At 36.4% G+C, this 253108-nt stretch overlaps 2 protein-coding genes and 3 long non-coding RNA genes across 7 annotated transcripts; 1 reads left to right on the forward strand and 4 right to left on the reverse strand.

Moving 5' to 3' along the window:
- Nucleotides 1-21371: 21371 nt before the first annotated feature.
- MINAR2 (membrane integral NOTCH2 associated receptor 2) lies at nt 21372-30695 on the reverse strand. Its single transcript, XM_064404977.1, has 3 exons — nt 30510-30695; nt 22379-22624; nt 21372-21551 (listed from the first exon to the last, which is right to left on the reverse strand). Exons 1-3 carry the CDS (start codon nt 30672-30674, stop codon nt 21372-21374), a joined length of 591 nt encoding a protein of 196 aa, XP_064261047.1. The 5' UTR covers nt 30675-30695.
- A 5674-nt stretch (nt 30696-36369) lies between these two features.
- Nucleotides 36370-164239, reverse strand: ADAMTS19 (ADAM metallopeptidase with thrombospondin type 1 motif 19). 3 transcript variants are annotated; one of them, XM_064403703.1, is made up of 24 exons: nt 163783-164239; nt 162626-162819; nt 162206-162502; nt 138954-139119; nt 132068-132240; nt 131048-131131; nt 130065-130222; nt 119381-119424; nt 97624-97729; nt 85435-85575; nt 84703-84853; nt 77484-77585; nt 74626-74756; nt 72649-72818; nt 69538-69665; nt 68710-68830; nt 66650-66730; nt 63682-63839; nt 62817-62970; nt 59960-60095; nt 57484-57688; nt 55427-55579; nt 40083-40260; nt 36370-37592 (listed from the first exon to the last, which is right to left on the reverse strand). In XM_064403703.1, exons 1-24 carry the CDS (start codon nt 163865-163867, stop codon nt 37441-37443), a joined length of 3468 nt encoding a protein of 1155 aa, XP_064259773.1. In that variant the 5' UTR covers nt 163868-164239; the 3' UTR covers nt 36370-37440. The 3 variants fall into 3 exon arrangements, with proteins under 3 accessions (XP_064259773.1, XP_064259772.1, XP_064259774.1); XM_064403702.1 differs by having other exon boundaries at nt 162206-162819; XM_064403704.1 differs by lacking the exons at nt 162206-162502; nt 162626-162819; nt 163783-164239 and adding an exon at nt 144515-144595.
- Nucleotides 123398-130035, reverse strand: LOC135289848 (uncharacterized). Its single transcript, XR_010352583.1, has 3 exons — nt 125218-130035; nt 123508-123577; nt 123398-123422 (listed from the first exon to the last, which is right to left on the reverse strand). It is a non-coding gene; the product is annotated as an uncharacterized LOC135289848 (long non-coding RNA).
- On the forward strand, nt 163990-205422 carry LOC135289846 (uncharacterized). The gene is made up of 4 exons (XR_010352581.1): nt 163990-164069; nt 164597-164719; nt 200798-200905; nt 204308-205422. It is a non-coding gene; the product is annotated as an uncharacterized LOC135289846 (long non-coding RNA).
- A 159-nt stretch (nt 205423-205581) lies between these two features.
- Nucleotides 205582-209700, reverse strand: LOC135289847 (uncharacterized). The gene is made up of 3 exons (XR_010352582.1): nt 209422-209700; nt 207382-207886; nt 205582-206123 (listed from the first exon to the last, which is right to left on the reverse strand). It is a non-coding gene; the product is annotated as an uncharacterized LOC135289847 (long non-coding RNA).
- Nucleotides 209701-253108: the final 43408 nt, after the last annotated feature.

Here is a 253108-nt window from a genome sequence, read left to right on the forward strand (position 1 = left end):
CTGGCAGCTCTTATTTTTGTCACAAAAAGAGCAGGTAAACCCATGACAGGTTTTTTATAAAGACCTTTTAGCACTTCTGAGTTGAAAATGGACCCCAAAGTATTGTGTATTATCAAAATAATTATAAATAAACTGAATATAAGGTGTGTATCTACCTGCATTTGTATTTTTAGTTCAATACTATTCCACTGTTTTGATACACTGCAGAGAAATCTGTTGAAGGCTTGTGGGATTTAATGGACAAAGAGATAGACTGGACCACTCTTATAGCAACAATGGTGGCATCTAGTGGTTAACAAGAACAGTCCTGTACCTGTGTTCAGAATGCCCTTAAAAATCATGTAAAGGGCATCTAAAACACCGTATACATTCACAGCAGCCATAGGTGGAAAGCACTGACTAAATCTGGCTGTCCTTTAGGTGTCCCGTTAGAAAGTGAAGAATAATGGCTGACTGCCATTTTCAAAACAACAACAAAAAATCCTCCAAAAAATGGTGAGAAGTGGATATGCTTGATGGAAGAAAGGGGAAATGTATGTGTTATAAATTAATTATTGAAAGGACTGGAGCTATTTCTATCATTAATCAGACAAATCTGAAAAATTTGCGATGGGGTGGCAGTGTTCAAATCCAAAATAAAACCTTTTTCACTACTTTTTCACTTTCATTCTTTAAAGTATCACCACAAATCAACAAATAACTCCCTTTTAGGTGTGTGACATTAAAAATTAATTAGAGCATTTGGCTCTAAGTGATGGAAAATAATGTGCCCAGCTCACAAAAATAGCTCATATGAGAGCTGGCACAGCCACCTGCAAAAGATAAAATATCAATTGTCTTTGTAGAGCAAACTTGCAGGAACATAATCTTGAAATTCCCCTTGGGCATTTGGTTTCATTAGGGAGGCATACAGACATCATTGACAGAGCAATAGTTGTGATTGCCAAAAATCCTATAACATTTTTGTAGGCATATATTTATTCATTGATACGCCTGGGTATGCATTAATTATATCTTAACAAATATATAGTCTTTAGTCTTTGTAGTATAATGTTCCTAAACTCCTCAGGGTTTATGTCTTAATTTGGTATTTTTATGTTGTATTTGCAATATTGCAACATCTGGCTCTATAACCATCTGCATTTCTATGCACCATTCTATTTTGGAAGGTAATTCTATGTCAAATCTGTTAACCCTCACGGACATTTGACTGAAAGTGGTTAAAGCCTCTTCAACTGATTTTACTGGGCACTGGATGCAGCCAGATCTTAGATTAATATATTGCTTTCTTTCAAGAGAAATCAGCTGCTTATGTCCTTATGGTCTGTCTTGGTTTGAAAAACAAGTGTCTGCCATGGAAGGCAGCAACCTCCCTTGGAATGAAAAAAAAAAATTACCCCATTCCTCTGAATTACTATAACTTTGAAATTAAGGGACCTTCGGGCGGATATGGGAAAAGGAACAACAGTTCTTTTCTAGTATATGTATGTGTAACAAGGCAAAAAAACAACAAAAACAACAGCAGAGACAACAAAAAGAACCAGAAGAACAGAGCACCTCTGAGGAAATTGGTTGACTTTTCCCCCCTTCTTGCCTGTCTACCTGTAAGGAGGTGAGTTTTAGTGGGACCAGGGAAAGTGACATCCCAATTGGCAGTGCCCTCCCTGTGGAAACCCTTGATCAGCATACCCTATCTCTGTTTATACAAGGCAGCACAATTTATTTAAAGAATATCAGACTTCCTAGGTTTTCAAACTGAAATTGGTAGGGTGCAGTTAAGGCTAAATTTCTGATGCACACCCTTTTCCTGTGTCCTGTGAAGCGGCACTTGGGAAGTGATTCCCACCTGCCAGTGCTACAGGAAGCATCTCTCTGAGGGGGGAGAGGCTCAGGGATCCCGACCCAGGTACAGAGAGTAGCGAACTGCAGCCTTCCCCTTCCCCCTCCTCCTCCTCCCCCTCCTCCCAGCCACATCTTTTTTTCTCGTAAGTATCGGTAGTTATTGTTTCTTAGCAACAGATGGGACAAAATTCCATGAGAGAAAGAAACAAAAGGAATAATCTTGATTCCCCAACGCAGTTTTACCAGAATTTCCTTGCAGAGAAATTACACATAGTGCAGCAGGAGGCCAACTGCAATATCTTGCTCCTTCACTACTGTCCACAGAGACGATTTTGATGCTCATATATTCAGTTCTGTTCCAGACTGAGATCAGTGAAGTGCAACAGGTATTACTAAAAACAAGATCTTTGTATCGTCTAGAATTATTTTCAGTTCTGAAAATCCATCAGTAATTAAAATTTTAATTAAAATTTTAGATTCAAGATGATTTTACAACATAACTATTAGTCAAATATCTTTTGTTCCAGGAAAACAAACAAACTACACAATCTACAATTTAATTAAAGCATCATATGCAAATTTAAATAAAAACTAAATTTAAAATATATGATAGACTATTCTAGGACATCTGTGCTTCCAAAAAGCTGTTTAGATGTAGCATTTTCTCCATTATTTATGAAAAAATATTATTACACCAAAGTTTACATGGACAATTTATATGTAAATTTGTTTAATCTGCTTTATTTTACTCTTATTTCAAACTGTTTGTCTTGTCTATACTTTGAAGTTGTTTTCCCTCTCTTCTTAGAATAGAAATAAATGAGACAAAATCACTGTCTTTTATGAATAGAAGACCTCCATACATAGCTCCCACCTCTAGTGGGATACACTAAAAGGTTCTAAGTGGTGAACAGCTGTGTTTACTCTCTTCCTTCTCAGGTACCCCCATAGCCATGGAGAGAATGGAAGTAATAGCCTCCAGTGGTTCAAACAGATTTGCCTTAACACTTTTGTCACACATTTTTGACTAGTACTCTAATGAGAAATGAAAGAATTAAAATAAAGTCAGCAAAGTTGCCATTTCAGAAAAAGTCAGTAAAGTGTTGTGTTTCCAAATGCTTAGGATAGACAGAAATCCACTGTACCTCAATCCTGGTAAAGAGGTGACTACAGCTGTAAGGAGCGCAGCAGAAAATTTCTCTTTTAAAGACCTCAGCAAACACATTCTCCATTCTCCATCTGAGAGCAGCCTGTATGGAGGAAAATCAAGATTGAAACTAAAAATCTTTCTTGCTTTACATAACTTCCTTGCAATTCCTGGATTAGGAAAATAAACTGTGTAGCGTTTTCTTTCAAAATTGTAAAATATGTTCATAAGACTGAAAAAGTTTCAGTTGTAATGGCTTTTATTATTTGTTTTATTACCAAAGGTAATAACACCATTTGATTAACCTAGCTACAAGAAGTCTTTATTCTTTTTCCACCTTAAAAACAAGAGAAGTTAAAATAGAGGAGTAATTTCTAGTAGCAATAGCAGTATCCTACATACAAAAATATCTTATTGGTTAATCTGCAGACTGCAGTAATGCATGCCAGGAAACTGTGTGACATACTTTGTTGTGTGGTTTGGGAAAGGTAGAGGTCACTGCTGTAAGGCTGCTCAAGCAATCTGAAAAGAAAAGTCTGGCAAAGTAAATAAAAACTTAAACTGAATTTTTTTTTTTAAATTTCACTCAGAAGAGAACTCTGGAAAGATAATAGTAGGATGCCTATAGACATGAACAGCTATTGCTCCCAGAGGAAGAACTGAATAGTTAGCTTTCATTATAAACCAGCCAAAACAGAAGTGACAGTAAACACATACATATCCCCTCTTCCAACATCCAGTGTCAATGAACCATGTGACATCTTAAAAGGAAAAACTAGAAGGAGAGAACTGTATGGTCAGAAGTCTGATTCTAGGCACATTGGTTCATGCATTTATGTAATCCTTTTTAAAGAACTGATGAAGGGGTTATAAACAAATTGATAACAAACAACATTTTTTCCAAGTTTGTTAGGAATTTTACTCAAATATGACTTTTACTCAGATTTGACATCAAAGTCACATAATGGAATATCATTTTAGTCTGCAACTTGAAATGCCTGGAAGGACAAATACTGATACTTACAAGACTCACCATCTTCATTAAAAATTGCAATAACATTGTTTTGCAATTGCTATGTAAAGCCAGAAAAAAATATTTTGTATATTATATCACTTTTCCCACTTGATCCTAGAGACAAATTTCCAAAGTCCGAATTGAATTCCAAAGTCCGAACATTAAGAAAGCAAAATATAAAGAATTTTTATTAGAATCCACTCTTTCAGTCTGCCAGTATTCTGAATTTGTGTGGAAGCTGTCCCATTGAATTTGGTAGGATTATGAATGTGTCAGCTTCTTGTTCTTATTACTAGATTAGTGTATTAGCAATCATACTAAGATTTCTAAAAAGCCAGACAAGAGCTAAGCATTATGAGATTATTTTTCCTGAGAAGTTTATATGTTGTCTGCTGTAGCTAATCATACATGGGATTAGAAAGCCTGGCAGGAGAGTTTAAATAGATAAACTATTAAATTCCTATCAAAGACATTGGAAAGCTGCTTATTGATTTCAACTAGCCTTGGAATGGGCCTGAAATCTTGTTTATGCCTGAGACCTTTCTTATGCTTTCAATACAGATAGGTTCTTTAACAGCTGCTCTGGGAGCCTAATTAGATGTTGGACGAGGAAAATACACATGCACAATAGGAAGAGTAGTTGTGCCACCTTGTGAAATAATGTTGTGGTTGCAGTCAGATTATGTCTGACAGAATTTCATTACAATTCAAACCATCACATTATGTTTTCAGAACCAAGTTGTTATTACACTGCTTGATTTTATTCCTTTTATTAGAAAAAATACTTTGAAAGAAACAACTTTTCTACTTGCTTTCTGATTTATTTGCTAAAAATGCTATCACAGTTTTGAAAAAATTCTTTTACCTGCTCATTTCTGCCCCATGTAGTTGCAATACTTTGTGCAAAGAGTAGATATCTCTTAATAGCAGAAGTTTTTCCAAAATAATTCTATCTGTGTCAAAAGTAACAACTAATTATATAAAGTATTTTGTTCAGAGAATCTAGAATTTTGAGGGGAAACACATACAAACAAACAAAACAAACCAATCTTCTAAGAAGCATAAGGGATTTCCCAAGGAAAAAGTTGGATTTTTTTATTTTATCTTTCTGTGATTGCATTCAAATTTTTTTAAAAAATTAAAGCAATTGAAAAAAACACTTTTTAGATTTAAAATATATTTCTGTGAGTAAAATTGTGTGCATGAAATATCAACCATGAAATCCATATTTCTACATGAACACAGTTGCTCTGTTTTAAAAATACATCTTATAAAATATATACATCATAATTTTACTAGCATTTTTTACCTATAATACAAATAGGAGATTTGATTAGTAGTGTTGTAAACCTACACTTGACTGAAGAGAACCACACAGCTGAGGAAAGAATTATCCCTGATTTCAATTCTATCATTTGACTTATTCAATGAGCAGTTTGTAACATATTTTCTCTACCCAGTACATGGTGGCCCAAATTCAGCAGAATATGTTCTTTTTAGCATGGAAGCTATCCTAATGGAACTAGGACAGTTAAACTAGAAATGTCAAAACAAAAATTATAAAGGTTAACTTTGTGCGTAAAATAAAGACAACACCACAATATTTTGCTTTAGAATGGCCATATTTTACGAGATGCTACAAAGTAAAAGTACAGGTTTGCCTTTAAATGCACTGTCCCCAAATCACTAATGTGGAAATTAAGCTTGTTGTGATTATAGAAATAGAGTGCTTGAAATTGTCCATTTTAGGGGTTTTTTTTAATGTATTTTACTCTTAAAGTGGCTATATTGAAGAGGGAAACTATGAAATTCAGTTTGTGACTCATATGCATTTAGCAATTTAACATTCTGAGGGCAATGGCATCAAACATGAAGTCTGGCAAATTCGCTTTGCAAAATCCCACTGCTTATATTGATACTTGTATTTCATGCAACATTTGTAAAGGAAAAATTTGCTTGTTGGGGAATTGGCATTTATAACACTGATGAGCATCAGCATGTACAAATTGCAGAAAATATCCAGGACCTAGGATTGATTATCAATTTAGATTGTGGCCTTGAGGAAAGAAGGAAGCAAATTTCGTTTTACAGTCTCATGCCACAAGATTCTAAGATAAATTTTCTCATGGGTAAACTTCTGAAATTTCAAATGATCATAAGACAAACATGGATTCATTTCTCTGATGATAAAGTGAGCATATGTGTCATACTCTCTTTTGTATTTTCCTGACTGTGGTTATCTCCAAGAACTGTGTCTATGCAAAATCTAGCTGAAGTAGAAAAGGCTTTGGATTTTAAAGGGAGACTAGTTAGTCACGCTCCTGTCCCATGTGGGAACCCATCCTTCCGGGCTGGAAGATGCAAGGGTGATGACAGCAGGCTGATCCTCATGAATTCTCATTTAATTTATATTAGTGAACATTTTTATATGCCTTTTGTCTCCAAGCTGCTACGGTGTATGGGGCAGCCATAGAAGAAGGGGCTGTTTAAGATCTTCTGAGTGCTCTGTGGACAAAGATGTGAAAGTTCCCCTGGGGCAAGGAGGATAGATTGCCAATTGTTCTTAATTAATAAACAAAGGACCTAGGAATTCCTCAAGTAGTCTATTCCACCACTTCCATTATGTATAGTTCTTTCCACATGGCTGAGACAAACAGGACTGATATGGAGAGATATCATCATATCACCCAAAGGAAGCAGCCACAAAGAGTTTAGCAGGAAGGCATGCACTGCTCCTTTTGGCTGGACTGGTAAGACTGACTGCTGTGGCCATCAAAACTTACCCTCTGTCATTTTTTTCACTATAATCTTTTGTAAAGCAGGAAGGAAGGAAAGGACAAGCCAACTTACAAGCAACCAACTAAACCAAACTTTCAAAGGCTGTAGATAGACCTGAAGGCTTAGCTGTGTACCAAAATACATAAACATTTGAGGAGGGGAGACCACCCTATTCCTCCCTATTCCTGGGACATGAACATGAACATTTGATTTCATTACTAAAGATATATTTTATATTAAATTGGTGGTTCAAGTCTACTATTAGCTATATTTGTCTTTACTTCACCTGTAATTGTAAATGAGAAAACAAGGAATCAGCATTTCTTAGTCCTTGCTGTGTGTATGTGGTAATCCTTGTCTCTGGTTCCTTTTATTCAAGTAATCACCACTAGGAATTTTAACACTAGAACTTATATATTTCAGCTAACTAATTATTTTCTCTCAATAACATTTTAAACAGATTTCAGCTGTTCAGCAGCTAGTGCAATATAAGAGCATATCCAATAAAACTATGCCCTGTCATTTGCAGCATTTCTCTTCTGCCATGGTACAAAAGATGGTTAATATGCTAAACCAGTGTTATTGGTAAATACAGCTTATAAGTATGTTTTCTGTCAAGCACACATCAAGATCCCTCCTACTACCCTGAAAGCAGCATTTCCCAGCAATATAAGGTTGCTGAATTTATTTCTTGGAGAACATTTTCTACAGATTGACATCCCTATTCTGATGGAAAGGTTCAGACCTCAACTCTTCTCATATCTTTGCCTTTTCCCAAAGTGTGATTTCCTGAGAAGAATATTCCTTATCTGTCTCTTGCAGTGTCAGGCAGGAAATTACAGATTTTATTGAAGATCTAAAATTTGCCCTTCTCTTCCATTTATTTAGCTTCACTCTTTTAAACCAGGGACATGGGAAAAATGTCTTATCTTCACCTTCAATACACTCAATGATTCATCTCTTCTGTTTTCAGAGTTGTATTTGAAAGCCTTTTCACACTGAAGAGTGCTCAGCATGTTGCTTTATGCTTAAACAGTAGCTGACAGATCCTACACAAGAAAAGAGTCTCCTTTTCAATGCCTCAATTTCAATGAAGCTGAGGCTTCATTGGGGCTTCATGGGGGCATATTCTTAGAAGAGAACTCACCACTGACACCAGTTTTCAGCAGAATGATACATTACAGAATGGGCAGGCATGAATAAGTTTAGAGCACTGCCATGCAAAAATTCCTTGGGTTTTAAAGGAAGCAAAAAATTGGTTTCTCAAAGAAACAGTGAGCACTGAGAGAAATTCCCATTGTGTGCATTTACAATTCACCCATTGGTAAGTGCAACAACTGAACCCATCTGACTTAATTTTACATCATTTAGTGCCTTAAATAAAATAAAGACGTATGCAAAATGTGAAAAATAAGTACTGAAAACAAGGCTGAACATTTTTTAAAGTATCTAGGGACTAAAATTATGCAGGATAACAGTAGGTATCAGAGGTAACAAGAACTTCTTGTGTAGGTACAGAAAAAGCAGTGATGCTGAGCAGGCCAGAGGGCAGATATGTGAGCACTCATTATATCTTTCTTTCCTTTAAAATGCCATCATACTTACATTTTTCATTAATTTTAACCAAGGAGGCTATTTTTGAACTGTTTGATAACACAGTCAGCACCAAAGACATAAGAATTCAGTATAGGATGGGGCAGGAAGACATCGGTGAGAACCTTTAGGGAAATTAGATATTGCAAAGGTGAAGTCTTGGATGCTTCAAGAATTGGGTTGCTGCTGTAAAACCAGAAGCTGCATCTCATAATAATGAATTTGGTGAGGTTCTACACAAACAAAACAGTACCAGAGTTAAACTGGTTTAAAGTTCAAACTTTGCTGTTTAAAATCTCATAATTTGCTTAATATGGCTTCCAGAGAGAATAACCTGAAGAGAATAAGCCTAACAAGAGCTGAGAGTTGAAAGTTCTCCTGAACTTGGGGCTTTCCTGAGCACAGGAGGCTGTGCTTGGTCAATCTCCACTTTTGAGAACAAAAACATGTCCTGAGACTTCAATATGCTTTACTGAATCAAATCAGGATTTCTTGAAGATGGCTGAGGTTCAGTCACTCAAAAATTCTAGATTTTTGAGCATGGCACTCAAAATTAGACCAGGAAAAATTGATATATTATTCTCAGTACCAATTCTTTAACTCTTTTCAGATTTTTCAGGTCCACTGCTGAGATTGATGTTGAAAACTAGGAATCTGTACTGATGTCTGTACTTTAAAAACCTTCTACCATTGTTGTGATCAGGAGCTCCCATCTGCTTTCTTTTTAAGTTCAAGTGACTTCAACACCACTCTCCAAGCCTGTGCTATAAAACATCCTAGTTGTGGTTTCTTAGCAAGCACTTGTTGGTACACTTACAACAATGAATTCTTTCTAAAAAGTTATATTCCTTGTCTGCCATTTGTCTATCTACGTCACAAGTGTGATGACTGCAATAATGCATTTTAACAATCAACAATCTCCCAAAGGAAAGCCACCAAAACTTTGGTTTTTAAAAAAATTTAATATCAGGAGTGCAATGTTATGATGTCTTGGGAGAAAACCATTGGGTTTGTATCTGTAGCTTGTATTAGCTGTAAGTCTTGACATCCACAGATTTGGTATGAAATACTAAAAATTCAAACCAATTCATAATATCATAGTTAAATTATTTTGTTGAGGGATTTTTTTAAATAAAAATAATGGAAAGATAATATCAAAGTTGAACCCGCCAAAATTAAAAATAAGCATTTTTCTTCCTGGTTCTTCAGTTATTTCTACTTCCAAAAAAGCATCAAATTAAACTTCAAAGGAAAACATAAGTTTTTAAACATTATTTAATAAATTTTAAGGCATTATGTAATACAACAGTAATCACATTTATGCTCCTTGGTTTGATGCCAATATTTTCATCATGGGAATAGATGTTTGCTGAAGAGCTTTTTTTTTTTTTTTAATGTAAATTGTCATCCGAGCATTCTAGCTGTAGATGCAGAGGCTACACTAAGTGGAAAACAAATTTATATTGCATAATAAAAAATGTACTTTCATAATACAGCTTATTGCCTGCTTTGGTGTGTTAGTATTCTCTGGAAGAAAAGAAGTGTTTGTAAACTAAACCCCAACCCTGCAATTGTATTGCTCAGTAGTTATGGTCATTTACATTATAAAATCTTGTATAGCTTTTTTTAAAAAATTTTCCTTTAATTTCATTTGAAACTCCAAAACAGGAGTACTTAGAAGACAGAACCAGCTTAAAAGTCAAAGCCATCTGCTTTACTTCCTGAGAGAAAAAAAAGGACAAATATCTAGGTTATGGGAAAATTCTGCCAGCATAATTAAAATAGAACAAAATCTTTGTTTATGAGCAACATATACTGAGAATTTTCTTCACTTTCTTTTTCTGGAATAGATAGGAACTCATTTTGTGTCTTAACATTGCCACATAGAAGAAATGATGTGGAAGATGAATCAAAATTATTCACCTCTTTACAGAGACCAAGGGATTATAATAAAAACCAGTTACTGCTATTTTGTCAGAAGCAGCATGGAGATAATTTAGGCAGTGTCTCTGTGCCAGGCAGCTCTCAGATCCTGCTGTATTCCTTAGGAGTAGGACCTGAGTAGCTAGGAACAGGGTGGTGGTTCAGTGACAGCCACCAACTCCCCAGGAGTTCTCAGCTTCCCACTTCTTAAAGCAGCCCAGAACTGTTGCTTAACAGCACCTGGTCATCTGCATCCTGCCTCTGAGAGCATCACATTTCAGAGTCTATCTGTTTTCATCTGTCTTTACCCCTGCATTTTGAAGTCTGCTTATTTAAATGCATAATGGCCACTTTTTGATGCCCCTGGCCCTAATGCAAAGCATTACTCTGATATAGGTGGTGGTGCAGCTTCCCTGCAGTGGTATGACACTGGCTGAGATAGCTCAGAGTGGCAAGCCAGTCTCCAGAGAATATTGCATCGCCTGTGGTGTAAATATGGTGCACTTAAAAATATGTCAGAGGGAGCTGCAAATATATACTGATTTATTTTGAAGCCTAAATGTGCTTGCCACACTTGCATACTGTCATTGTGCAGCATGAATGGGAACTGGCTAGAAGCAAGCAGTGGATGTAGCTGGCTCTGTCTTGAACTGTGTCAGATAACTAAATATAATGTTGGTATATACAGATATAACCAGGATGGATCACAGGAGCTAACTTTGTGTCAGAAAATAAACTGGAGAAGAATCTCAAATCTATAGTGTAAAAGGAGGATTTATCTAACAACACTGCTGATGTCACAAAGAACAACTTCCAAGGGATCCTGACATCCTCTCTGAATGCCATGTATTAAAGGAAAAAATTACTAAATCTTAAGCCATTGGACATTTTTTTCAGGAGGATATTATTCAGATTCCTTAGAATGAATTGTCAAGACATGCCACTTATTGTTACCAAGTTTTAAAGGTATAGCTGGAAGCATATCTTGCAATAGAGAGCAGGCAGGGAAAGCCTCCTGGACTTTAGTACTTGTCAATCGAGTATACCACTGTGCTACTAGTGACAGTTGTCTTTAGTTAGCAGAACTTTATAAAGGATATCTTCTTCATCTCATTGATCAACAAGTTTCTCCAATTGATTCTGCTGAAATCATCAGTAACAGTTATTCCTTAACACTTCATAAGCATGCAGCAGCAGTTTACTTAATTACTAGGTTGGAAACTGAGTTTGGACACTAAGCAACTCCTGATAATTCACATAAATACATATAATTTTGGTTTTGGTGAGCTGTCACTGTATCTCACATTTATGGTCCACATCACCGTTCTGAAAATGAACTTAAAATGGATTAACAATAGCAAAAATAAGTTTTCTTTTCAGCAAGCTTTCAGCCCCCAGTTATAACATGTAAACCATTTGCAGGAGAGAAAGTGGGGAAGATCTTTTTCATTAAAAGAAAGGGTCATCTCTCTGGAGTGAACTGATCCCACAAGAAGATTCAGCAGGAGCCAGCAGAGATGACAAATTCTGCCTGCCTGGTTTGCCCTGTTGCAGGGCTGCCTCGCTCCCCAGGTAGCCAGTACACCCTGCTGAGCTGCTTCAGTGTCCAGCTCCTTGTCTGAACTGCCTGTCTGACAGGCAGGGTGCCCATACCCCTGCGTGCCCTGACAGCCTCAACTCACAGCTGTGTGAGAAATGCAGCTTTACATACTCTGCATAATTCTGGATTGAAAATACACTGAATAACATGCCTGGAGCAAGAGTTGTACGACTGAGGATCCAAGAAATGTTACAGGCTTCAAACAAACGGAAAGGTCAATGATGGATGCCTGCTGCCAGGATGCAGAGGGAGGAAGGCCAGGCACTTTGGCAGCATCTGTCTGAGCCATCATCGCAATTGTTGTGTCCAAACTCAGAGGTGCAGTGAATAATCTACCATAATGGAAGGAGACCTCACTTGAAATGGAAGCAGATTTTCTGATGGTGGAATTGCCTTCTGAAAACAAGGTCACTTACTCTTCTCTTGTCATGGGGCTACAGCACTGGGGGAAGTATCTGACCAAGGCACATACTCTTAAATACAGCCACTAAGGTAAAATTCAATAGATTTCACTATAGAGAGCCTACCTTTATTTTTGCCAAAAAACACCCAAAGAAGCTGATTTCTCACTTCAAGGTCAGACATGCATTTAGTGAATATGAATGCCCTAAATGAATTCTTCTCTCCCTCAGCAGTTTGCAGTGTATTGCAGCATTCATTTCCACACAACATTACTGCTATAAACCTTTTTACTCACTTGTTTTCTACTGCCTTGGGACTTGACAACTGGCCAGTTTAACACACTGCCTTCCAGGCTGCAAATAATATCTCTATTCCAATTGCCGGGGGAGCCCATTTTTCTCTGGCTTTTAACTTTGCATAAACTTATACTTCCAGCTTAATTACTTCTAATATTTAATATTTTAACCCATCTGTAAAAATTCCATGATACTGCTGTATCAGTTCATTCAATTCTAAATGCCTTGTCCAGAATTTATTCTTGTCCTAAGTATACTTTCTATGTCACTTTTCAATCAGGGACAAAGCCTGATTTAATGTCATAGTTTTCTCTTTATCCTCAGCTTAATCTTAACAAATTAGGAGGTTTTCTAGTCCATTTCTTGTTATTTTATTTTTAAACAGTCTCTATAAACAGTCTCTATGGTAACTTAATATTGCAGGCATTTCAGAAGTGTTTATGGAGTGCAATAACTTGTCAAACCTTTAGAGCAAAACAGACTGTTTCAGACAAAACAGAGCTTTCAGTTTCCTTATTTAAATTTTTCCCCCCACAAATGATCCTGAAACTTGATGCAGTTAATATTAAGAAACAGACATTTAAAAAATGAAAGTAAAAAAAAAAATTTAGGCCCTCAACTATGCAAATTACCCTCATACCAGTTTACTAACACTTGGTTCAGCTCGCATCTCAATGAGCTGAGACAATATTTATGGCATTGCTCATTAAAAAAGCCAGAGAACTAATGTAAATTTAAAGACTGAATACCCTATGCTCATTTTAGCCTAAGAACTACTTTTATGAGGCACACAGTCTCTCCTTTAGCAATTCACCAGCAGGGCTAGTCACACAAAGAACATTATTTACTAATGGCTTCTGTATCCAGATTATTCTATATCCCAAGCAGTTTCAAAACATTATCATTCTCACAGTTCAGAAAATAAAAAATGCATATGCAGGTGTAGAAAAGAGGAATCAGACTTTGAGCAAAGGCAAGCACTTCCCACATGAAAACCATCCCCTGTTATTTACACTATCTTTATCACTTCCCTTTCTGAGAAAGCATCAAGATATTTCGAAGAGAGACCCAAACAGCTGAACAGCAACAACAACAGCAACAACAAAACAAACAAACAAACAAAAACAACAACAACAAAAAAAAAACCCACAAAACTGCTTCAGCATGCAAGCTTATGTGTGTGTTTTCAGTATTCAGTTGTGCTTAGCGAAAAGCAGCTTTAAAGGTTAAACAGGCTAAACTGTTAATACACACACAGGTATTAAAAGCAGCAGTCTGCCAAATTTGAAGCAAATCAGCCAAACACTCAGTAGATTTGTGCTGTGTGTTGAACAATAACTGTGCTGCCATAAAACTTTCTGCCTTAACTCCACAATGCTTCCTCCAAGAAGACTAACTTTACCACAGGCAAGAAGAATTCCCACAGATGAACCCACTTACAGCTACAAGAGTTTCAATTTACTACAGCAGCTGCAGCAAATTGATTTCTGAGCTGAGAGTGGCTTATTGGAGAATTTCCAAAAAGAGCACAATCAGCACAGACAAAACCCCAGGGAGAAACAAGCCCTCTTCAGGAAGGCTGGTTCATATCCTGGGTTGTCTGTGAAGCTAAATACATGGATGGAAAAAATAATGCACATCAACTCAGGATCTGTGTGTTTTTGTCAAAATGACATAGCTAGTCATGCTGCTATGAATTAACCATTCTTCTCAGCCTAAAAGTTGCCGGCCAACTGGTTACAATAATGCATTGAAAATATAATTGTGTACAGGATTTTTATTGCTGGGTTGCCTTAATAAAGTGTAATATATCAGAGGAGAGAGCATCCAGCATTTTTTTCCACAACCAGATGACTTACAATAGCTCTGGTGAGGAAAAACAACAAGTAATTTGTAACAGAATATTCTGACTCTTGGATTCAGTATCTCATGATCAGCATTTCACCATATCAGGATCATTGCAACAAGTTTCCAGTTGTAAAGATTCACAAAGCTTCTGTGATTAGAAAATCCTTCCAAGTACCTCTGATAGGGAAGAGGATGCACTGCCACCACTGACCAGACTGGCTGCTCCCAGGGAGAAGCTCACTAAGGAAGAAAAACTGCAAAAGGAAGAAATCACGAGGGTTAGGGCGGTCTGGTCAAAAGCTGCTTACCTTAATATACATGTTCATTCAAATTCCACCTCATCTCAGACTTGAACTTCATCTGCTCTTCAGCAGAAATCTGCAAAGAATGTGGGTGTTTTTTGGAGAGGAGGGGAGGGGGCAGTGCTCCCACAAATCCCAAATCTTGCAAGTTAAATCTTATAGAGATTTAGATTCATGCACTTACAGATGAATATTACATGAAGAAATTTGTTTTTCTCTACCATTGTTCTGCTGTTCTCCTTTCAGATAAATGACTGTAAGTGGGCACAGACCTGTCAAACTTGACTTACAACTCTGAGTTTGCAGTGCAACCAGGTTGCTGAGAAATTAATTGAACCATGGCACATGTCATATTCCTATGAATATATGTAGGTACCGCATGTACCTGAATAGGGGTGTAGCAGTGTCTTGAGTCCAAACCAATATCATGGTAAATAAGAGTTGGAACACAAGAAAGCCTTTCAATATAAGCAGGATCTCACAGACAGAAGAGTCTTTCATGCATTCAGTAATTCATTTCTCCAGAATGCAAATAATCATGTTTGCAAATAATCAGGTTATGACCGTGCAGGCCCCAGCAGAACTATCAATCCACATAAATTTTTATGCTTCTTCATCCACAAAGACTAATTAGGAATTTTTTTTTAAGTTCATAACTCTTAAGGCACTTTTCACAGAAGAAGTTATAGAGGAGGAAGTACTGTTTTTAAATAAAAAAGTGTAATTGACTTAAAATACTAGGTGCTTAAAACTTGAAATTTATCTTGTGTAACAAAAAGATGATACACTTTATCTTACACCTGTCCCTTGTTACAGAAGGTAACTGCTACTCTAACTTTTCAAATCTAGATGCATATTCTAAAATCACATGAGAAAATAGTTGACAGAAGTATTGCATTTGTTGTGCTGGATGCCTGTCTGATGGCTGACTAGATCCCTCATAAATTTGTATTTCAGTGAATTACTCAATTTACAGGAGCATAACCACATAGAATAGATCCTTGGAGTATATTCAGCAGTCTGAGCTGCTTCAAAATAACTCTGAACTAATCAGTGGGACCTGGGTAGGGAAATTTGTGGTAGACCTTCCTGATCTTTCAGTGATAGATAGCAGAGATGCACAGCATCTACACAGATTTTGCTGTTATTAATTTACCATTCACACACCAAAATATCGTAATTAAAGGAATAACTTCTACCCTACCCAAAGATATTTATAGTATATTGCAACTCACAACTTACACTGCTTCTTTCTTTTACAATCCTGATGTAACCATCTAATTTTACTCACGACAAACTCAAAAATGTCTCTTTCCCTCCCTCCTTTTTTTTTTGTTTTGTTTTGTTTTAGTTTGTTTTTTTGTGGGTTTGTTTTTTTTTGGGGGGGGTGTTTTTGTTTGTTTGTTTGTTGTTATAGACCTTGCCTTCTGCAATAGGTGCATTGGAAGGAAAAAAAAACAGGCTAGAAGATGAAAACATGTACCCTGCTAAAGCAACAAGCCTTGTGAGAACTTTTCATGGACCAGGTCAGTGCTTTACTGAAGGGGAGTGGTAGCTATAATTTTCCCAAATTGTGACTGTTGAACTGCCAGAACCATGCAGAACTCTGTTTTCAGCAACTTTACAGGCCAAAACCAAATAAAATGAGAACATAGTTGCATATTTCTGGATAGTTTTGGGATGAGAAGCATGAAGCAAAGAGAAAGGCTGAGAATTTCCTCAGCAGAGACTTCCAATATGTTCTAGTGATTTGGGAGAGTAGTTGTACTGAAAGCCAGAATAAAAATTTCAATCAATTAGGTAGTTTAGAAAGCTAATCCTTATTTACTGGCAAATAGGTAATTTCTCTAAAATCACTTGTGAAATATAGTACAATTATAAGTGGGCACAATCTGCAGAATTCTCATTTGCTTCCAGGTTGCTGCTGTGCAGTTGTTAAGAGCAAATTCCTGCTGTTGCTGCATGGTACTGCAAATGCCTGTTTTCCCAGCAAAAGTAGTATTATATATTGTCTTACATCTTTTTAGAGGTGCTGGTAAGATATTGATGTATCAACTTGTATGTTAAGAAGTTTCACTGACTACATAGGAGTCTTTGCTGCTATTTTAGTTGATTACTGTTGGAATAAAAATTTTAAAATCAGGCCAAGATTTGTTTATGTTCTGATGAAAACTTGACTTCTTTCCTATCTTTGGGCACCTGTTCAAAGTCTTATTGAAGTTAAGTTTTCTGGAGGACTGCAGGAAAGGGACCTTGGGGTCCTTGTTAAGGGCAAGTTGATCATGAGTGAGCAGTGCCCTTCCAGCCAGGAGGGCCAGCTCTGTCCTGGGCTGCATCAGGCGCAGCATCAGCAGCCAGGAGAGAGAGGGGATTGTCTCACTCTGCTCTGCACTGGGGCTGCCTCACCTTGAGTGCTGGGGACTGTTCTGGATGCCACAATATAAAAAAGATATTAAGCTATTGGAGAGTTTCTGAAGGAGGGTTGTGAGGATGGTGAAGGGTCTAGAGGGGAAGCCATATGAGGAGTGGCTGAGGTCACTTGGTCTGTTCAGCCACAGACAGAAGAGACTGAGGGGAGACCTCACTGAGGTCTTCAACACCCACACAGGGTGAAACAGAGGAACAGGTACCAATCCCTTCACTCTTGTGACCAGTGACTTGAATAAATGAAATGAAGCTGAGTGAGGGGAGGTTTGGGTTGGATGCCAGGAAAAGGTTTTTCACCCAGGGGCTGATTGTACCCTGGAATAGTCTTCTCAGGGAATTGGTCAAAACATCAAGCCTGACAGAGTTCATGAAGCATTTGGACAATGCTCTTAGGCACATGGTGAGATTCTTGGGGTGTCCTCTGCAGGGCCAGGAGTTGGACTTGATGATCCTGATGGGCATATTCTGTGATTCTGTGAAAGTATAAAATTATGTGCATAAGCATGCTCTCAGGGTAGGAAGAGACCAATGGATGTAGATCACAGAGATTACTTACTGGAAACTTACCTAGTAGAGTTGTTTCATTCATGGAATCATTTAATAATTAAGGTTGGAAAACACCTCTAAGATATTCGGTGCCAACTCTTAAACCAGTACCACTGTCATGACCACAAAACCAGGTGCATGCAAACCACGTCCATATGTTTCTTGAACACTTACAAGTGTTTCTTACACTTACACCATTTCTCTGGCCAACCTGTTCCAGTGCAAGACAACCAACAAGTGCAATTCTTCACAACAGTGAAGAATTTTCTTATAATACCTATTCCCAGCTTTCCCTGGCACAACTTGAGGCCATTTCCTCTTGCTACCTTGGGAAAAGAGGCTGACAGCCACGTCTGCAACCTCTTTATGTAGTTGTAGACAGTGACAAGGTCCCTCTGAGCCCCCTTTTCTTATAGTGTTTTAAGCACTTTTGGAATATACTAAACATTCTGTTCTCTAACCATCAATACCGATGCTAGTTTATTATGAATGATGTCTGATGACTCGTTTTCTTCAGTCTCTGTCACTAATGGATTAAAAGAACCTCAAACTGCCCAAACCAACAAAAGCAAAAAACTCACATGACAAAAGAAACAGCACACAGCAATGTCTACCAACGAAAAATTTAATTTTTTTTCCTACAAGATATGTTAAGTAACACTGCATCAAATGGTTAAAGGAGGGGCATCTAATTTACTGTTTTTAGAGTTAGCATATGGTGCAAAGGATCCCAAGGCTCCACCACTCTCCCCTGATGAAAAGTCTTTGTCTCTCAGTCTGTTGAGCTGGTTGGTTCCTCTCAAAGTATTCGAGTGTTGTTGGTTTTCCCATGACCAGCAGCACAGATCGCGTTTAAGCAGACAACGGGTTCTTCCCATGCGGTGCTCCCCGAAGGGCGCAGCAGCAAGCCCCTTCCTTCTCAGGCGGGCAGGTGCTCCCGTAGGGACTTCCCTTCCCTTCCCTTCCCTTCCCTTCCCTTCCCTTCCCTTCCCTTCCCTTCCCTTCCCTTCCCTTCCCTTCCCTTCCCTTCCCTTCCCTTCCCTTCCCTTCCCTTCCCTTCCCTTCCCTTCCCTTCCCTTCCCTTCCCTTCCCTTCCCTTCCCTTCCCTTCCCTTCCCTTCCCTTCCCTTCCCTTCCCTTCCCTTCCCTTCCCTTCCCTTCCCTTCCCTTCCCTTCCCTTCCCTTCCCTTCCCTTCCCTTCCCTTCCCTTCCCTTCCCTTCCCTTCCCTTCCCTTCCCTTCCCTTCCCTTCCCTTCCCTTCCCTTCCCTTCCCTTCCCTTCCCTTCCCTTCCCTTCCCTTCCCTTCCCTTCCCTTCCCTTCCCTTCCCTTCCCTTCCCTTCCCTTCCCTTCCCTTCCCTTCCCTTCCCTTCCCTTCCCTTCCCTTCCCTTCCCTTCCCTTCCCTTCCCTTCCCTTCCCTTCCCTTCCCTTCCCTTCCCTTCCCTTCCCTTCCCTTCCCTTCCCTTCCCTTCCCTTCCCTTCCCTTCCCTTCCCTTCCCTTCCCTTCCCTTCCCTTCCCTTCCCTTCCCTTCCCTTCCCTTCCCTTCCCTTCCCTTCCCTTCCCTTCCCTTCCCTTCCCTGGAACCCGCTGGAGCGGCGCGGTCCCTCCGCCCGCCGCGCTCCGCCGCGAGGGGTCACCAAAGGAGCCCGCATCACCATCACCCCACCACCAAAGGTGCTTGGGGATCGCAAAACATCGAGCACCCTTCCCTCACGTCCAAGGGAAACATGACATTATGTTTAAAAAAAAAAAAAAATCGTTCCAAGTGGCATCTTCGCGCCTGACACGTTTTTCCTCATTGTTGGCTCTCCGCTAGGTGACAGCAGTGAAATCGGACTAAAACAGCCCATACTTTACTTGTGGAGAAAACGGCTTTATCCTTTCGGCTAAGCCCTCACAGAGTAATGTAGTTGAGAAACTCGCATTATTGGCGGTTTTCCTGGAAATTACAGAGCTCTTTGCTTTTAGGCTTCCAGCCTGCAATAATTTACAGAAGTATGTCTCTGCATTATATGCAATGCACTTAAAGCAAATGTACTTGGGCTGGAAAAAAGTCAAGTATTGTTGTTTTAATGTTAGTAGTTACTTCATAAAGCTATTAGTCTTGTAAAATACTCCCAAGTTCTTACTTTCACAAACTGAACGATCCTGATCTTTCAGACAAGAACCCCCATCTGCACTGGAACTGCAGCAAGGCAGGAGACTGAGTTCCCTTATAGATTTATAGCAATGTCCAATTTTGTAACAGGAATACTAATTTTGTGCACGTGCGTTTAAATGCTGCTACTCTTTTACTGTTGTCTGTGCACCAGATTAAAGCAGTAAGCTTTTTTAGCTTGAATTTTTTTTAGGTTGAATCTTCACACTAGTTATAGAACAAACTAGAGTAGGGTCCAAGAAGTTACAGCACACAAAAGAATCAATCATGGACCAGATGAGAAGGAAGGAATGAAATACACTTGTCCAAAGGTGGATTCATCTTGACATGAGTTAAAGCACTGTAAACCTGCTGTAGGTAGACCGCATTCTAGAATTTGGAGGGGACCTTAGTTCTATTCCTGACTAATCCAAAGCATTTTTTGTGGGATAAGAAGCAGACCTGGTATAACCTCGACTTTCCAGATTACGTGCATCTGGAGATACTCTTTCAAAAGGGAAATCCGTATCTCCATAGTATTCATAGCTCCTTAAATACCAAACACAGATATATAAAGGTTTTGCAGCACCCAGAGTAACTTTTCGAAAAGGAAATAATTACTTGAAGTTCTTGTCTCCCTGTTCACTCACTTTTTATTTTGTAATTTTATCTCATGTTTTATGATTCTCCTGAATTATTCTGAGGTGTATTAACTTAACAGTCTGTGTGCTCTAAACATTTCATTTTGTTCTTTTAATTTACCAAGAGCCTTTTTTACAGCCTGATTATATAACTTTAATATTTTTAAGGTGTATTAATTCCAGTTTATACTCCTGTACTCCACAGATTTTGTTGGAAGAAAAAATATTGTCATTCCATCTTTTGGGATGACAGAAATATGTTGAAAGAATATGACCTAGTGATAGAAGAACTTTGTCACAGGTTATGGAATTTTTTTGTTAGAAACTCAGTGATTGATTTTCTCTTTTTCTTCTCTGAAAAATTGTAAGAAAATATTTATGTGTTTAGGCTGGCTTTTACTATGTGCTACATCATTGCAGCAATGCACTCTGTGGCTAAGCAATGTGTTAATTTTTGTTTTATAATTCTTTGTGATATCTTGAATGATGCTTTATAATGCTTTTCTATATTCTAAAAATAGCTATCATAAAAAGACAAAGAGGATGGTAGATGTTTATTAGAACAAATAGCCAGCTGGTTCTCTATACACACTATATGTAACATACCACACATACTGACTTAAATCACTAGACCAAAGAAGGCACTAAAAAAGCTAGAGTATAGTTTCCTTTTTAAATTATACCTGTAAGGAGACATTCAGCCATGCACAGAATATTTGTCTCTTTTCAGGGTCAATTCCTTGTGCTGTACAGGAATATTTTGAAGAAATAAATTGTGTTTGTGACCAAAAAAAATTGAATTCAAATAAAACCAGAGAAGGAAATAGTTCAATAAAAATATTTATTGAAAAAAAATTCATCATCATTTGGCTAAGCTAAGTAAGTAAAATACTAAGTGTGATTACAGTAATTAGAATGCAAATGGCTAGTACCATGAGCAGAGTGATTCGGCAATATTTTGAATGTTTTTTTTCCCGCTCCTTCTTTTTTAACAAGGTATCATACCCAGGAGTATAAATATCCCCCATCCAGAACTGTAGATCATTAGGATTTTCCTAGAAGAAAGTCAGAAAATTAAATCAGTTTCTCTCTTTTACACACAAAGTCATTAGAACATAGCCAGAAGTATTTTGGCTATCATCAGACACTGATTAATGAATTTAAGATATCACAACACATATGCAAGGCACTTTCATTTGAATCTAGGTTGTGCTACTTTCCAGATGCTGCAAATGTTCCACTGGGGAAAATTAAAACCACACTTTTCATCCAGGAACCAAAAGTAGGACACCAGCCATTGAAATGTGTTTAAAAACCCAGAACAAACCATGTTGTCTTCTCAAGAAGAAATGTCATGCTGGATAAACACATTTCTGATTCCCTTTTCAAAAAATGGAACAGCAAAAAACAAAACAAAACAAAATAAAACAAAACAAAAACAAAAGTAATCCCAGAAGTTATTTGTGCCAATCCACAGGAAGGCAGGATCTGTATTGTGTGGATGAGGCTGAGAAAAGCATATGTAATTTGATGACAAAATTTTGCTATGAACAGTTATAAAGTATCTATATAGTATTTAAGGGCCACATTTGTAGCTCTTGCCTATGTAAACAGGGAAGCTGAGTTGTACAGCATTGTGGTTTAAGAGTTGCTCTAGTCAGAGGTCATGTACTGTAAAATTTAAATTCCTGGAATCTTACCAGATACATTGACTTCTTTCCTGATCAGACTCATGTTAGTGTCGTGTCTGTACCAGAAAATATCTGCATATTTACTTCTGTAATCCCACCTAAAGATCCAAGAGGGCTGCACAGTGGTTTATGCACGCACCACACAGCTCACAGCAGTTCACTTGCTCAAACTCAGCAAAACAGCCAATTACCTTGATGTGGCTGGCCAAGTTAGAGTGCAGTGACTGTCTGTCATAGTCTTGCACAGTCCAGGAAGGGGTCTTTTTCTTCTTCTCCCAGTCATCATCCACATGGATATCACTGTACAATGGGTTGCTCTTGATTGTGGATTTCAAGGTGATGGGAGTAATGTGTTTCCCCAGGGATTTGTCTATTATTTCTTGACTGACCCTGTTCAAGTCTAAGCCTGGCAGCTCAGTGACAGTTCTCTTTTCTCTCTGTAAGACACAAGTTAGATCAGAACCTGGCTTTCATTTGCATTACCTACAATACAGGCCTCCTTCCAGAATTATCAATTGTAATGTAGCAGAATAATTTTAGAACTGAACATGCAACCATTTTTCTCCTTCTGGCAAACTTCTACAGTGAGGGATCCTGACTGCCCACTCTGGACAGATTTCTTCCTTCTGAGGAAAGCAGGTGAGTAAAATCTGAACATTAAGTTCTTTTGCAAATGTGAACTGACATTATAATGCCTGCTGGAAGAAGACTTCTGCTTTAGTGACACAGTGCTATGGAGAGCTGCAGTAGAACATTATAGCTCTGGTGGAAGCCATGGATGCATGATGCAGGAGCAAAGATGTAAGGACAAAGAAGAATGATCACAGGGGCAATGGTGTGTAAATGACAACTTCAACTGGAAATGCATCTCTGACAGAAGGGGTGTGACACAGGTCTGTTCACACTCTTGAATGCTAGATCTGTGTCGGGATATGAAGAGGCTCTTCATTCGGCTGAGGGCACTGTCAGCATTCACAGGTAATTAAATATCTGAGCACTCTCCCAGTAACAAAAGCGGTTAAATAAGACCTTTTAAAATATGTGGGTGTCAAGGGAGGAAGAAGAACAGCCCTGGTGGAATCATAGTTTTTGAGAAATCACAAGCTGCCTCTCAAAAGAGCACTAAGGGCCTCTTTAGGGGTCTGTAAAATAGTAGTTACGATACTTTTCAATCTGTCATTGCCTGGAGAAATGCAATCAGACTCTCTAGTCCAAGCTATTCAAGATTCATCCCAACCTTCTGTTCCCAAGACTTTCAATTAACCTGGTACTAATCTGTGGTACCACAGTGTGTCAGCTACCTAAGAGCTGCCTGCATTTTTGCAGAGCCTTTGTCTTACGCTAACACGTCTCCCATCTCTTAGGATTTTAGAACCAATACAGAGCATATTCATCCCTCCTCATAAGTACTTTTATCCTTAGGAACTTTTTGTTGAGTCAAGGGAAGCCTTGACCTGACCCAGTGGCCCTGTGTCAGGTATGTTGGGAAGGGGCAATCCCCACCTCTCTCCTGCTCTCAGAAATCACAAAGGTGTGGGCAGCACCTCCTGCACCATGCCTATAAGGTTAAGTGCACGTAGTAAACAACCAGTGAAGAAGCTGGGTCCTGGGAAATTTACTTCCATGTAAGGAAGACTTTCCCTGAATTTTTCACTTTTACTGAGATCTCCAGATGTTAAGGTACCTCAGGCTGGATGGTACTTTCAGCTGCAAAAGGGCTAGGGGCATGTAGTGCTTCTCCTTACACCTTTCTGGTGGGAGCTCAGGGTATCTGACCTCCTGCACACTGGCTTTGGGAACTGCTTGGATGCCTCATCAAGACAGTGAAGGTCCCTAAGATAGCAAACTGTTGGCTTCTTGTGCTTGAGTAATTTTCTGCCCACTTTGTGGGGCGGGTGAATAAATTTTCAGCGGAAATCAGATGTTGTGTGCCATCACCTGCTTCATGACTGCAGTGTCATGTGTGCATGTATAGATTGGTACAGATCAGTCTGAGGCAGGTAGGTGTGGAAGGAAGTATAAGGACAGATTTCCTTCAGAAAGTGAAGGTGGAGAAGAGAAAACAACAGACTTTGCCTAAGAAACTCTAGGAGGAAGCATCATGCTGGCATTCCTATCACTAAATCATGCAGAAGTGACTAAGCATGTTTCCCATCAATAATTGCCATTAGTAGGCGGGTGGATCCTCAATGACCTCCCATCCTTCTGTTAGTTCATAATTTCCATATGTCGTTCCTTAGCCTCCACACATCCCCTGATAATATTACTCTCTGCATTGCAGTTACAGCTGGCACTGAAGCCCTCTGGGCTGTACTGGTCAGATTTCAGCTGAGCTGGTGTTTTTAACTGCCTTTTCTTTCTGACTGCATTTTATTTTATTTGCTTTATTTCTTATTTAAGATTTGTCATTGACCTTAATGACTCTTCCCTCAGGCTTGCTAAATAGTTGAACTTGGAGAACATTTTGTTGAAGAACGCGAACTGTCTCACCAGGGGTTGATTGGTCTCCCTAGGCTAAAGTGTTGTGAAAAGAATGTGACTTGACAGTAATTTTTAAAGCTGTTTCCCATAAAATTCTCCAAAACTTGGAATAGATGGCATGATGCAAAAATTTGTTCATAAAAACTGCTTTGTAGTGAAACTTTTTCCCCCTACTGTGTGAAATACCTTCTTCTCATGGGTATGAGGCGAGTGTGGTGGCTTGGAGCAGAAATAGAGAGGGAAAAGCTTGGGAGGGGCAACCAGGTTTTATCATGAGAGCTGAACCAGAGTTTGGGGTAGGATATAGTTTGCAGAACTTTTAGAGAACAGACATCAAAGTGACAAACTAATTGGGAGAATGTACTTGATTACAGCTGATGCTTGATTGTAAAATTTCTGAGGTAGATATGTCCTTCAGACTAGTTAGGGAAAGTTAAGGATGGAAACTGGAATCACATGCAAGCCCCAAAAATTTTAAGACTAAGATATCATAAAAAGAAATATGAGCAATATTGCATTAAACATATGAATTTCTAGAAGCAGAGAAAGATTAGATAACAAAAATATGCTTGCTAGTATAAATTATTGTAAAAGCTACATTTTTACATTTTCTTTTAAGATTCAAAACACATCCCAAGCTTTGTCACAGACTCTGACTTATGCAGCAAATGTTCAAAGAAAGAAAAATATCATAAATGTAAATATCAATATCCATTACAGAATTCATACTATATACACTGAATATAAGAAGACTGTGTGAATGAGACTGGAACAGAACAAATTAAAGGCAATTTATATTAATATTCACTGAATGGAAGGAGCAAACAGGGAATACTCAAAGAAGCAGTAGTTATGGAGAACACTGAAAATTGTAGATGAAATACATTTGTGAAATGCTTATTTTACAAGCTGAAAAGTGCTCAACTTTGCAAACACATAATGTGTTTGATCTACATGTAGCTCATGAGCAAGAACACTCTTATAACTGGTTAATAACCCCTTTTCACTATGAAAAGTATGTTCCTTTTGGACAGACCTAGAGAGCTGTCACATACAAGTACTAGCATTCTGGGAAAAGCCCAGAGACCTATAAAGGGCTGATGTTACTTCCATTACTGTGTCAACATGTGTTCAACTATTCCATGTTTTTTTCTTGCTGATTATTTTATAATGCAAATTATGCATACTTTGTAATACACATAACTAAAATTATAATTTATAATTATAATCTTTATAATTATAAATATTTATTAACTTAAAATATTTATTACTAGGAAACATTTTAATCTTATTTTTATCTTGACTTCATCCTTCTGTTTCCACTTCTATTGTTGTTGATAGCACTAAAACAACTCAAAAGGCTAACCATTATTTTCTTAACCTGTGATATGAGGTATCACCCATCAAGCCCAGGACATCAACAGTTAAGGCTAGACCTTGATTTCAAGCCCATCTACCTGAAAGAAGAGAACAAAGAGACAGATAAAAAAATTAAGGAAATATACTTCCTGGAACTCAAGCTTTTCTTTCTTTTCTGCCAGATAGAACTAACTTCTCTGTTCCCATGGCCAGCCCTAGTTACCACTTGATGTTTGCAATTATGCTCAGGAAAAGAAATGCTGTTGATGGTCAGCTACAAATAGAAGTTTAAACTAAGGCAGTCCTACAGAAACATACAGCCACCAAATTCTACAGGATTTGTTTCATAACAGCCTTCTCAATCCTAATGAAAGTGACTAGAAGGGTGGTCATTATATTTGACAGTCATTTGTTTAACACGATAACCTTCTGTTGTGCAAAAAGCTTGTAACAGATTGTGGAGGACCCTCCTTGCACTCATAAGGACACTTTTCTGATGTAGTGAACTATTTTGAAGGCAAACAGACTTCTAGGGTGTAGCTAAGAATACCTGTGGTAGGTGTATTAACTGTATAGGTATTGCTAGACATTTGGAAAATTAAAAGCTCTTTTGTTATGAAGAATATTAGCACTTGAGAGCTTCATTCAACAAATCACATCTCATAGGAGATACAATGGAAAAGCAGTTGGGAAGGCAAGGATTAACCAAAGGTGCATAAGGAGATAAGAAATACAGTAGGGCAGGTTTCTGAGAAGCCCGAGCAGATCTGGACAAGGTTGCGAAGATGATCAGAGGGTTGAAGCACCTGTCCTATTTGTGCAAGCTAGTATTGTTCAGCATGGGGAAGAGAGGGCTACCGGGAGACCAGGTAGCACCCTTCTAGTACCTACAGATGTCTGACAAGAAAGCTGAAGAGAGAATTTTTACAATAGGACAAAGGAAATGGCTTTAAACTGAAGGAAGTTTTAAGTGAAAGAAGGAAGGTTTAAGTTTGCTATAAGGTTGACATTCTTCTCTGTGAGGATGGTGAGACACTTAAACAGGCTGCCTGGAGAAGTTGTGAATGCCTTATCCCTGACAGTGTTCAAAGCCAGGCTGACTGGGGCTTTGAAGACACCTGCTCAAGTGGAAGACATCTCTGCCTATGGTAGAGGAGTTGGCACCAGATGACTTGTAAGGTCCCTTCCAACTCAAACCTTTCTATGATTCTAGAAATGAAAGTTTTCTTAATGAAGGAAATGAAGGGGATCTGGATTACCTGTCAGAGACATTAAGGCAGCCTCAGGTACTGCAAAACTGAAAAGCCACCTGACATGGGCAGGAAAGAGAGCAGTAGATGGTTACAAACTCTTCAGCCAAAGTGACAGGGATATTTAGACAAAAGTGAATATTCATATGGACTATTTTAACTGAGCATTATTGACACTACTTCTTGTAATGAATTGTTTCGTTTAGAAAGGTGTTTTATCTGTCACTGGCAATGCAGTTCTGCAGGGCTGTGAGTGCATTATATAAAAACTTTTGTACAGCCTCAGACCAAAGCTCCTGCAAACCTTGCAGCTGGCTCTTCTTGTGGCCAGTTGCAGATGTCTAGGGAAGAATAAGGGAGAGAGTGGAAATACGTAATGCATGTATGAGCCAGGGGACAAAGAAGTGATTCTAACCCGGCACCTAACTTACAGATTTTAAAAAACGCTCTTGTCCTGGTATACTGAGAAACAAGCAAGGACAGGACACAGGCATTAACTCATACATAAAGCCAAAAAACCACCATGCCAAGAAGTATCATGCTGCTAAGACTGAATGCTCTCTGCTGTCTTCCAAAAATAGTGGGGGGAAAGGGAAATATAAACAAGAAAGAGAAGTCTTGAGAACTGCAGAAAACTACCAGGCTGACTACACGGGAGACATGCATGAGAAACAGATATGGAGCATTTATCATCTGGTGTGTGCTGGGCATTAAAACATATTGTGGGGCAGAGACTCCAGCAGGACTGGAAATTGTCAGGGAGACTAGAATGTGGTCAGCAGTGATACATTTGCAGGAGAAAGTCTGTGCTTTTTATGCTGTTTTTCACAAGGAAGGGCCAAAATTCCACGACTGCTTTATGGTTTGTTTTAGTCAAAGTAGACTACGAAAGTACATGCTAAGATGAGAAGCTGTTCAATTTGCCTGATACCAAAGAGAAAAGTGAGGAGAAAGATCAGCAGTTTTTTGTCATTACATGAAGCTGCTTTTTATAATGGAAACAAATTTTAAAACTTAAAGGTGGAGAAAACACATAAGCACTTCAGTGCTTTTGAATTTAATTGATCTCATAATAAAAGTTTGGAAGAGACCACAAGCATACCACTGAGCAGTCACTTTGCATAGGGAGACCTGAGTAGCATTAGTTTCTTCAGAGAATATTAGATTCTAAAGAGGAAATTTAAGCTACCCTAAGGTTTAATGACTTTAGGAATCTTTAGATCGTGCACACATGTTCTGAAATTAATTCTCTCTCTCCTCCTCCTCCCATCTCCCCTTTTTCCATTTCTGAATTAACTAATCCCTAACCCCATTATCTCTCTCATCTTAAAGTGAAATATGTTATTCCTGCATCATTAGTTCTCCACTGTGCCATCATGTTTCTTCTAATGTCTGGAACTCATCATGACTTTTCCCTTTCTTTGATTGTCAGCAAAAGGAGAAAAAGAAGGCAAGCTCCTAAGGGAGAGAGAATGGCACAATGGATTTTTATCTGGACAGCTTGAATTCTCTAATGACTACACTAAAAAGTATAGATTGTATCCTAGGTTTAACACTTATAAAATATACCACTTTGCAAACTCCATTTTTGGAGTCTTGGTGAGTACAGACATTTCCTTTGTAACAGCCATCCCGGGCTGGGACACAGAGTTCCAGGAAAACCCTCTCGCTGGTGGTGGCAAAAAAAAAAAAAAAAGAAAAAAAAAAGCACAAGTCAAAAAGCACAGGGCTCTCTACACATTTTTAATCCTCCCGCAGCTCTGCAGCCCTGGCTCAGTGACAGTGCGTCCTGATTGACAACAATGGGGAGAAGGATCCCTGCTGCGGAGGAGGCTCTGTGTGTGGCTGCCTCCCTCCTGCATAAAAGAGGGGCTCAGATGGGGGAGGGGGTGAGGCCAGCATTGCACCATACCCTATAGTTTGGGATCCTTCAGGCTCCGTCCCTTGGTTAGGGCTGTTTGCATGGGACACTACGGGCGACCGCGTGTTCCCCGCCCCAGCTCTCCTTGGGGAGCCGCCAGCAAAGATTATACAACACGAACAGAGTGGCTGGAGGCAGTGGAGTAGGCAGAGGGAAGGGTGCCTGGAGTAGGGAAGAAGCTAGGGAAAGGAAGGGGGGAGCGTGGAAGCGGGTGTCACGGGGGGAGGACTTTTTCAGTTGGAAGAGGACTGGAATGGACTCTGGGAGGGAGCAAAGGGGTTTAGAGAGCTGATGGGGAGAAATGTCTGAAAAGGGAAAAGTGCAACAGGAAGTAGCTGTAGGAGACTTTCAGCATCATTCTCCTCCCTTCCCCCAGGTTCAAGCTTTTCTGGCTCCTACTCCTCGTTTCCCTGGGGAATCAGACCCCCACACTAAGGATCCTGAGAATGTAGACCCTTCTCCATCACTCCCCTCACCCCCAACCACTTATGTATGTCTCCATCCCTTGACAAGAACCAGACCTTGGAGCTTTTGCTCATGCTAGGGGTGGGGAAAGGCGAGGGGCTCCCCGGGCAGCAGGGAAGGAGCACTGTGGAGCAGCAAGTGGGGCCCAGAGGGGTGTGAGCTGATGCAGCTGTACTGCTGCTGATCCAGACATGAACTTCTCCTCCGCCAGCTCCAGGGCCTCTGCTAGGCAGTGCACATTTACATTTTTACCAAGAAACTGCTGCTACCCATATAATAACCTGGATTAATGCAGTCAGCATGTTTCACACTTTCAACAGTTGTCTTTCAGAATGCTAGGAAGGCAAAAGTTGAATGAGGGAAAAAAATACAAGGAAAATAAAAAGGAAGTTATGGTGCACTATGTAGATATATATATTTGTAGCAAGAATCTCTCATGTCCCTCTAATGTGCCTTTTCATCAAGTTTAAGGGATATGACTTCACTTTCAGTTTTAAATCTGGGGCTTTTCTTACTTCAGAGAGCATATTCCACACACACCTTTAGTACAATTAAGTGGACTTCAGTAGACTTTACGCAAAATGCAATGAAAATGTTACAAAGAGCAATAGAAATCCTAATACACCAAAATAAAGTCAGTGGAGCCCCCTGAAAAGAGTAACTTTTCTCATGGAGCCTGATCCTTGCTGATGTCCATGGGAAAATACACAGGAATATTAATGATTCCGATTAAGAGATGCAGGAAGCTGAAACTACAGCTGATCTGTCAACATCATGTAATTTTTCTCCTGATCCTTAAAACAAGGCAGAAAAATCAGGAAAGTGTCAGCCTCTTTTAGACCTTACCTGTAAATAGATCCTGTTATGCCACTGCTGCACTCCAGGTAAAGCTGCTTCCGGGAATTTTGCCCAGTTGGCTGGTAGAAAGGCAGAGTTTTTCACTAAAGATTTAACCTCCAGTTGCAGGAATTTATCAGGATGGTTGTTGTTTGGCAAAACGGAGAGGTCCATGTTTCTATGCTGTAGAGTAATAATGAAAACAGCCCAAGCTTCTGCTTCCTGGCTGTGCACGCTCTTTCTATTATTAATGACGTGAAGAAGGATACGACAGTTTCCTGAAACTGTATCTGACCCCTGTTTGGTATCAGGCTCACTTATATCATCTACCAACGATAAAAGATTGTTTAGAAGTGGCAGAGCAGATAGGACAAGTTTCTGTAAGTGCCTGGCTTAAGTTTTCAGGTTCAAGGTCTATTTTGATAGATACATATGTGCTCATTAAAACTAACTGAGTACCAGTGAGTAGATGCATAAGACACTTAAATGCATACCAGCACTTCCTCAAGTTATCTGCCAAAAATGTCAAGCCTACAATACTTCAAAGTAACATTTTTTTCCCCCGAGAAAATTAGAAGCAGCTTCCCGTCAAAGTAAGTCTTCCTCTTCTGCAGCAGTACCAAGAGGCTCCATTGTGCTGTGTGGGTTGGTACCATTTACCACAACAGCTACGACATGCACTTTTTTTAGGATCAGGGATTTCTTTCACAGTAAATTCTTCTTGACCCTGGGAAATATTAGATTGTTTCAAGTAATTGATAACATAAGTTTTCAGGGAATTGATTCTGCTCCCATTCAAATCCGTGGAAAAATTCACTGTAACTGACTTGAACAGTATGGTCTCAGTCCCATTCCTTTTATTATTTTATTCTGAGATTCGATATTTTCATCATCATTTTATGAGTCTTAAGTCCTTTTGACTTTCAGCTAATGAAATTCCCCTTCTCATTATGGCATCTATGTATGACTAGCAAAAGCAGCCTCGTCATTTTATTTTAACCTTTTCTTAAAATATGTATGTTCTTCTAGCATATGTTTCATTTAAATGAAATTGCCACAGAGGATAAGCTTTTGAAAGGTCATTGCTTGAAATCCAGGAAAACCTTTTTTGAATCAAATTTGTGCTGAGAATTAGAGCATCACAAAAAATTTAGCTCTGTACTTAGACACAGAATCAAACCAATCTATTTACCACACAGAAAATAGCTGAAATATAGAAACTAAATAAAAATAGGAAAACATTTTAAAATCCTAAAGTAAAAATGAATAGTTGGATATACATATAAGTTAAACCTGTTATTTACTTAAAGAGCTCATGATGTTTCTTTGCATGTAATTATTGGAGATTATTTTAAAGCATATCTGTTTAAAATTATTAATATGCCACCTTTCAAGTAGATGCTCAAATAAGTATCTGTGAGCAGCCACAAAGACAGTAGTGACTGTGCTTCTGAGGAAATGTGTATGCTTCTGGGGATTCTGGTGCTACATTTACAACTAGGTCTCCCCAGTTTAATGAAGCCCTGAAACACTAATGCACCTTTCCAGTGTACCCTAGGGATTACCATGAAGCTGGTGTTTTGGATTTACCATGACATATAGTTCTCACTTTTTCCCTGTGCAGTAATAACTCAGAAAGTAATAATTTCTGTTCTAAAATGCATGGGTATATGAAACCATGACTTCTAAAACATAGGATTTCCAGCATCTCTAGAAACACAGGGCTTTTCTGTGCTACTGTAGCATAAGATGTTTTCTGTGCGTGTGTGAGTTTACATACCAATACTACGCCATTGGACATAAGAACATAATAGGTATCTTATTAAGTCAGACCTCTCCCAACCCCAGGATCTATCACTTTGTTTGAAAAGGACAGGAACAAGATGCTTTTTAGGGCGACAGTTTACACCCTGCTGCTTTCTGCAGTTCATTCTTCTGCTCCTTCAGAAGCCACAAAATTTTTTTCTTTTTGTGCTGAAGTATCTCTTTTCCAGGCCTTTTATTATCTATTTATAAATTGTCAATAAAGTTGTCTGACTGCTTTTCAATTCTTCAGGCTAAATTGCCTACTTTTATGTAATTTAAATTAATTTTCGTATTAACCATATCAAGGATGCCGTCTTTGTAGTACTGTAGGGTTTTAAGAAGAGCTCCCCACATAGCTTATCCAACACCTTCAGGATTATTTAAACTATAGTTACTATCTTCAGACTCTTTCTTTTCAATCTGAATTATCAACATTTTAAATGCCATCTTGTAAGTCACCTAGTCTATCTCCTTACTAATTTTTATTTTCCACTTTCAATGTGTTGCAATGTAATTCCACTACATTGTTCATAAGAATAGAGCAACCATAAATGAATACAATGCTCATGTTGTGGTTTTAGACCAGTTCCAAAATGGGAAAAATTATATCTTTCCTTCTGAAAACATCCATCAGTTTTTGGTTCATTTTTCCCTGCTATTCTCATAGCAGTAGTGACTCTCACAGGGCTACCTTCACTTCTGTGACCACCAGTTGCAAATTCAGTGTCTCATAGGAATGGCTCGGGCTATTTTTATAGCTATAATACTTAACACATACCTACCTCAAATTTTTTCAGTTAATGACTTGTCTAATCACTCAGTTTTGTGTTTCTTGTCAACTGAGGCAAGAGTTAACCAGAAGAGCTTTATGGCACCTGTATAGATGGAGAACTCAGTTTTTGCTCTTCCTTTTGCTACGGATGAAAATACCAAAAAACCTAACTCCTTAGGGAACCATACTGCTGACTTCTCTCCATCCTGAAAGATGACCATTTTGCTTCCAATACTTTAATCAACTTTCAAGCCATAAAGATTGCTCCTGTAGTCTTGTGTGAATGCAGTTTCTTGAATATCCTGTAAAACTGAACTTTGTCAGAGATCTCTGTGTCCAGCAGATCCTCTTTGCTCCATTCACAACTAAAGCCATGCTGACTCTCACCCAAGAGGAGATGCTTATCCAGGTGCTCAAGGATCTTACTTTTTTTCATTGGCTATTATGGCAATCTGTAGCTCATGGGGTTGCCTTTTCCACAGGCAGGAATTATACTGCAGTCTGCTAGTCTGGCAGACTGACTCTGCAATGACAGCTTGGGCCCATGGCAAGAGGCTCTGATACTAATTTCCCAATTGTGTTCTTCCAATATTCTCAGGTGGCTGCAACCCTGGATACTGTTTGCATTGAACACACTTATTTGGTCTTACTTTCCTGTATATTTCCTTCACCTTGATCCAACTTCTCTGACATCTCTGCTATAAGAAACTCTGCAACATTTCATCTGGAAAAGCCAACACAAGTAATTCACTGAACTTCTCTTTCACCACTTATCACTCCAGAGTGTCCCTTTCACACTTGTGTTATCAGACGGTCCCACCGTCTCCCATTTCAGCTTCCTGGTTTGGATGTATTTCAAGTTCCCTTTCTATTAGTTTGCACATCTTTTTTTCAGACCTCTTTAAATTGTCTCTGAGTACTTCTAATTTTCTTTTTATAATTGATCTGTTAGGTTTTAGTGCCTCCATTGGTCTCATGTCGGCAAGCATTGTATTTTTAGCGTATTTTTGAATATACAAATGACTGTTTCTCTGTCACTGAAGAAGATAATGAAAACTGAATGGAAAGAACCTGAAACAACCCAAAATGTAACCCACTGCCTCCAGAACTAAGCAGCAATTTCCCTTCAGAATAAATGACAATGCTATTAAAATTCAGGTATTTCTTTAACAGAGTTATGAGAAGTGGTAGCTGTTGTAACTTTTGATCACTACTCTAGCTAGCCAGCACATATGCAGGAGGAGGAAGTAAACTGCTGTGCACCAGCTTAGCACAATCCCTGTGTACCACTTAAATCCCACTTAATTCAACAAAATAGGGTCTAAGTGGTATTTAATTAGCAGAAAGGCTACTCTAGCCCTTAGTAGCCAAGAGTGAATTTCACCTTTACATGCCAGCTGAAGTTGATTGATTTGACACTCATTTGTCGAAATGTTACATATTCATCAGGCTGGAAGGAAAACATATTAATGCAGAGGGATTGTTCTTGAAGAAGAAAGAACAAATAAAAAAAAAATAAAGTAAACTCTGGACTGTCTATATCTGCATAAGGCTATGGCTTGCCTGAACACAGCTGGAAAGGGCTGCCTGCTGCCACCCAGGTCTATGGAAAACTCTGCAGGGCTGGCACATGCCTGCCTTCCCTGCAGCATGCTGTGGCTCAAGACATAGCCTGGGCACATTTTCAGATTGTTCTTAGAATTTTCTGACCAAAAGGGTATTTCAGTCTCTACTGCTCCTCTGAATGATGATAGGATATACTGAAGCAGTAAAATGAACTTGCTTTCAAATTCAGAGCTATATTTGCTATTTAGACACAAAACTGCTTCAAAATGATTCACACATATTTAACTAGTACTTTTGTACTACAGATGCTAAAGGAATCAGAACCAGACTTTCCAGCACTATAACATTTTGATTTCACTATAACGTCCTGATCAGACTGTGACATCCTGATCAGACTATAACATCCTATAACATGCTGATTTCACTCATTAAATTTCAAAAAAAAGAGTCACTTTAGACCACAACTTTCCATCCCTGTCTCCCAATGAAAAGTACTTCCTTTTAATGATCTTATAGAGGTGATGGGAGGATGATTTCAGCAGCAGTCACTGGTTTGTTTTTGACAGATATAGCCAGGGTTAAAACACACATCTTAAATTTTGTGATTAAGATGACATTCTTGTTAGTGAAATATTCAAAATCAGCAGAGCATAAACATTTAGAACAGTGAGGATGATATCACTGGCTGATAAAAATTTTCCTCTGGCCCCTGGTCTGGAGCCATTTCTTCTTTTTTTGCTTGATTTTCAATTGTGATTCAAGTAAGTGCAGGAGTATTACTAAGATCTGGTGGTAAGTATGAAGAAAATTTAAAATAATACTTGCTTCTTTTGCCTGCCAACTACAATAATTCTATTAGACTTTCAAATGTGCTTCTGTGACTTTAAGGAATTATGCCCCAAAGCAACTGAATTTTCTATGCATTGAAACTTTTAAATTATACAAAATATAACATTCCATGATGTCAACATTATTTTTCTTTTTTTACTTTTTAAAATCAGAAAGTATTTTATTTAAAATCATACACAAGCACCTCATTAAAGTTGCAGTTTTCAAATGCAGAGCAGTAAGATGCCAAACTAAAGATTTTGATAGTACAGCTATTTAAAACACAAATGTTGATTTCAATGGTAGTTAAGACTGCATCTAAGTATTCTTCCTGGACAGAATCACAGTCCTAACTGGGGGCTGCAGTTTGTTGTCTGTGGGTATCTGTGGTTATCTGTCTCTGGAAACTGTGTATCACATCTATACACTAGACTCTTTGAAGAGAAGTTTAAAAAAAAAATCACTTAAATAAAGCTGCATTCACTTTTTGTTTTGAGTAGAAAATATGCCTTTCTGGCTTATTTCTCCAGTTGTCTTGCCTTCAGGATTTGCTCTCCTACATATTTTAAGAACATACGTAAAGACTTGCATCACAAAATGAGGGCAGAAGACCTGCTGCTATCCACTTGCCAAGTTCAGCAGTTACAGGACTCACCTGAGATAAATGCCTGCCTCTCCACAGAATGTTACCTTGCTATTCTCAGCTTTCCATATCTATCTATCTATCTATCTATCTAGGCTCACAGAGTGACATGTCTGTCTGCAGCTGCAGAATGGTGCCTAAGTCAAGAGGCAGAAGGCACTCATACTGTAGCTGTACCTGCTGCAATGCAGGGCTCGATGGATTAATCTACCAGACCCAGACATACAAAAAAAAGAAAAATTCAAACAGCAAAAGGAGCTTTACTTTTTATTGAAAACGTAAAAATCATGTGAATCATGTACAATATTTTCTCATAAGGAAAATCTTAGCTGTTTCATAATGTTTCACAAATCTGTAAAACATTTAATTTTTATAAAGACTTTTCATTAGTTAAAGATAAAACTAAAGTAGTATTACAATGCTATTTTCTAAATTATTAACAGAGAACTGAGAATGTTTAACAGATTAATCCATACAAGTGGCAGGAGAAAGGACTCTTCCATTTGTAAATCTGCAAAAGGACACACAGAGGTATATAGGGGCATGGGTTTTTTGTTTCAAAACTTTAAAAAATTAAGTGACATGTTAAAACACTACAGACGTGGATTCATAGGATGGTACAAGTTCTAGGACTGCATTTCTCTACACTACCTCAAACAGTGCAACAGTGATTCAGTGTAAATCTCTACAGTGTTTCATTGATTTAATACTTGTGTTCAAGTATGTGTCCATGAGAATGATCAAAATCTCTACTTAGCTATTTTAATTTTCTTGTTTATAATATAAGTTACAGTAGAATATCCCCTTCAGTATGTTTCTAAATCAAATGAACTAATTTCACAATACATTCTGTAATAACCTGTTTAATAATGTTAGCTTGTTCACTTTGACATCTGTTGCAAAAAACATGAGCTCATTCTGACTCCAAATACCAAAAATATAATAAAATTAAAAAGAACTTTATTTCCATATACAACAAAACTATTCAACTAAATTAAAATAAATTCAAGATAACATGACTTTTTTTTTTTTTTGCAACAGATGACGTTACTGAAAATAAACATTTAAAATACTTGTTACTATTTTTTAAAAATTCTGATAAATGTATCCAAAATTGTTCATATAAAAATTAATTATGAAAATGTCAGAAGATAAAACATGTTGGCTGCTTAACCAAAACCATTAAGGATGTCTGACAGGCAAAAATAAATTAATTTGATTAAATTATATGTCATCTGATAATATTTGGTCTGAAAAAGCCTGTGTGGGTGTGTGTGTCTATAAATAAAAAGATTGCAAAGAGCTGAGAGCCAGCCAGCCTGAGGTCAGCTCTTTTGTTGCATTTTTTGCGCATAAAAGTCCCTGCACGTCTCACAGCATCGCTGATACCACCTCATGTCTTGACAGAGGTTCTTCTCTCTTATCACTCTGCAGTACACAGGCCACTGGTCTCCTAGGCACTTGAATGTCAAAGCAGCTGTGAAACAACAACAGCAAAATCAAATATACATTACTGTTGCCTTTACTAGTGAAGAACCATGTACCAAAAGAGACAAGGACATAAGAAGTGTATCTGGGGAAGAGAAAGGGTTCTAGATGTAGATATTTAACAAAAGAATGAATTCCCCTTGTCCTCCTGTTGTCAATATATTCAAATAAAAAATTTTAAGGCGAGCTTTATTTACAAATTGGATTAAGTTGCATCAAACTTTTTTTTTAATGTCATGCGACTGTCTTCTCATGAGTAAGTGGAGCTCACAGCTTATCACAGAAGGACTGTGTCACTGAAGTTGGAACACTTCACACTTAGTTATACATATCAAGTATAACTAAATACTGGCATACGTAGTACATTCATGGAATTAAAATGGGAACCCAGTGAAAAACAGGGCGCAAGAACAAGATGTTGTCCAAAACCCATCACAAACACTGAAAAAAGAAGTCAATCTCAGATTTGAATTAATCTCCTATGCTAACAGAAGAGAAATTTGTAAAAGAACTGGTGGCACAATCCTCATCAGCTTTCACTAGCCCTATCCCCAATTCAAAAAATCTCTACTGTATGATATGAATGGAACTGGAGGCCAAAATTATTAGTATATTGAAGAGAAGCATTCCATTATGTATTTCAAGAGACGTTAAGGTTTCTACTGGATTGGATTCTGACTCCATGCTGGATGACATTGATTTGTAGATTACTAATATCAGTCCTAAATAATCCATGCCATGAGGACAATGTGGCCAGCAGGTCCAGAGAGCTCATCCTTCCCCCTCTGCTGAGCACTGGTGAGGTCACACCTTGAGTGCTGTGTCCAGTTCTGGCCCCTCACTTTGGGAAGGACCCTGAGACACTTGAGCGCGTCCGGAGGAGGCAACGAGGCTGGTGAGGGGCTTGGAACACAAGGCCTGTGAGGAGGGACTGAGGGAGCTGGGGGTGTTTAGCCTGGAGAAAAGGAGACTCAGAGGTGACCTTATCACTCTCTACAACTTCCTGAAAGGTGGCTGTAGCCAGGTGGGGTTAGTCTCTTTCTCCAGGCAACATATGTCAGAACGAGAGAAAACAGTCTTAAGCTGCGAAGGGGAAACACATGTTGGATATTAGAAAGAAGGTTTTCATAGAAAGAGTGATAAAATATTGGAATGGCATGCCTGGGAAGGTGGTGGAGTCACCATCCCTGGATGTGTTCAAAAAAAGACTGGGTATGGCACTCGGTGTCATGGTTCTAGTTAAGGTGTTTAGGGCATGGGTTGGACTTGATGATCTTTAAGGTCTCTTCCAACCTAGTTATTTTGTGATTCTGTGTGACAACATAGCACTATCTTTTTTTTTTGCACTTCACATTAAGTCAAATTTTAATTGACACTGTATTTTTTTTGTGTTACTCTTTCTGATTCACTTGACTCTGTGACACAAAGCTGTTTATATAACTTCACCAGAGGAAAATCATCAATGATGGGGAGATGGCATCTTGCTTCTGAGTGACCAGCTGAACAAAGAAGGATAAAGTACAAAGGGGAGGAACATTCAAATGGTGAAACAGCAAGGAGAGGACCATAAGCAAGAGCAAATTGCAACAATGAATACGGTGCAGAAATGTTCAAAGGTTAAAAACCTCAAAGAGAAATAAGCTTCACTGTCTTAAAAGAACTATTGCACACAGTCTGAAATGCCTGACTTGTTTTCCGTATGGGAATAATCTATTGGACAGGAGGATTTATCTTGACAAGGACTCCGGAAAATCAGCCAGAGGGGGTGTGCTGTCTTAGAACAAGCCTTTGAATATTCTCATCATGCTCAAGATGCAGACAAATTATTAGGGGAAATAATGGTAATCATCATGAACAAGGCACTGGGAAACAAAAACTACCAGAATTAACAGTTCTGTAGTTATATAATGACATAATTTCTTTAAGAACAGACCTGAGTTCTGCCAGGTACAGAAAATCTATTCATTCAAAGAAATTTTCCTTCACACATCCTAATACATCATAGATGTAGATTTGAACTAAAGACATGTGGAAAAGCTGTTTGTATTTAAAGAACAAATAAGGGCCTCCTTGATCTCACAAATACCAAGAGAACACAGTTTGAAACATTTTTAAATAGAAAAGAAGGTATTTTCTTACTTTAGAAAGATTTGATAAAATTGGGTGAATATGTATAAAAGCATATATGTTTATAGTGTCTCTAATATAAATATATTTTCATATGGGACATTTTGTTCCCTTAATATCATACAGTCTCATAATAAGGTCCTTCCTTGAATAACAAAACCCTTCACCATTTGAGTATGTACATCAGTTACAGTCTCTGATGTACATACTCAAAACCTGAGACAGGAAGATCAGTCTCCGCATAGAATTTAAATCTCCTGAATAACTCCTGACTTCTGTTTTTAAACTGGGATCATCATTACTGTATGGAGAGAAAGCTCTGAAAAGAGATTTTTCATCTTTGACTGCTTACCTAACCTGGGTGATGTTATTGTATTAACATTAATTTTCTCATTGCAGGGATGGAGATGACAGGGTCTGTAGGCTGCAGGCTTTTCTGAAGAAAAGCATTCATTGCCATGCCTTCCCGTGATCTTGTGCATGCACTGGATGACTCGAGACTGCATTCCTTTGCCACAGGTGACAGAGCACTGGAACACACAGAAGACACATTCATTGTAAAGGTATTTTTGCTGGTAATCATGAACATGAATTCCCAGTCCATGTGAAGTGAGTGGCTGCTTCTTCAGATGTCAGCATTCCAAGATTTTTGAATTCTATTCCATTAGCTAAATGAAAATCAATTTAAAAAGTACAAATTAATTAACAGTACTAATTGAAGGACTCACTCCAGCATCCTATTGCTATCCAAGTCCATTTTGCAGAGCTTGTGATGAAACTCAAATACAGCAATGTGCCTGGAGGAAGCAAAAGTTACTCTCTTGTATCTATATACAAATTTACTCTTATTAGAGATTACAGTGATGGTAAAAACAGTCACAGACACTAGCAGAGAGAAGAATTTTTAATAAAGTCATTAGTTAACCACAGCAAAAGCGCTCTTTCTGCTGAGCATAATTAATGCCTCCTGTCTTTGCATCACATCTTCATGTTTTCACATGTCTCACAAATAAAACACAGTGTGAGACACGATGCCAGGCCTTTAATCCATCTTGACATCTTGTTGCCACAGAGAATGAGGTAAGAAAAGAAAACAACTGAGCACTGTAACAATGGTAACATTTTACTTCTATCACAGTAACATAATATATTAGAGTGAAAACTTGGACAGTGCTGCACAGATGCTTACAAAACCTATTCCAAACAAACGAAACAAAAACCAAACCAAAATATGCTTTTGCCTTTTCTGACTTTTTGTGAACAAAATTTCATAGGACATGAATTACTTTTCTGTCCATTTGACTCACATGCTATTGTTTTAACTACAAATCTATTAAAAATTACATATTAGAATTTCATCCTAGCCTCTAATGATTTTGACTCAAGAACCCAGAAATTTCACCAATTTTTACAGAAATTTTCTGTACAGAACATCTTCAAATACTAATCAGTTTCTTGTAATGAATAATTTAAGAGCTTAGGCTGCAATCCTAAAAATGTTTTTCTAAATATTTTTTATTACATAAATATTCAGAATATATTTTCTTGAGAGGCTTCAAGAAGCAGCTGAAAAAAAAAAAAAAACTGAAATAAGAAAGACAAGAAGGAGGTGCTATAACAAAAAATGTTTCCCAGCCATCCTGTCTCGAGATGGAGAACTATAGTTTTCTTCAAAGGATTAATAAACTTTGACTATGTGGAACACTAAATAAGTCTTTATCCTTTGGTTTGGTTATCTATGTGCATTTAAGTGACATTTTAAAAACCTATGTGGAAGAAAGATTTACACATGCTAAACGGGAAATAGAGGGCTTGTGCCCCAATATGTGCATCAAGAGAAGGGAGACGCCTGTCTTTTGGACTGTAAGACTCCAAGAGATTACAAGGGACTAGGATATACACTTGGAGGTTTTCACAAGGGACTGAACTTGTAATCACATGAAATCAAACACTGGCATTCTACAGAGGCAGCAAGTGGACTTGATTTTGCTCCTGTTCTCAGTGAGCCAATACAGAACTGTATCTTGCTGAGTTAATCAGATACAGCTTCCATGAGCCAAGACATGTAAAGATATTAAATTATGAATACACAGTTGTCTATTCAGTATCAACCACAGTTTAACACATGAACAAATATATGGTTTACAGGAGGGAAATCAGTACTGAATTATTTTCAAAGTATACCATCAAATCTAGTATACTGGTGTAAAATTGCATGAGAAAAGTATCTCAACAGAATTCCCCTTATTGAATTCTCTGCCTTTTCTCTTTGCAGTGGAAAATAATCTGAGTTCCTATAATAGACAACATTATGCACATGGTCAACACGTAAAATCACACATGTATCGACATGAATTTTATCCCCAATAGCAGATGGAATACAGATTTTTATCTTGCTGAAATTCTGACCACTCCTTAAATTCCTCTCATCCTAGTTTCAGAGATATTTATTTTTGGAATATTTTAATGAAGTTAAAACTGAGACAATGGAAAAGTAAAATTTAAAAAGGTGAAAAAAACAGACAAAACTAAAACTACAACACAAAGAGAAAACAAATGTGAGAGTAAAAGGAAAATGAAGGTGATATGATGAAGCTATTATGTTGAAAATCTCTACTAAAGGAAGATAATCTTTAAATGTTATCATGGTGATCTTAATTTACAGTAATATTGCATGCAGTATTACATTTTTTTTCCTTCAAAGATTTGTATGTTTATCAGCCAAAGTTAGAGTATGTGCAAGTGTGTGGTACCTCCTTTAGTCCACTGCAGAGAAGGAGGACATGGACAGGTGGACCTGGTACATAAGATCTCAAAAAATAATTTCTTTGCCCTTAGGTCATCCTAAAGTAAGTAGGTGCAATCCAGCCACCGGGAATACTGGAGGGGAAAATGGGATTTGCAAAAGACTAGTCTTTTACAAACAAAATGGGTTCCAATGGTTTATCTGCTAATTGGTAATGCCAAACAATTCATGTAGGCAGGTGCCTTTGTGAAGAGCACTCTGGCAAGAGTCACATCTTTTCTACATCAAATGAGCTCTGGCTTGAAAGTTTGTTGTGACTGCAACTGACACAACAAGCAACAAACAGACAAATTTCTCAGTTAATCAGTGTTTGGGTCTGAATTTCCATGCAGAATCTGGCAACATTTTGGCATTAAAATCTTTCCTGGTGAATTAATATCCTTTAAATAACTGAGTCTGCGCTTGGTGAGATATTCCAGTGTTATGAAGCATTACAATGTAGTTTTCCATCCCAACATGTAGAGATCAAGACCATTAGTCTTTCTTCACCTGCCTATTAATATCACAATTTCAGAAACTGACATCAAAGGATGATTAAATGAAATGTCTCCGTTCATACAGGAAATACGTGGCAAAGCAGGAAATAGAGAAATTTGTGCTCTGTGTTCTTTTATTTTCACAGAAATGTACTAAATTTTAACAGTGCACTTATTTTTATTTTTTTAAAAATGGGAACTTACTAAGTCTTGTAAGATGCTTGTGGAACATCAAGAAGAAGCAGGGCTACTCCAGTGATTTGCAATCCAAAACTTTTAAACCCAAGCTCGTCAACATGCAAGTAAAGCAAGATTTTTCCAAACACCTAGGGTTTTAAAATCAGTGAGGGATCTGATAACCATGCTGTGCTCTTCTATGTTCACACAGCAGCAGCAGTGGTGGTGTCTGACTTTGAAATTAAGAATTCTACTGACTGGAAGCCAGAAAAAAATTACCACAAAAGCTCATATAACTATCAGCTATATTAGCCTATATATTTAAAATAGTATGAAATAGAGAAAGCTTCAGGCATTTAGCAGTGCACTTGCTAGCTACACAGACAAATAGTGAAGTTTCTGTGTCCATGATGTCCATATCTTAAATGTGAGTTTGTCTTGCAAACACATCAGCCAACTGTTGCTGTAACTGAGAACAGACACTGGATTTTGGAGAATAAAAATAACTCGTATTTTCCTTCTTTATCCTGAAAAGATACGGACTTGTTCTGGCTTTACTAGGAGACATCTCAACTTCTGCAGATCAGTCAGATGAACCTCCTGAGCAACAGCTCCAACCTTCATTTTGACACTCATTTTACTGTACATGTATGTGTACATTCAAGCTGAAGCAGACTCTTCCAAAACTACCTGCCAAACTTACCTCACCTTTGGATTTCCCTCACTGCAAATATTCAATCTGATGTAAATATCTTTGACTGGATATGCAGCTGTCACATTTTAGGTAGCGCTTATGGTATGTAGTTGAAGTTGTATAGATTCTGTATACTTCTGGACTTTACACATTTAAAACTCTTAACAAAGCTTTCAAATTCAAAGAAATAAAAATATTTTCACTTTTACACGTTAATCAGTGAATTTGATCAGAAATAAATTTTTGTGCATATATATACACACACGTATATATCTATATATGTGATTTACATATATATATATATGATTTACCGAAAATGCCCACTCCCAACCAATATGTAGAATTTCCATTAATTCAGCAGGTTTTGGGTTAAATCCAACCCACAGCTTTTATTATTAGTGAATGAAGAATACATTTCTATAGTTCTTCCTACCCACTCTATCTCCCCACATGTCAGTTTTGCACATGCAGTACTCTATTTTTGTGGAGGTTAATTACATTTTACTTCTCACTATTCAGATGACCTACACTTTAAGGCCATGTAGCTGATTAGCAAAAAATTCCTGTAGGACAACCATATTTGTAGGTTTAGACTAAATGTTCTAGTACACAGCCAGAGGGGTTTTTTTATGTGGCTGTTAATCTGTGCATCTTGGACACAGTCCTAAAGGTACTGTAAAACTATTCAAGCAGCAAGACATGTAAAACATTCTTGTTAAAGTTTACAAAAAAATCCTGTGTAAAGATAGTCAACACCTATTTTTTAAAAAAATCTTTTTTCTTAAAAAAAATCTTACTACCCTGTTTGAATTTTGTCCAACTTTTGAACTTCTTTTAGATATAATTTCGAGGACAGAAACCTAGGTGTTAGATATAACAATTCTTACACTTGGCATGCACACCCGCTACCCAAGATTCCTTCTTTCTGTTCCCGCCAAAGATATATATTCTGGAGAGAATACATATTCCCAAGGCCAACAGCTGAGGAAGTTGCTGTAATGTGTTAGCTGCTTCCAGCTGGCCTTTATGAGAAGTAGGAATTCCTAAATTAAGGGAAAAATTGTCACTGGCAGACAGTAACAGTCAAAATGTGTCTTTCTGCCAAGACAACAGGCAATCGCTGAAGAGGCTGATACAATCCACAATGAAAAAGCCAATCTGTGACAGTATTAACAGAATTGACTTGGACAATTTATTTTTGAGAATAAGTGGACTGCTCAATAAAAGGTTTTACAAGTCTAAGTAGCATTCAAAGCAGGCTGGCGTGCCTCTAAGGACACTCAGTGATGAGTTTTACTGGAAATTATTAGCAGAGCATTCCTAATCATTTATGTATAGGTTCATCAGTTCCAGCTTTTAAGCGGTTTCAACCTTTTCATGGAGTGAGTGTGAAACAAGAATAGCAAGCAATCAGACTTTAGCAGCAGGATTCACATTTGCTTACACACTTGCAAAATCTTCTTCTGTTTTGTTTTTTATGAAGCTTGCATTTGAAGGTAGGTAGTAGATAATGTGGTGCATTTTTTTTTTCAGCAAAGGCTTTGTACTGAGTTTGCCAATATTCTTAAAGATTAAGTCAAGCAAATAATTTGCGGTTTATAGAAGTCTTTTTTTTTTTTTTGTTATAAAGGCATTTCTGAATAGTGTAGCAAAACCAGGGACAGACAGATACAAGCATAAGATGGAGTCTGAGTTCTCACATGCATAATTTCCAGGAAGGTCTTTCTGCCTCCCTCATTTCTGACACACCCAACACCTCAGTATGCCAGATTTAAAATTCAGAACTTGTGCTAAGTTTAGCTGAAAAAGTATCTGCTATTGGTCTTTTCTAAGTTTAGCAGGTCTGAGTTATGCCTATTGATTTACCTTATAGTCCTCTTTTTCTCCTTCTTCTGCCCACTGCCCCTCAGTTTTTTTCTTCATAGCTCTATTCCAGGGTAAGAAGATATAAGATTCCAAAAGAGATAAGATTTTAAATTAAGACAGACAGAGCTCCAGTTCTCTTGATAAACTAGAGATAGGGTTCCCATGGAGGAAATCCTCATCACCTCATCTCAAGATTTTGAACCTTTCTTTTCTTTTTTTTTTTTTTTTTTTTTTTTCCCTGAATCCTTTTTAAGGTCCCATGGAGAACAATTTGGTTGTTTGGCAGAGGAGGCAAAACTGCCTTTGGTATCAAGACAAGAAGCAATTGAAAGTTCATGAGCTGATTACAAAAGGAAATTTATTTTTTCTAGGTCAGTATGTATCTAGAATAACATTGCCTATCTACTCTGAATCAATAGAGGGGTTGGATAGGCTTGAATCTGAATGGGCTCTCTGGACTCAGTTTGAAAGTGGAGTATTCTTTGTCTCCATGTGAAACCCAGGCTCCAATGCCCAATTTCTTTCTTAGGTGAGTTAATGAAACACAATCATCAACTTAACGGTTTAAAAACTTGGATTATTACAATGACACAAATTTGTCCTGTTAGAGACAACCTGAAGTCCAAATCCATAAAACACCTGAAACTCTATTACAGGCTACCATTTCCCCCTGATATCAGGGAAGGTATCACCATTTTTCTCTCATCATGAATGACCTATACCAAAGCATGGACAATCCTATGATACCATAACAGAAAGCCAAGTTCCTCTATGTGCTCCAGATGTATGTACACACCATTTTAAATTTTGTAGTTATACTTTCTATAAATCTATATTTAATACAAAAACACATCCAAGTTTTAAGGCAATTTAAATATACCTGAAATAGTTATTTATTATTATTTAGGACTTTAGACACACTGCTAAATAGTATTTGACATCATAACACTGGTGGATTTTACAGATTTTAGCCTTGTTTGTGCACCTTTGCCTGGGCACTGCTGCAGGGATCCTCTTTTAGTGAGGAAACAGAAATAAATTTTAGCTGTGGATTTGTGGTTGTCCCAAATGCCTGCCTGTGCTGACTCACACATGCATATATTACAGCCACTAGTGCTTAGCAATGAACAAGACATTATTACATTTCCAACTTTCATATCTGAGATTTCATTGCATGGTATTTTGGCAGGAGATGACCGTCCATTCATTAGGACTATCACACATCCAAACAAGAATCTGCAAACAGTTAGATTTCATTACATAATTACCTTTATCCTTCTGATTAAATTAGTTGAGTATGCTATTCTGGAATAATGAAAACAAATACTTAAAATTAATTTGAAATATTAGCCTTTGACTATATAATTATATTACCATACATGACAATGCTAGCCTGATGCTCAGTAGTAAAGCTTGCATGGAAAATCATAGTTCAACAGCACAAAGAAGTAATTAAAGGATTACAGTATTTCCAATGAAAAGACAGGTCACAGAACCCACTAAGGACACAAAGGAAATTTCAAATGAGAAACTCCAAGAAAATTCTTTCTTTTAAAATTTTCTATTTTATCTATTTACTTTTCAGCAATCAAAGAAACATATGTCAAAAAGCTCTTCTGTTCAACATATAATTAAGCACTGTCCTTTAAATATCATCACTCTATGTAGCACTTTAAAGTTTTTCCAGTAGGTTGGATAAATGAAAATTCTTTTCCGATAATGACTTTACTTCCAATCACTCTATCTACCAAATTTTAAATAATGAAATCTGAAATAGCAAGTGACTCACATAAATGGCTATGATAGATGTTAAAAAAAACAAAACATAAAAAACCTATGAATTTACAAGGAAACTGAACTCATAGGACTTTTATTTAGCTGAAACACAAGAATAAAATCATAGAATCAGTTAAGCCGGAAAAGACCTTTACGATTGTTGAGGCAAACCATTAACTCAGCACTGCCAAGTCCATTATTAAACCATATCCCTAAGTAACGCAATTACGTGGCAACTCCACTATTTGCCTGGGCAGTCTGTTCTATTGCTTGATAACCCTTTTGCTGAGGATCTTTTCCCTAATATTCAATCTGAGTCTCTGCTGGCTCATCTTGAGGCCATTTCCTCTCATTTGGTCTCCTCAGGAGAGGAGACCGAACCCACCTCACTACAACCTCGGAGAGAGTTGCGGAGAGAGTTGCAGAGAGTGAGAAAAGGTCTACCCTGTGCCTCCTTTCCTCCAGGTTAAACAGCCCCAGCTCCCTCAGCCACTCTTCACAGGACTTGTACTCCAGACCTTTCACCTCTCTCGCCCTTTTCTATACACGCTCCAACACTTCCATATCTTTCTTACAGCGGAGGGCTCAAACCTCAACAGCCTCAGCAGTGCCAAGCACAGGAGGATGATCAATGCCCTGGCCCTGCTGGCCACACTATTGCTGCCACAGACCAGGATGCCATCAGCCTTCTCGGCCACCTGGGCACAGCTGGCTCATGTCCACTCACTGTTGACCAGCACCCCCGGGTCCTTTTCAGCCAGACAGCTTTCCAGACACTCTGCCCCAGCCTGGAGCACTGCCTGGGGTTGTTGTGATCCAAGTACACAATCCACCAGTTGGCCTTGTGGAAACTCTTACCACTGGCCTCAGCCCACAAATTCAGCATGTCTGATCCCTTTGCACAGTTTTTCTACCTTCAGCAAGTCAACATTCCCATGCAAACTGGTGTTGTTTGTGGACTTTCTGAGGGTGCACTTGATCCCCCTGTCCAGATCATCAATAAAGATGTCAAACAGGACTGGCCCTACACTAAGCTCCAGGGAGTACCTCTTACCACCACTTCTCTCTGGGTCCAGCCACACAGATCGCTCTTAACTCGGCAAAGAGAGCACTTGTCCAAGCCATAGGCTGCCAGCTTTTCCAGGAGAATGCTACGGGAGACAGTGTCAAAGGCTTAGGCCCAGGTAAACAATGTCCATAGCTTTTTTTTCATCCACTAGGTGGATAACCCTGTCTAGAAGAAGATCAGGTTAGTAACAAACTGCCTTTAATAAACCCATATACTGAGTGGGCCTGATCATGCAGGTTCAGCACATGCTGTATGATGTTGCTCAGGATGATCAGCTCCTCCTGACCTTCCCCAGCACTGAGGTAAAGTTGACAGGCCTGTAGTTCCCTGGATCCTTCTTCCAGCTTCCAGACTATCCTCATGTGGATCCCTCACAGAGTTGTCTAAGTGATGGAGCAGGTCACTGACCATTTATCCTTTCCATTATGAGGGCTTGGTTGTATTTCCCATCCCTGTCTTTCATCTCAGGGGGCTGGGCACCTGCAGAACAACTGGTTATAATACTAAAGACCGAGGTAAAGAACATAAAAACCACCTCAGCCTTTTATTCATCCTTTGTCACTATGTTGTCCTTTGCATTCCAATAAAGGATGGAGATTCTCCTCAGCCCTCCTTTTTTGTTGCACATACATTTATAGATGCATTTTTTGCTGTCTTTTCTGGCAGTAGGATGACTAAACTCTAGCTGGGCCTGGACCCTTCTAATTTTCTACCTGCATAACCTCACAACATCCTTGTTGAGCTTCTAAATTGTCTGCCCCATCTTCCAAAGATCATAAACTCTTTTTTCCACCCAAGTGGAAAAAAAGCTCTCTGTTCAAACAAGGCAGTCAGCTCATCTTTCAGCACAAGGGGACAGACAACTCTTGCACCTTTAAGATTTCTTTCTTGAGGAATGACTAGCCTTCCTGGACTCCTGTGCCATTCAGGATTGCATCTGAAGTGACTCAGTCAATCAGTCTTCTAAACAAGCCAAAATCTGCCCTCTGCAAGTACAAGGTGGCAGTTCTGTTGTTCCCTGTCCTTACTGCTTTGAATACTGAAAACTCTATTTTTTCATGGTTGCTCTGCTCAAAGCAGCCTCTGAAAAAACTATTTCAAAAGAATTTTTCAAGATTCAGTTATTTCTTACATTTTTTAAGTATTTTCATCTTTTGCCTTGTCAAATAGATGAGAAAACAGCAAAAAGTGACAAAACCATAGATTAAAACAAAATAATGAAAACCAAACAATAAATATTTAGAGATAAAACAAGAATTTCATGGAATATCAAGTTTACCCACAAGAATGAGGCATTATGTTCTTTAGCTGCATGAAGTACAGGATAACAGAAACATTAAATAATTAAAAAAATCCAATAAAAATCTGCTAGGTCCCACAAGAAAAAATGGATTACATAAATTTTAACAGAACCCAAATTAATCAGCTGTAAGAGTTATGCATGGCAGATGACAGAGTCACAGATACTGAGCAAAAATTTGGAAAAAGCTAGATGACCTTAGATATGGAGATACACCAGGCAAAAGAATGCCTAATTCACCAAGTCTGAGCACTAGACCATTTATCTAACTGCTGAAAATTCACATCAGCCTTCCAGAAAATCCACTGTTCAAAGATCCCAGTGTCCTCAACAAAAACTGGCAGGCATTTCAGGAAAAGCACATAGCATATAAAGGACATTACTTCTCTTCAGCAATTCCCAAGAATGGCTCCCTTCACTTATTATGTATTTTATATGCATATGTGTGCACATGTAAATGCACTGCCCTGCAGCAGTAATGCACGGCCTGACACCGTAAAACTCAAAAGCAGAAAACTTTGGAAATTTTTATCTGCTTGGGTAGTCTGTACTATGGAAGATATTAGCAGTGAAGGAGGTGATGGAAAACTGTGAATGCTACTCTCCATAACTTCTGCATTAGTGGAATATGACATGTGGTGCATGACATAGATTTTCTCCTTCATCTGGCCTTCCCAGGGATCACTACACCCAGTCAATCAAACTGATCAATTTCAAAGGGCGCCTACATCTGGTACAAAAGCAGCTCCACTGCTTTGCTTACAGCAAAGGTTTCAGTCTCTTGGTAGAACCACAGTATATTTTGTGGGAACCAGCATGTAGAAAATTTACAGAGCTTCCTAAAGATTCAAAGTCAATGGCTTCATACTAATAGCAACAATATTTCATTCTGAAATATTGCTGGGCAATTAAAAATTAAAATAAAACAAAATTTATTTATAATGTTGTCAATAATCTATTTTGGCAGTATTTTTATCATTTTACTTCTGCTACCAGGGAGTAAAAAACCCTAGCTTGTTCAAGAATATTTCAGATCTCATTTCTTTTGGAATTCCTAGACTTCATCTAACTGTTTAGGTTTATGAAGGTGACTTAGAAGTCAATCTTTTCACTACAGATTTGTATCTCTACAGAAGACCTCTCAACCTCCTTCCATGGAAACTACTTTTTAAAATCATCAGAATCCAAAACAATTTTGTTCAATTGCTGAATAATGCATCAGCATTACCCTTTTCTTTCTCTGTCAGACAGTGTCAGAGACACAAGAGTGGCTGTGTAAGTGAACCTCCTTCTTCCCCACACTGCTCCTTCAGGTGGCACTGTGCAGCACGCTGTACATTGTGTGGCAAGACTGTGGTTGTACAGACACAGCTAAACACGGGGCTGCATTTGCCTCACTACATGCTGCCATCTTCCAGGCTATGAGGGTTGGTTTTCTGCACATGCACCCTTCTTTATGCACTACACCATCTCGTACTCCTTGTTAAGGTCATTTTGGGAACAAACTTGTCCACTCTTGATGGAAACATAAAAGGTAATGTATAATGGGGGTAACTTCTGCTTAAGACCCTCTCCTAGGACGCAGAGGAAAAACCTGAGTATGTATTACGGGGTGGATTTAAATTTTTTCTTTCTTTCTTTTTCTTTTCATTATTTATTTGATTATATAGTTCTCCCACTACCATGGGAGAACTACCGACTTGATTATATTATAACTTCTATTATTTCACATTGCGTAATTGCTTTGTCCATACATCTACTGATAGTGTTATATTTTGACTCATGGCCAGCACTATTCCAAGAATCTATAAGAGACTAATAATTTTGGATGGGGATCCAAGGAAAAAACCCAAAGCTAAGTCCCTTGTCAGTAAAATCATAATATTAATATAATCCTATTTTTTTAAATTGGAGGAGATCAGTTGAGTTTGTTTGCTATGTAAATTTAGAGTCTATTTGAATATTTAAGCACACAAAATGAAGGTTGAACATCCCGTGCCCTTGAATAGCTAGTAAAAAAAGTTTGTGGGCATTTACCTCTCTCCATTTATACACGATCTTTGATTGGGGCAGAAGGCAAACAATCCTTATCACTGACATCTGCATTGTGTACCCCTCAGTAGATCTCTCTGTGAATCTGTCCCTAACAGCTGGAGACTTGACCTCCTCTGACTACACACACACACCTTCTAGGGAGCACTGCATGTACTGTCTGAAATAAATAATTTGGAATATGCCATGAATCCCAGCCCATTCTGGGATTCATTGGTGTAAAAACTAAGCAGTTGCTTCAGATGCCCTTCCAGACTCAGTGGAAAAAAAAAGTAGATTAACTTTTGCTTCGTGTTTTTGCTTCTTCAGGCTATAGACAATGTGAACTGCATGCCAACCACTGGGACCACTACCCCAGATGTTATATTTGACTCCTCAGTATCTCTGGTATAACACATAGATACTATTTTGAAATTCTGCTGCTGCTCCATCTTTAGTTTCTATAGAATGCATCTTTTTTCCAATCTTTATTAGAACTTACACCACATTATCTTCTCCGATCCCCTGTAGACACATACTATATCTTACAAATTGCTGCTCCTAAATTCTAGCTTGTTGTCTGGACTTTTGATCCTATTTTTCCTTGCTGAATGATATAATATTATATTAAAGTTTCAAATTACCATTTTCAATACCCACTTTCCAAATTACTCTCTGTTCCAAAATTCATCCTGCTTCTCATGCTTCATTTATTCTGCCAATGGTCTGAAAAGTGTGATAGTAGCAGAAAAAAAATAAACACATTTTCCTACATAAAGTATCATAGACATGCCCTTTGAGCACCCTATGCTGCTGAAATGAGAATGACTTCTACAATGATGTGTTCTTTCGTAAGCTGTGCAGATGTGTAAACATGCAGTTCACATGAATTTAATTTCACCTCTCCTCAGCCTATCTGTTTATACTTAGGTGATGAATGCCTCTGAGCATCATCCTGTCCTTGTATGGCTTTGAAACGGGTAGCCAGTGGGCAGCTTAGCAAGGGACACTGTTGCTAACAACACCTTGCCCTAGCTGGTGCTAGAATAGCTGTGGTCTGTAAGCATTCCTCATTTGAAGGTACTTCACACATCGTTAGGTAGGATATGCCATGGATGGCATTTGCTTGGAAAATATACAATGTCATTGGTAATGTTGCTAGGTGCTGCCTCCAGAAGCTCACTTTGAGCTTTTATTCTTTCCTTTCTCATCATACATATACTCCTCACAAAGGCAGGCACAGAGCCTGAGAGATGTTACAAACAGCAATTTTTAGCATACCAACCCAATGGACTGACTTAAACACCATTACAGAGTTAAATGCTGCACACAAGGCCAGGTTGTACAGACTGCTTTTAGACTGAGTTTCAGAAGGATTACTAGCTCCATAATTGATCTATTGGAGCTTGGAATTTTGGTCACATTTTCTTTGATCTTGGTATTGTTAAAACATAGAGCTCAAAAACTGTTTTGTTTGATTTTTATGTGACTATACCAATAAAACAAATTAACTTTATTACAGCACTCCATAATTATTAATCATGTTATCTTTTCAGTAATAATGCAATGTAAGCTTAATTGAAAATTATGTCTTAGGAGTTCAAAGGAAACAGAAAAGGGAGTAAGCTATTAGGCCTCTTGTTTCACTATGTGAGAAGCGTCATCTAAATTTTTCAAGTAAAGTCTTGGCATTAGCTAGAGAGAACTTGGCTCTGCTCAAAGGAACAGATTTCTGTCAATGTCAAGAACAAGCCTAAGGAGTAAAAACTGCAAATACAGAAGGCTGCATTGAACCTCTGGGTTTGAAACAGAGAGAAAGATTAACAGTTATCTGAGCTTTTTGTTTGTTCTCGCCATTGTAGGCATATTAACATGTATGCCATGACTTCATATTGTATTAACATGTATGCCATGACTTCATATTGTTATGTATTCCTTCAGTGGAACAGAAGAGTAACAGAGAAAAGAAATTGACATCCAAATATATTTTAAATTGAACTTGCATCTCTGTAGTGGACTCATGGTATCTATTTTTTAGTATAGATCTTGGAAAATCTCTGCTGCACAAGTCACAGTCAGAGTGTATGTTAACTGTTCAAAAGATTTTGCCAATTCCGTAATTCCTTGTGTCCTAATTTTGAAGTTCAAAGTGCAGTTTAGGTGACAGTGTTACAGCTTTGACTCTGTAGGAGGAGACCAGGAAATACAAAATTGCCAGTAAATTTTAAACAAGAAGATGTAAGTTTTTGTACACTCATGTATGACATGTTTGTTTGTGAAAAGTACTGAGAGGATAAAGTTCTTCACTCCAGAGGGCACTGGGAACACAGTGTGACTGTCTCAGCATACCCACACAGCCTCAGCAACCCCAATTTGAATGACTGCTTCAATTAAGAAAGCAGATGGTCATTTCTCCATGGTTTACTTCCTACTAGCGCTAGTGCTAAATGAGGCAGGTTTCAACCGCAATTATGTAGGAGAGAAATGGAAATACTAAACGTTATTGCCAAACATATCTTCTTGTAAAAGTAATACGGCTACTGAAAATTAGTTGCTTCTGTTGTTTAAAAAAATTAAAGGTTATACTATGTGCTTTTGAAGTAGCTAGTTACTCACAGAGTACTTGCAGCTAATTCTTGGAAGGCTGGCTAGCCATACACTGCTGGCTTTAGTCCTTGTTTCCAGCTCCTACATCACATGAAAGACAACTAAAAATACATTAAATACTTCTCCATACAAGCAAATTTAAAAAATGGTGCAATAATGTTAGGTGCTGAAAGTAAAAGTGTTGTGTGCAAAGTTATGAAGAGAAACAAAGGAAATAAAAAAAGATTACAATCTTTCTGCTGCAGTGTGGTCTGTGATACAGCATGAGAAAACCTTGACTAGGCTCAGTTTCAGAATTTCAGCATGTATTGGGTTTTACAAAACTGTATCACTGAAGGCCAATCACAGATCTAACCAATATTGTTTGTTACTGTTTGGCCTATGCTTATCCACCTCTCAGAACACATATGCCAAGGAAATAATGTAATGACAGTTATGTTGAGTGTCCACAATAATAAAAAAATAATAAAAGAAAAACAGTAATAGATGCTTCCCAGATGCTAAAATGTTTATGTGGAAATTTAAGAGGCTAAAGGTGCTACTGTATAAGGCTGCAGGGTGTACTTTACTGGAACCACAAATAAAGTGTGCAAACACAAAGCAACGAAATATGTGAATGGTAAGTTTGGAGCTGGCTTCAGTTTATGAAGCTGCTTGCCTGCCTACTGACACAGTAAGATAATACAAATTTGGATTATATTGAAGATTTATCTCACATTTACTTCATATTCCTGATTTTTATTTATACTGTAGGCCCACTGTGACTAACAGTTTAGGGTTTTTTTTGTTTATAGCCTTCTTGTTCCTTCAGCTGGGACATTTGTACATTTTTGATAAAAACTCAACTTGCAAAATGTGTGACGCTGGGAGCCACTAGTATCAAGGATTACTCACCTTAGACCAATCTCCCATTCTCCAGACATAGCATTTGGAATAGTCCTCACAGTCCTCTGCTTCTTTAGGTCTTGTGGACAAAACACATTTCTTGCGTGGATTGGTGCACCTCACAGTCCGATGCCGTACTCCCTTACCACACTTTACAGAGCACTGTTGGAAAAAATGGTTTTTCAGATTTCTACAAAATTCACTTACCCCATTTCATCCCGTTCTATATGACTTCTGCCAGGTCAGCATAAATATTTCACAGCTTCAGTGTTCTCTTAACTTCCAGCCTTCAATAGCATCAACACTAGATTTATTAAAAAATAAAAACTGAACAAAAATTCCTCAGGGGACAGAATGATAATTGATTCATTTTTACTAAAATTAGATTAAAAAAAATACTTGCTTAAGGACAGAATAGGCTTTTGAATAAGAAAATATCCAAGAAGTTATGATTAAGTGAATGCAAAATGTTACACCAAAAATATCAGGCAATCTTTCTTCATCCAATGAAAGGAAATACAGTGAAAGAAAATCAATGTCCACAGGAATAAGATATGAAGCAACTTAAGAAAAGCTCTGTTCATGTCCAACAGCTTTTTTTGGGAGGAGGAAAAAAAGTAGAATGGAAAAGTAAATATTCCAAAACTATGCAAGAATCCAGACTGAACTTGAAAATTCAAAGTCACTATATAGTCAGCATGTGAAAGCTCTTTTCAAGTTGCTCAGAAGGTCCTAATCTATGGGTTTTTTCACCATTCCCACTTACAGAGCCAAAAATGATGCCATTTCCTTCTCAAAACATTATCACTGCTTTTGATCATCCCACTGCTTGCAGTTCAAAACTCTCCTCTGCCAAGCTGATTATAACCACAGGAAGCAGTAATGGTCAGTTTCCTACATAATGGTGATAGTAGGAATGGCCACAGGAAATACCTCGCTCTTCAAAAAATATTTATTGCTTCCAACAACAACATGCTCTCTCTTTTCTCATCTCTGAAGTAAAACAAACTGACGAAGCAATCAGTGTATTTCTTTTACTCATCTCTGTAAATGGATGTCTTTCTTCTCACAACCAGCTCTCACATTATAAAACTGTGTACCATGCCAGAAACTGCTGGTATTTACATCTCCTATCTCTACCTTAGCATATGCTTTTCATCTTTGAAAACATTCCCTATTTGTTAGCTCTTTCTTGCTTGGGGATCAAAGAGTTCTGCTGAGTAGAGCAATTCAAAGAAGGGACTGCACCCACATTCAGAAGCTGCTGTCTGTATTTTGATCACAGAGGGATCCATAGCACAGCTTCTAGTGTAGGATGCAATTGGAATTGCCTTTACCCTTTCCACAAAATGAGAAGTTCCAAATTAAGCCTTTCATCTTGTCCAGATGGCAGTGAGAACAATACTTTTCTTCCTCCGTGGTCAGTCAATTTTAGAAAAAACCAAAGATGAAGAAAGCCAAATGGACGAGCACATTCAAAGACCTTAAATTAATAAAGCTTTTTGAAAAATGAATACATTTTGTAGCAATACCTCAGGATGCAACATATGTGAAATTGTGTTACTTACAAGCCCAATTGCCTATTGCTGCTGCTTTGGAAAAAGAGCAAAGAAAGAGGAAGGGAAGAAGATGCCTTTTTTTTGCCAAAGGCTCCCCTCAAAGCCTCTCTGAAGCAGGATGGCATCATCCATCTGCTGATCAATATCCCTTGGTACAAAAGCACATCCCAGATGTTTCCACTCTGAACCCCAGGTCTTGTAGCTGGTAAGTGGTGCCTTAATTCCATTTCCCCCTAGTTACCCACTACTACAGACAGGACATACTTGATTATATGTGCTTGAGAACTGGCCAGAAGAGACTGTTGCACAACATTAACTAGATAAAATGCAGTAGCTCTACACAGCAGGTTTTCCTAGCCCCTGAACCCTTTGCCAAAACATTGCATGAGTACTCTGAAAATCATTAGGCTAAACTGCCACTTGATGGTGAAAAAAACCTTATTTTCAAAGAATACTAAGGCACAAATAACGACAATGGAGTATTTGGTGTATAAACAAATGCAGCACCTCAGACCAGACCCCGGCCTCCCACACAGTCATGCAGTCCTGGCCTTCACAGCGCTGTGCAGAAGCAGGCTTTGGTCCGAGACAATCCCTCTCCCTAGCTCTGATCAGGGTCCCATTTCTGAGCTGCTGTGTGCAAGCTACTTGTCTGTTCTGGGTTCCTTTTCCACATGTCCTTGAACATGGTGTCCACTCTGTCATCATCCATCTGCGAAGAAACACAGGCAATGTAGTAATACAAAATCAGGAGGGGAAAAATACCATTACAGCTTATTCACTTATTCTAAGTGTATACACCCAAGACACACTTGCATATTTTCAGCCTCCTTTTACTGTTATTTTGCTAATGGAGTATTTATGAATCTAACATATACTACATTTCATATGGTATTAATGTACATATAAAGTCCTTCCCCAGTACACTACCCCTATGTTTTCAAACTACTTTCCTCTAATTATAATCCCAATTAGAAAATTTCAAAAATGCATATATAAAGATGACAGATCCCTGATCAGCCTGCCTGTTATTCTCTGTGTATATATCAATGTCAAGTGTATGTCAAGCATATAAAGTCCAGCATTCCTTGAAAATATTGTGTTGCAAGAAAGAATCACTCAAATGTGAAAGACTCATTGCCCTGGAAAAAGCACAAAAGCCCAAAATTCTTCATGTCCTTCCGAGTAGAGGCCTAACGGGGCACATGGCTTAAATCACAACAGCAAAGAAGGCTGATGCAGCTTGGCACAGACCACATACCTAGAGAGCAACCGTTCTAGAACATAATTTTCCCCAGATGTTCTGTAGATCCAGATTATGGCCATGTGCCCTTAAAAAATTAAACAGTTCTGCCCCTGATGTTCTGTCTCCTGACAACACAAGAGTTTTCAAGGAGACTTAGTTTGCAAGGAGAGTTTTTAGGAAACTGAGATTTAATAACATTTTTTCAACCTTCTGTCATGCATTTGTAGCAAAAACATAAAACACTTAACTAAGGGTTTTTTTCTTATCTGTCCAGATATATAATTTACAAATCATGACCTGCTAAGACAATGAAATAGACTTTAAGATATTTCTTCATAGGCCAATAGCAAGAAAGTACTTATGCAAGTGTATGCTTTGGTAACATTTCTGTTGAAAGCTAGTAGTATTTTGTAATCATCACTTACAGTGTTTAAAAATTGGATCATTAAATCTTTCTACATTTCTCTGCACAGCATCTCTGAGTATGTATTAGCAAAGTTTTAAAATTTTCACTTAATAAGCCGGAAAAAACACAGAATACTAAAAATTTATGGTAGACAATGCCTCAGAAAAAGATCAGATTATTCCATTACTATTCATTAAGTAAAGAGTGGTGCTAATAAAACAAAATAAACGTCTTCTCAAATCTGCATATAATGAAGTTTAAATAATCCGTCCAAAGGGTAATGCCCTCTTTTGGGAAGACCAAATGTCAGTAGTTCTGTCTTACTTAAAATGTATAATACTTCACATTTTATCAATTTCAGTATTCATCCTTTCCAAGAAAGCTATGTCTTCTCATTCTTTCTTCAACAGTATTTGCATTTAATTTATTTTGCATTGTTTTGTTTAAAAATGCCATCTACCTGTACTCCAGATGACTGCAGCAGACTGATCCTAGTGCTTACTCCTGGGGATGCTAGCCAGCTCTTACTAGCTGCTTTGCCCTCCCTTGAAAGGTGTGGACTTGCTCTCACTTGCTTTAAAAATGTACGTGCAATTCTTGAGGATCTCCTCAACACATAATTTTTAGCTGCCAAGTGGCATAACTCTGAAATGGGCCACTGTGCTGACCTGGTCAGCCAGTGCAAGGAGCAGGCTGCCAGTTCAGCTGCAGGAACACCAGTGGGTGGTGGGTGGCTTTGCTTGGCACAGGCTGCACATGGACCTGCCTCCTGCAATATTCAAACACTAGAGTCTAGTTCAGCACATACAAGGACTTTAATGGGGTGAGAGGAAAGAGCAGAGTGAGGGGCAGGCTTGCTATACTTCAAGTTGCATTAACATAAAAAGAATCTTTAACAGGGATTGATTTATTTATTTACTATTTAGGGTACCAGAGTTTATCAAGGCCTTTAAAGACATGAAGCCTTGCTTCAAAAAAAACCCCACCAAAACATATAAATTAAGAATATGGGATTAAATCCCATCTATGTCTTTATATAAACAGCATTTAAATTTCAGTTTTGTGGCACAGATCAGTCTTAAGAATACTTCCTGAGGAAAGGAAATAACTGTTTTACTGGATAAGAATTTATTCAGGCTTGGTGCTTATGGACTCTCTTTCATTAAAACTCAGGAGAAACAATTTCCAGCATTTCTGTTTTCCCTTCATTTTGCATTATAATGTTTTGAATTAATGTATCTACTGGCCATTCATTGTGAGAAGCAGTCCACTGCTTTTACATGGCTTTTACATCTAGATATTATAGTTTAATTTAACCAAATCATTATTACCTTGTCTGGCAGGGCTGTTCATTGCACTTGCGGATCTGTGGTTCAGGTTTTGTTAAATATTTGCACTTCTTGTTGTCCACAAGACTGATATTCTTGTTCATAATCTTCGTGCAAGAGACTGTTGTCTTTCTTTCACCTAAAAAAATAAAAATAAGCAGGTTTGTGAGGAAAGCAAGAATATGCTAATTGTTAAGGACACAGATACAACTATTTCATAGACAGTTTGGCTAAAAGAACTGAAAAAAAATCAAAGCTAGCAGGGAATCTGAAAGAAATCCTACAGTTTGTACGGAACATTGTGAGTTTCTAACCTAGTCTTTGCACACCACCATCAACAGTTTTTCTCTTACTCCTGCAACTAGTTATGGGCCAAACCCTCACTCTCACTGGAATAATTTTCTTTCTCAATCACTGCAACTCCATCACTGAGCAATGCTTGCAGAAAATTACAAATATGGTCATTAATTACTACATAAAATGAGTAAAGAAATGACAAATAGTGGCTGGCATTCACATAAAGGGAATCAGCACATGCATCCTTCAACAGAGTGCCTGCACTATTTTCCATGAACTAAAGAGGTCAGATGACCTGATCTGCAAGGTCAGAAAACCATTTAGGAATCTGGGTACTGCTGCAGAGATCAAGTGCATGCTCTGTACAGAGTCCTTGTCCTGATGGTGACCTGGAGCCTGGTGTCTCTTGAACGTGGAAGCGTTAGAAATTAGAATTTAACGTAATACTGACCACAAGCAGTTACTTGCAATTAGATTGGAGTCTTATTTTTAGAAAACTAGCAATTCTTGAATTCTGGATTTCAGTTTGAACTATTTGTTCTTAGAGTTACTTTTACTCTGCCTGAAAGTTTACTGGAAAAGGGGCTGTGTGCAGGAGCAGAGCAGGCTTAAGCATGAACACTCACCAGAGGTGAAAAATGAGCCTGTGGATGGAGCAGTTATGCTATAAATGCATATTATGTGCATGACCACTTCTGACATTTTTACACAGCTTGTGTACGTGAGAGCCCATGCAACTAATCTATTATATCACAGCGTTTGAAATGTTTGACAATTCTTTCTGCATTTATATATACATCTATGTATTCATATTCTCTCCCACGCAAAGAAAGCTTTTCTGCAACACAGGAGGTCACAGACCAGTTACATATACAAACATGCATAAAACCACATGGCTTCATCAACAGTTTTGTCCTGACACATGCTTTGAGCATTTAAGCAAAACTATTGATAATTGTATTACTATTCATTTAGATTAATCAAAATATTGATGTTAAATTTTAATCATAAATAGTTGGACAGGGTAAAAGCTGCGGTATTTTGATTTCATTACTGCTTGATATTTAAGCCAGAAAGTAAAAGAAAAGTAAAAACAGTTTTGTCTAAAGTAAGAAAAATATTTCAGTAGTATTTCAGAATATTTACCTTCTAGGGAACTTTGTAATAATTCAGCTATTTTAGACAATAACATAAAATGAAGACCAGTTACAACAGGAAAAAAATGATAAGCATTAGAGTAAAACATTTAAATATTTATTTAAGCATTAATATAGAATAAATTACTGACATACTGCATTTTAAGATTTCTGCAGATGATAGAAATATTTAGAAATATCTGGGACAATAATGACAGATTGTAATAGCATTAAAATTATTCTAAAAATACATCAGGAAACTGTAAAAAGTGTGAATTCACAAGTAAACTGGGATGCACTATTAAGAATCAGAAGATGCTACTTGCACCATGAACAAAATACCATCTAGGGAAGAAGCTTTCCTACCAAGCCACAAAAAGCATGTTTATGGAAACCACAGCAATCTTTCATGACACGAGGATTGTTCACACAGTCAGAGGAGCTAGAACACTGTGTTCTTTATGCTGATGTTATGAGAAGGAAAAGCATTTCCAGGCTTTCCTATTCAATCACAAGGTGCATAGCAGTTTTCAGAACTGTTGATCAGAGTAACCACGACTGTCAAGGTTGTCAGCATGAAAGACAGGTATCAAAAGTCAATACATTGTTCACACGCTGACTAACTGCACAAAGTATGAACACATCACTGCATTTCTTTTAAAAAAACCCCTATCTGAAGTGTTTCTTAAGTGTAAGTAAAATTTTAAATAACATCTTCTAGAAAACAGTTTGAAAGACTTTTTTTACATCAATACTGTTCATATTCCAATATTTGTTTTCAGAATCATATTTTGTTCTTCCAAAATCACTTTTTTATGTTTAATAAACTCAGGAAAAATATCACATCAGCATACTAATATCTGTTGTTGTAATATTTGTTCCATATGTTTCTGGATCATCCTCAACTCATGTTACTAACTGTACTTATTTGATCTGAGACTGGGATTCAGCTTTTCTGTGGTTTGAAATGTCTCTTACAGATCATTTATCTTCAGTAGATCCAAATGCAGAGTGGAATGCTCTTTCTATTCTTGTTCTAGCTCTCGCACTTGTATTTCTTCTTGGAAACTGTGTCCTGAATTTGCTTGTTAGTCTAGATTTTGTTCCTTCATTACCATCTTTTCCTACTTTTTATATTTAGTTTGCATCTTTTTCTAGAGCTATCAGTGTTTTTAATGCAATCAGAAAGCATAAGACTGACGTACGTCTACATTGTATGGAAACATACAAATCACAATGAGAATGTTAGTGTTAAATAGGCAACACTGACCATCAGAATCGTAATTATATGTAAACACACTGTTTATACAAATAACTGCATATTGCATACACACATTTACACTGCGTGTATACATGCATATTGTATACACATATTCATTTTTCATATATGTGTGTGTGTGTGTTTGTACATTTTTATTTTATTTTACCTCCTCCACATACAGCATCACAGTCTTCCCAGGTAGAATGTGTCCACATGAAAAGGGGCTCTGGTACTTTAGAGCTCTGATTTTCAGGGAGAGGATCCAATGGGATTGTGTATTCATAATGTAAACCATAGCTCTGGTCGTGGAAGAGCAGCACCTGCAAGATACAAAGAAGAAAATCCTTCCTACATACACAGACGCTACGGAAGACAAACTCCAAGCTTCAAGTAGATCATCTTGAAAAGCACAACAGTGCTATTGATGCTCTATTGCATTTCAGCCATCCTAATGGATTTGCTAAAAGAAATTAACTACAGTATCCAAATCAAGCCAATGGAAGAAAACATTTTGTTTATTAAGAAAATTCCTTTAATTTAAAGGATTTGAATTGTGAAATCCTTCGCCATCATCTCTGCCTTTTTCTTTATGGTGCATATTAACTTTTCCTCTATTTAACTGAAATGCACCAAAATTTGACTTTTTAATGGAGAACTTGGTGATTGCAATTCTGAAATGGGGATGCTGTTCTATAGTCAGCCAGAAATTTCATAAAACCACCTGAAATTAATTTGAATTTCTCTCCTTACTTGGCACATCATCTTTTTATGACATTTGTAGAAATGCTGAGACCTTCAATCTTGCCCCAACAACATGAAGACTGCTCTTGGATTTAAATGCATTTTTTTACAAGCAGGCTGACAGACCTCTCTCTCCTTATCCCCTCCTTCCCACTTTTATAGATATATACGTAAACACAAAAGCAGGTATATCTTACATATAGATCTCATTCTGTTGAGGAGTCTGGAAAAAATATTAGTTACCATGCTATATCATAGGAATCAAGTAAAAAAAACCTGAATTGTCATACCAGCAAATGTAAGGGTGATGTTGTGGGACCTTTGGCTGATATTTTCTCCCAGAGACCTCTCCGAACATAATGGACTGTGGTCCCAGCAATATTGAATGTTCCAGAATGTTCTATCTTCCAATCACTATTGATTGACTGTTTTCCAGCATCCCTAAGAGCTGCAAAATACATGAAAAAAGCCCAATATAAAAGGTGCCTGCTCAGTAGTGATTTTCTTCTCTTACTTCCTGGTCAGATAATTTTAAAAGTAGGCGAAATTCACCTAACTCTGATTGCAAAGATATTTATGGATCCTACTTTACATGAACTTCAGTTGGTATGTGCTTCAGAACCACCTCCTGGAGGGAATGCTTGGCAAAATCATATGTATTTAACATCACGTGAAGTTAATATCAGCATTTTAATACCTGAGAAGACTGACAGGCTCTAGCATAACTCATAACCTGAACACTGAATTACTTTAAGGCAAAGGGAACTATATTCTCTGTTCCCAGGGTGGCCATTTCTATAATCCATAAAAGCATGAGAAACACAATTTTCACAAGGGACTCTTCAAGATTTGTGGAACTAAGCTAAAACTTTTTTTGAAAGAAAGAATTTTGTACTAGAATTTTTCTTCTCTAATAGTTACACTTGCCTTTTCTGCACCTTAGAATTTGATAAGACTTTTACCACATAATTGCATGCTTCTAATAAATAGGAAAAGCTTGTTCTTTGTGGCTGAATTATTTCTCATGCTGATCTAATTCATATTTAAAAATATGATCAAGCCAGGTAAGATATATACCACACACTAAGAACAAAGAATTCTACATTATCAAAATTTACATTTTCTATAGTAAATGGAATAGATTCTTCAGTAAATTTGTAATTTTATTTTGTTTTATTTAATTTTATTTTGTTCCAATTTGTTTTGAATAATCATGTGAAGAAGACTTGAAGATACCTTCTGTACAAGAAGTTTTACATGTTTGACTTCACTGAAATTGCATGTTTGGCATCAGACTGTTGTAAGAGAACCTCCACACTTTCCAAGATTTCCCTTTTTAAAGTTGTAAGTTAATGTGAGTCACTCCTGTAATCATGTCCTCTCCTATTCATATTTATACTGTTATGTTTTGTTTCTATGGGAAACAATGGCAACAGGCCTATGGACTGGCAGAAATCCAATTGAAAAAGACACCACTGATGTGTACAACTGCAGCACTGTGTAATAGATGTTAAGATTATAAAATCCATTAACACTGTAACAGTCTTGTACTAAAAAGAGCCAGTCATTCTACAAGATTTAAAAACTGGTATTTTAAGTTTAAGCATTCAATTGTTAATGGTATTTAAGTTCTATTTAGTGTCAAAACTGTTGGGGCTAATTCTCTTCTCAGAGGAGAAATTAAAAAAATACACTCGAACATGCCAAGGTCCAGCCGGGTCATGCTGCTCAGATGGAGCAGCATCCTCTCCCCAGAGAGAAACAGAAATCATTCTGTCTAGTCTTTAAAATGAATGTGTGTGCCACAGCATGCAGACATGTGCAGGAAACTGGAATCCCAGCTCAGAATACAGAAATATGTCAGATCTTGCATTTTCTGCTTTCAGATTCCTCATATGAGTCACTGGTCTTAGACCAGTGTGTCCTCAAGCCTGAAATGTGGACTTGGATTCAGGCAGTGCAGCTTCTGTTCTTGACTCTGTCACACCCCATTTTGTAAGCAAGTTCACTGAGTTTTATTCCATACTGCACATATATTCCTATTCTTCTTAACTTTTGACAGAGGAGCTTGCTCTGTACAAGGTAACTGAAAACAGGAAGAACATTCAAAACATAAGATATCTTCTCTCAGGTAATTCAAGCAATACACCTACACCTGAAAAGACAACCAAAGAAAACTTGGACAGGGATAGCCTACCACAATTGTAACCACAGCCACAGTTTCAGTGCTAAACCAAAGGGACTAATTACAACTGTATCTCTGTAGAGCAAAAAACAGCCATCATAACAATGGCATTTAAGTGATGGCGATGAGTGCAATGTATTTTTTAATTACTGTGCAAGGACTACACACCCGTATAATTTTAATGAGATGTGAGAGGCTACACTGCCAGACAGATACAACAAATCACAATTCAGCTATTGAATCTGCCATTTCTCAGTGGGGAGCAGCAGTGTCCTGGTTCTGGTCCTCCACTTGGTAAATCAGTACATACTAATATTTTTTTTTAATATGGACAAATCACTCTACTGTATTAACTGCATGAATTTTTTCTGCTTTGCCCAAAATACAGTCATATTTCCAGAAAAGTATCAAAGTAATGTTATTTTGACTGCCCTTACTTTTCTACAGAAAATGTAAAAGGCATATGAAATTCAATTCTAAATGAAAACACATTCACTGATATTTTTTGTCAAGGAAGTAATTGTTTCACTTCCATTCAGGTTGTCAGGTGTCCCTTCAATCCATATTAAGAACATTAAGACTTGAAATTTAAGTAATTTTTGAAAACAGCAGGGCTAAGACTGACTGAATGCTAGTTGCCAGTGTCCTCTTTATTATTCTATCCTCTTCAAAAATGGTGCAATATTCCTTGCTCTTCAGCCACTAGGCACTTCAGCAGGCTGCCATGATTTTTCAAATATATTTGAAAGTGGCTTGATAACTACGTTAGCAATTTCAGTAGTTTTAATGTACTTTTCATATGAAAAATTGAAAATTTGCAAGTATACGCAGACATTTTTTATATAATCTAAATACAGTGTTTGTAATATTCTCTTAAAAAGATGACACAAAAGTCCAAAAGAAAATCTATATGAAAAATGGTTCTGTAATAATTTGTTCAGTTCCTTTGACGAGTTCCTCACAAATCTATTTTTCTACTCAGAGCTTTGTTCAATGACAAAGGCGTGTTTATCTTGCATTCCTCAGTGTTGAGCAAAACAGGACAGTAACACTAGAACATATATAATATTTACCTAAATAACTGTGAGCTGGTTTTTCTTCCACAACTTTGATTCTTCTTGCTCCTGCAGGTATCACCAATGCTTCCACATAACCTAAACATGAGACCAGATGTCCCAAGTTAAGTAGAAAAACAGAAAAGCATAGAAAAATACATCTTGTACGCTTTCTCATTTCTTCTCCCTTATTTCGCTTTTTAAGTGTAGAAAGATATAATTTATACAGCAATATTTTGAAGATTCTTGCAAAATTGAAGAAAAGCTATGGAACTGTGTATTATATGTAATACACATACAATGCTACATAATTAAAAGAGTATGGCACAGTAAAACATAACAAGAACTAGTTAGGCTTGGAGATTGGGGACGGAGTAGGTGAAGTTTTTCTAGCTAAGTAGTTCAGTGTCATCATGACCACCAGATGACTGTAAAATAATTCCAACTTCACTCAGCATGTAAAGAAAAATGCTAAAGACACTAAAATCAAAGCATCCTCCCGCTGCTTAGTTTTAGTTTGTTTTATGTATCTTTTGCTCCTTTCCTTCATTTAAGATATCCAAACCCTGTTGTGACAGGCTTTGGTTTTGAAATCTATTTATTTGCTATAAATTGAGATTGTCTCTTGCTAGTGTGGGACTAAGAAAAGGATGTTGAACAATTTGCTTTAAGTAAAACGTAGTGCAAAGGCAACAAAGGTAGAAACCACTCTACAGGCAGGAATGCCATTAATAAAAAAAATTCCCATATTTTAGATTATCCAGGTAAACTTCACAAAGGGAAAAAAATATATCCATCTTTTATTTTGTGATATTCTACAATAAAATACTTAGCATTTACAATACTTTTTCAATAATCCTGAAACATGAAAATTAAAGCAGAATCTTTCATTTCTGTAAGAGTTAATAACACTTCCTAAATATTGATTACAGCTTCTTGAGAAGCAAAATAACTTACAGAAGGGTTAAGATGGCAGTACCACAATACTGAGGATTGACACAGGCCCCCAAAAACATTGGAAGTGTGTGGATATTCACACAAGCAATTAAAGAGAGCTGACATAACGTGATTTTATTAGCAGGAACTGTCTTTGCTGGTTTTTATATCTTGTAGTCCTCCATACTCATCAGGGGTTTGGGATCCTTGATTTGCCTTACATTCTGCTTGAGAGGGCCAGACATAAACATCTGAAGACTATGCCTAACTTTCTCCTCTTACCTAAAGTACTATACTTCAGTCTAAAATCCACTGAAGTCCTTTATTTTCTGATGATATGCTGTCTGCTTATAATTACACTATTTTTGATGTGATTTACTTTCCACCTCTAAATTCTACACATTTTCTACGCAGGCAACTGAAAGTAAAATGGTAAATAAATGATGATAGCTGGTCAAATGCTGTTTCAAAGAAAAGACTCGTATACATGGTGCAAGATGCACATTATTAGTATTTCAATTCTCTATTCTGTCAACATGATTGTTCTGGAGCCAGTAAGCTATTCCCATTTGCAGGACAGATCACAGCAGCATTTGGATATCTGATGTTCATTTCCCATTAAAAAATGTATTGGCTTGTTATGATATATTATTATTAGAATAAAATAATGAGTAATGAAGTGGTATTAGAATTCTTCATTCTTTTGGCTTTATGATTTTGCACTGCCTTAGTTTGGTAACATTGCTCTAGATAAAAAATCAAAATTTGGATTTTTATTTTGAAGAACACTAAATGAAGCTAAACAGTAAAATAATTTACAACTCTATTTGCTAAAAATATAAACCTAATTTCTCATACCCCTTAAAAATCAGTCTTTTCTATGAAATAGAGTGTATCTTAATGTAAGATTTTTCCTTCATTTTGCCATTGAAATAATGTGGAACAACTTTGCAACAAATTTGAACATACTTATGCATTCTTATCCTCAATGTCTTATCATCTTTAAAAGCTAGATCTAAAGTTCTTATGAAGATCTGCATAATTTTAAGAAATATAGCTTTAATAATTTCTCAATGCTCCAAGCAATCAAAAAGCCACTTTTTTCTTTATTATTTGAAGCAAAAAAACCAAACAGACATTACCTGCTCCTCTGGTATGGTTAAAATCACCTTTAATAACTTTGCATGACTTTCCATTACCATTGCATATACCACAATGATCTTCTCGAGCCAGAGATCCTAATATACCATCACAGCCAAATTTCTGTGGGAGAAGAAAATAAAAGCTATTGAGACACAGGCCACATTTTTCATAAAGTTGCTTTTAGTATGAGGTACCTCATCCTTCCTCAAGATGCCTAGCCAGCAGGACCCAGCCCTCCTGACAATGAGGGTTGCACTAGCTCATGTCAGAGATCTGTCCCATAGAAAACTCCCCCATGACTTTATGTAGAGTGCTGCATTCACTCTTCTTGTGTGTTGGCTAACTCTACCAGCTGCTCTCCAAGAGAAACACAACTGCAGTCTTATCTCCTGGTGGGGACCTGTGGCACATCAGACCCACTCTGCAACACACACCCCACAGGCCTTCCCACTAAGAGAACACAATGTGCCTCTCCTGCTTTCTACTCAAAGTATGGATGATTCTTTGTTATGCCCATAATGGTAAAGAGCCATTAATGTCAGCCTAAGGACTTATTCTGAAGGCATAAGCAGGTCTAGGATATGTAAATATAAATGACACCCATGTTTTGCTAAAAAGCATTCAGTTTAACACAAATTAAGTTTACTTGAGCATCTCCACATTACTGCTAGACACATTTCTATGAATTAATATCAGGGGTAGCTTGACAAAAGCAACAAAGTTAATATATGTGGGCCTGATAGGAAATAAAAATATTCTAAAGTCTTAATATATATGTATGGTTGGTGTGTGACTGTATATCCAGGTTCAAAACAAGTAACTCATACCTGGCATCTACCATCTGCACAGACATCTAGCCCATGCTGGCCACAGGACGTCCCATCCATCACCTTTTCTGTTAGAAGAACAGGTTGATCCTTTCCAGCCGGTGAACAGAATAAAGCACACGGCTTTTCTGTAGCACACAGACAGAAAACCGTGCATTATTGGAAAAAAGGAACTTTAGAAATAAAGAAATATCATCAACACTCTTGTTAAAATTGGTACTTGCTTATGCATGGCATGCAGCTACATTAGCATAGGAAGTTATCTTAGACACAGGGAAAACAAGAAAGATTTTGATCCATTTCTTAGCTGTTTGAAAAACTTGAGATTTTTTCTTCCTAGAGCATGCTGTTGCTATAAACTTGGCCTACACAGTACTCATGTCATGCTCATTGTTGCAATTAAGAATATACACTTTACAGCTGTTGGAATATTTTGGTTGTAATCTATACTTTCATTCTCCTGTATTTTTGGCAGATCATAAATATTGGTTAAAAAAGAAAGCTAACACTTTCCAGACTTCCTAACTGTGCAGGTCAAGGAGAAAAAAATGAAATAACTGATACACCCTGGGAAGAAAAATATATGAATTTACAAAATTCACATTAAAAAACAACCAAAAAAACCCACACAAAACCCCTGGAAACATCATCCCTAACATTTTTACCAAGCAATTTTCTAATAACTGTCTAAAACATTCTGCAAATAATTTCTAATTATAAATGTGCATAAAAATGTAGTGCTATCCTATGTATCCATGTACTCCTAATGGCCACATCATAAACAATGAAGTTTGTTTCACCATTGTGAAAGTAACAGTGAATAAAAGAAAATAATTGTCTTCTCAGTGGTCAACCGAGTACAAAATGACAGGATTTTTTCATACCTTTGTTAGCAAATGTACTTACTCAGAACTTCTACCTAAATCTGTTGCAGATTTTTAAAAGGATAAAAGTCAATCCTGAACCTGAAACTGATTTCACTTGGACACAATCTATGCCACTCTGACTTCATACTGACTTCTAGATTCCTGGAGTGCATTTTTATTAGTAAATTAAACAGTTCCAGGAAACATTCAGGGGCACTGGAATTCTACTGTCTATACAGCTGAACTGTAAAACATTCTATGCCACATTTTTTGCATGTGCTAACTAGCACCAGCTCAGTCTAGACTGGAAATTGCCATCTGCAAAGGACCGTTTTCAGAAAAGTAGTTTTAGCATGCAAAGCAGCAGAAAAGTACAGACAGAGGAGTTTTGTGCCAGCTGACTTACACAACACAGAGTGGTCTGGGCGCATTTAAATTAATAAAATTGACAGAGCCTCAGGGTATCACTAGAGGACCGGTACAAACAGATGTGATCTCTTCTGCCAACATGTGAAGCTGGTCAGACAAAAGCCATCTCCAGCTAAAAAGCATCTTGTATTTGTGCCCTCTGCATTCCTGCTATCCTCCTTAAAGTAACCTCAAAGTTCCCTGGGGGCTTTAAGCGGGTATCAGCATTTTTTAAAGGAATATAAGATTGATGACCTAAACATTATTTTGAAGACACTAGACTCAAAGACACAGCAACTAAACAACACCAGACAACTTCAACAGACTACAGGAGATCACATACAGCAACTATTTTGGACATGGCGCACAGTTACAGTTAACTAAGAGAGGAAACAATTAAGGATTTGGGAATAATGTATACTGGGATACAGGCATTCTCTGTCTGGTCCACTTTTGTTTCTCCTGAGGGACACCTCAAGTTACAGGATCATTCAGAAAACAATTAGATGTGTACTCATTAACATGGCACACGCCAGTGTCAAGATTTTTTCATTTGAATGAAATTCTATTATTTAAAACCAGATAAACATTTAGATCCTTTAGGATACAAATCATGTGCTCCTGTGCTAAAATGAAATTTAGTAAAACAAGCCAAAACTAATTGACTTGAAAAGCACCTTTTTAACAGCTGGAGAGAGTTCTTTTTACAATGAAATGAGCTAACATACAAGCCTAATGAAAGTAGTATCAAAAAGTTTTCCTTTGGCATCTTGAGAAAAGGCTTACATGAAAAGAAAACCACCTTCTTGAGACAGTCTTATACATATAATATGTTGATAGCAAAAATAGTCTTCGATGCTTTCTAATGTTTTCTGATAAATTGTTTCAAAAGTAAAAACAATTTACAGTAATGAACTCCTTAAAATTTGGTAACACGCTTACAGTACTCCTGTGTCATTCTCAGGCTTTCTCTATTACAGCTTGCTACAATTTTGTGAAGTTCTCAAGTCAACTGTTTTCACGACTGATATGTTTTTGTTGTGTTTTTTTCTTTGTTTGTTTCTAATTTAAATAAATTAAAACACAAGGATTTACAGAAAATTCAGTGGGGTAGAAATTACTGTTCACTTTGCTAGCAAGAAGGAATTTGTTTTCTTAGTCACTGATGTTTTACACCAACATTATTGTTGCAGATAATATAAGTCTTACTGATCTTACTATACTCCCACTTGAACATTTTCCTAAGTATGTAAGCAAGTTTATTGCATGGAAGCATGAATACAGTATGCCAGGACTTCATATGCAATAGGTATTAGGATTTATAGAAATCTTACAGAAGTTTACAGCACACATTATCTACACATTGCAGCCAAATGAAACACTGATATGTGGAATACTCCCAATTTTAAGCTAGAACTTTTCTCCTTCCTCAAAAACAAAGTCTCACAACATCTACATTGTCTCTTTGGCTTTGTAGGTAAAACATATAAGTGATATAGGTATGTTTAATGATGGAGCATTACTCCAGAAAGCTGTATTTCTGAGTGACTTCATATTACAATTCTGATTAAAAAGGAAAAAGCTGACTGGATTTTCATTTAAATGTAGTTATTACCTATTAAGAAGGACAAATTCCATAGGAATAAAAGACAAAATATTCTAGAGCACACAAAAGTACTGCTAGATCTTGTCTCTGAAATTAAAAAAACTCACCAAAAATACTGGGTTTGAGGTTTGTTCGTTTTAGTTTTAACTACATCTTAGATTAACAACAATATCCACAAGATGTAAGCCATCTAAACAGATTATAAGAACACGGGAGATGGTTTATACTTACCATCATCAATGACAGCTTGCCACTGGTGCACATGCTTCTGATATGAAGATCTGATGCTGAAAGCTTGGCACTGCCAGTCCCTAAAGGCAGGCACACCAGCAGGACAAGAAGGATTTTCACATACCCTATACTGCATTGTGGGCCCATGACACTGTCCTTCAAGGCCTGATCTAGAAAAGATGGCATAAATACAACCCTTTACTGTTGGCAATATTTTGTCAAACTCACAGTATAGCTTACCTATGCTAGACACCAATTAAAAATAGCAGGTATTTTTGCTGACACTTAGCATTCAGAACTCATCCATTGTGGATAGATAGAAGGTAGGAGAATAGAGATAGTGGTGAAGATAATCTCATCCCTAAGGAGTTACAGCTGTGCTAATTATCAAGCATTAAGAACAAGCCTGCCCTTAATAGGCCGCAGCTGGATCCAGGGGTATTATAAAAGAGCAGGTTGGCTGGTTGAGATGTGAGATGGAGTTTGTTGGCTGTGCTGAGAAGAAGGAGGCAGTGCTGTGAGGAGCTGCCTGTGAGAAACCACTGAGAAGGTATGAAACCTTTGCAATAGGACAGCAACAATCCATGAAAAAATGAAGTCACAGAACAAAATATATTTGCCTTCTCTTTGTACTGGTTACATTACACATAAGGAGTGATGGGTGCTAAGCCATAATTTACACTTAGACCCAAGAAAGCCCTAGGACTAGTAGGAGTTCAGTCAGGGGAGCCTCAGGTGCAGTTTTGATAAAATTGAGATTTTTCTCTATCTGGGCTGAGCCAAAGGGCCTACTGAAAGGAAGCAACACCTGCAGATTTGCTACCTCTCATTTTTCTAGAAGTGTGGTGTTACAAGGTTCAGACAAATCCTTTGTTTCTCTTTGGTCACTCCAGTTGTGCTTGCAGGTGCTAATGAACAAATGCAAAAGAAGACAGAACTGCAGAAACTGGAGCTCATTATTTGGAACCTTGCCTGGAAAATGGATTAATGAGCATAAAATTAAGACATCCATAAATTCTAGAAATAGCTTTAAGATATACAGCTGAAAGTGGTGTTTAGATGGTATGAACTACGAAAGAGCTCTGCATATCAAAATTTCTGCTAAATCCCAATGTTTTTGTACAGCCATATACAACTCTTCCTCAAAAATTTTTATGCAAATGTATCTTTTTTAAACCCCTGCCTATTTCACACTAAAATCTGCTACATAGTCTTCCATAATTCATCATTTCCCCCCTTGTATTGTTATTTTTTTAAAAGCATTGAGTCTAGTCTTATCCACCCTGGATTAGTTTTCCCTATACTTGCCTTCATTACTCTTTTCCCACTCCTATGCCTGTATTTTCTTTTCTTTTTCACTTGGTGTATAAATGGCACAAAAAAATCAAATTGGTACTGAGTAATTAAAATGAAAACACCTTTTAGCTGGTCACTGAAATACAGTGAAACAAATTTCATTCAAGTGAAAAGTAAAAGCCTTTATCCCCAAAGGCAGAAGGTTTTAATTTTTACAAGATAGACTATCTGGAAAGATAATTTAGATTTCCTCTCTTAATGTCTGAGAAACTGGTAGGAAGATCTCTTTGTCAGACTTTAAGTTCCTTGGTTGTCCAGATGAGAAGCAGAAGTCAATCTTCTCTAGTTGAAAAATTTAAAGACTAGAATTACACACTATCAATCTGCAAGTCAGAAATTTTAAATTTAACTTTCTGTTGTTTCTTCAGGTGAAGCTTAAGAAGAAATTTTTATTCTTATATTAATATTATCTATGGTCTTCACAGAAGCAGAAAAGATGAAAAATAGTGCTGCCATGCAATCAAATACCTGAAATACCTATTCTTCTAAGTGTTTTTCAGTATTCATAAAGTATTAATTGCTTAGATAAAGGCCAACTGTATCCTCACGGGGTCCTGTGCTGATGTAAATTTTGTTCAGAAATTGCGACGAACAGCAATGGAAACCTGAACTCATTTTTACCCAGGGCATCTGCGTTGTCGACTGCTGATTCCGGTGTTGCAGGTACGGCTACAAGTGCTCCATGCGCTCCACTCCCCCTCCATGTGCTCCGTGAAAGAGGTCCGATTGATACAGTCTCCAGCCTTACACCACTAGGTAAAAATCCAGCTCTTAGGTAAATAAATCAAGGCATATGCAAAACAATTCACTTCTCCATGAGCACACAGGAAGCACAACACAAACATGTGGTTCATTACATGGTTTTCTTATCAGTCAGATATATTTTTGCCTAGCACTCTCCAAAGCTTTTTATCTGTCCTAGTAAATTCAACAGCCAGAGACCTTTCTCTGTTTCAGCGGCCATGGAGCAGGTTCACTTCTTGTCCACAACTTCAAAAGTAAGTTCATTTCCAAGGAAGGATACCTCCTTCATTGGAGGTATCCATACTATGCTGTCTCCCTTCATTTTAGATTGGGCACTGCCTGAGAAAGCATTTTAGAGTCATCACTGTCCAGCTGAACTGTGCAGATGATCACAGCACAGTGTCCAGGGCTATTCTCAGGACTTGCTTGGCTCAGTATGACAGTTCCCACCAACAGGAACTTCATTGTCCCTCATTATCCAGAGACAATTTCAATAGAAAGGTATATTACAAGTAATAGAGAGAATGAGATTTTATTCACCACTTGTATTCAAAGATAAAATGGAAGCTTGAAAAAGCTGGTGTTGAGAAAGTCCAGAGAATTTCTGGCATTTATTAAAATAGTAATAATAAATTCCATGATCTTGCATGCATATATCATTTACCAGGAAAACTGAATTTCTCACTCAAAAACTATCCAATCTACTAACAATCCATAACTACTGTTATGCTTTGTAACCTATGTCCATATCTCACACAAATTATCATAAACTCTGCAGAAATTAGTGCTTTAACAAATTATACCAATTTTTTTTCTGTCCAATGTATTAGGAAATATAGGTATTTTCCAGCCTTAGAAATTTCATTATTCAATGATTCAGCAATTATAAAGCAGACAATGATCACTTAATGCCATTAAGATCAGTAATTTAACTCTTTTTTTTTTACCTTCTGAACTGTTGGTGAATTACCGTTACCAATGGATAACAGACTTCACAAACAAGTCTTGTATTTATACCAAAAGAAAAGGTGTCACTAATGCAGTCAATAGAGACTTCTGGTTTTTTTAGAACACACTTCTGTAACTTTTAATGTCTGTGCTGAATCCTTATCTGGCAACCTTTTCACCTACAATTTGAAACTGGTCTTTACTGATTAACTGATGTTAATTTTCTCTCTTTAATCATCACATTACAGTGAAGGCATAATTATTCCACTTTTTAAAAGTCTTCATGGGTGTCTCCATCTTTATTTACCATAAAATATAAACCATAAAATATAAATTTTGTAATGCACATGGTTGTTTCAAACCAGAAATGCTCATATACATTTAAAGTTATTGCTTCAGATAAAATATGGATTTTTCTATTGAGATAGCATCTGCTCTCCGCGCAGCCTAAGGGATTTTCTAAAATTCTTGACTTAAACCCCAACCAAGTAGGACAAGGTATGCAAATGACATTTCCATCACTTCCTAAGATCCTAAGAGGAGCACAAGACAAAAATACTTATCTCCCCAATACCAGTAAAAAAGCCCCAAAGCCAGTGATCTGTGTAACCTAAACCTCCTCCTGGACAGATAATAAAGCAAACAAGAATAATAACTCTTTCTTATCCCCTGTGATGTTTTGGTGATATATGCTTAGTTTTCTACTGATATATATAAATTAGTTATCTCTGTAGCCTGGCTCAATGAGCCATTTTAATTACAATCAGTAATTGTGTGTAATTGTCGTACGAGGTTCTGCTTTCTTATTCCATAGCATGGGCAGTCTTAATGTAAAAATTGTGATATCAAACGAAACTCATGTCTCTTACTTTCCAAATATTGACTTTAGTATCGACTATGAACTTTATCAGAATTAAAATACTGAAGCAATTGTCATTATTTTAAAGATAACAGAAATACAACTGGTTTTCCTTTAGCATGTTATTAGCATATTATCTGAACATTTTATATTAACTGATTGATTTGATTTTAGGAGAATGATGAGAGTCCTGGTGAATGTAATATGACTCAAAGAGTAAAATCACTCCTGTGGGAAATGGCTGTCAGCACAGTATCTTGAAAATCCCAAGACACATGTATGCTCTTTCTCTGCTTTCTGTTTGAGGTTGTTTATATTCATTTACAGATAAATACAAATATTACAAATAGTTTTAACTGGAAAGCTCTTGCAGGACAATTTATCTAAGTCTGATTGGGTGATCATTTAATGCGTCTGTGATGACATGCATTTAATGGGATTTGTCACTCTTTTACATGCATAGGATTAAACTCTTTTACACCATATTTCTTGATAAAACTTATCCTGAAAGGTTTTAACAACAATCTCTATCAATTGCTTCAAAGAGACTATTCCTAAATCTTAAATCATAGCTGAAAGCCCTGTACCTTTGAAAGCTTAAGTTTCTATTTACTCTTTGAAGAGCAGCAATTGCATTCTATTCATAAATATGACAAAAAATGTGGAAGAATTTTAAATAAAACAGTGTAAATATTAATGTGTCTCTTTGGTTAACCTTTTTTTAATTCACTGGTTTTAGGGGAATGTTCTTTTTTCATATCTATATTATAAAATACATCATATATAATACATCAAACTGTACATAGCTTATTTTTATGATAATAGAGGTAAGTAGGAACTTCAAAGAACAGCAAAGACCTATGCAGCTTGTTTCCTTAAATGTCAGATGTTCGATATAATTGATATTGCTTTTCCACCAGAGGCATACCTTTCCAGTGTCACAGTCTGTTCCATCCATTGGTGGATCTAGTTTAGTTTTGCATTCCTTCTCGTTTTCCACCTTACACCACAACCCAGTGCAAATGACATGCTGAAAACCAAACAAAGAGTAAGCACAAAATCTATCTTATGCAAAATTACTTTAGGTATGCAGTCCACTGTTGTTGTCCAAATTTACTTGTTTGATGGTACTGAAATACACTTAAAGACATATTAAACATTTCAAAAAACCCAAGTGGGCAGTCTGCTTTGACTTGTATTAATTGTGATTCTCTAGGACTTCCAGATCCCTCTTGTTTGTGCTACCCCAATGACTGCTACTGTCATACTCTTCAGTAATTCATAATTCATACAGAATTCACTTATTACTCTAGAAAAAAAATTCCAAAAGCCATCAAACCTGATCTCCACAAAGAAGACACAAAGTTACCTGACAAATGAAATATTTTTGCTGGAAAGAAGAGAAGGGAGATGACAGGCATGCAAGTCAACAATGAATTTTAGAGATGGAAAGAAAAGCCCTCTGAAGTATCAGAATAAAAGAGTTTTTACTTTACTCAAAAGAAAGCCAAGCCTTGCAGGATGCTGGCTCACATTTCCCAAATTTCCCTGGCAGCTTTGCCTATTTTTGATCTGAAAAGTCTTCCTTCTCCCAGGATTTTCAGTCAGGACTGCATTTTCCCTGCTGTCTGTTCCCCCTTAACAATAAACCATGTGGAAGTGAAGAGAGGCCACGTGAGGCTGAAGTGTGGCCTGAGTATTACTGCATATGCACAGTGATCCTCCACAATGTATATTGCCCAAAGAGGGGCAAGAAGGATCAGGAGAGGGGGAGGTGATGCAAGCAGGATAAAAGGTAAAGAACAGCTGGGTTTTTTAAACCAGAAGACCTGCTTTTTCTGAGCGAAATGATTTGTTATATTGGTACACCCAGTAAGAGTCTCTGCGCCTTTTACACTATGCATGAAAAAGTTGTCATAAATCTTATGCTACCTTGAAAAAAAGACTAAAAGCAGACAAAGCACAATTCAACAAAAGATTGTGTTTGAACCAAGGAACAGGGCAGTTCCATTGGGAGTCTTATATGTAAAAAATGTCTCTAACATCAGTAATCAAAAAACAAAAAAAAATCAAAGATTGTAGAGGTCTGAAGCATTGTACAGAAACAAGAGATGGCAGCAGTCAGACTCTTGATTCACCCTGTAACAGTTTTTTGCTGAAACTGAGCTAAAAACACAATAACTAGCTTATGTATGTCTCAAAAAAACAGCTACAGAAGTTCTATCCTGCTCCTGGGTAATTTTAGCAAGCATTTTTCAAGTAACAAACTCACATTTCTGTTCTTCTTCATTGTTTTTTAAACAATGTTGATGATGACAATAGTAGATGAGATACAGTATCAGATGTTCATGACAAAGTAGGAAATGAAAGTCTTACTGTTGGTAGTACTCCACAGAAATATATGTTAATTTATTTATCCTAAATAATTTTTTTTCATATCCTTAAATCCTCATTTCTGAGCAAATACAATGGCAGAAAAGCCATCTAGATTTACCCAAGTTTTCAAAAAATACAGGCAAATTTTCTCTTGTGACATGACACTTTTAAGTATATTACCTTTATTTTTTCTCCCTAAACACTTTGATCCTCCATTTAATTTCACTTGTCTATGACTGCAGAATGGCTTACAACAAACAGTTCTTTACAAATCTAGAAACAATTCTTCCAAATATAGAGAGGCATTAAGTCAGATTTACTGGGTTTTAGGTATTTTCGGTACCTAAACACAGAGACATACTTGAACCATGTAAACTAAATTTTAAAAATCAAATCAACACCCTTTTCTTGCTAATGTACATTTTATACATCTCCATATTTCTACAAATAGTTGTATACCACCTGCCTTCGAACCATGATCTAACTTCCTCAAACAGAAACTACTTTGGGCTTTAAGTGAACCGTATTCTAAAAACACTCACTTCACCAATTTCTAAAATACGAACTCAATATTAGAATTCCCCAAACCCAAGAAAAAGGGATGTATGGAATTACGAAAATTGGTGGTTTACTTGTAAGTTTGTTTTTTTTCCTGGGCTTTTCATTTCAGTCAAATCACAAATAGACTCTTTAGATATTGTTCCGACTCTATTTCTGTTGCAGAGGTATGAGATAAGGAGATTACTGTCAGCATCTATATTTTGACATTTAAGGATTTCTGTAAAAGACCAGGGAAAGACCACAACATACAATATGGGTTTTTCATTAGCAACCTGCAATGAAGCAGATCCAGACTGATTTGAAAGCAAACAGAAATCTGGAGGAGAGTGTGAATTTTACAGTTACTTCAAAATCAGGGCACAGACTTCTATGCCAGGATTTTACTCCTCTTAAAAGAAACTTTCTTCAGTCAAAATACGGATAGCTAAGCTAATATTCACAAAGGTTTACCAGTTATCTATGATAAGTATAGTTCAACAACCATCACAGCTTTCTAGATAAGACAAGGGAAGAATCAAGATACTGGAGATTAAAAAATTGTAATTGTGACATTAGCCTATTCACAATCTGTAAAATATTTCTTAATGTGTACATTGGAAAACAAAATATTGCCAAGCACACACAAAGAACTTTTTTTGAAAGAATGTGCTAGTCATGAGTTTTTATCAACAAAAGCTTGTAAAACAGAACATGGAAGTCACAATGCATTACAGAGGTCACTCCAGCTTTGGAGTTTTGCGGGGTTTTATGTCTGTTTCTGTCTATTTAATTAAATTAGTGAGACAGGTCTATGTGAATCAGAAGAATATATTTCCAAGCATGTAAGCATATGGAAAGAAAGTTCACTTGAAAGGAATGACCAGACACAAAAAGGGAATTTTAGAGCAGTATTTGTGCAAAGTCAAGATTGTTTAAAATGTGGTGGTTGAGATGAGGACAGATATTTCTCCAGGACTATAGTATTTCCATTACTTTTCTCCTTTTAATTGTGATCTTTCCCTGAAAGGCCTTAAAAATCACCATGAAATATGACCAGTCTCCTACTTTGCAAAGATCACAGCTGTGTTATGACAAGAACTGTTTCAGTGGAACTGACCAGATAGCATTCACATCCTGGACTTTAATCTTAAAAGCCAGTATTTAGTAGTTCAACAATTGCATTAAATTGTCAAGTTTTACAATCCTGTTTAATCATCACGAACTACTTCTGGGCCATGATCTCACTATCTGTTTTGTGAAATAATGTTAGGATCTAATTGATTCTTGCATGAGACATCATGGACATAAAAGCAAACTTGGCTCCCTTACAAGGTAAGCACGGAGACACAGTATAAATCTTGAACATGGAGATCCACTCACTCTTTTGTAGGGTCTAAAAATTTTACCTAGGATATGAAAAAAATTTCTTTGAAATGAAGATGAAAAAGAAAAAATAAATTCACCATCTATGAAAGGGGAGTAGGAGGACCTCACTTAGGAAAATACAGGAGTAGGACCACAGTAGCTCCTTCAGTTCTTTGCTTCATTCATTAAATTAAATCATAGAGAGGGATTCTTGATAGCAACGGAACATCATTTGCATCAGTAGCATTTCTCAGAGGTTGCCATGTAATGCAAACTGTGAAGTGCAGTCCTAAAGTCCTCCTTTGCAATAACAATTGTAGAAAATTGTATCTCAGTAGAAATGCACTATTGATTGTACTACTGATATTTATAGACTTCAGATGGCTTTTCATCATGACTCAATTGTTTTCTTAGTTAAATAACTGCTATATACAAAACACAGTTCCTTAATGTAGAAGACTCCATGGAACTCTATTCATTAAATAATCTTCCAGTCTCAAAAAACGTAAGATTGTTACATAGTTCATAATTTATCTTTTGCACAGTTTTAGTGAAGTGCATGAACTGTTCAGCAAGTAGAACATGCCCAAAAAATCCTGGGCTATAAATTTTTGGATTTACTGACATTTAAATGAACCTTCAAGGAGTGTGTTTCTCTCATTTCCTGGCTTGCGGACAACAACTATAACCATAATAAACTTCCAGTTACTGGCAGAGTAGGACAGACTATACAGAGATTAAAGGAAGTAGTCTGGATATCATGGAATATTCCATGATTACCCATGCATAATTAAATAATTATTGTAATAAATTAATACAGTAACTATGTAATATGTAATATGTAATATGTAATGAAATACTGCATTCAAATTAGAAAGGTATTCTAAATGTTGATTTCTCCAATGGCAGCCACAATAATTTGTAGAATCAACACAGTGAAATTTGAGTTATCTTCATATGAAATAAAATGCAATTATTTGCAAGGTTAGATTCAACATATTTGTTATTTGTACCTAACATGTTTTTATTTCTGAAGAAGATGATAAAATTAGCTACTGAGTAACTGTGCTTTACCAATAGATCTGTTGGTGTTACACAGTCCATGTGCTAGAACTCATGAAAGATTTCTGGAATGTTTAAATGGTTTGTTTCTACCTGAATTGCAATGGTAACTTTTTTTTCCCCTTTCTTTTCATACATACCAAAAAAAAACATGTAAAAGAAGGACAACTTTCTTATCCTCTGGGCTGTACTCTATCCATTGCTCCAAGTTTCCCCTTTACCATAGAAATGTTATTTCTATTATTTAGAAATTCTAAATATCTAACTGGACTTGCAGTAAACTTCCCTAAAAGAAGACATAAATTTAAGATCCCCAGAAGAGAACAAAAGAAGATTTTAATATAGTGCCTAAGCTTTCTGTAAGTAGCTCTTCATGTCTAGAAACTGAGAATCAAGTTTCTTGGATTTTTTTTCTTCGTTGGGAGGAAGTTAAGAGTGTAAATTTTGCTTCCAGATAGAAGAACACAGAGGAGAACCAACAAGGTGACTTTACCGAGGTCAGGAAGGAAGCTTTGGAAAAATCTTCTACTCTCACCATGTTTTCTCAAATTTGTTCTTAGAGTAATTTATTCATTTCTAATAGATCCAAGGTTCTTAAAAATTCATTACAGTAATTTCTTGGTTCAATATTTTGTTATACAATTTTCAGTTTAGGGTTACCAGTTTTGCAGAGGATTTTGGGAAAACTGCAGAAGGTTCTTCCCATTGCTGTCTTCTCAGCAATTGTTACTGGGCTCTCTTTTTCTTACTGTTAGACCATAAGGTGACCAGGTAAGTCATTTGGTTTTATGATGAGAGCTAAAATTAAATTGCAGTTTATCAGGAAAAAAGCATAGTTGAAAATACATAGGCCTTTTGTATTGCCTTACATCATTACTATATTCTTTCTTCACAGCAACCTTAGATTATACTTGTATTGAAATTTCAATGTTTTATTTAATAATAATATTTAATAATACGTAATGGCATATTAATACTAATATTTAATATTACAGTAAAATAGCCAGAAACTTCTGTTGATTTAACTGTAAATATAAATATTTAATATAAATATAAAGCAATGATCCATAGGTAGGAAAAAGCAGACATATCTATTTAGCTGAAAATATTTGGTTTAGATGAAAGGCATCTCACGTGCAGAATGTCAGAAGGGGGGAATACAATTGACGATGACTAGAAATGGGCAATTAGCTATGAGCACCTAGAACCTAAATAATCTCTGTGCAAACAGTTGAACACTACCCTGGTAATATTCACTGAATTTAATTTCCTAATATTTTTAAAATAATGTATACCAAGAAAGCCTCAGAGTTAGGATCTTGAAGGAGAATATTTACTGAATCTATAACAAACACAACAGGCATAGGACAACTTGACTATCTGAATTTAAATATAAGAATAAGAACAAAACACAAATGTAAAACGAAGGGAATTTATCCAGACAAGTGAAAAGCATATAAAGATATTATGCAACAGAAAATCTTGATGTTTGTCTCATTCTTCAATTCCTTTTGAGAACCTTTAACTGTTAAAGAAGAAGAAGAAATACTAAATACACTACCATTTTCTTGTTCAAAACGGGCTTCTAGAGAACAAAAAACAGAAATACATCCTTCAATAGAAAGCAATGTACTGAAAATCAAGATACAGGATGAAATACATAAAAAAGCATTTGGAAGTAATGAAGAATATCTGTAGAATTGTGACATTGAGATTTACTTCTTATATCCAGAGTGAAAATGTTTTCAATAAGACAGCTAGAAAAAAATCCATTAACCTATGGGTTTTTTTCCCTTTTCTCTCTGACTATACCACTCTCAGCATGCCTTAGTAGTACATGTACAGCATGTTTCCTTTGAGAGTCTTTTTGAGAATCTTTGGTTTAAGTGAAAGAAGTGTTTCTGAAGAAACAGTACTATGTCCAAATGAAAACAGGAAGAGAACTGAAGAACTAAAGGAGAAAGGAATTATGTTTTCCTGTTTAGTACTCCTAACCTTTTCAGGCTATCTGCCCACTAACTCTGATGAAATTTTATTTCACAGTTCCTCTAGTGCCTGCTCTATCAATCCATACTCCATGCTCTTTACATATATGTATATTGTCTTCTCATTTTTACTTGGTTAGTGTCTTAAGGGCATCAAATATGTTTAGTCTCTTCTCTTCATGCTAAAAAAGGTTGACTTTTCTCTGTAAAAATCATTCTTAAATTGCTTTTTCAATCAGATGTCTACTAGCATTAGCTAATAAAATTATGAAGATCTGTTCAATTTTGCTAACCTATCTTTTTAAGGCTAATATAGTGACACTGCTTCACACTGGCACAAAGCAAGGTCAGCAAACTGACTTAAGTACTGGAACTCTTATCATGGCACTATACAGCTCTGCGTGGGCTCAGAGGTGCAGAAAGTCCAGTTAACACCACCATTACTCCTCCCAACTTTCACAGACACAGCATAATCTTCTGAAGGTCAGAAATGGATGTTCAAGCCATAATAAAATGGAACCTAAATAATAACTTGCAAATATTCAACTTGCTGCAATAAGGTGTATTAACACTACGACATCTTATGTTTCTAAAGTACAAAGGAACTATCAATAAAACGTGCTTCAAGATATTCAGAAACCTAAAGCAAGACTTACAAATAAACCAATGAATATGTGCATAATAATTTTTAGAAAGCAAGTGTAAAATTCTTACTTCAAAGATACTATATTATCTTACTATCAAACACATGTACAAAAACTACTCTCACACAAAATTTAGATGGTAGATGCATTTTCTGAAGTACAGGCACAGCCTTACCTGCATTTCTTGGCAAAAGGAAGCAGTTGGTCCAAAAAGAATCTGACACTGCTCATCTGCAGTGTATGTCATTCCTGGGAGCTTGGAGGGAATAATCACAGAATTGAGGCTCTGAGGATTCGTCTGTACCAGACAGTTACTGGCCTTTGACCTGGTAATATGCAGAGATTCATTCATACTGAGAAATCCAATCCATTGCCGTGCCAACTTAAACTTGCATACAACATTCAAAAGACATGGACAATTAAAATGTTCTTATTTATCAGCATTGGGCTGCGGCTCATGTTTAAAATTATATGGCCTGCTTGTTATAAGTTAATGTATTTTGTTATTGTACATTTGCAGAAATATAATATAATTGATCAGCATTTCAGAAATGTGCTGGACAACAATTTAGCATAAAACTTAATGGATAAAGGTTGTGGTGGCCAAACACTTCAGTACACAGCACATTAATACACAGTAAACATAGTGACATATATAAAATTTCCATATAAGTATATTAAAGTATAATCATATAGATTAAGACACGAAAATATAAAAATCCATGTAATTCCTGAAAACATGTTAATAAATCTAATATTAGATTGTGATGATTTAAAATATTTTGATGGATTTTGCAAAAAAAACTCCAACTGGAGTAAAAAAAAGTTAAATCTTATTATTTCAGTATATTAATTGCATCTATTTCTAAATGACATACAGTAAGATTTCTTTTCTTGAATTATATACCTGAGAAATCTTTCCAGATCTTCTCTGCTGCACTGAGACCATGAAACATCCCCAAGATTCTGTCCTTTAATCCATTCCCCAGACATGATATGGACACCATCTGCACAGGATGGGTGGTCATTGTCGTGGTTTATCCCCATACTAAATTTTGAAGTTATTAAAAATAAAACAAAGTGAAACAAAGTAACAGGTTGTTTTCAGAATTTTTGTAAGTTGAAACTCTTGCAAAGGACTGAAAATAGCTCATATATATTGCATGTAGGAAACCTCTTTTGATTATTTTTTCCATGGTATCTTTCATAGAAGTGCCTGGAACCATGTCTAGACAATTTTATAATTTAAGATGGATGTGGAACTGCATTTATTTGATGAGAAATATTGCATTCTAGTGAGTCCAATACATATTTTGGACAACTTTTTGAATTTCCAAAATTGCACAATTGCAAGTTTAATGAATACTATTTCTCTTGTAAATGGGCAACGCACTCTTTATTTTTTAAGATCAGTGAATATTTTGACAGTGATTCTATCTTCATTCTACATGGAACAGATTGGTTGAAATTTTATAGAATACTAAAATGATCACTACTTTGATGGGCAATTATTGCGTCTAAAGAAAAACAACACCTAAATGAGTCTTCAATCTCTCATTAAAAATAACACTGATGAGGAAATTAAATTGACTTTGATTATAAGGACTTATCACCCTTATGCCTCCTAGTGAGTCCTCACATTCAGTTACTGCCATGAAAAATTCTACTGAATATCTGCTTGAAGCTGCTGTTTAACTGAAGACTCACTGTCACTCTCATTCAGAATTAGCAAACAGAGAGGAAGAAGAAGTACCTAAATAAAACCAAGATTTTCAGAATTAGCTAAGTGGATCATGCTTGACTGATATTACAAGAAACAAATACACTCAACTGTCTTTGGGATTTACAAATGGGTGTGAGACTACTCTCCAGAGCATTGGATTTAAAGCAGAGCTGGAAATTTGCAGCATTACTCTGCCCTGCAGAAAAGCAAAACTTCGGGTTTAATAAAACTCTCTGCCTTGTATTGATTCGTTCACTTACAGACTGCAAAGACAGAGTAAGTTTGCTGTGTCTACAAAAACTTGGAGTACATTGTGGTTCTCCTTATTTCACCACCCCACAGCTGCAAATGGCAAAAAGGCCTGTCTCCCAACACTTTTGCTCTCCACTCTGTCCCAAAATCCATTCATGACTCAAATTATACATAAATTTGCAATTTGCTTTACCTTGTGTTTACTAATGAAATTAATGGAAATATCAGGTAGAGCTTTACCTTGCTCTGTCTCTTACACTGATGTGTACACCCCACACTCAGGAGCAGTGCCTTCTGCATAAATTGGACAATTTTGCTATCTGTAAACCATATATCTGAGGCAATCAAATGTGTCTGACTCTGATCTTAGCCTCTGTCTTTTCCTGACCTGCCTGAATAGCACAAAACAACTACACAGAATTGCCTCTGCACTCGCCTTACGTTCTTCTTGCATGCCTCACATGCAGAATTTGAGATGTCTCTATTTCCAGAGTTATTTACACCCATAGGAACTGTGGAGGAAGACACAGGAAAGCTGTGGATGTTTAACCTAGTGGACTACATAGGAAAAAATTTTGCTCATAGCTCTTTGAGTTAAATGCTTCCTTAGTGCAAAAGTAGTAATTTAAAAATACTAATTTGTCAGTGTCATATACACTGTAGGATTTTAACTAAAATATTTAAAACACAAAATCTTGACAAAATTTATGATATAATTCATGTCTCCCATTTATGCAGAGTGGAATTAACACATTTATATCTTATTTTAAATAGTTTTAAGATAAAAATTTAAAACCCCCTGTAATTTCTAATTATGATTATTTCCCTTCACTCTGAAAAACAATTCCTGAAGCTAAACTTTGTCACAAAATATTCTGTAAAGTCAGCCAGAGAAATGTGTGCTAAGCTAAACTATGATCTTGACTGTTTCAAAGAGCACTAGCCACCATTGCATATATGTATCAGTGTCCCCCCCTTTTTCCAATCTATTACCACAGAAGCATTTTATGAAGTTTATTAGCACAAGAATTCTGAGGAAAACATTGTCTTTTAAAGCATGAAGTGCTTTAAAAGTGTTGTACTTTTAACAGCTGTGAAAATTAGCTACATAAAGCACTAATAAAAAACCTAATTCCAATAACCTTCCAGTACTTTATCTGTCCATACTTCTGTAACAGTTCTCCTATCCTGCTTTGACATTCAACTATAGTTCAAAATATCTGTGCTAACCCAGTGGAACTCGTTCCTCAATTCTCTTCCACCTCCAAATTAAGTACATGTAAAAAAAAATCCAGAAAACAGTAAATGCAAGTATTGAATCCTTTTGCCTACCTGAATGAATAGGCATTCAAAAATGCCTATTCAAAAGGCAAATACACATTGTAAGTTAACATCAATTAACTAAATTTCAGGGTAATATCTGATAAGTAAGCTAAAGAAGCAACAGAACCTGCTCTTAAACATTCTCAAGAATGTTTTCTTCAGTGAGTGTTTTTGATTTATTCTGTAATGGCTGCATATTTTTATCTGACCTAGTATCAATTACAAGACCACATAAAAGTCAGTGTGCAGCAGAACTGCCTTCTGATTTCATTCCTCACATCACATTGTGTGTGGTGAGAAAAAGAAGCTGAACAGTCATTGCTACCTTCTTATTCAGCACGAGAGTAACTAGTGTAAGCATGTATACCTACTTCTCCACTAACAATCAAGGATATAACATTTCTCAGTGCATGCAGTGGTGGTCATGGTATTTTCCAGCCCCACCTTGCTGCACATGAAAGACATAACTATATCCTTTCACTGACAGAAAGGTACCACAGAAACTGTGTCTGCGTAAGGTGCTGTTCTGTCTCTTCCTGCAGAATGAAAGTATTATGACAGCACTCAGCAGTGCTCCCTCTCCCCTCTAGCACAGCTGTGATCATTCAACCTCATACAAGAGTAAAGCAACACCAGGTGCATGTGAGAGGAAGACAAAGAAGTTTGGGATTATAAGATAACTTTGTAACAGCCTGAAAAAACACAATTAACAAAGAAAGTGCTATACTTTAACAAGCAGTACTTGATGTCTATATATAGAAATAAATTATATTTTTAAGGAAAGAAATGGTATTTTTTCAGTGTTGCATAAAAATGCTCTACCCATTCTGATTAAAGGCTATATAGAGCAGATAAAATATGCAAGTATCCTATATGCAAGGAAGTATTGTATAGAATTCTTTCCCTAAATAAAATATTAGCAACATTTAAGTTCACTCTATGCAATTAAATAATATTATATATTTAATAAAATATATATTTTATTAATTACGTTTTAAAATATTTTGACAAACAGAGTTGGTTCAATAAACTCCACTAACAGTATAAATCAAGTCCACTGGAAAAAAATGTTTTTATCTAAAAACACTCTAAAACTTTTTTAAAGGATTTTTTATGTGATACCTTGTATAAAACCAGAATAACTTTTGCTAAATTTTTAATATGCAAGTAGAAATAATACAAAAAAACAACATCATTAAAATCTCTGTATTTGGAATTAATAACTCGGGGCACTGAAAGCAGAAGAAAGATTTTAGTTCAATATTTCAGTTACAAAGCAATTATTTTACAATTAACTACTGCTGCAATTATATGTGTACAGCTAGAATTAAAAAAGTAATAGCATCTCTCCTGTCATTTTTGAGAATAGCTTATATTATTGCATTCAAAATGCGTTCCAGTGTCAACATACTGAACAAGTACTACAATTTAACTTGATCTAATTATAGTGGAGTATTACCAAATCAAAGCTCTTTTAAGCCTCAAAAGAGGATCCTCAGTCATTATTCTATATTTAAATAAGCTAAATAAGGTTCTGCACACACCTTCTTGAAATAATTATGTCTGCATTGCTATTTTATATTTCTTCTTGCCATAGGATATCAAAATTCTTTGACATGTGCTACTTTCATGACAATATGCATTTGCTCAGTGACCCCACATGCTTCCAGGTAAAAGCTTTTTATTATTTATTCATTATTTTGTTTGTGCTTTGCAAATGGGAGATGATAGTTGTCACCATCCTATCACAATCAAAATGCAAATAGTGCACCTAAACAAGAATGATGTTGTTAAACCAGAAACAGGCAAAGAAAGGACAAAGATTAAATAGTATCAAAAACATACTATATGAGCAATTAATTGGGTTAGTTCAGATATATGTGGAGAATTACTTTAGGCTTATCTGCAAACAAAACCAGAGGGAATCAAAACCATTAAAGACAACAACTAAAACTCAGATTTTCATAGTCACAGTGAGACAGATCAGGAATAAGAGGCAGATCAAGAAAAGTGCAAGAGCAAGTGCTGCGTTAAGGAACTAGCAGTGCTCAGTATAATAAACAGAATGTTCAGTGTAATAGATTCCCAAATACTAAAGGATCTATTTATTCCAAGTCATATATAGAACAAGAGAATGATGAGTGTGAACTACAGACCAAATATAAGACTACTAGTATGAGCTCAGGAAAGACTGAAAATTACTAGAAAACTTTCCCTTTGTGAAGGAGAAAGTAAACCTCTGAATGCAGTTGCCAGTTTATACCTATGATGTGTGATGGGATCACATTCCATTTGATTTGTTAAAAATACATATTGGTATAAGTGATTACTACACAGTATTTGTAAATTCTCTGCAACTATTATCCTAGATACATTTCCACTTTGTTAAATAAATCACTAACATAATAAATTCTATTACCTTAAAAATAAAACTAACTTTAAATAGTATTATTAATAATGAAGTGTTATCTTTATAATTTTCACTGCCTTTTTTTTAAACAATTTTGTGCAATAGTGCAAAAGCATCACTAGAATGATCAGAACTTTTTAAACTACAATTACAAGGTTTAAAAGCTTATATGTAGTTTTATAGTACAATGATTTTCACATCAGTTTGTCTGGTCTGAAATTCTGCAGTATCATGAGGATGTATTTGGTAAGTGAAAATAACACCCCTTATGTGATTATCAAAGACAGACAGAAGCTACACTAGCTTTCTTAGTACTTTTATTGCACTTTTTCAACAAAAATGTTTTATCACACTGCTATCTTCAGAGAGAAAAATATATAAAAAGACCAGACTAGTAGAAGGATTTTATAAGCTGTTATATGTTGGCTTGTTGTTCTTTTTTTAAATTCTGGTTAGTGGAGTATTAAGTGTTGTATGATTTTTATATGTCCTTTAAACCATATGACGGCTTCACAGATGATTGAATAAATGGGATAAGACCATTTCAACTGGTAAATTAATTATTTAGCTAAAAGTGAAAGGCAATTGACCCGCTACAGAAAAATTATGATGGTAAAAAGTAAAACATGATTTCTTTTGGAAAGAATTTATCTTCAAAGGAAAATCTACCAAACACGGAAATCTCAATCTTCTTGTTAAAAATTATAAGATCAGAAAAAGTAAAAATAAATAACTTCATGCTACTGTTATTTCCCTTTGTGAATCATTGCTCATTCTCCACAATGCTAGAAATTCAGATTACATTTTCAGTCTCAAAACAGCTGGGTAAAAGTACAACATGCGCATTAGTATAGGGGTATTAACATACATTGGACACCGCTGCCCAGCTGACTTGGCAGCTTTTGCAGAACAGCTTTCTCCTCTGTAACTCCAATAGTTCTACCACCATGCTTCATGGTGCTGGATCTAGACAAACTACTGAGCCACGGCCCTTTGACTGAAGTCTATAAATAATTCAAAGGTTTGCTGTGACAGGTATATTTAGCATCAGAACATGAAAATATACATTTCCTCCTCCTGAAGGTTTTTTACAGAGATTATATAATACAGAAGAAGTATTGGCTTCTGGCAAATACGACACCCATGCCACATCATTAAGCTATCATAAACTCAGTGAAGACCTACAGCTTTTGTATTAACAGAAACATTGACATTGTTACGATATTTTGCCAATTTTTTCACAGATATTTTAAATGTATCAGGCTATCAATCTTTTGCATCCTGTAGGATGTTTTTCAGTTACTAATTGTTTAGTTTACAAATGTTATCCTAAGGAAAATGTAACATAAACCTATCCTGGAACAGTAAAGGCTGGCAGAAACACGACCCTTAATACTTTGACAGAGAAAGAGTTGACTAATCTAAATTTCATGTAAAAAAAAAAATCAGATCTTTTTACGTTACTAAAATGCTGATGCAGTGCTTCTTCCCTATCTCAGTGTTTTATTTCTCCCTGAGCTGTTTCTTCAGCTGTCTTATTACCAACAAAAGGTTGGTGATGCTTTATTTCTGCCTGGCATTGCAGTGACATGATGCACAAATGTGATTAGAACTGGACCAACAATACTATTCTTTTTCATGGTTTTTAATACCAGAAACATTTTGAGTATGAGTAAACATAAATATGAAGTATGTTAACAGACTTCATTATTTTCTGTCATCTGTAACCTTATAAATGTATTTTGTTGTACCACTTTCAGGCCACTAAAGTTTGGAATTATACACCCATGTGCCCAGTAAGATCCTAAACTGATTTAAGTCAGCCTAAGTATATGGCTGTGGAACAAAGACATCTACTTTGATATGGATGCAGGCGAAAAAGAGACTACCAGTTTTTAAAGAACTTACCCACTAAAGCATGAAAATGAATGTAAGGTAATCTCAAGGACTTGCACGGTTGAGCATCTAATACATATACTTTTGAACTTCATTAAAGTAGTTTTAAAAAAAATTAAGAAAATCCTTTCAAGACCACTCAGTGCGCTGTCAGTTTAACTGCAAGTGTTTAGAACAGTTACCTCATGGATACTTTTTCTGACCTATCAGAAAAAAAAAGATAGTCATTAAACTAGTAGGGTATTTTGTACAGATCATGTTTGAAATAGAGAATATGTAATGCTGAAATCCAATACAAAGCTAAAGCCTCCTATTAATTTTTATCAAATAAATAAGTATCAAGGAAAAGGGAAAGCACATTACCTTCCTTCTTAAGAGTATTTTTTTAAAAGTAGCTTCTTATTAAACAAGTACTATGCTTTATAGATAAATATCCCTGTAAAGTTTCCGTTTTTAAAAAAAGGAGGATAGAAAATGTCACAGACAGTAAAACAATACAAAAATAATATAAAAATAAGAGAACCACAGAATATAAAAATAAGAGAACCAAAGAAGAGAACCATAGAATGGTTTGGGTTGGGAGGGACATTTAAGACCATCTAGTTCCAAACCCACTGCCAGACAGGGAAACTGCTACTAGACCAAGTGGTGGCCAAAATTCTACCCTGCCTGGTCTTGATCAACTCAACATGGGGAGTGCACAACCGCTATGGACAACCCCTTCAATGCCTCACTACCCTCACAGTAAAAAAATCCTAATATCTAATAGAAACCTACTCTCATCCAGTTTAAAGCCATTCCCCCTTGTCCTGCCACTATGTGCCATTGTAAAAGGCCCCTCTCCAGGCTCTACTGCAGGTCATCTTTAGGTCTTAAAGATGCCATAGGCTTCCCCCAGAGCCTTCTCTTCTCCAGGCATGTCCACGTTCTATGCAGCTATGCACAAAAAGCAGGGAATTACAACCTTTTCTGTGTAAATCTGTGATTACATAAATATGCGTACGGGAAAGATGATTGCCTATATCTGCTGTGCATGTATTTTAAAAATCACTATGAAGCTCAATTTTTCAAACAGTAGCTGTACTTTTCGAACTGTTTTACTGAAAGTTAGGCTCCTCTTTCTACACTTCAGTTGACTTGGATTTGAACCGAAAATGCAGTGGTGATGAGAACCAGCCAAAACAGCCAAAGTTCAACATCTCTGAGAGCACCTACAGATAGATTAATATCCATATCTCTGTATTTTGGACTGAGAAACCCAGCTTTAGACCATCAGACAAAAAGAACAGAAAAAATTAAGAAAGAAACAACTGGAGGGAAATGAGAGACTCTGCAGCTGGAATAAAGCCACAATGACAAGAATTTCCCCTGCACCTTCTATCCAATACCATAATAGCCCATAGGGTTGTGTGGGAGAGAGAAGGAAGCAAGATTTTTTGGGGAGAGCTTACTAGCACAGCCTCCACTGACCCTTGAGGAGTGAGGATTTCATACAACTTTTTAATATATTCATAAAGAATATATGCTTTTTCCTTATTAACTACTAAATAGGTGATCCAGAAGTTCCACAGACTCCCTGTTCATAACTACAAAATATGTGGCAGAACATCCAGAATTTTAGTAACAGTTACCTCTCATCTTTCAAAGAATGCTTGTCAGAAAAAGAATGCTGATGTGCATAAAATTAATTATGCAGTTATTACACCAGTAATAACAGAATTACACCAGTTTCTCTTTTATGTGGCTAAGACAACATCTAAACTACATTTAAAGCACTTAATAACTGTAAATTAATGTATTTAGAGAAATTTACATATGTTCTTTATTTCTCCATCCTTCAAAAGGAATCATAGCCCATAGCGGGCTATCATTTAAGTAAAATCACGTGTAGCTTGTTAACCTCAGTATCAGCAATTGTCACTCTTAGCTCTTTTCTCCATACAGAGACAATGTCTTTTAATTAACTTGTTAGTTTTTTACTATGTAATGTGACCTCATTATGTAATTACCTAACTGCTTAATAAAGTTATTTTAATAATTAGAATATGTTTAATAAAACCAAATCTGTTCATGCGATACAATTTTAAATGACCAATTACACAGACAGAGTTCAAAAATCAACTGTTGACTTTCATTAATTCTCAGTGTCATTAAAATATCATCTACATTCAGAACACAAGGCTAGAACAAAGACATTTCACATTGCAAAGTAAGGTTTAGTCTGTCATTGTATTTAATTGAGAATATTCCGCTTTCAATTGGAAAAACAAAAATAAACCAACAACACAACACTTAATAAACATCAATGTATCAGAATGTATTCAATATAAGGGTCTCTTCTTCCAGGCAAGTGGCAACAGGACAAGAGGACATCACCTCAAGCTATGCCAGGGAAGGTTCAGGTTGGATACCAGGAAAAATTTCTTTAGTGAAAGGAATGCATGAGAGCTTTATATTCATCAATACAATGACAATTGGTAGTGTCTTTGTTTGACATTTTCATGCTCTCATAAAATGAAAATCAACAGCATCTATATTACGTAACTTTTGCATCTATTTGTATGACAACTTATGGGCAAGAATATCTGTTGTACAGAAGGGAAAAAAATTGTTTGTCCTTTATCCTTCAAGAAGAAAAGTCTTTGAGAAAGCTTTTGGTTCTATGCTGCTGAGCTAGACTCTTCACAAGAGCAACTAGAATGGCTAAAGATATTACATACAAAAAAACCAAGGTAGCGGTTAGATGACCTCAAGATTCAAAAAAAGTTAGTGAAAATTTTCTAGAAAAGATGATGTATTAAGGAACTGTTTATGACTGATCTGTATGGTGAGCATTTAATCTCTACTTCTGAGGCAGTTAAGAATGAGCAAGACAAATCTCTGTAAGAGATTCTCTAGATATATTTGAATCTGCTCAAGTCTTTTCCAATAGGATCTACATTCAAATGTTTGTCTTCAAACATTTTTATATTGTCTCTTCACAAAGGTTCAACTACTTCCAGAACCTTCTTTGCAATTGCCAGGGCCTGGCAGGCAAACAGAGACACCCGTGCAGAAAAAAACAAATATCTCTAAAATGTCACCCTACGCTCCTTGGTGCAAGACCACTCTATTTCAGATTGTGACAGCTAAGGACTCTGACTCCATCGTGAAGCAGGGATCTATGCTTCTATACCTCTGCATCTTTTGCACTGGGGGATACTCTTTTTTTTTTTTTTTTTTTTTTCTATACACTATGTGGTCTATTACAAGCCTTCATTAGTTTGGATTTCTTGAAGAAATGTCTGGTTCAATCAACATCTTGTCTTTTACACCAACACACGATTTGATTTATTCTTTATTTCTACTTTTTAAAAAATATCTATTGCATTACCCACAGAGAATTGTGAGGATGTCTCTAATGACATTCAAATGCCATTACTACCATTACCAGTGATAATATGATGGCTGGGATACCATCATGATTTGTTTTTCCAAGTTTATTTGAATTAGTACGAAAGGATTTGAAAGCTCTGAAATTTCATATGTAGCCTTGAAACATTTGTCTGTCCCAGGATTTATATATCAGCAATATAAGTTTTATGTTCCTGTAGGAAAATCATGCAAATGCCTTCTCTTTCACAGTCCAACTGCAATGCAAAGCCATTAAGATATTCCAAGTTCACAAACAAATGTAACACAGGTTACAGAGCCTGACCTATGCTGCAGTCTTGGAAGAACTGCTAGCAGCAACAGTGAGCTTCTCTGTCTACCTTGTTTCATGTACTGCTTGTCATCTAGAAAACCTTAGGAAGCCAAAGACAGGTATGATAGTCTTCTGCAAGACAAATACCTTACCACTATGTAACCACATAAACTTTTAAGATCAGTATCCCACATTTGTAAATTTGCTATTGCACAACACACCACCCATAACTTCGCAAGAATATTATGTATCACCATTTTTCAGCGAGCTTAAGATGTTGTATTTCTTGTTGACTGAGATGTCTCTTTTTTCAAATACAGTAATTTTGCAGCAAAGGTTTCTATATTCTAAACCACTTTTATTGTGTTGCTCATAAAGCAGTATATATGTTATTATCATACTTGCATCAAGTATCATACTCTACCAGTGAACCTATCTGCAGATCATAATCAGGGATTGTTTAATTCCCCTTATTCTTGGTTTGCTGTCACAGGAATAAGTTTACAGAACATTCTTCTTCTACCCATTCCCTCTTCCAATACCAGCAAACACTACAGCAAAAAATAGAAATAGAATGATGTGTAGCTACAAAACACAAATAAGTATTTCTTTTTAGGTCTTTTCTTTGTCACAACTATCATGCAAGTAGGCTGGCTTATATTAACCAGGAGTTTTTTTCTGCAGTTATGAAAATAAAAAAATATATTAAAAAAACCCAAAAACAAAACCAAAACAAACTAACAAAAAAACCCAACAAACTATAAAATATCAATTTCATGCAGCAACTTATACTTGTGTCAATCTTTAAATAATTGCTCTGTATTTGCTTATTTTGCACACAGAAAGAAAATCAATACAAATATTTTAATTTCCAGGTTTTTCTTATAATTAATTTCATTTTTCAACATTTCATGCTAGCATCTCCATTCTCAGAAAGTTTTGTCCAAATTTAAACCAAGTCACTTTCAATTCAAAGTTTTTGTCCTAAGATACCTAACCACACATTTAGCAAAACATCTCTCTCTGTTGTCCCTCTGAAACTGACATTATAATACAAGTACACAAATACCTGGCACAGACACTGCAGAAAAAAATTATAAGAGTAATACATATCTCCTTTTTATTTCAGTTCAGATAAGACTTTTTTTCTTTTACAAGTAGTGAGGCCAAGAAGGAAGATGAAATCTTATTAACAGATTTTATTATTGCAAAAGATTAATTTTTCACTTTGGATTAAAATATTCGACAACGAATGAGTAAAAATATCCAGCCCAACTGTGAAGGACAGTTAACTTCGCCTTCATTCTGCCATCTTTTTCTTCTTCTAAGATGAAAAACATTAATGTTGCAATAAGCAATGACTATTCTACATTATAATGGGATCTATCCTAAGAAAGCCAAATTAAATAAGGGCTCTTCCAACTTATGATCTCATTAAAATGTTTGTTGGCAACAATTGTTAGAGTTGGATCTGTTACACAATACCATAGTCAGCATAGAACAAACATCTTGGGGCACCTGATTTTCCCCAGACAATGGGGAACAGTCTTTCCAGTTAATTTATTTATTTTGTAGCTATAAAGATTTTTGTATTACTAAACATTACATAAACATTTTCTTAAGCTACATACCATGTATCGATACATATTATTACTATTAACAGAATCACTATTTTCTGAATTTTTCATTTAATTTAAATCCCCTCCTTATAGAAAGAAAGGAAAAACTGAAGTACACAACCAAATTAGTCAAATCACAGTAGTATTACATGCAAATGAATAAAACGCTTTAAGATCCACATACTTACTTGTGACCCATTTCATGGGCAATTGTAAAAGCCAGATTCAGACCATTGTCCTCTGCAATTATACATTTTCGTTTTTCACTGCACATTCCACTCAGGTATGCTATACCTAGGAAACACAACCACCACATTCAGTTATTTTTTGTTATTACTAACTTTATATATTACGGCATAATTAGACCCAAACAAGACTGAAACCTTGTTGTGGTCAGAGCTATCCAAGTATATAAACAGATATCTGACAGGTTTACTTACTCAATTTCCCACCAGTGGTAATATTACCTCACAGTAATGATTACATGGACTGCAGTGTACAGAAAATGCATTCTTTAAAAGCATTGCTCAGTGCCTTAATGAGATGTGATAGAACACATGTATGAATGTCAGTACCATTTTAAAGGAAAATAAATGTCTACAACAACAGGACACAAGTTTGAACAGGTATTTCCTCTGACAGAAGAACAGAGTGCAAAGCACAGAGCTGTGCCCCTACATTTATCACTACTAATTACTCATAAAGCATTCAGCATGTTAGTGGTTTTAAAAATGTTTAGAAGAGTCAGATGTCCCAGAAGAGTTCATAGGAGACTGCAGCCTGTCAAACATATTTAGTGTAGAAGCTATAATGCCTTTACTACATAATACCTTAGTTTTCAAAAAACCCAATGAAGCCTTAATGGTAGGGTTTTGAGTTCAAGCTCAGCTTCTTAAAAGTAAAGTGTCCATAACTGTAAAAGCTTGAGGAACATGAAGCTTAATTTGGGTAATGGTAAATTTTTCAGACCACAAACACATCTAGCAGGGATGATTGTCGTCGTTTCTCATTTGAAAATCTGGAGTAAGCAATCAAAACACTGTTTCAAGTGTTTGGCCTTCTTCCCAGGAACTTCCTTTCAACGGAATGGTGCCCTCTGGTTCAGCATGTTTGCTGGATTATTTGCATGTAAAGGTCAAGTTTGAAATGTTTGACAGTATTTGAAATTTAGTCATAATTATCATTCCAATTTAATAAGATAAGCCATTCTTCTTACAGTCCAAATATCCGTCAGTCTGTGAGCACAACACTTCACCCACAAGTAGTAGTCAGCCCATCACTATTCTGCCAACTTTTGAGTATTGCCCTCAAAAGAACTGGCTGAAATCTTTCGGACACAGAACTTTTGACAAAAAATACTGTCCAGGGCTGAACAAAACAATGACAAATTAAATTTGAATAAGGCAGAGTATTTCAACTTTTACTATTTGTTTCCGAAATAGGGAATAGCCATCTGGGATATGAAAGAAAAAGCAAAATCTGGTCAAGGAAAAAAAAAAAATACAGTTGTTCGAATGAGACCTCATGCTAAATACAGGTATCACTTTTATACTAACTCGAATAACAAACAGAGAAGAAATGCTCTGAAATATAATGTTTTATTTCAATAATGTTATGTTGCAATGACTGAATTATAACCAAGAATATTTCCAAAATAATTAGAAATATTTTTTGTGCCTTATAGTTCCACAATTATATGCATCCTCTTTTAAGATTTGATGATCAAACTGATAAAGATAGAAAGATTTTTAATGCTGGAGCTTGAAGTAGTGCAGCTGATAACAATATCAGAAGAAGTGAACATCACTGTTTTGACTTCAGCCATCATGAGTGAACTTAAAAATTGGTCCAACAAAATAGAAAAATCACTCAATAGAAAAATTTTGCCATAGACAATAGCCAGTACGGCATTTGAAGCACTGGGAGTGATCTTTTATTATAATACAAAACATGCAGAAATACTTTTCTTGCTGTGCTGGTTTTGGCTGTGATACAGTTAATTACACGCTGGTGTACACTCCAGTAGCTGGTAAGGAGCTATGTTTTTGGTTTGCGTGAGAACAGTGAGGGTAACACAGGGAGGTGCTACTTGTTGCTGAGCAGTGGTTACACAGATTCACAGCCTCTCCTCCTCCTCGCACCATCTCAGCACCAAGAGAGCTGGGGCTGGGCATGACACTGGCAGAGGGCACAGGCAGCACCGATGACCCCAGCGGAGCAGGATATCCCACACCCTGTAGCGCCGTGCTCTGCAAAAAGAGCAGGCAGGAGGCTGCCAAGGTGGCGATGCTCAGGGACTCGCCAGCCTTTGGCTGGTTGGTGGTAAGCAATTGTTTTCAGCAGCATCATTTCTCCTGCTTGGTATTTACTTATCTCTGTTATTTTCCTTCTCATTATTGCTATCATTATTACTGTTATTTTTATTTCAATTAGGAAATTATTTTTTTCTGAACCCATTGCTTTTTTCACTCTTACCCTTGCAATTCTCTCCTCCCATATCACTGTGTGGGAAGAGAGCAAGCAGCTGTATGGTGTTTAGTTGCCATCTGGAGCTCAGTTATGACAGTGTTGATGGCTGTTCTCAGTTGGATAAAACTTACTTGCTGGGATCTACAGAAAGAGAATTCCCAAACCTCCCTCTTCATGATGATGCTCAGTACTAACAGAAAACTGCATGATAATCCGTAGCTTTCTCAAGGGAAAAGGAATGCCCTAACCATCTTCTAATCTCTAAAATGGCAGGTTTTCCATACAACAACATGAGTACTGCCAGTTCTGCTGTCCACTGTTCTGATTGTCCCCACTGTTTACTCCCAAAGAATTATTAATGTTTCAATTTCATACCTATTCTGCAAAAGAAGCAGTCAGCATTATTAGGAATTTTCAATATTACTCATATATTGATCATATAATTCTCATATAATACTCAAGTAATGCTCATATATATTTTCACATATTACCAAAAATGTTTTCATACTTGGAATTCTTTCAAGAAAATTGATTATGTTTGAACTTTATAAGTTTGGCAGACAAAACGTAGGATTTAAATTTCATTAAGACTAAATTAGATTGCTGATTCTCAAAATGACTGAAAGCATCAAAAGCAAATAATGCTTTATGACTTCTCCCCTGTTAACCAAATTCAACCTCCTATGTGCCAGCCACATTCAACAGCAACTGAGTGTAAATCAGCCAACTACTAGCTGTGAAGTAGTCTCATGTCTTGTTTTTGATTATGAATTTCACATGTAATGAAAAAGAAACTGACTTCAGTAAGCAGCTGGTCTTGCTTAGTTGTCTGTACATTAGAGAAGAGACAGAATTTCTTCTTTAAATATATTTATGTTCACTGAAGCTTCCTGTGGTTTATTAACACAGCTGGAACTGCTCCAAGGTTAAATCCCCATTAAAAAAAAAAAAAAAAAAAAACCCAAAACAAAACAAAAAAAAACACAACCCCAAAACAAACAAACAAACAAAAAAATCAATGCACACAACCCCAAAACAATTGCTGCCTTGTTATGATGAAGATATTCCTAGTGAACCCCATAGCCTGAAGACACTGTTTCAAATTAAAACACTTAGTATCTGAAAAGTATTAGCTAGAAAGCAGTAACTTTATCTCACTGACAATATAAAGAAGAATCTGATTATTTATCTATAAAAAGCTATGGTTTGAAACTAAAAAAAGAGCTTGACTGAAGACATGTCAAATGTAATATATTCAAATTACTTCCCTCTGTGGATAAATTTTCTCAAGCTAATTCAGAAGAAAATACATGCCACATCAATCAGAAGAGTAAACCTGTAGCTTTGTGCCTGAGAAGAAGTGCATAAGAGGCTACATTTTTTTATCAAACATGTAAATATACAAATGAAATAAATGCTGCTTCAGAAAAGTGGAACTTTTCCTCAAGTCATAGCAATAGTTTATTACTCCTGCTATTAGTGCTAGCGTTAGACATTGGCATTTCATTCTACAAACTATAAGAAATTTTCTTGTTTGTTAATGAACATTTTCATCAATCACCAACCTACTTATTGTTTCAAATTGGGTGCGCATCTACACCATTTCTGTTGAAAAGTGCTACCTCATCTGACAGATGTTACATTTAACACATCACCAGCTAAAGTATTTGAACAAGTTTGTTAGCTCTACCTGCTCACTCATGGCCAACTGCCTGCAACATAAATCCTCTACCTACGTTAAAAGGCAATTGTCAGCATTGCCCCCAGGAACGAAACTCCACAGTAAACAAACCCCAAACAGAATCAAAGTAAGAGCCATTCAGTCAAGCTTACTACCATTGGACTTCCTTACAGTGACCACAAAACACGTAGGTACGACTGTAATACTGCATTCTAAAAGGCGAGAAAATGGTTCTTTTCCTTTTACAGTGAGCACTGTAAAAATAGAGTTAATATTCTTGAACTCTAACCACCCAAATTACTTACTGATCCCACTTAATTTCTTTTCCTCTGAACTTCCTTTGTTTCACAAGACATTAACAGTTTTTTGTCATGGTATTAGCCATGCATTTATTCAGGACTTCCAATAGCATGATCTTCTTTTGAATTATCAGTGGTGCAAAAAACTCACAAGCCACTACAATAGAAGCATAATTTAAAGCCCAAGTACATCTGGCTTTTGATTTAATACAGCATAAAGTACTTTAAAAATATTTAAATGAACTGGCAAATCAGTGGGTTTGTCAGTAAAAAAACCATTATTTAACTGAACTTGATTACTAATCTAACAAATTATTTTTTTAGCAGACCAGATACTTTTTTAAAAAGCAGGAGAAAAAAGTTTTCCACCAGGCAGACACTTCAAAGTCTAATTAGCACAAGCTGCTCTGAAGAGAGTCACAAATGACTTCCAGGAAAAGCAAGTTTTGTCAGTTGTCTGTGAATCAGCAGCACTTAACCACGGCAGTAATCAAAACAAGACCGTTAACAAACAGAAATCACAAATACAAAATGCAAAGCCCAGGAATATTTATTTTTCTCTTTTTGAGTGAGAGATATGACGGTGAGGGCAAATACGTGTGTGTGTCGTCTCTTCACAAACACACATCACTGCAAGACATCAGAAAAAATAATGGGATACAATCAAATCAGCTTCTGTTTCATTATTCCCAAATGCAACTTAAATTTTATTAGTGTCTTTTGTTATTTTATGATTTATCATTAAAAATCTTAGAAAACCCATGCTTTCAGCAGAACATGAATAACTACACTAATTTATATGTACTAGTAAGTGTGTGATTCTGTGTTTCAGAACAGACTATGAAGCTTACTCTTACAGCTTGAAACAAATTGCTGTACTTTAATCCTTAGAGCAGGGAAAAAGACTAAAAATAGAGAGTGTATATGCATGCCATAATTGCAAAAATAAATTCTGAATGTGTCTACACTGTTCTAGGTTTTTAGCTCTTGCAAAGGGGTCTGAAGGGTCTACAGGCCTCTAAGATGCTGTTAGAGGGATGGGATGGCAAAAGTGCTGGAAGATACTAATTTTCTTCTAAAATGCTGGAAAACATTTCTTCCAAGATGAATACACAGAGGAGACAATAAGTAAATTTTCCCCACTGCCCATTCCTGGCCTTTGCTGACAAGAGATACAGGGATGTCCCGAGCTAAAGGCTGGCTGCATCGGCACAGTCAACTTTAACAGCCAGCATAGTAATTATTTTCTGAATTTGGATATTCCTTCTTACCGGCATCTACCTGGGTCCATAACGTGTCATGCCAATAACTCCAGAGTGTAGTTGCCTACAACAGTATATATTTCTCTTTTTATGAAGACTTCAGAGAGGGTGTTCTAACTGAAATACAAAGTTCTATTCATCTATTCAAAGTCATTTATGCCCTCCTAGATCTCTGTCAGCCATTGCAATGATCAACTGAGAAGATCTAGTGAATTTAGCAACCCCTCTGGCAGAGGCCATTTACATGTATTTGACATCTTATGTCCCACTGTATACCTTATTTACTCTTGTAGTACTACAGTCTTTCAGACAAAAGTGGTTATAGTCAAAATGACTATTGTACTATGGCTTAATAGAAGAGCAAAATAATGAGTTTTCTATGGTTTTCTATTCTTTCCTGCTCAGTCCTAACATTCGGTTTATTCAGCTGATCATGAGGACCAAATAGTATCCTGGGTACACTGGGAAAAGCATTGCCAGCAGGCTGAATGAGGCAATCCTGCCCCTGTACTCAGCTCTAGTGAGCCACACCTGAGTGCCATGTGCAGTTCTGGGCCCAAGAAAGACAAGGAGTGACTGCAGAGGGTCCAGCAGAGGCCACAGAGATTATTTGTGATCAGGAGCATCTCTCTTATGAGGAGAGATTGTAGGAGCTGGGCCTGTTTAGTCCAGATAAGAGAAAACTGAGAGGGGTCTCATTAGTGAATATAAATATCTCACAGTCAGGGGCCAAGAGGATGGTGCCAGACCCTTTTCCATGGTACCCAGTGACAGGACAAGGAGCAATGGCCATAACCAAAACACAAGAAATGTATTTCCTCAACATAAGGAGAACTTCTTTACACTGAGGATGTGAGAGCATGGGAACAGGCTGCCCAGGGAGGTCATGGAGTCTGTCTCTCGGAAGACATTCAAACCCACCTGGACATTTATTTTTTCACCAGCTCTTGGTGAACCTGCTTTTGCAGGGGGATTGGACTAGATGATCCCCAGAAGTTCCTTCCAACCCCAAAAATTCTGGGATTTTCAGAGAACTGGGCCTTACCATTCTCTGATCTCTTTACTCAGTGGCAGCAAAGCCCATGACTACACACATATAGGCTGAAGACTAGTATTTTTCTTAATATATAGCTTGTCTACATTTCCATGTTCTTTTTCACCTCCTTTTCAGTACCTTGATATCTGTGAACAACTCTTTTTGTCAGTTTTTTATAGAACTATCCAGAATGCTTCAAACCATATGAAAGCATATGCAGGTTACCACTATTCCAAACAGTTTATGAAGCACAGCAGCTCAGAATTCAAGGATACTTTCTTCTAGTGTAAAAAATGACAAATAATTCCCATGTCTCCTTTTTTTTAACTTATAAGCCACACATAAAAATCTATTTAAAAAGTAAAGGAAAATATTTAATGCCATAACACATTGTAACATGGTCACTGAGTATAGTCAATATACTTTTAAAATCTTTTAATTGCCCCTTTTTTTTTAAAGGCAACATCATCAAGTGGAAAACTTGTCCATAAAAATATGCATGAACAGGAAAAGACATAGATGGAAAAGAAAACTCCATAGTGTTAAACGAAAAGCAGTAAGTCGTAAATTTGAGAAAGTCACAACTTCCTTTTCTCCTCATTTAACCTTCTTTCTGTAATCTAGAAAGAGAAAAAAACCCAGCTTGAATAGATTGTATATAATTAGTGTTAAAGAAGTCCTAAACTATTCTACTCAGAAGAAAACATGAAAAATTGGATATGAAGTTTTATGCAATAAATTTTTTTTTGCTTCATATTTTGTCATACTACAAACATGAAAGAAAAACCAAATGTAAACTTTCTAAGAAGTAACTCAATCTTCTAAGAAATTGAAACTGTTTACTTTAACTTCCTCATGGCATAATTTTCATGGGCAACTTTTCTAGATTTTTTTTTACATGGCATAGAATATTAATAAGAATCTTGATCTAAATTTATAAATTAAACATTTGGACAGAAGTAGCAATGTCTATTTTTAGGACTTACACAATAAAGACTTTCAGCTCCTATATTACCTGGGTAAATTATAAGAGTGCCTTATGAAACCTTCATGAAACTGCTGTATACAATCAAATAAGATGTATCAATCTTATTGATAATCAATCTTTGAAGACACCTCAACTAATTTGGCAACAAAACTCAATGAGGCTCACCTAGTAAAGGGAAAGTTTGTTACTTAAAGAGCCAGCAACAAGTTTCAAGCTTAGCATGAGAACAGCTCTTACCAAATACATGCATAAATAAATTAATCTTGAGGATGTGCTTTCCACTGATGCATTGGCTAGACATAACAGACAGATAATGAGTTTTGTCCTGCTTCCTACCATAAACTCTTTATGTACACCAACAAAAGCCTTTGTTACTCTAAGAAATGGTGAGATGGATGACAGTGAGCACTGCAGTACACCACAGGAAGTAATTTTAACAATTCAAATTTGCTTTCTTGCTTTACAATTACATCTTCTTTAAAGGTGGGCAATGTGACAATGTTGGTTGGCAGTCTTTCAGGCCTTCCCACACGGACCCTAAGGAAAGACTGCTATGAATGGATCATCAAAATGATCCATGACTGAGAAACACATAAACCAAAGAGTACACTTCTCTTTTACTTCTTTACCTTTGTGACTGCATGCACCACTACTCCAGACTGACACCTACACTTGTCTAGTGCTACAAGGTGCACATGCTATAAAGGCTATATCTTATTCATTTTACTGTCTCTACATTTCTAAGTACATACATATATTCACTTTTCTTTTTCTCTTTTGGTCTTTATTTAGTTCATCTTTCATTTTTCTTTTTTAAACCCACCTTTCATAAATAAACCTGGTTATTAAAAAAAAAGAGGTGTAGTGGGCAAGGGTGATGTACTTTTGAAGCTGAGCAAAGAATGTAGGGAATGAATAACCACAGTTGCAGCAAAGAAAACTGAATCCAAGAGGGACTGGAAAGCTAGTTTTAGATCAATGCCTATATCAGTTCAGTGGATTAACTGCTTGTGGAAATGTTTATGCCTGAGTTAATCAAAAGAGTGTGAATGGCTTCTTGAGTTAGCCAGCCCAGCAAGGGGTAAGTGCATATGTAGCTCGCTCAAAAAAGTATAAAAACTGAATAACTGACAAAATGAACTTTGAACAGAGCAATGGGCTTGAGCAGGCTTTAATACACATATTCCTTCCCAGCACTGGGGGATGCTCAGCATCATGACAGTGACCATATGAGGGCCAATAGTGAGAATGAGATTTGAATTGTGATCACACAGAATACTGCAATGGCTGCACAATGGTTTGCACTGATTTCAGTATATTGCCATATCATTCTGCTAAATCACAATCCCACATAATATCAAATGTCTTCAGGTAAGTACATTTTGTTTTAAACATCAAACAGGGTGGGATGATTTATACATGTTATTTGTCCATTCAAAAATCTGTAAGAAACAGAAGGCAAAGATTTACTAGGACAAGTATATAAAAAGACTTAACTTAAACAAAATGAGAGAAAAAATTTATTTTCTAACCGAGTAAATGGTACAAAAATGGTTTGGAGGCTTGTAAACTGAAGTTTCTCCTACGGTATGACTGTAAAAGGGAAAGTAGGAACAAAAGTTTCTAGTCTGAATTCAAAGGGCCATATCTTTGCCAAAAAGGCAAGTGAAATTTTAGTTTGCCAAGAATATCACAGTATAAGAAATCACATGAATACCTGCTACTACTAAGAAAGAGAAACTGACCTAATTTGATGAAGACAACTCTTTCTAATAATTTGTTACAGCTTTTCTTCAAATGCTTTCTTGCTGCTGCCAGTTTTTAAATTGCCCTTTTAAAAAAAAAATAAATCAATCACTATTTAAACAACTTTTTTATAAAAATAACATACAGAAAGGCTTGGTCAATTAAAAAATATATTAAATGTGTGGAATACATGAAAACACCCCAACATTTTCTTTTAAAATATTGTTTTAAAAGTCTTAACATTTCATGTCATAGGTCCTGGCTTAAGGAAATAGGAAGCACAGCGCACATCAACAGCATGCTGATTAAATGAAGATGTAAGTGTAAGTTTTAGACTTCCAGGGAACTATGCAGGGGCTTTAAAAGTTACCCTAGTTTCCAAGATAATTCTGAGGCAGCCTTTGTTTTCCAAAGTGACATTTGACATCACTTCTGTAACCTTAAAAAAATTGTGCCAGCCTTGAAACTTGAGTGCATGTAGTTTCAAGATTTAATGTACTTCATTATTTGTAAATAGAAAAAACAAAAAAGCAGAAAATACTTATTGCACTCCTATTTTAATGAAAATGCTGTATGTTTACAACTCAGTCTTGTCTCTGATTCTGCCTCTGAAAAAATGTGACTTTCCACGTAAAAAACATGATGACTAAATGTAGTCCTGGAACACAAGATGGTACAATCAGTTTTCAGAACAGCTTCCATTGCTGTGCAGTTTGAGTTCACTTTAACATATTTTAGACTACTGTGAACCTACAACTCTGTACACATGGTTCAAAATACATCAGCATCACTGAATAAAATACATACTGGAATTAATTAAGAATTATGTCACTCCATCCAACTAGTGAAAATATTCACCCAGGTGATTATCCCTCTTCTTGCCTTCCTGATACCTGGATTTCAGTTCTGACATTCATAAGGTGTGCAGCTGCTAAAGCTGTTCCCATGTTCTGTACATCTACACACATTGCAACGCCTTTGAATTCACCTCCTGTCTCATTCCATCAAATAACTTTTTTTCCTGAATATGTTCCCCAGCTTGTGTAACATCAATTCCCCATACCAGCTTGATCTACTCATAATATATCACTGATGTTTTTCCTGGTCTTAAAAGAATTACAGCCTTGATACCCTATTAAGCTGATTCTCCTGTAACCTACTTTCTGATGCCTTCTTCCTGGAAGCTGGCTGATACCATCCGCTATGCAACAGACCACTGTGAAATTTCTCACATAATTTTCATCCTATATAATTTAGACTTATTTTTGTTCCTGCAACAAACTATGAGGAAAACAAGACTGTCTTGCTTTCTTTTCCAACTTATTTTATTATACCAATGTTACGAAAATTACCTCTGTTACAGAAATACAAAAAATCGCTCCTTGACACAGAGGGCTTCAGCACAGTAAAATATTCCCTCATCTTCTGCAACCAGAGTGATTCCTGTAAAACACTTCTCATGTTTTTACAATACACACAAAAGTGATACAAAAGTGATTATTTTACTGTTGTTGAGATCCCTCTTAAGAAAATACTCAGGATTTTTGTTCCCATTTTTAATGGGGTGCTCTCTTTTATGAGAGACAAGGGGCAGCTAGTGGGATTGAAAGAGGTATTAGTCTGGTTTTTCTTTGACTTTTAGCATAATGTACTATTCCACGGCAAAAGCTTTTGCAGTTTGTGCTATTTAAGATTTTTGTGTGAAACTGTACTTTGTTTCACTAAGAGAGAGATGCACTATAAGAAAGTGACTGCTCTTGGGGCTGTTTTTAGCATGAAGTACTAGCACATCTTTTAGGAAATGTGAATTGAGTAGCCAATTGTTCCTTTATAAAGAAAACAGGGACCAGATGCATAGCTTAGCTAGTATCTTTTGAAAAATGAGAACAAAGGAAAAGCTACCTTGAGAAGGGTCTTCCACCAGACCTCTTTTTAGCTAAAATAATTTGTTTTAAAATTACTATTGTTATCTGCAGATATTCATCCAGTATTTTGTCTGCACTGGTAAAACTAAAGTTATGTTGTTTCATGCTGTATTATCACACATGATGAAAGCATTTATGCTGCCCCAGTAAGAGTCAGTATAACTGACTGACAGCACTATCTGATGGGTTTCTTCAAGTCCATATCTCAAGGCTCTTGCAAATTTTTTTCAGTTCATAAATTCCTGGAGTTTGTTGGGATGATTCTCAGGAAGTTTGATTTCAAAGAAAGCAAGCTGAATAGTCTGAGAATATCAGGTCTTTCTTCTTTCAGGGTACCCATTATAACCCAAAATAATCTTTGCTAAGTCTGCAAGATGGAAGATAATTGAGAACTAGAATGTAGCATTAGCTCCTGCTTGAGCAATCAGAGTAAAAGGAAGACTTACTTGATGTTTTATTCAGTGTGGGATACTACCACCCTGAGAACATAAAAACTTCAGCATAGACTCAAAACAAAGTACAAAAAAACGCACCCTTGTTGCCACTTAAATGCCACAAAAAGGAGCTATGCAACAGATTCAAATGGAAAGTCTTCTCAAAGACATTCAAAAAAAGAGTGAGACTTGGCCCTATCCCTCTGTTCTATTCTGCTGACATTTGTGGAGCACTTTTCCTTGTCTTTTGGCAAGTTAGATGCAGTTGAATAGATCATCTGCAGTTCTCTCCACAAATATGGAGCTCTTTTTGTCTCCTCCTCAGTTAAAGGATTCATGTGCCACTGACTTCCGATCCCACTCTTCAAATAAATGTGGTTTTTACATCTAATTCCATTACACTGCTTTTTTCCCCCCACCATTTTATCGTTACAGGATGCAGAAACTGATGCATTAGTTGCAAGGAGCTACCTGCCTCTCTGAAAACATTGTTCTGAAAATATTTCCACTAAAAAAACACCAGGATTCCCTAGTGCATAACACTATACAAAGTTGACTATTCATGCATAACTTTGCAAATATTTCTTTTAAGGGGATAAAGATACTATACACAAGCATATCTATGAAGATCTCAACACAAAACTCGAATTAGCAAAACAGATGCTAGCTAGAAAACAAGTATTTTACAGCCATATATTTTGAATGCTTTTAATTTGTCATGTGTGACAGCACATTTTTTTTTTTATTTTTTAAATTTAATTGTATGCATGATACATTAAGAGCTATTCTTTATACAAACAAATTCAGAGCATATACTGGCATTATAGCATATAGAGTAACTTATTATTGATGCATGATTGTTTACAGTTTCAACCCACATGATTTTATATTTTTCATATTAAAAAAAAAAAAAAACAAAAAAAAAACCCCAAACATACAAACAAACAAAAAAAACCCCCACAAAAAACCCCCCAAAAATACCCCCAAACAAAAAACCCCACAAACCAAAACATAAAAGATGAGTAGTTGTAAAATCCAGGAGACAATGAAAGATATTTTTAAATGCTCACAGCTGCCTGGACCTGATTTAGTTTTTCAACAATTTCAATAAATAGAGTGACACAAAACATAATTCACAGTTTAATGCATTGAGAGGGTATCTAAACCACTCATATTTTTATCTTTTGCAATCTGCTTAGCAAAAACGGTAAATTTTCTCCTGGTGAAAAAATTTTGCGTAATCCTAAGTAAGCCTGTCCTCTGCTTTGTGTCTCACTGCCCTGCCCCATCCTTGGCATAAGCATCCCTTGTGTACCACGGCAGTACTGCCAGAGGCTTCACTCATTTTTCACTTCTGCATCTGGCATGCTTTAGTGAAGGATCCCCACATGGAGTTAGAAAGTACACACTATTCACAAGACAGACACAAATTACTGTGAAATTACCTTGCCATTTCCTTTTCTTTTCTTTAACACATAGTATATATGCACCACATAATACATGGGATTCCTTTGTCCTTACTTTGGAGTGCCTTTTTCTGATGGATATGGGAATTTTGTCTATGGACAAAATTGTGAACTGAAGTTCCAGGTTGAAACATAAATATTTTAAATGCTATTCAGTGTAATGTCAAAATTCTTACATATAGTACGTCTATATTTCAAATTCCTTTGAAAAAGGATTTTTAATACCTCAGATAAGTTGAAACTAAACTCAGAAAACAAAATAAAATTAAAGACATACCTGGAGATGAGCCAGCATAATCTGTAGAGAATAAAAAAGTTTTACTGCATTTTCACAGTAAGAATATGAAATTACGAGAGCCTGTGGATAGTACTGAGGCATATCACACCACCCCTTACTCAAGAGCCAAATTCAGAGCTTGATCTTGTAGCTGAATCCACTCACATTTAAACATATGTTAAGAACAACGATCCCATGTTAACTAAATAGGAAAGAGCACAAATAAATCTGAACTGGAATGTGCAACAGGAATTAGATATAGGTCTAACCTATTAGTTATTATTTCAATATTGGAAAAAATCATGTCTAACCTCAGAGATATTTCAAGACAGACACTATCTGAAAAAGTTTATTTCTTTAAAAAATGAGGAATGATTTCACCTTTAATACTATCTTAACAATAGTGCATTTATTTTCTATTTAGAACAAATAAACAGCTATTATAAAAATAAATAGTTCCAAAGACAACTATCCACACCAGCACTATCAACAAATGCACAAAATTATCCTGCACATCAAATGAGCAACACGTTTCAGCCTCAAATATACCATTAAATAGAACATCCAGAGGCTAATGGAGGTTCAATACAGAATGTCATAGATTTTCTCAGCTCTAACATTTACACAGACTTCATTGTAAAGATCTGAAACTATATGTAGACATGAAAATTAACTTTCCCATCTTCCTAAACACACTCAAAGGCCCTACTGCTTCCTAAGACAGACTATTATCACACATTTACCAAGAAACCAGTAAGCAATCTCTGTAGCATAATCTGAAAAACAAACAGAAAATACCTTTTTTCCATTACTTTCAGCTCTCTAAATACATTGGTTACCTATTTCAAAGTAAAAATAACATAAAGAAAACAAAGGAGTTGCCTGCATCAAGGCCTTGATCAATTGTTTAATGAAGAAAAGACTTGTTTTTTTAAGTATGGAAAGGGCCACTAATTAAAACTTCAGTGATTATGAAATTGCCATCAAGAGTCCATTCAGACAGATTCAATTCTCTGTCACCCTACTGCTGTTGAGATTAATTAGGCTTTAAACACTTTAAATAAAGCACTGGAAAATGAAACAATCTGATGTGTTGTAACCCAGTTATTTTGTGTCTGAAGTTACAACATCATTTGAAAACAAAGGTTTGCATATCTTAATGTAAAAATTTATCTCTCTGGTCTCACTGGAGTCTTGTCATATTCCAACTCAGTAAGACAAGAGGCAAGGTAAGATAGGACTGCATCTTAAGAGTTTTGCTGGAAACATAAAGCTTAATAATTTTTAGAACTGAAATTAATATAGAAAGAATAAAGTTGAGGACTGGAACTGCACCATCTCGATGTAATGACTGAGCACATGTAGTGTAGTCAGCATTCTGCATTCCCAAGAATCTGCACCAAACATGCATAATTCATTTGATGTTTTATGACATATGAGGTAAATTCTATTTACTATTTTGCTTTGATTTTGCACATTTATTGGAATTCATTAATAATTAGGATCTGTTTTGCTGTACTTACAGACATGTAACTCACTGACAAAGCCAAATGTTATTCTGTAGGCTGTAGAAGTCAAAATTTTCCAGTTTTTTTACAATCTTGTGTATTACAGGTACCTGTATACTAGATATATTGGACTATCATATGAATATCCCTTCCTAGGGAACTTTTGCATTTCTACAGAAGAAAATCAATGTTCAGAAGTCACGTGTGAATAATAGAGCTACTGAGGCATTTGCAGGGATTGAATACTCATATGAGCTACAGTGCTTTTCTTTTATAAGAAACAAAAGTCCGGGAATTAAAATTGAGTGAGATCTCTTTGGCTAGCTTTTCCACAGAAGCACTTAAAAGATGGTCCTGCTCTCACTGTATGAGGTGCTCCTCTCTGTACAGGTCTGTGAGCTATTATTATAATGATTTTGCTGCAAAAGAGAATGTTGCATGAATGCAAAATTGTATGCATTGTAAAGGCTATGTGAATGACATAAGATTAGATTAGATATTGGAAATCTTCCACAGATTAAATATTAAATTGTGAGCCCAGTTCTCTCAATGTCAGCTGTTTTACTGGAAAAAAAATCTTTCCTTTACATAGGATACATTCTTAGAGTACCTCTTGTTCAGTGGGAAAAATCAATTCAAACAGCAAAACTCAGAGCTTAAAATGCTTTTGCTGGTTTTGCAAATTTTGTCTAGCATCGAGCTTGGAGATATGTCAGAGAACATTTAAGATCTAGGAAATTTAACAGACTTCAGTTATGCCTTTGCCGGGAGAAACTTCCTGTAATTGTTTCTCATCATCCAATCTGTCATTCAACTGCCCTCCTCCCAGTCTGAATTCCCCATGGCACCAAGAACAGTAACATTCAGGACAAAACCAAGCAAATTAATTACACTAGTGATGCATATCTGAAAAACCTGCTGGTGCACATCTCTATGTACAGGTAGCCTTAGTCTACAGAATTTTAAATGGTATATACTCATATAATATTCAGTTACTTAAAACGTAACACTTTCCATCAATATCCAACTAGACTGTGGGCAATGCTGAAATGTTAAAAAAACCTAGATGTTACAAAAATATTACAAGACTCGTTTTTCCAACCTTAACTGATTTCATCCTCTAAGCATTCTTCCTGCACTTCTATGTGCAAGACTGACTTTGCTATGTACAGAGCAGTACCTATACATAGGTTCCATATTCCATCATACATGGTAGTAGTCCTGGCCCTCACCCCATTTGCAGCTTTACCTGTCTCGTGGAAACACCTGTTTCCAAAAATGCACATCAACATTAGGACATACCATAAATGACAGGCTCTGGGATATTTGGATTCCTGTTTGCCTTGACTGTTTAGAAATTTTCCTATACCCTGCAAGTGACAACACCTGAACAACCCACAATATTGATTTTCAACTTTTGCATGAGTATTTCTGCAGTAACTGACTCAACAAAAGAGAAGTAACAAGCAAAAAACACAGACTAACAAACTAACCCTGCCAGCATGGATTATGTCTCAAGGGCTCCTCTTCTGCAGCCCACAGGTATTTGAACTAGGTTTGAATTAGCAGCATTGAGTGCCCGGGGGAGTCCAGCACACAGCTCAGCATGAGGAGGTTCACTGCAATTCCCAACAGTTACCAGCTAGCTAGGCTGAGGGCAGCTGTGCCAGACTACAACAGAACGCTAGTCTGGATAAGAGGAGGGAAGCCAGATGAACGGATTCAGATGAGGAAGCACAGGGAAACAGACTTCTTCAGTTTACTTCAGCTGGCCTGCTGCCTGTGTTCTGTGCAACTTCTTTGGCTGCTTGCTCATTAGTAACTGGTCCTAAGCATTCAGCTTCAGTATTTCCAGCATTAACCCTCACTGGAAATGGACAGTCTGCCCAATTCCTTATTTATCTCATATCTCTAAATGCATAGGGCTGGTCTAAACCTTTGTCCCAGAGTAAAAATTTGGAGGAAAACTCCAAGCTTTTTATATTAAATATCGATAGTTTCATATTAAGGAAGAAAAGTAAATAAATCTGTCTTTGGTGTTTTTCTAAGTTGGATGGAAAATATGTTCTTTTACTTCATTTTGGTTTGTGCTCTTTATAGTGTATATGTTCGTCTGATTCCTTATCGGTTATGATATGTATCCACATCACATTCCTCTGAAACAGTACAAAAACCTGATGGCACCTTAATTTTCTGCCTTTTTTTTTTTTTTCATCTGCAACACTAGGTGTTACTAAATTTAGAAATTTTTAATATACTGTATTTATGCCCAAAACCAATCTGACAAGTTTTTAGAGGAATTCTGTTTAGAGATTGCATTTTATTGGAAAATGCTTTTTAGCAAACAGTTTAGATAGAATCACATGTTTTTATAGCTGTTATTTCATTAACTAAAAATGTTATCTAAAAATAAATGACCAAAAATGGAAGAAGTCGCTACCTGAGTTTCAGCAGATTAACAAGGCTCCAAACTGATGCCAACACAAGTCAAGCATCATTTTAGAATACTTCCATGCCTGTAACACTGCACTCTAAGAACTCTAGTACAGTGTTTCCACAGAAGACACTAGCTAGCAGCAAAAAACAAATCTAATCCAAAAGAAATACACCATAGAGGCTCACAATCCTCTTTGCTGAAGTGGAAATGTAGACAAGAGGAAGGGAAGTCAAAATGTGCATACACTTGTTTCAAGAAATAGTCTTTCTGTCTTTACTTGTAAGCCTACTTGTTGAGAAAATATTTGTTGATTTCAGTGAGAAAATATCTGTTTATTTTCCTCACTTAAAGGTTTTTGCAATATCCCAATAACAATTTTCCTTATAAATCATTGCTCGTCTCAGTTACTTCAATATGATAATACCAGAAGAGCTACACACAAGGACATGCATGTATAGCATGTGCAATCTCCAGTTTGCATTTTGTGCTGATTCTATTGCAACGGACTTCTCTGGAAACCAACAATTGAATTACTTCTTAATTTTTTTTAGAAATTCACTGGGATGCCTACACTCATAATTTTACCTGTCATCAGCCCAAGAAAAAGAACAACAATCCAAATCACCAAAAATTCAAAAAGCAGCTTCCTCTGACTAAGTTGACAAAACTTGCTTGTAGGAGAAAAATGCTATGATCCCAAAACCAAATTGTCTTCTGGGGGAAAAGAACCTTGAACAATTGCATATCAAATATAATATTTTCATTAGATAAATTTAATTTAATTTTTATAAAAACATCTTGATATTTTTCTACCCTCAGAGAAATCCTCTGTTGTAATCATAGAATGTCCCTGATGATCATACTGAAAAATAAGGTCTGAAACCTCTCTTTAAACTACAGAGAAACTGTGAGAATCAAAGGAGCAGTACGATATGAGCACTTCTGTGCAGGAATAAGGGAGAGAAAGCATATAAATGAGCAGAACAGGAGGGGCAAAAAGAAAAAAGAATGCTGCAACCAACCAACCAGCCAAGCAGAGGAAGCCCAAGAACACTTGGATCTGGTCATTTTTCAGCCTAAAACAATTGCTTTGTGGTTCTCCACCCAGAATGAATTTGACAGTGGCTGCAACAACTGACAATGCTGAAATCAGAATAGCTTTGCAGAAATCAATTGACCTGGGCTGACTGATACCACACAAGAGTATAGCTTAATATTACACAGAAACATGGGATTAGATAAGGAAGGCAATTATCTGAGTTACTCTGGATTTACACTAGGAAGTAAGAAAGTAGACCTTCAACTTCCTGGGTACGGCAAAGATTTCCAAACATTTCTAGCAATAGAGAAATACTTAATATTGAAAGGCATAAAATAAATACATTCTACTTCCTAAATTTCAAGAGACTTTGGGGAAATCAAATAAAATTCCTGAAATCATTCCTCTCTTTCTGTCTACTTTGCAAAACTACAAAATATGAAGTATTAATGAGTTTTGGAATCACAAAATAGTTGGACCGGACCTTGAAGATCATCAGGTTCCACTCCCCCTGCCATAAGCAGGGACCTTTCACTAGATCAAGTTGTTCAGGGGCCCATCCAACCTGGCCTTGAACTCTCAACAACTTCACCACCCTCTGAGTAAAGAATGCCTTACCTATACCGAATCTACACCTGACCTCTTTCAGTTTAAAACCATTTCCCCTTGTCCTGACACTATCTGGCTGCATAAAAACCCCTTCTTCCTTCTTTTTTAAGTCCCCTTCAGGTACTGGAGGGCCACAATGAAGTCTCCCCAAAGCCTTCTCTTCTCTATGATGCTTGGTCTACAAGATAGACTTTTTTTTCCCTGACTAAGAATGAAACTTTTTGACAACCAATTCAAATAATGATTTTTATCTCTTTAGAAAACAAATCTTGTATTTTTCCACCTTAAATGCTTTTATCAAGGAATATTTAGAAGATTATCACCACACATTTTGTTCAAAATCATTAATGAAATATATTTCAGTGCATTTCTAGGGAGGTTTGTCATATGGTTTTGATTTCGAGTAAACATTTTTTTCTGTTTAACAGAGTTCTGGGTTAATTATACCTTGAAACCATTAAATCTTCATATAAATCACTGTTATTTTAAGAGACAATGAAAAAGTACTTTTTGAAGAGTGCATAAGTTCTTTAGTTTCTGTAGAACAAGACTGGAAGTACAGAAAAGTGTGTTATTTGCCACCTAAATACATGAGAGCTTTGTCTACATAACTGAATACTGGTGCTTTCTCTCTCTGGCTTGAGAAGATACTCATGTCCAGTGCGAAAAGTGTGAGTCTTGGCGCGTAATGACTAAACAATAAATCCAGTATTTGTCTGCTTAGTATCCATCACTGCAAAGAACTATTATTCAACATGACAACCAATAATGAGGTCTGTCCTATACATGCTCCCTTCTCATAACTTTCATTTCTGGATTGCCTAAAGTGCTACCAAGATCACCTTGACTGCCTCACATTCCTATACAGTTATATTAATATTTCAGAGAGAATTGCTTTATGCCTCTCTTTATGGTACAGAAGAGTCTGTACTGTGCATTCTTCTGTACTGTTTGAGAAGGGAAAGGTGAGGCAAGGTCTGGACATTGTATACTACATTAGCATTTCTCATTTACCATCTTTAGCAAATTCTGCCATTTAAAGCATGCGATACATCCCTGGAATGTACTGTCTCTTTCTGCCTCTAAATTTATTGCATGAATATAGGAAGATCAAACTGCCCTTCAATTCCTATCAACAAACTTTTACTCATGATCTAATGTAAAATCTTTTGGTTTTCCTAGGGTGAAAAAAAAAAAAGTCGGTGTAGATACCAAAATGAAACAACCTTCTACATGTACTTTCAAGAATTTGGCATTATAGACTTGTTAGCCTTAAAATAATTGACATCATATATTCCTGACAGTAAGGTAACTTTAAAAATTCTCTTCAAGAGGAATGTGCAAAGTTTTTCAACACTCTTCCATAGATGAGCTCCAGAATGATGGTGGACAAGACCCTCAAAAAATTATCTTCTAAACAGTGAGCATGGACCCACAGTACTCTATTTATGGAAGAAATTATGTCCTACATTTATGGAAAGGCACAATATTCACTTGAGGAAATAATGACTGAAATTTAAAAAATAAATGATGAAACATGGGAAAACAATGACTTTTGCTTTTGCTGCACAATTACACCTATATGGAAAGAACTGTACATACAAACCGTGGCTCAGTTCCTGAAGAAACCTCCAAACAATAACACAGAGAATGGGAAATTCCACAACATCCAATCCACAATATGCCAGATCATTCAGTCAAGGTCTCTACTTAATGTTGCTTATAACATTAAGACAATATTAAGTTAAAATTCTTTACTTCCTGTGATCTTAACAATTAATATACTGCCACATTTTCAAGCTTCATCCCAGCTTGTTCACCACAGAGCTATTACTGATACTTGAGGAAGTTTAATCTTATTTAATTTAAAATTCTATGGATGAATTCAGAGACAAATAGCTCTCCTACTACCTCCAAGCTTGGCCAAAGAAAAAACATTGTTCAGGAAAAATCCTTGAATATATTCACTTCAATCCTAAAATTCAGGAAGAAGCCTATCCTGATTTCGATACATTGGAAGTACTCCAGATTTAAATTTCAGTTTAGATCAGCATAAAATGATGAAGACTTCTTGTCGCATTGCTTCCTCTTTCGGCTGGAAGTAAACAAGTAAGTCAAAAATAAATGCCTCCAAACAAAAAACACCCATACAGAATTCACCTAAGACCAATATACCAATAAGTAAAAGAACACTATGAACTCTTAATCATTTACTGCTGTGAAACACATTACATTCTTATTTATAAGGCTTTTTTATTGATAGCCATCCCACAGATAAACTCACATACACTTGGGGCACAGCAGTAAAAGCAAGAAGAATAGCAAGTGGTGAGGTAATACAGTTTACATAAGAATTCTCCTCAAACCTTTGCAACTGAAATGAAACAGGAAAAAAAAATCATAAATACAAAAAAAATTATACATATATTCACACCAAAGATAAATCCATTCCATAACAAAAGAATCATGAACACAATTCCTTACCTTCATCTTCAAAATTAAAAATAGTAAAACAATTTTGAGACTAAAAAGAAGTTTTAAAGTTTGATTTATCAAAGACATAGAAATATTGTACTAAAACACAGTGTTTTACTAGAAGCATACACCAATCTAACAGTATTATTAGCATTTAATACGTATTTTGAATTTTAGCTAGTTACTTATTTCCATCGTTGATTTTGCTGTCATCTTTTAGCTTCACATTTCTACTTACACAAAACTAATTTTATTATGTAGTTTATACACAGTCTCCTATGTTTATTTACTTACCAACAGTATCACATGGTTCATCCTTATGTACACAGAAATCCTTCCTAGAATTGGGGGTGAAAGAAAAAATGTTAAGCAAGTCAAGCTGTTAGTCGTTAACAACTGTGTAACCTATTTAGAAACAATTTTTATGGCTCAATGAATAAATACAGAACACCATTATCTCAACAAAGAGCAAGGGGAAGCAAAGGCCGGGATTACACGGAGCACTTAAACTCCAGTTTATTCTCAGAGCACATTTAAGAGTAGTCACGTGACAAAACATGTACAGTACATTCAAATTGCATTGCACCTCATTCCCAAGTTCATTTGGGTTTTGTGGTTTTTTTTTTCCCTTTTTCTGTAATATCTTGAAAGGTAACAAGTCTAAAGCTAGTCTTCCTATAATTCAAAATGAAGATATTTCCAGAAATTTCCAGATTTACATAAGATTCAAATGCAAAACTTAGATCAGTAATAGAGTCTGAAAGCTTTTATTCTAGCAAGTCAATGGTTAAAATCACTAATAGGAATATTACAAGAAGCATTTCTGCTAGGGCATCCCCTTACAGTAGTGGAAGACTGATAAAAATTAACTACCTTATCTCCAACACCTATTTTAGTCCAGTCATAAGTCTCTAAATAAGACTCCTCTACTGCCTAAAGGAGGTAAATATTTCAACTGTGTCTTAAACCTCTGCTTAGGATTCATTTTGATTTCACACGAATTTTACTTCTTCTCAGAGATACACAACAAGTTTTTAAAAGAGCAAAGGGAAAACTGCTTTTTACTGGAGTATTTATAAGTAATGTTAATCTGTTATTTCACTTTTTAAAAAAAGGCTGCTGAGGTATGCATGAATTGGGGAGGTAGGGAGGGAACCAATGGGGGAAAAAAAAGAATAAAAGAACCTCAGATATAGCAACCCCACAAAAAAAGTTCTGGTTTTCTGCTGTGCCACAGCATAAGGGTTTCTGTTTTTAGGGAGAGACCACATGATTCAGAGAAATTTAGTTCTTATATTCTGCCTATGATGGTACACAGATAAGACACATGGACTGATAATGATAAAGATATACGTATAGAGAAACACCCATTTTCCAGGAACAAAATGCAGGAATTGTTTGGTGCTTGAAATGAAAGATACTGACACTTATTTTTTTACGAAGTGTATTTACTCCAAGAGCTGTTTCTTTGTTTGCCACAGACTATTTCTACATAGAGATTTAGACCCAAAAGCAATTTCTAGAGTTTGGCAAATTTCTGACAGTTGTTAAGGGCCACACAGACAGATTCATGGGGTTAAATAGCTTTTAATTAACCAGTCACCACTACCAGATAATTCCATAGAAGAGAAGAAGAATGGCAGTGCTATAAATTGGTAAAGTTGTGTGTAAAGTGATCAGGACAGTCTGGGAACACACTCAAAAGGGCCCTGGAAATTGAGCAAAAGGTGGTGAACAAGAAACTATAATCAGACACAGAGGAAAGTTATTTTATTTTTTCAAACCTGCAAGAAATTGCATTAATGCACTGGGATGCAACACAGTTCTTTGTTTTGTGCTATGTGACACAAGGGACTTATTGTCTTGTTAAGCAACATGACAGAATGATCAGAAATATGGGATTTGAGGTGAAGCAAGAGAACACGTGTAAAGACAATCTAAGGACATTGATTGCCTTCCATGCACACCCACCCAACCACCATAAAAATTGATTTATGTAATAATAAGTGTAAAAAAATTTTAAAAAAGAAAAGAGAAAATAACTAGGTCATACCTTCAACTGTAAAAGAATGCCACGTTACATTTTAAAACTGCCAATATCCAAGAGGTTTCTGCTCATGTAATAGCTTTCTTCTCATATACTTACTGAGCTGTTTTTCTTTTGTTTTCACTTCTTGGCTGAATCTGACTATGATTATGTTGTGCATTCAGGGTTTCATTATGGGACTTGGGGGAAATGGTACTGCTATGATTTGGCAAGAGGGAAATACAGTAAACCATTCTTAGTTCCCAACTTACACTGAAGGAATGTAATGCCTTCTTTAATTTCCAGGAATATGAATGCATTACATACATAGGCTCCTTAGTAAAGATTTACAGTTCTAGCTAAACCTGCCAGCGACTCTCACAAAAATAAAGCACACTACTAAGTCCTCAGACAGATTATTTGCCTTCCTCCTTCTCATCCTTTCTCTCAGATCCAAGATATTAAAATTACCGTTGCAACATATAGAAGCTTTAGTGGCACCAGCTGGTAACTGAGTCTGTCAATGAAAGAAAGAAATGGTTAAAGCCCACCTACTCCAAGCAGTGCCCAGCACATAATGTCCATTACTCTAAATGGTCACTTTCATACACATGGAAGAGAAAACAGGTCCTTACTCAAGTGAAGGAAAGGAGAAGCTTTCACACTATTTACGCCTGAATTCTGCACTCTGGCTAACTCCAGAAAAGGATTCTAAGCAAGGACAGATAACCACTGCTGCACTGTTCACAAAATTATGTTTAGTTAGTAGATTTTAGTTCATTACATACAGCATTAGGAAAGACCTTCACAGCATACAAAGTTAACTTAATTCTTAAATACAAAGTATATCAGTACATTGACTTTGTTAAAAAAAATCGTGATGTGCAGGTGGTATGTACAACAGAAGACAAAAGAACAATAAAGGAAGACTAAATTAAAATTCAGACCTATTTTTTGTGAATAATTTCCAGTGATTTATCATTTTAGATAAATTTAATACTTTTTTTGGCAAGTCAAAATATTCAAAAGATCTATTTTTTTACTCAGGTTGGTGTATCATTTCTTTCTATATGCCAAATTGGAGAAAAGAAGAAAAAGGACAGGTAACAGATTATACCAGTCTACCAGACCTTCATTCTGGTTTCACTCTACTCCAATTTCTCTAATGTTTGCATTTCTGAAACATGTAGGTATCTTGAATAACAGCAGAAGTTAGACTGCCGTTTCAAGCAGTCTAACTTCTGCTGCTATTGATTCCAGGGCTTACAACACTTTTGAGGCTTATTGTTCAAGTAGTAACTTTCAACAAATCATAAGATTTTCATATGGAATAGTTGCAATTAATGGTACTTGTGGTAAGTGGCATTATCATCAAATTGCAGATGCCTTCACTTCCATTGTGCAAAGTGAATAACTACAACACTGAAGATGTTCTTGTCTCTTCACATAAAAGGAGATTCTGAAATAATTCTCACATATAAACCAAGCACACATATACTAATTAATAAATGCACTTTTAAGGACAGTAATTAAATTTAAAATTATTTTATGTTATTGAACCACAAGAAAAATTACTTATTTACTATTTATTTGGGAATTTAAATAAATGGAAAATGGTACTAGTGTAAATGGTATTTCAGAAACTTTTTATTATTTTGAGGGCAAATCTGAAAGGCACCAATATGTACTGGTCAATGTATTTTAGGAAAAACAGGAAATAATATATTTAATTACTTCAAATGGTTAACACATCACTTAGGCTCTCTAAAGCTGAATTAAGATTAAAAAAGTTATATAAATAATCATATTATGATTATTATTATATCATAAAGCTCACATTTCAGTCAGACTGAAAAACAACAGTTTGGAAATGTGATAAGTAAAGAAACAGCTGAATTGAATATGCCATTAATACAGTGTAGTTAGGAGCCCAAGAAAGGTGCTTCTGAGTGGAGTCTAATAGAACCTAGACTTAGCATTAGCATTAAACAACAATGCAGAAGAAAATACAAAAGCATTCCTGGTAAAGTTTAAAAATTAAATGAGTCCTGATAGATACACATAGGAATCAAAACAGATCAAATTTTAAAGACAACTCATTTAAGTAAATTTTCTTCTAGTGTAACCAAAAGTGGCCTCCCAACTTGATTAGATGAAACAAGAAAAAATGAGTATTGGGAAACAAGCAGTAGAAAGGAACAGCAACCCTGGGTAAAGATACACGAAAATATCAAAATGACACCACTACCTCTGTTCACACAATATAGTGGCCAGTTTTGGTGTTTATGCTTGAAAAAAGGTGGAAAAGGTCTGGAAAGAAATGAGAGAACAATTACATAGAATAACCTCTATAAATTACTCTGAGACAAAGAGTTGTGACTTCAGCACAGCCTACCAGTATTTTCATAGGGAGGAGTTTTCCAACAGATTTCAGCAACAAAGGGTAGAAAGGGTATGGCTGAAAGCTGAAGTATGAAAAATTAGAAATAAGTCCAACTGTCCATTCAGTAAGTAAATAACTGTGCCAATAATCAACTGCTAAACAGTTAATCTTCCTTTCTTTCAAATTTTGTCTTTCTTTATCACCAGGAAATTAAAATGTAAAAATAAGTGTCTAAATTTTATGCTTGTGTCTCACACTAGATATCCAGAAATTTTAAATTCAGTTTAAGTCCATACATTCCTATGGAACAGACCTGTACTAGTGAATGGAACATACGTAGCCTAACTATTAGAGCTTGAAAGAGTAAGCTGACAGCAAAAGGTAAATTCATCCAAATTTTTACCACACCATTATTACAGGCATTATCACTTCAGGGACACAAGCATCTTAAAAATGAAAAAACCAAAAGAGCATAAGATGACTTAAAACTAGTGGGATTTTTTAAAATACACAAGGTAAAAATACAGGACTTCAATTTTACAGGAGATTCTGGCTCCAAAAACAAAAAAACCAACAAAACCACTTTCTAGTTAAATATGCTCTTTTCTCTTTTCAGGTTTCCCTGCTTTCTTCTGCATCTGCAATTCTATTACTAAATAATTAGCAGAAAGGCCACATGAGATTCTCATGAACTTCCTTGATGCCTGCTGGTAGTGTCAAATAAACCAAATTATCAAGAGAGTTGATAAATTGAGTACAAAATGATCAAGAGAGTTGGCAGTATTGAAGTTACAGTGACGAAGACAGAATTAAGAATAATCTTGTCTCTCACCATGCATTTGCAAGAATTCACTTTTCTAAAGCTGAAATTCATGAGGAATTTAAGAACAGCAGTAGCAGTTTAATAACCCAATCTATACCTCAATATGTTTCAGCAATTTTGACTGCCAAACACTCCAGGCTTTTGGGGTCATCCTGTAATATCACTTTCATTTATGCAGGCATCTTTCACCATCGTCCTCTTCTGACTTTCTTGAGGATTTATTTTTGGTTCAGATAGGTAATAAAAATCAAAGCCCGAAAAATAACTGCATATTCTCTATTTATTGGAAGGTAATAGCAACATTTTAAAAAATCTTGTCCAAGCTTTGGAAAGAGTTCTGGATGGTTTGAACTATTGGAAGTGAAACAATGTTTATGAAACCTAAGTGCTGTTTATGCCATTAGATACTTTATAGAACAGGTCACTTTCTTACAGTGAAAGTCCTTAACAGCACTGTTTCAATTATGCGTCACCCAGGCCAAGGAGATCTCAGATACTGAAGATCAGTAGGAATAAATGGCTGATGCACACTATCAACATGGAATATCACTACTTGATGAATATGAGGAGAATCAGAGGTCTACTTTCTGTCATAAGGACACGAGAAAATATCAGTTCTGAGAAGGAGAATACAGAACTTGGTCTTTTTCTGTATTATTTTTCTCACACTTTTTCTACAAACCACTGTGACACAACAGATTGACCAATGCACTGGAAAAGCAGCAAAATCCATAATTTTGTGAAGTGAAGCTAAATTCTGCCTCATTCTTGTAACCACCTGTTTATACACTTCAAAGCTTTCATTACGTAATTTGTAATAGAGTCTATATAAGAGGTTAAGCACCATCACAGAACAAGTGGGAATTCCACAGGCCTTTTACTGCATTATTTTCAGTTACCTCATTCAGGTCAAGCAACCTATGCAGATAGGAATTGGTAATGTCATCTCAGGGGCCACCAAAATCAGGGATTGTCTCTGCATATTCAGACCCTGTAGTTTAAAAGGCAAGGAGGATGTTGATGCAACATGCTGCACTTTTTCCTCAGAGAAAAGTCCTGATACTGTCTATCTATAAAGTAACTGTGCTAATTTATAACTGTGAATACAGTAAATCTTACCTGATAAAACAGGTAGTTTAATCAAGACAGTCATTCAAATACTTTTTACATTATCACATATATCCATAATAATCTTTTCTAAATAGATTACAAACTCTTTCTGCCTTCCTTCTACTTCATGGCAGCATACTTTAAACAGGATTTCATTTCATCAAAATAAGACAATTTAAAGAGAACTAAACAAAAACTGACATAATGAAATAGGGCCAAAATAAATTGAAATTAATTGGTAGCAGATATGCATCATTACAGTCTAGCTGGGCAGCAAAGAAAGCTGTGAGGAGAAGCTGGTTTTGCTTTCCTCCTTACAGAACAAATGCAAAAATAAGTTTTGAAAAAGTACCTTTTTCCTGAAAAGGCTATGATGGCCCTTTGGCTGCTGAACACCAAATCTCTACAACATCCACACTGCACTCTTTGAACTTAGGCATTAAAAATTAGCTCTGCAGAACACTCAATACTTCATTTCTAATCTTTTGGTTACTACATAAAACTGGCATGTGAAAGCACAGAGGAAACCTTTTAGAAAGAACTCTTGCTGTTCTATTATCATGTGAGACAAAAGAGGAGATGTGGCAACTTTTAGGAGGGCTGCCACAGAATGTGTTGGGATACCCAAAACTTTACACATTTACTCAAAAAACACCAAGCAGTTGCTGTTCATCTGTATAAACAAAATAATTTCTCTCAATAAGCAGACCTGCTGTCGAAATGGAAGTTGTGACAAAGGCGCTTGTTCCCTGCTTGCAAAACAGAATGAAACTCCGAATTAACAAAACACACGTGTAGAGCCACACATGGTCTTAGCTATACCATAAACCTGATGATGTGTAGAGGTAGCCTGGATTAGCAAAACATTCCCAGTCAGAAAATTGCTCTGGTATGATTTATTAGCAGCTAAAGCAGCTCTCAGGTGGGAGGCAGTACAGTCTAGAGAATAATACCACTGAAAAATAAAAACATCAGAAGAAGAGATCTTTAGTTTCTGGCTCTAGCAACAACCTACTATCTGACATCTAACCAATCATTCCCTACTCTCTACTTCAAATTCCTTAAAATAGATCACAGACTTAATTTAAAAAATTGTATTTAAACTGACAGGTAAAAAATTGTAGACAACTCTGGAGCAAATCCAAACAAGAAGCATGAAAACAATAGAGGGCTGGAGCACCTCTCTTATGAAGACATGCCAAGACAGTTTGGGTTGATCAGCCTAGAGAAGAGAGGAGCTCTTTTTGCAACCTTCCAGCACCTAAAGCAGACCCACAAGAAGACTGGAGAGGAACTTTTTACAGGTGCATGTAGTGACAGGACAAAGAGGAATGGCATTCAACTGAAATTGGCAAGATTTTTATTAGATATAGGCAAGAAATTCTTACCCAGAGAAGGTGTGAATGCCCCATTCCTGGAAATTCTAAAGGCCAGATTGGATGGGGCTTTGACCAATCTGCTCTAACACAAAATATCCCATGTGGTAGGGGGTTTGGAACTAAATCATCTTTAAGGTCCATTCCAACCCATATGATTCTATGAAAACAGAATATCATCACTGCAAAGGAGAAAAGCATCTTAACATATGATCAGACTGTTACAAAGCTTTTTCACCATTAGAATCACAGAATCCCAGAATCGTTAGGGTTGGAAGGGACTTCTGGAGATCATCCAATCCTCCTGTCTAGGCAGGGTCACCAGGACCAGGTGACACAGGAACATTTCCCAGTGGGGTGTAAATGTCTCCAGAGAGGGAGATTCTATGACCTCCCTGGGCAGCCTCTTCCCATGCTCTAAAAATCTCAATATAAAGAATTTTTTCCTCATGTTGAGGTGGAATTTCTTGTGTTTTGGTTATGGCCACTGCTCCTTGTCCTGTCGCTGGGCACCACTGAAGAGTCTGGCACCATCCTCTTGGTACCTGCCTTTGAGATATTTATATTCACTAATGAGATTCCCTCTAAGTTTTCTCTGGACTAAACAGGCCCAGCTCCTGCAGTCTCTCCTCATAAGAGAGATGCTTCAGATCACAAATCATCTCTGTGGCCTCTGCTGGACACCCTGCAGTAGCTCCTTTTCTTTCTTATACAGAGGAGCCCAGAACTGAACACAATACCACAGACATGGACAAAGAGAGAGGCAGGATCACCTTCCCCAACCTGTTGGCCACATTCTTCCCAATTCACCCCAGAATCCCATTGGTCCTCCAGGCCACAATGGTACACTACCAGTGCATGGTCAATTTGTCATGCACCAAGACTTTCAGAAACACTGCATTAAATCCAAAAAGCTGTGTGGCCAAAAGCACTGACAGCTGAAGACATTTCCAGATCACTGACTCTCGTCAACTTAACTACTACCTCACTTGCATCAGTTCAGAATGCCTCTGCCTCTTCCCACAAAGGCTCATTAAGCTGAAGATGAAACAATAACAGGAAAAAGGTGTCACACGCTTTATTTATTTTATAGCATTTTACTACTCATGAGATGCACCTTATAACCTAAAGAATGCAGCCCTGTGTTCACTCTCTTGACCCACACAGGCTTGAAGCATTTAATACTTGCTCTAACTCTTGCTGCTATTGTAGGTACTGCTGGCTGCCTCAGCTGTCTCAAATAAGAGAGCCTAAGGTTTTTAGCAAACAAGCAGAATGCTGTTGTTCATTATCCTTGAACAGTCACAAAGAACATCTAGGTGTAAGGAAGTCTATTCCCCTTTAGCCATCCCGATTAACCCAATGCCTCCTATATTACTCAGGCATTCTTTATGCCTTGGCCCAAGTTTACTCTTTCCTAAAGCTTGCTTCTTTTCTTCCCCCTTCTATCTTTCCAGACCTTCCCCGCTACCCTGCCCGAGCCCCACAATGCAGTCATTACTATTAAAATCAGTTTGGTGTCTTAATCTACAAAATTACTTCTAGTCTATCACTCAAAGTATGTTTCCTGATGAGTTCATGAAAAGTTGATGCAGAGAGCATTATTTCTTGTGTCTTCCACCAGACTTGAAAGGAACTTGTGAGAAGAACTACAGTTTAGCAGTCATGCATAAATGTGTAACAAAGAGTAAACTGCCCCCTCAAAGCCCCAACAATCCATAAAACCAATGTACACATCAAATAGAGGAGGATGACACAGAGTAAGAAGTGTGGGCTTTTCTCAGAAAATAAAAGGGATTGAACAGCAAAAGTAGCAACAAAGCTCTCACCACAGACAGTTTGGAATTCTAAATTTCCTGCTTCCTGTAAGGGACTGGCTGTCCAAAGCATAAAAATTTAGGGAAGCATTTTTCTGCTTCAAAAGATTGAAATACATTATAGATATTGGAGTAATCAGAATGAAACTAATTTCAAGAAGAATGCATTATTTTTATTTTATATGGTTTCCCAGTGAGAGTGCTGTGAATAAATGGCAAAAGATGGCACGTAGGTGTAAAGATTACACACGGTTTTAGGACACCATATCACTGACCAGCATGGGACTGCACAGCAGTATTCCACGACAGCCAATCACAGCAATTTTCTTTGGAAGGGAGCTCTGAAGGTTATCCAGTCCAAGCTCCACCTCAAAAATGGCACTAAGTCCAACCCTAGGCTGGTTGAATCATCATTCTGTCCTTTCCTCTGGATCATGCCTGTGCGCTGGCTGAACACCAACCAGCAGCCCCCGTGCAACACTTACAGACAAAACCATGACAAAACTATGTACCTGCTTGGAAGGAAAGAGGTGAACTGGAATCCTATTTCCTTCTCAATGTGTGAAATACCTGACACTTAAGAGCTACAAGGAACAGCAGATCTGTAATCATACCCTTGTGGCTGCAGGACACATACTGAAGATGAACGTGATGTACCTTCAGCACAGATCATACCAGTTCTAGATCAGTGAAGGGAAAAGCATAACTCAGTAATGTGCCTAATGCTGGTCTAGCTTTGAATGGTTTAAATATGCTTTTGTGTTTTGACTGAAAGTATCTACAGGCCTGGGGTGCTGCCTCTGTTAAATGAAGGCATATGGCTGAAGGATTCCAAGCTTTGCTATAAAGATAAGGCCTTGGCTATACAGCCAAATGATGGAGAAGGAAGACTTGCTCACCATATGATGATCGACAAGTCTCGTCTTTATTCCCGAATCACCGATTATTATACACCCTTTAAGTAGCTCATGCATAGTGCAAAATCCCAGCTCACCATTGGCTAACTAGCTAACAGCTATCGACGTGCTGTTTTTGGTATAACTATCATCATTTTCCCAGGCTATTTTGCTCCACCACCTGCTCGGTGCATTACTTCATCCGTGGGCCAAGGACACAGTTTAATTGGAATGGCAACTCCCCTCATTCTCTATCTTGGTCAAATTAATCTCACTGTGACCTTTAGCTCGGAGCCAGCTTGTTACAAAGCTCTCAACAGCCAAAGATGAAACAAAAGAGTAACCGGTTCATACCTTCAAATATTTACCATCTGGGAAATACTGCTTTCTGCACTACCTCTACCAACACTTTACTACCAACTTTGAGATCCAAATGCCTCAAAATGCTCCCTTCCTCACTGCAAACTAAATTCTTACTATTTTGGCCATCTACTTTGATCCATTAAGCTCCTACCTATTTTTTAATGCTCATCTTTCACTACTTTACCTTGTTATCAGTATGGCTGCATCAACTGAAGTCATGTCTTCTCCCCAGCTTGTCGACATTTCTAAGTGTATATCATTCTTCTTGCCAAATTCTTCATGTTGCCATTTACAAAAGCTTTCCAGCATTTTTTCACCATGATGTCCAATATACATGTCTGCCTGGGAATTAAAAACAATTAATGTTATTAAAATTAGAATTCTATACATCGAATTTGGACCCTTTTTTGACTGAGTTAGCAAAAATATTCCACTTTTTCTGCCATAATATGTCCATGGCAGAACAACTCAAACTTCAGGTGCCAAGACCACCTTCCTTACATGTTAAAGATACAAATGAAGACAGTGCATTGAGAGTGTATATGTACATGTATACTAGAGTTCACCCAAACTGCAGTCTTATTTATTTCCTGATTTCTAATTATCCATGGCAAGGAAAAGTATAACGATGTTAAGATGCAAAATATGAACATGAAATGAGATTATTCCAACTGCTGAGAGGAACTGGAGAAAGAAATTACTTACTCACTGGAAAATTATAATATTTTAGATTAGACCCATTTGTAAGGGAATCCCACTTCCTTATGAAGTGCTATATCAGCTTTTGTTTGTCTAAGGATTAGAGAACAAAGAACATCAGTTCCCCTTTTGCAATCCAATGGAGTTAAAAGAGATTATTTTTCCATTGAGATATATGAATGCACAAAAAGCAGAGCAGAAGCAGATTTTGCTAAGATCTACCTGATTTCCACATGGAAACTTTGACTGACTTTTAATTGCAAGAACAGATAAGTCTCAGTACACAAATTAGGAAAAGACTAATCTTTACTGGGGCTGCTTGTCAGTGGAAACCACTACACAATATACGAAAGCTAACCAAGGAAAATTTTTAGCCATTGAAGTTCATAAATATTGCAAGCTTTTGTGGAGCAGCAAGCTAAGTAGCATTACCCTCTACAGGCTAAGACAAATGTCATAAATACCTACTGGAGTCTCATGAAGAAGGACCAGTTTAGTCACCCGAAGATTTACTTGTAATCCTAGACTCTTGTGTTGGAAAAGATTAAAAACCTAAGAGAGAAAAAAAGAATTCCAACAAATAAGAATATGAATTTGTATTGCTAAAAACACTAAAAACAACAGAACCCCAAAGAACCTCAAAAGCTCTCGTATTCTACTGTGACTGCTTTTATTTTCTGTAATCTGCACAGAACATTAAGATAATGTACTGTGTTGGTCTTCTGAAGTGAAAACAGAGCTCAGGCAATATTCATTCTGGGAACATAAAAAAAGACCTTTTCCTCTCAATGGCCACAATCACTTTATAAATTGTGGCCTTTTTCTCCAAATATTTGCACACACATTTAATACTGTTCACATGAAAATTTCTATTCATTTAAATCCATGATCTTGGAGCAAGTGGTCTCAGCCAACATCTAACTCTCAAATTCTTCCATTCAGAATAGTTAAAGCTTATAGCTATTTTTCACTGCTTTATGCTCCTTCTTTAGAACAATCTTTCCTTGTATATTACACATGCTATTTTTCACTGCTTTATGCACCAAATGAGTACACTACAGCTCCAGGCAGAACTGGAAGGGACTGTAATTGTCCAAATTCATTATTCTTTCTTTTTTTTTTCCACCACCACTGACCACACAATGCTTTCCCATAACAATGTCATGTCTTCATATCAAGCACAGGTCACCAGAAATTATCCCATATCCCAACCTTTCCAACAACAGCATGGGCTTCTAACCACAAAGTCATTTTATTCTCTCACTTCCAGGCTTCCCTGAGATGTATGACCAGACAGTACAGACAAGCCTGCAGCACTACAGTCTTCTGCTGCAAAATATATGGACTAAGTCTTTATAGCCTGCTGATGGTCCCGTTTTGAATGTGTCTTACAGGTGCTCAGTCACAATCACTAGAAGGAGCAATGAAATCAGCCTGCGGTGCATGCGTTGGTTGTCAAAACATCAAAATTAGCTTTAAATTTCCTACCATGTTTAAGATGGTTAGAATAAATCTTCTGGCAGCATCTGTTCCATGATACGAAACCATAGCTGGATCTGCCACCACAACAGTTTCTATGTTGTACTCTTGCGGCAACTTGTAAGAGTATCGCTTTCCTCTTCCACTTTCAGACCCTTTTTGATTCTTAGATTTTCTTTTATCTGTAAACCAACACAGTGCTTGAGAAACTCATCCTTCAAACTACCCCTGCAGTACTTTTCAGGATTTGTTACCCTTGGTTATATTATAACTCTCATTATGTGGAAACTAATAGCTATGGACTTTAATACATTATGCTTATTTGCTACTGCTAATACTAAGGGGCTCATACTGAAGGTCTCTACTATGTATACATATTAGCTCATACCAAGAAAACAGAAATTTTAACCATCTTTTCAAATAAAGTCAGAAAGATTATTTGCACCCTTTCAACTAAGATATTTATAAAAAGAATATGTGTCTCTTACTTTGGTTTGTGGGAGAAAATTCAACTCATGCTGGGTCTGAAGGGAAAACAGTCTTACTGACATTGCAAGGGAAAACAGTCTTACTGACATTGCATAATTTCTGTCTGTCCATCTTCATAAATCACAGGGAAAATATCTTGATGTCTCGATATCTTAGCATACAAGACAACAAATACAGATTTGCGACAAAATCATGTATTCTGTAAATACATGCCACAATTCTGTGATTTGTGAAGAGGAAATATTTCAGATGAATGACAAAGAATGACATCAGTTTGTTAGAAATAAAAAAATGAATTTTTACTGACATGACTTCAAAATCTGTGCTCCTGTCATTAGAAGCAGCTGAAGAAAAGTAACAAAACTAAACCCTGGAAACACGACTCCAAATCCACAGAAAGCTACAAATTGAAAACATGCTATGTTTATTGTAAGGTTGAGGTTATTAATGGCGTTAATTTTCAGTTTCCCCTCCAAAAACCCAACAAAATCCCCCTTACTACTACGATACATATGAAACCCCCCCGGCCTAATTACAGAGAAACAGTTCAAGCCAGAAGGTGGTCAGATTTACACACAGGAGTTAGCAATGCCATTTTAAATAATCTAATTTAAAACAAAATGAAAAATTAAACTCCTTATTGTAATAGCCAAATTTTGTTAGATCCTCTTGAGAGGATGTAAAACTTCTGGGATTGATCTCATTGAAACCAAATGCAGCATCCACAATGGAATATCAGGCTCTCTGTGATGAAAAAACGTGATGTTTCAGATGACAATTATGTTCTGGAAACAATCAAATATTCAAAATTTTTGAGACAATGTTTGAGACAATCAATCTCATCTCTATTTATAATACACGACCACTCTCCAAAAAAATAAGTCACTCTTCAGGACAGTGCTACAAATGAATTCACAAAGTCAATTAACTCACAAATTAAATTTAAAATACAAAATACCAGTGGAAGAGGAGTCTGTGATTTAAATACACATGTAATAAAGATTTTATGTAAATATAATGTAGATATATATTTTCAATGTAACATGTGTAAATTATGTACACTTTAAAAAAGTTTTCTATCCTTTTCTGAATCGTTAAAAAAAGACTACTCATTTGAATGACTTAGTTCATCCCACTGCATCTGAGAAAGTCTTACTGATCCCTCTACAACTGGTGGCAGTGTAAGACTTACTAACACATTTACTAAAAGAAATAAGTATGTATTCTCCAGAAATAAATGTTTGGTGTTTGATGACCTAGAAAGAGAAGCAGCTTATAAATTCTGGCTGTCTAAAATTAAAGTAAATTTATTTTGATCATTCAGAAACTTGCTTAGCCTTATAATTTCTGCTACACTCTAGCCTAACTCATGTTTGCTAACTGTGGATCTATGGCCTAGTTAATAAAATATTATGTGTGTTTTCATCGCTCTTTTGAGAATAATTTCTAATGAAACCTCAGTGTTAATATTTGTGCCAAAAAATCCTCCTCCTATAAGCCATACAACTATGGCTTAACATAGAAACATCTAATGCTGCAAGGGTAAACTGTAGGTCTAAGTTTAAAAAGTAAACTCATGTGGGCTAAAAAACATCTCTTATGACCCACCTGGTCAACTTGCCTTCCTCCTAGGCACAGTGCAGTTTCCAGCAACAGTTTATTCACTGTTCACTTCTTTGTAAAAGACAGCAGCTAGTGATTCAAAACTTTAATCTTAGCATGTACAAAGAATTCTCTTAACACATCTCTCTAAAAGTTATAGCTAGTAGTGCATTTCTATTCAGAACTGACAGTCCACAATAATACATCATTGTGCTAAACACTAAGAACACTGTGGTCCCATAAGCTGTTGAAACCTCTGTCTTTTGGGATTGTAATGAATGAGAAGACTACACAGGCTACACAGCTTTCTAGACAAGCTGTCTGCTCATCATTTGTCTGCCTTAGATATCTCTCCCATTAACAAACAAATGGACAATCTGTTCTTGGCCAGCCAACCTTTTCCAAATTGCTGGCAGAAATCCCCATCACGAGATCTCATTTATCTTAAAATTGTAGCCCTTTCCTAAGAACTTTAAATAAATTGAATTAGTAATTTTGGTACTATTGGTATTCAAATAACTGCCACAACTGCTGCCAGATAACAAACAAACTTGGGTTTTGGGTGAAAACTCCTGTTTCTTTACATATTCATAAATCAGTAAAAATTACAGAGAACTGCTCATTATTGAAGTATGTAGAGATAACTGCTGCAAAAACCCCAGCTACATCAATAATTCATTTACTAACAAGATAAAAGACAGATGAAAGATGTCTTCATCTTAGAAATTTAATTACATTGCCAAATAAAATATAAATTCTACAGAAGAGTTCTGTGTAATAAGACTTCTCTTTGTACAACTATGTAGAATAAAAAGATTCCATATGCATTCCTACTTAAACTCAGTTGACTGAAAGGAAAGCTCAGAATACTGCATTACTTCAGCAAGAAGGCTAAAAATACTGCAGCAAATAAATTTGACATAAAATAGGCAATTAAGAGAAAACACGCAGAAATGTTAATAAAACAATAACCCTACTCTAAAAAATTTAGAGCCATCTACTATAATCACAGGTTACATAAAATATCTAAGCCAACATTAAGAAGAGGCTGTGACTAGAGGACTCCTGGACACCTTCAAGTCCTCAGGCACAAAAGCATTTCCTGAGTATATGCACATGCAGCCCAGGCTCCAGAGGAATCACCATCACTCCCCAGGGAGTAACATAGTCCTATGGAAATTGCAGTATTCTGCCTACACAGGGAATATTCAGGAGCTTAAGAAGCCATGAGCTATACCTCTACTATAATTTGAATAGGGATTTAAATACTTTTCCTACAGAGTGACAACTTTTTTTCTGACCCAAGGAGTAGAAATTAATATCTCGAGTAGCATCAGTCTCCATCTTATGCAATCTCACAGATCCATGACCAAGATTGTTTGCACATTTTATTGTATATATATATTATATATATTTTATCACATATAAACAGGCTGTAAAGCAGGAATCAACACAGCTCTCCCAGCTGACTGCCTAGTCTGCATGCCATAAAGTAGGACTTCTACTTTTGATTCAGTGAAACTTAGCAGGCTTTTCATTAAATATTCCATCATTCTAAGAGGAAAAGCACACTGGTATCTCAGGACAGTATATTGCTTATTGCCAGAACTAAGCAGTAGAAGAGGAGTCTTCCAAATTCAGAAGGGATTCAAAATTCATATTTACTGTATCCTGTAAGAGATAAGATTGGTAAGAGATTCCTTTTTTTTCAACATGCCCCATGCCTTCACCATGAGTTCAGTTTTCTATACAAACAACTTTGGTTTGGAACAAGTGCTTCAGAGCAGGTAGAAAAAAACCCTTAGCTTCCCAATGTGGCCCTTTGCCCTAATTACAGCTGTTTCTCTCACATTTTTTCTGTAACACAGTTTTCTACTGGTTTCTTTTAAAGGTTTCATGGGCCATGTGCTAAAGAAAGGTGTGGAGTGTAAGATCTGTGTATGTGGAACTGGCTCACGTACGTAAATAAATCACTGGCACTTTCAACAAAAGGATGTATGTGCACACTGTCAACAATCAAGAAAGCAACTGCTTCTGTCAGTATGATTCTCTCCCTCGCCTAATTAATAAGAAAACCACCCCATTCACAAAAACAAGTTCTTTGTTCTCTCCAAACAAGTTTGGCTGTGTAGCAACTTTCAGTCCAGCCCTCAATGGTAACGGACAACAAACAATACCTTCATTGATTGCCTCTGCCAGTTCTCCATGAAAAGCTATTATTCCCAATAGTGATCCTTCAACACCTCCAGCACAGACATTCATTCCTTCTGATAATTACAATTCATCACTGGCTGAATTTCATGATAGGCTGGCTACCTATCAAGCAATACACATTTGCTTGATAGGTAGCCAGCCTTTGAGATCAATTTGGATCAAATCCAGCAACAGAATACCTGTTTCTATCCTAACACACAAGCACTGTAGAAGCAAGAGATAAGGTTGTAAGATAAGACCATATTGCTGAGAAGTTGCTGTGTTACCAAGGTTGTAGCTGCTCTATGTCACGAAGTTCCACCTCTACCATAAAGGCAGATGAAACTGTCTCAGAGCCCCACATACTCATGTGCTTTATTTTTGTTTAATTTATTTACTTAGCTTATTATTTGACTTAGAATTCTGAAATACTTATGTAAAGGCTTATTTTTGATGCTTTTATTCACCTTTAAGGCTGTACCATGTGTGCAAACATGCATGTGTGTAGCATGTGTCTGTAGCATGAGTATTTTGGTGATATTAACTAAATTCATGTCACACCAACAAATTGCTCTCAGCATAGACAGAGCTTTTAAGCTTATAACTTACTGCAGTCACTCTTAGTAAAACAACCTGTAGCAGTGGAGTGAGGGACTGGTCTTGCTAGAACAACAGCATTGGCTAGAAAGTTCAGCTATTTATACTCTCTCACAATAACGCTGTCAGAAGATGTTACTCAGTTATGCACAGCTTGCACTATTTTGAAATTTTAAACCTGGTGGTAGATATAATGAAACTTCCTTCAAGCAGATATTTGATTCTCTGTTGACAGATTATTTAGAACAAATCAGAGCTTGGAGTGTAAGATTATTACAAAAGAATAATCCCATTTTAGAGCATAAGAGAAAGTGAAAGGATATTTGATAATGAACATCACAGAGGAATCATGTCTTCATGGAGAAGTTTGCATCTTTACTCATTTTCATACCCATCACAGTTTGCTACTTTGTCAGATACTCCTCCTCCCTTTTTGCAGTGCATACACCATGCATACTTTTAATTTTTTATTTCTCATTCCCATACACACGCAGGCATGCATACTCTAACTCACTTTTCTCTAATAGGGAGGAATAAACAGCTTTACTTAATGTGAAAAACTTGTGATAATACAGAAAGTTTAACTTTCAGATAAGCAGTGTTAATGTAATACAAAGCCTAGAATAGTAATTCAGAGCAAACTGGAGCAAATTAAATGTCATTTATTTGATCCCACTGCAAAAAGAGCCTTGCTTTGTTAATTTATCTTTGATTTCAAACTCTAGATTGATGCCTAACTATAAAAACAATACTTCCAAAATGAAAAAAAAAATCCAACACAACAAAAACTGTCACATTTATTCTGTAACTATATAAAATGGACAGAGCAGTACAAATGTTCAGAAAGGATCAGACAGCCATGGAAAAGTTTAGGCTGAAAATTATCACCAGAGGGCAGCTAGTCCAACCTCCTGCTCAAGTCAGGCCAAGTGTCAGACTACGATCGGCTCTCTTAGAGCCATTTCTAGACATGCTTTATAAATACCTGAGGATGTGGACTTGACAGCCTCTCTAGGCAACCTGTTCCAGTGCTAAGCATTCTTGTAGAGATTTTATTTTCCTTATGGAAATTGAAATTTCCTTGAACACAAGTTACAACTGTTGTCTGTCACAGCATTCCTCTAAGGAATGTCTGGCTTCATCTTCTCTCTGCAGACCCTTAGGCAACAGACAACTGCAGCTGTATCCTTCCTTTATCTTTCCTTACCTGCTTGAAATAACTTAGTTCCTTCCACCTCCCAAATGTCATATAATCCAGCCTCCAAACAATTTCAGTGCACTTCTGCCATTTTCTTTGCATTTTGCCAGGATTTCACTTACACATGAAAAACAAGCCTAAAAATGTGCATTCATTCTGGTTTATTTCCTGAGAGAAAAATAACTTCTCACAGCAACATTAGAAACACCCTCAGCTCATGTTGAGGTCAAAGGATGAGATGTCCTCCATCCTTTGTAGAATGACAGCTGATGATGAAACAGAAAAAAACAAAACACCATCTTTCACAAAAGCCATTTTCCCCCAATGAAAACTATGAAGTCATCACTATGAGCCAAACTTCTGTTGAAACCCTTCTACTTCAACAATTTGTTCTACCTGCCATTGAGGAAGATGCATTAGGATTGTTTCATACGCATCTAAGTGTCATTCTTAGAACAAGAACACTCATGAAAATCACAGACAACAGAAAATTAAGTACAATCATTCCACATGGTGAGTGATTAAGCAGCTCTGATGACAGACAGACAAGAAATATATTTTAATAATTAAGCTGAAATTTAAAAATGCCCTAAAGATTCCTACTTTCAAATACAAATGCATATTAAGAAGCAGAGTCTATTCCTAATGGACAACTCCCTCTCCCAGCAAGTGACATGCCACCTCAGAGTCCACTGCAGGATACTGCTACATGAACAATCAATTCTGCTTCTGTCAAGGTTCTGCTGAAACTACTATCTACTTTTCTTGAAAGTATATTTGCTACATTACAGCTTTGCAGTACGATTTTTATATTACCTGTAACAACACCACAGAAATGATTCTGAGAAGGTGGCTTTTCAGAAATTTTCTCCTCTACGGACCTTTTTCGTCTGTACACCCTGTGTGCATGTCCTGTCACAGCCAAAGTGTGATTGAGTGGCTCAATAAATATGAAGTCCTCATTAATCTGTATAAACCCCATCTGCAAAGGAAAACAAAAGGAACATATAAGGTAAGAATTTATTAAGTTGTGCACAGTCCTGCAGGAGAAAAAAAAAAAAACCACAACACTCCATTTAAGGAAACACTTTGTTTTAGTAACCTTATGAGCAAAGTGAGTACCTTTGTATTTTACAAGATTGCTACTTAAATGAACTAAAATAAATTTCATTTATTTCAGCTAAATCTGGGTGGGTGGGTGGCTACATGCCAGTAGCATATGCACAGTAAAAGATATGGAATGTTAAAAGTTTACTTTAGGAGACCCAGGAGGTAATTTATATATGTACAGTATGTACAGAAAAGTCTATGCACTGGTGTTATTATTTATTATTGTCACATTTTTAGATAACTATATTTAGTGAAATAACAGGAACAATGTAAGGCATATGAATACATCCTAAACAAATGTGGCACTCTTTTTTCTCTTTTTCAAACTAAAAGAACCCAAAATTATTTTTAAAAGGCAGAAATTCCTTCTTGGTTTCCAGCAGTTACACCAGGAAAATATTTGAACACAGCCGTTTAGCTGGTTAACTCTTCCCCTCTCCCAGTATATTTATACACACAAACACACATGAAAAGTTAACACACCAGATGCACATCTAATATTACAAGGGCATAGCCAAAGCTAAAAAAAAAAAAATTCTACAAAACATACTGATATAAATACCACACAAATAAAACTCAGCACAAACTGTTAAGCTGCCAATACACACAAGTTCCTATCAAAAGTAAAGCTGGAGACAGCAAGGTTTGTGGGGTTTTCACCTCCACATCAGCAAGACTGACAGCTAATTTCCACATTCTCTGAACTTAAAAAATGTATTATACTGTTTTGCTACAGAAACAAAACAATGAGATATATCTGGCTAAGAGAGCTCTTCTGTATATTTTTATGTAGCACCAATGGGGAGAAGTAGAAAACAATTTTGTTTCTCCTGGAATCATGTAGGTGCCATTATCACATTGGATATCCGGTGTGACAGCTAAATAAACCACCCAAAAATATTCTGACCCAGGGAAGAAAACAAAATCAAAATTTTTGAGTTTGAATTTTATTCAAACACAACACCTCAAAAAGAAAAAACCCAACAATCTTTCTGCACAATCACATGAAATAAATGTGAATACACACACAAAATTTTTCAATCAGTTACAATAGCTAAGGATTGCTGAACATATTTCAAAAGGTCATCATTAACATTGCACACAAACGTATTTGGGGGTTTGGCTGTTCCTTTTCCTTTTCTTCACTTACTTTTTAGGTTCAGCTCAGCAGAAGCTTTAAATGTCACATACTAGAAGTTAGCTACATACTTTCTGTACACCGACAAGATAACACTTTTTGAAAAGTGTATTTTTAAAATGCTACTTTTATATAACAATTAAATTGTGTTATATAAATTTCAAATTACATGAAAAGAATTTATTTAAAAGCATAGTTCTCAAACTAGTAAAATGCATAAATTACTTTTCATTTGATTTTTATGTCGAATGCGGAACTTCTCTCAGGCATAGATTATTTTTCCCTTTTTGAAGTCTTATTTAGTATAATAAAGATGTTGATAAACTGAATATAGAACACGAATAGCAGCCCACTACTGGTGCAGTCAGTATCCCCTGTCCACCAACAAAAAGCAAGGCCTTAGTCCCTCCTGAACAGAGTCAATCATAGAACATTTGTCACATTTCTTCTATCTTCATTCTCTTTGCTGTAAAACAAAACCAGGGCTTTAGGATGATGCTCTTCAGATTGCCACCATTCTTCAGAAGTTCTGAAAAGTTGTGCTAGGACTGACATTTAATGTTTTCTTCCAGCTCCTTACAGAAACTGAAGTTTAATTCATTGGTAGAGAAATAGATAGAAAATTTATTGCTTATTTCCTGGGTCAGAAGTTAATGAACTGAACAGTGATGTAAAGTTATAGATATGCAAATGGATGATCCTCAGACAAATCTGTATAGCCAAATTATCTTTGATGCCATTTTGACTGCTTTTGGGGAAAAAAAAATATTATTTCTCCAATTTTCGGATAATTTCACAGGTAGAAAGTGGTAGGTGAAACTGTAGCTTTGTCAACCATGCTCTTATATTTTCATAATCATTTCAAATGGAGTTGAGAAGATCTTTTCATGAAGTAAACACAGAAAGCAGAGAAGTCAAAGCATGCATTAAAGCATTTCAGTTTTAACACATTTTCAGATATTGAATGCCAGGGCCAATTGCAGCCTTTAGACAGTTCAAATGGCAAAACTTCCATGCTATGAAAATGCACAGCAAAACAAAGATTAAGAAGACAGAAAAGCAAAACCCTAACATCCATCTGGGATAGAACTGTGAGCTCTGGCTAATTGACACATCTCCCACTAATTCTGGTGAGAAAAAAATACTACTGCTCACAGCTGCAATTGAAAAGCCTACCAGGATGCTGGACATATCTCATGCAAAGGTAACATAGCATGCCATTCTTTCCCCACTTTATCAAGTTTCTTTCATTAAAAAAAAAAAAAACCACCAAACAAAATAAAACTTAAATGCGGCACACATATCTCAGCAGATTTCAAGACCAGCCCAATCTCATTTTGCAAAAAGAATCCTCAAATTTTGAAACTACTGCTGAACTCAGCACTTGCTCTGTATTTTATTTACTTATAAAGTAAAGAGAGACCTTAAATATAGGACAAACTTCAGCTGATGGGCAAATAAAAAACTTTAGTTACAGAAAATTATCTTTTTGCCAAATTTGGATAGTGGGAAACTGAGACAAGTGAAAACAACACCTTTCCCCAGCACCTTGAGTGGCACAGGTCAGGTAGAGAACAGTGGGTGTGGTCATCATGTTACAGTTTCTCCCTGCTGCAGCCAACTCTCCATTGTCTTGTGAAGCAAATGCACACAGCAAGTAAGGACAGGCTCTACAAGACTCTACTTCCTCCTGCTCCCAACATACTGCCCAAGGCAAGTATCAGTGGGAAAAATGCAATCCTATCAGTTGCAGAAAATGTATATGCTATATATGTTGCATCCATCAGCACCACAATATTAATGTTATGTTTGCAGTATAAAAATGAAGTGTTCCCTTCACTGTACCATGCAAAAAAACCAAATTTTAAGTTCATTATTTACTTGTTTTGAAAAATAATTTCATAACAGGCTTTGTGCTATTTGTCAAATGTGCCAAAACAGAGCATTAATTTCTGAGTAAGCAGGCAAAATCTTTTATTTGTATATCAGTATCCCACTCAGACGGTTCTTCTCCATGATTTTAACAATCCAGGTTTGATTTAGTGTCTTGATTCTAACAATTCTATCAGAACCTGACCTGAGCTGAAATACAACAAAAAGTCTCCAGATCTCATTAATGCAAATAATAAACCAAGCTTAAATATCTTTTCAAACGGTGTAAACAACAGTGTAAGAACTTTGTAAAAGCTCTTATTCAAACGCACTACCACTTTCCATCTATAAGAACCTTCATTGCTGGAGGCTGAAGAAACATAAGTGCTGGCAACTTCTATCTTCAATTAACTTTGTTTCACAGCCATGCACATCATACACATTGCCCATTTCTTGGAGGTTTTCTCTACCTGTCTGCTCACTCCACTCTGCTGCATGGAGTTAGGAGACATCACAGAGGGAAAAGTCAGCATTATTACTGTTGATTGGCTTTCAGCTGCTGATGTAGTGATCAATCCAATCCTTTCTGGGATCTTTTTTAATCAGAGGGCTGTGCCTTACTGAAGTACACAAACGTGCACAATGCTATACGTTATAGCCCCAACAGTGAAAAAAATGTTTAGACTGTTACGCAGAGATCACTGGGTTCAAAGCATGTATTCAGGTACTAGTCCCCAAATTTGAGGTCTGTGGAAACAATTTTTGCATGGCTTTTAAATCCTTTTAAATCCTTCCAAATCCCCCATACTCCTATACTGTTTGGTTTAAGATACACAATGCTCTGAATTCTTAAGAAAATCATTCTCTATAGGATGCTGCTCTCATGTTAAGACAATGGCTACTTTTTTCAAAACAACCTGATGTTGCACAAAGATGCAGCAAAATATTTATGTCGTCAATCTACAGCACTCCCTATGCTACTAAAAATTAAACATGTATTCACAACACTAAGCCATAGGCTGGAGTTGCTGACATCAAAAGTCTTTTCCAACTTAACTGATTCTATGATAGGCACAAAATGTAACTGCAAACAAAATACATAAAATTTATCAATTCTAAATGCTATAATTTTTTTAAGTGTCTTTTCTAGTTAAAGCACAAATGTGTTTCCTAAACTCATGGTGGTGTTTTAAAGACAGATATTTGGTCACTGCTATCAGCAGTGAAACTCATGAACCAGACAGGAGCCCCTCCAAGTGCCAGAGCTATCTGTGCAATGCAACTAGCTGGTCATCAGGCTCAAGTGACCACTACTTCTACATGCCAGCTTCTCTCTGTTCTTCTTGTTACAACTGCCAGCCTCCTGAAGACTGTACACTCCTGGAACTTACACTGTCACCAAGTTCGCTGCTAGTTCAGCTTGTATCACTATTTTCAGAAATATCAGTGCAGTCTGAACTACTGCACACTTGCCTTTTGACCATCAGAAGAATTTAGCAGAGTCAGCAAACCAATTGTAAAATGCTGAAATTATGTGCTCCATCCCCCTGTCTCCTCCCTTGCCCAGGAATCTCTTGCCCACTTTCTGGCTGACTAATCTGCGGCTTACAAGATCAAAAACACCTGAACTTAAAAAACACCTGTGATGAAGGAAGGCATAGCCCAACACATGAAAAGACTGAAAGACCTATGAAAAGAATAAAAAACCAGCAGAAAAGACCACTTGCTACCAGTCATCTGGAGCTCTCCAACACTGATTGCAGCACCTGGTATTAACACAGCCCATGTATATTATTCAGAAAAAAAGGACACTGTCTTGAGGAAAGCACCAGATGAGACAACAATTGGCTGATTCCTCTAGCAACTTATCTAGCACAATGGAATTTCAGCTTTCCCTCAAAGTCATAAAAAGCCATTTAATTTCTTATTCTATCCAGAAAATCAAACATATTAAAATATATTTATACATCATTCATGAGTTGCAGCTTTGCTTATAGATTTCACTTGACTATTGAAACAAACTCAGCTACATTCAACACACTAAGTCAAACCAAATTTTCTTTTTACATCATATGCATCATGCATTATTTCATTATTTTCATTATACAACCTTAATTGTCACTGCTTACGTCCTATAGTACTGGGAAAATAATGAAAGACACAATGAAAATTATCTCTGTATTTTAATGTCTTAGATCCACACATTAAGTCCAGTCTCCTATGCATTTGAGATTTTGTAAAACAGAGACTATCTTACAGTTATAACACAAATCCTTTGTCAGACTACACTTCTTTTCACATTTCCTTGCTGCTACTGTTAAACAAAATAGTTTCAATAGAACTGCTGCTCTATTATTTCACTACCTTTATTTGAAATGTTTCATATTTTTATCTCTTAACATTTGGAAATCTTTTCAATATTACAACTTACAATCTTTCCAATATTACAATGCATTCACGGTCATTATTTTAGATCCATCTGATCCAGTGTTGACATTGCTTTCCTTCTGGGCCAGCTGTCCAGGCTGGCTTTCCAAGGTCCCTTGATACTCACTCTGAAGTTTTTACAAAAGGTAATCAAAGTGTATTGCAGTTTCTACTGTGTGATGACAAACACACCAGCCTTTGACTATGGCTTGATGAAAGAGGCTTACTATAACTCTGAGATTAGCTCAGCTGGTTAGAGCCAGGTGCTAATAGCATCAAGGTTTGTGGGTTGAGTCCCTGTATGAAGAGGGATTAAGTTCAACACTTAAGAGTTGAACTCGATCCTTGTGGGTCCTTTCCAACTTGGAATATTCTGATTATGTAGCTATCCTTGTAACCACAAATTAACTTCTCTTTCTGAACATTAGCAAACAGAACTGCAAGTCAACTGCAACCACATTTCAGCTATCATTACACTGCAAATTTGTGAAATGAAAATAAAGTTTCTATATCTTCACTTAACGTCCTCCACCAATTTCACACACCTGATGGGTCATAATGATCCTGTGATCAGCAAATACACATATCTTTTTTTCCTCCTGTCACTGTCAGCTAATTCACTACGCTACAAAGTAAATCTATACATGTATAAAACTAGTAAGTCACAAATAGAAGCAACTTACCTTTGGTCTGTTCAATTGTTCTGTGCCTCCCAGCTCTGAAGGCGCTACTAATGGAGTGCCAAGTCCCCGGGGATTGTTATTGAACTCATGTCCAAACCATATAAAGCATCCAAACTAGGTTTTTCATGACTACATCTCAAAGGGACCAACCCTTTCAGCCATAGAGGGGTTTACTTCCTTTGAAAATACTTCATCATCTAAAACACTGCCTTCTCTCCACGTTAATGTGAACAAAAGTCACACTGAAAACCAAGCAAACTTTACTGCAACGCTTTCTCTCATTCTGCCAGTTAAACTTGTGAGAGTTGCACTTCAGAGCAATCATAGGAAGTTACCAGAAGTACATCTTCCACTGAAAGCCAGATACCTACACATGAAGAATGAAGTCTTTAAGAAGTGGGAAAGCACATAACAACAGACAAAAATAGAATAGGATGACTACAGGTAACACAATTCCTACATTTTCCTATTTCCAATTTATTATTTACACCTGACATTCAGTTTCTATAAAACTTTTCTATATTAAAAGGTATTTCTATAAATATATTTTTGCATCTCAATTTTCTAGCTCTACCTAGTTTTATCTGTTAGTCTTTGGAGCGACTTACTTTTCCTAAGGTATAAGGTGAGTAACATGATACAGTTGTGAAAATTGTTTCACCTAAATAATGTGCCCACAAGTTCATTATAACTTCATGTATGCTTTCACAGGTTTTCCTTAACACAATAAAAAAAAAAAGGCAAAAAATTTAAGTTTACTGAAACTAAACATATGTTGCTGTTTTCACAGATTTATTGCTTCAATAGCACACTGTAAATGAACTCCACTGTACACTATTATTTTGGCAGCAGTTATCCTGAAGTGTAGTTTAGCTAGTGTGTTTCAGTCAAGTTAATTGTGTAAAAACACTGGAATGGCCTCAATGTTTTAAAACACAGAATTCATCTCAAACCCTTTAGAATCTTGCAATGAGAAGGCACAGAATAGTTTAAACATACATAAAAAAATTCAAAATCACTAAGGCACCATAACTCTAATTTCAAAAAACTAAATGAAGATAAATAGACACTGATGTTGAGTGAAACCCTATAGTTCTTACACTGACTCATTTTGGAACAACTATAGAAACCTTATAAACAATTACTACCCTACACAGAGTGTCCTATGAACCGTATTTGAGTCTGCTGTTCTTTCTCTCCTTAGATACAAGACTAATCTTTCCCAGTTTGAGGTGATTTTAATAACACTTCATTGAAAACTACTTCCACAAGGCAATTCTAAGTTCTATTTTCAAATGCTTAAAACAGAGAAGTAACAAATATGAAACACAAACTCCTAAAGCTAAATGTACTATGCTCTTGTATAGCCTACTTTTTTCTAAAAAAAAAAATCATGGCAACCAAACCAACTGCATCTTGCTGCAGATAACTTTATCACAAGGTGTCACAGGAATATAATACTGTTATGCTTAATAGGCACATACATCACATGTAATAGTAACCTCCAGAAAATTTAAAATTTTGGGGCTTGAACAGGTATGACTAGATAAAGAATGTCATCTATGAGCCAGGTAAAAGCACAGAGAACAGCAAGAGCCAGCAAGAATCCCAGTATCTTCATTAAAGCCATAGAATGGCAGAAATGTGGGTCTATGTAGATTCCAATAATTTATGTAACTTCATTTTAGTGCCATTAAAAAAAAAAAATATATATATATATATGTACAGGTATGTATTTATGGAGAGTTATCAGAAGGAACATCATGAAATTCATCCAGGATGAATGCCAAGCCTAGCTCCAGTCCCTGGGACAGATCCACATCTGGCACTAGCACAGACTTACATTACATGGATGGATGGATAGTGAGAAGATATTCTAAAATGGTCCTGGTGGTCCTTGAGAGCAGTAGGCATACAACATGGAATCATACTTACCTGTGATGTTTTACTCAGTTGTTTATCAGTTGTTCTGATCTCTAAATTCTAGTCCAATTCTATTATTTAGTTTCTTTCTGTCTTCGCTTTAAGTTTTGAATTCTCATCCTGTTCTATCATTGACTTGCAATCTAAATTTTGCCAAGATGCTTATGTATTCTTAACTAGCATTCAGTTTGGGGATTATATATGTATATGCTGCATACTGAAAATCTGAGACATTCAGAACCAGTGGCTATATTTTAAAAATTTGACATAAATCACCTTTTAAAGCCTACTTTTCAATTGTAACATCTACAAAAGAATTGCAGTCACATGGTAACATGCACGAATATTTGAAAAATATTTGACAGAAGCACTCTAAATGCATTTTTCCTGTTACCATGTTGCACAGCTAAAATTACTGTGTAAAGAAATATATTTTTTTACCAAGTTGCAGATATCAAGATTCTTGATACACAGCTATAGAAAGCTATAGAATAGCTTTACATCTACCCATCTACTAGGTGTTTAGATTCTTTCAAAGAGGAGGAAAAAGGAAAGGGGAGAGAGACTACAGAATATAGAGATGGTCTGGAAATTTGAGTTTGCAGTACATGAACTTCCATTCTCCTTCACGTACACAGTTTCACATTCACTCAAGAAAAGTATTCCACAATTATACCTTTAAAATCATAAATCCAAAATTATTAATACCTGAAGATTTACAGTTCACAACTACAAACTAGGAAGTGCAGACTTAACACAGGTGTGTTCTTATTTCTTTTTTTTTTTTTCATGCAGCATTCTGGAAGTTTATGAGGTAGAGAAAGCCTACTACTCCCAGCACAGGTAACTTAGAAAGAACAGCACACACAAAAATTTTAAAACCAAGTTAGCATTTTTGATCCAAGTGCTACAAGGTATCATTTAAATGAAATTCAATATATGTGACAGTCAATTAAAAAACTGTTTTCAAGACACTTAGAATTAATGACACACTGAAAATACCCTTGATTTTTAAACTAACTTAAATTGAAAAACTCTTTCATTCATTTGCTACAGGCAATCATACAAGGATTGACTAACACCATTAAGAAAAGAGACAGCTATTGGCAAATCAGACTTCATCAGCGGTGCAGCTATTTGATGTTAAGAATATCCATACTTGCACACAAGGCACACTGTAATCCTTAAGAAAATAAATACAATACTTTCATCCTTAGATACCTAAAACAATGCAGATTTTATGGCATGGAACCATGACTTTTGTCACAAAAGACAACAATATGTAACATGCCAACCCACTGTGTTATAAGTTAATGGTCTCTTTCTGATAATTTCTCTCTTCACTCAGGAGCTTCTACCCTTCATCTTAGGAGGCTGAACTGATCTGTAAAACTAAATAGATCTTGGAATTATTCCTCTCTCTCATGTAGTTTTGGTTTCTATTACAGAAGAAGCAGAAATTACAAGTAAGGGCTAGAAAGCCTTAAAGGCGGACTTATATCAGTAACATAAGATGATTAAAATCATTGAATGATTTGGGTTGGGAAGAACCATAAAAGACCATCTCATTCAACCCCCAAGGGCAGCAACACCTTGCACTAGACTAGATTGCTCAAAGCCCACCCCAACTGGCCTTGAACATTGCCAGGTATGGGGCATCCACAGCTTCTCTGAGAAATCTGTTTCAGCACCTTCTGAGTAAAGAATTTAGTTGTAATCTAATCTAAACACTTAATCAATTTTTAAGGCATTTCCCCTACCCTATCACCCCAAGACCTTGCAAGAAGTCCGTCTCCAGCTCTTTTCTAGGCCTACAATCAGATCTGAAGATACTTTCTCAATTATATTATGGTAAAAGGCAAGACAAATTAGGCTGTTGTTCTGGCCATGATGATAACTCTCAATTATCTCTGGGCAATATATGCTTAATAAAGCAAGATACAGTATTCCATCCTAGCTGTCTAAACACTAAGATTTAGATCTCATTTCATACTGATTTAGATCAATGGTAGTGTTTTGATGAGAAAGTTATTTTACATAATTAAGATTCTGATTTTATGCTGTGTAGCAAAATCCATTGCCCATAGCTTTATGTTACAAAATTAATTTCTTTTAAAATAATATTTAATGCATGGAGCTAGAGCTACTAAAGAGAAGACAACTAGAAGGCAATGTCTGTGAAAATAAAAAATTGGCCACCTTATTCCTCTTCACTTGCATTAAAAAATCAATATTACTGACTTAGAGATAATTAAAATTCTATTAAAATGACATAGAAAATTTCTATAGTCACAGCTCTAAATGATAATCTCTGGACAGAAACTTTTTTTTTTAAGAAAATTCTTTCAGTGGTCTCCTTGCATCTTGGTTTTCAGGTTTCAAATTGTGATCTGTCCTTATGAGGGCTACAGAATTAGTTTTTCATTTTTCTTAGTTCTCATTTTCATGTAGGCATATGTTCCAAGAAGCTGGAAGTAATAAAAGGGCCATGTCTTCAGTTTGGTTCATTAAAAACAATGATCAGAGCTGACTGTGGTTCAGGCACAGCTTCCACATGCATAAAAAAACCTAACCACCATCACAAAAGGAAGCATTAACCAACTACCAAGGCTGCTACACCTAAAGGGAAAAACTAAATTAAATGCTTATGTACTATGGACAAAGATATTAATTCTTCCCCCTATACAATCCTGTATTCAATATACATTTTATGTGGTTGCATGACTTCAGCTCCATTGTTGGTACATGCATCAACTGACAAATTAATAAAAATGCTTCCGATCTGTTGCCTGAAATGTTCCGAAAAGCCTTACTTTATTTTGCTTCAGGAAGAATGCTGGGGCATTATGTTCAACAAACTACAGATGACTAATACTGGCCAATAAAATAAACTACAATTAAAATGAAAAGCAAAGTACTATTATATTTAAACAAGCCTGACACAGCCCTTTACTTGTAGAATTCAAAGAAGAACTAACATAAAAATACATTTTTAAAACAGCCACCTAACCTGTAAATTGTGTCTATCATGTTGTCCTAAGACATGATGTTAGCAATCAATTGGTTTTGTTCACCAAGTATATGCTATGTAAAATGGAACACAACCACTCACTTAATGTTAAAAAAATAACACTCAGAAACCCAGCCATAACTCCTTTCCAGAATAAATACAAGAGTTTCTATAAAGTGAGTCAGGATTTTTAAAAAAATATTCCATAAAACTTAAACTAAAAACTCTTTACAATGAGCTGGTTTAGTGATATTTAAGATCACTTATTTCACAACAACGTTTGAGTAGTTATTAATACTGTCCAAGAAAGACTGTTTGCACAGCTAAACATGACTAGTTATAAAAAAAGCAACACCTATGGAAACATATCACCTAAGGAAAAAATCCTTGCAATTAAAGACTCAGTGCTCATAAAGATGTTCCTTTAGAACATTTTGGTGTAATATGAGTAACTTCAGCAATTCTTGTGGTAAGACTAAAAACCACTCTTTTGGAGTATGAATCAAAGTGCTGTACCTTTAGCTAATGAAACAGCATTAAATCCATTTCTTTAGAGCAAGCCTGGATTTTATCCCATCAGAATCTGAAATGGTATTTTATGGAGGAAAATTATAATACACAAAGTATGAGCACTAAGCATTCTACACCTAGTCCCGTGCAGGAGGTTAAACAGGAAACGCCAACAACTGTAATCTGAATCAGATAAAACACATGGACTAGTACCAAGATGACCAACACAAGAGATCCAAGTTTAAATTGATTCATCCATGTAAAACACTTAAATAGTGCATACCAATGAGTCACCATTGTTCAAACCCATGTGCTTTCATGGTAGCCACAGAAGGATGTGGCACAGTTCCAAAACCCACTCATGATTGTCCACAGAGAAATTTTAATCTCTGCTAATCCTTACTGAAATATCCATCCACAACTCCATTATCTTGGGTTTTTTTTCTGACAGAGAGGCTGAACTTCTCCTATTATTCCTATTATTAGACATTATTTAATTCAAGGCAACACTCCATGAAACTCAGTTTCGTTCAAATCTGCAATTTGCCAGAATTACTAACTGTGGAAAACAGTAATTCAACAAAGGAAAATAAAATATATTTATAGGTATGGAACTACAATTCAACAAATAAAGTTAGTCCTTCTATAAAATAAAGTTATGCTTAGGGGTTTTATATCTCTATCTAGAATTACATTAATCCAAACCAGACAGCTTTAAGAGAAATAAACAAGACTCCCACAACATTGTTTTAAAAAGTTGAAAATATACAGAAGTCATATTCTTCTGACTCCTAACTGAATTTGTTTTGTTTTTTTTTCTAAACTATTCAGTTTCTTGCTTTTAACTTCTAAACCTAGACCCTACTTTCCCTTTGTGAGGGGAAAAAAAAATCTATTTACTTTTTCTTGCACTAAGAAACTAAAACTCTGCTACCCTTAGGAAAGAAGGTACAGTATCTAATCATTCTTCAATAATTACTATTTAAACTAAAAGAAGAAATATAAATTTTGATTAAGGTTTCTCTTTTAAGTTAAAGAACTTAATTTTATGTGTGTAAGAACACAAATGGTGATCATAATGGAGTTCTGATATTAGCATCTCGAACGAAGTACCATCAGTCTGACTCACTTCCAAACAAATTTACTTATATGAAATAATCAAGTTATTACCCAACACAAAATACAAAGGAAAGGAATTATTTTCTTCCATTATTTCTCATGCAAATGATTTTGTATGGGAAGAAAAAAAATAAATAAACCACCACCAAAAAAAACCCCAAACAAACAAAAAAACCCCAACAAAACACCAAACAAACAAAAAACCCTAACCAAACAAATAAAAAAAAAAAAAAAACCACAAAAAAACCCAAGAAACAAGCCTAAAGAGACATCCAAGAAATGTGTTGTTATTATTATGCTTCCTTAGATAGCTTACTACAGAAGAAGCAGGTAATCAGAAAGAAAAAGGGAAACATGCTAGGACTATCAGCCAGAAACTGGAAAACAAAGTTTTATATGCCAAATTGCATCCATTTTACTCTATAAATCCTCTTCTACTTTAAACTTCCTAACCTCATGTATTTCTAAATAATAATTGAGGTGAGGTCCATTGAGGTCACAAAGAGACAAAAGAGACCAGCAATCTCTTATTTAGACAAAAAATCACCTAAGCTTTCTGTCTCCTAACTTACAAGACTGTAAATTCTCAGATTTCAAAATTGTGCAAATTAGAAGAGTTTCACATACAGCTTACAACAGAAACACATACAGACAGCTTCATGTTTAACAGTATTTTTCAAAAGAAAATAAAGTAAGACAACAATTAAATATTAAGAGAATATGAGTCCCTCATGATGTCCCTTTTATCTCCTGTGTCCCAGTTCCAGAAGAAAACTGAAGTACATCATACATGCCTTGAATGAGAGTTACATCTGAGTTTTCAGGGTTATAATCCAGAGAAAAACAAAAAACCAACCAACAACAAAAAAAAACCCAAACAAACAAGCAAAAAAAAAAAATAAATAAAAAAAAAGATCACTCCAAATTGTAAGCACATCTGAAGCATAGTTTAACATTTTATATAAAAGATGGCGTAACTATAATGACCGTAGCTATCACTTGGGCACTTCTTCCACCCAGCATCCCCTGAAGCCCAGAGGGACAGAGCAGGACATTTACTTTGCACTGAAGCATAGAAAGTAGTCCCCAGATGAATTAACATCATGTGCAGAAATATCTGTATTTTCCTTAACTTGCTGCTGTCTAAATAAGCTTGCCCTGACTTGACCCAGTTAAACTTCTGACATCTAATGAGAACTTAAGGTAGCACAGCTGAGATCATAAAACAAGCATATGCAATTGTTGGAAGATAATCACACAGAAACTAAATCACTTCACAAGTCAGTTTTGGGCACATTTCTACATTTTTGGATGCAAAACTCATTCAGAAAATAATTCTGACTGAAGTACTGGTGGACCCAAGAAAAACATTCAACAGCACAGGCTTCCAAAAAAATTTTACTTTTATTCACTTACATGCAGATGTATGTACTATTAGCAGCTAATGTTAGGTGATTGATTTCTCAGTCTAAAATCAACTGTTCTAAAATTAACACTAGAAATATTTTTTATTCTTTCACTTCCAAATAATACTTATTGCTCATATGGCATGTGAGAAGCAATTAAAAAAAAAACCCAACAAATAAACAAGAAGACCAGATTGTCCAGGCAATGACATGTTAACAACAAAAAGTTAACTGAACTGCTAATGCACTGCAGATGCACATCTGATCTTAAAACTAATATAGATGTTTTGGGCTATTGGTTTATAAAAATTTGACCAACTACTGTCTGGATCTGCAATATAAGACAGATGTTCATGTTTGGTGTATTTCATGCTATTTCCACACCTTCTCTGCATGGAGAAACCAACCAGCCCTCCTGCTATATCACTGAAGTCAGAGATCTGAGAAAACCAAGGAAAGACCACACTCCACAGAAAAATGTCTGCAAACATCTCATTCTGCCAGAAATCCAAATCACTGTGTCTCGCTCCTTTCTATTGAGGTAGTTCTCCTCATCACATAGCAAAAATTTGTTCACCATTTGAATACTACTTCTACATGACTACTGGTTTTCACAGACTCCTCCTGAATATTCTCACCTTTTATCAATCCCACAGCTCGCACACCTGATACTTTCTCTTGTTTGTTTTTTGGTTGTTTTTTTTTCCCTATTTACCAGCTCCCCCTATTTTTATCTTATTTAGCATGGAGATCATGAATGTTGCTCTTTTTCTCCCTGTCAGAATCCATCATTAACAACCAAAATAATCTCCACTCCTGCAAGAAAATATTTTGAAAAGAAAGACGAAGAACAGTCCTTTTAACAGAGTATTACAAGGGTTGCAACAGGGAGAACATTTGGTTCTTTTAAAAATACTGGTTCATTTGCTAGCAAAGAAACAATTGGCAGATACATGAGATATATAAGCCAGGGATACATGTTCTGAAAAAAATGTTGGTTTTACTAACGTTAGCATTTGTAGCTGGAAGACACTCAGTGCTCTGCCATTTCTTTTTAAAGCAGTTAACATCCAATTAGGAGGCAAAAACGTCACTAATTTACTAATTTAATTAATGGAATTACCCAGAATTTCTGTTTTACCATCACACTACCTTGAAAAATAACCTTGATAATTTTATACATTATTTACAATAGGTAGAGATCTCAAGTGATGCACAGCAATCTCTTTTTTTTTTCCTTAAATGAAGCCACTCTGGAGATCGCATATTTCTAATTTCTAATTATGACTCAGAAATATATTGTGAAGGAAGTATTTGTATTGAAACTAGGCACTTTAGGTAGAAAGCAGGCTGTTATAACAGCCTGCTTATAAGCAGGATTGGAATCACAAATCAAACCTGTCTAAGGATAGAGCACCTACATCATTGTAGGATAGCTCTTAGAAGGAATCATTACCACACGGTCTGAGGCATGGTGGCCCAAAATCTCACATACCGTGTGACAGTGTTTAATATTAAAGGAAACAGAGATTGTTACAGTTCAAAGGAAGTCTTGGTCTAAGTCAAACCTGATTTTCTAAATCTTTCAGCTTTACATTAGCAATACTGTTCCTATGTTTAGAAGACGTATCCTTCTTATGAATTAGGATGAGGTCTCAGAAACACAAAATAAAAATCTAACCAAAAGATGTTTCATCCAGAAAGATAAAGAATAGGAACAGTTTGCAGCATCAGAACCCAGGAGGAAAAAACAGAAACAAAGACAGCTTATTGTTTTATCTTTAAGCAGATCTTTGTTGGTTTATGGCACTTAATGACAGTAATAAAATTTTAAAGGGATACTAACTCCAGTACAAGAAAGAAAGAAAGAAAGAAAGAAAGAAAACAAAACAAAACCCACCCCCCCCCCCCCACCTAGATTTAATAGTTCTGTTTGTAATTAACTTCCTGTTCAGCAAGTTTGTTAAGAGTGTTAATAGCATTTTTCTTGTGCATATATGCTAGTTATTTCAGCTGGCCACAATCACTTACTCCATTTTAATTTTCTTAGGCTTCTCTACTGTGTGCTGAGCTCTGCTTCATTAGATTTTCAAGGTGATATTTTAATAAAGAGATTTAAATAGAGAGATTACAAACACAGCAGCTAAACTTTAGCTGGAGGCAATAATGAGGCAGATGTGTCTCTGCCTAACCATGCCCTGGTAACCTCATGTAAACAACTTGTTTTGTCCTGTTGGAAACCAGACTTCCTACAGGGCTGGCTGCCCTCCTCCTTCACACCTTCCACTGTCATGTAAATCCGGGAGGAACAACCCAGAAGAGTTTCAACACAGACAATGAAAGACTTCATTCATCCAGGAGCACTACCACATCTCATTGGTTCTCCAAACTTATGCGGAGGTAGAAAGCACTAATTTTTTGTCCAATGCTTTATTTTCCCAGGGATGTTTGTTTTGGGTTTTTTTGTTCTGAGGGAAAAAAATACTCAAAACACTTTCATAACAGAGCAAAACTGCTTTCAGTTCTAACATTTCCACTCATGCCCTGCCTTGCTCACCAATTTATACTGATCGCAAATTTTATACTGCCCATTTAAGCACGTTTAAAACACAAATAAAGCACATTTTAATGTCAACAAAGCAAATTTTGTTGGAGAATTCTCAGTATGGGATACTCATAGAGTACCCTCATTCACGTACTTATTTCTCTCCTTCTCATTAAAGTTTTATTTCTCTAACAAACTCATAATGAAACAGTAGGCAGACTGCTTCTATTTGTTCTCCCTTCATTTAAGGATCCCAGGAAGCTGGGTGAATAGGAAAGAGTTTGTACTTCACTTCATCCTGGCAGCCTGTAAGGATAATCCTATTGAATTTTATAATCCTCCTCCTACAATGTCAAACTTTAGTATGTATGTATCATATGGACCAAAAAGACCAAAAAGACTGCTGACATTCTCCTTTCTTTACCCTTTTATGAAAAATTGTTGGTGATCTCTATTTTCTAATGCTTACCACCAGCATAAAAGAAGCTGTAATTGTCTCAAATTTCTTTTGGAAAGCATCTGGTGTGGAAGTTACTCAATACGGATGTGTAACTGCAAGGGTCACTGAGGTGGGAAGGAAGGGGCACTACATTTGGTTGACAAAAGGCTGGGTATTTAACCCATTTCAGCTTCCATGTGGGTACTGTGTGATTCAGGATGTGTAACGGGGTAGTTGCATTCCAGCCTGATCGAAGCAAGAAGTCTATTTAAGTCCCAGAGCCTTACAGGGGGAGCTCACATCCTGTAACAGCACAGCTTCCCAGGGCAATGTGTGAAGCCCACATGTATGAGTTGCTCTGACCACCTGCTCTCAGGGGCGGACAAAAGCAGGGATAGTCACAAAAGCAAGACTAGCTTGTATGTCCACCACACAACAAACAGACTCATTACTTACTCCAAATGCAAACAGCCTATTCATCCTCAACCCATCAGGTCCTACGCCAAGAAAGGAGTTCCAGCAGGTTAAATATTGCACTGCCACTGAAAGCTGTGCAACCAAAAGGAAGAAGTACAGTTCAGCTTTCCAAAACTGTTTGAACTGTCCAAATATTCAAGTATATTTGCCGTATCAGGCACTACTCTCATTGCAGGAATCACAAGGAAGTGTAACAATATATTCACTGGGATTTTTCCCATATAAAAATGTTGAAACAATATAGTTAAAATCACTGTCTAGGAAGAAAGATGTCAAAACACAGATTCAGCCTTTTCTTAGGCTTAATCCTATCCCCAAAACTGATTGTGTGCAGAATTGTAGGAAAACGTAAACTTCTTAATGGATTTTATTACTATTGGTCATTCCAATTTCATTCTGCTTGTTCTGAGACAAGCTACAAAGTTAGACTGTCTTCAATGGAGAGGTACAAAATAATAATTCCAGTCTTCTAGAAGCTCTAATGTCCTGAATGTAAGGGACATGTGAAATTAGAATATCTTAAGAAGCCTAAATATTTTTAATCCATCAAGTGTCATTCAATTACTAGTAGTTAATAACACTAATCTTCAAAACTAATCTTCACAAACTTTGGGTCAGAAGTAAAAAAAGATATGCATTTCCTGTAGAGCTGCTTCAGGTGTTTTTTTACTGAAGCACTATACAACCCTTCCATTGGCCAGTAAAGGCACATACATTTTTCACATCCTTATTTACTTGTTTTATTGTAAAAGTAGAACATTACAATTAGAAATATTCATTGAAATGCTGTCCTCCAATGATACTTGGCACATTTCTGCATGGCACAGAACAACTGTCATCCATTCTTTTGATGATGCTGGCAGGGTTGCTTTGGATAGGGCTATTTAAGTGAAGTACTTGTCTATAAACTATCGATCTGACATCTAAAAACCTGCTTGTCACTGGCAATGAGGCCTAGTAAAAGTACCAGACACTTCTGTAGAGAGCTCTTCCCTGGTCTGGAGATATGATAAGACTTGTTCCAACTCAAGTCACTGTAAAAATGCACATTACTTTTAATTGTAAATTGCATTTTACACAGATTCATCAGAACTATAAATATGCTATTGCCTGATTCACTTTCTTATGATCCAGTGAAAATCAGATGAACTTCAAAATTTCTCTCCAGTAAATTAACCCAAACGCCAATGTTGTCTTCTTAGGCAGAGCTACAGAAATGTTCTGTTAGACAACCTGCAAGAAGCTGAGATGAACAGCACAGCAGCAAGAAGCTGCATTGTTATGTCCATTCTCTGTGTCTACATTTGCTCTTGTTTGCACTTCCTGAAAGTCTAAAAATGATCCACTGCTTTAGAAATAAAAAGCCATTCAGATCCTTTCTCAGCCTAAACAGAAATAGCTGTTCTCTATTTATTGCAGACTGCTTTAGTCAAAAGAAGAAGAAACTTTGGCGAAATCCCTGGCTGTCAGTACACAGCCATAGAATACTACCTAAGGAATTAATTACTGAGAAAAAATTGTAGTCATACATCTCTTTTTGAAATGAAATGAATAGGGGATAAAGCACATATCTGCCATGTTTACAGCACTCTGTGGTAAAAGCAGTGAGACTACTTCAACTTTCATTCTAGCAGTAGATAAAGAACCAGCAGTCTCATTTCTTAATTCTAGGTTCACAGCAAATTTCTCCTACAGCATGCTATAGAAAATTACCATATATATATTATATATATATATATATATATGTATACCAATAACCTTTGACACAATTTTTTTCTTATTTCAAATATTATGTTAGAACACAAGCAAACAAAAGAAACAACCACTTAAATAATTAATGGTACAGCTGTTCAAGTAATTGCTTTCAGAAGAACAGTCTCAGTGGCATCAGCAGGACTGTTTACATCTTGGTATTTGGCCAGCCATGAACAAGAACCAAGCAGTCAGCATGCAGATGGAAGAATCCTCAGAAACCTCTCCTTATTCATCTTCCCAGAGCACCAGTGCAGAATCCCAAAATGTAGTCAGAGTAAATCCCACTGAGCTTCAAAGAGATGTAAGCATACTCAAGTGTTTTACCAAGGAGTTGGAGAGGACTGTCACCATTGATCATGTGAGCTCTGAGATCGCATCAAGGTCACCATGATGAAGTTTCTAGATAGGATCTAGATGAGTAGATAGTTTCTAGATTACTATCTCCAATCTTTAGATGCATTAGAAAATAACCACTGAGTTATGTTTTGTTTCTCAATATTAAGTGGCTGAATGAAGACACTTCTGAATGCTTGCAGTCAGAATTTGGTTAGTAATTATCTAGGACTACAGCTTTCATTTTTTCACTTGTATTTTGGCATGACTTTCATGATGCATTAGGAGCTGCATTATTATTACCCCTCCATACTGGCTCTTGATGAGCAGATTAAGAAAAAAAACCCACTACTGAAGCTCTCAAGAACTGTGAAATAATATAGAGAAGCTTTAATGTTGTCCTGTATGTTAGATGCTTTACACAAATGCAACCAGTGAAATATTCAAAAAGCATCTAAATTTCAGCTTCAGAGGGTAAGGTCCTTAACATCTGCAACAATATTCTTCTTTCTGTGTACATAAGTGGATTACTACACAGGCCTTTTTCCCCCTATTTCCTGAATATCACTGGCATGTGAGGTCTCTGTGCCTTGAGAAACTGGAAGTGATACCAGCATCCTATGTGGATGGTACAACAATTTCACCTAAGGCCTCTCTTAAATTTATTGAAGATGCAGTATCTTTTGACAAAACTAGTCCTACAGGAACAGCCATACATCTGTACTACCAGGTATGACCTATCCCTGGATATGATGGCCAAACCACTACACTCCTTCACCCTTTCTCCTGCATGGCATAATCACTGTTGTCTGTCAGACTACAGCTGATTTCTTTGGTCAGTAAAAAGACTCAGTAAAAGGCTATTTCTGAAGAGCAAAATGGTGTAATCTAAGCAGCATATTAGCCCACATTTGACTTTCCAGAGTGTGTGCAGCTTACTAAACCTAACACAAGGTGTGCGAGGCTTTGAAACGAGAGCGTATGTAAGACATTCGTATTTTCTCTGAAATGTCTTTATATTTAAAATGAAAATATAAACTCTAATTCCAGTAACTACAATAAAATATTTCTGGGGACAAGTTTCTATTGTTATTTTACATGTTAAAAAAAATGTAGTTTGAAATATGGCTTGGCTCTATTTGCTAGGCCTAGATGAAACATGGTGGAATATCCAACACATGTTAGGATGTTTTTTCAATACTCTTGGAAACTCAGCAACTTACATATGTAATAGAGCCCAAGCAATGACTGAATAAAGAATGACAAATAGCTTAGGATTTGTTATGACAACTTTGACATAATAGCACTGTGCAATTTTTTTTAACTATGCCTGACACAGCAACACTCTCAGGAAGAACAGCTGCTTAACTATTTCACCACAAATAGGACAGTGCAGCTGAGAATCATGACAACACCAGTCAACAACAGTTGACAATTTTATTTGAGATACACACAATACTTTATGTTTCAGCTGCAGTTTTCTAGATGGAAAACATTATCTAGGTACATGCACACTTAGATGGCCAAAGGCTTTGGAGTAATCTGGTTCCTAGTAGAGTCTAACAGAATCAAAAATTACTAATGGGGCTCTCTAGAAACTGGGATCTATCCAAAAAGTGAATCAATTTATATAATAAATCAGAGGTGTTACAGACATGCAATGATGTACATGGCTTTTGAGTAGACATAATAAAAAGGTGATAATTATTTCCACTAATTTCTTTACAAAGATTTTCTAACTTAATTTCACCCAAACACGATGTAGAGGGAAGTAAAAGTCTCAAAATAAGAAGGAGCATAAAAGTCAAATGCTTTTCATGAACACAAATCTCTTTTACCCAATTGTTTTTAAACCACCATCAACTGACTTTCAATATTTTTCTCCACAATTAATTCTACTACCTTGCTTCGGAAAATCTGACAAAATATCAATAATTAAATGCCAGCCACTTAGAGTCGTGTGAAACTTGACGGTTTCACTTTGCAGGAGTGCAGGCAAATATTTTATTTGGTGTCAATCCACCATTTTCAGTTTGTGCTGATTTTTGAATAAATTCAAACAGGCAAATGAATAAGAAGTCAAAATTTCCACATTTTACCTGTTTTCACTTCATGGCCATACAAATAAAAAGCCGTATCTTCATGAATCAGCAGTAGAGTTAGATGTTCAAATTCAGGAGGAAATACAAGAAAAAAAATCTATCGTGCAGTTATGGTGATTTACACCCAAATCCCAGGATTATAGAGGATATTAACCGTCTCCAGAGCACCATTACTCTTTCTAGTCTAAATTCTGTTAAGTGCTGCAACAGTGTGCATTTGTTATGCTACATAAAGGCCCCAAATGAGAATAACAGTAGCAATAATTGGGTTTTTTTAAGATCCTGCCAGCATTCTATATCATCACAGGTAAACTTTTTTTCTTTCTATACTTTCCACCCACCTGCAAGTACCTTAGGATTGCAGCTCTTTGGATCATTGCTGCTCTTGTCAGTGTACCCAATTCTGCTCTTTTTCTATCAAAAATCACGACTGATGCAACAAAAATAATAGCAGCGGGAGCTTGTTTTAAATAAGAGAAGTATGCCACAGAACAATTGAAACAATAACAATTGAAAAGGTATTAAGGTTTCTGCTGAGAACACACTCATTGCATTCTTCTATGGAGGAGTTAAAAGGAAAGATGTTCCAAATTCAAGTAACTACAGGTACCACACGTGAGAAGCTGTGAGGTACAGAAAAAAGGCCAAAGAGGTGAAAGCAAAGGAATAACAAAAAGGAGACATTGGTAAAATACTGCTAGAAATAGAAAAGACAGAACAGATTGAAAACTGAACAGCATAAGGAAGATAATTCAAATGAGGGAAATAACTTTAGAATACAGGATGAAAATGAAGAACAAATGGATTACAGATGGACTGCAGGAGAGATGATGAGACAGAGAAAATAAAGTAGAGAGAGCATGAAAGTATCAAACTCATTAAAGGCAAGATAAAATTACAGACAGAGATGGGAAAAGTTTAAGAAAGGATGGTGTAAGAACTGGAAATCCACAACCAGATAGGTATCTATCTGGAAACAGGCTAAATTGTATCACCATTGTATAGGCTAAAGGCAGAATCAGGATTTGAGAAGCATTATGAGAAGAGTATGAGTAGGCAAATAGTTAAAAAATGAGGTTAGGTACAGAGGTAGGACCCAAGATGCTACCAAGAAAGAAGTAAGACCTTAGGAAAGGAATGGGAATGAAAAGCAATAGACGAAGCAGGGACTTCGAAGGAGACATGGGTGCTAGGCCAGGTGCATGCAAGGTCATCTTACCAGTCCACCACAGGTACTGAAGGAGGCGAAGGAGCCCGGGTAGCGGAGGACAGCACCGCTGTAGTAACAAGCTCTCTCAGGCTGCGACTGTGTGGCACTGGGTGAACTTTTGCCCTCACCCCCAAGCCGCTCTTCCACAGCAAAGCCAGGAGCCAGGAAGCGGCTGTCCCTCTTGAGCAGCAGGTAGAGTTCCCGAGCAAAAGCTGGGATCCTCAGCAGCACTTCATCTCCATCCTCTGCTCGAGGTGGTGGCGGTGGGGATGGTGGTGTTGGCAACTGAGAGGCAGCACCAGACCCCTGGGGCAGAGGGGACCAGTGGTAAAACTCCTGAGACTCATACTCATCCTCAGTGTCCTCTTCCTCTGCTGCCTCCCCTACAGCCTGTGCCTGCCCATCCACCGAGGAGGAGACTGAACGCACCTCTCGGGAGCTGCCAGCCACTGGGCTAGGTGTGACTGGGGCACTGAAAGTGCTGCTTCGGTTCCCACTACTGGGGTCAACATTGCAACCCCCACCACCACCACCACTGCCACCTGCTGGCTCCTGCTGGCCCGGGCTCCACAGTGCAGGGAAGACAATCTCCCACTCCTCAGTCTCTTCTGAAGCATGGAGACCTGTGGGAAATGCGGCAGATACTTCAAATGAGTGGAGCACCAAACAGCGTCCAGTGCCTGTAAAAAACCCTCCCCTTTGCCCACCACAAGATGATCCTTCTGACTCCTAGACCAACAAGCATGCCACACAAAATACAGTGGGGTTCATTTGTCCCTTTCATCTTGTCCTTACACACAGCAGGGGGGCCAGCTGCTAGATGTGTCTGTTCTGTTGATGCATCTGGAACACACCAAGGCTCTGCAGAACACAGAGAATGCTGGACCCCAAGCTGGGCAGAAGCTGTGTTTGTACCATGATCATCACCTCCATGCAAGGAAAGTTGCATAAACCCTTCATCATTTAGACAAGACAACTACTTTTCCATACAGCTTTTAAAACAAATTGCTGGGGAAGACCTGAACAAACTTAAAAATTTCAATGTTCTTCTCAGCATGCTGGGCAAGACCCATTATGCCTCCCAAAGTCTGGCAAAATATATGCACACACGCACCATGGCTGCAGATACAAGCAGCAGTTGCATGGACATGCTGTATCATGATCATTCTTATAATGAAACTGAATTAGAATCACTAACTACTGATGTCCGCATATCCCACACACTCTTACATCACAACCAGTGATGTAATACAACCAAAGTCCGTCATGCCAGCATTATGTTTAAAGGGATCTGAGTACGCACAACCTCCACTAGCCTGAGACAGGAAATAGTTTTATTTACACATTCATCGCACACTCTAGGAACAGCACAGCCAGGAGAGATGACAGGGCTGCTTGTGGAAATCAGGTCTCGTAGAGAGCAACGCTGCGCAGTGCATTCTCACAGCCAAGGCGCGCATTATCCGATCACCCATCGCTTACGGGGGGCGGGCGCGGTTAACAATGGCCAGGTACCGCCACCGGCGGCCGGCGGGGCGCGGAGGCCGCCGCGGGCTCGGCCCATCCCGCGAAAGGCGCGCACTTACCTGCGCCGAGCCCGCTTGACAGCACGCACAGCTGGTAGAACACGCAGCAGACGCGGCTCAGGCGCATCCTTCCTCCCAGCGCCATCGGCTCTGCGCCCGCGGGACGCCGGCTGGCAGGACAGCAGGGCCGTGCCGAGCCGTGCCGGGCCGAGCGGGGAATGCCGTGGGGCGCAGCCACCTGGGCGCCCGCGGAGAACCTCGGGAGAGCGCGAGTAGCGCGTCCCGGCGGGGCGGGCAGGCAGCACCGGCGGCGCGGGATGCGCAGCGCACGGCGGCCGGGAGCGCGTGTGTGTGTGTGCGTGCGTGTCTCTGTCTGTCTGTCTGTCTGTCCGTGTGTGCGTGTCCGTGTGCGTGCGTGTGTCCGTGTGCGTGGGCGCGGGCGGGCAGGAGCGCGGCCCGTGCGCGCACACAGCGCCCGGCGGCGGGCGGGCAGCTGCGCCCCGGCGGCAGCGACCGCGCTGCCCCCGCCCGCCGCTCGCCCCCACGGGGCGGGACGCGCCGGGCCCCGTCCCGTCCGGCCCCGCCCCGCCCCGCCCGGGCGGGCACCCGCCGCGGCCCCCCTTCCCTCGGCCCGCCGCAGCCCCGCCGCCGGGCCGCGGGCGGGCGAGACCCGGCCGCGGTGCCGCTTCGCACCCCGCCCGGCCCTGCCGCCCGCCAGGGGCGCGCACCGGCTGCAGGAAGGGATCCCCCGTGCCGGTCGCCAGCAAGGCGCTCAGCGGAGCCTTTGCCTAAATTCGGGGAGCAGCAGACACTGGCTGCTTTTGCCTAGTTTTGTGTAATTTGATTCTAAACTCCTTTTGCCCCCACCACGCAGCTCTCCATGGAAACCCATCACTTTCCACCCCGGCCCTTGTCAGCAGAGGAACGAGTAAATGAGGAGCTGAGCCAAAAGGTTTAGCTGCACACCTAGCATCAGCATGAACTGCAAAAGCAACAGGTAAACACGGCCCTCTAAGAGTCGGATTTTGTCGTAACTTCTGCTGCTTTACCTAGTGTTGTTGGTGTCAAAGGTGATTGCTGTGCCTTAGGCGAAGGCAGAGCAATCCAGTGCGGCGAGGAAAGCCATCTGTGCCGTTAAGGGGAAGCTAAGAAGTTGCAAGACTTCTTTCTAGAAGTTAGTTGTGTAAAATGAAAAGCAAAGCATACAAACAAACAAAAATCACGTGTTACAGCTCCAAATAAAAAACACGTTTAGACTCCACAGAAGCCAAATGCAGCTGGCTTTTGGTCTCTGTTCTGCTCGATAGCTGCTTGAAACATATACTGCATGGATAGGTATTCTCAGCTGACTCCAAATAGTTTTTTTTTTTTATTAGTTGTTTCATTTTTTAGAGGAAAAAGGTTATCATACGGAGGTCTTTTTTTCTTTTCTTTTCTTTTTTTTTTGGCATTTGAGCCAACTAACACTAAGCAAAATCAGAGGGACTCAGTGAAAACAAGATGAATTGATTAGGAAGAGGGGAGTTTTTCAGGGCTGCAAACTGGTATTTGTCTGATAATTAGGTGACCTTAAAATGCATTTCAAGAAAAGCTTGTTTTCCAAATAAATAAAACATATGTAGTAATTTACAGTGGAATTAGTTAATAGGCCAAATCCTGCAGCCTTTTCATAGCTACAATATCCTTACAACTGATCAGGAAGTGCTGCAAAATGTGGTTTATAAGCTCCTGTGAAAATACTAGATACAAATTCTAGTTTTATTTTTGTTCTGGCAAATCAGAATATGCAGGCAAGATGCAAAAATGCACAGAGAGGACCTTTACTCTGCATACAGTTACATCACAAAATACATTAATGGATAACAAGGGGGAATAAGGTAAAAAGAGATACGGCATGTGAATAAGCTTACTTTAAAACTGCAAATTGCTGTGACTGTTTCCAATCTGCTGAAGTGTTGGTCCCTTTGGACAAGATCCTGCTTCTCTTGTTCACATGTATAATCTTACTAAAAAGACACAACACTGGTTTTGACAGTAAGGTAAGGAGAATTTGGCCTTTTCAACACCAACTGCAAATGATAAAGACATTTTAAAAAATGCCAATTGAGAAAGACTTTAATATGTTTGACTTCATAACCAGCCAAAGAAAAAAGAACATTTCTAATAATTCTCCACATATGAATACAGGGCAAGCTAAAATCAACATGGAGCTGCAACAAATTTCTTTAGTTCATTTCGTGTTTTGTTTTTATCATTTCAATAGTTAAAGTAAAAATACAGGAGGAAGTTCTCTATGTATAAGTTTGGGGAAAGTGCACTATAAAATAGAGCCCCTACTGGTGTTCATTATCTTTAACAGAGTCTGGTCATAGGTTAATGCTGGTAAATGATATTGTAGCCCACCACATGCTAACTGTAGTCACTGTGAGACTAGTGCAGGGAAACCTATGTCTAAGAGAATAATAATTAAAGGAACAAAACAATTATTTCATACAACAGTAAGTTTGCAGAGATAATAATATTGTATCCGTGTGTACTCTAGAAAATACTATTTTCTTTGTCACAAAGCCTTTCCAACTCTGCAAAATAATTTTTACTTTACCAAAGATGTGGTACAGGAGGCGTTATTAACTATGCATTTGTAAAATTGGAAGAAATAGTATCTTCAAACATAATACAAAGCAAAATGAAAAGAAAAATTGTTTGATCCAGTAAATTCCTAAAACTGTATCACCCATCTGAAAGGTTGAAGCCTTTTGGCATTTCATAAGATTTGTGCAGAATCACAAATGTAAAGCATGTGTTAATTTTTAAAATTCAACAATGATTCAGACCATGTCACTGACATGAAAAAAAAAAAAAAAAAAAAAAAAAAAAAAAAAAAAAAAAAAAAGGTAAAGAATATGTCCTTGTCAGTCCTTCCTGACTGGCATAAATCAACCCAATTTTTTTTAAATCAATATAAATTTGGCAATTTCCTTTTGTTTAGTCCTCCCTGATGTTAAATTTACAAAGCTGTGCCATCACTCTCTTAAGGACAGCCAGGGCAAGGTTTCTCCCAGTCCCCACCACAGGCTGACTTCCCATTTCTTCAGTAGGCCAAGATCATTCATGATCACTGATAACAAAATATAGATATCTCAAGCCATCTTTTGAAGATATCAGTATGATTCTCTAACTTTCATTCCCCTCCTCCCATGGTTTTATCTAAATCTGTGCTGCAGTTGCTGTCTTACCTTACAAAAGCAAGGGGCTGAATCCATTTCCCCCAGACCCTCATTTCATTTACTATCTGTTAGGAGTGATTTATTTCTGAGGATTAAGGTAAGTATGGACAGAGCATTCTATAGAATTCAAAATATCATCTTCTAGCAATATAAACACTGCCATCAGTCAGAGACTTCCCTTGGTTTGTTTTTTTCCTTACTTAATCATTTAACTGTAAAAGCTCATACAAGTTTATGCATTAAAAAGGGTTTTAAGATTACCTCAGCTTTGCATTATATACAAGATTTCCTCCAGTAATTGTTACCAAAACCCCACAAACCTTTAATTCTCTTCACAAGGATATAGTTATTAATTATTTTTGCGTATGCTTTATATCTAACTATTGAACTATGATACCATTGATTTTTTAAAAATCCTTAAGTATATGTGTTTCAGATTTTTACAACTTAAGATATTCTGGATGGATGGAAGAAATCAATTCTCTTTTGAATGGTGCTTACTACATTAAGGCCACATATCATGTGTCCACTGAGATTAGAAACAGAAACTCACATCTTCCTGTTTCTGGGGTGCTTTGCAAATGTTATCTCAGTCTAAATAAACTTGTTTCAAAGAAGATTGAACAAAATGTCTTCTGATTTAAAAGATACATGTGAACCAGTGCTGCAAATTTTCTCCACCTAAGCATGAATGGAAAGAAGTCTTTTCCCTTCTATAAAATTTTATATTCCCTATCTCTTCAACTGAACAGTGAATTTCCACTGTCCGCTAGCTCACAAATTCTGAACATTTAGTCTGTAATTCTATACTATTTACAAGCTCAACATGAAAGTTTATTTCAAAGGATTGTATTTAAGATCACTTAAAAAAAAACTTCTCTTTTGCAGCTCTTACTGCAGACCAAATCTTACGGTTACATCTGAACTCAGTGGTAGAATCAGATGACCTGCTGTGTAAGATATGTGTCAGACTGTTGTGAGCTTAATACCTCTACTTGTTTAAAGTGCATCGACTTTGAAAAGGCAAAGTTAGGCCCGCAGCAGCTAAATATCATTATGCCACACCACTACTTCTTATTATTCAGTTGAATTTAGTAAATTTAATTGAAGGAAAATTTACTCCCAAGTTGGTGCCTTGTGAGTTACTTCTCAAAGTCATATTGATCAATTTGTGGATAATATTAGCTAAAAATATGCTGTCAACACTTACCCTATTTATTTAGAATGCTTCACCAAGTCACCACTTAATTAGAATAGGCTTTCACAGCTCTTTTATTATAGCCTTTTAATGTAGTGATTTTTTTTTAAGTTTGGCAATTGTTTACATTTTTACAGAAAGCTCAGCCTGTACAATGGAAGGTAGTAAAGTACTCTACTCAAGCTGAAACCACTTTAAAGACAGCAAGGCACTCTGTGTGAACCTGAGTTCCACACAACTTCCCAAGCTAAAGTTTTCCTTCAAATGGGGCCTTCTTCAGATTTCTTAACTGAATCATCTAACAAGCAATTATGTCACCTGATCAATTTTGGCAAACAGGCTTCAGAATGATCAACAAATAGTTCCCATTTTTGGAACATCTTAAATGGGCAAGGCTTCAAATTTGAAACCTGCAAGTCATCTCTTGGAGAAAAAATATCGTTAATTTCTAAGAATCACAGAATCATTTAGGTTGAAAAAGACCTCTGAGATCATCAAACCTTTGCCTTTGGAGATAATAGAAAAGATGCTATAACAGAGGCTACTTATGGAGAATAATTCACATTGTTGATTAACATTGTATGTTTTAAAATAATACAATAATCCTGTTTTAGAATGCATCTACACAATAAAAATAGTTTAGAACTGCAGCACAATTTATAAATGTATATGAGCACATGGAAACATTAACTACTGAAAAAAAGTAATTATGGAAAACACCCTTAAAAGGGGCTTAATGGACACAAATTTTCAGAGTGGAGGAAAGTCTGTCCCCAAAATAAAGAAACTTAAACTCCTCTTCCAAACTGTAGGAATAGGTTAGAAGAGAAAAGAAATTTTTCATCACCAAAAATGGTGGAAATTATTCCTGTAGGAAAAGTATCTCATTTGTAGCATTGGTATTAAAAAAAAACAACAACAACAACCAAAAAAAAAAAAACCCACAAAAACATAAAACCTCTTCTCATTCCTATCAGAAACAAAATAACAAAATCAGGAAATTTGACAGGGTGACTTCATTATCTCATTGCCCACACATCCCCCTACATTTAAAGGAGATGGGAACAGCAGGCAGAAATACAAACCTTATAAGTAAAGAAAATTTTTGGTAGGAACTGCAAAACTCTGGGACTGAGTACAAAACTGATCATTTATAATAATACCAGAATTATTGGCAACTACATTAGTTTATCAAGGAGTGTTAGGTCTGCTATGTTTAAATTAGTAAGTTTAAAATATTCAATAAGCAAGTTATCCCAGCCCTACTAATCAGCCAGTCTGTTTCAGAATTTATTCAGGTTTTATGCAGAAAACGGACCAATCACTTCAAGTGAATTAAAAATACTTTCCATTGCTTCCACAAACAGTTTAGATGCTAAGTGGTGTTACCATCATAATCTATTTACAGCATTTTCTGAAAAGAAAGATCAAACCCCCTACTTTTTCAGTCAAGGAATCAGTATAACACAGAAGCCTATAAACTTGAAAAATGAATGAAGAATATAGGACTGGGAATGATAATATAAAAGGCAATGCAGGCAAATATGGTATGACATGAAATGTGGCTCCAAGAGATGTTTAAAAAAACTGAGTAATTTCAAGAGTTTCAGACAGTTAAGCTGCAGTTTATCAGTATAGATACATTATCATTTTTTATTATGTAACAATATCTTTATTATGCTACTACCTCACACTGTGAAAAAGAAGACAACAGGAAGGAAAATGGATCCAGGATGAGGAGAAGCAGGTGTAGTGGTGATTAAGGAAAACTGATTAAGGAAATGAAATCAAGTAAAACGAGAGAATACAGAGAAGGTCATGGGATTCCACTTCAAAAGCTGTAAGTAAATCAAAGGAAGCAGTCCATGCAGCAAAGTAATTTCCTTGCTGTTTGGTAAGGTGAGGCATACAAATAGTCTTGCTTTCTGAAGCACATCTTTCTTTCTGTGTAGGTTTAAAGAAAGTATTCAGTAACAGCTAATCAAAGACAGTCACTGATTTCTAGATATCAGCCTTCAGCTTCTTACCTATCTGCAAGCACTGAAGATGTCATAAAACCTTATAAATGAAGTTAACTAGTCTCCCAGTCATTATTCATTTAGGTGACAGTGTGAATATCCTATTTGCACTTTCCCTTGCCATAGAAGAGAAAGACTTCATTATAGCTACCATATAAAAAACAAACATTGTAGAAATGATTTATTTTCTCCTATCTAAAGGATTTATTCATAAGAACTGCTGTGTGGTAGCCTGCAGAACAGGCTGCCTTGCTCTTTTAGCCTCTGTAACTGGGAAACCCATTAAGACCACATGAGTTGTCAAAGTATACGGTACGTTACATACCGTATGAGTACTGTCCACAGGCACTCGCTTTGAAGGCAGGCCAATGGCAAACAGTGGCACCAGGAGACCAGCTAAAATATAGAGAAATGAAGGTGACAGCACATAAAACACAAGTTGTGCAAGACCTCTGTTAAACAGGCAAAAAGCCAAGAACACACGGCTAAAGGGTTTCCAAGCTACGCTCTAGAAGTCTTTTGCTTGAACAGAGGTGGAAAAACTAATACTGGCATCTTATGAGATGTTCTAAGTTTTTCTTAATAATTGTTAATCTCTACTTCACTCTCTCTCCCATTAGCTGAGACGGATAATAATCAAAGTGGAAAAATTGGTGTATTTAAGCAAGGTCAGGCAACAGAAATAAACAAATTGACAAGCCATACAATGATGATCGTGCCCCTGGCCAAAAGCAGGAAGTGTCAGTAAAGAGAGAGCTCAAAAATCTCCATTGTGGAAGAGACATCAGTTTCTGTTTCCAATGCTCCCTGAAGATTAAACGTGCTATGTATCATTACTATCTAAAAATTTCAATTATCCAGTAAAATGCTATGTAGTGTCAGAAGACTTTCAGATTACTTATAAATACTTTTTCTGAGGCAGCTGATGTAAATCTGGCCCATGATTGCTCCCGAATTTTCTTCCAGTGTAAAAGCTTGTAGACCAAGGATTTTACCTCCATGTCTAAATAGCCATGTAAACTCATGTCCAGTATGAAGGAAACAGGCTTCCCTGCATTCAAACTAAATACTACTGTATGATTCCTGAGACGGATATTATATCACTGAAAAAAACGGAAGGAATGGTTATCCTGCCAAAAAAGACTAACAGGTGTTCTGATAATAAGAAATACATGGAATAGTTTTCCTATATGCAGAAATATTTCTGATAGAACATCAAAGTAATTGTTTATTGCTAATCCACTTATGTTGTACATCACCCTACTTTTAAAGGTCCTACTATCATAGCCTTTTACAGTTTTAATGTACTTACATGATTAAAAGATACAAAACCATATTTTCATGTTATTTTTTGGTAAAAAAAGCACATAGACACAAACTAGTGATCTGTTGAGAGGTACATAAGTTGAATTTAAAATTACAATCATGATTCTATGATCTCTCACTTCCAAGCTGGTGTCCTGGATAGCAGAAACAGTTAATTTAATATTTATGCTAGATAAGATAATATCAACCCAAGATATTATAAATTCAGTAATTTCATAAACAAGTAAAATCATCTGCACCTTTCCCCTCCCATTTCTTACCTTAATTTTTTATATGAAGGAAAGGAGATGAGCAGGTTCTAGATGCTTATGATTAGGGATGGCTGATTTAACAAGATCAGTGTCAGTGTGACAGATTTCAGAGAAAATGAAACTGGATCATTTTTTTGCACAAACCTTTTGTACAAATTTTTCAAAAATACACTCTCAGAAGATGGGCTTAAAGGGAAAACAGCACATTTTAAACAAAGCCTATTGCTGCCAAAATAAATAAAAAAAAAGAAATTAAATGCTTTAACACATAGCAGTTACCCAGAAAAGGTAAATGCTTGCAGAATACAGATCAGAGAATGTTGATGGGTTGTTTTTTGCTTCAGGAAATCTGTGTTTGGTATTTGCACATTGGTGCCAAAGCAGCACCTCCTGTTTCATTCTAAATGTAGCAGGATTTCTTTGTACTTTACTTATCCCCTCATTCATCAGTCTGCACATATCAGAAGAAAGTCTTCCTTTGATCTTGAGAAATAAAGACATCTCTTCTGGAAAACTATTTCAAATGCAAAAAGGAGCCAAAGAAATAATTTTTGCAAAGCAGTGAAGAAACCTGGATGCAGGCAGAGAGATGCTGGCTTTAAAATAAAATCTGCGAGGTGTCAAATTCAAAGAGTGGGGTCCCTTGCCTGGTTAAATAGCTACCTGCTTTGTAACCAGGTGTTCTAGCACAGAAAGCCTCTTGCTAATTCAGGCTGGGGGCTGTGAAAATCAAAACTTACACAGGTAGAACTCTTCCCATTGAAATCAAAAATCATAAATTTAGCTTTAAACCATTGGTTGCTCAGAGGAAAACTGAGCATTCAGATTTAGTTTAGTTCTGACAAGGAAGATAAATATACTGCAGTTTATACTGCACTTACCCCGATAGCTACTGCTTGTATTTCACAGTCTATATAAAAGCATCATTGTTATTGGCTATTTTCCAGCTGATACTTATTAAAAGGTTGATCCAATTTGATTCCTTTGTGACTTGATGTGATGAACTTTAGAGTGCATTAAGGAACATACGTAGTTTCACAAGCTAGGAGGACCATATAACCTATATTCTCTTTTACTATGACTTCTAGAGAACAAGAGATGAAGGCACAGCAAAAGCAAATAAGGATATAGTTTGATTGGAAGAAATTACGTGGAGACTGGCCAAATAACAACCCAGTTATCTGGCCAAATAACAAGCTCTGCCTGTGACTGCCCCTCCTGATCTATGAAATGGCTATCCACTATCAGTGTTGGAAATGCCCTAAATGAACAAGTTGCTCCTCCTCTTCTCCATTTTGGCCAATGAAAAAGCTAGTGAGAAGGTCCACTGTTTCATTCAGAAAAGGGAATTACTTAGAGGGCAAAATCTTCCCCTACTTTTAGGCACTGCAGAATTGCACTAAACTGTTAAGTACTTAGTCCACAGAGGGTCAGCTGCATTTGTTGAACAAGCAAAGCACAAATTTGCGGTTCAGATGTGGTTGGCAGTGGAGTTTCATCTTGCGCATCTTAACACATCATAATTTTTCACAGCTTACTCTTCTTCTTTTTTAAAATACTTTCCACTATACAAAATCAAGTGGCTATTCTCAGAAGAAATGGGACACACATATACAAGCAAAAGTGATAAATTAACAAGGATACAACTAAAAATATAAGGAAGGGGGGAAAAAATGAAGGGAAAAAAAGGAAAAAAATGAGACACATCCTTGTCCCTTTAAGAGTTATGAGTACTGCAAGGTTTCTGTGGTGACTGTCTAGCATACCAGCTTTCAGCTTGAGGGCTGCTGAAGTTTTGCTCCTGCTTTAGTAAACTACAGAGCTTTGCAAAAGGCATACTATTATAAGGCATTTTGGACATTATGTCAAATTTCTGCATGTTCTTTTCTGAAGTAAAAGTTTCTCTTTAGAGAAATTATTCTCACTTCCAACTTTGAAATTATTAATTTAAAATTCCTAGCATCAATGAGTAGGCTGCATATATTTTGTTTATATTGTTTATATTCCTAATATCCATTAGTAGTCTGTCTAATTTAAGAATAATAATTGCTGCCATTATTTCTAGGCAAATGCATATGCCTATCATAGAAGATCAGCAGTAGATAATAAAGTTCTAGATGTCTTGGGGCTTGACCTTGAAAAAAATTATCTCCTTTTGTTTTACTGAGTATTCAGATATAAGTTGTGTGTTTTAATAGCTCAGTGGAGACAGTCATATATTAAAAAGATTGCTCATTTTCTGTTCCTCAAAGCTTCAGGGTGACATTGGTTGAAAGTCATCTTGATATCTTTTATTACCCTGTTAATTTTTTCTTTATCTTTTCCATGTCTTCAAGAAAAGATTTCATTAGATATTTATGTAATTTTTTGATTAATAAAAATAAGTAAAGCAGCAAGCAAATGGTGATTGTAAGAAAATATGCTACATCATATAAAATATCTGTTAATCAATATAAATCATGAAGGGGATACATATAATGAAGATAAATAAATATCCCCTTTAAGAAAGCAAATGCCATCAGTTAAGGAGTGTTTCAGTTAAGTTTCCCAACGAAATTAATACATTTTCAATTTAGTAAAAAGAGAAAATTCAATTACATCTATTTTGTATAAAAATAACTTTGATAGAAATACTGAACTCAGTTATCTTTAGTTGAGACACCTTCCCAACTTATCAGTTACAAAATTTCTAAGAAGCATTTCCAATTTTATATACAGGGAAAAAGAATGCTCTGTCTTTTTTTGTGGTAACATAGTTATCTCCTTTAAGCACACTTGACGTGTTCACAGAAGGGTATAATTGACTGCACATTTCAAAGTTTTTTTCAAGTGTCTTTTCAAGATAAGAGTGTTTTTTCTTAACCTTTTTGTCTGAAAGGAAAATAATGTTCCTGCATTGTATAAATCTCTTTCAAAATATTTCCAGAATATCTAGCATTAACTTCTGAAAAAACATGTATGTGAAGCAATGTGTTTTAAGAAGACAGAGAGAAAAGCAGTCATAGAACCACTTCAGAGGACAAGCTGGATAAAATGACTGAGAATAACTGAACTCTGCTAGAGGGAGCTCTGCAGCTACATATTTACTCAAGTGAACTTTAAAAGAATTTGCAGTCTACCTGCTGTTGTAGACAAAGTTAGTCGGAACTTGGAGCTAGCAGCTTAAACAGTAGTAATAGCTAGAGCAGACAGAGCCTGTATATCATGGCATACGATCCACATCAGCCAGATTTCAACATGCCAAACAGATAACCGCAGGAGCAGCCGAAGCCGACTTTACAGGATGTGTTATCTTATAAGAAGGTGACCACTTAACAACCTCATAGTAAAAAAAATCCAAACAACAACACAACAACAACAACACAACAATAACAACAAATCAAACCAGTAGAAAACCAAGGAAATCCTAATATTACTATGGGTCCAACCTGTCCCTTGAGGATGGGACAAGGACCTTAGAAGCTAAGAGCATAATTGCCCAGCAATTTCTTTGTTTGAAGCCTGCCATCAGAAGCACCCAGGTCAAGCTTCAACAACTCAACTTATTAATAAAAACAACTTTCAGCTTACTGATTCAGTGGAAACGTGGTGTTGAACCTTGTTATGGTAGCGGACATGTGTCCCATAACACTACACAGAATTATAATAAGTTAAACTTGAAATATCATCATATGTTGCATGTTGTCCTGACCACAACGTCTAGGTTGTTAATGATCTGTAAAACATTCGGTTTTGCTTTGAAATTTTTTTTTCAATCAAATTAGAGTCTGCTCTTAACAGTTGTATCTTAAAATGGTAGTTCTGTTACTCAAGAATGCAGATAATGTTTTATAAAAATATATAAATTTTCTTTTGTGTTTTCAAGCCTGAATATAAATAGACAACATGCTTTTGCATAAGAAATGCAGGGAAAAGCTTGATATTGTGTCAGGCAAAACATTCATTGCTTTTACAGTAGAACCAGACAAAGTATATGACCTCTGATAAAGTTATGATTTTTACTCAGGTGCTTTAAGCTGGTCAAGAATTCAACTCCTTTTCTCATTTACGCCTCTAAATTAGAGTCAGACTGTCTTGGTGCATTTCTTCTGTTCATTCCTTGGAATGTCTACTTATCCACTGTGCAGTTTGCTGCCTCCATACAGCTGTACCGCCACAACCTCTCAGCGTCTGCTTTGCATTAGCAGGCCTTGGCTTTGCTAGCAGTAAAGGCAGCATTAAATTCTCTTGTGTGAAGCAGCCTCACTGCAAAACCTGTGTGAGGCAAGAAAATATTCTGACATTTTACCATGCTAAATGTTCTAGCCACTAAACTGTCCTGCTAGCAGAGCTAGTTAAGGTTTGTTTCAGGGGACTTGTGTGCTGCACTGCAGTGTTATGCACAGATGTGGCTCCTAAATGAAAGAATGTAAAAACCAAATGTCTTCACACAGAGAGGAAAAAAAGTTTCCTTGTTAGTGCTTTTGCTTTTAATTTATCTCATTACTGACTAGTGCCTGAATCTCTCTCCCATATACATATTACTGAGCAGAAGATATAACTAAGTGTTAAAAACCAGAGGAAAAACCCTGACTATTACATTATATTAGTGACAGGCTTCAACTTCCTATGCTGTACTTACAAGCAAACTTTAATGTAAAACTTCACTGAATACAACATATCAAATGGTTCCAGGAAGAGCTTATTCCAATGAATAAGAGAGCATATAAGCAGTTAAAGGTAACTGAAAGGATAGCATGATCAAATCCCCCCCCCCCCCGCCTTAAAAATGGGGGGAAAAATACAGACATTCTAATTTAGAAATTATTTAAATAGAGTATTTTTGCAAAGAATTTGTTGTTAAAAATATCACAGAAAAAGATCAAAATAACCAGCTGAAACAATGGCCTCTTGAGTCTAAGCATCTTAACAGATGGTTTCTATTAAACTTCTATTGCTTCTTCAAGAAGAACAGCTTTAATGTCTACTACAGTTTTATTATTATTATTATTTTGAGAACATACCTACAGTATTTTAGACATATAATATACGGGCAAAACTATGCCAAAAATGTGACAGAAGCATTTCTTACAGCCTTAAAGTCTATGCTTTTTTGTGCTGCTGATTTAAGTCACATTTTCATTTACTTTCTACTACTGTTGGACTTGATGAACGATTTTCTTCAACAGGAATTGAACAACCACAGTTCAGTTTATTGTCAGTGTTTTCTCATGCTTTTCTTCAACAGCACATTTGAAGGAAAATTGTTCTAAAATATTTTGTTTCCTTGGATTTTAAAAAGCACAAGTATTTAGGATGTACAAGAAGGCATCCAGCAACCCTTATGGAAACTTGTTGACGTAGAGTTTGGTCCTGATCCCAGACAAGAAAACTCTCATGACTTTAAATCCTTTGTAAGCATAAGAACTAGCTATGTAATGTACTTATCTTGTATTATTTCATAGGAAATGTGTTCCAAAATGACTAAGTGATGTAAGTCAGTATTGGTACATTGTATTCCAGGACAATATACCATTTCTTCTTCTAGAATAAACACTATACAAAAGCAAAGATACACAGAAATATGGTAGATTTTAATATGCTCAAAAGACCAGTGGAAACCAGGCAGTGAGGAGAAGAAATGTAGCACACAGACAGCTCTTTGATTTCCCCTATTTTGCTACTGCAGTCAAATTAAGAACCATAATTAGGGCTTTGTAGTGTCTCTGAGTGATTCTAGTATTAGCTGGAATTAATTGTACATAAACTTCCATAATTTGTATTTCAGGTGTTCTCTGCCTCTGTATGGTTTCCTGTGATTTTCAGGTTCAGCATTAGGAAACATTATGGTGAATCTCCTCAGCAGATTCTGTAATCATAAGCTAGAGTGGCTATCCTCATGGGCCTTCTATTAACCTGTGACATCATGAAGCCCTGATTGTTCCAAAGGGCCTTCAGTTTCAATTGCTCACAGAAATGGTAGGTGCTGTATCTTTAGTAAATCTCTCTCTGTTTAATAGGCAACAAATAAACAGAATGAATTTCAAGAAAGATAAGACCATAGACTAAAACTTTTATATAAAAAGAGTGCAATAGTTCCACAGAGAGAACACAAAATTTAATACCAAAAAAATTATTCGCCTGTTTCTCTAATGATTTCACCATATCTAGTCTAACTGCAGGCAAGTATAATGATCTCACCAAATATCCATCTGAAAAAATATAACAGTTGCTACTAGCATTACGTTTTTTAGCAATAGTTAATGACACTCGTGTGAAAGGAACTCAAACTGAATTTCATTGGCATCTATTATTCTGGTTTTCTGAGCCTCAGGATTATGCAATCTAGAATAGAAAATAAATGTGGCAACAGAGTGCAGGCATATTTTCATGAGCCACAGTCTGGAGGGAAGTGAAATGTTTGCTGGAGGGTTCAGGTTCTCAGGGTCTCTAGGGGTGGTTATAAAACTTATCATCATCACCATCCTTTTGTTCTCTTACATATTTCTATTTTCCTTTATGTCCTTCTAACTTACTGTCTCTTCCCTCATGGTGAAAGAGACTGGTCTCAGCCATGGCTGTTAGGCAACTGAGCAGTTTCATTTCTCCTCAGAAAAACCTTCATGCTCTCCATTGCAGCATCCATCCCCAAAGGGATTAAAGTAACATTTAAGACAGAATTAGGTATTGCTGTCCTTAAATCTCTTTGGTTCATGGGTAGAGCTACAGCCTCCACAACACAGGGATACATTGTGGGTGTGTATTCAATACCAAAAATAAATTGTGCAGTTTCAAACTTACAACTGTATATGAAAGTAAAAGTGCTGGAGCAGGTGACAGAAACAATTCACTGTTTTTATGTTAGATCTATTTCTGAATTGATTGAATGGAACATGGCATTGAATTATAACAGAATAAGATCACAGTAACTCTCTCTTACTCTCCAAAATATGGACAAGTACAACAGCCTGTATGAAAGAAAAAATACAAAAAAAAAGAATAAATACAACAATAAAAGAAAAAAATTGCAGAAAACTCCACAATATGACATCAAAACTGCTAATTAGAGTCACGCAGCTCCACATGGGAGTTTATAAAACACACTGAGAGAGAATGTGTAAGGTTAAGCATAGAAACAAAATAGCCTGAGGGTATCTTAAGAAACTATGGAAAAATCAATGTATCAGAAAAAACAATAGAGTATTTGTTCTTTTGGGGTCAGTGCAACTTACAGAACTTTTGGAAGCTGTCAAGTCTAGTAGAATTTGTAAAGATTAAACAACAGCAAAAAGAGGAAGGCAAAACCAAAATCAAAACAAATTTAAGAGTCTGGAAGCCATAGAACTAAAAGAGAAAATTAGATTCTTAGTAATAGCTAGAAATAAAATAGCAGGTAGAATGAAAACTGTTGCTAGCCCTCTAGTATTAAAGACTACTTCTATTAGCTGTTCAGATAGTAGACATTTTCATTAGCTTCTGTAGCTGTGGAGCTGTGGGATCAAGCACTGATTTTCACTACCCAAAAGCCCAGGCAATTCATGAGACAAAAATAAGGAAAGTGGTTCTGAATGAAGGAGGGGGGGAAAATGTTTGATTAAAAAACAAAAAACCAAAGAGGTCTGAGACTGAGTCTCTGAACAAGATTGGTTTTGTGCCCATATTGCAGTTCCAAACTTTTATGTACTTGGACATCTAGGAAGACTACTGCTGTCTTCTGAGCGATTTATTAATTTATTTGCTTTTTATATACAGTGGGTCAACCATAGTCTAACCTGGTCTAGTCCCTTTCTGTTGTGGTGGGCAGTGTTCAGAGTGCCACAACTTTCCGGAAGAAGCATCTTGAAAAACACACCTCAGGGTGCAGGCACAGGTGATTTCAGCTCTTCTGTGATCCAAGTGATGCAGAAGGAGAGACAGGGTCTTCCTCTGGGTTTCCAAGGAGAGCTTTACTGCGCTCTTGCCTCAAAGTAGTCTAGCAACAAAGAGCCACTCAGAAAGAGAAAGCAGGAGTTTATATATTGATTTTGAGGGGTGGGGCAGAACACCAGGGCCAGTGGGATGCGGGCACAGGGGTGGAGCAAGGGGGAAGGGCCAGTGGGATACATTAAATCTGCATGTCACAGCAAGGTATGCTGGGAGAATTCTTTTTGCTTACCCTAAAGAAATGCTTACCCCTTTAGGGGTTTTCCCTCGAGGGGAGTGTTGTGAATTCTTTCCCTGTTGACCCAGCAGCATCCACACCTTTCCATGGCAGGGAGTTGAAAATAGATGATTGTAAGGTCCCTTCCAACGCATCCCATTCTGTGGTTTTATGACCATGATTCTATGTCACTATGATTTATGAAACAGACTTTATATGTTATTTTAGTGACCAATAATTCATTCTTTTCATTCACTGCTATCATTTGGAAGCTAATATTGCATCATATTTCATGACAGTTTCCTGAAATTAGAAGTTTAGTTTTACAATAACAAGTGACAAGAATGGGTTGCACCTAGATCAGCCATTTTAATTTACCAATATGTACCATATAGCTGAATTCTGTGACTTGTATCTTTACAAAACTGATTCATGTAGGAGAAAGTTGGATTTGAAATTATTTTATCTTGGATATCTATAATCTTGATTTTCCACACCAAAGTTGTTTTGCTTCATGACATGGTTTTGCTTTCTGTTTGATGACAATGAAAGCTCATGTTTTTCAGCCTCAGGTGACAAGAAGGTGTGTTTAGAAAGATTCAGTTTTCATTCAATCAACAATGCTGAATCTGTAGTAAGTATAATGTGTTGGTTCTTAGTCTGAGAAGAGGAGTACAAAAAATTTTGGTTTTTTTCTCAGTACAAACAGAGGTTTCCAGCTCTGAGGTCCCAGGAACAATCTAGAGACATGGCTTAATTGCACAGAAATATAATTGCCTGGATTGCCATTTTCCCTTCAATCACAACAAACTGAATTTGTGTGCCATGAAAGTTAGAGTGAACTCAATGTCCAGTTTTGTCCTGGACATGTATTTGAAGCTTGTATTAGATCATATTCAACAAAAACAAGGAGACCAGGAACAATTTAAAATCCACTGAGAACATGAATATTTTCCCCCAGGCACATCCCCAAATAAAATACTTCTGGTACGTCTTAGTGAGTGATTATGAAAGGCATCTGGACCAAACAGACACACCAAGGAAAACAGGATCTAACTATTCACTCCAGAGGAAGAAATAGGATCTTTACCTTTGAGTGTGTAGGGAAATTTGTCTACCTGGATATTATGGGAAGTGAATGCGGGAACAGAAAGAAAAACAAAGAAACAGTCATTAAAGTGGAAAAAAGAGACAAATTGTAGTAATGGCTGAGGCAAAAAGATCTAATACTACAAGTGTCAAATAAATGAAAGTTGAGTAAAATACACTGGAACAACGGAATTTGCTCCAAAACTAGGTATGTATGGTTGGGAAATATACTTAGTCAGAAACCTGCTCATGCAGCAGTAGGTTTGCATGCAGGTAGTCCTGTAAATTCCCTGGGGAAAGGAGTGGAAAGACCTTCAATATTAGACTTGAAAATTTTGTCAAAAGACTAGGCGCTTTGGTTTCATAATAGTATAACATAAACAGGATATTGATCATTTGTAACCTGAATACAAGGCATGTCAGGGATCAGAGGGAAGGAAATATGTCAGTCTTCATTAGTTCTGCCAGGGTTATCCTAGTAATGATTACATTTTAGCACAATCCAATTGGAGACCCTTTTGTGAAAAAGATACATTTCTTAAGGATTCCACATATACTGATAAGCATAGTCACAAAAGACTACACAATAGCCCTATCTGGGATCTTAAACTTTGGAGAACCTTTCATTAAAAAGGGCTTTGGTTCCCATTTCTTACAAATAAACAGTCAATTCTAACTGGAATGCTGAAGATACTCTTACCTACCATGGTGGCTGTCTTCAGAGGGTAACTGTCTTTGAGACACATGGGACCCAATGCAATTAAGGAGATAAAAGTTAAAACCAAAATAACAAAATTAAAATGAAAACAGAATCTTTGTATTACATAAAGAAATTAAATGAAAGCTGAACATCACAGACGTTCCTTCTGAGAAACTTTTCCTAAAAATCCGTATAATCGTCTCAGTTGAAAGCTCTGGGTCATAATCCTCAGTTATAACTCCTTAATAGAATAGAAGATAGGACAAAGCCATTAGCTCTTCTGATGAGTTTTGCAAGGATAAGTCTTCTTAATTTTATTACCACAAACTTGTTTGCAGACATGCCCTTACCAAAAGAGACAAGCTGACTATTTTTGTCATACCTAGTAAATAACAATATAAAGCTGAGTAATAGATACAGACACCACTATTTTATTGCCATCACAAACTGTCTTGAAAACAGGATGCAGGTGATTGTTCATAGTCTATAAATAATTTAAATAAATTAATCCAAGTTAGATTTATCTTTGCCTGTTAAACTATTATTATAATCCCTTTTGTTCAATTAGAATCAATGGCTAGAGTTTGCGTTCCCTTCCCATTTATTGCAAGGTAACAGGCAATCATTGGCATATGCACAGTATTTTGCCACAAAGCATAAAACATGAGAAAAAAATCTATTTCTGTTCTGAGTTTTGTTCTACATGTTGTCATAGAAGGAATGTTTGATATCAAGTTGGTAAATAAAAAATTTGTCAGTGCACAGAGAATTGAGAACAAATGAAGTGATATCTTGCTTTATTCCTCTAATCTCATTGATCAAAAGCAACTTGTGTGTTTGGCTTATTTATCAGTTTGAAACTCCCCTAGCGCTTCTAGAGTCTCACCAAGGGATACTGTTGACCAAAACTCAAGCCAAAAAAGCATTTGTCCTTTCTGAAGCCAGCTTTTAGTTTGCAAGCCAAAAGTAATTTCTGAGTTTTAGTGTGTTTATCCAAGTATAACAAAAACCCATCATCATGAAACACTCAAACAGCCCCAAGAGTAGACAATTACTTGGAACTAGTCAGTGACTGAGATGTTACAGATGTCATGGAAAAGAAGACTAATATAACTGAGCAGTCATGGCATTGGACAGTCTTTACTAGCATCTTTGTCACTGACACTAGTTATCTCTTGTGATACTTCAGGACATTGCTATGCTAAGTCTTAGAAATAATTATTAGGTAGTATTGCACCTACAGCTGAGATAACAGTGGCTTACCAATCTCTTAATAGGCAGCAAAATAAATTTTTTTCCAGAGCTTTTTATAGGCAGTCTGGATCAGGAAGTGTTCCAGACAATAATGAGCAAATTCTTAATCATTATGTATTTTGGTGATTTCTAGTTGGAATTTATATGTAATATGGATTCTATATACTACACTGTTGTTATCTCCAGTCCTGTATGAAAAACAAGATTCAGAAAAGGGCATGATAAAAAGCATGGTCCATAATAACCATAATTATTACCTTCATTGCTACTTACAGAAAATACTATATTTTTAAGCTGTTCAGAAGATTTGGTATTCATATAAGTGCTACAGTTTCCCAGGGCAATAAGTTTATTCACATTTGATCTGTTCAAGTAGACGCATTTTACCCAGCTGAATGAAATTATTTAGGTATTTAATTTAAAATGAAATTTGGATATTTAGTTAAGTTGAAATGTAAAAGTTCTAAAATAAATATGTCCAGTGACCTACTGGAGTGAGGGAAGTCCATCTGTCATTTCATTTGACTGGGATTCCGCCCATGGTACATACTGTGCGTGGAGGTAAATTGAATAATAAATCAAAAACAGAATGCTATAAAGATCCTCAGAAAGGCTGAGGATATCTCATGGTTAATAATTTAGTTAAGGTCTGTAATTCATTAGTCAGGTTAGTGCACTTATAATGTACTACTTGTTAACAAGCGGCGTCTGTGTCTAATATTAAAGTAAATGTTAATGGTCGTAACTGTACCGGAAATACATATATTCCGGAATACCGGAATATATTACATTATGCCACAACTTCCAGCTAATCCAACACCCTAATGTCCAATAAGTTTGTGCAGAGTGGAACCAGATTTAGGGCCTAGCAGTTTGGGCTTGTCACCAGAAATGCGAGAATCCCAGCAGATAGAGAAGCCACAGAAGCAGCAGCTGCTGAAAAGGTGGCAGAGATTGTAATGCAACCTATGTTTAATAAAACCTGATGCAGCCTGATAAGCAGAAGAATGTGACCCAGCTGGACATTAATGAGTTCTAATTTTAATTTTGTTTTTTGTAAGAGTACGACTGAGGTACATCTGGCATGTCTAGGCAAAAAATATGCCTAGACATAACCTTGTTTTGGCTGGGGTAGAGTTAATTTTCTTCATGGTGTCTGGTATGGAGCTTGTTTTGGATTTGTGCTGAACACAGGGTTGATAATGGAGAGATGTTTTTGTAATTTCTGAGCAGGGCTTACACAGAGCCAAGGCCTTTTCTGCTTTTTGCACTGCCATGCTGGCAGGGACATTGGGGGTGTGTGGAAGGCTGTGAGGAGCGAGGACAGGTGATCCCCAAGTGACCAAAGGGATATTCCAGACCATATGGCATCATGCTCTGTTATAAAATGGGGAGGAAGGAGAAAGTGGGGGGTCGTTTGGAGTGATGGTGTTTGTCTTTCCAAATTACTTGCATGTGATGGGGCCCTGCTCTCCTGGGGAAGGCTGAACACCTGTCTGCCCATGGGAAGTGGTAATTAATTCCTTGTTTTGCTTTGTTTTTGTGCGTGGCTTTTGCTTTTCTTATTAAACTGTCTTTATCTCAATGCATGGGCTTTCTTCCTTTTACCCTTCCAATTCTATCCCTGTCCAGCTTGTGGGGGAGTGAGCAAGTGGCTGTGAGAGTCTTGCTTGATGCATGAGGATAAACAGTGACAATGTCACAGTGCAATAATCACGGGACCTACAGAATGTACAACCTTCTCTTGGATTTTGTTGTCAAGCTTACATAAACTAAATGAAATTACACAACAAATTGCATTGCATATAGGAGGTGAGAATTTCTTACCATGCTGTAAACATTGATTAGGCTTGCATATAAATAATTCACTCACGGATTATAAAAGTACTTTAGACTTCAAGAGAAATTGCTTGTGAGTTCTGCCTTCACGGTTGGAGCCTCAGAATTTCACAGACAAATGCTGATGCATCTGCTGTTTTTATTTAGTTTGATATTTTTTAAAGCTGGAAACCATCCCAAAATGGGTTTCAATACAGAAAATGTCATCACCTATATTAATTTACGCTTTTATCACTGTGTCTTAAAAGGAAATTATTTTTAATTAAAATGGCAAGTTTGAGAGAATCTGCGGACAGACTCAGCTGGCTGGGACTGTGGTGGAGTTAATTTTCTTTATACAGTTTGTTTGGTGCTGTTTTGGATCTGTGATGAAAACAGCATTGATAATACTCGGATTCTTTAGTTATTGCTAAACAGTGCCCATTCAGTGTAAAGGTCATTTTTGCCCCTCATACTGCCCTTCCAGCAAGTAGGCTGGGGTACACAAGAGTTTTGAGGGGTACTGAATTGGGAAAACTGACTCCACCTGATCAAAGGGGTGTCCTATGCTGCCAACAGGATAAACCACAACACAGGACCAGGAAAGATGCAAGCACTTGAAGATATCCCTAAATATTCAGTTTTTAGAGATATGCTAGTACAAGTGCCCTGTTCAAGATTGCTATACCTCCAGGAAAAAATATCAGCACCAGGAAAAAATATAGTTCAAGCATGGTAGGTAGTTCCTCCTTCCATGTTTCTTCTCTACTGTTGATGATAGTGTTCCTTTTGTGTCCATTACTGACATCCATTAAATAACAACCAATTACATTAGGCATCGCATTAAAAAAAAAAAAAAACAAAAAAAACAAACAAACAAAACAAAACAAAACAAAAAACCAAACAAACAAACAAAAAAGCTGAAAACATAATGCGAGTTACAGTGAGAATGAGACTTTTTGTAAGAAACATCCAATGCTTGTGCTAGGAGAATGGCTGGACATGAAATTCATAAAAAGTCATGAATACTTGTTGAAAGACCATATTATCTTCAGTAATTGAATTTTAATAACAGTTATTTTGTAGCAGGCACTCAAGTGTAAGACAGCCACAAAACAAAGGACATAGAGATGATAGTGATGGAAATCTGAATGCTGAGTTTTCTGTGGCTTTGTTCTTGGGGCAGTAATAGTCATGCTACCTATGGGTATCTCATATCTCAAGAATACCTGATGCTATATCCACTGATCAGTTCTAACAATATACAAAAAATCCTCCAAAAAATTGAGGATCTTACATGACTTGTTATTAATGTCTTGGTACTGTTCTCTTACATCAAATAAATACTTTGTATGAACTGTGAACAACTAGAGCATTGTAATTACTGGTTTGCCTACATTTTAACAGTTGAAGTTACATTGAAATACATTTTCAATCACTTCTGATATATTTTTAAATCTATTTGAAAATATTATATATAGATTTAGGAGAACAAATACATTTATTTATTCAATTTTACAAATTTATTCATTAATTCCTCTCTAGAGGTCTGAAAATCATAACTAATTTGCCAGTTTTTCCAAGCTCTCATGCGTGCATTTCGTATGAAAATTATTTCATTTAATTTAACAACTTGATGTTTTTATCTAGTATTCTTTGTCATAAAGCAATTACTATAAGATGGTATGGAACAAGTAAAATTGATCCCAAATAAAAAATAATTCTAGCCCCCTTTTTTATGTACTCTTTAGTCAGAGATTCCTTTTCCACTTTATAATTTTCTTTTTCTGTGAATTACCTATGATTGAAACTGATTCTTTAGAATTCCCTCTAGAGACTCAGCCTGGAGAGAGGATCACCAGTAGGATGACAGTGCCTTCTGGGAAAACAAAACCAGTAGACAATCTGGTATTTTCTTGAACATTCATCCTTTCAATGTTGATAGCAATTTAAATCAAGTAAGAATCATAGCATTTGGCCCTGTAGATCTTGCTAGTTTCCTATATGTATGTTTTTAATAGAAACAGAGACTGAGAGTGGTAGCTGGATACATCCTGCATACACTGCACTTCTATACAGGTAAAGGATTTTGAAGGAGTATTGATGGGTTCTGTACACTGTCCAGGAAAGATAATACTTCCTTGGCCAACCTTGAGGAAAAGGTGTTCAAACAGTAGGGAAAAGCTGGCAATAGGGATGATCTAATAGAAGAGTTCATCGGGATAACTCAGGCAGTTGTTTTCTCAACCAACACCCTTTTTCAGCTTGGACACAAGCAGTGTCTGCTAAGTTAACAGTGAGCATCTAAAGCTGTGTGGGCTAAAGTACAGCTTACAAGGTTTGTCAAAGCCAAGGTCAGCAGATGCTCCTAAAAAAACTAAATGAAGTTTTGAGTTTGGTTCCCAATAGATTTACACAGTTAGAAAGGGAGTTTTGTAATGCCCTTTTTTTTCCCCTTAGAAGCTAATGAACTCTTCAAAGACAAAAAAATCTGTTTATTCCCATTGGCAACCAGCAACCCAAATGAAATAGATATGTGTGTTCCACTGGGATTTGTACCATTTGCTCTAGCATTTATATTACTGGCTTGTACAAAGGAAAGAAATAGTAGTTTGAGCTCATAATATGTTGGGCAAAATATCAAGAAGATTAGACCACATGGTAGAGCAAGCCTGATGAAAAACATACATTTACTGCAAAGAAATTTTTATGCCAAAATCTAAGAAATCCTACTGCAAAACCATGTCTGCCTTGTATCATAGTCTTTTACCCCCTCTCCCTCCATAAGATTTTCTTAGGAAGAAACTAGGCCTTAGCAAAAAGGATCCAAATAGGATCCAAATTTATTTCAAAAATATTAGGAGAATTAATGTAGGCATGGAGAAAAGAAATGATAGAAACTGAGAAAATCTAGACCTTTTTTATTAGCAAAAATATTAATTTTTCTATTCCATAAAGTGATGGCTGCCGTAAATGCTACAGATGTTGAAACTACAGATGTTGAAGGAGACGATCAAATGCACTGTGAGATGTTTATGATATTTATTATATGACCTCATTTGAGATTCATTCTAATATTAATTATGCACTGCAGCTGGTAGTCCACCATTTCCCTGGGGAATAAGGAAAATGCTTCCAGTGCATCACATCCATGAAAAACAAACTACATGTTAGAAAACTGTTCCTTCACACATTTCGAGGCTGCAGCCTTTCTCTCCTCTGCTCAGAAAGGAGTTATAACCCAAAACACAGCTGCTCTCTGCAAAAATGAACAGCCCCACATCTGGCTCCTTCTGACTAGCCAGAATAATGTTGATGGCACCCCTTTTTTCACAGTTGTGACCCCAGACAGCACACTGCCAAGAAGGCTGAATAGATGTCTGGGCACAGCCTTTGCTTTCAAACTTTTCTAAGATGAGCTCAGTATTTCTGTGCTGCAGAACTCACCCTCACCAGAGCTGCTTTATCCAATGTGCTCTTTTCTTCTCAAATACATTTTGCCACATTGGGTAATATTCTGTTTCCTACTGACACAGAAGAAGCATACTGGGGACAGTTAATTCCGGCAAATCTATATGAATTGAACATGTACTTTGATTTTTACTAGTTCAAATCCTTCAGCTCTAAGAGTAGCATTAGGTTATGATTCTTTCACTCGCTTTCCATTTTTATTGTTCCAAGATGTAGACTAAAGTGCCAGAACTATATTGATAGTACCCCTTTTTTCACAGTTGGTTGCATCTCATAAGAGAGCCACACAGAGGGGAAAAAACTGTTAAGAGGGAAGTAAAATAAGTTTTCTTAATAAAGTAGCTCACATTCTAGTAATAGCCATGTCTCATGAGGAGAAAACATGAAGACATTTCCCCAGCTGTCAGGGAAGATGAACACAGAACCAGAACAAACTATTTCAGTCTAGCTATCACAAGAAAGAGCATATCAAACCCCGGTTGCAGCACAATGGGATTTTCAAAGTCATATTTTTATGAGGCACAACACTGCTGTTTCACAAAAGCTACAAGGGGAGAAACTGCATCTGCCTGCAGTTTATGAGGATTATTATGGACATAGCTCTGTTGGTGATACTGTGCTGATTTAGTAGAGTTTCAGGCTCTGCTAAGCACAAATAACATGACATATTAGGTGTAGTTAAGGCAAGTACTCTGTGTGAAATCTGAGTGCTCCATAAAATGTACCAGATACTTTCGACGTATATGTGATGTCCCAGTGAACTGGATCTATATATTCCCCCTCAGGCACAGACGTCACTTTTACTAAAGATGTTTATGAGATCTCTTTGCTTTGATAGGGGTGCTAGTTCTGATATTATCACTTTAGGTGTTCTTGTACAAATTGGCAGGTTCATGTCACCCCTTATCTTCATTTTTGCAGCACACTAGGATGAAACTTGGAAGAAGGAATTTCTGTCCAATTCCAAATTTCCCTCTGTTTGTGCCCACCAGATTTTCAGGACTGCAATATAAGATGTTACTGTTGTTTTCCTCTGCTAGATATATATTATATTTTTTCTGAATGGGAAAACACTTCAGAAACTGTATCATATAAATTCTTCTGTTTGTCATTGTTTGCTTTTTTGTACTTCTGAAATGCCTTTTTTCCTCTGGAATCAGTTTTAAATATTATAGGCTCACTGCATTTCTATTAAATATGATAGCTTGGTTCTTGGCTGATGCCAAAATGTAATTTGGTTGAGCAAAGTATAAAAGATACCACATGATTTCTCTAATGATGTTTTGCTACTGAGGAAGTTTTCCTTTTGGACTGGGATGAGTGATTTTGTATCTCACCCCAGACTTCAGTACCTGAAGTCACTGTCATTTGTCTGTGCATTACATATTGTTGCTATGTTAGATATATAACGTCTTGAAAAACAGAGTTTCAATTCATGTGTTTTCAGACAAACTTACATTTGGAAAATCAGGTTTCGGGGCTCTTGGAGAAGTTATGGCATCTGTTGATGGGGGGTCTCTGAGGTCGAGATGACATCGAGGTGTTGTTAGAAAGTCTCTTTTTCCCAGCCCAGTGATCGAAGATGGAGTTGGAATTCCTTGGCTCTGGTTTTCAAGGTTGTTTATTTTCTCTTATCTAATACATTCTTTTCCTGACCCGCAGAGGTCTGTCTAACAGGTCGGTTCATGGCACACTGACCACCCTTGGGGTGGTGTCAACATTTTATACTAAGAACTATGTGTACTTTATTTACAATAATTTTCTAATACCTATCATCTATGTTAGACAGTCTGTCTCTACTCTAAAACAATCCAAAAGTTCCACCATCACACAGAAGATGGAGGACAAGAAGAAGGAGATGGTAGGACAGAACACACCCAAATTTCTCCATCTTGCCTCTTGAACCCCCATTCTAAAACCCCAAAATTCTACTTTTTCACCCTGTGACAAATTAACTATCATTCTACTTAAACTCTTCTGGCTTTTACATCTTCATACAAAGTTGGTAATTTTTTCCATGGGTTAAAAATTGAAGGCATAGGTGTCTTTGACTCTGTGCCAGGGTCTCTGAGCCCCTTGCAGGGCAGCCAGAGGAATGTTCTGGGTTCCAACGTCTGTAGCTGTGTTGTGGGTGTTGCCTGTCAAATTGCTCAGGGTATGGTTCCACTTATCCTCAGACAATATACCAGTTTTTGCCTGCTTAGCTTTGGAGATTGACAGACTACAAAACATTATTTTGAGGGGCAGAGAGAGGTGTCCCTTTATTTATGGCATATGCAGAAAAATATGACAGGGATTTCTAAATATTTTGCCAAATATTATTTGGCAAATATTATCTTTTTCTGCTCCTCTTTTTGACAGCCTTACAAAGGTCCAGGACAGGCCTAAATTACAGTCTGAATTGAAAGTGAAGAATCAGATTCCTCCAAAATTTTACTTGCCATGTATTTTCAAACACTTCTTTCCTTTCCTTTAGAAAACAGTCCTAGCTCATAATGCACATACCAACCTGTTACTTTCTGTTTCATTTACTAAACACAATACATGTTTTAGTCCAAGACACTTTTTAAAATAAAAAAGTGTCTGAAACTTTTTAAAATAAAAAACTGTCTGAAAATCTTAGTTTTCACTAGTACCCATTTATTTCTTAAGTACAGAATGAGGGACTCCCAGTGCAACCTGATTTTGCAGTTCTGCATGCTCCAGCATCTCAGTTCCTGTCACCTTGCATCTACATGTGAGATGGCTCCACAGCAAGGCTGTCATCCTCCAAAGTGTCTTGGTTTGAAAGACAGGTGTCTACTAAGGAAGGCAAGAGCATCTCTTCAAATGGAAAATGTAAACCCACTCCTTCTGAATAGTTATTATCTTGAAATTAAGGGGCTCTCAGGCAAAGATATGGGAGTAGGAATGACAGGTCTTTACTAGGGAAAAATAAAAATGTAATGATATAAAACAACACTGATAGAGTCAGAACACAACCTGACACCCTGTGGGTCAGGGTGTTGGTAGCAGTCTGATTAAGTGGTGGCTGCAGTCCTCCTGCAGTGACAGGTGTGGTTCTGCTGGAGCAGTCATCCTGTGGGTGCAGTTTTCCTCTGAAGGACCAGTGGGAATGTAGATGGGCCTGGTCTTCCTCTCTGAATCCAGTGAAGAAGACAGCTGCTCCTCTTGGAATCCAGTGGGAAAAAGCTGCCTGTTTTGTTCCATATCTCAGATGATATCCAGGTAGGAATGCTTGGCTCCTCCCTCTGGCTGGAGCATCTCCCAATGGGATGATGTAATTTTATCAGTCATGCAGTGACACGCAATGGCCCATTAACAGAAGATATCTCCTGGAGGTAGGATTGGTCGTGGAAGAGATAAAGAAAACTGCCCCACCTCTAACAGGTGTAATACATACCTCTGGCCAAATCTTGCATGTGCAACCTAAGAGAGTAAGAAGTCTTTTAACAGTCATAATAATGTCTCTGACAATAGGATATCTTTTCTAAGAATATGTAGATATGGAGTGCTGTGTCCAGTACAAGAGAGACATGGAGCTCCTGGAGCAGGCCCAGCAGAGGATAACATAGATGATTAAAGGACTGGAGTATCTCTCTTATGAGGAAAGGCTGAGGAAGCTGAGCCTTTTCAGGCTTCAGAAGAGACAAGTGAGAGGGGACCTCTGCAACATGTATAAATATCTAAAGGGACATTGTCAGAGCGTGGAGCCAGGTTCTTCTTGGTATAAGCAGTAAGACAAGAGGCAATGGGCAGACACTGATGCACAGGAAGTTCCACCTGAATATTGTCCAGAGAGGTGGTGTGGTCTCCTTCACTGGAGATATTCAAGAACCATCGGGACTCAGTCCTCTGCTGTGTATGCTAGGATGCTCCTGCTTGATTGAGCAGGGAGGTTGAATCAGATGACACGCTGTGGTCCCTTCAAACCTGACTTGTTCCATGATTCTGTATTATCCATTAATAGCAAGTCCATCTTAAAACATGTAATTCTAGCAAAGTAGCTTTTTTTTTTTTTTGTAATTTTGTGGGGATCTCAACTATTTCCAGAGAGAAAGAGCAGTTAAACCTCTTTGCAATGTCACTTCTCCCCAGTTCCCAACATTATGTTTAATGGTAACTAAAAAGTAATGAAATTGGGATTTCATGTTATTAATTATTAATTATTACATAACAAACATCATAACTTCTGTATGAAAACACAGTAACTCATTGTTCTGAGCTGGGGCTCTGGCTTTTCTTTATAAAATATTCAGTTTAGAAATGCACAACTGAACTGCTGGAGCAACCTAATCTCTGTGCTGAAATTGTGACAATATCTGTGTATGTTTTAGCTAGCAAATAATCTCATTCATTTGCAGTGTCAACCAATATAGTCCATGCCACTTTAGTATGGCATAATTCCTAAAATAATATACCATACTTCAGGCCAAGGCTTATTAGCTTGGGCTCTGTGATATTCTAATTGCAGTTAAATGGCTCTTGTTGGCCTAGGCTCTCAGAAGAGTATGTTCATGCCTGTTGTAGCATACCATTTAGTAACACCTCAGCAAGTAAGCATCTTAATTAATAATCCCACTATAACTAATATGTATTTTTGCAATTGAAATTGTTGTCTCTGGAGCTCCTGTTGCTGCCTCTGAGATTGGCTTCCCTGAGGACCCAAGCTGAAATGGTCCAGTCTGTTTAATTCTGTAATAAAGGAGTATAACATCGATTATGTTATGGTAGGTGGAAAGCCTACAAACAAAGCTCAGCAACTGCTTAAGCAGTAATCAATAAATCTTCATTAAACTAGTGGTTTTTAAGCCTTCTTGAGTTGTAGTGCTGTCAAATTTGTAAGTTTCTTTCAAACTGTTTTTTAGGACTATCAGAAAATCTTATGCTTCTGTTCATCAGTGTTCAATTTTATCTCTTTTTTCAGTCTTCAGTATTATAAAACATAAATCTTTGGCTTTGCCTTTTCACATCACATGTTATTATCCAGAAGTTGTGGTAGTCTATACCAAAAAGGAGTGGAAAAAAAGAACAATTTTTCATGTTATGTTTTTATATGGAAAAAAGACTGTTTCCCCACTAGTAATTCTAAAATTATGAAATGGTAACTATAGGTTAAATTCACCTGCATCCAAAGAACCTTATCCTTTTTTACTCTAACAGATGAGCTTAAATGATGCAGAGTATGGTACCCAGGTCTCTGCACTGGCATTTGATGGAAATGTATACAGCAATTATGTATCAACCTCCAGAGAAATTACAAATATCTAGTACCTTTTTTTAAAGATACATTGTGCCCAGTTTTCTGACTTCTATTTGGAATAACAAAAGCCATGAATAGCCAACTACTGACAGTATGCCAAATGTTGATTTGAGTATAAGAAGTTGCAGTGACCTACCGTTATATTGAAAGAAAACACAAAGTTATTTAATCTGTCAACCTAGCTAGAGTTGAAGATTGTCCACCAGATAGATACTCAGGACTCATATTCTAATTATAAAGTATGTTTCCAGGAATCTATTCCTCCATACCTCTATCACACTCATCTGTCATTTGTTCAGTCTCTGAAATATTCCAGACTTGACCTTGTCCCTGTTTTCTGTTTCTGTTTCTCTCTACTACTCTTCTACTGGCAGCTTTCATACACTATGTGATGTTTTATATCTCATTGAAAAGTCAGGGTGTTTCATAAGTACAGTTTTCTGGATTGTAGCATCCTTAATATTTTTAATTAGATCTTACAGATCTGTTCTCCAAGTATAAACAACAACAACAAAAAATCCTTCAATTAGCCTGGTAAAAGGAAGCTCCTGTAGTGCATTTACCTCCTATTTCAGTTTGCAAATCAACATTTTTTAAAAAGAAAGAAAACAGAGCTCACATGCTATTGATTGGCCTGATTGTGACAGGAATGATAATTTATGAAAAAAAAAAAAAAAAAAAAAACCACAAACAAAAAAAAAACCAAACCAACCTGTATTTGAATTTTTGTATTTTTTATATTGTATCAAAGGAAGCTCCCCAATGTACATTTGCCTAAAAGTGGGTGCTGGGATAAATTTAAGGCTTCCTGTCTGAGGAGCAGTATGAGGTGGTTTTGACTGTCATATATCTGTTTTGTCAGACAGCAAATGCATCATCCCCATAGCCTTACAAATGTTGGATGCTCTCATGAACAGCAAAATTGTCTTTACTCAGCTTGGAAGGAACTTAGTCACAAAATCTACTCTACTAGAAAAATCTAATGTGGATTTTATTTGATTTCTTTATTTAATTTTTTTTCACATTCTAGAAAGCATTTCTCACAATTTTTATAATGCTTCATGCCAGAGTCTTTTCATCAATTTCATTTAATATCTTGATTTAAAGATTTTTTAAAATAATTTTAAAAAATCAAGTATTACTTTGCTTAAACAGAATGCTTTATAAAATTAAAAACTTTCAAATTCTTCATGTAGCTATAGATTTTATCTTTTTACATACGTGTACTTAATGTACACTCCCATTTTAATTTAGGGGTTTAAAAAGAAAAAAATATTGTGGAGTAACTCATGCAAAGAAAAGATGCACTGATGTCAAATGTCAGTTTAAGTCATCAGTACAAAATGAAGAAGACTTTAAAGTCATCAAGTACTAAATGGGAAAAAACTACAGAATTACATGGCATTATTTTCTTGTTTTATTCTGCAGGACTTTACTGGCAAATTCCGAAACAGAGTTCTGTATAAAACAATATCATACATGGATATACACAAAATCAATCAACTTACCTTAAAATAGAGAGACTTAAATGTGAGATTTAAATTTGCTTTGTCACAGAGATACCACAAAGACAGAATTTCATTTAAGACACTAGTAATCTGCTCAAATGGTGGTGCAGACACAGAGAAGGTATCAAGGGGAAATAGTAAAGTTAGATATAGCTGGACAACAAGTTAATGTAGTGAATGAAAATAATTTATCAACATTTTGAAAAACACCACTTTGAAGTTGATTAGAAGATCAGTTTAAGTAGAAAGCTAGGGTAGAGTCTGATATGTTGATGTTTACTGGGTAGGAAGGACTCTATGGCTATGATACTTCAGTCTTGCTAAAGCTGAGATAATAAGGATTTATAAGGACTGTGAAGAGGAAATAGCAATAGTTCAGATAAGAAGTGATTAATGACTGATTGAGTTTCTTTTAGCAAAAGAAAAGTCATCATAAGACGATGCAGACAATGTTCTGCGTACAATTTCCTCCTAAGAGGAGAAAAGTTAGAGATAAAAAAGATGATTAAAGATAAAGGGAAAAAAGTTTCTTGACAGACCAAAATAATTCACAAGGCTTTCTAAATATGAAAACTAAGAAGAATAAAAAGGGTCAGGTAACTTTGGACTAAGTCATTTAAGCAGGACAGTTTGAAAGAAGGTCTTTATGGAATATTCAGGTTTATCCTGTCACAGAGCAACTTTTCTCTGTTTTTACAGTCCTAACTCATAGCAAACATTTATTAAATTTTCCTTAATGAGTGGCATGATGTCAGATTGTTCATGCATAAAAGCTCCAACACAAGAAAATAGTTCCTTTACACTACTATTCTCTCGAGGTGTTTGAAGGACATAACAAGCAGTACTCTGTAATTGTGATAGACAAGGTTATATGACATGCAGAAACCTTAACCATTAACCTGAAAATCAATATCAAAAATGTAAGGTTTGACTGCTTTACCAGTTTTAGATTTTCTTTAAAAAATGCAAGCAAATATTTTGTCAGCCTCATATATACCTATGTAACAGACTACTAAAGAAGAAATAGCCTTAGTTAGATCAAATTCCATTTACAGAATTACCTGGACTTCTTTGAAATTGTATGAAAATGAGAAGAGTGATTTAAAAATTCTGAAAGGCTATATTTTTTCTCATTATTATAATCATAATATATTTTATGCAGGCCTAATTAGCCCACAGGGCAAAATGAAAACAAACAAAACCCCCACCCCCCAGTAAATAACAATCAAAACTGTGTAATCTTCATCATTTTTAATAATAAGATGACAATAGCTAACAACTGACTAGCTATACAGCTTATCCTTTGTTTTAATAGGGCTTCAGAAGGAAAATTACCCAGTGTGGGGAGATGACATTAGAAAAAAAAGTGGAAAACATGTAACAAGACATAAATAGAGAATGTTAAACAAATCAGCAAAACCAAGCGATTTAGGGGAAAAAAAAAAAAAAAACAAGCAAAAAAACCCCCATTATCTGAATAGTTGAAATAAGTAGTTGTAGGATTACTTTAAAATTTTTATTTTATCAAACAGTTGTCCAAACCTACAATTTGATGTAGGTCAATATTCTTGCCAGTCAGTTTTTATGGATTTTTTAAATAAATACTAGTACTATTTAATACTCACAGACTACATGCCTTAATTATTTTTTCAGAATTGCATTTGATGTGGATGGAAGCTTTTCTTGAATAAACTGCAATTTTCCAGCATCTCAGACAATGGGCAAACAGAAAATATATTCAGTGCTGGTAGATATATATATGTGTACAGTCACATACAGCAGTAAGCAAGAACAGGTCTGTACAACTGTAAGTCCTTTGGGCATATAACTTCTTTTCCTGTGCTTGTTGGCAGCATATAACCACTAACACCATTAACAACAAAAGGAATGGAGAGGGTAGATTATAGCTTCCTCACGTAATTTCATGATTTTTCTCTTTAATCTCCCATGTGGTATTTCATATCATGATCATAGTTAGAGAGTAGTAAGATTTCTGGACTTTCTAAAAAATGAAGATACAGGATCTAAAGTCCTGCTGGTGGGACCCCATGCAAGCCACCCTGGGTGAGTTTTGGGTGAGCTACTGCTGAAGGGAAGCTAGAGTTTTCTGAATGTGGTCCATAACAGAAGACCCTTGAGCACTCAGAGTTGTATAGCACGTTTCAAATCCTAACTAATCTATTTTATATTATTTTTTTCTCTCTCTCATCTCTCTTTTTTTATTTAATGAAATAATTATGTGGTGAAAAAGAAACAAAATTCAAAATGTAAGTTGGTGGCAAGTTGTAACTACTGCTGCTGTAATTCCATCCATCCATTTTTGGCATCATTTTTAAATACCAATATTAACCCTGCATATCAGTTCTTGTATAAACCATCATGTGGACTCTGAAAATATGTTGTTTACCTTTACTTAGTATTTCGATTGGCAGTATCATTCAGCTATCATGTTCAATGAGGTAAAATTTGTCTTTGACACTCAATCCTAAACACAGGATAGATAGATAGATAGATAGATAGATAGATAGATAGATAGATAGATAGATAGATAGATAGACAGACATATATAGATATATATTTCATATTTGAAAACAAGAGAAAAAATCCTAAAGTTCTCATATTACATGAAACCCTTAGTTTGCTGTCACATGATTGTCCTTCAATCAGATGAATTAACTGACATTGTTCAGGGAGAGATACATCCCAGAAACCTCAGTTCAAGGCACGATATCCTACCATACTACCGTGAAAGATAGAATGACTGCAGTGTTTAGTAGCCTTTATGTAAGGATTATGCCAATGGTAGAAACAAATCAGATTAAGGCATTCTTATCATTGTACTTAAACCAGGCAGACCTTAAAACAAATATTCATTCATCATCTGAATTCAGAATAACTCTCACTGGGCTATGAGTGAAGACTACAGCAAGAGGTGTTTTCTGCATTCTCAAGAGTCCCACACCAATCATGGAGCCTCAATCAGTTCCTCTAACCCTGGCTGCATGTTGAAGCATGGACTGCACGCCCCCTGATTGATACCAATCAGTACAACTTCACCTACGAGTGAATTCAGTGAGGCTGTTCAGCTGTGGGGTCCTTGCAGAATATGATCCCATGTCTGTTTAAAGCAACATGGTTTCAATCAAAACGCTTGATGACAACTGTCCAGGGAGTTTTTGCTTCAACAAGCTGACTGGCTACTTAGAACAGAAGTTTCCAGTACAAAACATACTACATTTTAGCTCATGAAAAAAAAAATAGGGGAACAGCCAATTTTTAAAAAAGTAAGGTGAAGCTCCCTCTCCCCTTTCCTCTCCTTTCTGTCATCCTTTCAATGTCACTGTCATTAATCTAGCGTATGCTCAGCTGTTTTTAATGCCATGTGATAAACATGAAAACAAGTTTGAGCTCTACCCAGTCCTTTTTGGCTCATGATCACACAAAACCTCCATGAAGGGGAAAAAATTACTTCCAAAGACTAGTGTTACCATTTTACGGACACTCTTGAGCAAAACCATGCGCCAGGACCACAGGCCAGTGAAAGGCATTGCAAAGTCAAAATCTGTGTGATTGTCTTCTGAGTGATTTTAAGTAAAACACTCATTTCCTCTGACATGTCGCTGAGCTGAGTTTTGTTTGCATAAGATTCTTTGAAATGCTCCCTGCTACCCTCTTTATTTTTTTAATCTTAATCTAGTTTCAGCTTTGTTCATTAAAAACCCATCAGTGAACTATTATGTTTGAATTCTGACTTAAACAGGCCACTTGGGGGTACTGTGTTGTAAAGCCAAGACAGCAAGCAACATAAAAAGGGAGACATAATCTCATTCACAGCCTAAATTTACAGAAGAACACCTGGAATATAAATGTGTCTGGATAAGACAGGGGTTTTTGTGATTAACTGCCAGCTGTTGTCCACAGAAGATAGAATTGTGCTGTGAAATCAAGCTAAAGTGCTCCTTGGGGCTTCTACTGCTTTCCTTAAGATGTATGGGGTGGGAAGGAGCACAGTGAAACTCACAAGAAGAAATAGATCTTGCCAGACTTAAAAGAGCCAAATATTGATACACTATTTATTTGTTAAATTGTTAAGGCTATACCAAATTAAGGTTTTATGCAAGGTTGCAACCTGCTTGATTACATGTATTTTCCCTTAGTCTCCTCATAGAAAGCATACCTTGCCTAACCATTAATTCAATTAAGAATCTAGATTTGCCATTTAAGCATATAAATATGGCAATTGTCTGCTGAGCTGCAACTTGTGGAATATTGTTGGAAAAAAAAAGGTTAAAATTTCACTTCAAAATTAGTCTAAAAAATAACAGATAGTAACCAGCAATGTTAAAGCAGTAACAAATTTTGATATGTTGATTTGATTAATTGAAGAAATACAAAAATGGCAAAATTGCCCTGAGATTTGTAGTGCTCTTCATTCAAATGTAGCAATTTTATACAGTGGCAAAATAGACTACTGATATTTCAGAATTTTCCAATTTAATTAGACATACTAAAATAAGCTGAAACATTGTATCAAGTCATATGCTGAATAATAAAACCCAGAATTATCTTTATACTTCCCTACTATTCTTTAGTAATTTTTCTTTTAAATTTGTTTCTCTGATCATGCACTTAGAGAAGCTAATGTGTACAGATTTCTAAAGCAGCCAGATAATTTAAGAAAATAAATTCCATTTCTAGTAGCATCTTACTTATCTAAGAGAATGCAATGTAAGCTACTGAGTCGCAATTTCTTGAAAGTTGGCATTTAACTTTTATACTTCTGAGTATTTTAGACACTAACTTCAACTATGTAATATACTGAGTACTATTCCCCTAAAAATCAAACTCAGACTCCCTTGGGTTAAGGATTTAACACTTGTTCTTGTGTGGATCTTCTGCAACTGCCTAATAAGAATCATGCACTCCAATAGCTTGCAGTTTTCTCTAATTTGACATAAAACTAGAAAGATCCTCTTGGAATATTAAGTCTAGACCCTTTTTATTGCAAATAATCTTCTTCTGTCTTGTCCTCCATAAGTATGTAAACTTACACTTTAAAATAACTTGCTTCTTTTTATCCCTGTAGAAAAATTCCTGCAAAATCCTATTCCTTGAATTCTTAGAAGTAAAACTTCCAGTCTGTATTTACTCATAAAAACTGAGCACTCATTTGTTTTTCCTGCTTCTATAAATTCTCTTCATTGGTCTTTCTGGTATGTTCAAAAAGGTCAAAATCTTGAGTTTTTAAAGTCATATTAGATGTGTGAAAAATATTTTAGAAACATCTTCAGAATTATGTTAACATTTAGAAAGATTTCTAAAGGTCAGCTATCACAGATACTGAAGCTCTGAAAACTAGTTTAGTTTCAGCTGTACGAACCTTACCTGATTAGAATCAACATTAGTGTGCAAGTGCAGGGAAAAAATATGAGACTTCTCTGCTCAATCACTGAATAGATCTTTCATTAATCCCATTAATCTAATAAATTTAAAAGGGCAAGGTTGTTTCAATAGTTTTCAATAAGTAGTCTTCTGTTTAGTTGGACAGTTATTGGTAGATTTTGTGATTTGGAGCAAATCTGTCTTCAATGAATTACTTCTTTTTTAACATGTTGCCTACAAATATATGTGTACTCTGGATTCTACACTATTTTCTCTACACACAGCCAGAATTTCTCACACAGCTCCTTTACTGTTTTCATTTCATCAGGAATTTTTACTTTACTTTTACTCTCAGTTCATGAATACATTAAAATCTTACTTTTCTCTTTTTGCAGAATATGTTTTATCCTAAATCATCTCAAAAATATAATTTTTTTTTTGTTTCACTCAGTGATTGTTCAGAAAAAATGGCTTCCAGCAGTCTCAAGGGGAAAATCCCAGGTCTGCAGAGTATCTCAGAATGGATTGTCCTTATTTTCTAAATCCTGGGAACACACAGGTAGACAAAATTTTTAATTGTTTGTTTGTTTGTTTGTTTTTGTAGTAGAAGTGTTTCAAGAATCATCACAATAACTTGTGCATCTCACAGTCTCACATAGCTTGGGGGAAAAAAACCAGACCAAGTTGCCCAGAGCAAATTCATCACTGAACTTCTAAAAACTAATTGCAAAAAGAAGGCTTATAACTTCATTATTTTATTGATTGTCATTAATATTTACAGACAGTAGATGTTGTGGAAAAGACTCTTACAAAAGTACTGCTTATTCAGGTCATGAATCTGAGTGAAAACATGACTTTGTTATGCTTCTTAGGAAATCAATTAATGCACTTTAAAGGAAATTAACCAACTGTTCCCTTTTCCATCTGCAAAATTTTGCATATTGTACAGTATTGTTAAATATTTGATTTTCTAGGCATTTCACAGGGACAGCTGAAGAAAGTGGAGTTTTTAACAGAAACTGGTAAATGTGACTAAAGATATATGAAATTGATGGGCCAAAAGACTGGGCACGGTTGACATATTGGCAGTTTTGCAAATTATTGTACTGAGCAGTTTATGATTATAAAAACACACAAATATTTTAAGGCTTTTTTCCAAGCAGAAATAAACCTTGCATCATTGCTCTGAGTCACTCTTCTGAAGTCATAGATAGCAGAGTGGCCTTGTATTATACAGGAGTAATAGCCATATAAGAGTATTAGACATAAGTACAGTGTTTCAGGGGAAGCTTGTTCATAGCCTCTCTTTTCTCTTTCCTGTCTTTAACAGGAAAGCAAGAAATTATTTTGAAAGCAGACTGATGGATTATTTAGTTATGTTATTTTTATTTTATTTTATTATTTTAATTGTGTCCCATTAAAAAGGCTGGTGTCAAAAGGGGAAGAGTAGAAGGACTTAAAAGTAGAGAAGGACTGAATTGTATGAGACTTCTAGGGCATGTTTGGTGGGAAAGACAGATATTAAAGAGATTGAAAGTTAGAGATGGGTAAAATATACGTAAGAAATGGACAAATACACATGCTTTAATTTTTTTAACCTATTGTCATTCTGTGGACATTTTATACATATAATTTATTTATTATTTTTCCTAAAAAGTAGGTTGCTATACACGTACATTATATGCATATTGTCTGAAAAGAGAAAGGAAAATATTTTGATGATTTGACATACGCTTTCTTAATAAGCAAATCTGACATGCAGGGCCAGAGCTCTGCAATAAAGTCTCAATGTGTAGCTAACATAAATTCTTGCTCTTACTTCATACCTTGCATTTCCCCCTAATCAACAAAGCATAACATTTGCAGGATTGTACTTAACTAGTATTAGAGATGATGGAGACCTTTTAGTGCTCAAAAGATCCCTCTTGGAACCCAAATGCCAGTTCTCCTGAGGGCTGGAAGGCTAATTAGGGGCCTAAGTCTGTGCTCTGTTCTGCACTTTACAATGTGTTTTCCACTCTTGAGCCAAACGCAATGTAACACAGACACAGAGTTTGTTCCTCAAACTCATTTTTCGGGCGCAGAGAGGGAAAGTATTTGAGTTAATTGTGCCACACAGGTTTTTTATTTTACAGACTGTGTTTTGAAGTTGTCAGCATAGGAAACATTGCATTTCCATAAGTTTTTAGTGGTCTGTACAGAATGTAATGTTAATTTGTTTGCACTCATTGTTTTTCAGAGTCTATGTGATGTTCTGAGTAGTAAATATACTCTTTCTATAACTTTACAGTAAATTTCTACAACTTCATACCACCTTGCCCAAAGGCAGTTCCTTAGGAACAATTTCTCTAAATATTTAATATTTTCTACTGTATTCCACCAGGAATACAGATAACAGTGACCAGGGTTACAAAACAAACTTTGAAAAATTCTGAGCAACAGCTGCTACATTTGCATCTTTGTTACATATATACACTTCTCTAATTAATATCACATGTCCTGGATTGAACCCCAACATAATTGAAGTATTCTTAGCTCTAACGGAGACAATGTGTTAATTCATCTTTTATTTCTCAGTTTATAGTTCTGTTTCCTCCTTTAAGAGTTTGGTCAGTTCTCAGGCAGTTTGAAGACTTATATCTATTTACATCTATTCTTTTACTCTTCCTATCTCCAAATATAGTATTTGATTCAAAAACAAAGAAACACGTCCAATTTCCATAGCATAGAACCACCAAAATAGATCCAGTGTGTTTGCAATCATACAGAGACTTCTACAATGCTCAAGTCACCACAGTTTAGCAGGCCATTTAAGGTATTTTTCTTCACTCATATTCTTCAGAAATTTTCAAATGTTTGCTAAAAATTGATTTAAACATTGAAACTGAGATATGGAAAATGCATTGTCCCTTTTCCCTCCCACTCTTAAAAAGACCTGGTGATCTCTGATGTCAGTTTGATCATTAGGTAATGAGCACTTTTTGATCATTAGGTAATGTAAACAATATGGAGTAGATGTATTTTGAATTAATTATGTGGAGGATATAACTAGGTGCTTACATAGCATTTGCCTCAAAATTTTCACTTATGGCCCTAGTTGCTTCTGTTCATTCTCTTCTAGCATGGTGGTGGTGAGGACTTACACCGTATTTGCCTGTTGTCCTGAGTCTGTCACCATCAGTATTGTCACCTCCTGACTTGTTGATTTGTCATGGTTTTCACTGGCTGATCTGGGAACAGATTTTGTTTTTAATGTCAATCTTTTTGCTGTCAGTGAAAGCTTAAATAAAATTACAAATTGCCATACCAAGATGGGTAGCAGAGGACTATGCCACAAATACCAGAGTTTGAGGAAAATGTCAGGTTAAAGAAACTTTCCATGGACATCAGTGTTTAAGTTCTACCTTGGTGGATGAACTAGTCAACAGGATATTTCAGCCAGGAAAGAAATGCCAAGATTATTTGAAAACATTCAATCACTGTCATGTTGTGCTGCTTCTAGCATCTCACTGTAATTCAGAGGGCAATTTCTGTCATTCAGAAGGCCTTGTCATCCTACTAATTGTAAGATGGTGCACCCACAGAAGAGTGCAACAAAGTTTTATGGACATGGCTTTCCTTATCCATATCAGAACAACCAGTTTGATGTATTATGATGTATGTTTATGTCATCTTTTCTGGCCACTCCTGTTTTTTGTGTAAACACAGGAAAATGTAATTCTCCACTGCATTTTGACTGAATCGCTGTGTTACAGTGAACACTTTACCACCATGAATGTACATTGCAATGTCAGTAGGTAGAAGCCCCAGGCAGAGAGCTTCTTATAGTGCAAACAGCAAGAAGCCAGAATGTCCCTAATGCTGAATCTCTCACCACCACCATAGTTATGCTTGCTAATTGACAACTTTTTCAAGTTCACCTGTTGCACGTCAAACGTAAGTTCATTTAATTTATTTGCAGTGCTGTGCCACAGAGAGTTGGAGAGGTACAAAGGCTTGGTATACTGGGACAGAGAATCAGAAGCACCATTTGGAGGTCAAGGAAGGAGAAGACTACACCTTGTTCAACTTTGTTCCCTGAAGAAAGTAGCAATGGATTTGTGTGCCAAGGTCTTCCAGAAAGTTGCAAACAAAATAAATTCTGACCAAAAAAAATTTAACTCTCCATCTTAGTAGTGAAGTTTGAGTGTAAAAAACATAATGATCTTATTTGCAGAGCAAAGTAGCATGTAATTTAAATTACTGATCTCAATGACAGAAGTTTAGTCTGATTATCAGATTAATGCTACTACAGTCAAGCCTGTAGAGTATTGGGAATTAGTCCCTTAATTAATATTAATAATGAAATATTAGTGGAAGTTATTTTTACTTTACTCTTTAGCTGTGCTAAGGAACATGAAGGATAGGGATATGAGACAGCCAGCATGGCTTTGCCAAGGTCAAGTCCTGCCTGACCAGCCCAGAGGCCTTGAATGATGGAGTGACTCCATCAGTGGCAGGGGAAGAGCTACAGACTGTGTCCCTCTGCTGTGCTCTGGTGAAACCTCACCTGCAGTGCTGCACCCAGCTCTGGGATCCTCAGCACAGGAAGGACATGGACCTCTTTAAGTGAGTTCAGAGGAGGGACACAGAGCTGATCAGAGGGTTGGAGGACCACTCCTGTGAGGAAAGGCTGAGAGAATTTGGTTTGTTCAGCCTGGAAAACTAAAGTCTTCAGGTTGTCCCAGCTGGTTTTAAATTCCATTTTGAAAATATGAGAACTGTGAGAAAAAAATCTTGAATCTGATTGTAATAAGACTAACAGCAACCTCTAGTTTTTCCCTTCTTTTAATCTTTTTTGTTTATGATTAAGGTAGTTTAAGTTTCATGTATGACATCTGTTTTCTTTTCTTTACACTTGAAATAACAAGATTGAATCTCCACGGACTTGATGTTTATATAGCCTTTTACAATTTTAAAATCTATGTAACATATATGTTATTTGGTTTAGGCATACTATTTTAGTAAAGATTATACAACAGCTGTGCTGAATGGGGACAAAGATCCTAGGAAAGTGGCAAAGCTATTAGAGATAATTCTAAATGTCAAACAGTAGGATTTAACTAGATGACAAATAAGACATGAAACAGAGCAGTCTTTGCAGAGATCTTGACATTGCTTTGTAATGGAAGGAGGATTGCAGACATGAATTGAGTTCAAAGTCTTCTAATGGATGCAGGGTGGGGGAGACTCCATAGTCAATGCCTGTGTGGTTTCTGATTTAACCCTTGAATGCAAAAATCTGCATAAATAAAAATAAAATAAAATAAAATAAAATAAAATAAAATAAAATAAAATAAAATAAAATAAAATAAAATAAAATAAAATAAAATAAAATAAAATAAAGTAAAATAAAATAAAATAAAATAAAATAAAATAAAATAAAATAAAATAAAATAAAATAAAATAAAATAAAATAAAATAAAATCATTTTAGAACCCCAAAACACCAATAGCAAAAACTTTATAAAAACTCAAAAAAACTATAAAAACCCCCAGAAATTAAAAAAAAAAATTAAAAATAACCAACCAAACAAGACCTAAACCCTAAACAAACAGAAACACATGTGGAACTGCACATTTGGCTTCTTTTTAATGATGGTTTATCCACCTCCATTGCCTAAAATATTTATACCAGTATCTTTCCACAATGTGATGCTCTTCGTAAGCTGAATACAAACACGCAAACCTCCAAACTCACAGCTTGAAACAATAATCTTCAGAAGAGGAGATTGCATCCTGTTTGGGTCAGAACAACCAAGAAAAAATCAAATGTTAGGAAATAAAATACACCCACTACCTAGTGCAATTGAGTGTGAAGTTCAATTTTATTTATTGTATGGTCTCTATATTAAATTTTTAACCCCCAGTACTTTAATTACTATGAAACCAGCTGCACTGAGATCAAAATGAGATAATTATTTAAAAACCAGAATGACTACAATTATGTTTTTCTCCCAGAGAAAACACAGCTATAAAATTTCATGTCTCAGGAGCTTTTTGTGTTGATATTTTAGTACTGACTCTTCAAGGATGAAAAGAGTTATCATTTTTCATCTCCTATTTCTAGATTGTCAAGAATTTAAGTACAACTCCCAGTGGCTCAAGGGCAAGTATTTCTTATTATGGAAAATAAATAATATAATTCTGCTACTGAACTCTGTATGTAGAAGCATGGCAATATAGAGAAGCTATTTGAATTATAAATAATTATATTATCATTATACTGACAGAAAATAAATAACATTAAAATGGTAAAAAGAAAAAAATAAAGCATTTTAACTTTTTTGGGAGAAAAGTAATTTCTGAATTGTTTTCTTCTTGACTCGGAACTATAAAAAGTGGGAAAAGCTGGAGTCTAACCAATTTTGATTTGCTCACTCTTGCAAGCATCCTGAATGAGATTCATTAGCAGTTGGAATAGGGCTGAGAAAGGAAAGGCACCCAGTTTAACTGGATTTTGCACATTATCACATTATTATGGAGGATCACAGAGTGGTTGAGGCTGGAAGGGCCCTGTGGAGATCCAACACCCCTGCTCAAAACAGGGGTAGGTGGAACAAATTTTTCAAGGCTGTGTTCAAACAGGCTTTGGATATCTCTAAGCTGAAGATATTACTAAATCCTTTAATAGGTGCACATTTACATAACAGACCCCCCCCCTTGCAGTATACAAGGAGAAGGTATTTAGTCTCACATGTATCTCAGCTGATTCAAGAGCCTGTTAGGCTGACATTATGAATTGTCTTTCACCTATATCCTTTTATGCACAGTAAGCCACATCACAGGGACTCCTGCTGTCGAATACCTGGTTTCCAGCTGAGCAGACAGCTGCTGCTCTTTGGCATCTACAATAGCTTTGTAATCTTCACTTTTAAAAAGTCATGCTTTTATGAATATAGTATAAAACTCCTCTAACTTTGACTAAAGAAGACACATGCACATTCCAGACAAATTTCTGAATCCAATACCTATGGATGACAAGAAACATGCATACCTTTGGGGTGGTTTCTGTTAATGACAGTAAGCTTCCAAAATAAATAGTTACTTCAAAGAAATGCTACTGCATTGCAAGCATACTGACAGCTCATGCAGTCCTGCCAGAGTGCTGTAGGCAAAGTATTATTGCTAAACTCTCTGTAGGCATTATCTGAAGTTCCATTTAGCAGCTTCAAGATTGACATATTCGAATGAGACAATTAAGTGTTGGAGGGAGCTCCCAGTGAGAGTGTCCTCTTGTGAGACTTTTGCTAAAATCTTGCAGAGCAACCTCCTCCTGAAGGTGCACTCAGATGATCCATGCCAGAGATAATGAATCCACTTCAGAGAAAATTTTCCACTTATGGAAAAGTAAAGACAATAGGAGGTGTGAAGTATTTTCTTATAGTCTCCACAGTGAGTATGTGGGTATACCACAGGAAACCCAAGACCATTAGCTCTTCCCCTTTATCTGGCTTGGAGTCAGAAGAATTGTAACATATGCATAGCTCTGGACTGCGAGGCTGCAAAGGCAAAATGGAAATGTACATCTATTCAAATGAAGTACATATCACCCCCACAAGGAACTGCTCTTCTGAGTCATATGGAGAACAAAACAGGATTATGATTTGTATTCCCATCTGTTTCTCACTCCTATTTTGTGTAGGCTGGTACACTGTTGTCAGCAACCTTCTACTCCAAGAAGTGGAAGTGTGATTACTCTTCCATCTTCTTCCCTGAGTACTTTCAGGTTAAAACCTGAATTCATACTTTTAAATTTAAGCCAGAATAGAGAAAGGAAAACATGAAGTGTGAAAAAGAAGATTTCATCCATAAAAAGTGGCAGTAGACATTCACCATGTTTACTTTATGCAGGAAATTTTTTTTAAAGGAACTTTTAATCTTCTTTCTAAATTTTAGACCTGAATACCTTGTGGTAGTAATAAATAATTTTTTTGTTGACATTAAATACAATAATTTGAATTGAGAAAGGAAAGTTTGGAAAAATCTGCAACTTCATATTAGAGTCTCTACCCTGTTAAAAAGTAAAGCTGGACTTCAGATCTTTAAAACTTTTTATTACCCATAGTATTATCTAAATTTCCTTAGGGTATCTAATCCTCTTTACATTATCTAAACCTCTTCTTCTGCAAAAGAAGAAATTCTTATGAGAAAAGTGACAGACAATCACTGCATGGGTAACAGGTGGTGTCAAGGATCCAGTCATCACAGTTATGGTGATAACTCCTTCTGAGTTGTACTTTCAATTTAACAAAACTTAAAAAGAGGGAGGGAATGACATTTAAGCTCTTAATATTAAGACAGTGAGTGTTGTAGTATTTACCTCAGTGGAAGAAATTTCTAAGAAGGTTTTTAATAATCATCATTGTCATGACAACCATTTTTATCTTGTATCCTTAGTATTTATTAAACCGCATTATGATTCTAATTTGGGGTTTTATTGAATACTTACTAGCATCTACATTTGCTATTCTAAACCCTTTTTAATGATAATTTAAGTGGTGTTACTAGTTTCATCAGACATTTTCGTAATTATGAGATAGTAATTTATTTACCTTAACAATAGATATAGTCATGAATGAAAAGAAAATTCCTTACATCTGAGAAAGCAAGAAGTGTTTAAACTCTGTAATATCTTCTGAGGTGAAAGTTCCCCTTAGCAAAACCTAGCTTGTTTGACCTAGCTTGTTTGCGTTTTGCCAAAGGAAACCAACCAACCCCACACTGAGTTAGGCCAGAACATTTCAGATATTTTGAAGATAGACTGTTATATGATCAATAAGCTTCACAGAATGTATAATGATGCCTTACAACTATTAATCTCTGTGACCACTTATTTATTTCCTCCCCCTTTACCAAGCTGTGTCAGACAACCTTACTTATTTCAAGGTGTCTGGTAGTGAAATACATGCATATAAAGCCCAAAGCACTAAAATCTGAAGAAAATTAGTAAAGAAAAAAATGAATTTTCATGGTGGGAAATCTTCAAATTATACAGATATATTACTGACGCTTAATACACAGGTAACAGACTTACACAGAAGTGTCTAGTTTATCCATCTCCCAAACGGGACAAAAAAAATCTCCACGTCCATTTCTATAATTTTGCTGAAGAGGTCAGAATTTGTCATACCTGTCAAATGCCAGACAGAAGCCAATGACACTTGGGAAATCTAGTTATTAATGTATTTTCATTACTTGAAAAAATTTTGCTCTGATAATGAGGTTTTGATTAAAACCTTTTATACATTTATGCTAAAAGCATTTGTACTTATCGCCCAAAGTTCCATCTTACCTGTTATGAAATACTTAGGAAATAAACCATAAATATAAGTCCTGTTACAAGGAACACACTGGGAGTTAAAAGTCTGCTATTTCTTGACTACAGAGTCAGGCTCTCACAGGTTATCTGGGTTTACACCTGCAACTAAAGAAATCCAGAAACAAAATGGTTTTGTGGTACAAAGTAGAAAGGATTTGAAGAATAGGTAGTGGAAAGAATGAACAATAATATAAAAGCTTAAAAACAAAAGACAGTAAAATTCATTGACCTTTTCCTCTCTAGTTCACAAAAAATAAGTATCATTCAAATATTCATTTCAAAATCAATTTTGTCTGGAAAAATATTTACAAATTACCCAAATGGCTTTTGTACGGGGAAACACTTATAACTTCCAGTAATTCACATTGGTGCTGTTGCCCTGGTGTTTTATGTACCAGTTTTAATTAAAAATCTATTTTCCATGGATAGAAGCCCTGAAAACAATGATTTGCCATGGAAATATTGACACAATGCAAAACACAAATAGGACCAGTTCTGCCTCTAGACACAAGTGATTCATACTGCACTGAATCACTGTTCCACACAGGCAACGTGATTTCCTGGCTCTATCACTCCTCCCTTTATATCCTAAAACATTATGCTAGAATTTTGGCCATAATATTAACTTACACACCACTTTATTAATAAAGACTACCAAATTATCTACAGAGCTACACAAATTGTTCTTCTGTGTCATGGAATTAGATAGTAATGCCATGCTTCATCTTAAGCCTCCCATTCTGTACCTTTGAAGATTAGGTCAGTATGCCATATGGTTAACCTCAAGTTCCCTCAAGGAAAACACTTCTTTATAGTCAACATATCTAAGAAGCTGTAATTACTTGGCCTTAATTCTTTGGGATTATTTCAACTGTACTCTCTTGTGCTTATTTGTTATTTCTTATGGTTTATTGAGAGCTAGTTGTTTGCTTGATGCTGTGCAGGCATAAAGAAAGATATTGAATAATGCACTTTTTTATTTCTAATTGGGTTTTTTCTTTTTTTTTTCTTTTTTTTTTTTTGTGCAATAGAGTATTGTCATTTTGAGGTTTCACATAACACTTCTAACTCAAATCTGAACTGGGAATTTATATGCAATTTTCCAGGATGAATGCATCATATAGATGCAGATATGCTAAAGACGTTTATTTCAAATAGAGAAATAGTTTGTACTCTGATGAGCTAAAAACCATATAATCAAAACACAAAACATTTAAATTCCACAATCCCATGTTGTCCTGTTGTGGCAAAGAAAGATAGCTTGTAACAAAACTTCACTTCCAATTTAGAGGCTTTCAAAAATTTTGATTCACATTTTGAGACTATGATCCTTTCCTAGCCTGTTATCCAAATCCTTCCTGATTTTAAGCCAAAATTCAACAGAATTAAATGAAGGTGAAACCTGGCCAGGTAATGTTTGGTGTAAAATGAATCTTGTAAAATTGGACTAGCACAATCCTAACCAGTGCTTTATGTAATCAGACTGAAGACCTGTTTGTTTGCTGATATATTGCTGCCTTTGGTTCGGGGCTTTCTAGGTGCAACAGCAAGAAGTTAGCATTTCTTCAAGCTCATGACTGGGCATCTTTCTGAAAAAGGAAAACCACAAACATGTGATGGAAAGACAGCCATGCCTCGCTAAGTAATGTGAAGCATGGCAGTCATAGCTGTTCAGTTGTTCAGTTCTTCCTGCTCAGCATTGCAACAGTAGGAAAAACCTGATGAGGAGAGAAGTTGCCACGTGGTGAATTATCTGTTCCGTGAAATCCTAAAATAAATGAATTATATTTTTCCTAGCAGTCAGACTATTCCTTAAGAAAAGAAAAAAAAAAAAAAAAGAAGAAGTATCAGACACAGCCAAATGCGTCAGGCAGATGTGGCTGGAGAAGCTACCTGAGGTGCCAGCTGGATTTATACTAGCATTCTTGGAGAGACTGAAGACACGAATGGCTGCTTTGAATTTAATCTATGTTATTTCCTGCCTGCTGGCATTACTTACAGGACATTTGCTGTCCACTCTGTTATGCCCTTCAGATTTTGTTTTTGAGTTTTTTCCTTTCATTTTCCTTCAATTTTATTAATTTTAATACATTTTTTCATTAAACAATACAAAAATATTAAATTGTTGCCTTAATCGTTTGGCTCCACTTTGTTCTTAACCGAAGACAGACAGCAATTCATTGTAAAGAGCAAAGGCAAATGTTTAACACATTTTGAAATAGATTTTTGGCAATAAAATAAATTTGTGAAATAGTTTCTGACTTTTTCTGAAAAAAAAGCTGCTTTCTAGAACTACTAGAAAGTTTCTGTGATACCATTGCCCTTGTAAAGATTATTTGCAGCTCACATTGTAATTATGTAATATGAGCCCTGCTAGTGACAAATTACATAGTTTATCCAAAAATTTTATTTAGAAAAACTAAACCAGTAAACTTGATTAAAATTTGTAGATTTGACCCTGATCTTACTGGCCAAATACTGTGTTCCACCATCTAGTAGTGTAGCAACTATGTGTTGTGAGGCCAAAATGTACTGGAAATACCAAGGGCACAGAATTTAAAGGTTTTTTAAGGACTATGTCCATCAGCTTTTGCAGGTGCAAGGATTAGTGCATTCATATGCAAGTATGCATAGATATATCTACATGCATGTTCACATGTATTCTGGATGTTCATCTCTGTTTCTGTACTTTTCAGTTACTGAGTGCTTCTTAACAGATGTGTTAAACACATATTTGGGTGGTGGTGAGTCTTGAACTCTGTGTGTTGTTTCATCACTTCAGTAGTTTTAAATTAAAAATTCTAGAGGGTTTTCTTTGTGTTTTCTTTGTGTTCTTTCTTAGTATTTATTCTATAGAATGGTTAAAACCCCAGTGCTTTGCAGTTCTGGGCAGCTATGTCCATATTCCTGCATGAGTCTCCCCACAACGTGTCAGGTTCCTATCAATTTTTTCCTGACCAAAAATGATTAAGAAGTGTCACGCACTGTGGCTTTGTAAAAATGCAACTGTGCCAACTGACCAGCAGATCTCTGTGAGCTTACTGCCTAGCTAGTTGCTATTTCTTGGCTGCTGGCTGAGCCTAAACAGAACAACTCAACTCTGATGGATCAAACAAACAGCTCTGGAGCCTAAATGAGGCCCTAGGGTAATATTTTGTACAGGCTGGTTGAAAGAGCTTAATATCTTTGAAAACTCCATGTCTGTCAAATTTTGTTGAAATTGTCCAAGGCACTCCAGGGCACCAGTGAGACAAACACAGACACACAGACAGCATGACTGCCTAAGCCTTGTTTCCTCAGGAAACCAGGCTAAAAATTTGCCTACAGATATTTTTAATGTCACAAACTTTTAAGCAGTCCTCAAGACGAGGAAAAGAAATACCTACACTACATAATATTTGGAGGAGGATTTCAAATGAATCTGCAAAATGAGAAGAGTAAAAATCCATTCAGTATTGTATAAACTGATGATTTTGGGGTGAGATGGAGTGCCTTTGCTTTCCAAAATTTATACTTAAATGAAATCAGCACCAATAACTACAACAATAGTAAACACCTTTTCTTTGTATATACTCACAAAAGAGTTCATGGCAATAGCATGTCTCTTGTTGAAGCAAGGTTAATTTTATTAGACCTGCTCAGAATGTTGTCCCATATAAATTCTCTGTTGCATGTTGTGTTTTTGTTCTCTTCCATAAATGTTTACAGATGCCTTCCATTTCCACAAAAATATCTTTATAGCACTCACTGCTTATCTGGTCTAATATTTTGTGAGTCTTGCTCAAGGCTTTCAGATCTCATCCTATGTTCCTAGTCAAAGAGAAGGCTCATGTATCTTGAATATGAAATACAAATTAACAAGTCTGCATGACAGAATATTCTTTTTCTTTTTATGGGATTGACTATCCAGACATACACTGTCAAGAACCTGTAATGCAAATATGGACCTGTCTTGGGTACAGAGGCAGGGGGGTGGAGCTTTTAGTGCTGTCTGTTTGGTACCTTACATGTCACTGCTGGGGAAGAAAGATTTCCATGGGGAAAAAAACCCCAGGCCTGGAAATGGAAACTTGGCCATTTTGCCTGGCTCTCTGCAGGAAAAGTCACTGGGTCACCCTGGCATGCCTAGCCCCTCTCTGCCACTGGCAGTTCCTTTTCCTCTGAACCACAGCCTTTGTGGATTCATGTTGAAAGACAGCAAAGGTGAGTCCTGGTGCCCAAGAAGGCCAATGGCATCCTGGCCTGGATCAGGAATAGCATGGCCAGTAGGCCCAGGGAGGTCATCCTTCCCCTGTACTCGGCACTGGTGAGGTCACACCTTGAGTGCTGTGTCCAGTTCTGGCCCCTCACTTTGGGAAGGACCCTGAGACACTTGAGTGCGTCCGGAGGAGGCAACGAGGCTGGTGAGGGGCTTGGAACACAAACCCCCTCGTGAGGAGGGACTGAGGGAGCTGGGGGTGTTTGGCCTGGAGAAAAGGAGACTCAGAAGTGACCTTATTGCTCTGAACAACTCCCTGAAGGGTGGTTGTGGTCAGGTGGGGGTTGGTCTCTTTCTCCAGACAGCAGCTGACAGAACCAGAGGACACAGTCTCAAGCTGCACCAAGAGAAATATAGGTTGGATAATAGGGGAAAGGTTTTTATAGAAAGGGTGATCAAGTTCTGGAATAGTGTGCTTGGAGAGGTAGTGGAGTCACCATCCCTGGTGTTTAAAAAAAGACTGTATGTGGCACTTGGTGCCATGGTCTAGTTGAGGTGTTAGGGCATGGGTTGGACTCGATGATCTTTAAGGTCTCTTTCAACCTAGTCATTCTGTGAATTCTGTGAGATGCCACTTGAGAAAAAGAAGAGAGAGTGGCAGTAGCACAGGACCAAGCTGTGTGAAGCCCAAGCCTCAGCAGAGCTGAGTGTAGTGGTGCTGGTGCTGGAGGCAGCTGTGCAGAATCAAATCAATGGAGTGGATTCATCAGAGAACCGCATGTGGGGCAACAGGGATGATCTAGCTTCTTGGGGGGTTTGTTTGATGCAGCTCCTCATTGTTTTCTTGGGCTGAAAGCATGTGAAGGGGGATGGATGCAGGTGTTAAGCCATAAAAACTGTCATTTATTCAGTGGTGAATACCCTTTGGTGGATAAAACACCCTCTATCTTTTGTATGCTCTTTGTTCTAAAATTGTTGTGATTATTGTAATTTTCAGTAAACTGTGATTCCAATTTATAATCTCTCCTAGTCCTCCTCCTTTGTTGAAAGGGGGAGGGGGGAAAGAGAGCATCCTGAGTGAGTTTAATTTTCCAGCTCTGTTTAAAATAGCACAGCACCCGCTACCAAAGTACAAGTGATATTGTTAAAAGCTGCTGGGAGAAGAGAGAGGCATATACTGAACCTGTATCAGTAGTATCTTCATAACTTTGAAAATGCTGATAGTCCCATTAATGTTAATGAAATTTTCTACGAATTTGAAGTTACAGACCTGCTAAAGAAATAGAATTGAGGTCTATTTTATCAGATTTACCCAGGAAAATATTCCTAACACAGAGTGGTGACTAGATAACTCCTTCTAGAATTGACATATAAGGTTTAGAAATTTATTCAAATCTGCTTTACCACTTTCATTATATATCTGCATTTCAGTAGGCACAAATTAGTTTTCTTTCTAACAAGATCATCATTCAGGTTAAAGTCCAATCAACTCTTAATCAACTCATTACAAACTCACAGATCCTGCCCTTTCCACAAGGGCCAGCCTGAGTGAGTCCTGTACCAGGACCTCACAATCTTTCAAGGATCCCAAAGGCAAGAAGAAGGGTGTGAGTGCTAACACAGAGAAAGTGTGAGTTTTCCCCACTGCTTGCCTGCCTGGACTGCTTTGTCATTAGGACATTCCCTGGCACTGTTCTGTCTGAGACCAGCTTGTGCTTTCCCAAATATAATTTGGGGCATAGCAAACTCCAGAAACTACTCCAGTTGGGAAGACTCTAGTGTGACTGTCCTGTTTCAGGGGATCTGCCTGCAGGCAAGAAAAGCTGAGATGTGTGTACTCAACCCAGACTTCGCTACTTGGCTTTGGAGCCAGGATGTGGCTTCTGGTCTCTCTTATTTAGCAATCCAGATTGGGCCTCGGTGTCTACACCTGGGTACTTAAGAGTGGTGTAGCAAAAAGCAGTATTTCTTCAGAGACAGACAATTTCAAATACTGCAGGATTTACAGGAGCAAATAAGAGTGTGCAGAGCAACTCAGTAATTACCTCAGACCCAAAAGTGTTTCGCCCTTGTCCGCACACCCCATGCACAGATCGCAACAGTGTGCTGCAGGCACTGAATCTGTAAGTACAGGGTACAGGGTAAAATCTGGACACCTTATTTTGGAGCTGGTAGCTACGCCTTTGGCAGTTTCACAACTCTGCTTGGAAAAAGAGACAGGAGTTCACTCAAATTTGCAGGGAAAACTGTATTAACTTACATGACTAGGAGAGGTGGTAGAAATGGAAATTTTGACCCATCCCAAGTTGCTTGTAAGGAAATTCATGAAATTTTTCTTTCCTTCAACATGTTACAGTTCTGACATTTGATGAGAAGACTCACTTTCACAAATTATTTCATTTTACTTCAAAATGCATTTACTTAGGTGTAAGTTCTGTGACATGATTTCTCATGCACATTCATAAGGATGCATAAGTAAAGAGGTGAAAATATTAAATTATTTAGTTAGCTGGTCTGTTAGGGTATAGAATCACACATTTCTCTGAGACTCCACTGTGCCTTTTTTGCATACACTTGAGCTGTATTTAAGCTTTCTCCTAGTAAGTATTTTTTATCTACTGCTTTATGTTAGATATCCATAGTCCTATTCCCATGCAATTTTAACATACACATTTCCTCTGGATTACTAGGACACTACATACAGAATGCACCATCTCAATAATTATTTTAGATTGATCTTATACACAAAAATAACCCCAGGGTTTTTGTTTCTTTTTATTACCACAAGTGTGCCTATTTTCATACAGCTGAAATCTCAGTTATTTGAAAATACACAGGTGCAGAAATATGCAAGTCTAAGGAATTCAGAAAACATTGGCTGGCAATGCTTCCCTATCATGTCCAAATTAACTTAATTTGTATCTGCAAATTAAGTATCTGCAGGTCTAGAAAAGTGTGAATAAAAACAAAAAATAAAAAATAATAGCTATTTTCCACACAGAAGTTATCTATAAACTTTTTACTGTGATTTTTATCTTGCATAAAGCACTGCTGAATTTTTTTTCCCATTTGACAACATAGACTAAATTAGTCTATTTTTGTTGTGTATAAAATTAGTGTCTAAATTCGTAAGTATAAAAATATTTGAATGATATGATCCACAGGATCACAAAAACAAGGGTTTAAAAGACCTTTGAGATCATCCAGTCCGTCCTATGACCTAACACTGCTGTGTCAACCAGATCATGGCACTGAGTGCTGCATCCAGTCTTTTCTTAAACACCTCCATGGACAGTGATTCCACCACACCCCTGAGCAGCCCATTCCAATCTCCAGTCACTCTTCCTGTGAAGAAATTCTTAAAGCCCAGACTAAACTTCCCCTGCCACAGAAGGCTAGAGGGAAAGTAGTGGGAAGGCTGTGTCCTCTTGTCCTGTCACTGGTTACCTGGAAGAAGAGATCAACCTCACTCAGATAAACCTTCTCAGGCACTTGAGGAGGGTGATAAAGGTCACCCCTGAGCCTCCTCTTCTCCAGGTTAAATACCCCCAGCTCCCTCAGCCACTCCTCAGAGGACTTGTGTTCTAAACCCTTCACCAGCCTTGTTGTCCTTCTCTGGACATGCCCCAGCATTTCAACATCCTTCCTGAATTGGGGGGCCCAGAACTGGACACAGAACTTGAGGTGCACTTTCACCAGTGCCAAGTACAATCCCTGCCCTGGGCCTGCTTGTCACACTATTGCTGATACAGGCCAGGATGTCACTGGCCTCTGGGAACATTCCTGGCTCACGTTCAGCTGCTGTCAGTCAGCACCCCCAAGTCCCTCTCTGCCTGGCTGCTGTCCAGCACCGATGCCCAAAGCCCAATGCTCTTATGCCCTGTTTATTTGTTATTTCATTTGAATAACAGAAATGAAAAAAGAAATATGTAAATTTATTGGGTACTCAGTAATTACACCTTCAGAAAATATGCTTGTAAGACCAGTCCTTTGAAGTAGCACTCTGCCTATTTAGCAAATCCATAATTCCCACACTGAATACTTCCCAGGTACTTCTATTTCAGACCTCTCTTGTGCGTAAAATGAGTATAAGTAAAAGCAGCCCTGTTTTCCAATGGTTTTGTAACTTGAAAAAATAAACAGTGTTTTATAGATGATCATGGGTATCTGCCACTTCTTGTTTGTTTTCTTCTGTTCTTGCTGTGGCTGGCGTCTCTTTCTCATCCCTATCTGTTTATTTAGTGATATGGTGCAGCTGCAGAAGAAAGTGCATTAATAAATTTAACTGGGCCCATGTGCCTCTGGTCCAGGTGCCTGGGGTTGTTTCTGTACTGAGCTCCTGCTGTAGGGAATGTACAACAGGAACACTGAAGTTACTTGAAGGCAGGGCATTGCCTGCCTTGAACTCCCCAGCCTACCTTAGTATTGCCAGGGTTAACTGCTGCCATACCTACCTGGAAAGGTGCATAAAGTTTTATATTTCTTTCAAAGTATTTTTGTCTGCTTTTATCTTCAGGCATTAAACCTTCTATTTAATATCATTTCAAAGCAAATTAAGTACTTTTGCTCTAATATGTACAATATCTACAATATATGTAGATGTACAAGATGTATATGTACAATATGTATTTTAGTCAAATACAGAATCACTAATGGATGTTTTAAAATATATTTTTAAGCCAAACTGCTTAAAGTTATTTCCTTCTTCATTTAAATATTAAAATCTAAAAGGCTGTTTGGTGTTTTTTGTTCTGCTGGTTATTGCTTGATTTTTTGTGGTTTGGTTTTGATGGCATCTCTAACATGCAAAGCAAATACAAAGAGCAAATTTGCCTGTACTGCTGCTTTGGTTGTTTGTGGTGTCTTCTGTACTAAAAGAAGTTAATTGCTCTGAACTCATTTTGGCAGATAAAAAAGTTGTTTACAATGTTTTTTCTTCTTCCTTTAATTGTGCAAAGAAGACATGGCTATTAGAAACATATTTTTATTTCCATTTTTTTGTTATGACTACCAGTTCCATGTTTGCCTAGTTATTTCCAAAGTAATTTTTCCTTCACAAAGAACTATTTCTGAAGATAGTCAATTTCACCTTATTTTTATATGTGTTAATGATACTGCAATTTACAGTTCCTTTCACAACAAAAAGGGAATTTTTCTCAATAACTTGTGAGATACTAGCATATTAGGAACCAGGTAACAAGCATCTGCATTTACATTTAAGATTTTTAATTCGTATAAATTATTTGATAGTAATAATTCATGGTAGCATAAAACTATAATTAACAGTAATTTCCTGAGGACATTTTCTAAGAGCAATACTGAGTACTTACTGATAGTCTTTGCTGTATTTCAATGATACTGAAAATTACCCAAGTCACAATGAGTCTAGTTAAAAGATCTGAGAACTGTTAGTTATAAATCAGCAGTACTATATAATGTACTTTACTGAGTCAGAGATGGAAGACACAGATTTCCTTTGAAATCCCAAGCTGTTGAGCATACAGTGCCTTTAAAAGTGAGATCTCTTTTTTTTCAACATCAACCTATTAAATTCAAGGAGGGCAGTATACAACTGATGAAGTTTTTTTTTCAGACCTGTTAAAAGGCTGATTTAAAAATTACAGTTTGTGTGGGTAAATATTTTGACATTGATTAGATGCATCATGAAAGAAACAGTGAAAATAGCTTATTGGCTTTTTTGACTATCCAGTTCATGTGGCACTATCCACAAGTAAATAGAATAATAAGAAAGGATTGTTTTTATAGCATTACATTTCAGTATCACAAATTTTTAAAATGTGCACATACACTTTTATGTCACTAAGAACATTGTTATAGACACAGTCAAGCAGATGCAGAACTTGGACTTCCAAGAGCACATAGACATCTGACAATATGAGAGACTTCTTGACTGTAAAGACTATATGTAATATAGAAATACATAACAGTGTGAGATTCCTCATTTCAAAACAGTGTTTCATAAACAGAAGGGTAAGTTGCTAAGTCCCTTCTCCTTCATAAAGAAAAGTAATCTCAGAACCTTTGGAGTTTGTCAGAGTCTCAAGAAGAACTAAAACTGAATAGCTACTGAGAAAAAAAAAATCAGAAAAAGAGGAACAGAACTTGAGTGCATTTTAGTCTGGTTCATTGCTAATGTTTCACTCATGAGTACAAAACCACATGAGTGAGAAGTTTACAAGAATAAAGAATTAAGACAGGGACATAAAAGAGCTGGAATACTAAGGAATGCTATTAGCACAAAATTGATAAACATGACTGATCTTCTACACTAAAACTCTTATGTAAACTTGATTAATCATTGTCATGAATGTTAGTATGTACATACTTTTAGAATAGCAAATTAATTTGTCCCAAAAATATAACATTTGTGTATTCTTTGAAGAACAATTTTATTCCACATACATGTTCTTCAATTGGTTTTAGAGCCATCTGTTACAAAACAATTTAACACAACATTAAAAAAAATGTATGCTCAGAATTCCAGATGAAATGGTGTTCAACAAAGAAACTGTTTGTTCCCTCCATTGCTTTATTGAAGGAATAATGAATGATGCATATAAAAATCTGAAAAATGTGGATAATGGAAATATAAGATATGTTTATTGTTAAGAAGGATCTGTAAATGTTAATCCAAGTTATGTATTGCTACGTGTTTTACATCATTATAGTCACATACTTGGAATAAATGTGGACCTGGAACAAAAATTATGCTTGTCCTCATGCAAACTTTGTGTCTCAAGTAGAAAAATAGATCATTTCTTTAAAAGTAAGAATAACAATCAGGAAAATATAAGCTAGTTTTCTCACAATGTTAAAACTCAAAGACAAATAAACTTGAATTGTTTAATGATGCTTTTAAAATATGAAATAAGTTTAACAAATCAATTTTTTACTCTCTACCCTTGGAAGTTAAAGAATGTTAATATTTTAGGTCCATTTTCATTCTACTATAGAGGTTAACATATCTATTATTTTGTTGTCTAGATTTCCAGTAACAGGGATAATTAGAAAGAGGTATGCCTTGGAAAACCAGCTGCTTTTGATATATAAACTTTATCACAAGAAACCTTTATATTGGCTATAAGCCTGTCTTGATGGTTTGTGTCATTGTATCCAAATGTTTATTAAAAAACTGAGTCATTAGGTCACCAAGTTAATTCACTCTCTATAAGTTAAATTAGGGGGCAAAGATAGAGACTTTAGGAGATGATGAGGAGTGTCTCACTCAAGTGTTACACTGAAATGTATGTGCTTAATTCCTTGAGGACATATTCCTCATAACAGTTTAAATATAAAGGTCATCTTTAAAACTCTTGCCAGGACTTACAACTGAGCTCAAAAAATCAAACAACTCAAAATAGAAGAGATGGAAAATGCTGAAAATTGTTATAGTATGTAAGAGTTTGGCCCCAGTGGGCCAAATGAATGAAGTTCAAGAAAAGAGAGAAGATGATCGATGTCTACACAGGAGAAAAGCCTCTTCTTTCCCCTGTGTTGCTGTAATTCTTTGAAAATTCAATCTTGTCTACACAAGAATTCACGTCAAAACAGTTCATACGGACTTGAACATACTCCATGTGAGGTTTTCAAGTATAAATTTTAATTTCATGAAAGCTGATCTATCAGTTTCTAAATCCCTCTGGAGTAAAATAACCCTTTCTTAATAACTGAATGAGAAATTCACTCTTTTCTCCACTGAGAAAATTATTAGAGAAATTAGAGACATTATGGGTTGCATTCAAATGAGCTCCTTCAAGCCTACATGTTTTCTTCTGTCTGGACAAAACAAAGCTATGATACACTTCACTCCCATTCTACCTGCCCTTAAGGCAAAATAAAAAGGAAAAATGTCAAATCCTGATCTTCCTAAATGTGAGAAGTAAAAAAAAAAAATTATGGAAGTTTCATCTGCTTCTTAAACAAAACCCAAAGTCTCTCTCATTTACAAATGACCTCTAAAAATAATGTCTACTTTGCACATACACAGGAACATTCACAGACATTTATCAAAAAAGTCCGGATAATAAAATTGATTCATTTTCACCTCTTATTTTAGCTAGATAAAATAGCTAAAGACCACTAGACCTCTTTATTAGTAGCTAGTCCACTTTTTTACATCTCCAGTTTTGGAAGGAAGTGATATCACACATAGTCATTTCTTCAGACTGGTTATTTTCTGAAAGAAATAGAAACATTTTAATTTTTTGTGAGTTTCAGTCAGTTACAGTTCAAATCTATAAGAAAGAAAAAAACCCCAAGTATAAAAAATACACATGAAGTTGCTTAATAATGTAGTTAATTGATCCTACTGCTTCACTTCACCAATCCAATAAGTCATTAAAATAAACCCCAAATTCTAAATTGTGTTTGACAAGAGACATAGATTTTTAAGGATCTACAAGAAAATCAGAACAGAAAATGGATAAGAATCTCCATCTCTAGCACTATGTATAAAGATTCTCATATATATATATATATATATATATATATATATATACACAAAAAAAAACCTCATCAGAAAACATATCTGAAATATATGTCTATGTAGAATAGTCTGGTATTAGCAAAATAGACCATGTTCTCAAATATGTCAAGCTTGTTTTAAGAAATACAGCCTTCCAAATTACAAGAAAGACTTCTTTTGACCTCTGCAAAGTCCATGGAGAGCAAACCTCCAGCTGCCACATAATGAACAAAACAAGATCACAATGATAAACTGACATTAGCAGCTGCATAGCGTGTATGGATAAACAACTATTTAATAAAACAAATCCCTTTATTGTTATAAATGACAGAACATGTATTTTATGCTGATATGAGCTGGTGAAAAAAGTGTATTATTACCATTTGTTTCAGCCATATGTTCTCATTCACAGTATTGCTTACAGAACTAAAAAATATTTATCTTATGGATTAGAATGCGGGTTTCATGAAAATTCCACAGCTTTACATGATGCTAATGAGAGAAATTCATAACACCAAATATGAGAGCCTCTTTACTAAAACTTTACTCAACCCTAGAACTAAATTTTTTTTTTACTGTTTACCTAAAGTTTTCTGATTGCAGTAATACATTTCTCACTTTTGAAAAGGGGTCAGAGAGAGAGACAGACAGTAAAAGGACAGCACACAAAGAAAGAAAATGATAAAAAGAAAAGGAATTGGGTGAATTCTTTCTCTCTCTCGTAGCTTTTTACTGTTTTCATTTTCCCTAGCCTCACAATTAACCTGTGTGGGGAATAGCAGAGCCCTGTTCTGAAGCCTACAGGGTCCTGTAAGAAGTGGCAGCTGATTTTTATCCTTTTCTAGGAACTGACCACTCACTTCACAGAGATTTTAAGGTTATTACTAAATTACAGTCATCTGAAGAGCTGAAAAAAAATAGCAAACTTGTTAGAAAGTTTGTAATACTTTGGATAGCTGAAGAAGTTCATTGCTGTCTTCCAAAATATTTTTCTTATTAGATGTAAGGAGAGAAAGAAATTTATCAAGAGGAATTCTGCTGGAAAAGAAAAAAAGAAAAAAAAAAAAAAAAAAAAAAAAAAGGAAAAAAATTCAGCCAACAAATGCAACCAACTTTGAACTAACAACCCATAAGAGTGAAAATTTTCATTCTACTAGACATTCAAGAATCATTCTAGGATGTGACAAGACAATTCCTACAATAATTTGGCATTCAACATTTAAATTCAAGCAATTGTTCCAAAGTTGACAAGTCACCTTCATCCCTTCCTTCCCTCTACCAAAAGAAAATATACAGAAACAAAATTAAGGCTTACATTTTCCAGTTTATTACCACTTCCAAAACTTGATCAGCAAATACCAGGTACATAGTCTGTAAATCCTAGAGATCAAAGAGCTTCTCTTTTCTGATAGAAATACATAAAGAAACTGTCCACAAATTAAAAGAGAGAATAAGAAGAAAGAAAATAAAACCAGCTACGTCTATTAGAAATAATTCCTTTGAAATTTGAAGTCCAGATTCGTACCAAGGCATTTCTAAATTATCAGAGGTGGTCTTCATGTTCTAGAGTGTTCTCTACATTTTTCTGCAGATTTACTGTCTGCAGATTTACACCCTTTGAAGTTCTGAAGTTCTGCACCTGCAGCTGCAATAGTGAAGGAATTAGGAGACTGACAGGAAAATCTTCTTCTAAAGCCTGTGATTTTAGTGAAAGTAGCTATGGAGTGAAGCACTGTATGGAGTACAGTTATTATGCAAACTCTGAGTCTAAAGGAACTCCAATTGTTTTCCCAGTCTATATCAAATCAATGTTTATGAAAATACTAAAAGGATTTATTAAACTTTAAAAATTAAATTTAATAAAATTGCAGTTGTTAAAATTATCAGCTTTCTTGGTTCATTATATAAAATGACATTATGATGACTTGTTGTTCACCTAGTCTTCTACCAGTGTTAAAATGCTGAACTGATAATACTGATGGAATCATTTACATCCCTCTCTGATTTAAGTCCTTCATCCTTTCATGGAATAACCATCAACTAGAGTAAATACCCATGTGCAATATGCACATACTTTTTTCAATGCTATAATATATTTAAAATCTAAGATTATAAAAATGTTCATGAAAAAGGTCTAAATATACAAACTAAAATAAATAATGTTTTGCAATCAACTAATGCAGGGTTTTGAAAAGTTGCTCCTCAGTTACTATTTTCTTATTATACTCTACAGAGTTTCAAACTTTGGAGTGAATTCTAGGAGGCTGGGGAGAAAACATAGATGGGTAATTTTAAAATGGAGGTTAGAAATTTATTTTCTGAGTTGAAATTTTCATTTAATCACAGATATTCAGTAATTAGGAATTCAGGAAACATGAACAACTGCTGCAATGTAAGGATTATGAGAGCTGGTAGCTGTGTCAGATCATCAAGATTTGTTTTTTAATTTGTTACAGATGCAGAGTGTTCACTACATATCTTAAATCCTATCCTGAAGGCTGTTGCCACCATATGAAATGTCAGGAGCAGCTGTCACCTCTCTCTGCTAGGTGACAGCTGCTCCCTCCTTAGGGCCCTACTCGGAAACAAGCCAGTTGAGAAAGTACTCAGCAGTATGAAATAAAAATAAAAATTATATTAAAAAAAAACCAGTGGAAAACCACTAAAAATCATGAACAAACTTAATTCCTATAAAGCTCTGCTAGTCTCAGCAGAGACTAGCACTGTCTGTCTTACATTGGATTAAATTTTAATAACTTTTTAACAGTAATTTTTGGAGTGAATTTCTTCCTCAAATAAATACATGTTACATAATTTTAAGGATTTAATACATATGACAGTTTGCACACTTGCAGTGCCAGTATGTAGAAGAATGGATAGGATATGATTTTTTTTCTTATTACATAAAGAATCAGCTGCCAGCTAAAGTCAAAAAGCCCTCAGCATAGTGCCATATGCCATATACTGTATATGCACCATATGTGTCCATCCATTGCACAGGAAATATCAACATCACGCAAAAGTTGTAAAATAAATGCATAACATTAAAAATTAGATCCTTATATACATTATAAATATATATAGTAATACTGTATATAAGTATATACAGTACTTCCTTGCAATGACTGTACCAAACAGTGAAAGTAAGCAAGTTTTCAGCTATTATGTCGCAACTAATTTTTTCTTCAAACATGGGTGTTATAAACAGAAAGATCAACTAGCGGGAAGGAAAGAAGGGAGGAACACAGAAAGCAATTTGATCAAAATATCTAAATGCAAAGTACCACCCATTAGGAGGCTGTGACATGCTAAGAGCTTTGTCCTGCAAAAACAATACTAACTGTACATCAATAAAACTGTCTGCATGAATACTCACAGCTGGATGATAAAAAGGGAAGACGAGAGGAGCTGGAGAGCAGCTCAGCCTTTCTTCAGTTGTTTATGAACCTCATGCTGCAGCTGGGGGCCACTGATCTGGTACGTCCCGTACCGGTGCGGGATGTCAGGCTGCTCTCCCTGCCAGGAGCACTGCACCCCAAACTGCTGGCTTTGCTATCACGCTCATGAGCTTCACTGACCCCATTTCTGTGTCTCCCTCCCACAGAGCTCAGTATTTGGGGGATGGAAGATATGATCACAATCTTTGCACAAGGTAGTTAATAAATGAATATGTAGTTCAACCTCATGGTTTTTCACATGTGGTATTCTGGGTCTTTCACAATATGACAGGCGTCACAACATCGCTGCTTTTCTCCAGGTTTTTCCAGAAAGGCAAAACAACTAATCAAATCATTTTTGAGGAATCTTAGCAAGGACAGCACTAGCTAGAATGAAAGTAAAAGCTTCACCTAAGAATCTTTGCAGGCATATTAATTCAAGATTGTTTTCTTTACTAAATAGGAAATATTTTCACTTAATTTAGTAACACCGAACCTTCTCATAGTCTTACACATGCTTTGTCCTCTACCAGAGTGCATAGATGACCCCCATTTTAAAGCACTCAGTATATTTCTTCACTCAATACACAGCATGTGTACACCTTTACAGATATTTAGGTGTGCCCTGTCTAACCAGGAGACAGAAAACTGGTTGCACTACACCAATCAAAAGACAAAGGCTTTGCCTTTTGGGTTCAGCCATGAGGAATACTGCAAAAGGAACCGGGAAGAGTTAAACAGAGAGAAAATGGTGTACCACTTACAAAAGCAGAGGAATACGATCAGTTAAAAAGACTGTGCATGCATGTACAACGATGCACATTGGACAGGAGGGTCAAATCTAGACACAGGAAGTAAAGAACCAAAACTTGCAAGAGTTTCCCTTCACTCCTGTCAAGGGAATCAGATTTTCTGGAGTTCCAGTCTGTATCTGTACTGGCCTGGAAACCCATTTTCAGGCACTGGGCATCCTTTTTGAAATCTAGCTGTGTCAGTGCAGGAAATTAGGGTCTTCCACTCTCCTCTCTGAGTCTTCACCTCAGGCAGCATACCATTTTTCAACCAGTGGTAAGGATGTTCATCTAGTATGCCTTATCCTTTGTATCAGTTAAAATAAGTGGATTCAGGACACATGCAGTACTTAGTAAATTTAAAGTTGCAGAGTAGATTTCATCTGAAGTGGATTAAATAGTTGTTATGCAAGGAATTTGGATCACAGCTTTAAGAAAATGGTACTATTTAGTATGAATGCAGTGATGAATATGTTTTCCTTTTTCACAATAAAACAACAAGAAAAGGGGGATGTGAACATATTGTTTTGTAATTCCACCAGGAATAAGAGTGATTTAAAAATCTTTACAGTAAAATTGTTTAAATTACAGCAGCAGGAATTAAAAATCAATATGAAAAATCCAAATTAAAGCAAACAACACGTACAAAAAAAAAAAAGAAGAAAACAAGAAACCATAATCTCCTTGAGAGTATGGTTTCCAGAATTTAAGTGGGCACAAGTTGCAAAAGCAGGCTTCATGATTCTACAGTGACATAAGAAGTAAAGGTTGGAAAGAGAACAGTCTTAATCTAATCATAAGCAGCTACAGAAATGCTGTGTCCCAGCTGTGATCTCTGGAGAACCATATTAACATAGGGGTGTTGCAAAATGTATGTGTCCCAAATAGTTGCGACCCATGGAGACCAGCTTTAGATAATGAGCAAAAAGAAGGTTAGCAATTGCTGAACACAAGCAGAAAGTAGCAGAGCTCTACATGTTATCTATCCCCATACCACCTATAAAACTTGAAGTGCATTGAGCATAACATTTAACTTTGGCTGAACTTGATAAACAACTTGAACAGGGTAAGAAATGCATTAGTAACCCCTCCTGCTTTCTCTGCTAACCCACTAATAATTCAAACATATTTAGGCAGCTTCAACTACAAGACATTCCTAGTATATCCTTAACCATTCTGGTGCTAAATACTACATCTCAGCTCCACAAACGGTATTTATGCACACAAATCCTGCTGAGTATCTAACTGTCTAGATGCTTGTGTCAACTTTTGGAAAATATTTTCTTTTTAGAAGAGGCTTTTGCACAAAAGAGGAAGTGAGTGTAATACCGTGGTAAAATCACAGAAATGTCCCTGTAGTTTGCTTTTTGGTTAAGACACATATAAATATATATTTTAAAAATATATGTGTAAATTATACATATATATATATATATATATATATATGTATATGTATATGTAAAGGCTGATTCATCTTAGACTTTAGCTCTTCACTCCATCTACCATTTTCACTGATCCTTCACATCTGCATATTTTACCATGGGGAAGTTCATTATCTTCTTCTTGAAAAAGAAAGAAAGTTGTGACCTTTACAGTGAATGAGTGGAACATGGAAGGCAGCAGAGCCCTATGCAGAACTCTGTCTCAGATGTAAGGAGATTTATGCATTGCTGAAGTGCTTTCCCAGGAGATAGACCAATGCAGGTATGCCTCTGAATTTTCAATTCAGATTTGTTAATAAATGTCTTGTTCATATTACTCTGACTTGCTATTATTATGACTAATATATGCCAAGCCCATTCACAAAAACACTGTTAGTGTCTGGGATGAAAGAATAGACAGTAAAAGACAAGCACAGGATAGTTGCTTCGAACCCACTTTTTCAAGTATTTCTAACTTTTAATACTTCTGGTTCTTTCTCATCAGGCAGATGAGATTAAGCAGCTTTAAGATGCTTTGCTTGTCTTTGTTCTATACAGTGGAAAAGGAGATAAGAGCAGATAGAAAGTCATTTCACTTGGTGCCAGGTGGCCTCTGCACTAGCTTCAAGCAGGCAATGTGCAGCTAAAATTCATGCCCAAACTCTATTTGTAACAACTGATTAAAGTGAGTGACCCTGATTTTTCCCCCAAACAAAAGCTGCAAGGGCAGTCTTATCTGTCTTCCCCATCAGTAAAGTGGCACATTTCTTTTCCCCTAGACCTAAGCTCTCAGTAAGGATGTGAAAATTATTGTAACTTGTAGACACTTCAAAAAATACCCAACAGATCTACCTTGGCCGGAAGTCCAAGATGCATTTTTAGTAAACTGAAAAAATGTGAAATTATTTTTAAAACTAGTTACCTTATTTGCATAATTCTTTAAAATACTAATGAAGTTTGGTCTCACAAAGTAAGAGCAGCTTCTTTCATAGTTGCAGTAGTTCCTGGAATACAGGTGTACATAAATTCAGTGACACAGTGGCATGATGTTTTAGGTTGGTAGTAGATTTTTTTTCATGGTGTCACTGAGGAGAAAAGAGTTTACAAAGCAAAATAAGGAGCCCATTTTAACCCTCGACTAGAGCCTTTATGCCAGAAATCTCATGCCAGATCAAACTCTCTTGCAGCATTAGAAATGCTTGTCTAAGTGTTTTCTTGCCATTATTTCTCATTGTTGCATACTTCTGTACTTGTGTAAGGAGACCTTAGTGACAGCTGAAACACAAAAAGCTGTAAATTGCAATAAATACATATGTTTAAGTTTTCCAGTGGGAAGAAAAGCGCCAACAAGTGAGGTAAACTTTAGTGATAAACAAAAAACCCTTAAAATACAGCAATTCTAAGATATAAAAAAAATAATATTTTAAGAATATTATTCTTATAAGAAAATCATGTTAGATGTTTAAAATACATTACAATATGCTTCTGTTCACAACACAAGCTCCTAGGTCCTAAGCCATGACTGTTAGAAGAGATTTCTTCAGCATAAACTGAATTTAATGGTTTAATTTGTTTTGATCTAGCAAAAAGACAAGACGTTAAATCCTTGAGAGGTAAAATCAGTCTTTTGAAATTGTTCATTAAACATTGTCATTTTTTTTCTCAGAATTCCTTACAGACCACCATAATATTTTTCTATTTCTTAATATCTAAAAGTGTTTATCAGTTGTTACCCATGAAAAATGGGTGAAATGATCCATTCACACTTAAAAATTTTAAAGTGAAAGGATGCCCTTCCCCAGTACAAGCCATTTCTTTTCCCCCACTGCTTTTATGTGTTATTCTAGATGGGTAATTTTTTTTTTTTTTCTAAGCCCAGTTTTCCATAAAGGAACACACACTGCAGGATATTATGCACACACTGTATACAAATATGTTATAGAAATGTTATGTATTACAAATACCCAACACTTGGCTTTCTTTCTCAGAAAAAAAACCTTTTAAGAAGGTTCAGTTGCATAATTAGCAATAATTAATGAATACAAGTGGTGTTCACAGTTAACAAAAGTCACTTTTTTGCAAGTTTATTTCAATAATTCAAGATTTTCTTCTACAAACTAAACTTAGCCAGCTCTAATTACTAAAACATTCAAGCTTGACTACAGATTGGACAACTTGTGAGTCATGGTGATGACAGTAACAGTGAAACAGAAGGCTGAACTGGTGGTTCAAGGACTGGGCAAGGTTGTAGGATACGCACATTCTGTTCTTTTTCTGCCCCAAACTTCTGTAGTCTTTGGCATGTCATTCTAGCATTTTATACAAGTGACCCCAGTTGTGAAATGTAATTTAGCCTTTGGAGATAAATTCACATGCATTATGATAGAGATGTGACTTTCACAAGAAACCGAAATTAAAAAGGAGTACCTGGACCAAAAGGAGTTATTTTTCAGACCATCTGTAAGGACAAAAGCCATATAGTTTTTGGATCCCAGTCACATTATTAGACCCATGTGAATAAAACCCTTATCTTTTATAGAGTTCTATAGAGTTCTACAGTCATATCATTTTGTTACTTATCTTCAGAGTAGCTGCCTACAAGCTTGGGACTCCATTTGTGCTTTTCCAGACTGAGAATCAGGATCATCAATGTACTTTTCCTTTTTCTTACAATACAGTGTGAATAAACAACTAAGACATGGACTAAACTACATTAACTGAGAAAATAACTTTTGGCAGTGTTACAAGACTATCGCAGAAGGCCCACCAAGAAAACTATTAAAAGCAAGTCAGAACAAAAAAATACAATGCTGGTGATAAAAAGAAGATAGTAGTGGTGAAAAACTTCACCTCAGATAGGAGGATGATGTCAACCGTAGTGCTGTAAGATGAATGCAGAAATACCAGTGAATTGGACAGAATAACAGAGAAACCCAGACAGTTATTATCTGTGCTCTGGCTCACTGGTGAAATCCAAACTCTGCAGTGGCCATTCTCCCAAAAAGAACTTTTTTCTGAAATGACAGTCCTTTTTTGTCTACATGAAATCTGGATGCAAAGATGGGAAAAATCGTGATGTAAAAATAAGTCAATTTTAGTGAATAAAGGTGCATACGCACACACACACACACACAGAGAGAGCCCTGTATTTTATGTAGGTGTAATTACTGTGTTTGCATCTTGTTCTAACATCTGCTGAAATGAAACACCTAGGGGAAGGATGACAATTGTTTTCATTGCTTAGTTTTTGTTATATCTTTCTGCATCCATATCTCAAGCTGGAGTGCACAAATCAGACTGAATAGATACTTAAACTCTTAAATAATGTCTCTTATTCTCTGTTATCTTAAAATTCTTAAATTTCTTGGCAAAATTATCAGGATGTTAGCAAGAGGAGTTCTTGTTTGTGTCTTGTACTTGTGTTTACGGTGAAAATAGCAGCCTTTAAGTGCAGTGAAGCAGGACAACAAATAGGATTCCCATATGCCTAAGCATATCAGGCCTTGCACAGTCAATTCTTTCAACACGTTGTGTAATTTGTACATTTCACATTCAAATCTCAGTGTTGCTCATTAAATGCTGGGTCTTACATGAATTACTGTGTTTAGAATGTTCTTACAGTTGATTTAAAATTCAACTTTTTAGTGTCTCAGCAACAAAAGTATTATAACCAGTAGGATGTGATAATGCCAGAACAGGGTTTCCTTCCACCCAACTACTAGAAATCAAGTGTTATGTTGTATTTATCTCCATCTTCAGTTTCTGTTCTTTTTATGCACTTGTGTAGTTCTTCCTAAATATAAACATGGATTCAGATTTTATTGTAAAGAGTTTACAAACAAGTACAATAAATAGCTCAAGAAGTAGAAATACTTCCCTGTTGAAAATATGATCCCTCAGAAGTATTGAGGAAAAAAAAATCCAAAAATTGAAAATCTGGAAAAACACAGACATCTATTCTGAATTTTCTCAAAAGCCAATATTTTCTCTTACATTTGCCTAGATTTTAATCGGTATCAGAACAGAGGGATCTGAAATAATATTAACTGTACTACTGACTTGAAATTATGTTTACTTCTGGAAAGCTAAAAATTTTTAAATAGTATGTTTTTATCTAGGAAAAAATAGTGAATTTTCTTGAACTAACTTCTAGATTGTTCACTGGTCATTCTAATTTCACCGGTCATTCAAAATTCACTGGTCATTCTAATTTTTTTGGATTTACTTGAGAGAGGTTATGTAGTACCTCAAAGTTAATAGTGAAAAAAATTTTTTTTCATCTTCAAAAAAAGTAACTCATGGACTCCAAAATGTTTTGCTTTATTATTGAAAGATTTATTTATGTCACAGTGCACATCATAACTCTGAAGCCAAACAGCTGGAAGCCAGGTAAGTGTATATGTTACACTCCCTGCACTATTACTACCACCTCTGTTAACAATGTGCACTCTTTAACTAAATCCTTCTTGTCAGAGTGATATTTCTTTAGTTTTTGACACAATGTGATTAATGTTCTGCCACCAAAAAAAAAAAAAAAAATCCAAATGCTGAGGGTTTGGGAGATAGTGGCTAGAGAGTAATTTTTCAAAAAGTATTGATCCAGGTTATTTGCAGATCCAGGTTATCTACAAGATAAATTTTGAACACAGTAAATAGTTGATATTTTTTATCATTTTATATTAGAAAAGCCTCATGGGTAATTTGCATTAATAATAGAATAACACAATATATGTTTAAAAATAGCCCTGCAGAATACCCCAGGAAATAAATTGTATAAAATGTTTTTCTTTAATTTTCTAATTACATCATTGTAGGCAGGTTGAGGATGAGCATACACATTGTTTCAACTAGTTGTATAGTAAACAACTAATACTACTTTTAGGTGGAGAAAACAGTAACGAATCCCTATTAAAGAGTCAGATGTTTACATTGAATTTGGATACCTACCTAGAAAGCAAAAACTTGTAGAAAGTGAGCCAGTATAATGTACCTCTAGTCTCTAAGGACTTCTCACTTCTGGATGGGGCAAAAGGTGCTGGTCTGTTTATTGGGGAAATTTAGTTAAGACAAGGGTGCAAGGAAATGAAAAGAGATATCCTCAGATGACTGACCTGCTTCTAATTTTGGATGCCTTGTTCAGTTACTGTCAACATTAAGAAAGTAACATTTCAATGAAAAATTATTCATCCTAGGTTACAGAATCAGAAGGTTGGAAGAGACCTTAAAGATCATCGAGTCCAACCCATGCCCTAACACCTCAACTAAACCATGGCACCGAGTGCCACATACAGTCTTTTTTTAAACACATCCAGGGATGGTGACTCCACCACCTCCTCATGCACACCATTCCAGAACTTTATCACCCTTTCTATAAAACTTTTCCCTATTATCCAACCTATATTTCTCTTGGTGCAGCTTGAGACTGTGTCCTCTGGTTCTGTCAGCTGCTGTCTGGAGAAAGAGACCAACCCCCACCTGACTACAACCACCCTTCAGTGAGTTGTTCAGAGCAATAAGGTCACCTCTGAGTCTCCTTTTCCCCAGGCCAAACACCCCCAGCTCCCTCAGTCCCTCCTCACGGGCCTTGTGTTCCAAGCCCCTCACCAGCCTCGTTGCCTCCTCCGGACGCGCTCAAGTGTCTCAGGGTCCTTCCCAAAGTGAGGGGCCAGAACTGGACACAGCACTCAAGGTGTGACCTCACCAGTGCCGAGTACAGGGCAAGGATGACCTCCCTGGCCCTGCTGACCACGCTATTCCTGATCCAGGCCAGGATGCCCTCGGCCTTCTTGGCCACCAGGGCTCACTGCTGGCTCATGTTCAGCCGCTGTCACCAGCACCCCCAGGTCCCTTTCTGCCTGGGCACTGTCCAGCCACGCTGTCCCCAGACTGCAACGCTCCAGGGGGTTATTGTGGCCAAATGCAGGATGCAGCACTTGGACTTATTAAACATCATCTTATAGGACTCTTGTCCATCCATCCAGCCATTCCAGGTCTCTCTGCAGAGCCCTCCTACCTTCCAACAGATTGACACACACTCCCAGCTGTGTCATCTGCAGATTTACCATGAAAGACTCAAAACCTTCATCCATGTCATCAATAAAGACATTGAACAGAACTGGCCCCAGCACAGAGCCCTGGGGGACACCACTGGTGACTGGCCCCACCTGGATGCAGCACCACTCTGGGCCCGGCCATCCAGCCAGTTCCTAACCCAGCACAGAGTGCTCCTGTCCAAGCTGTGGGCTGCCACCTTTTCCAAGAGTGTCCTGTGGTATTTTGAGGTTTGGTGAGGTTTTTTTCAATTATATAAATATTTATTTATATACAATATACTATAATATATTATAATATATTGTGATATATTATCCTATATGAAAATATATTATAATATTATATATAATGTATATATTATATACATTATATGTTTTTATATATTTGTATATAATAATATATATATTATATAGGTTTATATATTTTATATCTGCCTCTAATATAAATATAAAATTTTAAATAGTGATTTCTTATTCCTCTAATCCTACTGATTCAATGCTATTAAAAACGCAGCAATAAAAAGGAAGAGGACTGGAGATGTTTCCAGTTCCTTAATCCTTTTGTTTCAATTCAGCTTGCATTATTTGCAGGTTTTGTATATGTTTGTTTCAATGTGTGCTACTAAATTTTACAGCCTTGTCAGTCAGTGTCAGCCTTTTTTTTCTTAAAGAGCAATTCCTGACCTACAGACCTAAATCTCCAGCCACAGCATGTTTGCTTGAAAGCTGCTAGTCTGGTATGAACACAGCTCATTAGAAGACTACCTTCCTTTCTTCATGCTTTCTTCCTCACTTCATCAGTAACAGAATAACACAGCACAGTTCATTAAATAAATGCAAAGAAATAGTTGAACTGATTGTATTGTGATCTAAGGCTTACACTATTTTACATGGTTCACATCCAGGACAATTACAAGATAAATTTTGAACACAGTAAATACAAAACTTGCAGCTGTTTTCATATTGTCTGGCTACACCTGTCTGGCAGAGGAACCCAATTAATAGCCATAGAGAGAAAGTTGAGCTAGAAAGTACATGTGACTTCAAATTCCAGATACCAAGATCAAAGTAGAAGTCCACTTTAGACAATTGTCCTTACAGGAGTAGTTTAGGTTATAACCTGGTATAGGTTTAATTTTTTTAAAAATTGGAAAAAAAGTTTACTATTTTCAGTACCTAAGGATGCTGCAAATATTATTTTCAGATTCTGTGGCAACAGGTTTTATTTCTCTTTTGAATTTCAGTCTTGCTGTGTTTGCAATTCCTTATCTTTGAAGAGGGGATTATGTCTCTGCTTAAGTATTTCTGCATAAGAATAGGAGCTGAACAGTATTCATATGTTGAGTCATAATTTATTTAACAAGTTTGAACTAGTTTGTAAGCTCCCACATTCTCAGTGCAGTTCAGTTACAGCATTTGCCTACGTATTTTCACCTCACTACATGATCAAGGGTGTTGTAGGGAAGATCTGTGTATGGGATTGATATGGTTATATTAAAAAAATGCTTAATTCAACATTGACAACTTCACCACATGAGGTCAAGAAGTGCTGACATAATATCCCCACAGGGTTTTTGGAAATAATTAAGGTGAAGACAAGAGAATGGAAACAGTATGTAAGACAGATAGACTGAACAAAAAGAATGGGACTATTTTGTAGAAATTATTTCCAGGGTTCAAAAAATTACTGCACATCTAACTAAAATTCAATTGTTCTCATCCATGGTCTTTAGAGCATTTCTGCTTCTCACCAAAAGTTACACAGAATATTTTTGTTTTCTGTTTTATAATATTTTAAATCAAAAACATATGAATGAGGTTTATGCAATAACATATGGAAGTCATTAAAGTTTGTTTCATTCTCAGCTAAGTACTCAGTTCTGTACTCCTTAAGTAAGAAAAACTCTTACTGAAGTCACTGTGAGTTTTTCTTGCATAAAAGAAAAAAAAAAAGAGTAATAAATGTAATGATCTGTAGGCTACTAAAATTGCTCAGTGACCCCTATGTCAGTCCCTTTTAATAATGTATACTTTTGTGCAGGATATAAATTCTCACTATACAGTGAGTGATTGTTTTCTATTCAACAGGGGACCAATTTGGTTTCCACAAAATCAAATGCAAAACTCCAACCGACCTCTACAGGAAGAAGGATTAAGACTTTTACATAGTTTCTTTATAAGAAATCTTCTGTTTCAACAGACTGCCACCTTCTCTGTTAACTACAGGTATGTGTGGGCTGTTGTATCAGTGTCAGTCACACATTTCTTGACAAAGAGAGTGCAGAAAACCTTATCTGAATATTGCAAGCTAAAAATTGCAAAAATCAGACACACTCAAACCTCTATATGTTGTCTAAAGAAATACTCCTATTAGCCACTTAAAGAGATGATTAAACAAAAAAAAATCAGATTGTTTGTTTTTCAACTAACAAATGCTTTGAAATACTGCTCGTCTTGATCTCAGCTCAAGCTCATGGCAGCCAATAGCAAAAGAAACCTCTCACAGCAGTAAATGAATTCAGAAATACTTTTGCCTTTGTGAAGTAAAATGTATAGATAAGAAATTTCATTAGTATTCCAAAATAAAGATAGAAATATTGTTGTGTGAAGTCTCAGAATTCAATTCTGTTCACATTCCTTGTTATTCTGACTTTTTATATTTGTGTATTATTCTTCCATAAATTGTTCACATTGGTCATTTCTTCAAGCTGTAACATCTTTGTCACTGATGAAAAAGATGAAAACTGAAGAAAAGATGAAAACCGAAGATGGGAAATAATTTTCAGTGAAAATATATTAAACATATAATTTATAAACATTAAATATAACATATAAAATTGCCTGATCTTTATGTAATCCCTGATCTGTTGAATAAGTGTGTGTATGTATCTCTGATATAACACTATATTTCTGAAAATATATGTTTATAGGACAAATACATATAGACTTATATAGTCTCCATAGTAATTAGAGTAAAATCTGTTCTTAGAAATTCAAAAGGGGAATTCAGATAACACTGCAGTACAATGATTACTTGTTCCAATGTTTTTCTTGGAACTGGCTGATTATTCAAATCTCTGTACATTCATTATCAGCTCTCTTGTTCCCCAGAAATTCATTGCAGGTTTTGATATAAAGCAAGAGAGAGAAAAGAAATGAGATGAGGAGGAGAGGAGAGGAGAGGAGAGGAGAGGAGAGGAGAGGAGAGGAGAGGAGAGGAGAGGAGAGGAGAGGAGAGGAGAGGAGAGGAGAGGAGAGGAGAGGAGAGGAGAGGAGAGGAGAGGAGAGGAGAGGAGAGGAGAGGAGAGGAGAGGAGAGGAGAGGAGAGGAGAGGAGAGGAGAGGAGAGGAGAGGAGAGGAGAGGAGAGGAGAGGAGAGGAGAGGAGAGGAGAGGAGAGGAGAGGAGAGGAGAGGAGAGGAGAGGAGACTGCCTTCTAGGTGTCTTTTATAATGTCTAACAGGAATTCAATCTGGTGTCATACTGCATATCACTCACACTGTAAGTGTTGCCAAAAGCAAGCTTATAAAAATTATTTCTCTAGAACTTAATATATAATCTGGCTGGCAATGAAAGAAAACTGTTGAGGTTGGTGCAAAGTTTTATTCTATGTGGAAAGGTAATGAATCATCACCAAAGCTGAAATGTGTTTTGACTTAATAGAATGCGATTTTGTAGGTTGCTTCATAATATGTTGATTTGATTCTTAGTAAGATAAGTGTGAAATGTCAGAATTTCATGGACAATAAAATTTTCTGTATTCACTGGTACAGATGTACTCCACAAATTAGAGGAATTCCAATACGCATTTCCTTTGAAATTTTCTTTTACTGTATTCCTCATAGTTGTTTCTCTCGCATGTCATTCAGTACAGTATTCTTTGACTTGTACTTGTTTTATGAGAATCAGATTTCATCCAGACAATATTTTGAAGAGTTCTGAGAACTGGAATGGATTGTCTTCTCTTCTTTGCACCCTCAAATAACTCTCAACTGTAAAAAGGCAAGGCTATCAAAGTGTCAAAATACTTTAGTATCCTAAAATAAGATTTTAACATAATTCTATGCTGTTGTGATTACATATTTACTTAGATGTGGATTACACAAAAATCACTGGACGGGAAAAGGCCAACTCAAACAATTTTCCAGCAACCTTTCCAAGTTAAATCAAAGGAAATGTTCAGGCAACAAAGAGTTCTTTACTTTAGCAACCAATGCTTAACTACCTTAGGGACTACTGACTTAGATTCCTGTTTCCTGGTAGGTTTCTCATAGATGTTGGAAAGATGTTTCTGGAAGGTCAGGAGGATAACCATTAATTTGTATGTAGCTTTTTCACATGAAATATCTGTTACTCCTATTCTCTTTCTACTTCAATTAAAGGTTTGGTTGTGTTTTAGGAACATTACTAATTAGAAACTTAATTACCAATTAACTTACTAATTGTCAGCAGCATCTAAGCATCTTATCTGCAACTAAAAGTGACAGGAGAAAAATCTGTCTTTTCTGGCACTGACATTTCAAAACTCATAGAGATAACATTTCCTTAATTTCATTTTACTACATGGTGAAAAACAGAAGAGGGTATCCTGTCTCAGTGGATAGAACAGGCAACCTGAGCTGATTGAAGTGGTGCCAGAATTTTACCCATGAGGTTCAATCAAAAGGACAAGGATTGCTCCATGTATGCACTCCTTACAACATTTCTTAAAAAAATGCTATTTCCCAAAGTTTATTTTTGTTTTACTGAAGACTTTCTAATACACTGGAATATTAAGCTATGCTGAAAGTAAATAGAAGGTACAAAAATTATGATTTCTATGCCACTAAATGATTACCTCACATTTAAAACTGCTTCATGAAAAGTAAGCAAGAGTAAACATTGAAAGAGAAGGTCTGGAGGTATCAGAGTGGATGTCCTGTTGTAGCTTAGGAAAAGAAGCAAAATTACTTCTTAAAACATGATGAGGTTTATCACATCATTCATTCTCTTGTACCTCTAAAACTGTTGCAGATGAACCTTATTACCCCATCATGGAAAGAAAATTAAGTCCCATGGTTGTTTTCCAGGTGTAGCTGAAGAATCCCTATGTAAGGCAACTAAAAGTCAAAACACCTCAGAGGGAGGTGGCCCTTTGCTTCAGCCAATAGCTATCTTTGCCTTTATTTACATATATATGTATAAGAATATACACTCATCCATATTATATATATTTATATATGTGTATATTTTTATACATATATATGTAAACATATATGTATATATATGCATATATGTACACACACACACAGTCCCTGAAGTCCTAAGAACCTAAATTGCTCCTTTTAATATTCTGGCACTTTTTCCCACACTTCAAGGACAAAGCACATAATTGTGGTTTGTTCTCCTAGAAACTAGAGTGCTGAGATCAGGTTTCCCATTGCCCACTTAAGAAGAGGATTAAGACAATTTAGTACCCAGAAGTGTATAACTATCATTGTATCCTTTGCTTCATGTCTCTTCCTTCAACTTTTTCAACTTGTTCAGTGTTATTCATCAGATTTCTTTTTCCCAGAAAAAGGATCACAGTCATAGTGGTGCTAGCTTGTACTACAAACATGAGAAAAATCCTTCTTCTCACAATTAAAGAATTTTTATTGAGCTTTATAGATTAAAAATTATAACAGCTAAAGACAGCATGTCATATATACTAGCAAGGACACAAGATGAATATTTGAAGATGCAATCAGAGAAAGTCATTATATTTTATGACACATTCTGTTGAATTACTGTGGACAGGTGTCACAGGAATACACATATTATATACACAGGACTGCAGATAATTTGTCTATTGGGATGCATGACACACTCATAAAGGGATGGATTATTCAATAGATAAATCTTTTTCCAGTTCTCATAGAGTGAGCTGAGTTTATTTGTCCAACTCAACTAGAGATGTGTCAGTGTGGTAGCTTATCCCAGGACAAGTCAGTTCTATGTGACACACAGAAGTAAAGAACTGACCGAAACTTTCTTTGGCTTTCATTAAATACAAAAATATGTTTAAAACCATTCTTTAGCATCCTGAACATAAGCATCTGTGCTGTAGCAAAGAACCTACATAGATTATGGCAGACAGTTTATGAGACATATGTTTTAAATTGCTTTCAATTCTTACTGTAAGTGACTGGAATTATTCTGTATGAATTAAATATAATGTAATACAGATGTTGGATGTGTTAAAATTTAGGGACAGCAGTTTCTGGATACACTCTGCCGATGAACCTAATTCACACTCAAGAGTTTCTACTGCTTTTCAAAAGTAATGGCATCAAATGTAACATAGCTAACCATCAAGAGATAATTTAATGTGTAACTGGTCAACATTTTACACCTGATCAGTCCTTTATGAAAAGTTTAGGCTTAAAATTAGGATACAGTTTAGGCTTAACATTCTTCTTTGTCAATAACACTGATATGTTGTCCATCAGAATTTTTTGTTTGTTGACTTAATCAGTTCAACATTTTCTTTACCTATAATTAATACAAGCTACTATACTTATTTCTGAGCCTTAGATTCACTGAATATTTCCTCTACTGCATTGCAGTGCACCCTTCCTTTCTGTCAAGCCTTATTATGGGCCTTATCTGGGAGGCATTATCTACCAGGTACCTGCCGAATTGAGCAATAATCCTCCATTAAATCTCTAAAAATGAACAAAGGCGGCAAAACAAGCTGAACAAAAAGATTTACACTCCTATATTTAATAGGAAGTAAATTAGGAAATGTATGCTTCTTTAATGAACTGGAAGCTCCTGATGCTATTTCTGGGACTAGCATTCTGAAAATTTAATTTTTCAGCTTTGCTTAGCATAAAACCATAGTACTATGAAAAGAAATTCACGTTTTACCCCAGTTCTAGGTTTAGGCAAGCCAGCAAGAATGCATATTTTACTAAGTCTTAAATAGTAATCACACAGTAAAAATTCTCTAAGCCTAAAGAAATCCACTTCTTCATATTATGTCTAATATTTAAAGAATCAAAGACAAAGTTTATTAAATTCCCTCCATTAAACTAACCTCCAGAAAGGCAAAAAGCCCAATTATGAACTTAATTTCCACTCGCCTTAGCCCTGTGTCACATCAATTTATTGTTAATTTGGAGTTTGTTTGCTTTGCCATAGGAATATTCATTCACAGTTTTCTGCCCTACTGAGTGATCCTATTAAAGATAATTCCATTTATTTAATCTCTTTTCTGAACAACTATTTTATCTTTACCATGGTCCTGGAAGTCTTAGCCTAGCAGGGCTTGCAGTGTAGGTCAGAGCTTTCCATGTGTGCTACTGCTAGGAAAAATGAGATTAGCTGTTCTTTCCTCTTTTCCTCTGTTCTTTCCTGAGGGAGCCCATTGGTAGGAAATAAAAATTTTTCTGGGCATAGAAGGAAAGAGTATTTTATTTTCATAGATCTAGTTACCTTTGCCCTCATTTTGACATTGTCATGAGAAAAAACTAAACCATGAAGCATTTTAAATTAGTCTAATAATTGAAAAGTACAAGATCAGTGCTGCATTTGCCAATTCAAAAATTACATCGTCAGAGGAAAAGATCATCTGCTCTCAAGGTCATATCTTGTTAAAATCTCAGATCCGCTTAAATTTGTGGATATATGTTCAACAGTCTAAAGGTACATCCCAACATTGATAAATACTGGCAAAAGAAACCATTAGAATTCCTACAAATTATTCTGTGAAATTCTACACCCTTGTACTGTAGTAGAGAAAATTTCTGAAATAATTGATGTCTGCTGGCAAGTGCAGCCAGATGCCTCCCCACCACGAAGCAGGAAGTCTGTGTTCCTGATGGTGGGAGTTCTTGGTAGGTTATTACAGTACCCCGGCCTGCTGGCTCTCTCCTTTTCTGGGAGCTGTGATCTATGAGCTGCGAAACTAATAGTCTTGCTATTCATTGTGTTTCCCCCAAAGCTGTGAAAAATTAATGGGCCGTACAACAAAATTCACATGTTATCCACCTAAGATTCTGGTCCTTGTAAATAAATCTTGGCTGCATGGTTGACTTTGCGCCTCCCTGAGCTCTCACGGTATCAGCGGGGTTCTGCATGAGTCCAACACAGCAAGTGCATGAACAGGACAGCCTAAGCAGCCTGTCTCTAACTTAAGTCTAACTGTGACACCATAAGAAGTCCACATACTCAGAAAGATGTTTGCAAGTGTAACTCTTGGGCCAAAGCCTTTTTTTGAACTAATACTTATGTTCCTTAGGCTGAAACAAATATTTCTGAAAGACTGTGATTATCTTCCAAAATAAAGGCTTTTAGGTAGTATTTTAGTTTGCTTTGAGATTTTTATGGCACAAAGTAATGAACATAAATCATTCCCATATATTTTTTACATTCAAGGAACTTTACAAGCTAGAGACTCTAGAAGTAATCTAACTCTAGAATTCTTCTAGCCTAGAGACTATCTAGTGTCTTAATTATTTTTAAATACCTATAGATAAAAAATAAAGAATCAAATACACAAAATAAAGGGGAAATACAACTGACAGAGAGACTACATTTTCAGAGATACCACTATCCATTTGTCTGAATTCTCCTATAATTAATAAGCTGTTATTTTTGTATCTATTGTAAAGGCATTGCAAGACTGAGTTTCAGGACATGAACTCAGACATTCTAATAGGAGATAGCAACATCACAGACACTATGTATCAGTGAAGAATGCATCACAATAATATTTTTCATATAGATTCAATGGATTGAGCATTCAAATCTCTAAAAGCAATTCAATAAAGCATGTTATATACCTTAATACTTCTAGCGTCATAATTTAATATACCAGGCCAAAGAGCTTTCAGCAAAAAAAGGAAATAAGCAGGAAAGGTGCTACAGGGATTTAACATGTGTTTCATAATGAGCGAAGGGTACCAAAAACTGGCCAAAGATATACAGAAATAATTCCTTTGAAGTCATTGAAGTGTGTCCGTTTTGCATTGGGATTTACTTTAATCCCAAACTCATAGCTACTTTGACTCTTTAACAAGTAGAGCACTTTAACAAGTATGGTCACTCTGAAATGAGACAATAGCTCAAATGATTTTTGCTTTGGTATGGGATGCCATTATTAGAACAGAATAGCTCTTACACATCCTTATTTAATTACAGCAAAACAGATTAAATAATCCATTTATGATTAATTAGAAAATTAAATACTGTGCTGTATTTATCATTAAAGTATCTTCAGCTGTCACATGAAAGTAATACGGTAGTGCCATACAAGTCAAGCATTTCTGATATCTTAATTAACAAATAATTTGTTAATACAAAACCTGACATTGCAATATTTTCACCTCTCAAATACCACTAATTAATTATTTTAAAGGAAATTAATTTTTTTCTGCATTTCAGTGAATATTCTAGGGTAATTACCCAATAATGATTCTGTTACTGAAAGCTGAATCTTTTAAATCTGTACTGACATTTACAGGTAAGGCAAAAAAAGAACATAAAAAGAAATTTTACATAGAAAAAAGAATTTTACATAGATTGGAGGCTAAATTTTTTTCTCAGCACAGGACTTTGTCATAGAAATATTTATGACAGCTTTAGAGTTATGTTTACTATCTCATATAAAGAAAATATCAGAAACTGTTTCTTTAATAGTCCTTTCTTCTAGTTTTAATAATATTTATTTAGCTTTCCCTACATAAACAACTTCATCTCTTACGAGGTCCAGAAACTATGATAACATCTCCTGCATAGACAAATTTTGAAGTTTTAAAATTAATCACATAAGAAGTTGATCATTCCCTGTAACCTAATTGTGTTTTGCCAAGATTTTTCTGGTGGGACCACTCTGATTAATTATGAAGTTTTAAATTTTGAAGTTTTAAAATTAATCACAAGAAGTTGTTCATTCCCTGTAACCTAATTGTGTTTTGCCAAGATTTTTCTGGTGGGACCACTCTGATAAATTATCTACTTCTGTTCACCAGTTCTGCCAGACCTTCTTCCTGGCTAAAAGCAAAATTTATAGCAATAGAAAAAATATATACACAGTTTGGAACGCTAGTTTCTGGGATTTTTCTACATGTCAAATTTGACCAGCTGTGCTTTCTGCACACATCTAGGGGGAAGACACAGAGCACAGGAACTTCCAAGGTGTTGATCTCATCTGAAAAGCAGAAGACTAAAGAATGTTGGGACTCTGCAGGGAGCTTAAGATCAAAAGTGCTTCACCTCTGTATTGATGTGAAGATCCCATTTCTGTTCTGGGTCAGGTAAAATAAATCAAATTTCTGCTTGTATGCACAGTATTATTTAAATCAAGAGTATTGTCCCAGCCTCCTCTTTCAAGAGACTGAATGTTTAAGCCTTCAACTTTGCATCACCTGTAATCAAACGTGCCTGTTACTTCAGTGCAGTGGTCACTATGAGGGGGCCCAAGGGCCATGTTGCAATTGCCTTTCTCTCATTCAGACTGGTATATTTCAGTAAATTGAACTCCTCAGGCAGTGTGGAGCAAGCAGGTGTGTGTCCTCCAGGGCTGCACTGGAAACTAAATGTTTTTATAATAGCACTTTTAAGACTGATACCACTGAATTCCTTTCTAGGTAGTTCAAAGACAAGGACTGGTAATTTTATTACCTTTGGAAAACCTCATTTCTGCAAGCAAGAAAGGAACTTTATAAGGCAAATTATTCTCTGAGTTTTAGCATTTTTGGCTATATTTATCTATAAATAGATTTTTTTAAATGGTTGTTGACATTATGTCTTTTACAATGTCAAGTTACTTAATGATACTATTTCCATTTTATCTATTATGTCTTTTTCTTAATATTTATGCATGTTGTCTTTAATACAAGCTGAATAGAATGTGTCTGTCTGTAAAACTATATATGTTAAAGCTAATCCCATAGAAAAAGCAAAGCATTATGCTGTATTCCTGTGTTTCAAATAATTTAATTAAAGGAGTTACATTCACCTAACTCTTCCTGACATAACTGATACATAAACAATGTTCAGTGTTTCCTAATTTTTGCAACCAGCATGATATTGAACTCCTGTAAGTTCAATAAAAGGCAGCCAGTCCAGAGCTAGTAAAAATCAGGGAGGGGTACCCAGCAGTTGAAATAATATGAACATTTTCCAGTAATTTTTTTTTTAGACAACTTTCATTCCTTAATCTTGGAACTACATATGGGATTTCCACTGACACAAATAAAATTCCATGCTGAAGACAAAGGGAAGGCATCATCATGGCTACCTACTCCAAGCAAAGTAATTAATAGCTTCTTTTATTATTTTCCCAGATTTAAGAAAATGTAAGTATACAATGTTATTGATAAAGGACAGGTGGTTTCAATACTGTTGTGTTTGGATTTGCATCTGAACCTTCTCATATCTAGAAAGTTACTTTTAATACTACTTATTCAATGATATCAAATAGTTTTACAGGTATCAGTATTATACTCTGAAAAGTAGTTAAAAGTTGTGGCATGCATTTTGAAAAACAACAAAGTGATTTCTGGAATAATGCAACAAATAATTTCATGAGCCAGTGACAAATGTTAACAATCTCAATTGTTAATCCTGTCATCTACCCAGGCAAGCAAAGATACTTTCAACAGGAAAAAAAGCCCAATAGTTATGTTTCTATGATTAAATAAATCAGCTTACTGAAGTAACCAATGATTTTCAGGTTTATAGCTGAAAGGGGCTTGTTTGTTGCCTACATACAGTAGGTGAAGAGCTAAGGGTCACTTTCCAGACTATAAAAGCAAATACCATTAGTATTTTTGAAATCTATCCAAGCTCCAAGTGGTTATAGAGTAGTTGGTAGACTGTAATAGTTGGCCTGCTGCTGAACTGAACAGGATACCTGGTCTAGACATTTAGGCACAGCTGACAGAATCCTAAATTATGCTCTGCTTTTATGTACATTGCATATTTCATACACTTAAACTGCCTAAGTAGACTTCAGAGAGCAAAAATGTTAGGACAATTCATATATTTTTTCAAGGAAATCAGTTTTTATAGCACTTTCTTTTTAAATTTAATTCTAAAATTACTTTTTTCCATTTCATTTTTGAAGGAGTAAGGTTTAAATGCTGCAGCAATAAACTTCAGAAGGCAAGTTGTTTTTATTTTCTGCTAGCATCCTGTGATCTCTACTAAGTCCAGTTCTTCCTTCTCTCAGCACAAAACATCTGATTTTCAGCTGAAGATTTTCACTGAAGTCAGGGAGCCCTAACTACTAATCTGACCTCTCCAGCAGAGACAGAAGAGAAAGAGTATCTTGAGATGTCTTTCCTCACAGGGAATTTTATTTATGTATTATAAAGGATTATAACATTCTTGCAGTTAGTTTGATAATACCAAATATTTTATTAAATATTCAATATAAACAATAGCTGAGAAACAACTTCAGAGTAGTTGTTGTTCAGGGCATTTACCCACAACTGGATATCCAAAATGATCTAATGAAAATAGAATTAGCGACAAAAAATCCTACTTAGAAACATCTTATGGCTTGATGATCAGAACGCCATTCCTAAGGACTTATGATAAACCTCATTTTCTACATAAAAGGAAGGAAAAGGTGTTGCCCTTCATGTACTCCGTTGTACACTGTAACCACAATTGGAGTGCTTGACAGCAGATTGATAAAACAGTGGAGTTGCTGGCAGCAGCACTAGCACCAATTTGGGGATTCTAAATATGATCCCACCATGTTTTCTTCCAGCTAGAATTATGACCTAAAGTTAACTCAGCTTCATTATTTTAACTCAGATTTTCACATCTGTCAAAACTCCAATTGCAAACTAAATCTGGAAAGAAAAAAGAGGACTGAAAAGGAGACAGGTACACGTGGTATCACATACACCTTTTGTTTGCCAGGCGAAGAATGAGATCATTCTCATTCACTTTATTTTTGCTAAGTAATTATTTCCCAAAACAGGCTTAATAATTGCAAAGAAGATGGGTTTCCTGGGGATGTTGTGGAGTCTCCTTCCTTAGAGATACTAAAAAACTGTCAAGATTCCACAGCAACTGACTGTGGCCTCACTGAGTAAGGGAGAGGCCTTGATGAGTTGTTGAGGGTGCCTTGCTGTATTGGGTGAATTAGAAGGCTTGGATTAGATACCCTCCAGAGATATGTACCCAGCCCTGAGTTTAACATTCCTGAGGCCAAAGGAAAGAGTGAGTAAACATGAAGCAAGTAAATGAATGTCAACTCTTCAAATAAAACAAAAGGAGAAGAAGCCAAATTGCAAACTCCATCAAAACCTAAATCATGCCAAGGCAATATCTTTTCTTCCTCAAACACACTAATAGCCTCCAGAGCAAAGGAAAGCAGTAACCACATGTATTGGGTTTGTCAAAAAAAATCTTTTGATAAAGTTCCACATAACATTACACACACCTACAGAAGCATGAGCCAGAAGAAAAGAGTACTGGGTAACACCAAAGTGCCAGTCGTTGTTACTAGCACACTGTCAACACAGCTGCCTTGAGCACAGTTTCACATATGGTTTTTAAAACTTTACTCCACCATTATTCAGATTTTGAGGGGGGAAATTTGGGAAAACCCTGTATATGTTTATCAGATATAAACCAAAATGAAAGAGAGATTAAGCATGCTAGAGGACAGTATCTGAAAATAAATTTATAAATTTCAAGTCAAAATCTGAACTGTACTACTTAGTTATATGAGTCTATCAGCCTTGTAAACTCACAATTTCTTACAGCTAGAAAAGTTTCATATGTGTTTAGATATAGATATATTTATTTGCATATATTTGTGTGTATGTAGATACCATATGTGTATATGTGAACATATGTATATGTATGTAAACACATATTTATATGCTATATTTATTTGTGTATGTGTACTTAAACATCAGCCAAGGAAGGTGAAAAATAACGTAATGGATAAGATTCCCCCAGGGAGGAACAGAAATTATTGGGTTCCATAGGATCTTCTGAACAGGAGTCAAATCAAGGCTTTAGGAAATTTTGACAATCTGCAAGGTCCCTTAATAGAGTTATTAGCAATGACTCATTGGAAGGGGAAAAGCTATGATAGGTCTGGTAGGCATTTGACCTTTCTGCTAAACAGATCATTACTATCAAGTAAGATTAAGAGTGGTTTCCTGTTCTAATCTGACTTGAAGCTTAACCACACTGGGGAAGATCATATGCTGCAGGAATTGATTTACTGTTGGAAACAAAAACATACTGGAAACAGTAATGTAGAACAAAATTGAATCCCCCATCCCTTCACCCAAAAGAAAAGAATAGAAAAAAACACTTGTGAACATGTCTGCAGGATTTTCAAAGTTGTAAACTAACTAAATAAAAAGCACTGAAAAGAACTATTTCAATACTGAAATAGTTTGTCATCTACATGCAGATTTATCTACATGCAGATATTTTAAAATAATTTTTCTTAATTTTCATTCTAATGAAGATTTTATAAGCCCAAGAATCCTCCCATAACATTGTTTTGCAACGAGTACAAAGACATTCCCTAGACTTAAGCTCTGACAGGAAAAAAACCCAAACAACATCAAAACAAATAAAAAAAAAATCAGGGAGTCGACCAAAGTATTGTTATGTCAAAATATAGTATGTATTCCTCAATTCTTGTTTCTAGTTTGTAGAATTTTATTTATTAATATTATCCATTGCTTTGGAATTATCAGTTATATTCTTCAATAGAGAAAAGTGTGGGCATTTCCAAATGACAACAATAAGCAGCAGCAGATGTATGGAAAATACAGGGCAAACTTACTAACAGATTTCTGCTGATTTGTACTTCATGTTACAGTCGTTGCAAGTAATCTAACCAAGAAAGTGGAGAGGTTATCCAGAATGACAGAGTTAAATTACTGAAAAGCTTTTGCCAATTTACACATGTAAATCTTATTTAGATGTGATACCAGCAAAAGGAAGTGAAGTAACAGGTCATGATAGCACAGAGCTTGAGGTACAGTGTGGGTGGTTACTGGAGAGAAGATTGATCCTTTTCCAGAGTTCTCTTTACTTTTACTCTGAAAAGTAAATAAGCATCTTGTGAGATTCACTTTAAAAGTGTTTCAACTGTTTCAGCTTTACTCAGTGATTTGTACTGCCCTCAATTATGAAATCTATTAAATAATTTTTATGCCTGATTCATCTACAAATCAATCCTGTAAAAAACAAATGACATGCACAGACTGACTGCACCATCTGCAGCATCTGATAAGCTTCCTTAGGCTGTCTGTAAACATGACATCCATTCCTTAAACAAGTCCAGGTGCTACATCACAGAAACCAGGCACTTGATTATTCACAGCTTGTTTTTCTTGGGATAATCAGTGCCTGGTGAGAAGTCAGGTCAGTTGGACAAACACTGCAATTTTTTCATGTTACTGTATGTCCTTGGATTACTTTCCTATGGAGCAATACAATAAGCAGGTCATATTATCTTCCTTGAATCTTAGCATCTTGATATCCCATTCACCCAGGAGGGTAATCATCTGTTATATCCATGAAAATCAGTGAAAAGGAAAAAAAGGAAGATTATTTTTCAATATTCAAACTGACAAGTGAGTCCTTACTTTTACCTTAGTAAGACAGCTATCATATGGACTAAATGGTTTGGCAATACCTGCTATGTTTACTGCACAGAAATTCACCCAGCCTTTCAGGAAGAAGAAGCTATGGCAGGAATGTAAAAAAAAAACCTCAGACAAGATGGTGTTATTATGCTCGAGTGGGAATGTGAATACAGCCTGGCTAACTTTGCTTAGTCACTGTAGGACATGCTACTAAGAGGAATCCTCGTAGTGGGGGTTGCTGATAGGTAAAAAAATGTAGGGAGGGATTAAGTATTTTTGCAGAAGTATAGAAATATAGTGAATTAGCCAAAAACTTAAGACAGCTGTTGCAAATGTCTGTTCTCTGGGAAGAGGTTTTCTCAACACTACCTAAAGTACAAGACTGTTACACGAGATGAAAACAAGAGTGCGCGGATTTGCTTACCGGCTGGCGGTGCACCGTATTTATGAATCCATATGAGACACAGCTGAAACAGATAATAAACCATCATCTTCAAGTATGGAAGGCTTCCAGTCATTTGTAAGAGTCTTTCTGCAAATTGAATGTGACAATTAATTGCGTCATATATTATTTGTTATATAGGTAATATCAGGTAATATTGGCAAGTTAAAGAGTTTCATGAAGCAAGTATTGATATGAATCTATAAATTATGAAAGGACTCGAGCTGGAAAAAATGGAAATGAAAAACCGCATGTCAAAGCCTACTTCTCATTACAGAAATTTACAACCTGAAAACCAGAAAGCATCAAATAACTAAACATTTCAAGTAGTAAACATTAAAAAGTTCACTTGAGGACTATATTCAGAAACTTAACAATACAGTCTATTAAAAAATTTGTTTCTTTTTGCACTTGTGTGGAAAAGCCAATGAAATACATCAGACATGATGTGCTGATGCAACCCTGAATTTTTAGGCAACTGAATTGCACCCACCTACTGAGGGAAAATTAGCAAAGTTTTTCTTGTCTACTTGCCACTGAATTCTTAACAAGTTAGCACAGGTAACACATGGTAATTTATGAATTACTTAGTTCAGCAACTGCCTACATTTGCAAGTTTAAGGACAGCCTGTGAACTTGTATGTGAAAGCAAGTATTAAACTAAATTCTACCCTATTTATAAGTTTTTGTTTTTCTCTTTTCAAACAACTGCATTTTTCTATTTTTCCTACTATTAATGAATACAAGACAGTAAAAGAAGTTTTGGTAGCACGTCTCATAAATAAATTCATGCAAGAAAAAGAAAACATTATTGTCAACATACATCCAGACAATTTCTTGAATCAAAAATAAATTGATTGCCAAGCATTTATGGAAGAGATATAGAAAAGAACACAACCTGAAGAAATAAAACATTTTATGTAAATTATCAACAGTAAATGGTAGAGAGGGAAGTTGAATTCCCAAAAATGTGTGTAACCCTGCCAAGAGAAGTAGCTCTTAGCAGCTGTATCAGGTTTATACATTGCAACTACCTCTAAAGCACCAAGGACACAAGATCTCTGTTTCTTTTCTTAAGAGGTGTAGCATGTCCAGTCACTGAGAGAAGCTACACATCCCTGGGTGGGAACTGTAATATGCTGCTGTACCAACAAAGCTTTCTGACAGGTATGATACTAAATGTATATTATATGTGCATTCTGTTCTGGACTATTTTAAGTATCTCCCTAAAATCAAACTACAAATTTATTTTAATGGCAGAATAACTGCAGATGGTTTATCATGAAGTATGCAGTGTCTGAGCAGAGCAGCTGTATCAATGTTGTTGAAACTGAGCCTATTTGTATAAATAAGTGATTATGCCATACAGATAGAACTTAGTAACTAATAAAAAAGGTCACTAGATTCATCACTACAGACCAAACAACCTCAGCCAAATCCTGGAGAGCCAGTCCTGTCCTGGGGTGCATCAGGGCCAGCATCACCAGCCAGGCAAGGGAGGGGATTGTCCTGCTCTGCTCTGCTCTGCACTGGGGCTGCCTCACCTCCAGTGCTGTGTGTGGTTTTGGTGCCAAAATATTTTAAAAGAAATTAAGTTATAGGGCAGCATCCAAAGAAGGGCCATGAAAAAGGTGAAGGACCTTGAGAGGATGCCATATGAGGAGTAGCTGAGGTCGTTTGTTCTGTTCAGGCTGGACAAGAGGAGACTAAGGGGAGACTTCATTGCAATTACAATTTCCTTGTGAGGGAAAGAGGAGGGGCAGACACTGATCCCTTCTCTCTGCTGACCAGTGACAAGACCTGAGGGAACAGCCTGAACTTGTGTCAGAAAGGTTTAGGTTGGATATTAGAAAATGGTTTGGAACCCAGAAAAACCACTGGGGACTGGAAGAGACTCTCTCAGGGAAGTGATCACAGCATAATAGAGTTCAAGGCATGTGTGCTTCTTGGGGATGGTCCTGTGCAAGGCTGAGAGGTGACCTCTATGATCCTTGAGAGCCCTTCCAAGGCAGCATATTCTGTGATTCTCTGGTTGATTCAAGGCCCTTCTGTCTGCTGACCTATTGCAGTAGTCTACCATGGCTGCATTTAGATGGTATGTTATGATTAAATCATTCTCTATTTCAAACTTGTGACTCAGATACATGTTTTCTTCTTTTTTACTGCTTTTTCTCTATTTTTTTTTCTCCCCTCTAAAATCAGAGGGAGTACACAGTACAAAATAGGTTACTGGAACTAACAGTACAAGTTGCTTTATATTTCTGTCATAATTATATCTTATCAGTCATGTTTTCCCTCCCCATTTTGTGATATTTTGGGTTGCTTGTTATGGAGAAGAGCAATGAATATACCTTAATACAAAATACAAGACCTGATATATCATTCATGCCTGGTATATTTTACTTCTTGTTAGTATTTACATGAATGTGAGCAGCTGCTGAAAGGCCCTTAAGTATAATTTGAATGCATTAATTGTAACCTCCTAAAACTGAGGTCTGGGGGATGTGCTTCTCTTCCCTCTACTGATCAGTTGACTGTATGCATCCATAATTTTAACATAACCATGCTGTTCTTAGTGATTTTCTAGTACAGATCAAAAGTTCTTATTTAATTAGGGTCACTTAGTCAAGAAGAGGTAGCTTGCTACATTGTTGATATCACAAAATTTTCGTTAACATGCACCTGCCTCAGGTATTTTTAAGAAAATTTTCAGGCATTGCTAGAGACTATCATGACCCAAAATTATCCTATTACAGAAAAGTCCTCCTGTTATAAAAATTGTTTGTGTGTGTTACAACAACCAGAGTTCTCATACTACTTGAAATTATTTATGTTAAATAACAAAAGGAATTGCAAAGACATGGTTCCATGGGGTGCATTTCTTCCACTCACTTTAATGACTGTAATAATAGAAGCCAAACAAAATGAAAGGATAAAGCTGAAATGTACTGGAATTGGAGTGAATATGAAACAAA

Source organism: Passer domesticus, chromosome Z (assembly GCF_036417665.1).
Source record: "Passer domesticus isolate bPasDom1 chromosome Z, bPasDom1.hap1, whole genome shotgun sequence".
NCBI classification, from domain to species: domain Eukaryota; kingdom Metazoa; phylum Chordata; class Aves; order Passeriformes; family Passeridae; genus Passer; species Passer domesticus.

Excerpts from the sequence above, each read along its gene's own strand:
- MINAR2 (XM_064404977.1), bottom strand. The coding sequence starts at position 30,674 with ATGGACCTCTCCGTTTTGCCAAACAACAACCATCCTGATAAATTCCTG. Across the intron at positions 22,625-30,509 it reads ATAACAGGATCTATTTACAG|AGAGAAAAGAGAACTGTCAC; the intron begins GTAAGGTCTAAA and ends TGTGTCTTACAG. Across the intron at positions 21,552-22,378 it reads ACTTGGCCAGCCACATCAAG|GAAAATCCTAATGATCTACA; the intron begins GTAATTGGCTGT and ends ACTTTCTTCTAG.
- ADAMTS19 (XM_064403702.1), bottom strand. The coding sequence starts at position 163,867 with ATGGCGCTGGGAGGAAGGATGCGCCTGAGCCGCGTCTGCTGCGTGTTC. Across the intron at positions 63,840-66,649 it reads ACCAGCTCACAGTTATTTAG|CTCTTAGGGATGCTGGAAAA; the intron begins GTAAATATTATA and ends TGTATTTTGCAG. Across the intron at positions 37,593-40,082 it reads AATAACATCACCCAGGTTAG|CTGCTTTGACATTCAAGTGC; the intron begins GTAAGCAGTCAA and ends GTTGTTTCACAG.